The sequence below is a fragment of the Myodes glareolus genome, chromosome 6, assembly GCF_982192425.1.
Source record: "Myodes glareolus chromosome 6, mMyoGla1.1, whole genome shotgun sequence".
Lineage (NCBI taxonomy): Eukaryota > Metazoa > Chordata > Mammalia > Rodentia > Cricetidae > Myodes > Myodes glareolus.
In genome coordinates this window covers 89,678,105-89,966,462 of record NC_142031.1, presented here as the reverse complement: position 1 = coordinate 89,966,462, position 288,358 = coordinate 89,678,105, and the positions used below count along the sequence as shown (strand labels likewise).

The 288,358-nt window shown below is 42.4% G+C and overlaps 2 protein-coding genes across 14 annotated transcripts; both read right to left on the bottom strand.

The window, feature by feature from the left end:
* Positions 1–29,500: 29,500 nt before the first annotated feature.
* Positions 29,501–74,480, bottom strand: Cdkl4 (cyclin dependent kinase like 4). Of its 5 annotated transcripts, none has more exons than XM_048416178.3 (10): positions 74,375–74,480; positions 64,824–65,047; positions 60,648–60,769; positions 52,023–52,095; positions 48,158–48,248; positions 44,289–44,486; positions 41,142–41,224; positions 37,992–38,048; positions 35,055–35,189; positions 29,501–31,286 (listed from the first exon to the last, which is right to left on the bottom strand). In XM_048416178.3, exons 2-10 carry the CDS (start codon positions 64,989–64,991, stop codon positions 31,185–31,187), a joined length of 1,029 nt encoding a protein of 342 aa, XP_048272135.1. In that variant the 5' UTR covers positions 64,992–65,047; positions 74,375–74,480; the 3' UTR covers positions 29,501–31,184. The 5 variants fall into 5 exon arrangements, with proteins under 5 accessions (XP_048272135.1, XP_085547115.1, XP_048272134.1 ...); XM_085690989.2 differs by having other exon boundaries at positions 60,648–60,766; XM_048416177.3 differs by lacking the exon at positions 74,375–74,480 and adding an exon at positions 65,270–65,379.
* A 3,058-nt stretch (positions 74,481–77,538) lies between these two features.
* Positions 77,539–231,625, bottom strand: Map4k3 (mitogen-activated protein kinase kinase kinase kinase 3). 9 transcript variants are annotated; one of them, XM_085690984.2, is made up of 36 exons: positions 231,292–231,622; positions 180,195–180,252; positions 162,531–162,621; positions 152,766–152,830; positions 149,512–149,567; positions 148,808–148,855; positions 144,701–144,743; positions 142,844–142,916; positions 137,531–137,662; positions 137,319–137,381; positions 137,151–137,232; positions 136,958–137,068; positions 128,282–128,360; positions 123,492–123,550; positions 122,380–122,442; positions 115,355–115,413; positions 113,371–113,403; positions 109,706–109,744; positions 109,465–109,518; positions 108,147–108,189; positions 106,636–106,795; positions 105,522–105,634; positions 104,632–104,673; positions 103,464–103,548; positions 101,496–101,575; positions 98,298–98,358; positions 98,102–98,219; positions 95,107–95,165; positions 93,373–93,476; positions 90,092–90,263; positions 85,404–85,493; positions 83,653–83,721; positions 83,486–83,578; positions 81,817–81,887; positions 79,553–79,608; positions 77,539–78,938 (listed from the first exon to the last, which is right to left on the bottom strand). In XM_085690984.2, the coding sequence occupies exons 1-36, from the start codon at positions 231,385–231,387 to the stop codon at positions 78,851–78,853; spliced, it is 2,808 nt and encodes a 935-aa protein (XP_085547110.1). In that variant the 5' UTR covers positions 231,388–231,622; the 3' UTR covers positions 77,539–78,850. The 9 variants fall into 9 exon arrangements, with proteins under 9 accessions (XP_085547110.1, XP_085547114.1, XP_085547112.1 ...); XM_085690988.2 differs by lacking the exon at positions 79,553–79,608 and having other exon boundaries at positions 231,292–231,625; XM_085690986.2 differs by lacking the exon at positions 122,380–122,442 and having other exon boundaries at positions 231,292–231,621.
* Between the last annotated feature and the right edge of the window lie 56,733 nt (positions 231,626–288,358).

The following is a 288,358-nucleotide window of genomic DNA, read 5'->3' as shown; positions in this document are numbered from 1 at the left end:
CCCACACAAATCAAGACAGTGAACAAACACTGCAACTGTGAGTTCCAACAGCTCTGCTCCTTGACCATAGGATGGTCTTTATCCTCATTATGAAGCCTGGACTGATCTGAACTTGCCATCTTCCTTCATTAGACTCCCAAGTTCTGGGACTATGGGCGTGTGACACTGTGTCCAATTTCTGTAGTCATATGAAAACTTTAAATTGTGAAATATTAGTGCATTGCCTTGAATCCAGATAAGACAATGCGCCTGCCTCTGTGTACTTTGGACCTGCTTTAATTATAGGCTTCTCTATGTGTCATTGCCATGAAATCCAGGGAGCCAAAGGTGATGCACACTTTCCTCTGTGGGTTCCAAACCTGACACATCTGACCTGGGATTTTGGGCTAAAGCCAGCATTCCAGCTAGAGTTGGGAACCACTGGGGAATTCCATCACCCTGGGAGAGAAAAGCTGCGACCTCTAGAACAAGAATGTTGGCTTGCTCCCTTTAGACTGGACCCTCTCTTTCTGACTCTTTAACTCATTGCTGTAACAGTAACCAAAGGGCATTTTGTTGGGATGGGGGCAAGAAGAAGACAGCATGACTTGAGACACGGGATAAGAATGCATAAGAACACTTAGCCCATCCCTGCGTAATGCCAGTCCTATCGGCTTTACTACAAGTAAAGACAGACACAGAGTCTGTTGGTCACGTAAGGAAAATGAAAGCTGACTGTGTTTCTCTGGGTCATCTGCTCGGTCCCACCTACCAGAAGGAGAAGATTTCAGACTGCCAAGGCTTTTCTACTCCCCACAATGTCCATCCAGCTGCCTCTGGGACAGACTCCCCCATTCCTCATAAATGTCCTGTTTCCCAAGGCCTGCCGTGTGCTTTCACTGTATGCTTATGTCTCTGGAGATTCTCATTTCGCTGAACAAATATGAGCATTCCTTGGTATTTCTGTCCGTTTTGTTGCTTTCCCTTAATTCCATGAGAGCTTCTCTTGGGCGGATTACCTTTGGTTCTGTGTGTCCATCAGGATATCTTCCTTTCTCTGACTGAGGGAGGCTGGTTTTCGTTTTATTCTTTCTTTCCTCGTTTCCTTTCTTTCTGAGACAGAGTCTTATTTTGTAGCCCAAATTGGCCTGAAACTCACAAAGTAGCCCAGGCTATCTCAAATTCCTGTTGTTTTTCTTGTCCCTGTCTCCAGAGTACTGGGATTATAGCATGTGACACCATCACAGTTTTCAGAAAATGTGGGTGCTGTCAGAGGTTTCTGTCCTACCTGCTCCCGCAGTCGTTTAGTCCCAAATAAACACACAGAGGTCTACATAATTATAAACGGTCTGACCTAGTAACTCAGGCTTCTTATTAACCCTTATAACTTATATTAGCCCATAATTCTTGTCTGTGTTAGCCACGTGGTTTGGTGCCTTTTTCAGCGAGGCAGTCACATCTTGCTTCCTCTGTGGCTGGGTCATGTCTGCAGACTGCGCTTTCCTCTCCCAGAATTCTCCTTGCCCCACCTATAATTACTGCCCGGCTACTGGCCAATCAGAGTTTTATTAAAATATGACCGTCAGGGTACAAACCATTGTCCCACAGCATGTGGGGGCCCTATCTAGGTTGTCATGTGTTTCTAGTGAAATTGGGGGTCCCCTCTCAGGGTTCTTTAGTCCCGTTAATAAAAGAATTTAAGGGTTGACTCTGAAGGAAGCTCAAAGACATTCTGTTAGAAATCTTGGCAGCTGCCAGGGAGAGGTGGGTGAGAAACGGGACAAAAGAAAGCCATGCTGCTTGGGTTCAGCCTGAATGCTAAGTGATGGAGGTCTGACACACAGTGGGCAAGCAGCTGCAGGACACAAAGGTAGGGTGGAGAGCTTTGGAGAAACAATGAGGAAGCCCAAAGTACCAACAAAAGCACCCCAAAGGGAAAGGAAGAAGAAAAGGAAAGGCCAGAACCCTCAGGGTGGCTCTCAAGTGACTACCAGAGGTGGCTTTCTGGGAAGGAAAAGCGTATTATCTCATTAGAGAAGTACTTACTTCCCCAGTCTCTTTAGGATGGCTTAAGATGAATGTATTTCCTGAAGGATGGATGGTCCTTTAGTCAGGTGACTGACTGGTCCAATCGGATTAACTCTGCTGTTTGGTGTAACTTGGAATATTATGACTCCACCCCAGACCAGAAGCAAATAGCTTTCCATTAATGGGCCTCACAGAGCCCTGACCTTCGATGCTACTGCAGAAACACCTAGCTCTGAGGGGATCTCCACTGAAAGTTCTGTAAAACAACACTGTGCTGTGTTGTGCTAGTTGGCTTTGTGTACTTTTCCAATAATGTGCCTTGTACCTCCATCTCTATTTGTTACTCTGAATGGTCTCAGAGCGAGAGTGAGTATTCTTCAAAGGGGAGAAGCCCAGGGACTGCTCCAACTGCATGGAAGCTGAGCACGGTGGTCCAGGCCTATATATTGTCCCAGTAGTCGAGAGGTAGAGGCAGGAGGATTGCTGAAAGTCTGAAACCAGCCTGGGCTACATAGAGAATTCTAGGCCAGCCTCAAGAATGAGTCCCCGCCTCAAGTAAGTAAATAAATAAGTTAATTAATTAGAGTGTACTGTGTTGAGTGAGGCTAAGTGCTTGTGTTGCGTGTTTGTCTTCGATAGTTTGTGCTGGGTTTAAACTCACTATGCGGCCAAGGGTGGGACTTTGAACACCTGACTCCTTTCTTCTACGTGACAGGCACAGACCAGCACACCCACCGAAGTTTGTTGCTGTTGGTGTTGTAGTTGCTCTGCTTTACTTTTACATTTTATCATTTTATTTAGTGTGTGACAGGGGAGGAGCTCAGAGGACGTCTTGTGGGAGTCATTTCTCTTCCTTCTACCGTATGGTATCCAAGGATCAAACCTAGGCTGTCAGGCTTGGCGGCAAGCACCTTTACCTGCCGGGCCATCTCACCAGCCCTAGATACCGTTTAAAGAGTATGCATGGGAAAAGGACATGTGTTTCCTAACAGGGTCCTCTTAATCTACCTTACAGCCACACAAAGAATTTTACCACAGTGGTTTGTGATTTTTTCCATCTAGCAAACGTTCAAAAGAACTGAGTGAGCCTATTTCTGCAGAGCACAGTGACCCTGGGTCTTCCATAGAGAGGAGAGTGGCTACAACAATATTGATTGTTTTAAAACTTGACTTAGAATGCCAAGCTTTCACATTATTTTCAAATCTGTATTACTAAGACAGGCAACTGTTTAGAAAAAAGCCTGAAGCCCGGCTGTAAACACTTTCCACCAGAGATGACGCCTCTCTGTGGCTAGTTACTGATTTCAAAGCTGCAGCATGACCAGCACCCCTAACACTCAGAGCTGATGCAGGAGGATCACCATTAGTTTAAGGCTAGCCTAGGCTTGAAGTCAAGACCCTGACTTAAAAAAAAATAAAAAATCCTGAGCATGGTGATTCATGCCTGCAGTCCCGATACTCAGGAGGCTGAGGCAGGAAGGTTGCCATGTTTCAAAGTCATCTGGGATACACAGTGAGTTTGAGGACAGTTTGGGCTACATAGCAAGACCCTACCTCCTTCCTCTTTCCTCCTAAAGTCCATAAAAAGTCAGCCCTAGGAGCTGGGGATATGGCTTAATGGTAGAAGAGTGTTTACCTAACATGTATGGTGTCCTAAGTTTGTTCTAAGCCCTGAAAATGACAGATAGGAAGGAAGGAAAGAAGGAAGGAGGGAGGGAAGGAGGGAAGTAGAGAGGGAGGGAGAGAAGGCAAACTATTTGTACTGAAAGGTTTTGTGTGTCAAAACTTGATACAAGCTAGGGTCATTAGAGGGGAAGGAGCCTCAGCTGAGGAAATTCCTCCATGAGATCCAGTTGTAAGGCATTTTCTCAATTAATGATCAATGGAGGAGGGCCCAGCCCACGGTGGATGACGCCATGTCTGGGCTGCTGGTCCTGGGTTCTATTAGAAAGCAGGCTGAGCAAGTCAGGGGAAACAAGCCAGTAAGCAGCTGTCCTCCATGGCCTCAGTACCAGCTCCTGCCTCTAGGATCCCTCCCTGTGTGAGTTCCTGTCCTGACTTCCTTCAGTGATGGACAGTGCTGTGGAAGTGTAAGCCAGATAAACCCTTCCCTCTCCAACTTGTTTTTTGATCAGGGTGTTTCCTTGCAGCAGTAGCAACCCTAACTAAGACTCTACTATAGGATACAATGTCCCTAACTAAAACTCTACTGGTCTATATTCTGGCAATTATATTTTAAATAAATGCGGATTGGCCAATAGCCAGGCAGGAAGTATAGGTGGGAAAACCAAACAGGAAGTAGAGGTGGGGCAATGAGAACAAGAGTATTCTGGGAAGGAGAAAGCTCATTCCTCTGCAGTCCTGTCTCAATCACCTAAGAAGCAAGATGTGACCTGCCCCCCTGAAAAAGGTACCAAGCCATGTGGCTAACATAGATAAGAATAATGGGCTATATAATTCATAAGAGCTAATACGAACCCTGAGCTAATGGGCCAATCAGTTTATAACTTATGTTATAAGTTATAAACTTATAAGTTATATGTTATAAGTTATAAACTTATAAGTTATATGTTATAAGTTATATGTTATAAGTTATAAGTTATATGTTATAAGTTATAACTTATAAGTTACCTCTGTGTGATTTTCTTTGGGGCTTACTGGCTGTGGGAACTGGGCAGGACAGAAACCCCAAGTATCAGGCCCTCTTGTTACACTCTATTATAGGATACAATGTTTCCCTCTCTAATACCTCACAGCTTTGTAACCCTTTGCAGTCAGGCCTGTAGAACAGCTTAATTTAAGACCCTTGTCTTAGCCTGGTGACTCCTGTCACCCTAGCACTTGAGAAATGGAGTCAGGAGGATCAGAAATCAAAGTGGTCCTTGATTACATAATATGTCTGAAAACAGCCTGGTCTGCATGATACATTGTCTAAAAAGTAAGTTAGTGGAGCCGTTGCCTGGTCCTCAGTTCGCCCTAACATAGCAGGCCATGTGTGTAATCCTAGCACTTAGAAGGTGGAGGAGGCGGAAGCATTAGAAGGCTAGCCTCCAACACATACAGTGAGCTCAAGCCTAGGCTACGTGAAACCATAAGTTAAGTTCTCAAAGAACTTAAGTCGAGAAAGACTTGGTTTTTGTATGTAAAGGGGATCATGTCTAAAGAAAAGTCAGGCAAATCTGCCAGCAGCAGAATCCGAATGAACCATGTCAGTCCTAAAGAGCTCCATTGTAATCTCAGCTGGCGTTTCAGGGTGAGCTTGGCCACTGTTGGTCACTTGGTTCAAGAGCAGATGGCAATGTGAACATTGTATTGACTTAGGAAAATCTAATGGTTAATTCTGCCATCGTTATTCACTTGGGGTTTTTTTTTTAAGTTTAAAAACTGTGATATGAATAACACTGTTCCTGAGAATTTATCACCTAATTCTTAGGTTACAGGGTCCCCAAAACTAGCATGGTGGTATATATGTTTAATCACAGCACTTGAGAGGCAAATGCAGGAATATCTTTGTAAGTTTCAAGCTAACCTGGTCTACATATCCAGTTTCAGAGCAGCAAAAGTTACACAAAGGGACCCTATTAAGAAAAAAAATAAGCTCCCAAATTATCTGGAATTAAGTGAGATTTAAAAAAAAGAAAGAAAATTCTCAGACTCTACCCTCAGATCTTCTGAGTCCAACCATCTTTAAAAAAATAAAAGAAAATACAAATTTTGAGACAGAGTCTCATGTAGTCCAGGCTAATCTCAAAATTGTAGCCAAAAATGACCTGACCTTCTAATCCTCCTGCAATTACCTTTTAATAGTTGGGATTAGAAGCGTGCCTCACCATGGGCACGGAATCCAGAGCTTTGTGCATACCAGGGCAAACTCTCTACCATCCCCAATCAGGTGAATCTGATGCCCTATGACATTTGAGTGTCACTGGTTTGGATAGTCCTTGTGTGTCAGTTTTCTAGTCACCTTGACTAGACAGATACCAGACAGAAGCAATTTGAGGAAAGCGGTATTTCAGATCATGGTTTCAGCCTATCATGAATCCATGGCATGATTCATAGTGGCCTGACGTGTGGTGGAGCTTCCTCATATCTCTGTGAACCATGAAGCACAAAGCTCAGGCTGCAAGCAAAGGCAGTTAGCTCTTCAAGCCTGCTCCCAGTGACTCACTCCTGCTAGCTAGCCCATACACCCAGTGGTTCCACAACTTCCCAAGTCAACAGTACCAAGTGTAAGAACACAGAGCTTTCTGGGGACACTTCAGATCTGTCTTAGTCCCTGTGCTATTGATATAAAAAGGCACAATAACCAAGGCCATGCTTATAAAAAGGAGCATTTCATTGGGGTCTGGCTTACAGTTTCAGAGGCCTAACCATTATCATCACAATGGGGAGCATGGTGGGGCAGTCAAACATGGTGCTGGAGTAGCCTAGAGCTACATCCTGATCCTCATGGGGGTGGGGAGAGAGAGAGAGAGAGAGAGAGAGAGAGAGAGAGAGAGAGAGAGAACACACTCGCAGGAGCTGGCATGGGCTTTTGAAACCTTAAAGCCCACCCTAAGTGACATTCTTTCTCTAACAATGCCACACCTCCTAATCCTTCTAATCCTTTCAAATAGTGCCACTCCCTGATAACTAAGCATTCAAATTTATAAGCCTTTGGGGCCATTCTTATTCAAACCACAATACAATGCTTTGTTTCAATTATTTATAATATTGAGGTTACAAAATGGTGAATTTCCACCATCCATAGAATATTCATCTGGAGGCGTATATAGGAAGCTTTTCTTTATTTGACTTTTCTCCTTCTCCATTCCTCACCTCGAATCACAGACTTCAGAAGTTCAATGTGCTGATTCTTGTTGGGTAACACAGATATTTGTAAGACAAAGTATGGTGTATCCTAGCTGGCCTCAAACTCACTATATAGCAGAAGATGACCTTGAACTTCTGGTCCTCCTGCCTCAACCTCCTAAGTGCTCACATTATGGGAATGTGTCACCATATCTTTTTTGTGTGTGTGCTAGATTTGAACCCTGACCTTCGTGTCTAGTATGCCATGGCAGACACTCTAGGAGCTACATCCTTAGTGCCCTTCCCACTTCTTGTCTTTCTAGTACTGGGATTGAACCCCGGGGCCTTGGGCATGCTGGACAAGGGCTCCACTGATAAGGTACATACCCAGCCTCCCTACTATATTTCTTGATGCCCACCTGGTTCATTGCTTCCCTGATTGCCTTCTCTGCATACTCTTCCTAGGTTCTTTTCTCCCCTGAGGAGACTAGGCGTCTAAATTATTTTCTACAGATTAAACGTGCGAGAACAAGGAAATGCCTGACTATTGTTTTGAGAGGGGCAGAAGCCCATGACAATTGTGCTGAAGTCCTTGTGATTTGTAGACTAGGGCAATTCAACATAGGTTGCAGTAGTAAGTTGTGACCTGAGGTTAATTATTTAGACCCTGAGGTCTGATCCTTGGTCAGATAACATAGAGATAATTTTTCATAACTGGCAAGAGCAAACTAGAGATGGGAAAATGAGTTTCGGCCACTAATTTGTACACTTTAAGTCTGTGTAGCACCACTCATGGCAGGCAACTGAGGCAGGAGTTCTAGGCCAGCCTGGGCTACACAGTGAGTTCCAGCCTGAGCTGCAGTAGGAAATCCTGTCTCAAAACAAAAACCTATACATATACAGAATATGTTTTCTAAATCCTAAGACTGTTCTTATTATACCTTATTTGTATTTTGTCAAACTGGCTGCTTTCTTCACTCCCAGTAACTGTTTTACTATCTCAGATTTATTAAAATATTTTTCAATGGTGCTAGAGAGATGGCTCAGTGGTTAAGAGCACTGGTTGCTCTTCTAGAAGATCCAAGTTCCATTTCCAACATTCACATGACAGTTTATAACCATTATAACTACAGTTCCAGGAGACTTGGTGTCCACTTCTGGCTTCCTTGGGCAGTAGGCACCAACTTGGTGCATATACATACATGTAGGCAAAACACTATACATGTAAAATGAAAACAAAACCCCTTTGTAACCTCACCATGTATACAAACTGTCATTATATGGTTTCTCCTGAAGGCGAATTTTAACATATGTCATAGGTGTATTTAACAATCACACCTAAAATACTAAAGTAGTCTAATCTACTGTTTTGGTGGCTGCATCTTACATCGTACAAAGTTCATACCAGAAAGGAAAGAAAAGAAGTCAGCCAGATGGGATTCTCTTTCCAGACAGAGAACTAGAAAAAATTTGCATGGCCACGAGCTCTTCTTCAAAGATTCTCATTTTCAGTACCAGCCCTGTCTCCCAGAGCAGCAGCTCAGACCGCTGTTTGAGTTTCTGCGATTGCTCTCTATAGCAGCTTTTGCCAAACTTCTTCCAATCCCAGAAAATAGGGAATTAAGAAAACAAAACGAAAAACTAATTGTGTAAAACAGTAGGACCCTCCCCGAGTTTAAACACATGCCTTCTTCTGTCTAGTTAGCCAAGTCTTGCAAAAGTCTGGTCACCTGCTGAGGAGGAGGAGGTGCTGTGTCGGCTTCCTCCACGCTCGCCACCCTTCCTGGAACCTGTTTCTGCTGAGATACAAGTTTGTATTTAGTGGGTAAAGAGGCAAGGGTTCTGTCCTCCCTCCGTCTCTTCTGAACTCTCACCGTCCCGCCCTTTAGCAGACCCCGTACGGAGAAGAGCGCAGCTCATGTGGGCGCCCACTCTCCCATCCATCTTCCTCTATCTCCTGCCAGTCCTGGCCCTGTTTCCCAAGCTCACCCCGCTACCCGGGAAGTCGGGTGTGGTTCCCAGAAAGTTTGCTTGGGATTTACATTTTAGTTTGCATCGATGATGTAATCCATTGTTTGGGTCCTTTTCAGGGGAAAACTAAGCAGGGTATTTACCTTACCCAATTTGTTTTTCTTGAAATTAAACCTTCGCAAAAACGAAACAGAATGCCACCCAGCAAAACTAGGGTGAGTGAGATTTCTTCTCTCTTTTGCTGTTTGAGAGTCTCATGTGTCCGGGCCTGGCTGCAGATACACTGGACTAGTAGCTGAGCATGACTCAACTTCTCATCCCCCTGCCTCCACCTCCCCAGTGCTGGGATTGTAAGTGTGTACCACCCCGGCGTTCTGCTTCAGTTTCTGTCCTCATACTTAGCATAATCGCACAGTAAAAGCAAGAAACAACAAAAATTATTATTTTGTCGTAGTATTATTTTCAGTTCATCCGAGGATTGAGCCCAGGATCTCCCACGTGCGAAACTAACAGCTGTATCACTGCAACGCACACCAGCCCTGAGAAACTATTTTAAGCTTTTGAAAGAACTTGCGGGTTTTCATGTTGGCTTGCACTGAGAGGAGAAGGGCTGAATTTGGCTACTCAGGGAAACCTGAATCCTGTTTTAAATATGTAATATAAATTTTAAAAGTTAAGTGCACGTGCCTGTGTGTGGGTACTTGCACCTGAGTACCGAGAGCCATGGATGTTAGCGGCACTGGATCCCTGCTGGGGCTGGAGTTGCAGGTGCCTGTGAGCCACAGGAGTGGGTGCAGGGAATCAATCTGGGGTGCTCATCACAGCAGTACATGCCCTTAAGAGTTGAGACGTTCCTGCAGCCCCCTGAAGTCTGTTTTGTTTGTAAAATTCACCCCATAGCCCAGAGGGGCCTTGAATTCACCGTCAACTTGCCTCAGTCTCCAGCCTGAGCCCTGCAGGTGTGAGCCACCACATCAGGCTGTTGCCCTATCATTTTGTTTGGTGATGGCTCACACCTTTGCTTTGAGACTAGTATTCATTGCTATTTTAGTGTTTCTGAGACTGGGGCCTGGCACTCCCTCTGACTCACCTCTAAACTTGGACAACCCCCTGTCTCCACCTCCGTTATAGATACAGGCCACCATACCCGGCCAATTTTTTGATTAAATAAAAATTTTCAAAAATGTTTCTAAAGAGAGAAATATTTTTCTAAAAAGAATATCTATGTTAACTTTATTTTATGGTGTTGGTGTCTTGCCAGAATGTGTATCTGTGTGAGGGTGTTGGGTCCCCTGGAACTGGAGTTACAGATAGTTCTAAGCCACTATGTGGGTGCTGGGAATTGAACCTGGGTCCTCTGGGAGAGAAGTCAGTGCTCCCAACTGCTGAATCATCTCTCCAGCCCCAGGTAAATTTTTATTTAATTTTAATACCAATGTTTTTTAAGTGTGCTGGAGATGTGAGCTCCGTGCTCTCTACAAAACCATGAAGCTTGAGTTATCTGGACCCACCATCCATGTAACAAGCCAGGCTTGGACTCACACTTACAGCCTCAGTGCTGGGGCGGGGAGCGGTCAGGAGAAAGTTACAGAAGAGGGTACCAGGTGCTCTGTGTGCACAGACTCTCACATACACATCTGCACAGATACAGACATCTGCACCCTTGCCACACACACATATACCGCACTCAGACACCCGATTTTAAGTTATCTTATTTTTTCCCTTTAGATTGTGTTATGTCTTTTATTTTCGGTTGGCACATGAAATGAAACAATGCTTAGACACTTAATTGTGTAATCGTAGGGATTTGGACAATTGTATTTGCTAAGTATGTTCACCTCTCCAGGCAAGATAGAGAGCATTTTTGTCACTTCGGAGAGTTCCTTTGTACTCACCCAGCCCCGACCCACGCCAGGAAACCACTGTTCTGATTTCTATCAGCGGAGGGTTGCGAGTGTCAAAAGACCAAGTGGCATGCCAAGGATGTTGTTTGGTTAGCAAAGTCCCTGCCTACCATACAGGAAGCATTGGGTTTGGTCCCACGCACCAAATAAACTGGGTGCAGTGTGCAGGTCTCTAATCCCAGCACCAGAGAGGTGGAGGGAGGAGGGTCAGACGTTCAAGGCCTTCCTCAGTTTCCCAGCCGACTCTAACCAGTGTAACTTACTTTAGCCTCTGTCCCAAGAATACAAAGGAAAAGAAACCCAAACCAGCAAAAAAAGGTTTCTTAGTGGCTGTCTTTTCCCATCCCACTGGCCCTTCTTTATACCCCCACCTCTGACAGCAAGAAAAGAGAAAAAGTTACAAGGAAAAAAATTGCCCCAGAGGTAGTAGTGTTCCCCTCTAACCCAAGCATGCAGGAGGATTATGAGTTCAAAGTCAGCTTGGACTACATGGCAAGTAGTCCTTAAAAAAAAGCAAAAAACAGAAAACCAAAAAACCACAAGGTCTTCATAAGAGGGTTGGAGAGATGGCTCAGCAGTTATGAGCACCGACTGCTCTTACAGAGGCCCCAAGACCCACACCAAGAGGCTCACAACCTCACATGCAGCTGCATGCACTCAGTGCACGTAAATTCCTGCAGGTACACACATATATGCAATAAATGAATAACTTAAAAAATAAAACTTTTAATGTGCTAAGCAAAGGAAGTGGTCTATATAGGCAGAAAAAGGGCCGAAGAAAGCAGAAACGGAAACAGAGGGGACCGTCATTTCAAAGTTACCTTCCTTATAGGGTTAACCCAGAGGGCACTTCCTTATCGTGACACAACTGGCCCGTTTGGGGGTTTGGCGATTACTTCTTTCTCTCCATTTCTGGGAAAACCCAACAAATTAGTTAGGGTTTGGTAAGGAAGCTTCAGCGTGACTCCAACTTTAGTGTGTTCCAGCTGAGACCTTCTAAACCAATGACTTTCTATAATCTTATTTAACAGTAGCTTATCTATTTGAATTGATAGACGTGAAAAACAGACCTTTGTGTTTGGATGTTTCATTCAACCTGATTTCTCCAAGAGGCAACTCTCTCACCTGCGTTGCTGTGTGTGTCAATGGTTCCTTTTTATCTTGTCTTTAAAATTTTACTGTTAACATTTTGTTTTGTGGGTTTTTGCTTGTTTTGTGTGTGTGTGTGTGTGTGTGTGTGTGTGTGTGTCTATCTGTTTGTGTGTGCTTTGACACAGGGTCTCACTCTGAAGTCCAGCTGGCCCTGGACTTTCTTAACTCCCCAAGTGAATGCTGGGAATGTAAATTTGCCAACATGCCTTTTTTCTCTTTTTTTTTTTTTTAAAAAAAAATTGTTGTAAAACACATAAAAACTGCCACTGAACCATTTTGTTGGGCTTGGATTTTTCAGACAGGACAAGATCTCACTATGTGGCCCAGGCTCACTGCAGAACTCAGTCCTCCTGCCTCAGCCTCCAGGCGCTATATAGGCTTCACCCATGCACTACCGCTCTGGATTCTATTTAAGCAAGTTTTAGTTCTGTTTTTCTTGGGGAATCTTATTTTATTTTATTTTGTTTGAGAAGTGTGGGGGGGTCTCAAAATATAGCCCAGGATAGCCTTTATTTCACTGTGTAGCTCACCTTGGCTCCTGTTTCAGTCTCCCAAATGCTAGGATTATCGGCATGCACCATCCAAATGGAGGCCAGCGGAATTAGGTGCTTTTGCGGTATTGTGCAACTATCACCATTATCCATTCCCAGAAATTCTCATCCTTGAACCAAAACTGTCCTTATCACATAGTAGCTTCTTCCCTCCACACACCTCCCAGCCTCTGGTAACCACTATTCTTTTCTCTCTGGGAATTCAGATAGTCTACACAGCGTACAAATCAAGTCTCTCTCTGGGAATTCAGATAGTCTACACAGCGTACAAATCAAGTCTCTCTCTGGGAATTCAGATAGTCTACACAGCGTACAAATCAAACCGTTTGTTATTTTCTGTTGTATCTGGCCTCTCTCACTTAGCAGAATGTTGTCAAAGTTCATTCAGGTTGTAGCCTCTCCTTTGTTTTTAATACATCATGATAAGCCACCATACCCATAATTCCCGTTCCTCGGGAGGTGACGGGAGGCTGGAGGGCTGTGTGGTGGGAGGGTCTCTCAAAACAACCACAAAGATGAATTAAATGAAGAAGTCATTATTTCTTTCTAATAGTATTCCCCTTCAATTATGGAAAAGGAAGAGGAGGAAGGGGAAGTAAAAAGGAGGAAGGAAGGGAGGGAGGGAGGGAGGGAGGAAGGAAGGAAGGAAGGAAGGAAGGAAGGAAGGAAGGAAGGGAAAGAAAAGTAAAGAAGTATTGTAGCTGGGAGATATAGCTCTGTGGTTGAGGACTCGCCTAGCATGAATAAGGCCCTGGATTCACCTGACTAATCCCCAGCGCTACAGAGAAAATTTTAAATTCATTTGGAATATAATTTTAATCCATTTGGAGTGTTAGCTGACAGGTAGGGCTGAGCCACGAGCAGCGCAGTAGTGCAAGGGAAGGATGCTGCTGGGGAGAGGGTGCAATTAGAAAAATTCTTGCCTTGCAAGCATGAGGCCTTGAGTTCATGCCTCTAGAACCTACACAAAGAAACCAAGTGAGCTCCAGGGTCAGCGAGACACCCCATCTCCAAAAATAATAGAAAGAGATTGAGAGAGACACCCCCCATTGATCCCTGCCATCTATACACATACATATGAGAGAGCACATCCATGCACATGTAAACATTTACATAAAACACTTGCATCCACATCCATCACATACATGTACACAAAGCATGAGGGTTATGCACAGTGACCGGCTAGTTTTTAGCTGTCAACTTGACACAGCCTAGAGTCAGCTGAGGAATTGCCTAGGTAAGACTGGCCCTGCGGATGTGTCAGTGGGAGACTGTCTTAACTGTTAATTCACTTGGGAGGGCCCAGCACGCTGTAGGTGAGCCCATCTCTACAGGTGGTCCTGTACAGGAAAGCTAGCCGAGTACAAGCTGGGCAGCAAGCAGCATCTTCCACGATTCCTGATCTGTATTTCTTTAGCTGTGATGTCAGTTCTCTGTCAGAGGGAATGCAGCCATGCCTGCCTTCCGAGTTCTTGCTTAGTGTTCCTGCTGACTTCCCTCAGTGACGGCCTATGACCTCCCCCGTTTCTTTTGATCAGTGTTTTATCACAAAACCGGAAATGACGCTTGAATAGTTGACCATTAATGCATTTTATAGCCCAAGGGAGAATAATCCTTTTCAGAATCCAGGAAAAGGAAACAGTCATGATGTAGGAATGACGTGAGACTAGCCCTTAGGACCAGCGGCCTCCTCCACCCTGAGACAGGGTTTCTCTGTGTAGCTTTGGAGCCTGTCCTGGAACTCACTCTGTAGACCAGGCTGGCCTTGAACTCAAAGAGATCGCCTGTCCCTAATTCCACCAGTGCCTGGCCCCTTAGGATGTTTTAAAGGTTCAGTGGAGAGAGCCAGAGAACTGGGCTTGTTCTGAGCCATCAGTCACAACTCAGTCATTCAGATGTGGGACATATTTTCCATCATTTGTTTCTATCACTCTGTGTAGAAATAAGATTCCAAGCTGGGTGGTGGTAGCGCATGCTTTTAATCCCAGCACTCGGGAGGCAGAGGTGGGCAGACCTCTGTGAGTTTGAGGCCAGCCTGGCTTGCAAGAGCTAGTTTTAGGACAGGCCCCAAAACTTCAGAGAAACCTTGTTTTGAAAAACTAAAACTAACTAACTAACTAACTAAATATAAAATAGAAAGATTAAAATTCCCTGGGCTAGCAAGGTCAGTTGTAGATAAAGGTCCTCACCATCAAACCTGATGAATGACTTGAGTTCAATCCATGGGACCCATGTGATGGAAAGAGAAAGCCAGCTTCTGCAGATTGTCCTCTGACACCTCCATGTGTGCTATAGTACCCTCATAAACACACACACACACACACACACGCAAGCACACACCTCTCCCAACACACACTAAATTAAAAAAGAAAATTATTTGGTTTGATTAGAGAGAACTCTTGCTTAGCGATCTGCAAAGCTGTGCAGTCAAACTTCAGCACTGCACAGGCACACAAAATTTCTGTCAAGGAAGTTAACACTCCCACTATTGGCCGTTGTCCTAGTTAGCGTCAGCTGTCAACTTGACGCAGCCTAGGGTTATCTGACAGAATCTCAAGGGAGGGGTTGCTCAGCTCAGAGGGACCTGTGGCATATCTGTGGGGTGTTTTCTTGGTTGCTAATTGATACAAGGAGGCTCAGCCCCCTGTAGGTAGCTCCATCCCTAGGCAGGTGGTTCTATAGAGGAACCACCTATATAGAACCTATATATTTTCTCTGTAGGAAAGGTAGCTGGGCAAAACCAGAGAGTGGGCAGCGTTCTTTCGTGATTTCTATTTCAGTTCCTGCTACGGTTTCCCTTAACATGGACTGTGACCTGCAAGTGTAAACTGAAATAAACCCTTTCCTCTTAAGTTGCTTTTGGTTTTGGTGTTTGTCACAGCAATAGAAAGCAAAGCTGAATGGCCACCCTTCCATCAGATTAACAATAGCCCCGAGGGTTTCCTTACAGGTTGGAGCCCGAGCAGAGGAGGCAGGTGAGCAAGGGACAGATAACACTGGCTAGGGCGAGGACACTTCCCTGCTAATTTACTGCCTCAAGTGATTTCCTTCCTTCAACCCAGCAGACTTTTCTAGAATGACTCATTGAAGTCTGGCTTGGTAGTAGGCCCTCTCAAATAGCTTGTAGGTTACACCTAAGGTAACAGTGGTCAAGGGTGAGTAGCTAAAGGAACTGGAGTAAAACCATCTAGCCCACCCAGACTCCCAAATCCAGCCAGTCAAGCTACGCAGATGTTCTCTTCTCTGTCATGAAACAGAGCAAGGTAGGAGTTCTAGGTTAGTAGGCATCTGTGCCCACAAACACCCAGGCTATGTCTGATGTTTGTTTGTGGCACTGGTGATGGAATTGAAGGACTTACATATGCCAAGCAAGCACACCACCACTGAGCTGAGCTACTTTCTCAGCAGAGGGATCCTTAACACATACCTCCCAAGGTTAGTCTAGTTATTCCCGGTCAAGCCTTCCAAAAGGAAGGAAGGAAACAGTAATACCAGCAATCTGCTCTTGAGTAAGAGACAGGACTCCCGGGGAGGAACCTCACTTAGATTCTCTGGGGTTAGCAACTTATTCTCAGCATGTATGACAGCACAGGGGACAGTGGGGAGTCATGGCAGGGTAAGGTGACATGGCCTTCTGGGTGGCCGGCACTTGAATTCAGAGCTCTTGATAGTTCCAAATGCTCTGGTGGAGTGGTTGGCTCTGCTTCTGAGAGGTGGTGGCCAAAGCTGGTTGGAAGAGCACAATTCTGGTTCAGAACAACTTCCCAAGGTCTTAGCTACTGGACGGTAGGGCTTATTTCACCCACTGCAAAATTCCTTCAGACTATGTCCAGCGAGGAAACAGAGACAGGATTTTAGATGTGAAAGCCCCAAAGTCTCTAAACCATTTTCAACAGAAGCACACAGAACTCTGCTCTCAAGCAGATAGTAGCTTCCTGATCTGTTGTTTTGAAAGACAGTTGGAAAAAAAGAGTCTATGACCCTTTGTTTTCAATGCACTGGTCCAGAATGAGACAACCCAAGCTAAGAAGGACACCAGAAACAAGGGAGATAAATACCAATTAAAGTTTAACTCCCCAGAGCAGTTGCCTGTATAGAGGCCGTTTGCTACATGTGAGCTCCGGAGACATAGCCACTATGGGTAAAATGTACCTATGTGTAAAACAAAATCCCAGGGCTGTGGCACACCTGTACACACACCTGTACACACACACACACACACACACACCTTAAAAAGACAAACATATGCTTGTAAAGCAGAGGTTCTCAACCTGTGGGTTGCGACCCCTTTGGGGGATGGGATGACCCTTTCATAGGGATAGCGTATCAGACAGCCGGCAAATAAGATATTTACATAATGATTCATAACAGTAGCAAAATTACAGTTGTGAAGTAGCAACAAAACTAATTTTATGGTTGGAGTCATCAGACCATGCGGAACTGTATGCAAGGGTTGCAGCATTAGGAAGGTTGAGAACCACTGCTGTAAAAAGTAAGAGAGGAGGATGGGAGGGAGGAAGGGTTCAGGCTGGTGTGATGTCACTCTGGAGGCTCAGCAGGAGAATGACGATGAGTCCCAGGCCTACCAAGGCCACAGAATGAAGCCCCATTTCTGAAGGGTCCGAGAATAAGAATATAAAAGTGTAGATTCCAGAATTGAGAATGTAGAAATAAAGAAATATAAGTCGTAAGTCTAGGAGAATGAGAACAGACTGTCAGCAGGTTTCTCAGCAGATCAAGGATTAGCTATTAGCAGTGGTGCTTTATAACCCATAGCTCTGTTTACAAGGCCAAAGCTTCTCCCTGTAAACTGAGGCTAGCCTACGGATATGAGCTGAGTCAACTTTTAGGAACTAGATAGATGACCTCTGGGTTATGCATTGTCCCTGCTATGTGAAACTGGCAGCATCAAATGGGGGAGACCACAGGGCTTCAGTAAACATCACCTAAAAGTGCCAGGGAAGACAGTAGATTAAGTGCAAACAATAATTTAACTAAAAAGAGATTGTAAAACAAGGCAATCTGTATCTAAGTTTTACCTTGAGAGTGTAAAAATTTCTTTGTTCAGACCTAATGCTTGGTGCCCCATTATAAAAAGATGGGTTCAGAAACCGGCCTCTGCCCCAAGCCTAACAAAACCCATCTCTGGCTGTGGTCTCAGCTAGCTGATGAGCTTTTAGTGTCCTATGGAGAGTTTTTTATTTTATTTTTATTCCTGGATTCTGGTTTCTGGAATAAAGTTTGCTCCTGGTTTATTAGACTTTGGTGGTCTGTCCCCATCTTTGCGTGACCCCCCCTGGACCCAATAATTTCAAGGGAAAAAAAATCAAGAATAATTTGAATAAATGTATTATCAAATAAGATTATTAAATCACAATACTCATTTTAATCCTATCTAACAGTTGCATTTTGATGAAATTTACTTAGTAAAAAAATTATTTTTCTCTGAGACCAGCTAATCAATTCTTACCAGTAGCTAGAAGCTGATTGATTCTTAAATCTTTAACAAGACATATTTAAAACGTGTTGAAAAATTCTGTTTCCAAGAGTTTTTTTGTTTGTTTTCCAGACAGGGTTTCTCTGTTGTAGCTCTGGCTGTCCTGGAACTCACTTTGTAGACCAGGTTGGCTTCCAACTTGCAGAGTTCCACCTGCCTCCGCCTCCTGAGGCCTGGTTTAAAGGTGCATGTCACCACCACCCTGTGGGATTTTTTTTTTTAATGTGCAGAACTGTGATGTTTTTGTTTTGAGACATGATTATACGATTGAGGTTTTAAAGTATCTATCGAATAACCCTTTCCGAGCAAGGGCTTCCAAGACAAATCCCCCAATCATAAGTTTCTTTTAAGGGGCAGTTACTGTGTCACCTGATGGTAACTCATCAGTTTTCCAAAAGATTTAGACTGGGTGACTTATAAATTATTAAAAGCCCCTTAATATCAGTTTGTTTGGAATGCTTATCTCTTCGTTAAAAAGATAACTCTTCAGCAAACTGGAGGATTCCAGTAAGGACTTTGCTTCAAGATAAACAGGAAACCTTTGGCCTTCTGATGCCAAGGTCTGGATGTTTGTCTCTGGGATTCCTATGTTGAACCCTAATCCCAAATGCAGTGGTAACTGGTAGCTGGAGAGAAACTGGAGCTTGAGGGAGATGGCTCAGTGGTTAGGAGAACTGTTCTTCCAAAGGACCCCTATTATCCCAACACCCACATTATCCCAGCTCACATCCGACCATAACCCCAGTTCCAGGGAATCTGATGTTCTCTTCTGACATCTTCTGATGGTAGGCACCAATGTGGCATGCAAGCGGCCAAGGAGAAAGAATCGCTTGCCCTACCCAGCTGTAGAGCCTGCAATCCCTGACAATTGCTGGCCAGGCGAGATGTCCCCAGTGAGACTTGTATCTGGGTTGTAACAAACAGTGTCTAGTCAGACTTAAGGCCCGTTCGAATTCACGCCTGCTACTGTAAACCCAGTTAACTCTCTGTGGCTGGAGAAGTCATAGACCATGGAGGGGAACCTGTCTCTGTCATTTCCCCAAATGAGTATCAATACTTATAATACTTGTCCCTTATGCCCACAGAGAAGTGTAGTTCTCACCCCTTGTCAAAGAATTTTTCTCTTTTTTGCAGAGGTCCATAAAACCGGTCAGAATGGAGAGAACAAATGGTCAGCAGGAGCCCTGTCCTAACTGGTAAGTCTACTAATCAACCCCTACATCTAAGACTCATGAGCATCTTACAAACAAACAAAAGAAGAAGAAGAAGAAGAAGAAGAAGAAGAAGGAGAAGGAGAAGGAGAAGGAGAAGGAGAAGGAGAAGGAGAAGGAGAAGGAGAAGGAGAAGGAGAAGGAGAAGAAGAAGAAGGAGAAGAAGAAGACGAAGAAGAAGAAGGGCCAGAAAGACTGTTAAGAGCCAGAGGACCAACATGCTGGATTTAAGAGACTATCTTTTAGGTACAGCAGGGATGCTGCTCCCACAAAAATCTCAGCAATGCGATCGCACAAACAAGCCTGCCTCATGACCACTCCGGTCAATAAGCCCATGTGGCTGGGGGAGATTTTCCTAGGCCCCACTCCTTCCCAATGTGGCAACCCCTTAACACAGTTCCCCACATTGTGGTGTCCGCCCCAACCATAAAATTATTTTCATTGCTACTTCATAACTAATTACAAATCGTAATGTAAACTTTTTGGAGGTAAGGATTTGTCAAACTGTTTGCGATCCACAGATTGAGAACCAGTCAGTGGCTTAGGTGAAGGCCTACAGACATTCAGTGGGCACTAGGAGAGAGAGAGTCAGTTAGTTTTCCCCATGGATGAGCCCCCGGTAGGTTATCCAGTCTCAAGTGGTCATTCTTAAATGAGCAACACCAAACGAACTCAGCAGATTTATGTTTTCATGCTCTCTAGGCCCCCTGCTCTACTCAACTTGGACAGGCCGTGCGACTCACTTTAATTACAGGAAGTGGCCCCTTGCCTATTCTGGGCCTCAGTTTGAAGGCCTGGTGGTTTCTGCTTTGACACATTTTGGAAGCTTGAGCAGAGAAATGAGGTCCTACTATCCTGCTGGAGGGATTATACGAGACTAGATGAGAGACAGACAGGCAGACAGAAAGACACAAATGCACACATATGCACAGAGAGACAGAAAGACGCATATGCACACACACACACACACACACACACACAGAGAGAGAGAGGACTAACTGTCCAAGTGAATCAACCATACACCCATCTTCAAAGAGAGATGGGGGTGATGCCATCTTGGCTGTTCAGCCCCCGCCTATTTGAGGGCAGCTGTATGAATTCCAGGCTCTGAGGAGACCCACCTGCCAACCCCCAAGAACTGTGGGAGATAACGTCATGGCTGCTGCTTTTGACCCTCACATTTGGGCTGGCTGTTATGGAAGCAAAGATAACGGAACCAGGCATGTTTAATCTTCTATTAGGTCACCCACCTAATAAACTGCCCAAGTTTCAGAACCATCAATCCCAAAATTCCAAGAACTGGAGGGAGTTAGGGACTGAGGAGGTGAGATAGGGAAGTGGGGAAGAGAGAGCAGAAAGCAACCCTGGGTGGCCGGGTGCATGTGTGTGCGTGTGCGTGTGTGCGTGTGCGTGTGTGTGCGCGTGTGTGTGCGTGTGTGTGCATGTGTGTGTGCGCGCGCGCGTGTGTGTGTGTGTGTGCGTGTGTGTGTGCGCATGTGTGGAAAGATCCCTGTACCCTGTGCTTAGGGCACTAAAGGAGCTTTAGATCTCAGAGTCAAAACTCCCATTTGAAAGTTTCATTGTATGCCATCCGCCATCCTTACTGTCTGCCTCTGTCTTCCTTCTGATTGCTCTAGCTTGCTTTCTAGTTTTGTGATAAACCCCAGACCAAAGCAGTCTGGGGAGGAAAGGGTTTATTTCATCTTACAATTATAGTCCACCGTAAAGGGAAGCCAGGCAGGAACTTGAGGCAGGAACTGAAGCAGAGATGGCGATTAGCTTGTACCTTCTGACCTGCTTGGTTTTCTTTCTTATCCACCCCAGGACCGTCTGGCTAGGGATGACACTGCCCACAGTGGACTGGACCCCTCCACATCAATTGTCAATTAAGAAAATTCTCCACAGGCTTATGTATAGACTAATCGGACGTGGGCATTACCTCGATTGAGGTTGCTTCTTCTCAGACGGTGCTAGCTTGTCTCAGTTAATAAAAACTGAGCAGTTTATCAGTCCTTTGTCAAGACTACTACTCATATTGTTGTGAAACCAAATTTACGACATTGACTTTATGAATGGTTGTGTCCTAGCAAAGGTGCAAGAAAGACACCTATTTTCTCCTTCCTGGAGACTCTACGTTGTAGAGGAACTTACTTGGTTTGGACTTGGCTCTTCAATTTGCTTCAGAAAACAGATTAACTGTGCAGACGTGACAGCGTGCTACAGCTGAGCACAGCATTCTAGAGGCACTGTGAGTCTCCACTGGGCCCTTTGTTCCTGTGACCTCTGACCCAAGAAGGGATTGTCCTGTCAGGGCCTTCACTTTAGCCTGAGTCCCTGATAAGTCACTCAGACCTGTTCCCAACCTGCAACCTGAATCACACACAGCAGTGGATGAGAGCAGAGGCAACTAGGTCATAGAGCCTGGCTCCTAAAGGAGCAGGACACGTCCATCTGCTGCTGTAAACTGCAAACACCTTGGAGGTCATTGTGCCGCATAATCTTGTAAAAACCCAATCGATGAAGTCCAAACTTTAGAATTTTCTAGAAGGGAAAGAAGGTTCAGCCAATATGGGTGCTCACCACCACTTCCGACTTTAGTTTGAGTCTCTGTACCCACACTGTGGACGGAGAGAAATGATTCCTCCCAAGCTGCCCTCTGACCCCTACATTTAAGTCCCTTCCCCGCCTCTCTCTCTCAGTAAATGCGAAACAAAGAAAGAAAGAGGGGATTCTGTTTTCACTGCAGCTGATGAACTCCCACATCCTTCCTTCACATCATGAAATCAAGAAAGAAAATGAGAGTCTGTGGAAATGGATCCATCATGAAAGTGTCCGCCAGGCAAGTCCAAAAAAATGTGGGTGTAGTTGGGGGTTCTGTAAGCCTAGAGTAAGCAGACAATGACAGACCGATCCCTGGAGGTCAAAGACCAGACAATGAGTGCAGGGTTCAGGGGAAAACAGTATTTACAAACACACACACACACACACACACACACACACAGGCTTCAAAAGTGAAGAACTGTTGAGGAAGATACCCAGTGTTGTCCTCTGGCCTCCATCCACATACATACATGCACATACACACATACGCTAAACACACATAAGAAAAACACATATTATGTTGCATTTTTATTCTACCAAAGTGAAAACAACCCACACCTGTATCATTACCTACTTTAATATCTGTATCTCCCAATGTTTTCTTTCATGCGTATGGTGGCATTTTATCCACATTGCTCTGCCTGTGTCTTTTTATACTTACGTCTTTGAGACTGTTCCGTAAAAATACATGGAGGTCTACTTAAACGACCTATGATCACTCCTTTGGTATGTCCCTTATTTAGCAATTTTGAGGAGATCATATCTGTGTAAGATTTGTCGAATATTTAACAGCTTGCATAGGTGTTCATGGAGCTATTCACTGAAAGTAAACAACCCGGCAGATGACAAAGTGCAGGCCTGTAAATCTCAAGTAGTCTCTTTCAAAGTGTTGGAAAACACAGTCAGAGGCAAGCTTGCCATTTGCTTTTACAAATTCCTGCAATGACACAACCGCTGTGCCCTTTGTCCTAGTGACTTGACCTTTGTAACGAGAGAAGCTGTCTGGCTTAAGATCCAAGGAGATACTAGAGAAATGGCCGGCAGAAGAGAGAGGCAGGGTTGTGGTGCACTAATGACTTGACGCCCTTTTCTTTTCCACGCTGAGGTCAACCCCAGCCGGGCTCACAACATAGGGCTTTTGCTTGCCAACAATTAGGAAGAAACACATTACAGGCATTGACTCACCAATACCCGCCTTCTTTCGGTCCTGCAGAAACTAGATAAAGCCAAGCCCACTTGGAGTCCCTGGGACAGACTTTTGAGATCATTTGGTACTGTCTCCTCTGAGTTTCCCTTCTGTCGTCACCAGATGGCTGCCGGGAAGCAACGTGAAGGACAGCAGGGACAGGTTTAGGCTCAGGCAGTCTTAACAACCTACTGCAGCTCCACCCTGGTCTCTTTCATCATGGTAATGGTCACACTGAAACAAGCGACCTTCAAAACAAAGGGTTCACTCTGGGGAACCAATGAGTTTATTGGGCTTCCTTGCAGAGTGCAAGTGAGAGGTTACAGGGCTGTGGGCAGTCCTTCCCCAAACAGCTGCACCCCAAAGCCTTCTGCAGGATTAAGGGCTTCCCCATAGCTGCCTAGGTGGAGCCCCACTATTCTCGTCTTCCTCTATGTCCTCTAGCCCCTCCCCCAGACCCCCTGCAGCACTACCAGCTGGTGCAGGCCGGCTGAATACTCAGGCAGACTCTCCTGCCCTCCCCTGCCACTCTAGGCAGGGCAGTAAATGGGCAAGCCCAGCTGGGATGATCTATTCAGGTAGATCTCTGTGAGTTTGAGGCCAGCCTAGTGTACAAGGGCTAGTTCCAGGACAGGCTCCAAAGCTACAGAGAACCCTGTCTCTAAAAACGAAAGCCAAAAAAAAAAAAAAGAAGAAGAAATAAAAAGAAAAAGAGAAAATGTATTGCAGATTTGCATGTAGACAATCTGATGGAGGCATTTTCTCAATTGAGGTTCCTCTTCCCAGATAACTCTAGCTTGTCATCAAGTCGACAAAATAACCAAGCAGGTCATGAAGCCCTATTTATTAATTGTAATTTATAATTCCTGCACTACCATCAGCGTATACTATCATATAACCTGCAAATATAAAAATTAACCAAGCAGGACAATACACGTGTGAGCACATGCCTGCGTATACATGTGCAGTACATAGAGATGCCCAAGGCATCTGTGACCCACCAGTGCAGGTGCTGGGAATCGAACTCAAGTCCCCTCACTAGGGTGCTCTTCACCTTTGACCCACTTCTCTAGCTCCTACCCTTGTCGGTTTTGAGGAGCACTGGCGCTCCTCGCAGCTCTCGCTCGGTCTGTGTTCATCAGATGCTCTTTTCCCCCGGTTAGACAGAGGTTACGGGGCTGAGACCAGAGTCGATGGGTCTTGTCACAGCAGATCAAAGACAGGATATCAGGATTTCTCAATGGTGACACATGGATGAGGTGGCAACAGTGGAGCCTCCAGGTCTCTTCTAAGGTCACTGTTTCCTCATTCGCATGCTCTGCCCTTAGAGTCAGTCACTAGCCCAACCCAACTCAAAGGGAACGGGAGCTGATACCCCACTCTTGGAGAGGAAAGCGTCTGCATATTTTAAAAATACTTATTTAACTTAATTTTATGTGCATTTGGTTTGAAGGTGTCAAATTGCCTGGAACTGGAGTTACAGACAGTTGTGAGCTGTCATGTGAGTGCTGGGAACTGAACCCAGGTCCTCTGGGAGAGCAGCCAGGGCTCTTAACCACTGAGCCATCTCTCCAGCCCTACAGCATATGCATATTTTATTTGAAATTTCTTAATAGGACAGCTTCTCCCTCTCCTCTCTCCACCCAGCTCATTTATTTACTAATTACTTGTATATACAAGCACATTTTTCATTAAATGCAATGCACCCTATGGGTAATACACGTTCTGTGTTTAGTGAAGCTGGTCTGCCTCAACAACAAAGGGTGAACAGAGATCCATCTGGAAGCTTCCAAGGGAGGTCAGAAGAGGGACTCTGAGGACAGACACCCAAACATTAACTCGGTGGCACACCAGCTCTGCTGCCTAGGGCCAGGGGTTTAACTTCTCAACTCAATTTTGCTTTTTAAAAATGTAGGTATCAGGGCCTGTGAGGTGGCTTAGCCAGTAGAGGCGTTGCTGCCAAGCCTGACAGCCTGAATTCAACCTGGTGACTGTGAGCTGTCTTCTGACCTCTACATGTATGCTATTATTATTACATGCGTACACACACACACACACACACACACACACACATCAGCAGCAACAAAAAAACCTTAGAGACTGGAGACTACGTTATCCATGTTTATTACTACATTATTTATAATAGTTAAGAATAGAATCAGCATAGAAGTCTATCAATGGAGAAATGGATAGAGAAAATTGGGACAGTTGGGCTGGAGAGACGGCTCAGAGGTTAAGAGCACTGCCTGTTCTTCCAAAGGTCCTGAGTTCAATTCCCAGCAACCACATGGTGGCTCACAACCATCTGTAATGAGCTCTGAGGCTAACACTATATACATAATAAAGAAATAAGTAAATCTTTAAAAAAAAATGAAAGAAAATTAGGACAGGACAGTCTACACAATAGAATTCCTTTTAGCCATTAAGGATTAAACAGTGACAGTTTCAGGAACAGGGATGGGACCGGAGACCATTGTGTTAAGCAAAATGAGCCAGATTTAGAAAGACAAAGGGGGAAAGTTTTCTTTCGTATGTGGAATTTAAATGGAGAGTAAGAGCAAGCAACAGCCATGTCAGTGTTGGCCATGAAAGTAGAGAGGGGCTGGGAGAGCAAGGGTGAAATCCTAAAAAATGGAGGGGTGTGGAGAAAAAAGAGGCCAATGATACTCATGCAGCATTAAAGCAGAAGGTAAGGGGTATTTGAGAGTGGAAGACCGGCAAGACATGGTCAAGGGACACGGAGGATGGCGGAGGGGGAGGAGTCAAATGAGGAGAAAAGCAGTCGGTAGTGCTTGACTTCATGGATGAAGCCAGTGTTTGCTCCCCAGCACCACAGAAACCGGGCTGCTGGCACACACCGGTAGTTCTATCGCTCAGAAGGTGCTGGTGGGGTTCAGGGTCCTCCTCCATGACATAATATGTTTGGGGCCATCCTGGGCTATATGAGATCCTATCTCAAAAAACCCAACAAAATCAAAATGGGTACTAAATATTAAGAACACTATTCTTATAAAGGGCTATGAAGAATTCATGAAATGGTTTGCTGTAAATGCTTCTGGAACACAGTCGTATTGCTCTATTAGCTATCACTTTAAAATTTTTACATAATTTTAGCAAATTAAGAAACTGTGCACATTTGTATAGACCTAATGAAGTGGAGAGAGGAAGCGGGTGGCTTGTGATAGCGTCAGTTCTTTCTTTCACTCGGCCACCAGTGTGGTCTAAGTGTCTGTTTCAGAGCCTTGCCGTTTCTTTACTAACACAAAGACAGAGTTCCCAGATTAAGAACACGTGACCTTGCTGCAAGTGTGGAAAGTGGCCGCTGCCTCATACCACTGCTGAGAAAGAGAACTTGCAAAAGCCTTTCTGAGGAGTGTCTTGGCAGCATGTACCATAAGCGGTAGCGGGGCACAGACTTGCTGACCCAGCGGTTCCATTTGGAGCTGTTTATCCAGATGGAAATCTCGTCCAGGAGGTGCGTGCAAGGCTCTAACCAAACAGATGCTCAAGGCATTGATTTTAGAAGCAAAACTAGTAACAACTGAATGTTTATACAGTTATATTTATTTTACTTTATGTATATGCATTATGCATGTGTCTATAGGATCCCCTGAAACTGGGGTTCTGGATGCTTGTGAGACTTCATGTGGGTGCCTGGTAACTGACCCCAAGTCCTCTGCGAGAGCAGTAAGTATGCTTCACCACTACGCCATCTCCCGAGCTCCATAATGAATATGTAATCAAAAGATTTAAATATTCAAAGTATATCTAATTGACAAGGGGTAGTTATAAAAGCTATGGCAGTGTAATTTACTTCTTCGAAATACATGTGTGTACACACAGAAGAAGATTAAAAAGTACATGTGTAGACTCTGAACAGCCAGATTATCCCCTCTAGTTTCTGAGGTCGTGTGTGAGTTTCTCCCCACCCCCACCTTTTTTAAAATTTGGGTTTATCTGTATTTTCCAAATTGTCTATGAATAGCTTATATTATTTTGGGGGAAAGAAAAGCCAGTGCTATTTTTAACACTTTCATCATAGAAAATCTGTAAAGTACTTAATCAAGCTGTCAAACACTATCAAAGGATGATTATACAAAATATTCACTAAGCATTTAATTTGATTATTTCTTGAGATAGGAGATTGAGGGAAAATATTTGAGAAGAACATTTATCAGAGGAGCTAACAGCCCTGTGATTCCTGGGCCTTCCTTTACTGCTTGGGAACCCTGCAAGGGGAAACCTCAGCTTCATTCCTGCTTGACGTCAGTGCCTTTCTCTCCACCATGCCCACTCTTCTTCATCAGAGAGCCTGGCGCCCATTCCCTGGGCAAGCATGGCCTTCTTCCACTTCAGAGTGGCATCTAGTGGGTGCCTTTGTGCTGTGCCATTGTCCATGGCATAAGGACTTCAGAGTGCAACACCAAACAACACTGACAACAAAGCAAGTGACCCAGCCCAGAGCCAAACTGCAAAAACCACCTCACACCTCCTAGATAGCTTTTGTCTGCGCAAAAATGAAAGTTGGGCTTAGGCGTGTGTATGTGTGTGTGTGTGTGTGTGTGTGTGTGTGTGTGTGTGTGAAGCAACCCCACCCAGGGTTCTACACCACAGAACTTAGCTTATTTGCCACAGACAGGAAGGAGCATGGGCCTCTAGCAGTAGTCTAAGAGGCCTGAGACCACAGGGCTAGCTTTCTGCAACGCTGGCTGAGCGTTCACCAAACTTGGGCACCCTTCTCTGTCCTTTGCAATGCTGGCTGAGCGTTCATCAAGCTAGGGCACCCTTCTCTGTCCTCTCCTTGCCATTCCATCTCCAGCAGACCCGAGAAAAGGCTGTTTGTGTCATTTCACAGTGCACCCTACTGGGACAGATCCTTAACAGCCATCTTGCCTGACTGTTTGCTGCCATCTTGCCTTCCACGAAGCCAGTGAGGGTTACTAAAGTTAGCAGCATGATAGGTTCCAGAGGCCAAAGGTCCTCATTTCCTCCAGTGGATTTATTTGGAAGACAAGCAGGCCTAGGGTCCAGGCTGGCATTAGTAAATATTTCAAGCATACAAAATTTGTTTTAGGCGTATTTCAGCGTATTTAAGGCAGAATATGGGAGGGTTTTGTTTTGAACTTTTAGGCTAATCATTTAGTAAGGCAGAATTAGTTTGAGTTTTGCTCAATTTCAAGCCATAACGAGTCCAAAGAGCTGGTGTGGTGATCCCAGCACTGACTGGGGGTTTGGGCGTGGAGGGAGGCATGAGGATCGGGAGTTCCAGGCCAGCCTTGTCTACACAGCAAGCTCAAGACCAGGCTGGGCAACAAGAGAGCCCATCTCAACACAAAACAGCAGTAGTAACACGGGCAGACAACAAAAGTGAGCAAGGGCCAGAGATTCTATGCTGCCTGGATGTCACGCAGTGGAGCTCACCAGACACTGGAGCCCTGGGAGACAGAAGCTGAAGAGGAGGGAGGGATGGTGGAGCTCCAGATAGTGGCTTCTTCATCACGGGTTAACCACCATGAATTTGTTTCTAGTGGTGAGCTAGCTGCTGCTGCTTCTCTCCTATCCCCCAACTCTTCCTTCATTCTTCCCATCCCTTTCGTGTGACCTACACACACACACATCTCAGCATGCATTCTCCTTTCCACACATGAAAGAAACTGGTATAATTAAAGAAACTTTTAATTTTAAGTCTTAGAGGGTGAAGAGAATAATCAATATTTATATAGCTTCTTAGATTACAAAGCATATTAAAATAATCGTTTTATTGTTTTATATAATTTTTTTCCCCTTTCAATGCTGGGGTTTGAACTCGGGGTCTCAAGCATGTTAGGTTGCCTTCTGAGAAGAAACAGAGCTGCCAGGTCTTCAAGGGCTCAGTCCAACCTGTGCCTCAGGAGGTCCCAAAGCCACCCTGGATGTAAGGTTAGGTGGGATGGGGGGGGGGATGTTCCTTCTTAGTGGCATGGAACAAACACACAAATGTTTAGGAATAAGGTAGAGAAAGGATTGAGGTGTATACCCCACCTCTGACCCCCAGGTGTGCCGGTGTGCCTACTGGGTGAGTGCAGCACATGCAGGTGCGCGCGCACACACACACGCACACACACACACACACACACATGCACACGCACGCACGCACACACACACACACTGAAAGCAGAACGATCAGCTGGAGAGAAAAGGAGCACAGCATATTTGAACCGTGACCTCACTCACTGAGAATTGCTTCTCTCTCCTTTGATCCTTGCTCTCATTTGGTCTGGAATCCTCTCCCTCTTTGTCAGCCCACACAAAGCTCTCTGCAAGCTGAAACTCAAGAGACAGGTGCACGCTGCATTCTGCAGAACTCTACAGGGGCAGAGAAATATGCTGATAGGTTGAAATAGAAAGACTCTCTCAGCCTTCTGGTAAAGTTGCCTAGATTTTCTCCGGGCTAAGCGTCTGGCTGGTCAGCCTGGAAGAGATTTTGTGAGTTTCCCATTTGTCAAAATTCCCACAGGAGCAGTCTGCTGTGTCAGCTGTTCAGATACTGCGACCTGTCAGAAAACACGTGCGGAACTGAGACACAGACGACTTTCCTGACTTAAGTATGAAGCATCAGATAATAGACCAATAGTTGATTTGAATAGAAATTAGGAGAGAGAAGTGCTTCTGGCTTTTATTAAAATAAATTAAAGAACAGTCAAGTCAAGTTAAATACACAAATACACAGTCACTGAACTGTTTAATCTTCACGCAGCTTTTCTAAATACCTGAAGTAAAACATTTAAATGCCATAATATTATGCATTTATCACAATTCAGCCAACGCTACTTTGTAGTTAACTCTAATCTATTATGCTAATTATTAAATGCTAATTAACAATGGTTACAATGTCGAGTGTTCTGAAATAGCCTGGCTTCTATCCACACACATTCTGAAACAGTCTGGAAACACGACGCATTCTTCAGAGTGACGGTTTAGAGACATGGCCAGAGACTGCCCTTAACAGCTAATTCGTTTGCTTCTGTTTGGTTGGAGACAGTCTCACAGTGCAACCTCAGGCTGGCCTTGAACTTGAAATCTTCCTTGCTACCTCTTACACACATGCACCATCACGCCTGGAAAATGTTAGCCGGGCACGGCCTTGAACTCTATGGGGAGCCGGTGTGGTTACAGCTGTCTCAGTCTATGCTGAGAAGGAAACCCAGGACTTCTGCATATCAGGCAAGAACTGCATCTCTTCAGTCACATCCCCAGCCTCTCATAAGGTTTTAACTAATGCAGCTAAAACAGGTCTACTTTAAAAATGTAGAATACACAATCATTCTTTGATGTTTTAATCTAACTGTAATTAGGTCAGAAATGAAATACTAAGATATCCACCGAGGCAAAGGACACTTCCACTACTAGCAAGATCTTTAGTTATTTTGACAAATGACAACAACGGCATTCTACATATGTATGAACTATACATATTTTCTATATCCAACAGCAGGGATTTGGGTTCAGTCAACTTTTAGAGAGTGGGCGTTAAGATAAGGTCTTGCTATATTGACCAGGTTGGCCTCCAACTTGTCCTTTGACCGTCACATATGAGGTCTCCCCCCTCCACCAACTCCACACACACAAAGGTTAAGAAAGAAGAAACAAGAAAGCATGGCGCACCAGGGACAGCCTTAGAGTAGGCAGTCAGTGATTCAGGGGCATTATTGTCCTGTGGTGGGTGATTCCTCGTAGTCTGTCCGCTATTGATCAACTACAGAATTTTCTCAAGCTCGCTGTAAAAGCAGAATCAGCAGTGCCTCATAAGATGGAGATGAGTCTGCCTTGGAGTGAAGAGGTTACCTTAGACCGTCTTTTCCGGTCACCATGCTGCCGCCGTGTCAATGCCGAGGAAGGAAAGTCCAGGCTACACTGAGAAGACATTGCAGTCAGGAAGCTGAGTGGTGTCCCCTCTGTCAACAGCAGCCACCGGATCTGCTTCTGCTTCAGGATGTTACGTGGTCAGCTGAAGGGAGACGACACATGAGATCCTTCCCGAAGTCAAGCGTGAGCCCGCAGATTCGCGGTGTCTGAGGAAATACAGCTCTGATGAATTGAAAGCCTCCTCCGTGAATATGCCATTTTGGCATTAGGACATTTAAAGAGAGTGTTCTAGGAGACAGAGCTGGCATGGGAAAGGCACAGGGAAAGGAATCAGAAGGATCAGAGCGAAGCGAGTCTCAGAGGCACCTTCATTTTCACGTCGCTCGTTTGCATGGGGAACACTGAGCGTTCCTATCGGGTACAAAAATATCTACATATTAAATGGGTGCACCGGGAAGAACGGGTTCCCTAAATGTTAGGGAGATGATCGAATTTTAACTGGAGGACTTGTTTTCTTCCATCAGGTGTTGGGGAGATGTGGCTTCCAGGTATGAGAGGCAACAGTTGATTCTAATAGCAGAACAAGACAAAAATGAGAAAGTAAATTGAAAACCGTTCCTATAGGTACCATTTGGGTTAAAATAACAACAAAAAGACACACTACACAAAGAGGGCGAAACTCACCAATTTTAAAATTATGCTTGCTCGCCTATCCAAAAACTGTGCTCCTGACACTTGGATGGGAATTTGGTTCTGTGAGCTATCTCAGGGTTCTCGTGGACATACTATTGCTTACTTCAATAAGCTACCTCTGAGTGTGCCGTCAGGGCTTAAAGGATTTTCACCAGCTATTCCACAAGAATCCTGCCATCATTTTTTAAAATGAGTCTTTTTCCTCTGTCTTTTGACAGTGGTCTTAAGGAAGTCGTTTCTTACCATGCAGAGACCCAGGGTCTGGTCTAAGTACACAGTTGAACTCCTGAAGCCAAGTCACGGGAACACAAAGCCCCTTGTGGAACCTATCCCCCTCCCCCTTTCCCTTTCTTTTAAATATAATGGTAATAGAATGGCAGCGTCCATCAGGGAAAGGAAGCCGAGATGGAACTCCCCTTTAGGAGTGATGTTTATTAGGAGAAAGGGCCTCGGGACCACGATTGGACCTTGAGGTTGTGGGGGAGATGTTAGACAGTAATAGAACAAGATATGTGAGAGACAAATATGACACGACCTTCAAGGGAAAGAAAGGCTTCCGTATAAAAACCTGAAAAGGACTTCATTAAGAAAATAGCGGTGCCAGGCTAGCCAAGTGGTCCAAGGTGCCAGACTCAAGAGTGAGGATTTGAGAGACAGGGAGAAAAGGGGACAGCTGCCAAGAAAGGGGGTGCAGAGCTACCTTCAGACAAAATCCCCAGGGCAACCCCTAGAACAAGGGAGCATCAGGGCTTTCAATGCTTTCAGAGGGCGGTGGGAGTTTTTACATGAATCAGTTCAACATAGCATACACGACAGAGCATGGGTGAGCCAGGTACAGGTAAGGACCATAGAGTACAGGCTATGTAACACCATGGAGCAGCTTCTGTGCTCTGTCCCAGGGAGTGCTGCAGGTGGAGGCGTGGCCTGATCTCTTCAGGGGATCTGACCTCCTGCAAGAGTGACCACTGTCTTTACCAGCAGGCCTGCGTTCTACATTGATCTTTGTCGAAATTCTCTTTTTTTGAGGGGGGGGGTGACTGGGGTGACTGGTCTTTTACGGGGATCCTCTCCACTAGGATTGTAGAGAATGTGCAATAAACTCAAGACTCTACCACTCAGAAGCATCTCCAAATTTCCCCCCATTGTTTTGGAGACAGGAAAACAGGATCTCCACATGTAGGCCAGGCTAACCTTAAACATTCACCGGTCTTCCAGCCTCGGCCTACAGAATGCAGGATGCTGATATTACAGGTGTGCATGACCACGACCAGCCAGTCCATCTGTCCATCCTCTGCCCATCCTTCCATTCTCCATCCCTGTCTCCCCACCTCTCTCTGTCTTTCTCTTGGCTAGGTCTCAGTAGTGCCAGCTTCCTAGGTAGCCAAGACAAAGAGCATGGGCCTTGAATCTCTGACCCTCTTGCCTCAGTCTCCCCAATTCTGGAATTCCAGGAGCCAAGGACCCCTTGACACAGTGCTGTGGATTCAACTCAGGGCTTCTTTCATGTTAGGCAAATGCTCTGTCAATGTAACTTGTGCCCAGCTCATATTCCCTGGGCTCAGGTCCTTGCCTTCTGCTGCTCTCGGCTTTGCTCTCTGGGGCTCTGCTTGGGCTGCATGAAGGGGTCGCAGTGGGTAGGATATGGGACCCACTCTGTGTGAGTGGAGAGAACACAGTTTACCAAGGGAGCCCACCAACACCAAACATGATGCTGGTAAAGCTTGATAAATGAGGTTACCTAACACCTGCTGTACCTCTGGCTCTTACTCTGGTTGACAACGGGCCTTGGGAGTCCTCTGTTACAGTGGGTCTCAATCTGTGGGTTGCTACCATTTTGGAGTCAAATGACCCTTTCCTAGGGGTGGACTAAAACCATCAGAAAATACAGATATTTACATTATGATTCATAACAGTGGCAATATGACAGTTACAAAGTATTAACAGAAATACGTTCATGGTTGGAGGTCACCACACGAGGGAACTGTATTAAAGGGTTGAAGGGAGCAGCCTCTCCCACGATAGTGGTGGGGGTGGGTGAGGGGTTCTCAAAGCAGCAGGCATTTCCTATACATTCATATAGTATTCCAGATCATTGTCTCAGACTTATCCACAAGTCCTAATCTTTATTAAAATTCTAAAGACTTTTTTATTTTAATGTGTATGAGTATTTTGCCTGCATGTATGTATGTGTGCCACATGTTTGCCTGGCACATGTGGACGCCAGAGGAGGGCACCAAAGCCCCTGAAGCTGGAATTAGAGAAGGTTGTGAATCACCATGTAGAGTTCAGAAGGCTGGGAACCGAACTAGTGTCCTCTGTAAGAGCATCAAGTGTTCCTAACCACTGGGCAATATCTGCAGCCCCAAACCCTGATCTATTTGTTTTTTATGTGTAGGACTGACTTGAAAGCCATTAATAGTGAAAAGTAAAATGGCCTGTGCAAAAAAAAAATGTGGACACCTGGCAGCTTTGTACCCATGGAAATGAACAGCTAAACAACTAAAGATTAGATCAAAGATGGGAGATTAATCAAATACAAAACATATCAATTGTCAGTCATGGATAAATGGAAAATTACCTTTTGGGTTTTTTGATAAATAACAATTATCTACTTTGTTTATTTTAATGAAATGTAACAAACACCTTTTTTGTTACCCATTATTTATTTTTGGTGCTGATGAGGGGAAAAGAATTCAAAGCAAACCTATCATAAAGTTCATTTTAACTTTGAAGGTTTCTTCAGAGTCGATATTTCTCGTGAGAGTCTGCCATCTTGTTCTGTCCAGCCCATTTTATGACAGATAGGTCTTGGTTGCTAGGCAAGTACTCCATCACTGAGCGATCCCCCTGTCCTGGATTCTTCCTTTTGATCTAGAAAAGTTTGTCCTTGGCTTCTAGGAAAGGCCTAGAAAAGGCCATCTTGGCTCCCTGCATGGGCAAGAGATGATTCTCTAGACCAGCGGTTCTCAGCCTTCCTAAGGCTATGACCCTTGCATACAGTTCCTCGTTTATGGCTGACCCCAGCCATAAAATTATTTTTGTTGCTGCTTCATAACTGTGATTTTACTACTGTTAGGAATTATAACGTAAAAATCCTAAGTAGTCTCTGGGGGTCTTAGGTGGCCCCTGTGAAAGGGTTGTTCAACCTCCAAAGGGGTCACGACCCACAGGTTGAGAATCATGGATCTAGAGGCTACTGCAGTGGGTGGAATTCTGTCCCAGTGATGGCAAAATTCAACCCAGTTGTGATCAGGGGGCCCTTGTTAGGTTTTAGGTAAGCATCTGGCAGGACGTCTGTGTGGTCAATATAACAGAAAGGATGCAAGATCTGACCTAAGTGAAAGCTGAGCAGGATGCTGTCCACCTTCAATCCCAGTTGCTTGGGAAGCTGAGGCGGGAGGCTAACCTGGGAAACATAACCACAGCCCCACCTGTAGAGGCACATGGTCAGAAGAAGATTGGTCAACAAGAGGGATCTTTTATGGTTGTAGGTTTTATTACAGCAATCACCGATATTTCCTGAGATAAATACAACTAAATCAGAACAGCAGCAACAAAAATGTCAGTGTTCCTCTTGCCTCACTTTGACAAGTGGGGGGGGGGGAGAAGTATTTCTAGATCGCTTCAAGTTGGAAACCGAGGTACCTGCTGTCGCCTTCTGCTTCTTCCCTCGCTGCGGGATTTTCTCTTCATTTGATCTTCTCGCAGAGAATCGAAGTAGGCGCTGTCCAGTAGCTGGGCACAGGTCAGTCTGTCATCCGGGTTCATCTTCAGACATCCCTTCATAGGGGGAGGGAAAGCAAAATAGATGTAAGATATAGGCTTACTCGGTTCCTGCGCGCCCAAAACTTGGACAAACAAGTGAGCCAATGGTTTTAGAAGGCAGGCATTAGGCTGGATGCAGGTGGCAGGTGCTCGCCGAGCACACATGCAGTTCTGGGTTTGGATGCCTGTAATCTTAGCACTCAGGAGACAAGAGGATCAGGAGTTCAAGATCATCCTTGATTTCAAGAGTTTGAGGTTAGCCTGTGCCTCTGCCACATGAATCTCTGTCTCAAAAAAAAAAAAAGAGGGAAAAATCCTAAGAAATGATTAATTAAAATTAAACAAGCAAACAAACCCTCACATTATTGAGTCCTTGTTTGGTTTAGGTTTTTTTTTTTCTTTTTTGAGAAAGCGTATCATGTAGCTCAAACTGTCCTTTAACCTACAATATAACCAAAGAGGACCTTAAAACTCCCAATCATCCTGTCTCCATTTTCCAAGTGTTGGGCTTAGACGCATGTGCCACCATACCTGGCTAAGTTCTTGGAACAACTACATAGCTAGACATGCTCTTGGCACTCATTCATGCATGCATGCGTGTTTATGTGTTCGTGCATGGTTCTGTATGTGTATATGTGTGCATGCGTGCATGAGTGTGTATGTGTGCTTGTGTGTGTGTGCGTGTGCATGAACTCATTCATGCGTAGGGGTATATGTGTATGTGCAGATAAGCCTGCTCACGTGTGCCCGTGGAGGCCTGAGATTGATGGGGGGAGTTGTTCTCCATCATCCTCCACCTTATTCGTTAAGCAGACCAGTACTCCGGCTAACTGGATTGCTCCGGAATGCCCCAGCTCTACCTTTAGAGAGCTGGGATTACAGGTGGGCCACCATGCCGCCTGGCATTTATGTCCTGGGATCCAAGCTCAGGTCCTCACATTCGCACAGAAAGCGCTTCATCCGGAGCCCTCTCCCTAACCTACCGCTCAGACTGTTAGGAGATGCACAGACGGACCAGGGGTCGTCTCTGATCAGTGACATTTTTTCACTGTGAGCAGAAAGCAGTTTGTCCGGTCCAGAGCCATCAGTGTCACTAGGAGCCCATTAGAAATTCTAGTTCCAGGTCCTACCCTCACCTGCCAAAGGGGAAGTGGTGGTTGGAGTCCAGGCTGAGTCACATGATACCTTAGCTTGTCTTCTGTGGGGTGGGGGTGAGATGGTTCAGGGCGTAAGGGTGCTTGCTGCCAAGACTGGCAGGGCTCTATCTCAGGAATCTACACAGTGGAAGAAAGAACTTCCACAGGTTGTCCTGGAACCTCCACATACACGCTGTGGCATGTGTGTACACACATACACGATAAATGACCAAAAATTAGATCAAAGATGGATGATTAAGCAAACACAAAATGTTTCAACGACCAGCCTTCTGATAAATTGAAAACTACCATGTGGATTTATGAATAAATAACATTCATCTATTTAGTTTATTTCAGTGATATGTAATAAGTATCTTTTAAATATGTTAGATATTGGTTTTGGTGCTGTTGAAGAAATAAAAAAAAATCAAGGAACGTGGAGCAATTGGTCATATCATATCCACCAGAGCAGAAAACAGTGAATTAATGTTTCATGCAGTGTCCTGCTCAGGGAATGGTTCCACCCACTATGGGCAGGTTTTCCCATCTCAATTAATTTAATCAAGGCAACCCCTACCCCAGACATGCCCATAGGCCAACCTAACCTAGAAAATCCCTCATTGAGTCTCTTTCCCGAGGTGATCCTAGGCTATATCATGTTGGCTATTAAAGCTAACCATTGGCCAGGTGGTGGCTGTGCACTTTAGTCCCAGTACTTGGTAGACAGAGACAGGCAAATCTCTGTGAGTTTGCGGCCAGCCTGGTCTACAGAATGAGTTCCAGGCAGGGCAGCCAAGACCGCACTGAGAAACCTGTCTCAGAAAACATAAACAAATAAATAAGAGCTAACCATCATACTTTCAAATTCATCACACTCTCATCTTGAATTTGCATTATTCTGTGGGGTTTTCAATCTATCACAATGCAGTCCACTAAATGGATTGTTCATTCAAAGAACATTCTCAGAGTCTAGGAAGAGGCTGCCGTCCTGAGATGCTCCAGAGCTTCAGGTCGAGAACAATGTCTCCCTGCCCCCAAGACAGGGTTTTTCCTGTGTAGCCCTGGCTGTCCTGGAACTCACTGTATACACCAGGCTGGCCTCGAACTCAGAGATCCTCCTGCCTCTTCCTCCCGAGTGCTGGGGTTAAAGGCGTGCACCACCACCACTGGGCACTTGGTTAATCTTATGAGCACTGATATTGATTTGATGGAGACAGGGCTCCTGAGTCCTCATCTCCCCTATTAACAATTTCTGTAAAACAGGACGAGTCCTTAGAAGTCCCCCTCTTAGCCAGCTTCAACCTGGGAAAAGGTCTGAAGTCAGGGTTTGAGAAACAAGTTGCAAAGTCCAAGGTGGGGTCCTTTTGTTCTAAAAAACAATTTAAAAGTTGTTTGTATGTGAGAGGGGTGTGTGCATATATGTGGGCACACGTGTCACGGACCATGTCGGGGTGGGGATGGGGTCAGAGGGTAACTCTGTGAAGTTAGGGCTCTCCGTCCTTGTGTAGGTTCCAGGAATCGAACTCAGGTCCTCAGGCATAGGCACCTGCTTTTATCACCTCCCTCCTGATCTTATTATTTTAAATGGCTGTTTCCTACTGTGACACTATATTCTGCACAGCCTCCTTCACCTCTGTGCTGAATGACCGGTTCAATAATTATAGCTATAATTTCCACATACCTTCATGAAACTTAAAGCCGCAGGCTGAACATTTGAGAATTTTTCTTCAAGAGTTTCCTGGAAAACAAAGAATTTCAGTGTCGCATAAACCCAAAGTAATGAATATGTGTGTATATGTAGTATATATGTATGTATTATGTGTGTATGTATGTGCTTCATAGTCTTGGGGGGCTTGATTTACAGCCTTATACATGCTGGGCAAACATTCTGCCACTGAGTCATCTCCCCGCCCACAGTGTGTGTATTTGACAATTTGTGGGAGAAACACCCTTAATGTGTTTGATGGCCCTTTTTAAGTTTCTAAACACGTTTTTACATAATTTTGTAGTCTAGTATAAAGGTTCAAGAGATATAAAACTAGAATTGCTGTCTTAATTTTTGCAATGACTTACTTACTCTTGGTGTTAGTAGTCCTGGAAGGAAAGGGGACATGGATACTTCAAACATGAAATATGTCCCACCCAAGATCCTCCCACAGTGTTTGGCTGCTGGAGCCTGGCATATTAATGAGGGGTCTCTGAACCCCTTTGAAAACACACTACAGCAGTCAATAGGAGGTGAAGCATCCCAGAGCAGCAGGGAGGGGAGGAGATGGAGAAACTGCAAAGTTAATAGTAACACTACTTTTCAAACTGGGTAGCAGACGGATGAATTTGTCGTATCGCATTCTTTGCATTAAACACGTTACATAAATAATTCTTGTGTGACTTTTTCCATTTTTCATGTGTGTGTGCATGCATGTTTCTCCACTTGTGTGGGTCAAGCGTGCTTGTGTGTGTGTGTGTTCACAGAGGCAAAGGCTGATGTCAAGAATCATCCTCTATGTCCTTCCAGCCTATTCCCTGAGGCAGGGTCTCTCAAATCCAGAACTCATAAAAATGGCTAGTCTCTAGCCAGTTGGCTTAGGAACCACTTTCTGAGGTCTGTACTTTCTGAGGTTAGAACACAGGCAAGCTACTACAGCTAGCCAGCCTTTATGTGGATCTGGGGACCTCCAAACTCTCTTCCTCACACTAAAGTGAGACAAAAGGCTTAACTGCTGAGCCAGACCTCTGTTTTTTTAAACTTTTATCTTTGTAAGTCAACCTTTAGCCTCATATATTTGTGAAAAATTTAAAACTATATCCATCCATACATATGCATACACACACACACATATGTAATCTTAGGTAATCAAGGCGCACATGAAATCACACACCGCACGTCATACTCGGCTTCTCAGGTCTCCCATCCTTGAGCATCCCTGGCTGCAGCACAGTGGGTGTGGTCATGCCTACCCTGAAGGTTTTGTTTTTCCCTCCACTGGGCAAACTGGCAGATGGTTTGGAAATTGCTGTGGGAAAATCTTTTTGTACACTGTGAAGATGTGTCTCTGACCAAGGCACCTTCTAATTGGTTTCATAAAGAGCTAAATGGCCAATAGCTAAGTAGGAAGAGTTAGGCGGGACTTCTGAGCAGAGAGAGGAAGAGGAAATGAATCCAGGCGTAAGAGACACGCCAGAGGACATGGAGAGAAAGCAGGAGGCGTAACATGGAAGAGAGGTAAAAAGTCACGAGGCAAAACATAGACAAATAGAAATGGGTTAATTTAAGTTATAAGAGCTAGTGGGGCAAGCCTAAGCTATAGGCCAAGCTTTCATAATTAATAATAAGTCTTCATGTCATTTTTTTATGAGCTGGTGGCCCAAAGAAAAACCTAGCTACAGGAGATGGTTTTTGTTGGTATTGATCTGAGACAGAATTTCTCTATATATTTTCCTGATTGGCCTGGAACTCACTATGTAGAATGGGCTGACCTTCAACTGTGGCATCCTCCTCTTGCTTCCCTAGTGCTGGGATTACAGGCTTGGATCACATCACCAAGATCAACATGGAATTTGGGAGGTCAGACCCCGAGCTTAGGGGACCTGACAGAGGGAGCTGGACAAGGCAAGACTAGGAGCAGATATGCCCTTGGGTCAGAGCTGCAAGGGTGCAGCAGATTTTGTAGAATGAACTTCCATGAGAAAGTACAGATTATGAAACAAAGATTTTTTTGTTTGTTCGTTTGTTTGTTTTTATGGAAGGTGGTGGGTAGCACAGAGCCTTCTCTATGTTTCAGGATGGACAGGAACCATGATCCTGCAGCTACTGCCTCCAGATGCTAGGATTATAGGTACACTGAGCACGACTTAAAAAATTTTTTAATTTTTTAAAATTTATTTCTATTGCTCTCTGCTTTGCTCTATAAGAAGAAAAACAACTGAGAGAGAACATTTCTTCAAAATAGAAAACTGTTTAAGGACTTTATGAGAAAATAAATATTTCAGGGAGAGTTAACTTTAGTGTTTGACCAAAACCATCAATGTGGTGTATCGGACACTGAGCGTGACTTAAATTTAAATGTACGTGAATCATGGAAGAGACAGGTCAGGCCTTATTTTCCTTCACTATCTTTATTAATTATTATTTTGGTGTATATGTGGGGAGGTAGGTACACGTATGCCAATGTGCAAAACCACGTAAGTGCGTGAGGAGACCAGAGGCGGACACTGTGTGTTCCTCTCTTTTGTACTCCTTTTTCCTTGAGTTAGGCCCTGTGTCCCCTGTTCCCACTGCTGGGGCTATGAGTATGCACAGGCACACCCACCTTTCTGATGGGCGCTGGGTCCTCACACTTATACAGCAAGTGCTCTTAGCCTCTGAGCATCACTCTGTTCCTGGTGTGTGTGTGTGTGTGTGTGTGTGTGTGTGTGTGAGAGAGAGAGAGAGAGAGAGAGAGAGAGAAAGAGAAAGAGAGAGAGAGAGAGAGAGTCACCATATAGTCCTGGCTGCCTTATTCCAGGATTTACTGTATAGTCCAGGCTGTCATTAAACGTGTGTTAACAGACCTGAGTGTTGGGTTATACCCATGCTACCATGCCTGGATTTTTATAAACAGTTTTTGAGTCAGGGCCACAAAACGCACAGGTTGGCTGGCCTCAAGCTCCTCCCGAGCTCAGGTGACCGTGCTGTGCCCACTGTGTGTGGCGTCTACATTCTGAACGGACTTACGACAGTGTTGCTTCAGTGTTTCATGTGGAAAGCAGCAGCCAAAAGCACACATGTGAAATAAGCAGCTCTTTACAGAAACAGCACACACAACAGACCAAGCGGCACAGAGCCGGTTACCATGTCCTCGGGTTCAGGGATGCTGATGCCGCGGAAGAACTGGTTGCTCCTAAAGATGGACTGATGTCTGGGGATGAGTTTTCCTGTAAAACACAAACGAAGCAGCTCCTGATGACTCGGGCTAGAAAATCATGAAACACATCATAAAAATCTCCTAAGATGAAGGTATTAGGGGAATGCTGTGCCTGAGTGTTCCCTCCAGACATGGGCAGTGTGAGCCTGTGCAAAGGCCCTGTGCTTGGGCGAGGACCACTCTCCACACGACCCTCTTTGTCGGTCTCCCTGTAAGACTAAGCGAGCGAGTGCTGCCAGATTCTTCATGTTCATTGTCTCATCTTCGTTCCTGACAATCTCAACAGAATCGATAGCTTACCTCCCTCCAATTCTCCATCCCCCTCCATCCCTCCCATCCTTCCTTCCTTCCTTCCTTCCTTCCTTCCTTCTTTCCTTCCTTCCTTCCTCTCTTCCTCCCTCCACTCTGCCCTTCCTTCCTCCCTTCCTCTCTCTCCCTCCATTTCCCTCCCTCCCTCTCTTTTTTTCTTCCTTTGAAACAGAAGCTTGTCTATTCCAGGCTGGCCTCAAACTGCGTAGTCAAACATGACCTTGAACTCTTGATCTTCCTGCCTCTGCTTCCCAAATCTTGGGCTCATAAGCATGCATCACCATGCTTGATCCAGGCAGTGCTAGAGTTCAAACCTAGGGATGTACACATGATTGACAAGCACTCTACCACTGAGCTACATGTCCAGTCTGAGAATTGCCAGTTTTTATTTCTATTGTATCAGTGAGGAAAATGAGGCCAAGACAGGTTCATCAGCTGGTCATGTGAACAGAGGTCAATGAAGGTCTGAATAAAGAGGTAGGGAACTGAGCAGATAGACACATACATAGAAGATGTGACCCAGTGTTGCCTGGGGGAACGAGCTAGAGAGAAGTAGAGAGCTGCTCAGCAGGCAGAAAGCCAGAGCAGTTCTGGGAAAGAATCTGTGTGTTCATCCTGTGGAGACAGCGTTAATGGCTTTGCATCCAGCTCCTGGAGTGGATCTGTAGTCTCACTGGGGTAGATCCCCTCCAACCATGGGAAGAAGACTACAACTTCTGGCTGTCAAGGATGACACAGTGACCACAGCTCATGAGACAAGCTTCCAACTGGGCTGGTGGAGAACTCAGTGGCAGAGGGCTTGCTTAGCATATGAGAGGCCCTGGTTCCATCTCCAGCATCGCACGCACGCACGCACGCCTCTCCAGTCTTGTTTCTATTCTGCACCTTACAGGGTGTATGACTTCAGGCTAACCATGGAGGCTGCTGGAATCTTAGTTTCACTTATGAAATAGGCACAATTAAAAGTGATGTATCTTGGGGCTAGCGAGATTGCTCAGTGGTTAAGAGCACTCGCTACTTTCAAGTCCAGTTGCCAGAAGCCACATTGGTCAGTTTCACAGCTGTCTGTAACTCTAGCTCTAGGAGCGTCCCACACCCTCTTCTGCCTCTATGGGCATCTATACATGTGTTAGCACACACACACAAACACACACACATACATACACACATACACACACACACACACACACACCTTTTGTTGTTGATTTTTGGTTTTGGGGAGAGATATAGGCTCTTTACATAGTCCTGGTTGTCTTGGAACTCACTATTTGGACCAGGCTGACCTTGAATTCACAGAGATCTGCCTGCCTCTGCCTCTTGAGTGCTAAGATTAAAGGCATGTGTCACCACACTTGGCCAAAATAAAACAAATCTTAAAATAAAGATATAAATTCCCGCCAGGCAGTGGTGCATCAAGGTGCAGTAAAGAAACCTATACATCAGGGCAGTCAACAGCTGTCTGATTGGATTTAAGGTGCATTCAGTGGGAGGGAGGTAATGTCCAGTACTGGCAACCTAATCAACTCCCTGGCCTAGTGAGGTCATGGGCCTTAGAAAAGAATGTGCTACAGCCCCAATTCCTTACTATGTCTAAATCTTACTCTTATACCCGCAGAGAAGTGCAGCTACAAACCCTCATCCGAGAAACCTTTCTTTACAGCAAAGAGAGACCACGGTAGCCGGACATGATGCAGAGATCCACAGACCACAGGGAACCCGCCACAGTGGAAACATCAACACTGGTTCAGGTAACATCAAGGACAGGCGGTAGAAAGATTGTTAAGAGTCAGAACACTAGAACAGTATGCAAAGAATCAGTCTCTCCTGGACATGGCTGCATACTCGAGACTGGAACACACAGCAGCAATATCAGCAGACGCACTGATGTGGAAGGGGCAGTTTTCACGGGGTCCCATTCCTAGGGAAGAACTACGGGCAACTAATGACTCCTGGGAGAAGAAGAACTAGCTTCTTCCAGGGATGAGCCCCCCTGCTGGCCAGCCAAAAACATATACACACAAATAATACAAATGGACTCAGTAGGATATATATATATATATATATATACATACATACAATATATACATATATAAAACAATAATAAAGAAAAAGAGGCTTTCATCTTGAGAGTGGGGGAGTATGGGAGGGCTTGGAAGGAAGACAGCTGGGAGTGGCTGAAGGGAGGGGAAAAATGTGATATAATTCTATTTCAACTAAAAACACATTAAGAAAATAATAAAAGATTAATTTGGAAAAAAGGAGTTACTTATATGTATGTCTGGGTAGGGCTGGGGGTAGAGACTGCACACATGAACGCAGGGCCAGAGGTGTTGAATCCCCTGGAGCTGGAGTTCCAGGCAGTTATGAGCCACCTGAGACAGGTGCTAGGAACCAAACTTGGGTCCTCTGTAAGAGCAGTACCTGCTCTTAACCTCTGAGCCATCTGTCCAGACTACAAGTTTTTTCTTAAAACTGAGAACCTATAAATTTTAAGGTAGTACACAAATGCATTACGTTAATATTACTTTAAATGTTGGCTGCCCTGATCAGGAAATAATATCAGACTTACTGGATTTTCTTGGCAAGGCCTCTGCAGACTCATTGCTGGCACTGTGTGTTCAGACAGGATTGGGCTTTGGCTACAACCGCGAGACCCGAGACCTTCCCCGCAGAGCCTTAGAGAAGCAACGGCTTCTTGCTTTCATTACGTTATTTATCACCTGGGTGCTATAATGAACATGTGGACCGCAAAATGCAGTTCATACCCAGTGTCCTGATGATCAAGTAAAGCTGGTCCACATCTGACTTTCCCGGCCAGAGTGGCTGACCCGTCAGGAGCTCCGCAAAAACGCAGCCGATAGCCCATATGTCCACAGAGGAACCGTACTTCGTGTCTCCCACGAGAAGCTCAGGGGCCCGGTACCACCTGGTGGCAACGTAGTCTGTGTAGGCATCTCCTGGAACTGCGAGGAAGAGCGTCAGGCAGATTAAATGACATCATTATCTCCTGGCCCGAGTGCCTCTGGCCCACGCTCCCTGGAGCTGCTGGGACGGCAGCTTAGCCAGACCTATGTAGCTCTCAGCGGGGGTGGGGTGGGGTGGGGTGTGTCTCGCTGACACTGGGTAGTAAGACCCTCACTGAGCTGGGGCCCCAGTGGACACTGAGTGCACCCTAGCTGGAGACCATGGGAGAGTCATTCCGGAGAGGGGTGAGAATTCCTGTTGGGATTTCACCTGTTTCTTTTTCTCATCAGCACAGTGCTTGGTTTTGGCTAAACCGTGTCCATAACCATAGATGTGAAGTCCCAGTTTCTGGTACCTGTGGATTTGATCTTATTTGGAAATAGCATCTTTTCTGAAGTTTTTGAGTTTCAGTGAGATGGGTCATGAAGGAACTGGTGTGTGTGTGTGTGTGTGTGTGTGTGTGTGTGTGTGTGTGTGTGTGAGAGAGAGAGAGAGAGAGAGAGAGAGAAAGAGAGGGAGAGGGAGAGGGAGGGAGGATGTATCTGTGCATGCCTGTCATTCCTCAGGCCAGTCCCCCCACCCCACATTTTTTTTAAGACAGTGTTTTCCCATGTTGTCCTTGAACCCCTAATGTCCCTACCTCTACCTTCCTAGTATAGAGATGAGCAGTGAGCCACATATCTGGTTTATGTAGCACTTCGTGCATGCTAGGTAGGCACTTTAGCCACATCTCTAACCCTCCCCTTGATTTGAGTGAGACAAATTCTCACTTTTACCCGGAATTTCCCAATCTGTGTGTAGGCTGCCGGCCAGCAGAGTCTCAGGGACCTGCTTGTCTCTGCCTCCCCAGCACGGAGATTACAAACAAGCGTACAACATAATACCTAGATATTTTTTTTTTTAAATGTGGGTTCCGGGGATTGAACTCAGGTCCTCACAGTTGTACAGCAACCACTTAACCACTTGAGCCGTAACCCCGGTCCAAGTACTGGCATTATTATGAGGTGGCCCCACAGAGGCATGGAGACAGGCATGTGATTTAGAGCAGCTGCTGAAGAAGTGGCTTCCAGGTAAGGGATAGCACAGCCTGGGGTGCAGGAAGGAGTATTCCCTGGAGCCTCCAGGACCAGGAAAGATCACATTCTACTGCCTAAAGTCTCATGGGTTATGGCTGCTCACTCCGGCAGTCACAGAGAAGGCCTGATGAACCATGGAAGTCCTGGGTGGCTGCACACACTCACGTTCCCTGTCCACGCTAGCTTTTCAGGACGATAGAGACAACATGGTTTGACTCCTTGTCCCATGAATCACACCTGTATGTCAGGCAGACGTGGTGATCTGGGTGAAAGCGTTCCCATCAGACATGTCCTTCTTCTGCCCTGGGGTTTGTACTGCCTATGACTGGTGGGTGGAATTCAATCTCATGATGCTATGTGAGCCCGAAGGTCTGGGAATCTCAGCTCTTCTCCCTCTGAGCTGGGAGAGAAGTTGATGAAATAATCCCATCGGGCCTTTAGGTGACAGGAGTCACATGTGAGTTCTTGGACCAAGTCCACAAATGTTCCACAGGCAGAGAAAAATTGGTAAAACAGTGACTTGCAGAGACTTCTCTGTCTTTAAAACATTGGTGCGGGGCCAGTAAGACGACTGGGCAAAGGTGTCTGTCGCCAACCTTGGGAAGTACGTGGCAGTGGGGGAGAACCCACTCTGGTGAGTTGTTCCCTAAGCTCCATGGCTGCTCTGAGTGGTGCACACATGCTAAATAAATGTTTTTGTCAGTGTTCTGTTCTCATTTTGAGACAGGGTCTCTTCTTGTAGTTCCGTCTGCCCCAGAACTCTCTAACTGGACCAGGGTGACCTCTTACTCATAGAGATCTGTCTGTCTCTGTCTCTTGAGTGCTGGGATTAAAGATCACTACTCAGTTTGAGACAAGACTTAACTAAGTAGCTAATGTTGATCTTGAGGTCTGGACCATCCTGCTTCATCTGCCAAGTGCTGGACATACAGGTGTGTGCTGTTACGCTGGGTGGCAATTCTGCTTAGTAAGCGACCCACAAACAGCAGTTTGACCACTACAAAAGAATCCACACCACCAAAAAATCCAGGGGTTTCAGCTCACCAAACAACAGTCCTTACAGCAAGAATAGAAAGCAACCTTAACTATCTATCCACGGCTCTTCCAAAAAATATATAAACTCTCTCTCTGTCTCTCTCTCTCTCTCTCTGTCTCTGTCTCTGTCTCTCTCTCTTTTAGACAAGGTCTTGTGTAGCCCAGGCTGGCTCAAACTGCCTATGTAGTCAAGGATGACCTTGAACTTCTGACCCCATTTCTATTTTCTAAATGCTGGGACTACAACTTTGTCGGGTTGTGTCTCTTTCCCACCCCACCCCAACCTGCCGTGCCCAGGGCATGCAGGGCTTCCTGCTTGCTAAGCAAGCACTCTTCCATTTGAGCCCAAGTCCCAGCCTCTTCCCCCATGCATTTCCTATCTAATTGTACTCACATTGCCTGTATGCATTTAGCTTGCTTTTCTGCTTACGGTGTTTGGAACATTCTTTTTCTTTTTAAATTTAGTATGTGTATATGAGCATTTGAATACTGTGTGCGTGCGCGCACAAGTGTTCAGGTCAAAGGACAACCTCGGGTGCTGGTCCTCACCTTCCTTGTTTGAGGCAGTTCCTGGTTTTCTGATGCATCCTCGGGGCTATGTGCCTGGGTTTCTGGGGTTTTCCCTATCTCAGACTCTCATCTCATCCTAGGGACGCTAGGACTGCAAACGTGCTGTGTGTCCAGTTTTGGTGTGGCTTCTGGGCCTTGGAATCCCAGTCCTCAGACCTACAGGACAAGGGCTTTACACTAAGCTGTCTCTCCAGTCTTTGGACATTTCCTAGTGTCCTGACAACTCTGTGACTGTCACTTCTAACCGTAACCTTCTGTCCCATAGCTTAGGAGTGTCTCCGTTGGCCGTTTCTCTTTTCAGCCATGGCAGGGACGGGTTATCATCTTGTTTGTTTCGGCTCCTTCAACCTTCTTCAGTCACTTCTGGGTACCACTGGGCGGCAGAGGATGCTCATACCTCTGCCGTTGCAGAGTATGCAGAGAGTATGCAGAGTAGTGCTTGTTGCTAACACAGGTTCCTACTGCTTCCACGTTCTATACTTAGGGAGAAATAGTTATCTATCCCCCATCCCTCTGACCCCTCACTGCCTGGGGATGGTGTCCTTTCTCTCAGCACTGTCTCTGGATCCTGGCGGCCCTTTAATTTCCAGCTGACTCTTACAGCTTTTCCAATCACGCAAGCCCATGCTGCAATCTCTCCCCGGGGAACCATCTGCTCCTTCACTTCAGTGCTTTATGGCCGACCATCTTGTCTTATTCTTTCATCTCGTTTACTTTGGGTTATGAGTGCCTGCAGAGCAGAAATGCATCTTGTGATTCCTTTTCCACTCCTGGGGGGCCAGGCGCACAGAGACGTCATCCAATAAATCCTAGCTGAATGGAGGAAAGCTGAATTATCAGCTGACTGAAGGCTAACGTGAGTCTTACTCTTCCCTCTTTGAATAACAAGACGTTTAGCATCTATCCATTAGCAGAGTTAAGTAGGACTACAAATGACATCAGTTTCTAGTCATCTGAATTGGATGAAGCAGGTGAAAAAATGTACTTACTTAGAATCCTTGCGAATCCAAAGTCACAAATCTTGATCATTCCTTGCTTGGTTATTAGGATGTTTTCAGGTTTTACATCCCGATGAATACACTGTAAGATAGTATTTGCTTAATTATCTGAGCCATCAAAATGACAAAGAGTCAACAGCACCCATTAGTTTAAATGGTGGGTAGTTTACAATTGCTTACAGGGTTTACCAAAGCTTCAGAGCTTACAATTGAAAAATAAAAAGAGATTGCCTTCATTTTCCTAGAAAAATGTAAGCTGTCATTTTTCATGTATAAATCTTGTCAAATAAAAGAAAAACTTTATCTAAATGTCAGGATATTATCAAAAGATATTAAAACTGTAATTGTTATACATGGAAACTGCATCTGTCTGGATCTTTTGAAGAAAGGAACACACTCAGTACCGAGAGTTTGTTCACTTTCTATGGCGCCTATTCGAACTGTAACAGGAAGTGTAGAGAAATGTAAAGAGTAGGCGCCTTTAACAAGAATCACCACTATTCATGAACCGCAATTCAGGTTGGATAATGCAGACTTGAGAGACTGAAAACCAAAACAACAACAATTCAACAACACTAAGATGCTCATATCGGAGAATGAGAAAATGAACATATTCAAAAGAGAATTTCATCTTGGGGGAGTTAAATTGCCTAGCAATTATCCCCCTCTTGCCCCACCAGTGAGAATGCTCAGCAGCTAAGGGAACCTACCTTACAAGCCTGGCAACCTGAGCTTCATCCTTGGAACCCATGTGAAGGGGGAGGGGGAGGATGAGCGTCACAGGCCTGTTCTCTGGTCTTCACATGAACACTGTGGCATGCACCAATCCCATCACAAACATATCCACAATGATACTCATACTAAGAAATTGCCCATGTTTTAATAGTGCCCATTGATTGTTAATGAGAAGCCTGCAGTGTTTTAAAGCTCAGGGTATAGGATATGTTCTTCTAAGTGGAGAGGCAATGCCGATTACATTAAGCTGCAATAATTGTTTGGTTACACTCAGGTAAGAAGGTTGGTTGGATAATCCATCCACCTGTCTATCTGGTTATTCACTAGATATTGACTGAGCACATTTTATATAAGAGGTCCATGGTAAGCAAGGAAGAGATAAAAAGAGGAATCAGCCTCAGGCATTTCACCATTCATCTGTCCTCAAGAGTGTCTTAGTAGACAGGCCAAAAGCCCATATACTTGTGGTAAACTGTATCTTTAAAAAACATCTTAACAGGGCTGGAGAGATGGCTCAGTGGTTAGGACTACTGGTTGCTCTTCCAGAAGACCCAACTTGAATTCCCAGGACTCACACGGTGGCTTACAACCACTGTAACTCCAGTTCCAGGGCATCCAATGCCTTCTTCTGACCTTCTCTTGCACAGGCATGCCTGTGGTGCACAGATAAACTCAGGCAAAATATCCATACACATAAAGAAAATTAGAAGCTGTGCCTATTTCTACATCAACTTTAGGAGAACATTTTGTCCCCTGAAGGATGGTAGAAAGTAACAGATTGACTCTATCCAGCATCACCTTTTCTAGAAACCGGGAAGCACAAATTGCATCGTGAAAGCTAGGGGTTACTGTGTCATGTGAGCAACACCCCTTTCCTGCCATGGAAATGACTGAAAAGGAAGGTTTTTGCCTTGTTCTAATGGAAACTTCGGTGGCATTTGTGGAACTAAAGAGAACTTCCCTAAGCACAGACATTTAGTTCCCTGATCTTGAATTTTCTTTCTCAGCGATCCCAGACTACAGTGGTAGACATCTTGCTGGCATTGGAACTGCCCATATGGCGTTCTGAATCAGTGTCTTGGCACTCTGAGTACCCACTCGGAAGGTCTAGAGATATTTTATAAAATCTTTCATTCTAGTAAAAGCTCCAGGAGCCAACTGGAGTGAGCTCCCCCTGGCCCAAAATGGGAGCGGAAAATGACTGCAGGCATCGCAAACACCCGAGCAATAAGAGCCATTGATGACCCTAGCACACATTGCTCGCTGAGGGCAGACGCCGAGACACGTACGTCATTCTGAGCAAGTGACACGTGAGGGATAGCATCATGTATTTGCCTTTTTATTTGCTTAATTTTTTTTTTTTTTAGTTCAGCAGGTCTTTGCACATACTAACCCTGCACTCTACCAGTGAGCCATCTCCCGGGTCTTAGAAGACTATTTCTTTGCAGCACTGGTGATTGAATCCAGAGCCTTGGCCATGCTCTACAATGAGTTAGTTATACCCCAGTCCATACTTGTCTTCCTATATTTTACAGTAGCCAGAGTCCACAAGGGTAATCTTTCTAGGCGATTCCAACAATTATTGATACTAGGTTATTTTTGAGACAGGACCTCATGCTACAACTCAGGCTGTCCTCCAATTCATGATCCTCCTGCCTTGGCATTCTGAGAACTGCAATTACAGGTGTGGCCCACCATATCTGGCTGCAATCCCAGTGAAAATGCAGAAGCAATAATACCTTTGGAAAAGGACCATTTCTTAATCTCCATGAGTTCTAGATTCAGGCAATAATGTGAAAACCATCAGGCATAAAGATCTACAGAGAAACTGAAAATAGGGGGTCGGAAGGAGGGGCAATAAAATGAGTAACTTCTGAGCCTGCCAATCAGGATCACCATTGCCAAGGTCAGGATCACCAGGCATTATACAGCTCCTGATGCTGATACAATAAGAAGCATGAGACACTACACATCGAACACTGTTATCTAAAAACAACAGCAACGGAACGAAACCTGGAGCTGGAGTCAGCTCAGTGGGTTAGAGGGCTTGTTTGCCCTGTGAGCATTGAGATCTACTTGGGTTTGGATTCCCAGCGCCCACATAAAAAGTAGGGCATGGCTGTCTACACCTCTAATGCCAACCCTGGGGGTGGGGACAGGCAGATCCCAAGAGGTTGCTGGTGGGCCAGCCGAATGAAAATCGCAACCTTTTGATCTCAAGACAATAAGGCAAAATACAACAGGGAAAAACAGTAATCCCTTGAACTCTTGTACATGTATGCATACACACACACACACACACACACACACACACACACACACCCCTTTTAGGGGCCCGCCACCCAGCTTCCGAATAAATACATGGAGAATAAATACTTATTCTTTCTTATGAATGCCCACGCTTAGCTTGGCTTGTTTCTAGCCAGTTTTTCTAACTTAAATGAACCTGTTCCTCTTCTACATTTTGCCTCTTGGCTTTTTACCTTTCTTTATTCTATGTATCTTTCTTCATTTCTTACTCCATGGCTGGCTGTATAGATGGGTGGCCCTTGGCATCCTCCTCTCCTCCTCTTTTCTTGCTCCTCCTCTTTTCCCAACCTCAGGCTTCTCCTCCTACGTCTCTCTCCTGCCTAGCTATTGGTCGTTCAGCTCTTTATTAGACAAATCAAGTGTTTTAGGCAGGCAAAATAACATAGCTTCACAGAGTTAAATGAATGCAACATAAAATACAACACGTCTTTGCATCATTAAACAAATGTTCCAGAGCATAAACAGATGTAACAGATCTTAAACTAATATTCCACAGCACTACAGTAAGAACAAGACCCAACCTGACCCAGCCATGATGGGTCAGGCTGTGGAAAAGATGGAAAGTTATTTTAGCCCAACTTAAAAAATTCCCAGAGTCATTAATTCTGGAAGGAAACAATGAATAGGCCACACAAACTTTGGATTCACAAGCTAGCAGTAGCTTGATTCTCCTCAAAACAGGAGAAGAGTCATGAGTGAACCGCCTTTCCTCACGTGTGTAGCATGCTCTGATTTTAGCCCTCTGGAGAGTTCTCTCTCTATCGGAAGATTTGTTACTGAGAACATCCCAGCATTAGGAAGTGCTACTTACGTTATGTTTGTGGCAGAAGTTGAGGGCTTGAAGGGTTTGCCATAGCACACTTTTGATGACCCCATCAGGAACACTGGAGGAAAAGAACCAGAGCAGCAATGAAAACCTCTGGGATGGATCCCAGAAGCAAGGGCTGGGAACAAGGGGGCAGACAGGCTCAACACAGTCAAAGCGCACAGCGCACTGGGGAGGGAGAGAATTGCTTTAAACATTATCTACATGGTTCTGTTTGCTTGTATGTTAGTGTGTCCCATACATGCCTGTTGCCCTTGGAGGTCAGAAGAGGGTATCAGATCCCTTGGAACTGGAGTTACAGATGGTTATGTGCAATTGTGTGGACAATGGGAATCAAGGCCTGGAAGAGCAGCCTGGGCTCTCAACCCTGAGCCATCTCTCCAACGAGGTTTTTTATAAAAGTCTTTTGTGTGTATATAAAAATTATGTGCGTTTGTCTATGTTCCTGTGTGTGAGAGTGGGCACATGTGCTATGGTGCCCGTGTGAAGGTCAATGTGATGGCCATCACTTTCTACTTTGTTTGCGACAGGGTCTGTCCATTGCTCGTCACTGTCGATGCCAGGCAAGCTGGCCCTGGAGCTTCCAGAGAGTCTCTGCCTCTCACGTTGCCTTGTGAGCACTGGGATTAGGGTACACACTACTGGGTCCTGTTTTATGTGGGTTCTGAGAACTCAAGTCCTCACAATTGTAGAGCATGTGCTTTATCCATAAGAGACATTTTCTAGCCTGCCCCCCATTAAAAACAAAGCCCCAACCAACATGTTTAAAGATCTGCACTCACAGCACAGCCCTTTAGCCTCAGCGCTCAAAAGGAGCAGGCAGGAGGAATGCTACTTTGAAGCCAGTTCGGGCTACATAAAACAAATAAACAAAAGCTGGTATGGTAGCTCACTATCTAATCCCAACACTCTGGAAGTTGAGACTGGAGGATCGCCACAAGTTCAAGGCCAGCTTGGACTGCAGAATGAGACTCTGTCTGGAAAAAAAAAATAAAACCACACACAAAAAAGCTTATCCCTTTTTAAGGCTTGGTGTGGTGGCCCACGCCTTAATTCCCAGCACTTGGGAGGCAGAGGCAGGTGGATCTCTGTGAGTTTGAGGCCAGCCTGGTCTACATAACAAGTCCCGGGATAGCCAGAGCTACGTAATAGAGAGACTCTGTCTCAAACAAACAAACATAAAACAAAACTTTGTAGGTACGTAATTTCATAGCTTGGAAATGTCTATGAAATGATGTGTATTGCATGAAAAACTAATTGTTATTTTCCAACCTCAAAATAATTGCTATATTTTAGAATGACTGTTCCTTCAGGCACCTATTGGCTTCTGTTTCCCCTCTGTCTCTTTTTCTTTCCATTTACTCTTTGACTTTTAGTTTGAATAAATATGCTCATACCTTTCAGATTTTAAAAGGTTTAGAGGATGTCTTCTCTCTGACCCCTGCTGGGTCACCCATGCACTCTTCCCATTCCACCCCTGCCTCTTTCGGGGACATTTTATGCACAGAGGTACCGAGGCCAACATGTGTACAGTGTTTCAGCGGCAGCGGCTGTGGGTCCGCTCATCTCTGTGGTCATGCTGACGCCCGCTGATGACAGGTGAGCCAACTGTTCTTTCTAGAAATGTCCCAGGAGGATTTGCAGCTCTCCATCTGAGAAGTAAACAACTACCTTCTTGTTACCTTGTTTGTTTTTGAGACAGGGTCTTACTGTATAGCCTTGGCTGATGTGCTCTGTAGACCAGGCTGACCTCAAACCCAGCGGCCTACCTCTGCCTCCCAAGTGCTGGGATTAAAGGTGTGGGCTACCACACCTACTCCATTTTTTTTTTAACTATTACTAGGGGAAGAGAGAGCACATGCCCTGTTGCTCATGTGGAGGCTAGAAGATAGCTTTCTGGGCTAAGTTTTCACATCTTGTGGGTACCAATCCCATTGTCAGACTTGGAGTCAAGGGACTCCCCTTGCTGGGCCATCTCACCAGTCCCACACCTTATTCTTAAGATTCATCCATCTTAGAAGTTAGATGTCTGGGGTCAATGGTACATCTTGATCCTACAGGCAAAGCAGTCCTGGGGGTTGGGGGCAATGCTCCCTTTTTCAGGTAAAATGGTGAATTTGGAAGGGTCCCTCTAAACTTTTTGATGGGAAACCTGAAAGCAGGCTCTGGGTTGCTGTGCAAAGGGCACACAGCTTGCACGAGGGAGGGGTCAACACCCAATGAGGAGTCCAGAGAGAATAAAGGTCACGTAAGATTTTGTCCTTGGCAGAATCAGCCTTTTGCGTGGGGAGTGTTGGCAAGCGTCCTTGGCTGGTGATCATGTTCACCGGAGAACTGGGAAGCTGGCATCTTTGGTCTGGGGACATTCTGCTTTATGCTGCCATCTCTTAAGTCACAGCAACCACATTCCACTCTTGGTGCCTTTCCATTATTCACGTCACTGTCCCATCTCGCCTTCACATTTCCACACTGCCAAGCTACCCTATCTAAGGAAGGCTGTACCCATCACACTCCCACCGAACATCTGTGCACATACATCTCCATGTCCTCAGCATTGTGCCAACGCGTGGTTTTTGCCAACGTTATCCTTGCCTATTAGTGGATAAAATGATAGCTCATTCTGATTTTTTTGGTCGTTCCTTATTTTTTAGTGATTAATGATTTTACATGATGGCACTGGGAATATGGCCTGTCTAGTATGCCTGAAGTCTGGGCTTTGAGCCCCAAAACCACAAACAATCTGGCATGGAGGGGCACACCTGTAATCACAACATTTAGAAGGTAGAGGCAAGAGGGTCAAAGCTCAAGACTATTCTCAGTTCCATAGCAAGATGGAGGTTAGCTTGGCTGCGCGAGACTGCCTTGAATTAAATAAACAAATATTCCTGTGATTACTGAGCACTACACTTTGTGTATCTTTATCCCATGGCTTTTTATTCCTCTTTTCCTTTATTCATATTTGTGGCGTGTGCATGCATGGTCATGTGTATGGGCATGAACAGTGTGCACATGCACATGGCAGTTCGAGGCTGACGCCAGGAATCATCTTTCCTCTACCTTGAGGCAGTCTCTCAATTGAACCAAGAGTTCCCTGAGCCAACTTGCTCTAGGGATCCCATCTTTGCCTCTGATGCTGGAACCACAGGCAGGTTGTGCTATTTACACGGTTTCTAGGGATCTAAGCTCAGCTCAACAGGCTTGTTTGTCAAGTGTTTAACTGCTGAGCCATTTCCTCAGCCACCCTATCTACCCTTTATCCTTCTTGGATTCGTCTGTTGTCATCTTCTTCTTGTTATTTCTTCTTCTCTTCTTCTTCTTCTTCTTCTTCTTCTTCTTCTTCTTCTTCTTCTTCTTCTTCTTCTTCTTCTTCTTCTTCTTCCTCCTCCTCCTCCTCCTCCTCCTCCTCCTCCTCCTCCTCCTCCTTCTTCGGTGTGGGAGAATTATCTGTATTCTGTCAATCATGTATTTTAATAAAATGCTGATTGGCCAGGCAGGAAGTATAGGCAGGAAAACCAGACAGGAAGTAGAGGTGATGCAATGAGAACAGGAGAATTCTGGGAAGCAGGAAGCTTCCTCTGCCATTCCTGCCCAGATCACCGAAGAGGCAACATGTGAGCTGTCACACTGAGAAAGGTACTGAGCCGTGTGGCTAACATAGATAATGATAATGGATTAATATAAGTTACAAGGACTAATAAGAAGCCTGACCTAATGGGCCAATCAGTTGATAATCTTATGGAGTCCTGTGTGTAATTTCCTTTGGGGCTTGTGGGCTGTGGGGTACCAGGTGGGACAGAAACCCCAACAAGCAGGCCCCTTCATGTTACTCTTTCTCTTTCTTTCTTTCTTCCTTTCTTTCTTTCTTTCTTTCTTTCTTTCTTTCTTTCTTTCTTTCTCTTTCTTCTTCTTCCTCTTCCTCCTTCCCCTCCTCCTCCTCCCCCTCCTCCTCCTCTTCCTCCTCTTCTTCTTTCTCCTCTTCCTTCTCCTCCTCCTTTTTCTTCTCCCTCCTCCTCCATTCTCTCTTCCTCATCTTTTTCTTCTCATTTGTAGCTGCTTCTATCTTTTATAATTAAGTTTTCTTAAACAATTTCATATATATAAGCATATATTATATATATATGTATAGTACACACAGACACACACACAATCACTTAGATAATATGTCTCTGATCATCCTCACTTCCTTCCCACTTCTTTCCAGCATATCCTCCTCCTGCTTGGCCACTGTATTTCGTCAGGTCCCGAGCCCTGGTCTCTACAGTCTTAGTATCTCCCTGCTCAGTGTATACTGTTCGTTGCAGAACTGCAGATCTTTCTCTCGGTGTGATGCTCATCTTCCCAGCTCTGCTGGGGCATATGGGACTGTTATTTTCAGAAACCAGAGACCCAAAGGTTTAATTTTTATATTTAAATTTTTAAATTCTATTTTAAGCTACGTATTTTGAGTGCCTGTACGTTCTCATTTAAGTAGGCATGGCGACATCTTGGAGGGGTGAGCTCTTGCCTTCCACCATGTGGATCCCTGGACCTAAACTCAGGTCATCAGTTATGGCTGGCCCTAGTGACAAGGTGCTTCCATGTGAGCCCGGTATATTCAGAAAAATGAACGTAGAGGATGATTTTTCTCAGAACAGTTCTTTATCTTAGATCATGATTATAGTAGCATGCCCTTGACATTCAGGTATCTGGTGGCAAACTTTGACTTCGGTCCTAATTATTAAATTATGAGAGACTTCATTCTTATATAAATCTTTTCCCATATGAAGCATCTATTTTTGTTTCCTGCACTGAGTTGCATTATAATTTTATCCTTGTCCACCTTTCCCTAGCCAAAGCCAAGATGACAACATTTCTGTTTTATGAAGTGTAAAGGTGACCATAGCCATCCTGGGCACTAAGAGGCAGACTGCTGAAGTTCAAAATCCCACTCTGCTACTTCCTACTTTTATAAAAGTTATAAGCTTAGAGACTGATGGGAGCGTCTGTTTTGCCTGTATAAAAATGGAATTACACTCTTAAATTCACTGAGAAAGCGACTACTAAAATGCCTAGACTGAACATCCAATATGGTCTGAGGTCAGGCGAAGACAGCAGATGTGACCATGACCCTGGCATGGTGACCAGAGGTCCCAAGGGTAGAAGATGTTCTAGGGAGAGAGAGAACTAGGAGTGTGCGTGTGTGTGCGCGTGTGCATGCACGCTGGGGGGTGGGAGGAATCTAAGGTTGAAGCAATAAGCTGTAGAGTCCCACAGAACCTTCCAGAACCTGGACCTTGCTCTAAATCCAGAGCAAGGAATCAGGAAGTGATTGGTGCAGAGAGTGGATTTCTGAAGTAAAGTGGATGTGGGAAACGGATTAGAAAGCTGATCTAGCAGCCGCAGATAAGTGTGAAAGCTGTGGAAGACAGGGACTGTTCCAGCCCTCAGGGAGTGAGGGCACAGGCACTGGGCACTATATATCAGCAGACACAGGATGCTGGGTAGGCACCCAGAGACTCCAGGAGAGAGAAACTGGGAAGCAAGGCAGGTGCGAGGGTTAAGAAAAGGTCAGAATGCTGACTCCTGACCTTGTTAATGAGAAACCAGGCAGAGCTAATCCGATAGGGGACATTGGCTGTCAAAGAGGAGAGGCACAGACTTCTTACTGGAATGTTGTGGCCTGTCCAGTTAGTTCAGAATCCAAGGAGGCAGAGTCCACTGTGGGCAGAGTCAGCAGCCACTGGGGATGATTGCATTGACCTCCGAGAGAAGATAGAACCTTGGAAAATGCGGATGGGCAGTGCTAGGTCCAGACGGGGAGAGCACCCAACGCCATTCTGCCAGAGGCAGCGGTTTTCAAAGCATTGCGGGGTGAAATCAATCAATACTCGGTGTTTAAATAGTACACTCTGGTCGCGTGTAAACACAAATACTAAAAGCAATTCTGCAAAACTTAAAGCAACGATCAGTTAGCTAGCTCAGTTCGAGCCTGAGTGGACATCATGTCCAGGAGACATCTGCAGCCTTGGTCACCTGAAGATGACGCTGACCTCACAATCCACTTGTGTATGAGTGTGAGATGCATGTGTTGTATATGTGCATACATATGTGTACATATTGTACATGTGTTGAAGGCCAAGGGTTGGTTTCCTAGGATCCTCTTCTGTCCACCTAATTACTATCTTTTAAGGATTTATTTTCAATATTTTATATTTAAATTTTAGTAAAATAACTTTTTTTTTTTGAGACAGGGTTTCTCTGTGTAACAGCCCTGGTTGTCCTGGAACTCACTTTGTAGACCAGGTTGGCCTTGAAGTCACAGAGACCCACCTGCCTCTGCCTCCTCAGTGCTGGGATTAAAGGTGTGCGCCCCCACTGCCCAGGTTATTATTCAATTTTTATGTGTGCATGTCTGTACTGGTTGGTTTTATGTCATCAGAGAAGATGGAACCTCAACTGAGGAAATGTCTCTGGGAGATCCAGCTGTAAGGTATTTTCTTAATTAGTGATCAATGGGGGAGGGCCCAGCACATTGTGGGTGGTGCCACCCCTGGGCAGGTGGTCCTGGTTCTCTAAGAAAGCAGGTGGAACAAGGCAGTAAGCAGCACCCTCCATGGCCTCTGCATCAGCTCCTGCCTCCAGGTTCCTGCCCTGCTTGAGTTCCTGTCCTGACTTCATTTGGTGAGGACCAGCAATATGGAAGTCTAAGCGGAATAAATCCATTCCTCCCCAAGCTGCTGTTTTGGTCATGATGTTTCATCACACAGTAGAAACCCTGACGAAGACAGTGTCCACGCATACGGGCACTCACACGTGGATGCCCGTGCAGGCTAGGGTTGCCAGATGTCCTGTTACAGGCTGTTCTGAGCCACCTGACATGCACGCTGGGAACTGAACTCAGATCCTCTGGAAGAGCCATTCATGTTCTTAATAGCTGAGTCACTTCTCAGCCTATTATTAATTTTGAGGCAGGGCCTCTCACTGAACCTGGAGCTCACTGATTTGGCTGGGGTAGCTGGTCAGTTCCAGGGGCATCTTCCTGTCTCAACTTTTCCTGCACTAAGATCACCGGTTTATGTATCCACCGCTCCTATCCTTCTACACGGGATTAAGGGAAAGAGAAGAGACACATACCCAAGTGCAAATATGGACTTCCCAGGGGAGAGTCGTGTCTTGGCTCACCAATCCTTCACTATTGGAAGATTAGGTCAGTCACAGTTCTGTGTAATGATGATGAAATATTTGGATGTGTGGTTTTGCCCTTATTTTCCTGATACATATTTCTCTAGGTGGAATTCTATGGCCAAAGTATGAAAACAGCTTTTAAAATAGGCATTGCCATTGCCAAGTGATCCACCTGGCTGCATTCTCCCTCGCTGGAGGAGGCCTGCACACCTGTTTTGTTTGGGGGTGGGCTGCAGATTCAACCCTTGCGCCTTTCAGGTGCCAGGCGAGCTCTGTCCCACGGGGCTGTATCCCTAACCCTTCTTCAGACATTTGAGACAGGGTTTTGACTAAGTTGCTCAGGTTCACCTTGAACTTGTAACCCTCTTGTCTCAGCCTCTCTAGTATACCACGGCACCCAACTTACTCAGTTTAAAAATTATTAATTGTGGTAATAGTTTTGAAAATTCTTTTTTAGCCTTATTTGAATTTTTATTTATTTATTTTTTTTTATAAAATTGTTTACCGTGTTCCCTTTTCCTTCTTTAAAAAATTCTTGGTTTGTTCTACCTTTTCAGAGTTTAAAACATATCCTATTGGCACATTCTGATTAGAATTTTGTGCTATGGAAAAAAATTGATGAGGCGCTGGGCATTTGGGAGGCAGAGGCAGGTGGATCACTCTGAGTTCCAGGCCAGCCTGGCCTACAGAGTGAGTTTTAGAACATCCAGGGCTGTTACACAGACAGCCCTGTCTCAAAACAAAAACAAAAACAAAAACAAAAAAGAAAGGATGAGGCAATGTCTGTATGTCTACAGTAAACATTTTCATCTAAAAATACAAGCACATTTAAATAAAATCCTTTATCACTTCAGTCAGGTTTGTAGCTGTCTCCTTTTTTGTTTAAAGATTTATTTTTTACAAATTTTATGTATGTGAGTGTTACCTACATGTATATATGTGCAGCACATGCAGGGAGGACAGAATTGGCCTCGGGTTCTCTGGAACCGAGTTACAATGGCTATGGGCTGCCATGCGGGTGCTGGGAACCAAACGTGGGTCTTCTGCACGAGCAGCCGGCGCTCTTAACCGCTGAGCCGTCTCCCCGGCCCCAGTAGGTGCCTTTATACTTTAACTTACTGGGGAGCTATATGATTAGATTTCCTTGTACTGAACTGTGGTTCCTCCTTGAGGTCAGGTGATCTTTCCTCTCAAGCTACACTGGGATTTAGACTCACTGCCTCTTTGTTCTCCTGGTTACACATCATCTAGGTTAGTGGCCATCGTCTTCTGACCGCATCCTACCTGAGGCTGGAGGATGGTGCCAGATGCATCAGGATAGACTGGGGTGGGAGGGACGGGGATGGGAAGGGAAGGAAAACGGGTTGGGATTTGAAATTTGTCCTAGCCGACTGCACACAGAACAAGAACGAACTGGCCTGGAACTCCAGTTTCTCCATCACTTACCCGTTCGGGTTTCTCTCCAGCTCATTTAACAGCGTGTGATCACAGTACTCAAACACTAAATGCATCTTTCTCTTTCTTCTGAACACCTCGATGAGGTTCACAAGGTTTGGGTGCTTCAACTGCTGCAAAAGAATTGAAGTGCCCGGCTGAGCGGTGTGTCTCCACTCACAGCGGCTCCCAGACCTGCTGCCACACTTGAGAACAAGCTCCCTTTTGCTGTTCTACCTCCTGGACAGAAGTTTCTTTTTCATTGTGTGTGTTGGTATGTATGTATATCTGTGGGGGAGTAATCTGTGGGGGAGTAAACGTGTGTCTGTGCACGTGTGGAAGCTAGGGGTTGATTGCAGGTGTCCTCTTTAATCCTCTCCCTTTTAACCTTTTTTATTAATAACTAATTAATACATGTGTCTGAGTGCATGGGTATGTAACACTCGTGGATGTGCCAGGTCACATGTGTGGAGGTCAGGTGACAGCTTGTGGGGACTGATTCTTTCTTCCTATCACATGAGTCCCGGGGATTGAACTCAGGCTGTCAGACTTGGCCACAGGTGTCTTTACCTGCTGAGCCATCTTGCCTCCCCTGTCCCTGAAATGTGTCACTTAGCAGACTCAGCTAGACTGACTCTCCAGCAAGCCCGAGGTGTCCTCCTGTCTCTGCTGTCCCAGAACTGGGGTTATGGACACATGCCACTGAGCACAGCATTTGACACGGGTGCCGGGATCTGAACTGGGGTCCTCACTGGGGTTATAGACACGTGACACTGAGCACAGCATTTGACATGGGAGCTGGGATCTGAATTGGGGTCCTCACGCTTGTGCAGTGGGCACTTTATCGACTGAGCAATTTCTCCAGCCCCTAACACACTGTTCATAAGATCAGCTGCGCTTGGAGCCACAGAAACTTCAACACGGGGTAAATATAAGTTTTTGTAACAAACCGCTAATGATGGTAGCTAAACTGTTTAAAACCCTCTGGCGAGAGCATGGTGCGAACAAAGGCACTGATGTGAAACCACTGGGCAGTGTGAAAACTAGAAACACGCAGGCCGTAACAGAAGGGATGAACTGAAGAAAAGGAATTGTTATGCAAAGGACTATAAAATAATCAGTGCCTACGCAGCTTACACATTATCATGGGCTAACAAAAATTTTATTTTCTTTTTACGTGTGTGTGTGTGTGTGTGTGTGTGTGTGTGTGTGTGTGTGTGTGTGTGAATGTGTATATGTACATGAGTCCAGAAGAGGGCACCAGATCCCCTGGAGCCAGAGTTACTGGCAGGGGTGAGCCACCTGATGTGGGTGCTGGGAAGCAAACTTGGGCTATCTACAAGAGCAGTGTGTATTCTTAACCTGAGCCCACCTCTCCAGTCCCCTTTTACTAAGGATTTAATGCAAATGTTGGCTGAGTTTAAATGCAGCCTGGTTTCTAGTACTGGCTCCCAGCAATACTGGCGCCTTGTTCTTGAGTTTTCGCTACCCTTCTTATTGCAGTAGTCCCTCCAAGCTAACCCATTTAGGTATTGTTTTCATTGCCTTCTGCTCTGCCGTTTGATTCTGCTGGTTGTGCTAATGTACATACAGATGTTACATGTGTTGAATTCTGTTGCCACATGGAAATAGTTCAGAAAGTAGTCTTTGATATTTTATTTCTTTTTTGTTTTTCTGTGCAATATAACATCATACACATGATTTTTTTTTAAAAAACTGTTTTAATGTATACAAGCATTTTGCCTGTGTGTATGCACATGCCCTTCTTGTGTGCCTGGTAACCGAAGAGGCCAGAAAGCATCAGGCCACTGGGAACTAAAGTTACAGATGGCTGTGGAACTAAACCCACGTCCGCTGCAAGAGTAGTACGTGCTCTTGGCTTCTGAGCCATCTCTCTAGCCCTTTGTTCAATATTTTAAACCAAAATTAAAATGATAATGAAGTTAGATAATCTATCTCAAGAGTGATATAAAAATCTTAGTATAGAAGTCAATATAGGAGGTAGAAACGAGAACAACTGTAGGCAAACTGCTATACGTGGCTCCTCGGCCTATGCTGAGGGGCCCTAATAGTTTACTGTATACAGCAGGACGCTTCTGAGAGTACTGGACGGTTAGCGCCACAGGAATCTGGGACAAAAACTATAAACCAGGATGTTCCTGGGCAAAACAGGACAGATGGCTTCACCTATCTGTAATTCCTTTTCATTGTTGTATATCTAGTAGACAAATCAGTTTTCAAATCAGTTTTCCAACACACACACACACACACACACACACGAATATTTTGTATATTTGTAGCAATTCAATGAGTATTTTGCAGGCTCAAAGAATCTTAGGCACACTCAGAACTTTGCCTTGCATATCTGTAGATGATTATCTGCAAGTGTGTCTCCACTTAAAAAAAAAAATCTGGGTTGGAGAGATGGCTCAGAGGTTAGGAGTACCTCCTGCTCTTCCAGAGGACGTGCGCTTAGTTTCCAGCACCCACATTAGATGGCTCACAACCAGCTTCAGGGGATCCCAAGACACCTGCACACACACACACACACACAATGTAAAACAACAACAACAACAAAAATCACCTGGCAACTGCTGCTCAGTAGTTGGGGAAACGAGACACAAGAGGATTGTGTCCAGAGCCCCAAATCAATCTGCATTCTGCCGACTCCACTGGCGGAAAGGGCCGAAGGTCAAAGGGTGGCAGAGATGGATTTTAAGAGTCAGGCTACTTTGTGCTCCAGTAAAACCACAGTTTGGAAACAGGACAGTTTTCCTGCCAGGTGGACAAGGGATTCAGACCCTGCAGCTCCACGCCACCACCGAGCCCAAGTTTAACCCGGGTGAACTGTCAGTGGGCAGGCCTGTGACCCACAGCTACTTGGCTAGTGACGTGGACTTAGCCTGCTCTGTGATTGCCTAAAGGAAAACAGGTAGTGTGAGGAGGATGGGAGGTAAATAAGAAGAGTGTGAAGAAAATAAAGAGGGCTGTGTTCAGGGCTAGCAACAGAGCAACAGCAAAAGGCAGGGAAGCAGCTATGAGCCATCACCAGATGCCTCACAGAGGGGAAGAGGCATGGCTACTTTGCACATTAAAGCACATCCTCAGTTTTAATTCCAAGTAAATAAGCAAAAAACCTAAGCCTTAACTTTATCGCCAGAACAGATTGGTCCGCTGGCTCCCTCTGCTGGTCAAGTGGTAAGAGTGACTCCCATTTTAAATCAAATTGTATTTTAAATGAACCCCTGCAATATATGGGGAAAACTGCATGAAAAGAACAAATAATGTTCAAATGCTCTTCACTCTTACAAGCTGAAGTTCCACTGAAAATAACAGAAGGTATTTAGAAAGTGGCGGTTGGTGTGGGCTCTTCAAATGTGTGTGCACACACTAGTGGCTTCTCCACCTCTGGGAGCCTGGTAGAAACGGGGCACTTCAGGACCCAACCCCAGTCTCCCCACCTCCAGACTCCGTATTTCAGTGAGAACCTCAGGGGTTTCAACCACAGGCGTTCATGTTGGCGAGACTTATTGAAATGGATTAAATAAAAAATGCTGCAGGATCCCCAGCAGCTGCAGCTGCAGAAATGCTGCAGGTCCCCGAGTGGCTTATAGCTTTAAAAACAGAGGGATTTTTAGACTAGGAAAACATTTCCACGGAGAACATAGGAAAGTTCTACATCGAGTTCCGTCAGAGTAAAAGTAATGGCAACAAAGAGAAACAATGTAAGAAACTCCTTACATGTACATGGCTGGGTGATACTGAGCAGACGCAGATCCATGCTAACATCTACAGGGCCCCTGGGGGCTCCTCTGTGCTGGGAAGCGCTCATGCAGTTTTGTGGGTTGGTTGGGAAAGTGTGTGGGGGCAATGTCCAGAAGACAGCCAGGCGGAGGGCAGCTGGTAAACAGCAGGGTCAGGACGCTTAGGACAGCGTGGATGTTTCCCGGTCTGGAGGTGCTGGACAGAAGGCCAAGTACTTCCATGTTTTAACCACCTACTGCTATGCACACACATCAGATCAGATCAAAGAGGCCAGAGTCCAATCCTGCTTCCCAAAGTTGCTGATCCCTAGGAATTTAAGTCCAATGGAAAGAAACCTGACTTTAAAATTCTCGGTCGCTTAGAGTGCCCATCTCAACCAACGCCTCGGGGTGCAGACGTCCCCCTGTTGGGTGTGTGACCTACCTTCAGCATGCGTATTTCTCTCAGGGCTATTTTCTTAACAACTGGATCCTCTTCGGACTCCACAAACTTTTTGATAGCCACCACTTGTCCAGAAGACTTGTTTCTGCACTTGAATACAACTCCATAAGACCCTTCTCCGATCTTCGCCAGTTTCTCATACTTTTCCATTTCAGTTAAAGCGACCTAAGTTAGTGCACCGATTGACTCGAAGCACAGCGTTGCACCTGGAAAACAAGAACGAGTCTTATGAATCAAGCGACACGGAACACAGTATTCTCCCAGTTGGTATATGTCCACCCTTTAAGCCTTGCTCTCTGCACAGGAGAAGTGAGCACTGGACGGCATGTTGTTAGCACAGCTCTATTTTCCAGCTGTTGCAAGGCCTGCAGGGGTCGTCTCTGTGCGACCACAGTTCGCTGAAAACGACCTGGGGGATGGGCCTTTACCCAATCCATTGTTTTATTATCCTGGGGGAAGTGGTTAAAACACCAGGCTGTGAAGCGCAGTGAAAGGGGACGGGCTTCATACTCTGGAACGTGGTGTTTGTCTTCCGAACTCACCCGAGCTCCGGAATTTTGCTATAAGACAGAGTACAGACCTCTATACCTCCACCTGGTGGACAGAGAAAGGAAACCATGGTCCCTGAACAATGTAGCTTTTCTCAGACCACCATTTTCTTAAAATGTTTGGGTTACACCTTATTATTATTATTATCAATTATTATTATTGTGTGGATGTGATGATGATGATGATGATGATGATGTGTGTGTGTGTCTGTGTGTGTCTGTGTGTGTGTGTGTGTGTGTGTGACGGCAGGAGCATGGGTGTCAGAGCCAGTCTGCTCCTACCAGGTAGTCCCAAGGTTTCCTTTAATCCCAGCACTCAGGCAGCAGAGGCAGGTGGATCTCTGTGAGTTCAAGGTCAACCTGGTCTACAAAGCAAGTTCCAGGACAGCCAGAGCTGCACAGTGAAACCCTGTCTCCAAAAAACAAAAAACAAACAATGACAACAACAACAACAACAACAACAAAATAAAACAAAGCTTGCCTGGCAAATGCCTTTTAAACCGGATCCATCTGGCTGGCCAAGGCACCATTTCTTGTTCTTAGCTTTTATTTGCACTGGGGTGACTGGCCAATTTTTAAATCCCCCCCCAAAGAAAATAATAATAAATATATATCAAAAAGGCGGTAAATTTTCCTAATTCTTCCCCAATACTTCCGTATCCAGTGACTTCTAGGAAAATACTGGCTCTTGTTTTCATTATCTTTTACATTGTTTATGCTTATAACTGTGACTCGATTAAACTCTCAATGACAAATAAGGCCAAAATGATTAAATAAATCAGGTAGAAATTAATGCTATAAAATTTGAAGTTAGCCTCAAGAATCCTACCCCTCTATCCAGCACAGTCTTGTGTGCATAATCTAATAACAATTGTGAGAACGCGCACTGAGCTAACATCGCTTATTTACATCTAGTAGGCAGAAACACTCTATTTTATCCAGTTGTAGCGATGAGCAAACTGAAGCACGGTGAACCCGGCAGTGGAGTTAGAGTCCGTCTTTCAGGTTCCACAAGGTACAGTCGAAATCACACTACCCCGTCTCTAGGCTAATTCAAAATAACACACAATTTGAAGAACTGTTCTACTCAGGTCTTAGTAGTAAAAACAATATTAGCTGGAGGAGTTAACCGCTTATAAAATTTCTCACATTTCAAATAAATCTACAACAGACAGTGATTAATATTCAGTCTTTTTCATCCATAGGTTATCTCAATGGAGAGAGACGTAATCTTTCTTTACTTGTTACAATAAAAAGACACACTAAGGGGCGTGTGTGTGTGTGTGTGTGTGTGTGTGTTTCAACTGGTAGAATGCTTGCCGAGCATGGTTGAAGCTCTGGGTTTGATTGTGTGGTAGGTACATACTTGTAATCCTAGCACTGGGGAGAGGCAGGATGATCAGAAAACTCAAGGTTGCCCTTAGCTACACAGTGAGCTCCAGACAAGTCTGGGACCCATGAGACCTTCTCTCAGGAAACACACACACACACACACACACACACACACACACACACAGACCACTCTGGGATGAGGAAAAATGAGAAGATTATAAATCGAAGACCGGTATAGGCCACACAGTGAGACATTGTCTCAAACAAACAAATAAACAGAACAAAATTATATTATGGGAAATAATGTTTAGCTGGGTAAATGATTATTCATATAGATTTTTAAAAATTGTGTGTTTTTTTTTTTAAATAGTGGATTCAAATTCTCATTGAAGGGGGAAAATATCAACCCCACAAGATACGTCAGGGAAAATCCATGACAGATGAAGTCCTGGAAATTATATTGATTGTACTATATTGTTTTACAGAGGTATCTTTAACTTAAAGGCAGCATGCATACATTTGCCTGGAGAGAGCACAAACAGCCTTAGAAGGTTATTGGACCAGAACTTCAACTACAGCTACCGGGGAAACCTGTGAACACAGTTTAACAACGGAGCTGATTTTGGGTTGTTGTTTGGTTTGGAGAGCCTTGAACGTTGAGTTTCTTAGGCTGGCCTCCAACACCGTGTAGCTGAGGATGACGCTGAACTTCTAATTCTGTCTTGCTCTCTTGAATGCTGGGATTATTGGTGTGCACCATGGCACCTGGCCTTTTAATTGTGCGGCTTTCGTTTATGTATTATCTTCCCATTTCCTTCCAGGTAAGTCATGCTGTTCAGGGATGGAATTATTTACATCTCCTACTTTTGTCCAGCAGGTTTGGGACTCGTTCCTCCCACTGATCAGACTGCAACAGAATGAAGCTGGGCGGTGGGGGTGCGCGGTGGGGGCCCGCACAGCTTTAACCCCAGCATTTGGGAGGCAGGGGCAGGCGGATCTCTGAGTTTGAGGTCAGCCTGGTCTACAGAGCAAGTCCAGGCCAGTCAGGGCTACAAAATAAGATCTGTCTTTAAAAAAAAAAAAAAGTTCTGAAATAATTTCTCAGTATAATCTTTTCTTATACAAAGAATCTGAAATGTATTTCAGCAGGAAGTAGAGGAGGCAGGAAGGAATTGCACAAAGAACCTAATTCCTGCTGACTTAAGTCAGTTTCTAGAAGCAGTAAAGATGGATCTCTTACCCAGGGTCAGCCAACTCTCCAAAGCACCATGAGCATCTCTACATGATACTATCAACCCGACACTGGGGAGATCTGAAGGGACGCCTGCTCTCTGATCCCCTGCTCCTATCCAAGGCTCACAAGCATATTCCATGTTACGCCAAAATGACTTTCCAAGACAAACACGGAGGGAAGCTCAGAGGCAACCAGGAATAATGACACTGCATAATGTGATCCTGTGATCTCTTTGCAAATAACACACAAAGCCATGTGAATCAACCAGAATACACAAACCACATGCATCCAATGCCTTCAACACCAGGCATGCACTCTACAAACAAATCATAAAGCAAAGCTCTGGGAGAATCATCTCTTGAAGAGCTCTTCTTTTTCTCCTCCTCCTCCTCCTCCTCCTCCTCCTCTTCTTCTTCTTTTTCTGGTTTTTTGAGACAGGGTTTCTCTGTAGCTTTGGAATCTGTCCTGGAACTCACTCTTTAGACCAGGCTGGCCTCGAACTCACAGAGATCCACCTACCTCTGCCTCCCGAGTGCTGGGACTAAAGGTGTGCGCCACCACTGCCAGTTTGAAGCCCCTTTCTAAGAGTTTGCACGGAGAAAGGGTGAGGTCTATGAGGATGGGTGAAGAGGACAAAAGGGCCGAAGATAGACTCAAAATCAAATACATGCACTTTGATACCAGTCAGTGCAGATATCACTCTTTGGGGCTGGAAGATAAGAGAGATGGGACAGGCAGCCATTGGAGGCTGAAAAGTAAAGGAAAGAGGAGTAAGTGGGGCACAGTTGGGATTTTACAAGACACAGGAGAACCCTGAAATACAAGGACACACATGACTAACATTATCTAAGACATCTAACCTCCTCCCATAGTGTTTAGTCTTTGGTCTTTCTTGTACATTTAATCAGTTAATTGTTAATGCATGTGTGTGTTCATGCTAAGGCATGCCTGTGAAAGTCAGAGGACAGCTATGTGGAGCCAGTTCTCTCTTTCCATCATGGCTTCTGGGGACTGAACTCAGGTCTCCAGGCTTGGGCAGCAGCACCTTTATTTACTCACTGACCCAGACTTTCAGACGAGGGGATTTTCAGAAACCCACGGAGCAAAATTAGAAGTGTCAGAATAAGATCACCAAAATAAGAGTGAGACAGAGGCAAAAAAGGATTTTTTAAAAATTCTTTACAAAATAATGGTCAAGTCTTTCTAAATCTAATGAAGAACATCTGTCTACACCTTCACAAAGTTCAATACATCACAAAAAGAAAAGGATACAGGGAGGAGAAACATGAGATTCACTCTTTCATCACAGGCTTACTGCTGCAAACCTCAGACAGAGATCATCGGGAACCAGTAGAAGAGAATCAGTTGCCGAGAGCTGATGCCCCATCAGAAAACAACGTGGAAAACGTCCAGACAAAGGCTGGTCCTATGAGAAGGTCAGTGAGACTGATGAACCCTGAGGGGTCCAGAAACGAGCAAGGGAGTTTATCCTCCAGGCATTTTAGAAATTAAAGAGAATTTAACAAATATGTTTATAGAACCAAAGTAGGCAAGTTGTTTGGACAAATGCCTAGAAAGACAAAAATACTCAAGCAGAAATAGAAAATTTGACTATGTAAAAAGTGAATTAATATTTACAAATCTACCTAAAAACAAAAGCCCAGGATGAGATTCCACCAAACATTCAAAGAATACAATGCAAATATTTCATAACTCTTCCTAAATATTCCTAAAGGGAAAGAAATCATTCTCAATTTATTCTCCAGTGCCAACATCATCATGGTAAGAAACAAGACAAAGAAACCACGGTATATGTGAGAACACGCAACAAAGTAACTTCCAAAATGACTACAGAGACATATGAAAAGGAATATATGATACAGCCATATGGGGTTTACCTGAGAAACGCAAAGTCCATTATATATATATATATATATATATATATATATATATATAAAAAGGTCATACAAATACAATAAAAGACAAAATTCACATGCTTATTTCAGCAGATATAAAAAAGACATTTGACAAACTCAGTAGGCATTCAAGAAAAATATCTCAACAAATTAAGAATAGAAGGGAAGGAACTTCCAGGGTATGTGCATAAAACCTACACAGTCAGTGCCATGCTTGGTGATGTGACACTGAAGCTTACTCCCAGGACTCGAGAGTAGTCTCTCTCTCCCTCTCTCTCCTTTTCTTCCTTCCTTCTTTCCTTCTTCCTTCCTTCCCACCCCTTCTCTCTTTTTCAGTCAAAGTCTTATTATGTATCCCTGGAACTCACAGAAATCCACCTGCCTCTACCACCACTCTCGTGCTGGGATTAAAAGTGTGTCTGTGTGTGTTTCTGTGTGTGGTGTGCCCCTGCCCAGCTTTATCATTTCTTTTTAATGATTTATTAGAAGTTCTTATTACTACAACGACACAACTAAAGAAATTAAAGATGCGTAAATTGGAAATAAAAAGCAAAATTGCCATTATTGTATGTAGAAAATGCTAACAAATGGACAAAAAATTATTGTAGAACTAATGATTACGTTGGCAATGGATGCAAGATCGGTATACAATGGTCAACTGAATTTCTATATTGCCAACAACTTGAAAATATAATGAAGAAAAAAAATTTACTCCCAATGAAGTAAAAAAATATTTCAAAATAAATGTAACAAGCCATGTTCAAGACTGCTCAAAACTTACACACTAAAAATTATGAAACATTACAGAAGATATTAAAAGACAGTCCAAATTAAATGGAGAAAAAATGTTAAGTTCATAGATGGAAAACTCAACAGAATTTCAACTCTTATGAAAGACTTTGGTTTTGTTTTTGGTTTGTGAGACAAAATTTTATTCTGTAGCCCAGTGTGACCTCAAACTGTGGCAATGCTCCTGCCTCAGCTGCTCAACTAATGATTACAAGCATGAGTGAACTACCATTCCTGGCTGTCAATAGACTTTTTTTGTTTTTAAAGTAGAAGCTAATCAGGTGAATTTTAAATTTATATGACAATGCTCAGGATCCTAAATAGCCAAAATAAACACAAACTTGGGAAATTGATATCACCTGGACTCAAAGTTTATTAACACTATGATTTATTTTAATAAAGTTATAACAAATCAAGGAAGTGAGGTGATGGCATAAAGACATACATTATCAGCAGGGCGGTGGTGGTGCACACCTTTAATCCCAGCACTTTGGAGAAAGAGGCAGGTGGATCTCTGTGAGTTCAAGGCCAGCCTGGTCTACAGAGTGAGGTCCAGGACAGCCGGGATTGTTATACAGAGAAACCCTGTCTGGAAAAACAAAACAAAATGAAATATCTATCAGTGGAACATAGCAGCGAGCCAAGAAGTAGCCTTTTAACTTATGTCTGTTTCAGTTTCTCTTGTGATGCTCTAACACCGTGCCTGAGACTGGACAATTTATAACCAACAGACATGTACTGACTTAAAGTTCTGAGTCTCAAAGTCTAGTATGAAGACACTGGCATTTTCTTGATCTATCAAATGATGGGAGGGTGGGAAACTAAGGGCAAAGGAGGGCTGAACTCTTGCATTTATTAATAATCGCACACATCCCACCCATGAAGCCTCAGGGCCTAATTACCTCCTGAAGGTTCCATCTCCCAACGTGGCCAATGGTAATTACATTTCAACATAAATCTGGAAGCGTCACGGCAATTTCAAGTCACAGCACTTGCTAATTGTCTTTTGATAATGGTGCCAAAGTGCTTCAGCGGGGACAAAAGACTCTTCAACAGATGATGTCAGGACAGCTGAATACTGACATGAAAGCAATACTAAATGGGCCTCAAGAGACAGTGACCTCATAGGGCACAGCGAGGTTCAACTTAGGAAGCAGGAGAAGGAGGAGGAGGACTGAGTATTGGAGGCTAGCCTGGGTTACATTTCAAAACACTGACCCCATACAACAAACAAAACACACCAAAAAATAGGAGAAACAAGATAAAATAAACAAAAACTCAAAATCTAAGCATGGAAAGTTAGGTTAAAGTAGTCATACCTACCCACTCATATTGTATAATTCTATACACATAAAAGTTCTAGAAAATACAAAATACCGAGGAGGCAGACATAGCATGCCCTTTGTGTTATCGCTTAGGAGGCACAGTCATAATGGAATGGCTCCTACAGATGACCGAGAAAGCCAAGGTCAGGAAAGACAAAGGTCAAGACACTGCTCCAGAGTCACAGGGACTGAAAGGGGTGTGCAGTGAGAGATCCTGAATTCCCTGTGCAGCGGGGAGAAGATCTGCAAAAAGCAATACCGGGGCAACCGAGAATCTAAATTTTGGTCATTGGTACTGCGGTTATGTTACAATAAAAAGAGGAGGAGGAGGAAAAGGAAGATGGCTCACCAGCTTGGTACAGCGCTATGCAAGTCCTTGACCTGAGTCCAATCCCTAGAGTTCCTATAAAGGTGGAAGAATGAACTCCACCAAGAGTTAACTCCTGTGCACACATGCTGCGGTATGCTCACACATTAATAATAAAGCTCTAAAGATTCATTTTTATTTGTGTGTGCATGTGCTCTGTGTGTGTGTAATTTGTGTATTTGTGTCTATGCATGTGTCATGTGTGTGGGTGTCCACAGAGGCCAGAACAGTGGTTTTCAACCTGTGTGTCATGATCCATCTGGGGCGGGGGCCATTGGGTCAAGTGACTTTTCAGAGGGGTCTCCTAAGACCATTGGAAAATACAGATATTTACATTACTATTCATAAGAATAGCAAAACTACAGTTATGAAGTAGCAACAAAAATAATTTTATGGCTCCACAATGTGAGGAACTGTATTAAAGGGTTGAAGCATTAGAAAGGCTGAGAGCACTGCCCTAGAACACAGTTAAGGTGGTGTGAGTTGCTAGCGTGGGTACTGGAGCCAAACTCGGTGCCTCTGGAGGGACAGCAAGCACTCCTAAACACCGAGTCATCTCAATCCCCAGAACATTTCTTTTTATTGAAGGTACATTATGGCCTCTAAAGGCCACAGAATAAACCTCACACTGTGGCATGATGCTTGAATCCTTTCTGCCCCGCCCTGATTTTCCTTTCCTAGTTTGTCTCTCAGATTCTTCTCCAACGCCTTCAGCTGTGCCTGCTTGTTTCTCAGTGTGGACTGTCTCAGTCCTCTTCCTTTTCCACATTTCAACCCAAATGTCCCAGCCCCCAAAGGCAGGACAATGCCTACTCTGCCCCGCCCCTTCCTTCTCTCACCGGACTTGCATGGATACCCATTCCATGGCATACAGTAGGTTTTTTAAATCTTATTGTAGTTTCATTTTCTAATCTTCTTTTTCCCTTTGTAAAAGCAGAAGCCACAGTACCTGTTGATTATCAGCACACTACCTGGGCAAGGTTAAATGGGTATAGCTATTGGATGAAAATATTTTCCATAGTTACCAGCCACCTTCTGCTTGAAGTGGGATACCTTCCATGCTAACTTCAGAATTTGCCTCTTGAGTTAATGGAGTTCGCCTACAAAGGCAGGGGCAGGCTGGGGGCCACCAGTGATTGCAAAAAAGACTCACATAGGTGGAGGGGTGAGTGAGATTTCACTGGATTTTTCAATTCCTTAGAAAGTTTCTATGCCATTTCCTTACTGTGAAGGATTTACAGAATGTACCTGGAGGGAAAAAAAAACAAACAAAACACACTAGGAGGTTTGTTTTCCCAACTGTTTCACAAACTAAGTGCTGGAGGGCTTGAGGAAGCACAAGGGATACACAGGCAAACAAAATTAAGATGGGGAGGGAGCGGTGAGTCGGGAAAAAAGGTGGAAAAATTACTTTCCTATTCTAAGATGTTAACAGGAAAGAAACTTAAAAACAAACTGTTAAATGCCTGGCTCTAGGAATGTTCAGGGGAAAGGACAGTTTCGAGGCCAGGGAAGATCACTCGGGGATGCCGCCCACCGCTTATTGTCTCCTGTTTCTAATGAAACCAAACATGCATTCATGTTTAATTAACTTGATGGGGAAAATGGACTACCGACCAAGCATTCCGATCTGCCTTACTGAGTTACTACAATTTAAACGCATACACCTGCGTATAAAGGTGTTCGCCTCAACACGGTCGATCTCGTTAAAACTCTCGGAAACTAGCTCACACGTCATTTACACAATCTGCACAACACATTTGTTTATGTTCCGCGCTTCAGGTGTGCACGCAAAAGGCCTGGACGTTTGGCGAAAACTCCATTTCCAAGCCTCTGAGCTTACTGACTTTTCCCTGCGTTCAGGCCACAGCGGTCCCTAGCTGCACAGGTGCGTCTGTGTCTCTCCCTGACACCCCTACGGCCCACGACACTAGGAGTGGCGGGCTCTCCCGCTCCGGCCCTCCGGAGACCCGCGGACCCCCACTTCTCTCGGCCATCCCCGGCCTGGGAACCCGCACTTACGGCACTGACTCAGGCGAGGCAGGCAGGGTGGCGAGGGTGACGACTCAGTGGATGGCCGCGGGGCGTCCCTGTAGTCGTCCGCTGCAGCCGCGCGGGAACTCCCGAGAGACCAAGCAACAGTTGCGTTGCCAGGGCAACGGGGACGCGCAGGCTGCGCAGCTTCCGGACAAGGGTTTCCACCCACAACTCACTGGGTTCGTTCCCTGCCAGAGCAGCCTTAAGTTAGTGATCCATCATTCTTAGATCTTTTACCTTGTACTGTTTGGAGTTAGGTTCTGAGTCATCCGCCTTGGCTCATTGACATCTTTTTCGTTAACTCAGCAATGATGCTCCAGAGTGCCTAGCAGATTCAGAGTAAGGGACAAGGTTGGTCACCCAAGTGGAGAAGAAATCAAGGTAAACATCATTGAATGTGACATGGAGACAAGTGTGTTAAACCTCAGGAAAGAGAATTCGAGTCGTTATCTGCAAATAAACAGGTCAAGGCACACACACAACACCTACCATGTTTCTCTTTTCTTTGTCTCTCTCTCTATATGATGCCCAAACGTCCCTTATTCCATACAGGTGTCTTCTCTACCTCAGCCCCCATTCCTCACGAATATGCTCAAGTATCACATTTTAAACGAAATTAAACTAGTGACCACATGCATCTTGCTCCTCTTTCAGGACCAGAACCATGAATCCACTAAATTCATCAAAAAACATCTACACTTTTGTATGGTTTCTGACCTTACGCTAGAAGACATTTCTCATCAGGAGTATCAAGTCACTTTAATGTATAAATCTGTGGGGCTGTTTCCATTTTCACTGGACTGTGTGTGTGGCCACGGGTGTCTTGCTTTTCACCTTGAAACAGGGTCTTTGTTTGCTTTTGTGTATGAGAGTGGCCGGCCTGTGAACTTAGGGAGTTCATCCTGTCTCTCCAGCTCTTGCCTCAAGAGCATTAGGACTGTAAATGGCTACTACTGAGCACAGCTTTATGTGATGAGTTCTAGGCGTTCAAACCTGGGTCTTTACACTCACTTGGAAAGTGCTTTATGCGCTGAGTCACATCTCCAGCCTGCCACTTTTTTTTCCCCCCAGAGACAGGGTCTCTCTATTCAGTCCTGACTGTTCTCAAACTTGCAATGTACAAAAGGCTGGCCTCAAACTCAGGGATTTGCCTGCCTTAGGCACCACGACTGGGCTCCTCTTCACTCTCTTGAGAGAGGATCTCATGTTTCCTAGGCTGGTCAGAACACTTGATATGTAGCCAAGGAAGACAATGAACTGAGTTTCCCATCTCTGCCTCCTAAGTACTGGAATGACTGTGCACACTCCTGGTTTCTCCAAGCTACTCGCCTACAGACTCTGGCTGGCCCACCTTTGCTCTCCAGCACTGTGCCTGGTCCACATGTTTTAGGCTCCACTGCATCCAATGTCACTGTTCCTTGAACATGCAGTATTTTTGCATGTCTAAACTATAGCCTCTCCCCTACCATACCACCCCTGCATACTTTTAAGTTTCTTTTCCTCTACCTATTCTGTCTCTTTCCCTAAAGCACAATCAAGGTATCTTTTGTTTATATGTGTACTTATATTACATAATGTTTATATAAAGAATATGTGTATATACATACATATGTGTGTTTGTGTGTATACATACATCTATATGGTGGGAAAGGGAGAGAGAGGAAATGCAGGAGAGCACCTGCTCTACACAGCCTGGCCTTGAACTTGTGGTCTTCTCCACAGCTGGGATTACAGGCATGTAATCCTTGAGCACACTGTTTACTTCTGCTATTTACCTTCATTTCACCAAGTACACTCACTGGCTGGATTTCTGACTTCCCTCAATAGGAAATCCCCAACAGATGTTAGAAGTCCTTTCAGGGTTTACAGGCTATCCACTCCTCCCCCTCAGCCCGGTACTTTCCCTTCTGCGCTAGCAATGGTGGAAATGACTAGACTTTTATTTTTGTGGTCTCTCCTTAAACACAACCCAGACACACCCAAACACCTACAAGCAGCTGCCTTTTCTGAAACCAGTTAAGGACACAGTTAGCAAGAAAGGCATCCTGAATGTTAGTTGAAGACAAGACTGTTTCCAACATTTATGTGTGTGGACTCTTCTGCAGAGCCCAGGGGTGTGCACTTGAACCTGTCATCCAAACGATTCTCTGAAACCAGCGATCCTTAGGCCACATTCAGAAATGTTGACTTAATCTTTACCTGTGGTTCTTACTCGTGGGGTCAGAACAACTGATACCTCAGAGAAACAAAAACAAAGAGATTGGGCCTTACTCCTAAAGAGTTTGATCCCAAGGATATTTTGGGAAATACAACCAGTTAGATCCATGTTCAGGGAGGGGCAGTATTTCTGAATGCTTGGTGGTTTAATGTGGTGAACATTTCTGAGATGTAACCTCCAACAGCATCATCCGCCTTGGTAGCCAATGCTAACAGCAGAATCTGGTTTCTTAAAAACTTGCCCACATGTCTGTTTTTCAGCTAGTGATGTTATTCTTATAAAGGTGATTACAAAATTAATGTCGGTTATTTATAATGTATTAGAAAAATAATAACCATAACTGCTCCGATTTTAGACACAGTAATGGCTCTGAAGTAAACGCTCCCAGACTGCTGTAACAGGTTGTGTAAGAGTCAATAGGAACGCAGTCAAGTTCTTCCCACTCCATCTTTGGATTCCTGACCTTCAGAACTGCACCCCCACACTCCTTTGCTGTTTTATCTCAGGCTGTGACAAACCACGTTCTGTAAGGGGCCTGGCGGTAGACAGCTTTGCAGGCCAGGCTGTTCCTCTGAAACCATTCATGTCTTAAGTATGAACATGGTCTTAGACAACAGATCAATACATAACTGTTGCTGCGTTCTCATAAAACTTTATTGACAAAAACGGGGTGGGCTAGATTTGGCTAAGATATTAATTGCCAACTCTTGCTCTAACCAAAATATCATAAGTGTTTAATTTTCCTGACAAGAATCCAAGATTCTACAAAAGATGGCCTTTTCTCAAGTGTGAGAATATTATCTTAAAAATACAGATCAAATCATAATGATTCTTCAGGGGAGACTCAGATATTTAAGATTTAAGTGCATTTCTTAAATCAAAGCATTTCTCCTTAATGCTGCTAAGCCAGATTAGAAGCAACTACTCAACAGCATGTTAAAAAACATGTTTATTTTACAGTATGTACAATCAGGAACATATTTAAAACCATTATCATTTAAAATAAATGAAGAACATAAATCACAATTTAGCTTGTTCTTAGTGTATACATACTCACATCAAAATATAAAGAACATATACCAAAGAGAGTCAGAAGTGTGCATTTTGCTATAACTTGATATCTATCTTGATAAGATAGATACATTCCATTGGAAAAAAAAATCAAAAATGATTTTAACCAAACTAAGTTCCTGTGATGTGTAGTAACCATTATAATGTTTATATGAGGTAGTAACTAAATTATTTGGCCATGTATTAATAATACTCTAAATCAAAAGAAATATGAAAGTGATAAAAAAAGGCCAACAAAAGTAAAAATTCCATGAGAAATCTGATCACTCTGGAATGTTACAGCTTTTCAGTGTGATTATGTGAAATGTCTAGTGTGGACTCTGGACAGTGTGCACACTGTGACCCGACGACTGTGGGGGTTCTGTCATGCACTGCCATTCTGTGATTGCAGGTGTTTTCAAAGCAGTGTCCTAAGCACGGACAGCAATCTTACACGATTCTGCTTCAATAGAAAGTGATCAGTTACTACAACAGGTGGCTATCTGCTTCTTTCACACAGACAATAATCCAAAAACATGTAAAAAGGTGTTGTGGAGCCAAATGCAGATTCCGGTGTCACAGCTGTCTCCGTGACTCAGCTCATCACAGCTCAACGCTCTGTGCAGGAGAAACACCAGTGCTCGCATTAAAATTAAAAACAAGATTATAAAATGATTACAGCTCGTTACCATTTCAAAAGTTACAAGATTTATATCCATATTACTAAATTACATATAATAAAAATACAATAGTGTTAAATGTCTTGTTTCATTGCCGGCATCCCACTTTGTAATATAACCACACCCAAGAATTTACTAAAGAATTCTTAAAATATTAACCCCAGTTGCATTTTAATCAACATTTACATCTGTACAGATAAGACACTTTTACATCTCATAAAAGTACATTATCTACATCAATTCTTAGTGTATGTCTTCAGCAAATGAAGTTTCACAGAAAAATACTGCTGCTATGTACAAAGATTACATACCAGTGAATTAAGCACTTGTGTGGTTCAGTACGCTAAATATATCATACCACTCAAAACAAAAGTTCTCCCACTGTCTCATCCACAATAAATTAGAAGGAACTGAAGCCAGGTGCCTGCAGCTTCTGCACAGCTCCCTGCATCCACAATGCAGCAGCGGCGGTGGGCACTGTCTCTAGAGGTCACTGTCAAGAACACCATGTCTTCAGTAGCTGTTTTCATGACCCGCCAAGATGTACAAATTGCTATTTGCTGTTGGGTTATCAGTTGGCCTACTTTCCAAAACCACAACCCTAAAAGTAGTAAGAAACACACAACAAAACAAAGTCATTTATTTATGAAAACTAACATCAGTTGAAAAAAAAAGCCACTGCCTCTCTGTCAGAAAGCTCTCTAAATGCCACCCAGCTGCCTTCCGACAGACCCATTTTCAGGAACTATGACTAAAGAGCCAGTTCCAGCTCTGGGAGGTGCCCACCACTGCCTACCTCCAGATCTCAGTCCTTCAGGACTTGGGGGCGAAAGGCAAGGGATGAGGAGAAAGCAATAGCACAGGAGTAACTGGAGAGGGAGAGAGGCTTGCTTCTTCCTATTAATCCTGAACAACTCGCACTTTAGAATCTGTGCAGATTATTCAGAATAAAAGTTCAAAATCTTATCTGGCATGAAAATGGAGTTCTGTTTGTTAACATATGCCATGAGTCACTTTCAACAGAGCGACTGCAGCAAATAAGTCCTGCCAGGCCCATGAGTTCTTGCTATTCGGAAGATTCATCTCTCAATATTAAAAAAAGAGCAAACAGTGTTGAACATGCAGAAATTTCAACTCTCCTGAAAGAGTAACAGCCTTACACTGGATCCGGAAAACATACTTAGTACTGACATTTCGTAACACCCATCTTCATACCTGTCAGATCCAAGGAGCCTGAAAATTCTTGTGTTATCTGAAATTTCTTGTGTTACCTGTTTAGTTAAAAAATAATTTTTAAAAATTCCTCAAATTAAAGATAGAAAAATCTTTTAAAAATTCTTCCTTTCTTTTGAGACAGTCTTGCTATGTAACCCAGGATAGAACTGCACTCCTGATCCTCCTGCCTCAGTCTCTTAAGTACTGGGATTTTACGTATGTGGCATTGCACCTGGCTGCAGTATAAAATCTTGTTAGGATAGTTTCTGGGCCACATTACTGCAAACACTACTACCCACAGCTCCCAGACGGTCTCTGCCTCATTATGTGTTGTAAGCTTACACTCACAGAAAGTTTTTAGTTAAGGAGAAACTTAACTGTGGTGAATTTGGAATTAATCCTAAAATACTGGTGAAAGAAAATTAGTTGCTATATCATAGGCTTCCAGAGACTCTTTAAAATCTGGTTTTGCGCCTCGAGTGCCTGCTATGAGCTATGACAGGAAGCCCTGAAAAGCCAGTGCAGAGTTTGAATTTTAGTGGGGATTTTGGGAGCAGGTCTGGTTCCCGTAGACTGGAATAGTCCCGCCGGCATTCCTCTAAGGACTGCTCTAGACGAATAAGCATCTCCCCTGCTTTGCTGCTTCTCAGTGTGACCAGCTGCTAACCACTTGAGGAACAAAGATTGAGACCATGAGGAAGAAGAGAAGCTCGGTGTTGATGGCTTAGAGAACACAAAATGTCCAAACTATGCCTCTAGCAAAAAACTCTTCAGTGTTGTAGGCCGAAACTTAAACATTCAATTTGATCTTGAAGTGAAATTTCTTCCACCAAAATCCTACAATGAGCTGTTCTAGAGACACCAGTGTCTCTTCACATTTAGCGTGACCCAGCTCTGGTGAAGGAAAGACCTTCCCTTCAGCAACAGTGGCTCAGGCCTGGGAGTGCCTGAAGGAAGGATGTGACGTTGTTGGGGGTGTACTGAGGATCTCACTGTGTAGTTTAAAAGAGGCCTCCATGTAACTTGTTGGACAAACTTTCCTTCCTTCTTCCTCCTGCCTGAGCCCCCTTTTCTACTCCAACCTGCTCAAGTGACGCTGCTGAGATCAGCTTGGGGATCCCAGGGAAGTTTTTGATGGTTTTACCTGTCTATAATATTTCAGGGGCAACCATTCTTCTTGCTCATGCTAGCCAGCATTGCCAGCAGAAAGACGGAGCTGAATTAAGTATGTCATATGTTTTAAGAGTTATTTCGGTACAGCAAGAAGCGTTCATGCAAAGGGGACAACAACCATGTCACATGAACAAAGGCAGCAGGGTCAGGAGGCAGGGTCACTGGTGTTGATGTGCAGGACAGAGTTCCTGGTCTGGGGGGGGTGAGGGAGTCGGCTGACTCGCATCTGAGGCTGGTGAGTGGAGGCAGGGGAAGGACGGATGAAGCTGTCTGGCTGATGGACTGACTGCTCTCACCACCGCACTAAACACAGCAAGCACACAGCACTGCTGGGATCACTCAGGAACTCGATACGGTTGAAAGAATTGCTTGACACAGATTTTGCGTCATCTACTTAAATTACTTTTTAAGGATTCACAGCCAGACATTATGTGGATAGAGTTGGAGGTCTCCATCGGGTCTCTCCTCTCAGGAGACTGGGGAAGCCCTTGGAAGAGAGGGAGGAAAGACTGTAGAAGTCAGAGGGATGGAGGACATCAGAGCATGGCACTCAGAACCAACTCAGCAGGACTCACATGGGCTCACGAAGACTGAAATGGCAAGCATGGGGTCTGCACGGATCTCAGCCAGGTCCTCTGTGTCTGTGTTAAGGCTGTTAGCTTGTTTTTGTGGGACGCCTAACAGTGGGAGTGGGTCTATCTCTGCCTTTTTAACTCCACTGGGTGGCCTTGCCCAGCCTCGATATGAGGGCATGTGCCTAATCTTATTGTATCTTGTTTTGTCCTGTTTAGCTGTCAACTTTTGGAGGCTTTTCTGAAAAGGAAACAGAGGGGAAGTGAATCTGGGGGAGAGGGGAGGTGGGGAGCTGGGAGGAATAGAGAGAGGGGAAACTGTGGTCGGCATGGACTGTATGAGAAAGGAATCTATTTTCAATTAAAACAGCAACAACAAAAGGAGACAGGTTTCACTATGTAGCTTAGACTGGATTTGAACTCTTAACTCAAATGATCCTCCGGCCCAACCCTCCTAACACTAAGACGTCTGGCTCCTTATGACAACTTAATGAATATACTCCAAAAAAGATGGCTTACCTCATTAGATCTAAAACTTCTACCTTGCATCCCGTGTTTCCAGAAAGCGAGCACACTGTCTTGTAGACAAACTAGAAGGCAAGAACAACTCAGTCACTGCTAATAGTGCAAAAGTTCAGGGACAAGCATCCCTTCATGCCTGCCTATCCCGCACAGCAACGGTCCCACCGCTAGTCTCAGTACTGCACAGAAATGGCATCTTTACCTCTGGGATTTAAAACATTTAATATACAGGATGCATTCATCTTTTTGGTATGAAAAAAACTTACTGAAAATATGCACTAGACATTTGTTTTGGTAAAGTAATTAAAAATAAAGCATATGAACACACAGAAAAGTACAGCCAACAGTAGAGAAGCCATATGCACACTCTTCCCTCAGATCTAAATATTCGACCACATTTCCCTTTGCTTCAAACAAAGACAACACCTGGATCCTCTCAACCCAATCTCATTTGGCCTGCCTTCCTTTCTCGGACAGTACTGTAGCCAATTTTGTATTCATCATTCTCAGATGTGTTTACATTAACTAGTTCTACATTGTCAAGATAATTTTATGTTGAAGTTTCCAACTGTCATCCATTTATCATAAATGATGGCACAATCTTCATTCTTGTGCCTGTTTTTGAAAACCTGCACAATTATTTTCTGAACATGGCATTAGGAGCAGCTCACAGGGCACAGACATAAATAAGGCAAATTTCACTTTTATGTGTTTATATCTCTCAGTTTTATGTATTTCTATCTTTCACTTCCATATTTACATCTTTGAAATAGTGTAACCGTGAGAAAGAAATCTGATTTGTTTCCTGAAGAAAATCAATGGTGCTGGCATCATTTTCCCACCGACACACAGCACTCTGGTCCTTCTCCTTGTATCGTTCTTCTTTCTGCTTGTATCTGTGTTGACAAACAAACTGCTCTTGGCCTCACCCTCTGCCAATGTATGTACATAAAAAAAACTATTTTATTGGTAAAACACTTAAAAACCCCAAACCTCAAACCCTAAAGCTGTGCACATTAAATACCAATTATTCTTCTCTTCAGGACCACACTTCATGATCATTTTTGTTTTACTTTCTCAGCACTTTAAAATACTGATATTGCCAGAAATTCCTTCCAGAGAATACAACCAATCATGAGAAAATGACAAGTAAGTTTTGTTTGTCTTTTTGAGACAGGGTCTTGCTAGGTTTTTGAGGCTGAACTGGAACTTGTTATGTAGCCCAGGCTGGCCATGAACTCACATTCTTCCTATCTCAGCCTCTTGCATCCTGGGGATACATGGATGCATCACTACTCTCAAGAGTATACCAAAGTCCTCTGAACATCAGGCAATACTGCAAAACCACAGAGGATGTACCAAGTGCCAAATTTTAGAGCACTTATAGGGAATCTACAGGATTCTGGAGGAAATGTAAACTCATAAACATGTTGTAAGAAATGCTATTTAACTTTCTTTTGTGAATGCCACATCTGTGAGGAAGGACACAATACAGTGCATGTGACTACCTCACAGACTTAGAGGATGTAGAAGGAGCTGACAGTGACCTCATATTATTATATCCAAATGAAAAAGGCCTTAGCAATATATATTTACAACATCAGTAACTATTAGACAGATCATTTTAAATAGTTCTCAATGCAAAGAAATAAAAGCAACGACTCACCTATGGATTCTATCTGGAAATCGAAGGTGAGTTCTGATGATAATTTCCTGCTAGATTTCAATCTTCCTTGGAGATTCACTATTTTTATACAACCTAGAGAAAAACCAAAGTCACTCAAGAGTGTAAAGAGAGGAATGTTACCAAAGAAGATGCAAACAGAAACTTACAATCCAAGCACACGAGGATGGTGTCTCTCTCCAGCTGGGTTACATGAGTGACGTTTGTCTGTGGGGTATCTACAACACAAATACAGCCAGATAAAGTCATAGAAAACTACAAAATTTACAATGTATTCTTTCCTAAACAAAGAAAATTGCGGACTGCTGCATTTTAAATGGATGGACATGTCTTGCAGGGCACACACAGTGGTTGCATTGGACCACTGTGTTCTGAAGGCAATGTGGACAGTGGGCACAGCAGAGCTGGCTCCTGTCACTTCTACCACTGATGAAGGTGTTATTTATATTTACATTTGAGGCAAGGAGTCTCATCTTGTATATCACAGTTCTGGCCAATTTCTGACTTTAAACTCAGATGATCTGGGCTGTGCTTTGAACATCACCAGATGCAAGCACCTAGCTCATGTAATCAATGTATATTAAATAAAAGAATTGGAGAGTTAAACTATTTTTTTAAACTATAAATAAGTTATAATACTGAGGTTTTTTTCAGAAGCTCCTAATGTGTTTGGGGGGTGTGTAGACGGTTGTGTGTGTTTTGTGTTTGGTTGTGCTCTGTGTGTAGGCTAGAGGTCAACACTGGTCTACAATTCTTTTCTTTTGAGACAGGGCCTCTCATTGAACCTGAAACTTTCTGTTTCAGTTAAATTGGCTGGCCAACAAGCTCTGGAGTCCTCCTGACTCTGTCCCCAGCACTAGGTTACAGATGCACAACACGCAGTATTGGGGATCAAACTCAGCTCCTCACGCTTGCCCCGGCAGCACTGCATCTGCAGAGCCACCTCCCAGGCCCCGGATTTTAAGAAACACTGATGCCTGAACAATACTCAAGATTTCCCGAGAAATTGGAGTGTGATGGATGGGCAATAGAAGTTAAAAACCTAAATTATTTCCTCTATCTTTATCTCGTGAATGCTGAGAGATACTTTCTGTATTCATAAAAATCCTTCAGATAAAACCAAGTTAAGTTTCTTGGAAGGGAGTTATTTTAAAGTCATTTGTCAGGAAATGAGGCCTTTTGTTTAAAAATTAGATTGCATTTAAAATTAAAACACTTCAAAGAACTAAGACATTATTGAAACTGAGTGGCAGCAAAATACTTCTCACCCAGCAATCTTTTCCTGCTAAAGATGAAACTAGAAAGCAGGTGTGTCCCAGCTGTCTCACAGGGAAGACAGTGGGTAATGGAGATCATAACAGACTTTGAGAGAACCAAAGACAAATCTTAAAATACTATAAAGGGCTATGTTATATACAGCTTCCTTCCACAAGTCTCTGTGAAGAAAGATTTGAGGTCAGTGTGTCGTTTAACACCTTCGCTTCATGTGCTGTGAGTATAAAAGTTCCCTCAATTCGTGTGTGTGAGTGTGTGTGTGTCTGTCTGTCTGCTGTGTCTTTTGTTCCTTCTCCCCTTTTCTCCTTCTTAACCCCCATCCCTATCCAATTCTGACAGACCGTCTCTCTCCTAGCCCAGGCTGACTTGTAATCTTCCTGTCTCAGCCTTCTGAGTGAGTCACCAGCACCTCTACTCTTCTTCTTATTAACAGTCTTCTAGACTAACAACAAACTTCTGCCCAACAATACCTTACTAGAAAGCTTTCTTTCACATTTCCTCTTTGAGGTGTCCATTCTCTATTGTACAGCAAAACATTCCATAGAAGTGTGTGTGTGTGTGTGTGTGTGTGTTGCTGTTGTTTTGGGAGAGGGTCTCATGTAGTCAAGACTGGCCTTGAACTCACTATGTAGCTGAGATTGGTCTCGAACTCCTGATCTTCCTGCCTCCACCTCCGAAGTGCTGGGATTACAGGTGTGTACCATCACACTTGGCTCTACGGTATTTTTAGAGAGAAAAAAGTAAAAGGGGCTTTCACCATCAATAGGTTGTTTAAAAACTAACGATAAGACATTTAAAGGTCATTTTTTTTTAAGTGTGAGAATTCAATTTGGTTTATTTACCACAAAACTAATGTTGTATGTCTTTTATTTTGCTACAGCACAATATGAGTTTCAAACTATAATCAAACTTCTGCAAAAAGACTAATCGGACTTAATATTTGCTAAGGTAATTAGGGTAAGTTGCCATAGAGGAAATGCCTGTTCAGTAACTTTGCAATACACATTTAATATTTGAAGAAATAATTATATAGGAATAATTTTCAAATATCTTCATAAATACTTCAGAGATAGTCATTAACTATTATGCATATCTGAACTTTAAATCATTTAAAATTTCATTAAAGATGCTGAGCACAAGAATATCAATTATAGGAGACATCTGTACTCAAGGTAGTGCAGCTTCCCGTCCAAGGCATCGGCTGTCTTTTCTAGAAGTCTGAGGTTTGTATACACATGAATTTAAAGAAATTTATTATTTATGAGTTATGGGTGTTTTGCCTGCCTGCCTGTCTGTCTGTCTGTCTGTCTGTCTGTCTGTGTATCACTTCCCTGCCTGGTTTCTTAGGAGGCCATAAGAGCCCCTGGAACCGGAGTTATAGATAGCTGTGAGCTACCATGTGGTGCTGCGAATAGAACCCAGAACCTCTGGAAGGGCAGCCAGTGCTCTTAACAACAGAACCATTTCTCCAGCCCCCACAAGATGCTCTTAAAGCATGGTGGTCTCACAGGTTCAACGCAATGCCCATCAAAATCCCAGCAAAATTCTTCAAAGACCTCGAAAAAACGGTACTCAACTTCATATGAAAAAGCAAAAAACCCAGGATAGCCAAAAACAATCCTGTACAATAAAAGAACTTCTGGAGGCATCACAATCCCTGACTTCAAACTCTATTACAGAGCTACAGTACTGAAAAGAGCCTGGTATTGGCATAAGAACAGACAGGAGAACCAATGGAACCGAATAGAAGACCTGGATATCAATCCACACATCTTCGAACACCTGATCTTTGATTATGCAGCAAAAGATATCAAATGGAAAAAAGAAAGCATGTTTAACAAGTGGTGCTGGCATAACTGGATATCAGTATGTAGAAAAATGAAAATAGACCCATATCTATCACCATGCACAAAACTCAAGTCCAAATGGATCAAAGACCTCAACATAAAGCCAGCCACACTGAACCTTATAGAAGAGAAAGTGGGAAGTACACTTGAACACATTGGCACAGGGAACCACTTCCTAAATAGAACCCCAGCAGCACAGACACTGAGAGACACTGAAAAGCTTCTGTAAAGCAAAGGACACAGTCAACAAGACAAAACAACAGCCTACAGAATGGGAAAAGATCTTCACTGACCCCATATCAAACAGAGGTCTGATCTCCAAAATATACAAAGAACTCAAGAAATTGGACACCAAAAGATCACATAATCCAATAAAAAAATGAAGTACAGACCTAAACAGAGAACTCTCAACAGAGGAATCTAAAATGGCTGAAAGATACTTAAGGAAATGTTCAATATCCTTAGTCATCAGAGAAATGCAAATCAAAACAATTCTGAGATTCCATCTTACACCTGTAAGAATGGCCAAGATCAAAAACATGGATGACAACTTATGTTGGAGAGGTTGTGGGGAAAAGGGAACACTCCTGCATTGCTGGTGGGAGTGCAAACTGGTACAGCCCCTCTGATTGTCAGTGTGGCGATTTCTCAGAAAATTAGGACACAAACTCCCTAAAAACCCAGTAATACCACTTTTGGGTATATATCCAAAGGATGCTCAATCGTGCCACAAGGACATGTGCTCAACTATGTTCACAGCAGCTTTGCCATAGCCAGAACCTGGAAACAACCTAAATGCCCCTCGACTGAAGAATGGATAAGGAAAATGTGGTACATTTACACAACGGAGGACTACACAGCAGAAAAAAATAACGACAGCTTGAATTTTTCAGGAAAATGGATAGAGCTAGAAAACATTATTTTGAGTGAGGTAACCCAGACACAGAAAGACAATTATCACATGTACTCACTCATAGGTGGTTTTAAACATAAAGTAAAGAAAGCCATCCTACAAACCACAATCCCAGAGAACTTAGACAACAATGCGGACACTAAGAGAGACTTACATACATCTAATCTACACAGGAAGTAGAAAGTAGAAAAAGACAAGATCTCCTGAGTAAATTGGGAGCATGGGGACCTTGGGGGAGGATTGAAGAGGGGAGGGGAACAGAGAAAAATGTAGAGCTCAATAAATATAAAAAAAAAATCCCCAAAAGTATATACACACACACACACACACACACACACACACACACACACACACACACACAAAAAGGATGGTGGTCTCCTTTAATATCACCAGCACTGACTGTGGTTTACCAAAGGACACACTCTGGAGCTGGGGCCTAGGCGCACACTGATAGAGCTCACATTGGGACGCACTGGCCTTCGCTAACTACTTTACTGACATCCTTACTAAAGTGATGCAGTGTGACTAAAAAGGTAAAATTTATATTTAAATACTTGAAAATATAAGTGTTACTAAATGTCTATATTTTTAAAAATATTTCTTTTTGAGACTAAGTTCTGGTTATGTAGGCCAGGCTAGCTGTCTCTCTGACTCAGCCTCCTAAGTGCTGGGACTCTTGGTATGCACCTCCAGGCTTGGCCTCTGGCAGCTGTGAATGGCTGCTTCACTACTACGGTCGTCAAAAAGACTCAATCTTTTTGTGAACAGCATCAAACAACTGAGTTATGTAAAACTCTAGAAATTAGTGTGAAAAGAGATGGAAAGCACTACAAAATATGAAGACTATTTGCTTATACATGAAACTGTTACTTGGTGTTTGAGAAACATGATTCAGTTGGAAATACTAGGAAATACTAGTACAGCCTTTTTTAAAGTAAAATTACTAGAAATGTGTGTCATTTCTAGATTCTGAGGGGGAGAAAGAGTGGTTGGGATTGGACTCCAGGCTTTGTGTATGTGTTTTTTAAGATTTTATTTTTAATTATGCATTTATGTGTAGAGATGTGTACACATAAATGCAGGTTCCCTTAGAGGTTGGAAGCAGGTGTCGGATCCCTAGAGCTGGAGTTGCAGGTGGCTGTGAGCTGTCTGACACAGGTGCTGGGACCCAAACTTGGGTCCTCTGTAAGAACAGTACATGCTCTTCATTGCTGTGCCGTCTCAGCGGCCACCACAAAACACCAGGCTTTGTGTGTGCTGTGCATTAACTGTGCACTCTATCACCCTGTCACACCAGCAGCCTACAGAAGTGACCTTCAAAATAAACAGCTGTGTAGATAGAGACCATTTGGTGTTTCCTGGTTGCCTAGACCCAAAATAATCACACAGAAACTGTATTAATAAAAACACTGCTCAGCCTATTAGCTCAGGTTTCTTATTAACTAACTCTTATATCTTAAATTAATCCATTTTTATGATTTTGTATTTTACCATGAGGCTTGTTGTTGGTAAGGGAGTCTTTCTCCTTTGGTAGCTACATGGCGTCTCCCTGATTCCACTTGTTTTTGGGTGCCAGATGTTGCTGATTATAATAAAATGTCCCACACTACCTCAGAATGGACTCACAGATCAGCAATCCTCTGCACAAGTGGGGAACAGGACCCGAATCCAGCAGCCAAGGAGCTGCACATGTTTTTATATGTGCAGCTCTTAAAGGCTACTGGTGAAGGAGTTCACACAGCACAGCTGTCTGAAGTGCATGACTTTAAGTATGAATCTGGAATGTCTTCAATTGGTATGGGTCTTAAACCTTGCATTTTACATTTTACTTGTGTGTGTGGAAAGCAGAGGACAGCCTGGAGGCGTCAGTGCTCTGCAATGTGGGTCCCCAGGACAGAACTCTGGTCATCACATCTGGCAGTAAGCACCTTTACCCACCAAGCCTCCTTGCTGGCCCCTCATGTTTTATTCTTGCCCCTGATTGGTTGGTGGTGCTATTTCGAGAAGCTGTGGGATCCTTAGGAAGGAGGTCCTGCTGAAGGAAGTTCACCAACAGAGACAGGGCTCTCAAGATAATAGCCTGTCTCCTACCTCATGTCTTGTTCTCTGACTTCTGGTCTGTCATGATCTGAACGGGGGCTCATCACATGCTCCCATTGTCAAGAACTGCTCTGCTCCAGTAGGCTTCCCTGCCATGGTGGCTGAAGCATTTTGAAGTCATGAGCCAAAATGAATTTTACGTTGTTCTTGGTATGTATTTGGCCACAATAATGTACAAATAATCAAGATACATAACAGATTCAGACACGAAGCTCATTTCTACATTTAAACACTACATGCACTTTCTATATATCTATGTTTTTCAATCAAATTGTTTAAAATGTGTTGAACCCACTAACTGAACTGTAGAGCATGTTATCTCTTCTTGTTTACTAATATAGTTATTTAAGACTGGCTTTTTATGCAATTTCTGCTGGCTGGGAAATACAGAACACTTATTGCCTTTCAAATAACCAATGCAGTGGCTTTAATAATTGCACAATCATAACAAACCTGATTCTGTAAACCATGACGAGGTAGAATTTGGATTGACAGTCTCAAATCGAACCACCTGGTTGAAGTCTCGTCCTCTGCTGACCCCAACACAAACCAGAGGGTACTCCTGCTCAGGGACCACCAACATCTCAAACATCTGGAGAGGACACGGCATCGGGAAGTCTATGTGCTGGAGAGAGACACACACAAGCTGAGCAGAGGGACCAAGGCCACATCGTCCAGGAACAGCAGTGAGAGACCTGAAGGGCTTTCTGCTCTCAAGACTGCTCTTGCTCCAGAAACCCAAAGTGTGCAGATGAACCTGAAGTACAAAGTATCTATTAACATTAACTTGAAATCACACAATCCTTGGATACTAGTGGTAGATAGGAGTCTATCCCATCTCTCTTGTGAGTGAGAAAAAGAAGTTCAGGAGCTGAGTGACTGACCTCAGTTATACTTGACTGCTTTTCTTACCATGAGCAAACATGGAGGAAGACAAGAAATACTAACCCACACATGAACGAGAAGAGAAATCTAGCCTCCCATTTCAATACATTAACTTTAATACAATGCCACTCTAACTTTATATAACTTTAATTTTTTTTATGTTGCTATAAAGAAAACAAATATATTCCCAGATTGGAAATCTGAAAATAATAAAAAAATCCACTAATTTCATTAATAATAACAAACAAAACAAGAAAATATGTCCATATCCACCAGAATGACTAAAATAAAGAGTGACAAAAAGAATGAGAGCCAAGTGAAAGGCAGTGGGGACAGATATTGGGACAGTCACTCTGGCTAGATAAGCTGTCTACCAATGTTGAACACTTGCGTTATGACTTAATAATACTATAATACTATGAGGGAATCTACAGAACAAGGCCAGCATTCTCAGGAGACTACAGCAGCTGTTTAGAAGAGCTAGGAAATATCCAATTGGCTGTGAGCAACAGCAGGGATAGAACACTGAGGCCAGCAGAGTGTGAGGTCTCCTAAACCGGAGTTACGGATGGTTGTAAACACTACGTTGATGTTGGGAACTGAATCTGCGTTCTCTGGAAGAATAACCACTGATTCATCATTCCAAACCTAAAACTGTCTTATTTTAAAAAAATTAACTTTTAATGATGTGTTTGTATGTGTGTATAGGTACCTCAGGAGGCAGAGAGATGTTGGAGCCCATGGAGCTGGAGTTACAGGAGGTGCTAACCACCTGATGTGGGTTTTGGGAACTGAACTCAAGTCCTCTCTAAGGGTAGAACGTGCTCCTAATGACCATCTTCAGCCTAACCTTCCATATTTATCATCAGGTAATTTAAAGAAATTAAAGAGCATTCAGATGTAGTTAAGACTACAAATACAGGAAGAAAATGATATTTCTGGGTCTCTCTCTCTGAGCATGTAAGAAGCCAGCAGTTCTGACTCTCTGTAATGACCAGGCTGAGTGCATATGCTACTAGCAGCATGGACGCCTGACTCAGACCCAGGCCCTGCGCCTGACGTACTCGAGCAAACAAGGTCTTTAGAGTGAGAGCAGTGTTGCTGGGAAGATCTCTAATTTAACCTTATTTACAATAAAACAAAAAACCCTTAAAAACATAGTCTAATGATGCAAATATTGCCAGAAACACCACCAAGAGGAAGAATACAGAAAGCAAGTTTAATGCATCTATCTAATAGACAGTCACAGTATTAAAAACATTGAGAAAAATAAATATCAAATTCATAAACAAAATGTACAGTGTATAGAAGTCACACAGCAGACATAGAAATGTCAGGAAAAAGGTGGAAGGCAGTCCTGCAGGAAAGATCGGTGTGCACTGACCCTGTCTAGGAGAGCTAGCCACAGGCTTCACCAGTCAGTCAGAAAAGCCACATGTTCTCTACTTCATGCTTTATGTGTTGGATGTATATAGATGCTGTGTGTCTATGCGTTGTGTGTTGTGTGTGTGTGTGTGTGTGTGTGTGTGTGTGTGTGTAGGCCAGAGGAGGATGTCAGATGTCTTCTCCACCATTTGATTCCTTATTCTTGAGATAGGGTCTCTCGCTGACCCTGGAATTTGCTATTTCTCTGACAGGCAGACTGGCCAGCAGCCTCAGAGATCCCTCTCCCCACCATTCAAGTGCTGGAGACACAGGTGCACATGGCTATCCCCCTTTACATGGGGTCCACACTGAGGGCCTCCTGCATGCACAGCAGGAGCTCTTCTCCACTGCACCATGTCCCCAGCCCCTCCTGCACGCTCTTCATCTTCCTAGCTCTTTTAATGGGGACATGGTCTAACATAACAGAAAGCAACCCACAGATGTCCTCCATGCTGAAGTGTGTGGGGGTAACTGATACGATGAAAGTGCTTTCATTTTACAGAGGCGAAGAGTGGAGGAAGGAAGCGTGCAGTTGCAGCAGAGTAAGGGAGGAAGTCAGGAAAAACTAAACTGTACCGGTATTCCCACTCCATCTAGGATATACTTTTTCAAACTGGGCAAGATAAAAGAGAGGCTGAAGAAAAAAAATGTACAATTTTGCCTCATAGGCTGTATGCTCTAGGAAATTAATAAGGCTACTTTCCCTTAGGCTTCAATTTAAAGAATTCTGTTGCAGTGAGATTATTTTTGGAATTACTACTGCAAAAGATTTTCAAATTTTCTTTAACATCAATGAAGCCAGAGAGTAATATTCATGTGAGAACTAAAGCTGGCCACTGCTGTCTGTAGACTTCAGGTGACAGAAGCCAGTGCCCAGGACATTCTGCTCCACACCACAGTTCTGAGGGCACCAGAACTCTGACTCTGTGACTCCAGTTCTCTGACTCTGATTATCCACATGGACCAAATGCTCATGAAATATGACCCCACAAGAGCAAATAAAACAACTGGAAAACTTCACTTGGTGTAACTTTTTGTGTTTGTCTCATTACCCCGGACTGGCCCTGCACTCCTGACGCCCTCGCCTCCATCTCCCACGTGCTAGGACACAGGCAGCACTGCTGCAACCAACTAGACCTCCTTGACAGTATTTCAAAGATGAGTCATTAGTGAAAGATCCTACAGAAACTTAAACAAAAGCCCCAAGTTCTCCTGAGGTCAAGGTAGGCTGGGCTTCTTCCAGTCCCTCACTGCTATCCCCTAAACTATCTCTCTGGTTTCTTGTACAACTTTCACGTGGCCAACAATGCAGCTTTTACAATCTACCACACAACCCACAAATTACCAGAATTGAGAATTACCTGAAAAAAAGTTTTATCTTAAAGAACAGAAAAGCTCATATGAAGGATGCCATGAATGCTTACCTTAATTAACATAAATTTCTGCATTGGTTCTACCCATTCTAATAGAACAATGCTAGTCTGAAGTGCCCCGCACAGGTATTTATGGCCCGTGTAAGGATTTCTTACTGAAAAGGCAAAAAAAGTAACATCAGTTTTCTTAGTATATAAAATCCTAACAATAATAGTTATATGCTTCCCTCCTTCCCCCTTAAAAAAAAATGATTAACAAGCGCTCAAAAGCAGGCTGCCTGTTTGTTCTTAATCACAAAGAAGCGAATGAGAAATACTGTCAGGAGATGGTGAGAGGTGCACCCAACACTTAAAGGATTGTCATCTATATGCACAGATAGGACTGATGCTGACCATGATTGGTGTCATGTGAGCAGTGGCAGGGAAGTCAGCTGAGGTTGCACCATACTGAAGAAGGGTCCAATGTGAACTTGGGGAGAAGCTGTCAAATGAGAGGCTATTCAAACTCAGATGGCTCACAGTATGCTTTTGACACTGATTAGAGAGGTTAAAATGCTCAGTTTCTAAAAAGCAAAATATTTACTTATCCCCTTTTTTGTTAGACCCCTTCTATGGTCACTAAAAAGCATTACAACTAATCACATTTTATAATACAAAAGCTTACAAATAATAAAACAGAATTGCCTCAGGGTTTTGAGCTTTTCTTACATTTAAGATATAAATAGATGGAAATAAGAGATTTTACGAAAACTATATAAAGGACCAAATCCATTAACTTCACATAGGTTTGAAACAGTTAAAAGGCAGAGGAACTGAGGGGCAATACTACCCAGCTAAAGCCAGCAGAAAGCCCAGATAAAAACCAAGGACAACAAAAACCTGGTCTCTTTCCTCACACAGAGCCAAGTCAGTTGAGTGATGGGTTAGCTGCCACTCAAGGGACCAAGTCCACACCAGCCCTGTCACTGGCTCTGGTCCAGCAACTGCTCTTATTGCTTCTGAGCTTTCTGCCCAGCCTCTGAAACTGAGGCCTCAGCCTCCAGTGTCTTCCCCATCTTGTCCGCACTGCTCTTGTCTAGCTCAGTTCCTATGTGTTAGTGTATAGTAAGAGTTCACGTCCACACTGGTCCTCACACACCCAGTTCATCTGTTCACAAGAATCCAGCTAAGGTGGGCATTCAGCACTTAGCATGGAGGTGCTGTATTCATTTGCATCTCATATTTATGTCATTCTGTTCAAAGTGTCCTCTCCAGCTACTCAGTTAATTCTTCTGAGCCCAGGCCAGACGCCTTTTGCAGCCTTCCCACACCTGGCAGTGTAATGACAGAATGCCACTTCCCTCTTACAGCAGTAGTGACTTAAGGGGTGGAAACCATTTGGCCTTTCTTGTTGTTACGTGCAGTCAGAAAACGAGTTGTTAAAAGGGTGCGGGAGCAATTTAGTTCATTATCATGAACACATGGTCACAAGTATGGGCATGAGTACACGCTGAGCTGCATGAGCCCTCTGTAAGCCGGGGAGTGAACGGCAATTAACCATTCACAGGGAACATGACACGCTTATTTTCTGGGTAAGTCACCCCACCAACTCCATCCATCACAACAACCAACGAAGTTTGCTAAGCACCTGCTATGTGGAGGTATTATACTTGTCTTAGCTTACACAGACACAGAAAGGCCAAGAATGCTGCTTTACTTAAGGGCTGAGGGGAGCTAAAGCTATGCCCTATAGGACATGAGCCCCACAGGGCTCCCTTATGCTCCTCCAAACAGGAGTCTACTCACCCACACAGCACTTCTGACACCACTTGGTTTCGGGGATTTTTGCTGATACAGCAAATTTCCTAAATTTGAATGGAGAAGAATATGTGAGCAGGTGGCAAACTGTACATTGCAAAAATGCTGTTACAGATCAGCGGGGAAAGCACGAGCTAAACATTAGTTCTGGTGATTCTACGTTAAAGTAAGACTACAGGAGCTGGCAAAACAGGCCAGTGGGTAAAGAAAGGTCTTTGCTACCAAACCTGACAACTGGAGTTTAATTCCTGGAACCCTAATAGTGGACAGCTGTCATCTAATTTCCTCAGCATGTTGTGGTATGCGTGCATGTGTGTGTGCGCGCATGCGTGCACACTCCCCCCCCATCTCCCCCCCACAATAAATAAGTAAATAAATAAAGGTAGAAGATTAAAATACATTAGATCCCTTTCTCAGGGCCTCCCATTAATTCCAAAAGAATTAAACTTTTAACTTTAAACAAAACAAAACCATGGAGTAGTTTCAATGCAGCTGGCATTCAGTGGCTGCATTAGCAGCCTGGCTCACCAGAAAGCACCAGTGACAAAAGTGGAGAGAAGTCAAACACCAGGACAGGTATTTGCAGCACATCAATGAATTATGTTACGTAAAAGTTGTCTTATTGGGCTGATGGCTCAAAAATTAAGAGCATGCATTGCTATTCCAGAGGACCTGAGTTCCAGGCCCAACACCCATACAAGATGGTTCACAACTGCCTGAAACACCAGCTCCAGGGGATTTGACACCCTCTTCTGGTACCTGTAGGTACCTGCATTCTGATGCATGTACACACACAGTATGTACACACACACACACACACACACACAAATAAAAATAAGTCTTTGTTTTTCAAGACAGGGTTTCTCTGTGTTTTGGAGCCTGTCCTGAATCTCACTTTGTAGACCAGGCTGGCCTCAAACTCACTAAGATCCGCCTGCCTCTGCCTCCCAAGTGCTGGGACTAAAGGTGTGCACCACCACTGCTCACCAACTACATCTTAAAACCGCAATTAAAAAAAAATACATAGATACTTAAATCTATTCTTTTGTTTTTGTTTTGTTTTGTCTTAGTTTTTTAGAGACAGGGTTTCTCTGTAGCTTTGGAGTCTGTCCTGGAACTAGCTCTTGTAGACCAGGCTGGTCTTGAACTCACAGAGATCCACCTGCCTCTACCTCCCAAGTGCTGGGACTAGTTTTATTTCATTTTAAAAATTGCATGTGAGTTCAGGGGTCTGCAAAAGTCACGAAAGGTGTCAGATCCCCAGGAGCTAGAGTTACAAGTGGTTGTGAATTGCCCAGTGGGAACTAAACTTGGATTCTCTGCAAGAGCACTACATGCTCTTAACACCCACCCTGGGGTGGGGGCAAGCCATCTCTCCAACCACCTACCCCTTAAGACAGGGTCTTGTAGCCTTAGCTTACTTCCAACTCAGCATGTAACTAAGACTAGCCGTTACCTCCTGATCATTCTGCCTTTATCTCCTAAGTGTTGGGATTTCAGGCATGTGTTATGGTAACTGGTTCCTAGAGAACGAAGGTGAAAAAGGAAGGCAATATCTGTGGGTATTTTTAATGCTGCAAATTAATTATAACAAAATTCCTAAAGCAGTAAGTTAGAGGTAAACTACAAAGAGAGGGGTTAAATCTTCCATGGAAAGTTCTTAAAGGAAGAGGCAGTATCTTCATGCATAGCGTCTCATCTGTGCATGGAGACACTTCATTTACAGTCAGTGAAAACTGGAAAGAGTAAACACAGCTGGATGAAAAGGCACTATAATAGTCAAGAAGACAAACAGCATCACGAAGTGATAGCTAAAAGAAAAAATTACAAGCCAGGCGGTGGTAGCACACGCCTTTAATCCCAGAACTCAGAACTCGGGAGGCGGGGCACGTGGATCTTTGTGAGTCTGAGGCCAGCCTGGTCTACAAGAGCTAGTTCCAAGACAGGTTCCAAAGCTACAGAGAAACCCTGTCTTGAAAAACCAAAAAAAAAAGAAAAATTACAAATATAGCTGTTACTATATCAACTGAAGCCCAAGTCACAATTCTGAACAATCATGAAAATACCCAATTAAATTTAACATATCTATTTCAAGACAGAAAAGCATAAGTTTTAAATAGCTTTCATCAGAAGGCTATTAAGAAATAAGCTTGTCAGGACTGGAGAAACAGCTCAGCTGTTAATGGCACTTCCTACTCTTCTGGAGGACCCAAGTTCAGTTCCTAGCACCCATGCTGGCAGCTCACAAATTGCTTGTAACTCCAGCTCTAGGGAATCCAATGCCTTCGCAGGTACATGTACACACACACACACACACACACACACACACACACACGCACGCACACTAAATAAATAAAAGTCTTTAAAAGACATTTGTCCACACTGTAAACTCAGAAGTTAACAACAGAACTTCAACCTGAAAACTAAGGGTTCTTAGCATTGGTTTTACAATGAGTCTTGCAAAAGAAGACTGGCTATATTACAGTTTGACTTAAAAGACCATTCAAGAAACAAATGAGGACCACGATTACAATAAAAATAAGAGCTCAGCATGATTAAAAATGCAGAAAGTACAAAAGCAAAACTCCTCACCCCCAATTATCTCCAAATGCAAAAAACATTAATTCAATAAATCATTTTGATTTTCCAGGCTTAGAAACTGTACTCTGGAAAAAAAGTCACTTTATGTAAGTTAACGCAAACATGTTAAGAGCAAAGGCAATGTATGTAATGTATGATTACATGAAAAATTAGTTTTATTTTTGCAGAAAAGACAAAAATTCAGGAAGAAAATGTTTGTGTAAATAGAAAGCACAAATTACAACAATTTTAGAATAAAAATATGATAAATAAGCCCTTGTGAATGTACACCACAACATGATTTTTTTAATGAAAAATTTCTATTAGCTCAAGCCTTCTCCTTCTACAGAATAAGGGTGTGAGCATGAGATCTCCAAGAACAGAAACACAACTCAATAGTTACCTTGGCAGTATTCTGTCAGGGAGCTTATGTGCTGGAATCGCTACAGGTAACTTTTGCATCTGTCTTGCGTAATCAAAAAGCCCTGGTAAATTATGGGAATAAAGCTGAGAAGCTTTACCTGTGAAGAAATAAACACAACATAAGAGCGAATAACAGACAATAAGGATTGTTTAAGATGCATAAAGGCCAGACTTACCAGATATTGATAGTAAGCAATTGTTCATCACGTATAACCATGTACACCTGCGGGGAAACAGCTGCCAACATACAAAGTTTACAGAGTTAACACATAATTGTCATGTGCATATGAACATGGTGCTATGCGAGCTAAATGTCAAGAGCCAGTTCTTAGGCCTGTAAAGTGCACTCACAGCTACAGCAAAGGAAGTTAGCCAAACATAATCTAAGTTTGAACATAGCATGATTAACTCATCACCCTGTAATGAGGGACTATGTAACCCCAAAGAGAATAAAAATATTTTAAATACCATCAATTCCCTTCTTTTGGACCTGGGTTAAATGCTTAAGTCTCTCCTGTGAACTATTCTTAAAATGTACTTATCAAGTACATGCAATGTACGAATGATATAGAAAAAAAGTTACATAACGTAGACAAGAGACACTGAAAACTAGGTTTGTACAGGAGAAAGGCTACAAGGGACCATGATAAAAATTTGCAAACTACAAAGGCTGGGATAAGTAGAATTTGAGAGGAAATATGAGCATCCATCTGTCCACATAGTGTGTGAGAACTGGGGAACAGTTCAGGTTCCTTGGCAACAGGTGAGTATTGGAGCAAAGAAAAGTGAACCAATAGAAAACGACTGGTCTCACAGAGACTTTTCATCAACAGGTGTGAGCAGTCTGCACAGTGGCTGCTGGACCAGAGCATCACCATGACCTGGGCCGTGTTAGACATGCCAGTTCCCGGACCTCATTCACACCTACTAAAGCACTAGGCTGAACCTAGAAAGACTGTGACAGCCACTCATGTATGCAATTAGGTACCCTGACTTAACAAGCTTCTTGGCTGGGCTTGCTCTGGGCAATTCCTACAGGGCTTTCCAAAATGGACTGGGATGAAGGTAGGGAATAGGAAGAATGGAGAGATGATGAAATACATCAAGGCTCTAAGGACATTACTACATTAGAGCACCAAGTCATAAGAAAATGTAATAATAGAAGGGAGAAGCAAATTATTAATACAATTTAAATAAACAAAATAAAGCAGAAGGCTTGCATTTCACTTATTTGGGAAGTGCATTCTTGAAATACTCTCCAGTCAAACATTAAAAAATATGGACCATGTACCTATAGCTAACTATGTCTTAAATCCCAATTTTAACACATATTTTCTACTTTATGCTTTTCACTGAAACGTTGTACCCCAAGGGGGAGTTTAATCATCACACTGAGAACAAGAGGCAGAGAAAGGGCAATAACTTATTCTAGACCACAGGACACTGACTTTTATTTAATCAGTGTTGACCTATGGCAATTTTTAAACAAATATATACTTAGAAGTCCTTCCTAAGTGCCAAACATAGGACGATGTTTTCTAACTACTAATATAATCATATACAAAGTGCCAGGACAAGACATAAATCCTTTTACATTTTCAGCATGGGGCATGGGGCATTTATACCTAGCTTTATTTGAGTGTTGGATTTTTTTTAACTACCTTAAAAAAATCTAAAGGTTTTCCAGATGATCAATGCTTCCTTCAGTAAGTTAGGTTCTGGGTAGAATAATCAGTTTAATGAAAGAACATAACACTTAAGAAGAGCAGGTTCAATGTTTTGCTTAGATTCACACTTTCTTGATGACTATGTGACTTCAGTAAACTTAATTTAGTCTTTGCATTCTTTTTTCCCCTTTGAGACAGGGTTTCTCTGTATAGCTCGAGCAGTCCTGGAACTCACTCTGTAGACCAGACTGGCCTAGAACTCAGAGATCCGCTTGCCTCTGCCACCTGAGTGCTGGGATTAAAGGCGTGACCCACCACTGCCCAGCTAGTCTTTGTGGAAGATAGAGCATGTGGGGCTGGAGAGATAGCTCATTGGTTAAGAGCATGGCCTGTTCTTGTGGAGGACCTGGGCTCAATTCTCAGTTCTCACGTGGCAGCTCACAACCATCTATAACTCCAGTTCTAGGGCATCAACATCCTCTTTTGGCCTCTGTGGGACCTAGGCACACACATGGTGCATTGATACATATCCATGCCAAGACGCCCATACTCATAAAATTTTTTAAAAAATTTAAAAGGTAGGTCTGAGCTGGAGAGATGGCTCAGCAGTTAAGAGCACTGACTGCCCTTCCAGAGGTCCTGAATTCAATTCCCAGCAGCCACATGGTGATTCACAACCATCTGTAATGAGATCTGGCACCCTCTTCTGGCCAAGCACATATGCAGACAAAACACAGTACACATAATAAATAAACAAATAATCTTTTTTAAAAAATTAAATGGTTAAGGGGGAATAGGAATATAGCTCAGTGGTTGAGCCCTTGCCTAGGATGTGCAAACCCTTGGGGGCTCGGTCCTAGCACCACAAAAAAGAAAAAGAAATGTGAGAAAGATGGCAATGTTTAGTTTTGAATAGTTTATTACTATTTGCAGATTTTTCTCCATTTTATTTATAGTGAATTCATGATACTAAAACATGTGAGACTGATGTCCTCGTCCCTCTCCCTCTTACGTCTCTGAAAACTGCACTATCACGTGCAGTTCTGACAGGGACCTCTCATGAGCTTCATACAGAGCCTGCCTTTCTCTACGCTAACGACTTCTCCAGGGACATAGAAGAGACAATGTGGTGGAGAGCTGAGGGTGTGAAGTCTAGTCTAGCTTGCTGCCCAGGCTAGCCATAGGAGGTCGGTGTAGCAAGTGCTCTTAACCACTGAGTCATCTCCCCAACCCCTTGCCCAGACTTAACAGGTCTTTCACCTTTGACCACAACCTCACATTTCCAAGGCTCAGGTCTGGCCATTAGCTGGGCACTCAAAGCTCTGGGGTTGGACAATTGATTGTCACTGTTCTAGGCTCACAACTGTTGAATCACTCCTCCCCACCCACACCCATACTACTTTACAGCTCATTCAAGGTCCACCCAAGCACATCCTTTCCAGCTCTCACTGGAGGAACCGGTGACATTCACTGCCTATCTCCTGTGCTCGTTCCTAGAGTGATGTTAAAGTGTGAGTGCTGGGATCTGTCTTGCACTAACAGTGTAAACTTCCCAGGGGCAGAAGCCAAACCTAGGGCTATGTCTTCAGTATGTAGTAAACAAAAGCTCCTAGAATGTTTTATGAATAAAAGGAATGACAAACTATAACTGAAACTTATTTCTAATGTCTACTTAACTAACAAGAAAAATTACAGAAGATAGCCTACCTGTTCCATTGATGTTTCATGAAGTTCATTGAGATTAAGGGTATAAATGCCCTCTTCAGCACCAAATATCAAGTACTGATCTGAAATAACAGAGATATTTCATAGCTGATTTCAATAAACAAGATACTTTAAAAAGGTTTATACTATCTAAAATTTAGTCAATATGTGTTACCTCTGAAAAAGACTGTAATTTTCAAGTTTTAATACAGAGAGGAAATTAGATACTCATAAACTAAGTTATATATAAATGTTAGTCTCAGCACAGCGAGGAAAGCACTGCATGACAGAGACATAAAGAGTGTAGCCTGTTGGACCCTCACTCACCAGAGGGAGGGACTGACTGGCAGAGTCTGCAGCTACTTTTTCTAGAGTTCCCTAAAGAGAGGACCATGTGCAAATAACAGGGTGAAAACTAAGAACTAGCTTAGATTAAAAATGATCTTTACATATGTGGTGGTTTGAGTAGGAATGGCCCCAGAGGCTCATCTACTTGAATGCTTAGTCACCAGGGAGTGGAACTGTCTGAAAGGATCACAGGGATTAGGAGACATGGCCTTGGAGGAAGTAAGTGACTGGGGAGGTGGACTCTGAGGTTTCAAAAGCTCTCTCTCGGCCAGTGGATCAGGATGTAGCTCTCAGCTACTGTTCCAGTGCCATGCACACTGCCATGCTCCCCGCCATGATGATAAAGGACTAAACCTCTGAAATCATAATCAAGTCCCTAATTAAGAGTTGTTTCTTTACAGCAATAGAATGGTGACTAAGACAACAGACTTATTTTGGGGGCTATTACTGTAAGCCCTAACATAAAAAACACAGGATCTGGGACTGGGAAGGCAGAGGAAACAACAAAATAGAGTAGATACCGAGGATGTAGCTCAGTAGGTAGAGTGCTTGTTTAGCACGGGCAAGGCCCTGGGTTTGATCCAGCAGCACACAAACCAGACATGGTGGCATAGGCATGCAACCACAGTCTTAGGAGGTGGAGACAGTGGGCCAGAAGTCCACGATCATCACTGACTAGATAGGAGGTTTGAGGTCAGCCTGGGCTAACAGCTTGGTCTAAAACCAAACCAAACCCACCTAACCCAACCTATGTCCTAATCATTGCCTGCTAAAAATTTAACTAAAACCTGGGTAGAGCAGTAGTTCTCTACCTTCCTAATGCTGAGGCCCTTTAATGCAATTCCTCATGTTGTGGTGATCCCCGGCCACAAATTTAGTTTGTTACTACTTCATAACTGTAATTTTGCTACTGTTATAAATTGTAATGTAAATATCTGACACCACGGGGGTTGTGCCCCACAAGTTGAGAACTACTGTTTTAGACGATAAGAGAAACCTAGCCAATGTCCTATTTAATTGTTCTGAAGATATTAAAAGCAATACATTATGATCTTCTCCAGGCTGAGCAGAAGTAGCCTAAGAACAACCCTCAACTGTGCAGCCTTTAGGACTGGTGACGGCATGAGACCTGCGGTCAGAAAGCAGAGGCTTAAACAAAGCACTCTAGCCCCAGCTGCCTGGGAGCAGCACAGCCACGTGTGAGTGAAGACTGGTATTGGGGTTTAGAAGGATGCGTACATATTTGGCTTCTTACACATTCATCTCAGAATGCTCCCAGGAGACATAGCTAACGAGAGAGCTGCTGGGAGGCAGAAATAACACCGTCCTTAGCTTACACCCTAACTGCTCTGAATATGATCCCTTTACAATTTAGAGCCCCTCTAAAACAGTCACGTGACTCTGGGTGTTTCGGATCTAAGTCACTTCAGTTGTGGCTCTGTGAAAAATAACACCCTGGGCAGGAGAGGAAGAAACATTCCTGCAGGAAATGAGGGAGATCTGATGCTGTGCCCGCCAATCAACTCCAGTGAGTCACCCGTGACCTCCAACCACAGCAACAGCACAGACAAATATATCCACCTTAAGTCTACACAAACAGCAAAACTCAGACTGCGGTACTACCTCTCGTGTCTGGGTTTATCCAGGATGTGGCACAGTGGATTTTCAAGGGACAGCCATTAAACACCTTTGAAAAACATGCTCCCATCTGGAAAAGAAGGACTCATCAACATGGCGGTGACAAACCACAGTCCTAACAGAACATACGAGGCATAACTACTGTTTTAATATGGGAGACCACAGGGGACAAACTAAATTACCATCACCCCCATTTTACAGAAGTAAAAGTGTCAAGTCAGCCGTCCACCTAGCTTCTCAAAGACTGAATCATTTCTTTTGGATATCCACAACAGATTTTTGATAGTATTATACAAAGTTTTCTGGGAACAATTTTGCTGGAGAAAAAAAAATCTCATATTTCTTTTATCATTTCACAATAAAATCAGCACCAATAACCAATTCTGTGTAATAAATAATTTGCCACTGAGAATCAGAATCTCCTATCAAAACAGTATCATATTCTTAGGTAAGAAGAAAATAATAATCTCAACAAAGAAAATGTTCTTGTTTGGTTTCTTGACAAAAATGTCATCATTGAGTCTGGGTGTCGTGGTGCACACTTTTAATCCCAGCACTCAGGAGGCAGAGGCAGAAGGATCTCTGTGAGTTTTGAGACTAGTCTGGTCTACATAGTGAGTTCCAGGACAGTCAGAGCTACACAGAGAAACCCTGTCTCAAAATAAGAAAAAAAGGTCACCGTTGAATTTCATATTATAAACTAAGATGCAAGGTTGAGTTAAATTCATACACATGCTCCAAACTCAAAATATATAGACTCATTAGAAGGATCAATCTGAGGACAGGCAAGACGCTCAGGAAGCAAAAGCACTCGCCTCCAAGTCTGACCTGAGATCTATTCCCAGATCTACATGGTGGAAAGAGAAAACTCACTCTAGGAAATTGGTTTCTGACTTCCACATCTGTGCTATGACAGAACCACACATGTATATATGTGAAACAAACACACACATATACACATTCACATACACACAAATGTAAAATTTTCTTTTTAAATTGAAAAAAAATTGAGCATGATTTTGATAGCTCCTGCTTGTAATGTCAGTACTGGGGGTGGGAGTGGGAAGCAGGCAGACACAATCAAAGATATACACTGAAATAATTCCTGCGATATTTAGTTTGAAAAATCAATTATTTGATACTCGGTACTTACATGCACTTTAGGTGTTGGGGGAAGACCATTACTAATTGGCTTCTAGAAAAGGAATATGTGTTATTATTTTACTTTTTGCTGTTATTGTGGCAAGAAAATGCTGTATTTCAAGCTTATTTCTTTGACTAAAATATACAATGGTACTATCATCATAAAATAAAATAGTTATCCTTAACTTTCCTATATTCTTTCCAAAGTTACTTACAGCTCCAGCAAACCAGTTTGGTGTACATCCTTTCCCTAGGTACATACTTATACATATCCTAGCTTTCTGGGCAGTTTTTTTCTCTCACATGCCAGGCGCTCCGCCAACAAAGGCTAGAGTTCAAAGAGTCAGTTCTCTCTGCCAACAAAGGCTAGAGTTCAAAGAGTCAGTTCTCTCCAGGGAGGACAGTCAGCTCTTAGTCGACAGTCAGTGTGAAGGGTTAAACCAGCAGTTCTCAACCTGTGGGTCGTGACCCTTTGGAGGTCAAAAGCCCCTTTCACAGGATCATCTAAGACCACCAGAAAACACAGATAGTTATGTTATAATTCATAACAGTAGCAAATTACAATTATGAGGTAGTAATGAAAATAATGTTATGGCTGGCATCACCACAACATGAGGAATTGTATTAAAGGGTCACAGCATTAGGAAGGTTGAGAAGCACTGGGTTAGACTGACATAAAAACCATGATTTATAATATGCTACATAAAAATGGACTTAAGTTTAAAAACAGTTATGCCATTTTATCTTTACAAAGAAACCTTTATGATTTAAATAAAATACTATCACGATAATCCATAGACTAAAATATTACTATAGTAATTATGGAATACACAATTCCTATGGTTTTAGTCCTTGTTAGTGTAACACTGCTACACAGTGAGAAAGGACACAAGCACTTACTGGTACATCCTTCTTCTCTTTTCTGGAGAGGTTGGTGCCTCTATGCTCACTCTGTTGCTGATACAATGATCCGTCTCGTTCACCATTTAGCTGGAAGGAGCTCACTCCATTTCCTGCAATAAGATATGTTTAGATATATTGTAAAAGGACAATTTTTTAATGAAATAGTTCATTGAGACAATTACTAAATAGGAGACTAATCCTGTGTTTGAGATCTCCCATTCACAACTCTCATTGCTGGGCTGTTATGTATGTTCTTCCAGTTCAACCTACTTCTGACATTTTAGGCAAATTTAAATTCAGGTAGTATCTGAGTAAACATTTATTTTCATTAAAAGAGAAAAACTGTAAATTCAGAATTACTTTCAAGGAGTGGACAATTCATGTTACATACAGTTACCAAGAAATGGTAACAGCCCATTTAAAAGGCTCCTCCGAACAGAGGACACTTCACAGTGATGAAACAGTACCTTCTAGTGCTAATTTATACAATATCTATAAACACCAATTGCTTTTCTAAAAGTGATTAAGAAAAATTAAGGAGTCAAAGACAAACACCTTTATCTTTCCTAAGACAGAAGCAGCCTACAGCTGAACACATTTCCTTGTTTCTTCAAAGTCTGATTGTGACTTGGATGCTTAGCTAATGATGAAACAGACAGAGCAATCTCCGAAGGTGGGAATGCTAATGGGCTGGAGCTGTAGAGATGGTTCAGTGCTAAGAGCACCTTCTGGTGCTGCAGAGGACCTACGTTCACGTCTCAGCACCTGTATGGTGGCTCACAACCGTCTTAACTCCAGTTCCCTGGGATCTGACACCCTCTTCTGGCCTCTGTTGGCACCAGGCATGCATGTGAAACACACACATACCTTCAGGCAAACACACACATGAACATAACAAACAAACAAACAAAAAAATAGGGGTAAATGTCCCGGGCTGGCTCACAAGGGACCGTGTCCCTGAGCCACTCTGCACAGGAAGCAGAAGGCAGGAAACACTCTAACAGCCACTGCTCTTGCATCGCCCCACAGGAACTTCAATCATTTCTTGGACGGTCCCTTCACTTCCAGAACGAACACCTGTAACAGACTGCAGTCTGTCCTCTACCCTCACCTAAAGCAGCAGGCTTCTGTGGGGGTAACCTGGGGGGAGGTGGCCTGGGTGGAACGTGGGATGGCTTTGCTGGGCTCCCTGATGAGGGACATCTCTTGATTGTTCCTTGATTACCATCCTCAGCAGAATGCGTATCCTGCGGTATGAAGATGGATTTAGGCTGAAATCACATAGAAAAGGAAAATAGTGATTAAATATAAGATTACTTTCCTGAGGTAAATATTATTACATATCAGAGACTTTCAAACTGTGTTTATTAGAGGAGTGTCAATGGTATTTAAGATTCAGGTTACTTTATTACTTAAAAATTATCTTGAAAATGTACACTAAAATGTGCTGAATTTCGCAGCTGAGGGAGGAGCAATATGAACTGGTTTCTATTCCCTTCTATTAGTGTCTTATAAACCTTCCTAAGTAAAAATATTCTGTCTTTCTGATTATACTCCAACTTAACTGCATATCTTTTAAGTGCTGAAGTTAATCAATACTTGTCAGGTTAATCTAATCTGTCCTTTGGACAACTCAGAATGTTTATGTCAAAATATAATCTTTCAGATTAGAGACAACAGAAGATGGCAATTAAAATGATTATATACCGGAGAACACCAGCACAATAAGGATGCCTAAGAAACTTCCTGAAGATAGTAGTTTGCAGAATGTATCAGTTCCTCCACGTGTGCCCTCATGATACCCACCCACCAAAGGAGTCTCCACACACAAGTGCAGCACCTTTTGTCTGTGAGACTTGAACTTCTCTCAGCAATTCAATGGAAACAAAACACTGCTAGGGTCAAGATTGGTAAGACTCCAACTCAAAATACAACCCAACTTACTTTTGCAACTGAAACTTGTGACACATATAACCTATAAGATAAATGTACCATATTGCTATTTGTATCCACTCATTTTATCCTGAAAAAAGCTTGTGTGTGTGTGTGTGTATATATATATATATAGTGTATATACTATACATGTATGAAATTAAACAAAACCCTGTAAGTTGTGATTTCTTTCTTATCCAAGATGACTTTGCAGGTAAAGGATTAGTTCAGTGCAGAGTGCTTGCCTAATGTGCACAACGGTCCCAGGTTCAATCACAGCAAAGCCAGGGAAAGGGAGAGGGTTGACGTCACACTGTTTTCCAAAACTGCTGTGCTACTTTTGTACTTTTAATTTACAATTATTTTTTGAAAATTACATGTCTGTGATGACAGTTTTTCCTTTGTTCATTCTCAGCAATCAATTATGGTAGTTTACAGATTTTAAGGAAAAATATCTTGTGAAAATTTAAGATTTCTAGTTAGGTGGAAATCTAGAAATTATTTCAAAGTAAAAATATTAAATAACTACTGAATCATCATTTTTAAAAAGATCAAAGTAAAATCATGTTCTCAGATAATAATCATCAGCTAGTTTTTCTTTATGGTGGGAACAAAAACAGGCACAGTAACGAGGAGAGTGAGCACCGCAGTGGAGAGCAGCGTGCAGGGGTGAGCAGCGAGTCTGTTTACCTTTGGTGGCAGGGGTGGCGGGACTTTTGCTTTCATGGTTGAACTAAAAACACAGAAAATATAGTCAGAACTTTGCAAATGAATTATTAAACACAATTTGACAAATGAATTATTAAACACAATTATTTTTCAAAGATACAGAAGAAAAGCCTTCAGAGACAAATACTATTTTCTGGCTTCATGAGATTTTTTTCTAAGATATTTTGTAAAATGTCCAAATTCTACTGAAATAAACATTCAGAAGTAGGTAAATGTGCATCTTCTCGGTTTCCAATGCTGAGAATGATACAAAGTGGGAAGACACCCAAAATTCTACCTTATTTCAATCAAAAGGTAAGTAAGGATGCGAGCAGCAGTCGGGCTGGGGAAACGGGAAGAGCACAGAGTGCAGCCTACAGTGTGTCCCGCTCTCCCTGCTGTGGTGTTACAGTTCTGACAAAGGGCTTACTCCAGCTACAGTTCAAGCATGTGGTCCATCACGGCAGAGTCAAGGCGGCAGGAAATGCTGGTCACATCAGAATTCAGTCAGTGCTCAGCTGGCTTTCTCCATTTTACACAGTCTAGGGTCCTCTTACTTGGAAATGGTCCCACCCACAGTTAAGAGGGGTCTTCTCACATCAACTAATCTATTCAAGATAACCCACCACATGCATACCCAGAGGCCTGTCTGACAGGCAAGTTGGGATTTTTCCCAATTCTATTCTTTGTTTACTGTTATAGACTGACTTTACTCTCCTTAAATTCACAGACTGATGAGAGAATTCTCAATGTGATACACACAATGACAGAGTTTTAAGGTGGTCATTAAGGTTAAATGAAGCTATAGGTTTGATAGAAATGAGATTAAGAAAAATAACTGCCCTTTGCCCCACTACATACACACATCAAGGAAAGGTCATGTGAACACACAGATGGAGGTAGGAACTTGACGAGTTCAAGGTCATTCACATGTATATAGTACATTCTCGGCCAACGTGGACTACAAGAGACTCTGTCTCAAAAGCCAAGGTTGGGGTAGGTGTACAGCTAAATAGAGGAAACCATCGGACACCAAATAGGCCATCAAATAGCACAGCACCTAGAACCTGAATTTTCAGCCTTGAGACCTGGGAGATTACGTCTCTGTCCAACCCATCCAGTATAAGGCATTTTTGTTATCCCAATCTGAAGGAGAGCAATTCACGCGGAGTAGATCAACAATGGCACAGAGACTGTGGTACAACTTACGTTAGAATTATCATTAATATTAAGCTGCTAGAACTGACACAGGCCAAATGTGACATCCTTTCTTTTTACCAAAGAGAGTAAGAGAACTTACTGTTTAGAGTCATCATCATCTCCGTCATCATCATCTAAGTGAGCCACATGTCCTCTAAAGAGAATAGATAGCATCATTAGATGGTGAGCCTCCCCAGAGCAGCTACAGAGATGCAGGAGGGCTGATTGCAGACAGACTGACAACTAAAACTAACAAGCCACACATGACAGAGAAGGGGAAAACGATTTAGCTTATCTATGACAAAAACAGTACTTCAAGCTTAAATAAAAGTTGTGATTACCGCTGATGTAATTCTTCTTCAACAGATTTTAGAAGACTCCTTAAAAGATACAAACAAGAAGGAACATGAGTAACATGGTACCATGTATGTCACTTCTATTGCTTTGTTTACCCGTAAGTGTCCTGAATACATTTGCCACACTGAGCATTTCTGTGCCACAAAGCTTGTTTTAATGAGATATCTCTGTATTTTTGTTGATAATGTCTTAAAAATGTATCTTAAGTGAACATAAGTGAGTAAGTTCTAATATGGACTGAGAATTACTGATTCAAACAGGAGACAACGCAGCATGAAATGCCATAACAAACTGACGAAACAATTGCAGGCTCAGAGTCAGGGATTTCCAGGACTCAAATTCTACTTAGAATATTATACTTGACACCAGAAATGATATTTTCTCTTTCTTAAAATAAGGAGGGTGACACACTTTGGCAGACTCATGCTCTCAGGCAATCCTGCACAATGGAGCTCAGCATATTGGCTTTCTGCAGAAGCATGCACGCGTGTGCTGTGAACACAAGAAAATAGCAGCAGTCTGATTTCACGGAGGACACTCACCCATCTGAGGACTGCTCTCGAGGGTGCACAGGCAAACACATTTGCACTTATGCAAACTAAGGCTGTGTCAGACCAGGTCTGAGGGTTTTACCATTAGGAGTGATGTTTTTAAAAAAAAGGCTTGAATTTTCAAGAATGTGAGAGAATTGGGGTGATCCTGAACACGAGCAATTCAGGAAGCACAACCTTCTTCAGGCTGCTGCAATCACTAGGAGAGATGTATTCTCCCTAAACCTTGTAAGAAGTACCTCAGTTTTTCTGGAATTACCACACCACTAAACCCAGAAGGCTTGGTTAGCTGTCTACTGTAGCAATGAGCAGAACTGTCTTACCCACCAAGTACTCTAAGCAGGCTAGCCTGATAAGTCTTCAAAATGACCAGTTATGAATCTGGAATGGCAAACAACACAGAAAAACAATAAACCAATTTCTACCATCCCTAGAAAGAAAAACTGAGGTGTGGTGTGGTAGTTCAACATCCTGTTAATTGTGAAGCTCTTCCAGGACCAGCTCTCAGCAACAGGAGCTTATGGCAAAGGAGGGCAAAGCTGGCATCTCTGCAGGCCCTGTGGCCTTGGAGAAGTGACTTCAATTTGAATGGATACACTTCAGTTCCTCCTAAGTGAAATGGGAATTACACAGTACAGAAAGCACACGAAGAAACAGCTGGGTATGGAGAAGCAAGTACTTCACTCCCTGTTCTGAGGGGGACCTTAGAGAAACACTTGCCCAGATTAGATCCTGGAGAAGCCTGGCTCCTACAGGAGGGTCTGCAAGGTCCCACTGTCTGTGGAGTACATAACCTTTTCAACTCTTATTTCTGAGGCTGTTTTCTAGAAACTACTGGATATATAACATTGCATGAAGTAGAAGTCATGAAAACTCAGCTATCTTCTAGTAGTGTGAAGAAAATATGAAAAAAAAAGGAGAAAACAATGCCATTTCCTTACAATTATTACTTTGTCAGGGGAAAATAGCTCTTTTCATAAGAATACTGCCTGTTACTGCCCAGCAGTTTTCCTGGGCTGCAAAGGTGGTTACTTGCTCTGGTCAAGTCACATGAGAACCACCATCGTACTGTCAGGAAGAAGTTGAAGTGAAGGCATTTGAGCTGACACTTTAGGGGGAGGACTTAAAATGGTATGAAAGATGTATTTTACTAAGTATGAATATATGTTATTATTTGAAAACAAATATTTTTGGGAAATCCTTTAATTTTCCATACTAAAACAGGACAAGCAACAGGAAGTCCTCAGCATGGTGATGCTGCAAAGGGCCCTAGACCAAAAAGATCTGAGTAGTGCAGCCTTCCCAAGTTAAGACTGGTGTCTCTGGGTGATGATGGGCTTTGTTATCATCCCAGAAAATAGGAACTAGTGTGGTGGCAAATGTCTACAATCCTATCAGTAGCCTGGGCCACAAAGTGAACAGGCAGTCACAGACAAGCAAGTAAATACGTTTTCTGAGCATGTGGCAGTGTGTTCTTTAGGCATTAGGATTCGAAATAGTTAGGAAGACAGTTTACATAAAGTTTCACTTTCTGTTAGCACAGGCAACAGAACTCACATGGCTGTGTGTGTGTGTGTGTGTGTGTGTGTATGTGTGTGTGTGTGTGTGTGAGTGGGTGGGCGGGGGGATGCGTTCTGTAGCCCAGGCTGTAGTTTCTGGCCTCAAACTTGTTATGTAGCTAAAGACAGCCTTGAGTTTCTGATCCTACCTGCACTTCCTGAGTGCTGGGTAACAGGTGTGAACCAGCACATCAGTTTTTGTTTTTTGTGTGTGGTGCTGGGGATACCCTGAGGGCTCTGCAGGACAACATGCACCCTGCTGACTGAGGTGTATCCAGCTCTGACACTCTGATCTCAAGTGAGGCTCTTACCAGAAGTTCTCTAACAACATCCATTGCTTCTACTCCTGTATCTCCAAGTCTCTTACTATGGATTAAAGTAGTTTGCTGACAAGTTATACATTCCATCAAGTCACATAAAGGGCATGTGGATGACTTTGTGCCTTTATGACAGAGAAAATGAGATACAGCTCAGTTTGTTGAGTGATTCAGAACAGCACCTGCAGCTGAGAGCACCGGAGAACACATGACCCTGAGTTATTCACCAGGCTCTGTGCTGCACAAGAACAAAACTATCTGAAACTTGGCTATGAAGTTTTTTAGGATTTTTGCTAGTAGAACTACTTGATTTACTATTGAAATGATGGAAAATTTGATGAAAAAATATAAATTGGAGCAATGTATGAATGCAGAGATAAGTGACAAGGCAGGGAAACTGAGGCGGGAAAAGTCTGAAACTGCCTTCAAGCATTCAGCACATCCGAATGAGCAAAGGGGTCATGCGGCTTGTTACCGATCTTACACAGTTGCTAGGCTAACTCAAAACAACCTGTGTACGCACTTCCCTGACTGCATTTAAAAGCAAGAAACTCGTTATTCCTCTAAAACAGAACAGCAGCTTTATCTACGCCCTAACATAACTGACAATTACTCAGTAACTACTTACACATAAAGACAATTAGTAAGTGCCCACTAGGCCCCATGGTTATTTATTTCTTCCTTAGCAAAGTGGCAGGTACCATTATAACCCTCACTTTACCAGAGACAACGGTAGTCAGGGCTCACAGGAAGAGCTGATGCAGGCTGGGCATGGATGGTATTGGCTACTACGGTATTCTGCTGGGGGAACTGCAAGTGGACCCATGCTTTACTCCTATCCAAAAACAGTAATCTTTACAGCTCTGCTCTACACTACAAGCAAAACCAGACAGTCCGGTTTTCTTTTAAAAAGAACTGCTTTGATAAAAACAAAAACAAAAACCTCAGAAGAAGTGACCCCAGTTACACCAGAATTCAAAAGAAAAGGTGTTATCTGGGTTGAAGGTATAGTTTATATAGTATGTGCCTTCTGTTACAGAAAGCAAAGTCCATTTAACAAACCTAACTGATCCCCTTTGGAAAAAGCAGGACATCTTGATTTTCGCAGGAATATAGCAGCCTTGTCAATACAGTAAGAGAAGTGCTACAACATGCTCATGTCACATGTATGTATACACCTACACACGAAACACAGCCAGGCTAAGACTCTCGGCCAACCTACCTTGCCAATGACTTGTTATATAGAATACAGTTCCTTAAGCAGGGATCCAATTCATCAGAAAATGAAGGGTGGGCAAATTATTAACGTTTTACCTAGCCAAAGTAGCTACACACACAAAGAAAATGTCTAGCAATTAAAAACAAATCAGACAATGGGAACTAGGAAATCTGGGAGAGGACTGATGGCTGTATTACTTTGCATTTTGTGAGCATTTTCATTTAAAATGAAAGGGTAAGAGATATATAGTCACCAAATTATTCAGCCTCTTTAGGTACATGAATTTGGTTGTACCGGGTCCTTAAAAATCAATGACACAATTAGAAAAAAATTCAATTAATTTTTTAAATTCACTACCCCACAATGACACACAATCTATTTTTTGCTATCCACTAAGACCAGGACAGCTTAAGAGCAATTACAGTTTAGGTAAAACTATATATATATAGATTTTTTTTTTTTAACCAAGAGAATTTTATGCTTGTCTTCCACTTTAAGGAAGACAAAGGCTACTGGATGACGTACGTCCCAGTACTCAGCTGCAGAGGTAAGGATGATCTCTGCAAGTTTGAGGCCAGCTGGAACTACATAGTGAGACCTTACCTAAAAATAGATACATGAATAAACAAACAACAAAAGAAGAAAAAAACAGAGGCTAATGTTGAACTCCTAATAACTTTAAATTTAATTGAAATTTACATTAAACAAACAGCGTATTTCTTTAGCTTTTCATTCAAAGCCTTTTCTCTGTACTAGAAAGTGTACTGAGGTGGGAAAAGGAAGTGGGATCTATTGCTCTGTTCCACTGAACTTTCCCTTGGAGGAGGGGGGAAAGTAAGCGTGGAGTCAAAGGTGCAGACCCTGGGAGACAAGCTCCATTTGTTTTAGGAAGGGGAAAGCCTTATACCCCCCCACACACCCAGGGGAGGGAAGCAGCAGCACTGGCATCAGGTCTCTTGAAGCTGCTGGAGACTGGTTCAGGTCATCTTGTCTCATGTCACAGCAGCTGTTGCTGGGGCCCCTTGGCAGACCTAGGCTGGCTCAACTTGAAGAAGTTACATACTGCATGTTCAGATAGTAGGTTTAGCCCGGTTTTGCAAGGCCCCAGGCCCTTTTGTGCCTGGGCAAATATCTCCCACACTACAGATTATGGAAAAAGGAGAAAGACATGATTTTCAGTACTACCCGTCAAACTAAGGTATCTGTCAGTAACCATTATTTCTCAACTGCTTAAAGTATGGGAACAGATGCTTCAGCTCTCTAGTGTAATCAAGACTGAAATTTTAATGTATATTCATCCTCAGAATTCTTTGGTAATTTAAATACTCCCTTACAAATAGGCTTACAGAGTGAACATTTATATATGAAATCAGGAAATACGAAGGTAGGAAGGGCAGTCTTGTCTTTGGGTTCTAAACTCCAGCTTATGATGAACTTGCAGAAGTCTGTAAACAGTGTAATTAAACAATGCTCTCAGCACCTAGACAGTGTCCGGTACAGAGTAGGCATTACTAACTGGTAAATTTATTTCTCATGTGAAATAACTTTTAGGAGTTTTATCTATTTTTATTGCTAGTGTTCTTTAGAAGACTATCACAGCTAAACTTAGGATGAGGATTTCTAAGCAGTATGAATAATTCAGCTGTTTGCAGTGGTCAGCACATCTGGGAGATGCACTAAGTTACTTTTGTAGAGGCAAACAGGTCAACTTTAAAAAGAAATAAACTGCTGAAATGCAGATTCATTACAGCTGAAGTATACAGTAACAAGAAAGATCTGCAGATTAGGTTAAGAGAAAACATTTGAGCTGATCCTCCCAGATGACAATTATAAGTACAGATGAATAGCAGAGAGACTGGGAAAGTCAAGGGCACAATGCACAGCATCTACCAACTCAATACAATGTACTACCTTAAGAATTAAATATAAAATAATATAATATTAGAGACAATTACTTTGAATTTAAATTTTAAAAGAACTTACTTACTTGTTTCCACCTAAAAAGTAACTACTTTGGTGTCCTTGTCCATACTCTAATTGTAGATCCTGAGGGCATAAAGCAGAACATTGAGCACAGCAGTATAGCAGTTGCTACAAACTATAATACATACTATTTAAAAAAGAAAAGTTCCAAGCCCCAAATAAATCTGTATTGCTATATACTCTTAAAAAGAAGGCATGGTGGCACTTTCAACAATACAAGATAAAAGTCTGTATCCTGATTTTCATTATTCAAGTATTTTTCTGGGATTTTTTTTTCCAAATGACTGCTACAAGTTTCATTTGTGGCTACTGTTATTGCAATTAATATTTGTAAAAATCAGCTTGTAAGGAAAAAAAAAAGCTCAAATAAAGTACTATCTAGATACAATGAAGCAAAAAAAAAAAAAGCAACATGAAACGTCTTGGTTTGATTTTGTCCATGGCATCTGAATGACCGTGTATATATACACATTCACATATGTCTACTGCTGCTTCATGCACGTGATTAATGCTGCACGCTCATAAAGGTGGGCACTACTGCAGAAGTGAGGTATGCATGCGATCTTCTATGAGTCTGGAAACTACACTGAAGGAGGTTTAGAAGGGTTTAAAGTTAAAACAGCAAAGTTTAAGATGAATAAATACAGACAGCTTCTTTCCTACTTAAGCATTTGACTGAATGCTGCAGGTTGCAGAGAGCTAAGAATGAAAATCCAGAAGAATGAGCACCCAACAACCATAGCAAGAACCAAGCTGCCTTCCTCTCTTTTAAAGAAGCCATTGTCTCCAATCACTGATACAAGGAATCTTCTTTCATAGTAACAACAGATGTGTGACTGGAGCTCTTAGAGCGGTCACCTTGGGATAATTTCCCAAGGCCAGAGATGGTGCTAAGGTCTCCAGAGTTTCCCACAGAGAGCTCAGCACTTCTCTTGGATGTTAATGTCTCCAAGTCTTGTACAGCAATCCAGGCCACGAACTCCTCAAACACAGGGAAAAAGGCCAAATCTCTCTGCCTTCCTTTCAGCACCTCACACACAGATGGTACTCTGAGTAGTAAACACTTGTTCAAATGCCACCTCTTTCGTTTCCTGGACACAGGCAAACACTTCCCCAGGGTACAGATACTCAGAATCATAAACATCTCAAGTCTAGAAGTCTAAGATTAGAGCACAATTCCCCACAGCATACTCTACTTTAAGATTAACTTCAAGGTCTGTCCAAAAAACCAAAATACTGATTTAGATAAGGTTCAAATTTTGTTCTCTTTTAATATTTGTTATGTGTTATAGTATGTGTTCAGTCGAGCATATAGTAACTGTTCTTACCAATGACAGCAAAGATAACACATCATAAATGAAAAAGAATACATGTTTTCCTAACTTACTATAAATCTTAAAATGAGCAAATCACCAAGTCACAGCCTGCACCTATTATTTCACTTTCCGGTTTTAGTGGCCGTGACTTTTTACTTTATGCACTGGAATTCAGCTAATAAAGTACGTATCTCTATGAACGCTTCTAAGTTCAAGCCTATTGTCATCAGGTACAGATGAACAAACCCTCTAACCAGAGCAGCAACAGCTTTAGCCAATAGAGTCTCATAGACTTTTACCTAAACAGAAGTTTCACAAGCACACTTATGTGCTGAGTGGACGATGTCTTCACAAGCACACATATGTACAGAAAGGATGAAGTCTTCACAAGCATACATATGTGTATGATGGATGCTGTCTTCACAAGCACACATATGTGTATGGTGGATGATCCCTTAACAAGCACACATATGTGTATGGTGGATGATCTCTTAACAAGCACACATATGTGTATGGTGGATGATCTCTTAACAAGCACACATACATGTATGGTGGATGATGATCTGTTGATATGTAGGAATGTCCACTTAACTGAGAGATGACAATCAATAGCAGGTTGACAATAATGACCAGGAAATGAAAGTCAATCAAGGTCAAGAGTATATTTAAGGTATAGAGAATTATTTAAAATAACAAGATATATTTTAATAAAAAAATCAAGCATAGACTCATATACATCCAGGCCAAAGGAGTATGCAAGTTGTAGGTACACCTAAGTCTCCAGTCCATAAGGAAAGCTAAAACTGAAAGGGGCTCTTCCTCATTTACTATTTCTCTCCTGAAATCAAGTAACACTATAATCAAGATGGCTCAGTGGGTAAAGATTCCTGGCACCAAGCCTGTCTACCTGAGTTTAAACCCCAGAACCAATATGGTTGTAGGGGAGAAATAATGCCTAAAGGTTGTTCTCTGACCTCTACCCTCAACATGGTGTGTCCCCACACATGCATACATCATGCACTACACAGTAATAATACATCTTAAAGAAAAGGATTTGGAAGCCATTAGAAAAATGTTACCAAAATTATGCTTGGAAAGAGCTCCAAAGAACCAAGATGATGGCATAATTTGGCTATCATTGATAGTCTGAATTAGAATGCACTTGAGGATGCAAGCATCAGGGGAAAAAGCAGCATTAAACAATTAATGAGTGATCATGCTTAATTACACAGTAATGTCAAAGCAGTAACAACATGTTAATGTAAAAAACACTGAAAACATGCAATAACTTAGAAGAGATTCAGCCTGGGGACTCAACAGTTGAGACAGTTACCCTAGCACATACTAAAGAGCTTTAAGAGAGAAAAAGTCCTAACTTCAGGGGTTCCTTTCATTGAGGGGCAGGAAAGTCTATTTTAAGTCTAGGGAGGAAATTCTAAGAAAACAGAAAAGAGCTAAGAAAGGCCAAAGCCCTCACAGTGCGATGCTGGAGAGGGAGGACACACATACCCCAGAAAGTCTTTCTGTAGCTTTCTATGTTATGTCACCTTGGGAGACTGCAGTCTATACCAGATGAGAAAACAGCAGGGAGTCAACAGAACTGAGACAGTTGGACATGGGGGGCTAGTGTGTTGAACACACACACTAACCAAGAAAAAGAGCAGGAGAGAATATTTTTCTTCATAAAAAGGAAGAGACAGAGAAAATTATGGCAGGAGTAAGAATGGTTAGTAAAATCCTTTTTAATATGGAAGATGATGTGAAGAAATCATCTGGGAATGAATCCAAGATAATACAAAACAAGTTCATTTTAAAGTCAGAGAAGCAGGCTGAGTTGGAACACGATCTGAAGACTGATCTCCACCAGCTGATAAAGACTGAGGGGCCATATCTGAATCTTAGAAAGGTGGTGGGTTAGATTATTCTTCCTTATGCCTCCCTAACAGTTAGCATGAGGTTTTAGCTGGGAACGGTGGTGCATGCCTACAATCTGAGCACTTGGGAGGTAGAGGTAGTTGCATCTTGAGTTCGATACTAGATTAACTCTATATAGACAGATCCTATCTCAAAACAAAATAAAAAAGAACAAAATAATAAGCAAACAGATAGTCTCAAAAACCAAAAATATGAGCCGGGTGGTGGTGGCATACGCTTTTAATCCCAGCACTGGGGGGGGGGCAGAAGCAGGCGGATCTCTGTGTTCAAGAAGCCAGCAACAGGTTCCAAAGCTACAGAGAAATCCTGTCTTGAAAAATAAAAAAGATTTTATTAGTTTCCAATGAATCATCAAAAATTAGTGAGTAAAATTAAGCATATTAAAATAAATAGCATCAGCTGTGACAAATTTGAAATAATAATCTTTTAATCTCAAGATATTATTTTGTAGATCAAACAGACCCATTTTTATGACTGTGGACAAAATTCTTACTATTCAATTATTGCTTCTATGACTTTCAGTAATGCCAGCAGTTTTCAAAACCCAGACTTAAAATGTGAGGACCCAAACCTAAAATTCCATTCTTCTGTTACAGAAAGCTTTGGTGCTTTAAAAATTACTCTTGGGTAGCAACAAAAATTGAGGGTATGATACTCAAAATTCATTTACAAAAATCCTAAAGTGAATATTCTCAGAATTTAGAAATAGCTGGTAACCTTGCCTGTTTACACAGAAAGGTAAAAGCATCTCTTTTGGGGTTCCCCAAATCCCATGTTGTCATCTTGGTGTCAGCTGCCCATTAAGAGGAGAGCCAGACATTCTGGGTTCATTGGGTATTTAGTGGCTAGCAACAAGTTTTCAAAAAAACTTCAAAAAGCAACAAGTTTTTGAGACAAAGTCTCATATAACCCAGGCTGGCTCTGAAAGCTTTGTGTCGCTAAGGAGGACATGGAACTCCTGATGGTCCTCCTGCCTCCACCTCTCACTGCTGTGAGTATAGGCATGTGCTAACATTGCTGCAATGAACACTTATGAGAGCTGAGGTGGATGGATTCCTCACATTGGCTTGGAGAACTATTACTAGGGAGAAAAAGAGAAGAAAAAAAAACAAAATAAAGAAGTGATGGCAGTGTGGGGAAACCAGAAGAACCCTTGTCCACAGGTGCGGGTGCACACACATAGCAGCTTCTAAAACGTTTAAAGACAGATTTGCCATTCATTCCAGCAATTCCACTTCTGTGTATATAACAGCAGGGATCAAACCTATATTTGTAGATCTGTGGTCTGTGGTCTTAATTGCATTATTCACAGTAGCCAAAAAATAATGCCAAAATGCCCACCAATAGATGAAAAAATAACTAAATGTGCCATTTACATAAATAGAGTACTTTTTTCAGTATGACGGACAATGAAATGTGAGGGAACCTTGAAGATGCTTAAACACTGTTGAGTGACGTGAGCCAGTTCGGATTACACTTATGCAGTCTCTAAAATGGTCACCTCCAGAAAGACAAAATAGACTAGGGGTCACTGGGACTAGTGAGAAGGAAGGGCATGGAAGTTCAGTTTGGGAAGATGAAATGTGCTGGAGATGAACCGGTGTGCAATGAGTCTGGGATCTACTTTAAAAAAGATCAAAAAAGGAATTTTATACTATGTGTGTTTTATCAGTTTTTTTTTAAGAGAAACTATGGGATATGTATGTTGAGGAAAGGGAGAGCCCATTTCTTCAAAGGAAAGCAAAACAACACATGCAAGCAACCCGAGAGGGTGGGTAGAAGCTATCAGAGCACAGGGCTGAGGCCACAGCCCCAACTGTTAATGCTTGGCAATGAACAAGGACAACTTTCAGTTCCTTTGCATCTTGAAGGCTACAGTTGTAAAACAAGAAAAATAAGTTAATAAACAATCTTGTGTGCCAAGATGATTATGACATCAGTAGGTGATATAATCATGGGGTCACTGTTAGATATATATTCTCTGTTGTTGATGAAAACACTATACTCAGTGTTTAGAATACCACACAACATGTAAATCTGACAACACAAACATCAGTTTTTGTTACCACTAGGAATGAGCTTTTACAGCTGATTTTTATGAACTGTAGCATCTCATTTGTCCCTTCAGAGCTATCTACAGGTTAAAGGCCCCTAGCGTTCTCCTCTGTCAGATTCCTTCAAACTGCTTCCCAGTATCACAAGATGCTCCTGACTACAGGACAGGGATGGAGAGCGAATGCCTCAGTAGATCTAAGGAGAGGAGCAGGGGATATGGAATTCTTGTCAGGTTTGGGGGCTGGCTACATATGGTCACGAATGTTTCTGTCCTAACATCTGATATTTCTGCTCTTGCTGCCACCCATTTTGCTCGGAGGATATTAGTAAAGAGTGGGGTTGACTTCAACTTCTGAGTCTGTGACCTATTTACTCTGCAACACTCACCAATTGTCATTCTAACCTGAATATCTAATCCTGAAGAAAATGACAATCCAGAAATGACTCTTTTCTTTAGATTTTCTATTTCACCCAGCCCTTCAATGGTTAACACTGAAATCCCACTCTTTTTACTTTAAGAAACCATTTGAAACAGGCCTCCTGCTTTGGAGTCATACATCTGCTCACGTGGCTTTCCACAGCCTCCTCCCTCCCCCAATGCTGCTTCTGTGCAATAACCAGCTTCCATATTTTTTTCTTCATCACAGGGTCTCACTATGAGTTTGCGGCTGCCCTAGGACTCAGGCTATATTGTAGCTCAGGCTGGCCTTGAACTCAGTTCTCTTCCTGCCTCAGCCTACAGCACTCAGGAGGCAGAGACAGGTGGATCTCTGTGAGTTCGAGGTCAGCCTCGTCTACAGAGCAAATTCCAGGATAGTCAAGGCTATACAGAGAAATTCTGTCTCAAAAAAGCATCTAAGTACTGATTTATCAGTAAGACAGCAACTTCTCTCTCTAAAAGAATGATGTCTAAAATCTTTTGTTTTATAAATATAAAATTTATAAAATTGTAAGACATGGATTTCAGCACTTATATAAACATTTAGACTAACCAGGACTCAAAGAGGTATACAATCAAGTTAGAGAAGATGAGAAAGAAAATCCCATTTGAGGGGCAGAAAAGCAAAATCTGAGGCTAGATGTTGGGGTAACTTGGGGTTCTAGCCAACCATATGAATAGAAGGAACTACTAAGCAGAGAGCTATCTAGTGTTTACTAGGTGAAGTTTTCCTATGCAGCTGGAAGATAGTCTTAATAAATACAACTTCAGGGATGCCGTACAATCCACATCTTTTTCATGCAAAAAGTAGACAAAGCACAATCCTAACAAGTTCAGAATTTCATCTGACTCTACAGTTGAGATAGGAATAAATTACTTGTTCAAGTTACATAAAATGCACGCAATATATATAATATATACAGTATATTAATATATATTATATAACGTATAATGCCATTTATACATGGTATCAAGTTATGTATATATGAATGTATATATATAAATGGTTTATCATTCATAGAAACAAGATATAAAATTGGACATGTGTAAGAAATTTAGATACTAATGTTTTTTCACAAAAGAAAAAAATGTTTACTACTGCTATTCTACACTTGAGTAGATCTGACTTGTCATGGGAAAAAGTGACTACATTCTTTTTATATATGGAGGTTTGCTAAATGACAAGCCTTAGTTTATAAAACAATAAAACTGGACCAATGTCTGAGCTTAGGAGAGTTAAGACTAAAACAATGCTGACAAAGAAAATCAGAAGATGAGAAATACCAGATTAGATCTTGCAGTGTAGTATATTTCTTCTGAACTGTCGAAAAAACCATCACTGTCGGGCTGTTTAGCAGAGACCAAGAAACCCAGGTTATTGACACTTAGATGGACAAGCGCAAACTCACAGGGACACTTTCACAAGGGAGATGGGTCCTGCTAACATAATTTTATTACGGCAAATCCAAAATCAAATGATGGTAAGTGGCTTCCACACAAGCAACATACAAAACCGCTTAATAACACAGTCATTCAGTTAGTGCAGACCTGCTCAGGCTGCCTTAACAAAACACAATTAGCATTCATAAACATTATGACTGCCTTAATTTTTAACCGTCCCTACCCTTCTACATGAATGGCAGGCTTTAATGTTAAAATATGATCATTTTAGGATTTTAGCAGGCTCCTACAATAAAGATATAAGACAAAGGCTAGGGTCTTCCTTTGTTCAGTGATGAGGATACACATTCAATTTCAGAAGAAAGCTCTTACTGTAGCAGTCTTTGGTATTTAGTAGCTACTATTTTCTTCTAACATATTAAATGGGAAAGGAAAATCCCATCATACTAAAGATTTGCAGTCTTGGCAAAGCAATTTTATTAGGATTATTTTTTAAGGTCAACTTTCATTCTTCTATAAAGTATTAACTACTGAAATATTTGCTGAGCACTCTGCCTCCAAGATTGCACCCTCATGAGCATTTACATGCTGACAAACTGCGTTTGCTACAGACAAACGATCTATTCTCCATGCATGCTCTGAGCGCTAGCACTCTAAATATACCAGGCCAGCTCTGCTGGATGTTTAGAGACCATGGTACTTTTCCTAACAACAAAACAAAAAAGCCCCTCAAAACCAAACACAATTTAAAAAAATAAGTAAAAGGCCAGCATTTAAAACACTTAATCAGAGAATGGTAAAACTTATCTCTTCAAATAATTTTGAAAATATTCAATTTCAGCAACACAGATTTATTTATTCAGTATTTCAAATTACCATTTTTTCTCCAAAAGCTTTTGAAAATATTAGTTACTAGCTAATCAGTACCAATGTATCACAAAGGAAAATTTAAGATTTATGTTCAGAGGTTAACATTCCAAGACCAGGGTACTTACAAGTTCATGATGTGGCTCTGTTTCCTTCCGTAAAGGAGGATCAAATTTTACCTGGCCAACTGCAAAGAAAAAGAAGTTATGTCAGGATATGGGATGTTTTCTTCCCTGTTTTTGTATGTTTTGTTTTGAGACAGGGTCTTATTATTTTAGCCCAGGCTAGACTTGAACACAGGAACTTCCTGTAAATATTAAGTGATGTGACATTTAATTAATTAATTAATACATGCAGTACTGGGGGCTGAACCAGGGCCTTGTTCACAATAGGCAATTGCTCTGTGCTGAGTTTTATCCTTGGCCTACTAGGCATTTTCTACAGTAAAAAAAAGTAACAAGCAAAATGACATGCTGAAATCAGGATCTAACCTACTCATGTGTGATGGTCTAGCATAAGAGATCTTTTACTTGGTATTTGGGTATTGGAAGGGTAGACATCAGTTGGTGTAGGAGTGACTTCTGGTCCTAGCCTTGAAGACGCTGTGCAGTCCTCTCCCATACTAGATCAGAGTTTGTGGGGAAGACAAAGCAAACAAGTGGAACCTGAAGGGTGACCTTCAAGGTAAGGTTCTGTCTTTCCGATGCATCAGCTAGTTTGGAAGAAACCCCTTTGTGAGGGCCTTTAGCTAACAGTCATGTGAGAATAGAAGCAACCAACTAGCCTAGCCAAGCCTTCTATGATCAGTTAGGGGTAACATCCTGACAGGTGTGTCAGCAGAGGCTCTGAGCCACAAATACTCTACCAGGCTCTGGTGGTTTAAAGAAAACTGGCCCCAGTGCTGAGCCACCAGGAAGTGAATTGAAAGAATCACAAGGATTACAAGGTGGCCTTTTTGGAGGAAGTGTGTCATTGGGGGTGGGCTTTGAGGTTTCAAAAGCCCATGCCAGACCCAGGCGCTCTCTCTTTCTCTTTCTCTCCTCCCTCTCCCTCTCCCTCTCCCTCTCCCTCTCTCTCTCTCTCTCTCTCTCTATCTGCAGATCAAGAAGTGGATCTTGGCTACTGCTCCAGTGCCGTGCGAGCTGCCATGATGACAGACTGACCCTCTGAAACTGTAAGCTAGCCTCCAATTAAATGCTTCTTTTTCTATGAGTTAACATGGTCATGGTGTCTCTTCAGAGCAATGAACAGTGACTAAAACATAAGTTGGTAACAGGGACTGGGATATTTTGTGAATGACTGGCCCCTATAGGCTCATATATTTGAATACTTAAGTCATCAGGGAGTGGAACTATTTGAAAAGATTAGAAGGGTTAGGAAGTGTGGCCTTGTTGGGCTAGGGAGAGCCTCATTGGTAGAAGTGTGTCACTGGGGGTGGGGGTGGGGAGCTTTTAGGTTTCAAAAGTGCATGCCAGACTTAGGCTCTTTCGGTTGGCCTGTCGATCAGGATGTAGATCTCAGTTATTGTTTCAGTGCCATGTGTGCCACTATGCTTCCCACCATAGTGGGACTGACTCTTTGAAACTGTAATGTGGTAGTCTGAATAAGAATGGCCCCCATAATCTCATACAATTGAACGTTTATCAGGGAGTGGGTCTATTTGAGAAGGACTAGGAAGTGTGGTCTTGCTGGGGGAAGTGTGTCACTAGGGGTGGCTCTGAGGTTTCAAAACCCCATGCCAGGCCCATTTCTCACTCTTCCTGCAGTCTGAGGATCAGAATGTAGCTCTTGGCCACTGCTCCAGTGCCATGCATGCCCCCAATTAAATGCTTTCTTTTCTAAGATTTGTCATGGTCATGGTGTTTCTTCACACTGGTCCAGACTTCTGACCCTCAAGATCTTTGTGAGACAATGTATGTTTTCAGCCAGCTGAACTGTACTCAGTCCCCTACTCTCTGGTGCTCTAATGCACTCCATGTTTCACGACCTTCCTGAGATGAAATCAGTCACAAGTATAAAGATTTGTGAGGTGGCTAAGGCAGGAAAATCAATTCCACCATGGGCTACATAGAGAGTTCAAGGCCAGCCTGGGCTAACAGCAAAACCAAAAGGAGAAAGGATACAACAGTTAATTATTAAGAATGTTAGCCAAGGGGCGGGAGAGATGGCTCAGAGGTTAAGAGCACCAGAGTTCAAGTCTAGCACTGAAATGGCCATTTACGGTTGTCTGTAACTCCAGTTCTAGGGAATCTGACACCTTCACACTAATGCACATAAAATAAAATACATTATTTTTAAAAAGATGCGAGTCAAAACATATTGTCAATCAAACTTAAGAGAAAGAACTGGTCTCAAAGCAAAATTACTTTCATCATTTTTTAAAAAATTTTAACTTTACAGGTAAAGTGTAAATAACAGGATTAGAGAGATGGTTTAGTCATTAAGAGCATGGGTTCCTCTTCCAGAGGAGCTGGGTTTGGTTTCTAGGATCCAAATGATGGTTCATGATCATCTGTTAACTCCAATTCCAGGGATATCTGATTGCCCTCTTCTGGCCTGCATGGACACTGCATATATATGACTAAAATATATTCAGATAAAGACTCATACATAGAAAACAAAAATAAATCCATTTAAAAATTGCTAATATTTAGCATTAATTAAGAAAAACCAACAGATGTGAACATCTGATAATAAAAGGCACAAGTTTTCAAGTGCTGAGAAACAGTCCTATACAGCCTCGCTATGTGTGAGGGTGTGTGTGAGTATGTGTGCACTGGCCGTGGTTAATGGCTCAGAAGTCAAAGGAAGGTCTGGAGTAGACTGCTTAAGAAGGGGCTCTTCGTCGCAGTTTGCACACAATCTCACATCACAGATTACAGAATAACTTTCGGCAAGTTATTAAGATAGCATTCAGCATCTCTCTCTGTTCCTGTACTCTGTGGATGGGGACAAAAGTCTCCAAAGGGACCCATTCTTCACAGCTAACACTGACATCACTATTCTGACGCTGTGTTCCCCGAGTTCCCAACACTATGACATGCCTCTTCCAGTCTCTTCCAGCTACTGTTTAAATGACTGCTGACCATCCCAGTGTGCAATACTGCCTGTGCTCTTAATAATGCCATATCTCTGCCTATAAGGCTGCATCTGTTTTTTCTACCACTTCCTTGCATGTACACAAGGCAACAGTTGAAGACAAAGGGGCTTCCTAAAAATGAAAGGGACACAAACAGCCTTTCTGCAAAGAAGAAAATTTTATACCTGTTGGTTGAACACCATTCAGTTGAGAACTAACTGGTCATGCTGAGAAATTCAGGCAGTTGGAAACAAAATATTATGAAGAAGAAATATACTTAATCACTGCTACAAAGCATTTTTTTATAGGTAATATCACAGAGCACTCTTCTATATGGCAAATTTTACATGTAATCATGAAACACCTTGTACTAGCTGTTTTTATTTATTTATTTACTTTTCCTCAACTTGACATAAGCTACAGTCATCTGAGAGGAGGGAATCCTAATTTAAAAAATGCCCCCACCAAACTGGCCTGTGAAGATTTTCTTGACTGATGATAGATGGGGGATGGAGAGTGCCGTGCTTACTGAGGTGGTGCCACTGTGGGCTGGATGTCCTGAGTACTTTAAAAAAGACAGCTGAGCAAGCCACAGGAGCAAGTAAGTAAGCAGTGTTCCTCCACGGCCTCTACATCAGCTCCTGCCCTACCTGGAGCTCCTGTCAAGTGCCTTCCTTAGATTATGGCTCACAAGCTGTACCATGAAATAAACCCTTTCCTCCCCAAGCTGCTTTTTGTCATGATGTTTATCACAGCAAGAGGAACCCCAAATTACTCCCCAAATATTCATTAAAACAAAGAGTAAGACTCAAAAGTCTCAGATACCAAATCCATAAATAACCAAAAGTAGAGCTTTAAACCTGCTGTTCCCTCAACATATGAAGAATATGACACTTATTAAAGGCAACAAAGTAGGCAAGAGTCTGTTTGGCTGTTGATGCAAATTGGCAAATTAGCAACGAGGGATCAAGAGATCAGTGGGTGGACTCTCGGGCCAATCTGAGACCAGCCTCCAAGTAGGCTCTGGATAGGAGAAGCCTGAGAAGGAAGCCAGCTTTAAGTCCCAGGTAACACACAGCTGGAGTGCAGATATCTCTCTAGTTCACACATAGTGTGGCCTTTGGCACAGGCACATGCTAGGAGCTTGTCAGAAGATCCACTCTATCTCCATCTACTGAAGCATGGGCTGTATCCAACAAGCTCTCTAGTACCTCACATTTACTTTCCCTAGTTCCCATGTTTTACTTTTCCTTCCAAAATGTAACATATATATCCCCCTTCTTGTCACCAAAAGTTCCAAAGGTAATAAAGAAAATAAAATTCATATAGCTCTCATTAAACTTTACACATAACAACAGTGTTACGCCTTTAATCCCAGCACTTGGGAGGCAGAGGCAGGTGGATCTCTGTGAGTTCAAGGTCAGCCTAGTCTACAAGAGCTAGTTTCAGGACAGGCTCCAAAGCTACAGAGAAACCCTGTCAAGAAAAAAAACAAAACAAACAAACAAACAAAAACCCAACCAACCAAACCAAACAAAAAACAAAACAACAACAAAGCAAAAACAAATTAAAAAGGTAACTTAAAGAAAAAACATTCTAACTAAGCTACAGCTTAAAAATCTCATTTTGGGGGCTGGAGAGATGACTCATAGGTTAAGAGCATTGACTGCTCTTCCAGAGGTCCTGAGTTCAATTCCTAGCAACCGCATGGTGGCTCACAACCGCCTGTAATGCAGTCTGGTGCCCTCTTCTGGCGTGCGGGCATACATGCGGGCAGAACACTGTATAAAAGATTCATTTCTGGTTACTGACTTAGGATGGTAGAGGGTCTGTACTCACAGTTTATCTCGGAGCGTGTTTTTTCTTCTCTCACATTTCTACTTGTTGAAGGAATTCTATGTGGTACAGCAACAAGAGGCTTAAAAAAACCAAAAACACCTGATAATGAAGTCAGTTTATGTTTCATTTCACAAAAATAAAAATTAAAGCAAATTTTCATATTTTAAAAGGGTAATCACAGTATCAATTCAAACTATGAAGGTAAAAATAAAAATATTTTAAGTTGTCCACTCAAAACAAACTTTTTATTGTGGTAGAATGTGCTTCTATAACTAGGTAAAATACACAAAAAATTAAATCATGTTATCTGTTTATTTGTACACATAACACTAGGGGTTTACACAGATCCTTTGCAAAAGAAAGAAATGGTTATACTCAGGCAGAGAAACCAAGAACAGTAGCTCTCAACCTGTAGGTCAACCCCCTGGGGGAGGTGTCAAAAGACCCTTTCACAGGATTTGCATATCAATTATTCTACATATCAGATCTTTACAATATGATTCATAGCAGTAGCAAAATTACAGTTATGAAGTAGCAGCAAATAGAATTTAATGGTTGGTGTCAGCTCAACATGAGGAAGTGTATTAAAGGGTCACAGCATTAGGAAGGCTCAGAGTTACTGAGCCAGAAGCAGTGGGGCACACCTACAGACCCAGCTATTCCAGGGTGGGGGTTGAGGCAGAAGAATTCACCCCAGGTGAAGAATGTCCGCCTGGGTAATATGAGACTGTTTCCATATGAAAGAATGAAAACTAAAAACATTATGAAGAAAAGGAAAGATAGCATTATGAAGATTGTAGATAACATTTCATAATGATGGAGTCTATGCATCTTTTACTCATTTTTAATTTTATTATATTTTAACTTTTTATTTGTGAACATTCATGCATGTGTGGAGGTCAGGGGACAACCTGGGAGAGTTGGTTCTCTCCTTCCACCACGTAGGTCCTAGGGATGGAACTTTGCTATCAGGTTGGGTAGCAAACACCTTTACCCACTGAACCATCTGGCCCTTAGGTGTCTTTTAAAGCTTATTCTTTGGCTTACAGATTTTTGAAATAACATTAAATATATATTCACTTGCAGAGGGTAGGAGGTAACAACATGTTTCATTTTTTGCCACAATATGAACTGAACTGACTGAAGCAAGACTGCTCAAAACTGTTTAATTATGTTTCTGTCAGCTTCAGCATTTGTTTTTCAGAAGCCCCCACCGCCTTCATTAAAAGTATGCTCTACATTCCACAGTCTCTTTGGCTTTTACATGCACCATTATAATTTCTGCTAGCAAAAGGTAAGTCCATAAGAAATCATTTAATTTGTAAAGGAGTTGTTCATGTAAGTTGGCTTTTGCCTATTGTCAATGTGAGAGCTATCAAGGACTAAAAGTATCAAAAGAATGAATGGAAACTTATGATTTAGGGAAACTCTTTGTGAGTGCAATCTCCAGCATGTCAAAAATCAGGTTCCCAGAAGTTACTTGGTTAGACAAAAAGAGACGATCTAGAGGCCATATTGTTTCCAGCATGAACAGCAGAGGCAAACCAAAGCCTCATGGAATTTTCCATTCACAGGTACTAACTGAGATGGTTGGACAAGAAAGCCTCCCTTGAAAAAAATGCACACAGAGAAAAATCACCCGGGGAAAGGGCGGTCATGATACCTTCCCTGAAGCTAAAGAGGGGGATGACACTGGGTACAACTTACTCTAATTAACATGGCCAAAAAGGAAGAGATCAAATGAGTTTGGAATCTGGGAGAGGGGGGCCTCTGAAGGTACAAATGCCAGAGACACATTCTCAAAAAATAAACAGAATTTAAGCTTGACCTTTCAAACATGAATTGTTCCCAATAAATGTAATGTACACTAGTCATAAAATCTGCTGTGATAAGTTCTAAGTGTAGGAAAAAACAGTAATTCACAGCGATGATGAGGTAAGAATCACCCTAATGGCATGTAAAGAACGAAGTCACTCACAATGATGAATAACTTTCAACTTTCTTTTTAAACAATGCTTTCCATGCCTTGAGACTGAAGTAATTTCTAAGACATATTAAGTATTGTGAATAAAATAAACCATTTTTGGTTTGTTGAAAAAACAATCACATTCATTCATTCATATGTGCACGCATCTCTGTGGACACATGCCATGGCATGCATGTGGAGGTCAGAGGACAACTTGAGTGAGTCAGTTTTCTCTTTGTAACATGCATGTTCCAGGAACTGAACTCAGGTCCTCAGGGTTAGCAGCATAAGCTCTTTCCTTAACCACTGTGCCATCTCACCAACCACCTGCCTTTTCATTCACAGGACCCATATAGGCCAGGTCGGCCTGCTTTTACTCATTTTGCCTCCACCTCAGTTCTGGCATTACAGATGTACACCACTATGCCAAACTATTTCTTTTTAATTTAAGATTTTATGTTGCTCAGAATAGCTTCAAATTTTCTATGTAGCTGAGGAAACCTTTGAACTCTTAATCTTCCCTCTACCTCCCAAGGGCTGAGATTATAGGTCTGCACAATCATGCTTGGCTCTGACTTTTTAAAAAATTTGCTTCTTGAAAAATATATAAAATTTTATCCTTTATAAGTCATTTCATGTTGGTTCAAGTTATTACTAATAGGTTCTATGACTATTATTAGATAACACAAATGAAATATAGCCCTTTAAAGAATGAACTAAATAACAATATCAGGTTTATACTAAATGAAGGAAAGATGTAGACAATATGATAGCACTTGCTAGTTGACATAAGCCAGTTTATTTATTTATATATACATATAGAATTTTATTATGTAGGAAACACTGGCTTTGAACTTGTGATCCTGCTAGTGATGATGATCAAAGTGTCTGTCACCGTGCTTAGCAAGCTAGTGTTTTATGACCAGAGGGGAATTTTGTACACAAAGAGACATATGACATTACTGGGGACATTTCTGGTTTTACAACTAAGGATTAAAGGATGCTACTGGCAACTAAAGGGATACTTTTAAATTTCCTGCCCTCACGCTGCAGCTGCTCACAGCTAATGCTTTTCCAACCCTAATACACACAGCGTTCTGTCTGACACGGCCTGTGATAACGGGAGTGGTGGCGGCCTCCACTTCTCTTCTAGGTGAAGGATTAGCCGACTAAGGCTCATGGTCAATTCCCACTGCAGTCTGTTTCTATAGAAAGGTCTCATTGGAGTATCACCAAACCCCTTTCGGGATTATTTGCTCACTAGCAAAGTCTGGAACTGACAAGCCACAGGGCTCAAATTAAAATCCACTTCTATTTGGAGTTTTAGGGAAAATGGATGCCAATCATCTTAGATCAAATCTAAGACAAGTGAATTCTGATGTTTTGACGTCATAAGTTCACTTTCAGATCCCCATATTTAAAAACATAATCAGGCACATACACCTTACCACAAAAGAAACTTGTAGTCAACCCAACAATAATGTCCCTTAAATTTTCTAAGAATTTTACAAAATATGAAGAATACAATCTTTCTTTGAGAGGTAACTGGTGTGTGGGCTAGTTTTTATCAACTTGAAACAAGCTGGGGTCAACGCCTCCATCAGACTGGCCAGCAGTCAAGACTACAGGGCATTCATTTTTAATTTGTGATTAATATGGAAGGGCTCAGCCCATTGTGGGCAGTGCCACCCCTTGCAGGTGCCCCTGGTTGGCACAAGAAAGCAGTCTAAGGAAGCCATGAAGAGCAAGACAGTGCTCCTCCTGGCATCTGCTTCAGCTCCTGCCTTGGAGTAGGAGGGCCTTCTGTTTATGTGTTACTTTCATTGGTCAAATAAAGAAACTGCCTTGGCCTTCTGATGGGACAGCAGCTTAGATAGGTGGAGAAGACAGAACAGAATTCTGGGAGGAGAAGGCAGTGAGGCAGACACCATGGCTCTCCTCTCTGAGATGGATGTAGGTTAGACTCATCCTGGTAAGTCACAGTCACGTGGTGATATACAGATTATTAGAAATGGGTTAATTAAGATGTGAGAGTTAGCCAAGAAGAGGCTAGATATAATGGGCCAGGCAGTGTTTAAATGAATACAAATTTCCGTGTAATTATTTTGGGTGTAATTACACTAGCGGGGAGCTGAGCGGCAGGATGCAGTCGGCTGCTCTTCATTACAACACTGCCTTGGTTTCCCTAATGATCAACCATGACTGTGACTCTAAGCCAAATAACCCTTTCCTCCCCAATTGGTTTTCATCAGTGATTTACCACAGCAATGGAAGGCAAACTAGGACATGGGCAATAATATTAAATATCCAAATAAAATACATTTATCTCTTAAACTTCCTTTAAGTCTATTCTAAATATACTTATGTACTATATGGTGTTATTCAATGTAAAGAAATCCATTATTCAAATACTTGGTCACAGGAATCCAGCAAAATAGAATAAACATTTACAGTTATGTGTTCCTTTACTTTCAAAATTATAATAATAATTATTATTATGTGTACATGATGTGTGCTTGGGTGCACATGCATGTGTGTGTGATATGCTTCAGTGCGTGCGTGTCTATCTGTGAGATGTGTGTTTGGGTACACGTGTACCATGGGTGCATAAAGAGGACAGATGACAACTTTGGGAGTCAGATCTCTGTATCTGGGATGGAACTCAGGCTGTCAGGCTTGAGTAGAAAGTGATTTTAAGCCACAGAACCATCATGCTAGCTCACACTTACATTTTATCATATAGAAGCTGGCCTTGACTGTAGTCATTGCACACAGATACTATTCAAGGATGTACAGTATTTACACATTGAATTCAAGCATTTAGATTAAGAAGCTGATTCTCATTTTTTAAATGTCTGGATGGAGCTGGAGATGGCTCAGTGGTCCCACTCCCAGCACCTGTGTCAGGTAGCTAATGACCACTTGTAACTCCAGCTACACGGAGAGCTGCACTTCTGATCCCTGTATGCATCTGCACTCACATGCACACACCTACACACACACAATTAAAATGATATTAATAAAACGTAAAACAGTCTTGACATTCTTAATCATCAGTCCTTTCCTGCAGTTCCTTCAGGCCACACTGCACCCAACAGCGAAGTCTCTGAGTTCTCTCATAGGAAGTGTCTCTGAGTTCTCTCACAGGAAGTGTCTCTGAGTTCTCTCACAGGAAGTGTCTGAGTTCTCTCACAGAAAGTGTCTCTGACTCCTCTCACAGGAAGTGTCTGAGTTCTCTCACAGAAAGTGTCTCTGACTCCTCTCACAGGAAGTGTCTCTGAGTTCTCTCACAGGAAGTGTCTCTGACTCCTCTCACAGGAAGTAACTCTGAGTTCTCTTACAGGAAGTGTCTCTGAGTTCTCTCATAGGAAGTGTCTCTGAGTTCTCTCACAGGAAGTGTCTGAGTTCTCTCACAGGAAGTACTTCTGAGTTCTCTTACAGGAAGTATCTCTGAGTTCTCTCACAGGAAGTACTTCTGAGTTCTCTCACAGGAAGTGCCTCTGACTCCTCTCACAGGAAGTGTCTGAGTTCTCTCACAGGAAGTGTCTCTGAGTTCTCTTACAGGAAGTATCTCTGAGTTCTCTCATAGGAAGTGTCTCTGAGTTCTCTCACAGGAAGTGTCTGAGTTCTCTCATAGGAAGTGTCTCTGAGTTCTCTTACAGGAAGTATCTCTGAGTTCTCTCACAGGAAGTACTTCTGAGTTCTCTCACAGGAAGTGCCTCTGACTCCTCTCACAGGAAGTGCCTCTGACTCCTCTCATAGGAAGTGTCTGAGTTCTCTCATAGGAAGTGTCTCTGAGTTCTCTCACAGGAAGTGGCTATTCTTTTTTCTTACTACTGAAACAGAGCTTTTGAAGATTATGGGATGTATTTCACTCACAGTAGCTTCCTTATAATGTTCACTGGGCTGAACATAATTTAATATTTAAAACTGAATCCATAATCCAATAGCTGTTCAAAGGCTGCAACCAGAAGAAACCACGGAGAAATGTGGCAGAGAGGAAAACTATAACTAAAGAAAATATGCTGCAGCCTTTTCACTAAGTTAACAAGAGAGAAACTCAAGGAAGTAATGCTAAAAGCATTAAAAACAAGTTTTCTTCAGTGAACAAATTTTCTTCCTTATATTTTCCTTGAAGTCATCCCTCTTCTCTTTCCTTTTATTAGAATTATGCTAAGTGACTGCCCCTAAGAAAGGGCATAATGGGAATAGCTCATCTACTTAATGTTAATTCATGGGGGTTCTTGCAACCTTAGGGAGCCATGAGGCCATGTCTGAAGCCCTCAGCAACTCCACTGTTCACCTGAAGTTGATGTAGCATCTATCTCAGGTGATAACAATGCCTAGCAAGTTTCTCCTACAGGAAAGACTCACACACCCCCATTGCTGCTGCATGGAGTCTTTAGAATTCTCCTGTAATGGTCTGTCCTGTCCCTTTAAGAGACAAGCCCTGTCCACCCCCTCCCCCACCTGCTGAGACAAACACATCTTGAATCAGCCTGAGTCAATTCCAGCCTGAGTCCCTTCCCTTCCATCTCTCTCTCAAAGAGGTAGTTGCTGCCATGGCTCCCCCTCTCTGTTTCTCTCTCTCTCTCTCTCTCTCTCTCTGCTCTTCTCCCTTCTCCCCTTCCCTTCTTTCCTGTTTCCCTCCATAACCCACTAAATAAATACCCAACTTCACTCTACAGGGTGTGCCTATCCATCTGGGTCTCTCACCCACCATGTGGCTCCCTGCCTAGGACTTGCTGGTCCTCATGGCCTGCAGGCCACTCGGGGGCTCCCTACCTAGGACCCAGCTGCCTTTGTGGACCCGTGGCCTGCTGCCTGCTGCAGCCACTTGGGGAACAGTGCCATTTTACTTAAACCATAACACCTCCTTCCCCAAAGTGTCTACATTTAATGTCTATTTGTCTTCTGTGGACACAGTTCAAAAGGACATGTTGAGTCACAAGCAGACTGAGTTTAGACAACAATGCAGTGCTTACTGCACTGTAATAAGTAATGGTTCTTATTCTGCAGTGACACCAGCTTCTTACAAGGCAGCTCATGTCCCAGTGACTACAGCACATTAGTTGTCATTGCATCAAATACCAACGTCAACCCTGGCTCACCAACTGCTATGCAAACAACAGGCTCACATCTCAACAGTGACTAGAAAGGAGGCTCAGAAGGGAGAATGGTAGAAAGCATCTTTGCTCTGTGTCATGAGGTCACAGGACAAGGTGTGCTGTACTTGGTAGCTACTGGTCAGCAGGCTATGGGGTGATGAGTGATCTAGATTACTTTTCAATATAAAAATGAAATACACAAATCTTAGCCTTACTTCCTATTATATATTAATACTATATAATATCATTCACTTCCACATATATATATATACACATACACATATACATACATATATATATGTAATTGATAATGTAAGTTTTTAATGATTGAACAAAAAATTAAAATCTGATGGAAAAATCTAATTATTCCCATTAATTATTAAGACTGCTTTGCAGAGTTTCTGCTTTACATGGTCTAGGGACTCAAACACCTCAGACAGACCTTGAACTTATAATCTTCTTGTTTTAGTCTCCAGAGTGCTAAGATTATAAGAGTGCACCACCACATCTGGCCTTGTACTATGCAGGTATAGGACCTCTTTTGTACTAATCAAATTTATAAAGCCAAGTTTCCTAAAATTGCACAAAACAGCAAAAACTAATTACTTCCCTAGTATTGGATCAAATACACTTTACACTTTCATACTTCCAGACTTCTTTTCAGAACTTATCAAAAAGAGATGGTATTTATCAGAGCATAAATACGGAGAGCTAGGATGACACTGAACTCACACAGGGGTCTCCCCAAGACAAGCTGACCATCTACCTGAACTATGGAGATGAGTCTTGCTCTTTCAGCGTCACCTTGGAACTCCGCATCATCCCGAGCGCCTTGCAGTCCAACTGAAGGCAGTAACAGAATCTGGCTGTGCACTTGACTATTGTAGGACAGGTGGATTCGCTAACAGAAATGGGGCTTCCACCATGTTAGGGCTATTGTATATCTAAAACTGGCTTGTTTTTATATCCATGGTGGAGAATCATGGTTTCAGTTCTTAACTACCAATTCCCAATACCGTACAAAGCCTGGTATCAGGGTTCTTTCAAGAAACCTGGAGTTTATGCTTTAACATCATCTAGATGCACCTCCCCTGCTGACTGAGCAACCTAACGTGACTATGGTGAGGTAACTACGGTGATTTCAACAGTGGACGCAATGGTTCTGCCGTCTCCCACAACTGTCACCAAAGAGCCAGTGAGAACATCTAGTACTGGGCAGTGCCTTTTATCCCAGCACTCAGGACACAGTGGCAGGTGGATCTCTGAGTTTGAGGCCAGCCTGGTCTATATACAGAGTGAGTTCCAGGACAGCCAGAACTGTTACCTGTCTCAAAACACCAAAAAAAAAAAAAAAAAAAAAAAAAAAGGAAAAATGCATCAAGTGACTTCCAGAACAAAGAATTAATTACCCTCCCCAAGCAAGAGTTTGCTTAAACTAGAAGATAAAAAAGTTTAAAGAGTCTCTCTCTCTCTCTCTCTCTCTCTCTCACACACACACACACACACACACACACACACACACACACACACACGTGTGCATGCACGCAAGCACATGCACACATAAAACTACTACGTGCACTAGTCAGTGAAAAAAAGGCCTACCTCAGGGTCATCGTCATCGAAGTCGTGGAATGTGGAATGGTCTGGATTATTCACTTTATCCAGCAACTCTATTGCCAAAGACCTTGTCAGAGGCTGGGTGACAAAGGGGTGCTATAAAACACACAAAACACTTTAGAAATTGGATTGCACACCTATTTTCTGAGTATGTGAATGTTTCAGGGTAAACTAATACCTGTAGTAGCTTTTCGGCAGTGGGCCTTTTCTTTGGATTTTTGGTAAGTGCCATCTTCACGAAATGATGGAAACTATTTGACCTGAGAAAGGTTGGAAATTAAGCTTCTGTAGTTTAATTCCCTTCTTGCTTACCTTATTATAAAAGTCAATAAACAAAGATACTTACCATTTCAACTTATCTTTTAGTTTAGGAGGCTGGAAATTGCTTTTTGTCATTAGAAATAATGCCCTGGAAAACAAATAAAACATTGGACATTTCCACATTTCACATTCTAACAACAAGAATACATTCCTATCTGGTCCCATCAAGGCTAAAGTATATTCATGACGTAGTCAATAAGGATCAATCTGCACTGGGCCTAGTGTGGGCACACTGACCTCATGGGGTGAAGGTCAAACATGGGTGGCTGGAGCTCAGCCAGCTCGATGGCAGTGATGCCCACTGCCCACAGGTCACACAGCTGATTGTACCCTCCTTTCCTCTCAACAGCTGCAACTTCTGGGGCCATCCTGCAGGAAATAATCCAGAAACAGAATCTTTGTGGTTAGTGTGCTTCCCTTTATTCTCATGAGAGGCACATGGACTTGTCAGTATCTCAGTTAAGTTCTGTTTAGTCCTTGGTGTCTGGAAATAGATAGACTTTCCTAGCTACTTTCCCCAAGTACTTGGTGTCTCATCTCAATCTTCCCAGTTCTTCCTTCATCCATTACCTACACTACAAAGTTTATGGAAATTCACCAGTGTGACACTAACCTGCCCCAAATTTGCTCACATTTGTAACAAAATGGTCATAACCATTTTGTTTTTGTTTCACAGGACAGTCATGTTGTTTGCCTGCAACTTGGTCATTGCTTCTATGTTACCATTTCTCCAGGCACCAAGAATTTTCACATTTGCATTTGATTTATATTTACTATAAACTTTTGAATGTTTTTAAAAAGTTTTATTACAATAATGAAAAAGTTACCAAAATGAGTGCTTTCTTTTCAAATTTTTTTTATTCGGAGGGAAGTTACCCAGTTTTGGTAACTTTTAAATTCATTTTAACTTTGCTATTGTTTTAGTCTAATTATACCTTGACTTGCTTAAATGGTTAATTTTCAAATACACAAAATTTGAAATCCCAAACCATAGTTTGAGAAATAACTGAGAAAAACACACAACATTTCCAGTTCAAAAGCTCAAGTTGAGTGGGTGCCTCACAAATGCACATACTGTTTTCCAGTATGGCTGCAGGGAGTCAGGTCAGGTACAATAGAACAAAACAAACAGGCAATCAAAACACTTGGTCTTAAAAATGATTTCATCCTGAAATACTCTCCTGGAAATGTAAACCACGGTCAGGAAAGGGACGTTCAAGTGTTCTGGGTCTTAGTTGTTGACTAAGGTGCAGTCATAGAAGAGAAAAGCCCCACAGGGGCGGGCACTCGCTGCTGAGCTCAGAAAGCGGCAGTCACTCTTCCCAAAGCCCAGCACACAAGCGAGCTTCACAAGGACACCCAGATGGGGCAGCTACTCCTGCCATTTACAACCATATGTGCCACTCGTCTGTGAACCAGAGCTTGCTGCTACAAATACACAATTTAATAAAATATTATGAACACCCCCTGCCCCAGGCCCTGCCCCAAAACAGGGTTTCACTGTGTAACAGACCTGGCTGTCTTGGAGCTCACTCTGTAGACCAGGCTAATCTCAAACTCACAGAGATCCCCCTGCCTCAGCCTCCCCAGTGCTGGGATTAAAGGCGTGTTACACCAGGCCTAGCTGAACACTCTTATTGTAAGAGTAAAAAGACTAACTTCTGACCAAAATTAGCAAATGCTTTAGAAAAATTTGTTACAGACAAGTTTGTAAAGACAACCACCAAAAAGCCTAGCGAATAAGGCAAGAGCATGGCAATCACAAAGTACTGTGATGGCCCCACGCCTGTGACTCCGTGTGCAGGATAGCTGAAGAAAGGACAGGAGAACCAGAGCAACACTGGCCACAGGAGTTGCCAGAGGTGAAGGGTGGGTACAGAAATGTGTCTGGATTTATCTTGATGGTTATCCTCCACCAATAGCTGCTGGGTAAGTATGAGCTTTGTCATCAAAAATGCAATGTCTAGAGGGAATTCACTACTAATCCTATCTTCCCGCTTCAGCAGGCTTTCCTGACTAGTCACTAGCCTGACCGCTTTGCAAGAGCGATTCTGTATTCTGAGATAAAGGTGGGAAAGGCACGGCACAAGACAGAGACAGAGAGCAGGAGTGTTAACCAACCTCACCTAACTCAGTGTCACATGCTCCCCAGGTATCTCCCACTCTACTGGGATTAATTTCTGAAGGGATTAACTTCTGGCGATGGCGGTAAAGATGAGTCCTCAATGAACATTAACGGGTTATGTATAGAGAATCGGGTGAGTCAGGAGATGTGTGTGTTCCTCCAGATGCTTAAAGAATAGGGAGAGAGGACTTGGGAAGAGCAGTGGATTCTCCTCAAATTCTTACTCCTCTCTGAAAGCAAGCCAGAACCAGGAAAGGCAGAATAAGGAGAAACAAGTACACACCTTCTGAAGCCCTAGGAAATATACCTTACCTAGCACCACAGAGACCAAAACAGACTGCAGAATAACGCTTCGAGAAGACAAGGCAACCCAAGGGTGCAGAGGGTGAGAATGCATGACTGAGTAGCCTCATAGACTTCCCCACATGCTGTACTAGCTAACCAAAGTCAGGTTGAGGCTGGCTGAGGACAATAATAGTGCTTAAATGTCAACAGTTAATTCCCTAGGTTTCTACTCTGATCCACTGAGCCCAGCAATTCCTCCTTCCTCGTTCTCACAGGACAAGGACCAGTAAAATATGACAGGCTTTGCTCGGGAATTAAGTAGATATGAGTACGGAATACTGAGTTCCCCGGTGCTCTTTGCCCGCCCATGCTGAGAACACTAACCACCAGGCCCACACCTTGCCTTTGCTGCATACCGAGATGTAAGTCAGCTTTGCTTTCGTATTCTGAGCCAGGCTCTATTTGCCCATCTATTAGGATGTCCTCAACCTCTTGCGCTCCAATGAGTCTCCTGTCTCAGCCCCTCAAAGCTGGGACTATAGGTATATACACCACATTCAGTTCTACAGCCAGTTGCTACCATCTTGCTCTTTGGTGTGAACTAATATACAATGATTTTTAAACTTTTGAGGGACGCCCCCTTCATAAAAGCCTGAATGTAAAAAGCTGAGGAATTCTTAAAGAAATTCAAAGATTTTTTGACCTTCTCAACTCTGTAACTCTGGCAGGCCAGCAACTTGCTATATAGGCAGATCAAGCTGGCCTTGAAAACACTGAGATTCATCTGGATCTCGAACATAAGTATTTTTTAAGTGAGTGAAATGGAGTGGAGTGGTGCACACCTTTAATCCCAGTACGTGGGAAGCAGAGACAGGCAGATCTTTGTGAGTTCAAGGCCAATCTGGTCTACAGAGTGAGTTCTAGGATAGCCAGGGTTAAGTGAAACCCTGTCTAGAAAACAAACAAATAAATAGGGAGAAAGTGAAAAAACTAGTGGGTTGGTTCAAGTGCTCCAAGATATAACTAATGAAACCTAGAGAAGAAATAGAGCAGAGAAATGACCAAGTCAACACTGAAGGAGTACTTCCCAAAGGACCATCTGGAATGCAGAAGATGGTTTCTCTGGGGTAGTGACCAAATGAATAAAGGAAAAAAACAAGCAAAATAGCTGGGATACCAGGAATCATCAAGGAATGTAAAAATGTTAAGTCATTACTGTGGGGGAAGGTGTGGGTTACACCAAAGAAACACGCAGCACGGCTTTCCATGGCATCACAGAGAAGCCACACATATAACACCTCAAAAATTCTGACCTAGTGTTCTACACTCAATCAAATGTGAGGCTAGAAATGCAAAGTCCTAAATATTTTATGCCCACACACCTTTTACCAGAAAGATACTAAAATGTATTTCAAAAAAAAGATAAAAATAGGAAGATCTAGGACCCAAGAAAGGAGTTCCCAGGGCAAAGTTCTACTAAAGGCTACAATTGAGGATAAACAGACCAGAGAAGGAAAGGATAGAAGACTGCAGAAAGAATTATTCCAGGAAGAAAAATACAGGGATGTAGCTCAAGTGTAGAGTGTCAGTCCAGGATGTAGCAAGTTCCTGTACACATACACACACGCGCACACATGCACGCGTACACACACGCACATACACACGCACACGTGCACACACACCCCCCTGATAGCTTGACGAGCTTTATGGGTATAGGGAATCTTACAGACTGGGCAATGTGAGGAGGTATGGAATGCTTATAGATTCACAATCTAAGCCAATTCAAAATGAAGTCAAGAAGAGTGGTGGTAGACTAGGAACACTGCAAAGACAAGACAAATTGACAGATTAATGAATGAGCTGAAAGCTTCAACTATTACAATGAAGTCTACAAATAATGACTAGTGCTAGACACAGCAAAAGACAGGGCTGTAAGATTTCTATAAAAGTCATCTTTGCACTAACTGACTTTCAAAAATTTGTATTTGAAAATGAAAAATAAATATAAGAAATTATATTTAAGAATATAAGAAATCTCCAACTTCAACCAAACCAGACCAGTAGTGCAGCTGTGCACTGAGGGCCAGACTAGAGATGTCGGAGAGTGGGAGCACTGATGTTGAAGGTATGGCAAGACTATGCAGCAGTGAAAACCATATCAGTGCTGTGCCTGCCCATGACTGCGGTCAGTCAGTGCTCAGCTAAGCCACCCAGCATACAGCCAAGTAGCCAAAATGATGGAGTAAGTAAAGTAATCAATGATAGGGTAGAGTAAGTAATCACTGATACGGGGTTTTCCTAAGATAGTAAAGAAAAGACTACAAGACAGGTATGGCTGGAAAGGAAGGTCTGTGGATGAGACTACTAGAAAAGGGTTCAAGGACTGAACTGGGGCCTGGCATGCAAGATTCCAAATGCCCAGAAGCCTGCCCTTGATTACAGTCAACCAAGATTGCAAAAACGGTTTGGGGAGACAGCTCAGTGGTAGACTGTTTACTCAGCATGTTTGAGGCCATATGTTCAGTTCCCAGTAACACCAAAACCAGCAAGGATTTTGAAAACTGTGAATACTATAATTATTGGACATGCAAGAAGAAAAAGATATATATATATAAACATAAAATGTTTTAACTATGTGTTAAAACATTGTTATTAAACATGTGTTATTAAAATGTGTTAACTATCAGAAATCTAACAGCTGTATCAAACTTTAAAGACTTTCCTGCATTATGAAAATCAGTACGTAGGATAGTTTTTGGCCAAGTAATCCATCTAAAAGAATACATGCTTACATTACTAACCTCACTGACTTCCTTCATGTATGTATTCTGTCTTAGGTCTAGGAATTCTGACCAGTCTTTTCCTTTCCTTCTTTCCTTTCCTTTCCTTTCCTTTCCTTTCCTTTCCTTTCCTTTCCTTTCCTTTTTCCTTTCCTTTCCTTTTTCCTTTCCTTTTTCCTTTCCTTTCCTTTCCTTTCCTTTTTCCTTTCCTTTCCTTTTTTTCCTTTCCTTTCCTTTTTCCTTTCCTTTCCTTTCCTTTCCTTTCCTTTCCTTTCCTTTCTTGTTTTTAAAGAAATGCTGTATTCAATAACAATAGGTCAATAAATTAATATTTTTTAAAGTAAATTAAAATAAAATTACCAATATGGGGTACCAATGAAGGACTTCCGTTTGGCAATTGTAGCTGTTATCTGTGCAGAAACTCCAAAGTCAGCTATTAAAAAACAGGAGAGGAAATAAAATCATTTAAGTTAATACCAAAAGTAACTTTCAATAACTATTTCCATCAGTTTCACAGAAATGGAACAGTCTCACACATGTTATGTTTTCTAACTTTGATGGACTATTAAAATACCACAAAGTAGTCTGTAATACAGCCAGATAGATTCCCATGTAATTCACATTAATGAAATAACAACAAAGGTTAAGACCAAAAAATTTTGATAGGAAACAAAGGGCTCAGAAAAATTGAAACTGACACTGATATAATTTCTAGTTTCTAGGAATCTCTATTTCAAGGAGTATTACTAGAAAGAACCTTTAAGTAGTTATATATTCTGTTGACTCTCTGCCAGACCCAGAATGACACCGCAGACGAAGATGCCCACTGCTAAACCTATCTAATTAAAAAGACCCCAAATATGACAGTCCCCAAATCCTTACCTCTGCAGAACAGTGCAGGTCACTAGTGGGGACTTGCTACTGTTCCTTAAGCATGCTCAGTTCTACTATTTCTAGTGTGTTTACAACTCTAAGTCCGCTCTAAGGGAAAGCAGGCATGGAGCATTGCACAAACTCAGCGGCTTGCAGAGACGGCTCAATGAGCATGGCACCGAGGGCACAGGACCGCACAGATCAGGGTGAAACCTGCTCTCCTCACTCACACTGACAGCTGCTTAGGAAAACTACCTTGTGTGTTAATAACTAGATAAATATTGTCAATCTGATTATTCCTAGAGTAGGCCATAGTTCAAAGCAGTTTTATTTGTCTGTTTATATTGTGGAGCTAGGGACAAACCCAGTGCCTTGTACTTTCTGGACAAGGGCTCCCACTGAGCTAACATCCTGAGTCCTATCAACATTTTTAGAAAACAAATGTATATTTTGAAATTTCATTTGTCCTAAATAGTTTCAAAATAATGTTTCCACACTTGTTATTATATTCTTGTTATCAGTTAATAAAGTTACTATATTGAACACTTTTCCTGATTTAAACTCATACTGAGTTATTACTGGTTCTGAACTTTATTTTAATTATATCTTATACGTTACTGTTTAAAGTAAAGCAACACTTAGCATCTAAATTATATTCTTAAATTATATATAAATATTTATTATAGAGCAGCCGGCGAGATGGCTCAGAGGTTAAGGGCGCCTAACGCTCCTCCGCCAGAGGACCCAGGTTCTCTCAGTCCCGTCTGGCTCTCAGCAATCAATACATCAACAGATCAATCGGTCGCTATCAAAAATCGGAAAATAATATTTATTATAGAAATTATATTCTTATAGAAATTATATTCTTATATAAAAATCATAGTGTTTACTTTTTAACTACAAAGTACTTTGGCGCCACTAAATATTATTTATTTGTTTGTTTAATTTTTCTTCTCGTTTCTGGTTACAATTTATAGAGCTTTCCCACTGGAAGCCCAGCCCCTGGGCTTAGAGGTAAAAGAGTTCCAAAGCATGTAACTTCACGGCATCTTTGCAACAATCTGTTTCCTGTGAAGGACAAATGAATGCCTGTTTAGGGGTAGGGAAATGAGACAGAGAGGTGACTGGCCTGCAATGAGATTTTCTCTGAAAAATAAATATGCTTATTTCTAGGATGACCAAGGATGGACAAGACTTGTAGTACTAGAAAATAAATACAGTATCCCTAGGGGTGATCTAGGACAGAGGACTTGTAGTTCTGAAAAACAAAACAAACAAAAACTCAAACCAAACTCAACTACATTCCAGAAAAACATGTGCATGAGATGGAACTGATTTACTTACCTAATTTCACATGACCGTTATCCGTTAATAGAATGTTAGCGCCCTTCAAAGGGAGAACATTTTAGTTGAGTGGGAAACAGACATTTTATTAGATGAAACATATATTAGGTTAACTAAACATATCAAATAATCACAGCCATAGACATAGAAATTCTTAAATTTCAAAGGTGTTCAGCAAAAATGCTACATAATTATAGGAAACACTGTTGTTCACTTTTCAGTTAATCTCATGATGTTTACATATGTGCTCCCCTAAAAGGGCTCCTTGCTAACACGGTATGAATGCTAACACAGACATGATACATTTTCATCCAAATGCTATTTCTTGGCCATCACATATTATTGCCACACTAAAATGTTATTTTAGTCTCATATTTCAATTGCTCTGATTATTATTTAAACTTGACTATTATATTTCCCATCCTTAAGAAGCCTGCTCCCCATCCCCCAAACTCACCAGTGCTGGCACATGACTGCCCTACTTATTGGCAGATGAGTTTTCTATTCTAATGGCTTTCTCAAGAGCTTTGGTCAGCTAGCATACTGATCACAAGCTATGGGTCCACAGCCACTCCCATGTATCTCTTAAATGAGCACACCAAATGAGGAAGCTCTTTAATTCAATGTGCTGGTATGATTATAGGTCAAGGAAAATGTTCTTAGATCCTTTACCTCTAACCAACAAGAGAAGGAAACAGAAGAAGAAACAAAAGAAGGAAGGAGCAAGAGAAAGAGAGTAGATGCAGGAGGTGGTGGCATACACCATTAATCCCAGCACTCCTGAGAAAGAGGCAGGTGGATCTCTGTGAGTTTGAGGCCAGCCTGGTCTACACAGTGAGTTCCAGGACAGTCAAGGCTACACAGAAAAAACCCTGTCTCAAAAAAATCAGGGGGAAAAAATAGAAAGAAAATGGAGAGTTCTAGACCCCTAGAACATCGTCTATGAAGTGGAGCTGCATTCACTCATAACCACTGATCTATGGGACAATGGGGAAAGGAAAGAGATGCTAAGGGCCCACATCAGGGCTTCCCATCTATCTCCCTCTGCAGTTAAGATTCCTGCCAAAGTCTTTACTATGCTCTCTCCTCACTGTCACGTTGATTTTCCTAAGTTACAACCGTATCACTCTGACCCATTTGTTCTTCTCTCTATCCATCCCCCCTCTGAGAGACAGCTGACTGCCACTCAGGCACTTAAAACTCTGGTGTACAGCAATAAGCAAATTCCAGTGTTTGTGTATGTAGGTGAGAAAGTTGATAAAAAAGGATTATTTATGGCCCAACAAAACAGTCAAAGTCAAGCAGAAACAAACTCTCAGAAAACAAAGAATGGGGCCGGGTAGTGGTGGTGGTGCACACCTTTAATCCAGCCCTCTGGAGGCAGAGACAGGCAGACCTCTTTGAGTTCGAGGCCAGCCTGGTGGTCTACAGAGCGAGTTTCAGAACAGGCTCCAAAGCTGCAGAGAAACTCTGTCTCAGAAAAAAAGAAACGAAGGAAGGAAGGAAGGAAGGAAGGAAGAAGCAAGGAAGGAAGGAAGGAAGGAAGGAAGGAAGGAAGGAAGGAAGGAAGGAAGGAAACAAAGAATGGAAAGAAGTCCTCTGAAAGCCAATGATATTTGAGCAGAGGTCTTAATGAAGTGAATACAGACAACCATACCCAAATCTGAGACAAGAATGTTCTAGGAAGAAAGGACAGTAAATACAAAGACCTAGAACCAGAATGAGCTTGAAATAATCCAAGAACAGCAAATCTAGTGTGGTTATGTTGTGGGATATTTGTACCTTGTGTAAAGGTGTATTGCTGTGATTGGTGTAATAAAAAGCTTGGCAGGAGGTATAGGAGAGATTTCTGGGCAGAGAAAAAAGAAGTAAGAGGAGTTAATAGAGGCTTGAGAGAGATGCAAAACTAGTCAGACCCACGGAATGGGACAGAGGTAGAAAGTAGACTAATAAAAATATGGGTTAATTTATGTTATAAGAGCTAGTTAAAAACAAGCCTAAGCTAAAGGTCAAGCTTTCATAATTAATAAGAAGTCTCAGCATCATTATTTGGGAGCTGGTGGGTCACAGACAACTTGGTATATGGCTGAGACATAATGTGTAAAAGAGAGAGGAGTGGAGTGTGAGGGCAGCTCAGAGAAATGCATGCAGGGCTTGGATCACACATAACCTTGCTGGCCACAGGCCAAGCACCTGCATTTCTCAGTGAGTACTAAGGGAAACCCACGGTGCTGGTAAGCAGGGGAGTGACATGATCTGACTTTAAAAGGCCATTCTATTTGTCAAATAGTGTGGTAACTAAAGAAGCACTCACGAATGGAAGCAATGAGAGCAGGAAGAAGGCTACTACAGAAATATGGGTGAGACATAGTACGATGAAAGCTTAGACAAGGGTGGAGGCAGTGTTGATGCTCAGAACTTACCCAGACCCCAAAGTCTAAAACAAGTCCTTGAACAAAGGGACAAAACTACCCAGCCAAGCTCATCACCTGCAAAACCTACACACTCACTGCTTAGTACATATATATATATATATATATATATATATATATATATATACACACACACACTGCTTAGTGTATATAATACAGATATCATAGTCTCCAAAACAGCCTCATACTTCATTCTGCATTTCTGTTCAGATTGTTCTTTCAACTTGGAGAACATGCCAATCTCCACTTCTGACAAAAACCTACCAGTCCTTCCCAATCATCCAATGCCGAGGACTGGACCCTCCCTTAGCACTCATTTACCTTCGAAGGACAAGATCCCAGCTTGTGTCTTTGAAGGGGCTTATGGTAAATACCTAAAGCAGGAATCCACACATCTACTTACATTCCAGGGAACATTGGAATGTGTAGGCATGTGGATGTTTTCTGAGGACAGAGTCCAGGGCTCCATCACAAATTAGGAAAGCAACAAGAGTCATTTCTCTCACAAAGGTTAAGTTAAAAACTTGAGAAAACAAAAGAGGGAAAGAATGGTACAAGAAAGGAAAAAAGAAGAAATAAACAAAAGGAAAAAGGGTTTCTATTAAGAAATGCAGTAGAGACACCCTCCTGTCAGTCTGAGCTAAAGTCAGCTTGGCCAGCACTGCTGTCCTCTGGGAGCCAGAGTAGAACACAGGAGTTGCTAGGCTTCTTTCGCCCACAAAGACACTTTACTAATGACATCTTATATTACCTTGAGAGTGCCAAACTTAGACGATACAGTAAGCGTGCAATTTACTGTGATTTTATGGAAGCTATGGAGCTAATTTGTATCTTTCAAATGAAATAAAAAACAAACAAAACAATTATAAAAACACTAATCCAGCCAGGTGTGGTAGTACTTGTCTATGATTCCAGTACTTGGGAGACAGAGGCAAAAGTAACAGGAATCCAAATACATTCTCAACTACAAAGTACATCTGAGGACAGCCAGCCAGAGACCTACACGGATGATGTCTCAAAATACCTCTAAACTAGACTCAACTAAGTAAAACCCCAAACTAATCCACTCAGCTCCACACTTAGAGGGCAAACTTTACTGTATGTTGGTGTGGGAGGTCCATCTGTCTGTGTGCTGCTTTTCTTGGTTAATCAATAAAGAAACTGCCTTGGTCTGTTGATAGGGCAAAACTTAGGGATGTGGGGAAAACTAAACTGAATGCTGGGAAGAAGAAGGGCAGAGTCAGAGAGACTCCATGGATCTGCCGGAGACAGATGCTGGGAATTTTACCTGTTAAGCCACTGCCATGCGGCGATACACAGATTAATAGAAATGGGTTAAATTAATATAAGAGTTAGCCAATAGGAAGCTAGAGCTAATGGACCAAGCAGTGATTTAATTAATATAGTTTCTGTGTGGTTATTTCGCGGCTAAGCTAGTCGGGTGGATGGGACAAACAAGCGGACTCCAACAGTATGTGACCATGCCTCAACAATGCTACTCTAAGAATGTAATGGGCCTTACCATATATCACTCATGTTTCCTATTGTAATTTATTTCAGGTAGCAAACTTACAAAATAATCAAGAGAAGTCTGCTCAGAGATTGAATTAGAGTATTTAAAAGTGAAAAATAGATTATTTAAAAGTGAAAAACAGGCCCAAAATAGAATGCATACCTTTATATCTCTGTGCATTTTTCCTTTACTGTGGAGATAATACAATCCCTAGGGTTTTAAAAGACAGAAAAACAAGCAAGATTTATCACACAGCATCACTGAGCAGTAGTCACTGTGTTATTTACTCTACAGAAAATCAAGTGCCAAGAATCAACTCATTACAATGAAATATAGACGACAACAGAGTCAGAGTGAGAAAGATAAAGAAAGCTCAGACAGAGCACTCATTTTTCAAAAATAACATTTAGTAAATTGTACAAATGACTTGAATTTGTACAATTGTATGAACATACATTAAAGTGTATGTTCCACTAGAATCAGAATAAATTTCAATTCCTCTGATACTAAATTTCAAACCTTTCTTTATTATATGAGGAATATACAGACCCACAGGGCTTGAAGTCTAGGTTATATTGTAATCTTTAGGCTTTATAGCATTTAATTGTAAATACAGCTTGCATTTCTAAGAATTTGTATATGCATTAAAGACAGAGATATAATTTGGTCCATAGTACTTGTCTAGCATGTATGAAGCCCTGACTTCAACCCCCAGCACCACAAAAACAGAACAATGCAAATAAGTAAAGTAATACAACTATATTAAAAGTTTTCAAGAGTTTACCAAACTAGATTATCTTGTCTTCTAGCAGTAATGCATAGCACATAAACATTTAGTAAAAAATAGTACTTTAAACATGACTTGCCTGAAGTGTTTCTCTGCTAACATATGCAATCTGTAGTTCTGAGAGGGGTCCAGTTACTATAAGAGAAGAAAATTACTATTAGTAAGCAACACGTTTTCCACCAAGTGACCAAGTTTATAAATCCCATTAAGAACAGACTCAACATACCTAAACAATTTTACTAAACCCAATGCCTAAAAGGCAGTTTTGACTTTGATTCTTTTTAAGTCTGACATGATCACTGTTGTATTTCCAGTGTTTAAAACAACACCTGGCACAGAAAAGCTGCACTCTGTTTATAAACGAATGACTGACTAAACTGATTATATTTTTACTTTATACCTTGCTGATCCAATATTCACAGATGTTAAAAGAATGCCCAAGTGGCTTAAGTGTTCATTAAGGTTTCTTTATTGATGAGTAACATGCATTACAGTTGGCTTTAAATCAAGATTTTCCCTAAAAGTATTACCATTGTAGTTATAAAACTAATGTATGTTCACTATGAAAATTCTACTCAATACAGAAGTTAAGAAAGCAAAGATCTCTTCCTTATCCAGGGTATTACTAAATAATACAAAAAGTTTGGTCAGAACCTGTAAGTTTATTTTATACAGGCATTTTATATGATTTTCAACTTATAAAGGGTGATGTTCTGGATAAATCCATTTTAGGTTTACAATATTCTAGGTCAAAAAAGAATTTTATATAGCAACATATCACATACACCAACATACGATCACAGCTAAGCAGTCCTGGACATACAAAGTATCATTGTTACCTCAGGGTCTTGTTGCTCAGTGGGATCTGTACTTGCTACCACTGTTTAGTAACATAACCAAGAGTAATGAGTGTTGACAGAATGGCTTTTCTCCAGCCCGCGTTCCCACTGGACCAGTTTCTCTCTTCCAGCCTGTTCCCAAATAACCACTCAGAAGCTTAGTATCAGTTGCAATTGTTTGGCCAATGTCTTAGGCTTCTTACTGGCTAGCTCTAACTATAAATTAACCCATTTCTACTAGTATTCATTTTACCGTAAGGCTCATAGCTTCTTACTCACATCTTGCTTTCTCTCTCTGTATCTTTGTTTGGACTTCCCGTCTAGCTTTACTCTGCTAAGCCATTGCCTGAAATAGCTTTACTCATCAACCGGTAAAAGCAACACACATACAGAAGGACATCCCACATCACATAAGTTCTCACTATACCTGAAATTAGAATAGCAGTCTGGGAAAAGGTCAAAATTTGGCATATGGTTTGCACTGAATGCATATGTCTTTCACACTATTGCTAAGTCAGAAAGCCTGTAAGTTGAACCATTGTAGATTTAAATGTGCTGTACATACAAAGACCAAAAATTAACTCAGCACACATGATTGTAAAACCTGCTCTTTCACTATTATAGACATTTTCCACAGTAATGTACATGTCTTAAATTTTTTTATCATAATTGTAATGTAAATTATACTGATAGACTGCCATGTGCTGTTTCAAGATTGTGGAAAGAAGAGGAGGCCCTCCTTGTCTCCTCCAAAAGCTCCTGTCTTGGGTCAGGCTGGGGAGAGAGAAAACCAGCAGAGCAGGAAAGGTGTTAAAAATATCACATCCCTGACAAGAGCTAGGAGGTGAAGCAGCTTTAACAGAGGCTGCTGCTGTTTATCTCCCACACATACAATGTCAGTGGAAGGAAAGCTACAAACCCATTCAGGGACAGAAAGTCAACTGGGAGTTCCAAGTGGCAGCAACTTCCCCATTCAGTTTCTGCTGGGTGCTTGTAAGGCCCCATTTGACGGTGGTGTCTTTTGTTTGCTCTGTCATGAGGCTGCCCCAGGCATTTCTGCTGGACTGCTGTGAGGTCCTGATTTGATGTTGTGCGATCTGCAGCTCCTATTTATCTGCCACTTGCTATCTTCTTTTACTTTTGCTTGCTGTGTACTTAATTCCTTCACTCACTGAAAGCTGAAAGAATGGCAGTGACAGCTCATTCTCTGGATGAACGTAACGTTTCCTGTGTGTGCATTTGCTATGGTTTTAGTATATGTTCCTCTAAGATTTGAAGATGATTTCAGAAAACCTACCTTCTTTCTCCTCCTTTGACTGTGGTGGTTAGAATACACTAGAACACCAGGACATAGAACAAAAGTACAGCAACAATCCCACTGTTGTGTCATTCTTATGCTAATAAAAACCTACACCAGAAAGATAAAGTGCTAGGAAAGGAACTCTGAATAGTAAAATTCCCACCAAAATGGCCTTTCACTGTCTTCTTTAATACAATTAACCTTGAAATTACTAAGAGGCCCCACACTTGAGAACAGGAATTCAAGAGAAAATGTACAAATATTTTCTCAAAGAAATCAACTTCTTGAATTATTAAGATACTGTGTTTTACATTAATCAAAAAGTAAACCTGCACAGAAAGAATAAGCCTACTCCAGTCAGAAGCAGGATAGAAACAGGAGACAGAAAAAAAACCCCACAGAAAACAGCAAACACAGTTTATCTTACGAGTCTTCTGTATTTCACTGACTTTCAATAAAAATGGTTTTAATCATTTTCTAATTCCCCAGATTTCTTCACTAAGAGAACAAACATTTAAGTGCTGCTCCATGAACACCTGAGAGAAAGTCAATGACTTCAGCATCACCATCACCCAGTGTCTCAGTTACTGTTCTCTTGCTGAGAGGAAACACCATATAAGATGTAACTTATAAGAGGAAGCAATGATCAGGAGCTTGCCTACCGTTTTAGAGGGTGAGTCCACTATCACCATAGTGGGAAAGCATATCATCATAGTGGCAGGCAGGGAGGCATGGTGCCAGAGCAATAGCCGAGAGTTCACATCTGATACACAAATTGCAGGCAGAAAGAAACCTTAACACCAATGCCCAGTGACATACCTCCTCCAAAAGGCCACACTGCTTCCAACACAGGGCAGACCTTTAATCCTTCCCAAACAGGTCCATTAACTGGGGATCAAGCATTCAAACATATGAGCTTATGGGGAACATTCTGTTTTAAACCATCACGCTCAGGTATCATGATATTCTGTCACCAAGGGCAGAGTCTGAAGCTCTGAAGTGTGATGTTCCTTAGAGTGAGCAGGTGATTCCAGGGCGTGCAGCGTTCTCTTGTGGAGAGTAAAGGCCCTCTCTGTACACACCACACAATCCAAAAATAAAGCATAGCTGTCTTAAACAATATTAATGTTTGGATATAGTAGGTAACAGACTAAGAAACTCTGCTTAGCATCTATAAAGCAACTCTGGTCTCACCATGATATATATCCTGTAAGGATCCACCTCCACAGAACTCCATGCAGATCCAAAGTTTATCTCGCCTGTGAAAAGAAATAGTTGTCCATTATGTCTTCATGATTAAAATATTTGTAATAGTATCTTGTGTGCTATAACACTGAAAAACTAACAAATGCAACATGCTGTCTTTTTAAAATGCCAATTAATCCCTTAGAAAATGACTTACTGTATTGCTGTAATTCAGCCCTAGGTTGTACTACTTAAGATACACAGTTTGTAGACTAGAAAGCTGTCATTAGGCATATTCAATGTTATTTCCCTTTAGTTAAAAACTTCCTGTCTTATGTTTATCCATTTACCCAGATTAGCACAGAAAATGTAAATACATCCCAAACACATCACTTTGAGAGCACTTTTAACCAACAAACAAATGTAAATGTTACCTTCAAATAAAAAAAAAAAATAATATTTCCAAAGCCTATAAAATTTATCACTGTTGTTTAGATGGTATTTCTCATTCATATCCTAAGATGGTGTAATCATGCAATGACACAAGAAATAGCCAAGATTTACATATCTTTCTCCTTTGTTTATTCCTTTATTCAATCATTCATTACTTTTTCCTCTTAAAACACACTAGGAACTGTATCATTCTCTGGGGCAGAGATAGGATGCAATTTTCTAGACTTGGCAAATTCTGAACTGTTCTATAGGTGAACAACCATCTGAATGAATAAAATAATAAACAAATAAATAAACAATTAGATAAGAAGCCAGGAAAATACGATCATTGGGCTGAATCTAGTCCGTTGCCTGGTTTTGTATAGTCCTGGAACAATAAATGATTAAATGGTTGGGGGAGATCAAGAGAGTATATTTGACATGTGACAATGATGGGAATTTTATTGTTCTATAGTTTCATTAGAACAGTCACATCTTCCCACTTATATACTGTCTGGGCTTGTACCAAGACAGCAGATGTGAGTAGCTGCAAAGTGTGTCACTCACAAAGCCTCCAGTTTTACCACATGGGTCTTGATAGACAAGTATCACACGTTTTCTCCCATCATAAACTAAAGCGCCTCAGAGTATAACAGGGACTGCTAGGGAAGGGGAGAGAACCCAGAAAATGAGGAGAGGACAGAGTAGAGAGGGTGGACAGGATTTAAGCAAGTTACATTCATGTATCAAGGAATATCACTGCTGACATTGTGATCGAGTGAGCACATCATTGCTGTGAAGAAACACCATGAACAAAGTGGTGTTGGGAGGACAGGGTTTATCTGGCTTCAATTCACATCACCGTTCATCAGGGAAGGAAGTCAGGACAGGAACTCAAACATGGCAAGGAACCTGGAGGCAGCAGCTGAAGTAGAGGCCATAGGCCTTCCTACAACAAATACTAATTAAAGTGCCCTACAGGCTTGCCTACAGCCTGGTGTTACAGAGGCTGCTCCACAACTGAGGCTCCCTCCTCTCAGAGGATTTTAGCCTGTGACAAGTTGACAAAACTAGCCAGGACAACAGTGAAGCTTAGTAATTTGTACAAATAACACATGTATATTTTTTTAAGTTACAGGCATTTTATAAAGAAGTTGTTTACTGAATTTTGGATCAATGTGCTATGAGAGCCTAGAGATGAAAATATCTCGGCAAATTAAGGGAAGGTTTTGTGAGGAGACAACGCACAAGTTGGGTCTTGAAGTTCCAGCAGGAGAGAAGAGGCCTGTGCAAAGGACAGACACCTGAGAGAAGATACTACACGGGAGAGGCTGGGCGACGAGACCTCAAGAGACAATGGCTAAAGATGAAACTAGAATATGCTGGGGTTGTGCCATAAAGCAATTCCAGTTGTGGGCTCCTCAGTACAGTTACTTTCACCGGGATAATCTTTAGCTTGTCGACATCTCTCCTGAAACGTGGTATCTAAAACTAAGCATTACTCTAAGTGCCACATGAGCAGAGCATTAAAAAGCAGAGCTGATGGTATTAATAGGAGGACTAGCTGGAGTAGCTACACCTAACTGTTGACTTGGCTGGCTACAGCAGACCATGTGGCATACAGCAACCGCATGAGGAACCAGAGTGGAAAGATCGGCTAATTTGATAGTGTGAAGCAGCAAGGTACCATGGGTCCAGAAGGTAAGGCTCAAGAAAGTGAAGGACCCCAACTCATTTTAGCCACAGTTATGTCATTTTGCAAAGAAGCTCAGTTCAGAGAAGGGCCCCCGGAATGCTGAGCAAAGCAGGATACCTGAGGTCAGAACGAGGACAGCCTTATCAGGCTGCAGGACAGGGGATTTATGGTCAGACATCTGGTGAGATACCCAGGACAGCCTTATCAGGCTGCGGGACAGGGGATTTATGGTCAAGACATCCGGCCTAGGTGGAAACAAAGACTTCAAAAGACTGACCATATATGCTTGAGATAGGGACAGGTCAGTTATCTGGTTTCTTTGGTCCAGGCCAAGGACCACGAGGCCTGCCCTCAAATTCACCCCTCGCCTCATTCAAACTGACCAATGGGACCCCTGTAACCGCGCTTCTGCTTCTGTAACATTGCTTCTGCCTATATAAAGATACCCCAAGACGTAGCTCGGGGTGCTCAGTTCTCCATGTGACTGCAGCACCCACAGGCCTGTGAACATTAAAGTTTGCCTCTTGTTCTTGCATCCAGTGGCTCTCGGACCTGGTTCTTGGGCACGGGTCTCCACGCGTGTGAGACACCCTCTGGGTGCTCTTTCAAAAGTAAAGCCCAAAAGAGATCAGAAACCATTTAAAATTGACATCTTACAAGATGTCATATGTATGGAAGGGTATATGAGCACCACAGCTAATGCTTACATTTCTGTTGTTTCTAATATAATATATATCAACAAATGCAACCCATAGAAATATCAGCTGGCTGCCCAGTGGCAGTTTTAAGAACTCTGAGAATGGTTGACTATAGTCTCATTCAAAATAAGAGAGGCGAGGCTGGAAAGTTGGCTCAGTGGTTAAGAGCACTTGTTCTTGCAGAGGACCAGGGTTCAATATCCAGTACCCACATATTAGATTAAAAACATCTGTAACTCTAGTTCCAGGGTATCCATGGCCTCTGAGGGCACCAGACACACATGTGGTGCACATACATATACACAGGCAAAACATTCAAGCACATTAAGTAATAAATTTTTAAAATTAATACAAAAAGAGGAAGGCACCTCTGACTAGAGGTTGCTACAAAGACATGTTTAAATTCTTTATAGAACCCAATCGCTACCTTCTTCACTGAGACACCATACTCCATTTCTTTTATTAATGTAGGTATATATGTACAAGTATGTGGAGGCCAGAGGACGAACTTCGGTGTAAGCCTCAGGGATGCTGTCGACCTCTTTTGAGACAGGGTCTCTTACTGGTCTTGAGCTCACCAAGGAAGCCCATCCTCCTGTCTGCGCCCATCACTGGGATTACAAAATGAGCCATCAGGCCTGGTATTTCCAAGTGGGTCTCAAGGACGTTGTGCTTGCAAGACAAGTGAGTTATTCTGCCAGCCCTGGAGTTCTAGATACTTCCTGGTGTAGGAGGGTCTTCTTTCTATGTATTGTTTTTATTGGTCAAATAAAGAAACTGCCTTGGCTTTTTGACAGGGCAGAATTTAGATAGGCAGAGTAGACCGAACAGAATGTCCCACATTGTGCACCACTCTGTTATAAAAGGAACAGGCTGCTTTTTATCTCGCCCAGCTCCCGGCTGCCCAGCAGTTAACTTTACCCAAAATAATTACACTGAAACTGTATTCATTAAACACTGCCTGGCCCATTAGTTCTAGCCTCTTATTGGCTAACTCTCACATCTTGATTCAACCCATTTCTAATAATCTGTATTCCCACTTGACTGTGGCTTACCTGCATCCGTCTCGGAGAGGAGAGCCATGGTGTCTGCCTGACTCTGCTTTCTTTCTCCCAGCATTCTGTTGTCCATATTCCCAGATATTGTTTATAAATATTCTTTTACATTTAAAAGGGGATATGATATAGACATGAATAATTTGCATTGGTATGGATTCTAAGGTCAATTTTGTTATATGTATATGTATTTCTGATATTGATTAAGGTATTGTGATTGTGTAGTTCATTTAAAAATGTAATATATAATTAGGAAATATAGATTAATGGATAATCATCAATAATTGTCAAGATTATAGTCATGTTAGTTAGATTTTCTCGATATATAGTGATATATTTCAGTTAGGCATTCTTCATAGTTTTCAAAGACTATAGAATATGGCATTTTAAATGTTTCAGTAACTTAGGGCTTTTCATGACAATGAGACACATCTGCTACTGGCAGCACCAGCTACTTCAAGAGGAAGAAGGACATTGAAGAGGCTCCTTATGGAGTTGGTTAGCCATTTGGGCAATAAAATGCTCTTGCCTGGACTGTTGCATAAACTGGACATAAAGAACTCACAGAGAAAGGACTGCTAAACTTGCCTAAAGGTAAGATGATCCTTCGGGGTTCCTGATTCATAAAAGAGTCTGCGAGACATTCGACAGGATACAAAAGAAAGTGACTAAACTGTCTTTAAAATTTCCAGCTTCATGGAAATGTCTGCTGGATACTATGGACCTGTAGGCCGAAGATGGATGCCCCAATGGTACAAAAGAACTTTGGGTGACTGTACAGGCAGTGAGATGTCTCTGTCATTTCTAGAGTTTAAGAAATTGTTTACTTCTTGTTTACTTAAGTAATATTATATCCTTCTGGAGTCTTTGGTGGAGTTAAAGAATAAATAGATACAGTTTTCCTTAGTTATGATAAAAGATAAAATATATCTAAATATTCTTGCTTGATAACTGTTTTGTTATATGTAATTTTACTATGTTAAAGTTAAAGTCTTCCTTTTTGTTTAAACAGAAAAAGGGGAAGTGGTGTAGGAGGGTCTTCTTTATGTGTTGCTTTCATTGGTCAAATAAAGAAACTGCCTTGGCTTTCTGATAGGGCAGAATTTAGATAGGTGGAGTAGACGAACAGAATGCTGGGAGAAAGAAAGCAGAGTCAGGCAGACACTATGGCTCTCCTCTCCAAGATGGATGCTGGTTAGACTCATGCCGATAAGCCACAGTCAAGTGGTGATACAGATTATTAGAAATGGGTTGAATTAAGATGTGAGAGTTAGCCAATAAGAGGCTAGAACTAATAGGCCAGGCAGTGTTTAAATAAATACAGTTTCTGTGTAATTATTTCAGGTAAAGCTAGCTGCCGGGCGGTTGGGAGCTGGGCGGGATGAAAAGCACCCTGCTCCTTTTACAACAATTTCTGATTATCAATTCTTCACTGGATCAATAGCTAACAAAGATTTCTCTATCTGTGGGCTGTCTCTTCACTTCTATTACAATTTACCTTATTTAAACTACCTTCAATTGTTCCAGAAACTCAAAGAAGATGCAAAGTTATTTTTTTTTTCTTTTTGAAGAATAAAAACATTAAAACGAGATGGGACTGATTTGGTATTGCTTTCCACAAAGGCCAGGCTGGTCATAACTTATAAGTGCTCACTGAAGACATGATTAACAATTTATTCACGATGTTTGCTGGGGAATGGCTGACACCTGATTTCATTGTATTTTTTAGAAGTCATCTTTCTTCCTTTTGCAAATTAGTCATTGATTATCTCTAATCTTCAATGTCTCTTCTATTTGTGAAAAAGACATCCACTGATAGTGGATGACAATCACATCTGCTAACTGTTCAGTGTGAGACAGAGCTCATATAAATCTAAAATTTAAATTCATTTTAAGTATCTAGCTGCCTTGTAATTCCCTCCTCACCTGTCATTATGCTTCAGCTCCATCTCAAATGCTTTACCTGCCCTCTCCAGCTTGAAACAGCCGGGGGAGCTACCATGGACACGTTCTCTGCTGTCTTTCAGATTCACTGCCCTGGCTTCCACTTAAAACGGTTCCGTTTCCTGATTCTTCTTACTAACATATAGTGTGTATTTATGCTATGCAGTGACTTTCTACTTTATATATGCAAAGAAAACCTATGGACTATACATGCTGACAGTATTTAAATACACTAAAAATGCTTCACATTCATAACATTTCACTTGGTTAAAATCTCTATTATAAAAAATGAAAAATTTTAGGCAGTTAGAATTAGAAGGACGACTCTTGTCTGACCAATCTGCAGGCACTAGGTCACTCGCCACACTGTCTGTCTCACAGGATGGAGCGGAGTCAATAGGTCCACTTCATGCAGGCCAACAAGTTGTGAGTCTTTATGGCTAGGTATCTGAACTGGAATAAATGTGCTGCTTCAATAAATGTGTAGAAGCCTTTTTTTTATTTTGTAAAATAAACCTTTCAACCTTACACCTACACAAACAAAGACAGAGCAGGTGGGTGCCTCTCACCATGACAGCAACAAAAGTTCTAACAACTATTTACTGATCTGAAAGTCTTAGCCTACCTTTTCATCTTCCCACACACCAGACGGAAAAGTAATTAATAACTATGAGTGATTTATAGTGTGCACAAACACAGCACACTTAAATAGTCAAACAAGAGCTGTGAGCAGGATCACTAGGACTCAGTACCGCTGGGAATGCACACTACACTGCTCCTCCCTGGGAGAGAGACCCAGCCACCAATGGCTGCACCGCTGTAGTCACAAAGACAACTCAACTTCAGCTTAAGTCACCAATGTGAAAATTACAAAGTTCAGTAACTGCTGCAAATTTTCATAAGCGTTCATTAACTGGGAGTCAAATTTGAAATCTTTTGGTTCATTTTAAAATAGATACTCAAAACATAAAGACAGTACGCCATTCAGCGGGCTCTCTCCTTAGGGAATATAAAGTGACCAATATATTATGTAGCAACCCCCATCAGTCTGATGTTTTCCCAAGTCCCAATCCCCTCACCATCTGAAGAGACGTTGGCAGACAATTGGTGAGACCCAAATGAAATGTTCGATCTGCCAAGAGCATTGCTCTGATGTTCCTGTCTTCATCTGACCGAGACAGCATGGTTGTGCTCATGCTAGGGAAAGGTGAGGGAAGGATCTGCACAAACAACTCTATTGCACTTGTAACTCTTCATATCTAATATGCTCCAAAATCAAGGTTCCTTTTAAAGAGTAACTGTATACTTATTGACAACTACACTCTTTTCTGTCTAAAGAAAAGTTAGAAGAAGCCTGAAGTTAAATTATACTTGGCTTTAATGGGGTTAAGGGATAATAAGTCTTTGGTGCTTTAATTCTTTTTTCTTTAAAGAAACACAAACATTCAGACAATGTGCACTAAATATGTAGCATGCTATTTCTTAATTTTAAGGCACCAGAAGAACACTTAGTCTCTGTAGTTCTTGTTACACCTCATGCTGATGGTGATGAACAGCCTGTAGGGATATCAAGTATTCAGCTCTGCCGGAACTCAGACGGGATCTCTCCATGAAGTGAGTGCAGACCGCTGCTAGAAAGGGGACTTCTGGAACTTAACTATGCCCTGGGCATCTACTGACAAAATCACGGGCTGACTCTGATCCCCAAGGGCAGGTCTGTCAGAAGTCAAATCCCTCATGCACTCCTCCATTCTTTTGTCCAAATCTGTTATAATACACTGTAACAGCAGCAACAGAAGAGGGTGGTTATAGAGCGTTTTGGGGGTGGTGTACTAAACTCCAAACTCCTTGTCCTTTTTAAAATCAGTTAGTTCCGCAAAGAGGTATCAGTGACTCAGGCTTAAATCCTGCCAGTAACAAACAACCGAGCTCCAGGAAGAAAGGTTCTATTACGCCCTGTTTTCTCATCTGAGAAAGAATGGGCTGGGCGACAAGATCTCTCAGTTCTCTCCAGCCTGAACACAATACAGACCTAATTCTTAGGATTCCATGCCCCTCTTTGGTCCCAGTCTGTACTTAATCAGGAATCAAGAAGACAGTAGAAAAGAGCTAGAAAAAGGAAGAAAGGCTGTGTTCTTTTGTCCCTCCACTTGCTTTCCTGTCATTTTCACTAGCAATGCCAGTACAGTGGGACACAGTCACCTATCTGAAGTGGCATCCTCACACTACATCCCCGTAACACCAAAAGAACTCAAGTCTTATTTTTCAAAAGACCCTAACTTTGTTTTAATTTTGGTTTAAGGAAAAGAACTTCACTATAATCTTTACATTTGGACAAAATTAAAATAAAAGCAAACTTGATGCTAAATCCCTCCAAGTATCTTGTTTGTAAGCTGGAAATACCACACTAAGAAGCATACGGCTAACTGAGGAAGGGATCAAACGAGGCACTGAGATGACGGAACTTTCAGAACAGCGAGCGCAGCTGGCAGCAGCAGCGCTAACATTGAGTGAGCTTCGCATCATGTCCTTCGCGCCACTCTTCCCATTTCACATGTACTTACACTTAGTCCTCATGGGTGCCTCATCACATAGGTGCTATCACCTCCACGTTACCGAGGAAGAGATGGGGACACCCAGTGAATAAATAAATAACTTATCATAAATTACATTGTGAATTCTGACATTTTCACTCAAGTCCCTAACTTCTATATCACAGACCACCCATAGTCATTTTACCACATGAAGGGTGGCATATAAGTAGTTGGTTTGCATGCCCCACAGTGCTTGGGAAACATGATTAGACCCAGGTGCCCAGGGAAGCACAACAGCTCTCCTCAGAAGACCAGCCTGGTCAAGAGCATCTGGAATGCTTTCTGAGTAGAGTCCAGGTCAGGCACTTTGTCAGGACCAGCAGCAGGTGAGTGAGACCTTTCGCAATGGTAACTCTTTCTGTATTTGGAATCAATTACTAGCACCATAAATTTAAATGATTTTGGGAGATGTTTCTTCAAGCTGATACAGACAGTAACTGCCCCTCTGGGCCCACTTCCTGCCACAAGGACAGGTACTGAAGATGTCCCTTTCGGGCTGCTATTCGAACCACTCTATCCTAACCACTCCCCATTGAAGGAGTATCGAAACATCCAGAACTGTGCATGGCACTGACCTACCCGATGTGAAAGGGCTAGTAATCTCTTTCCTGTCTCCATCCGACCTACCCAGTTTAACAGACTCTAACAGGGTGAGAAAAGCTGATTTGCTTTGCTTTTAACAAAGGAGGAGACAAGGGACAGAACTCCCCAGGGGCTCTACCCGCTGTGTTCAACATGTTCTGTATGTGGGTCATGTGTGAATAGGAGCCTGTAACAGGCATAACATTCTCCAACCTTCCTGTTAAGAGACACCTTAAAAGCAACTAGGTCATGGTGTCAGACTCACTGTGCAGACAGTGAGAAGAGCCAGGTTTGTTTAAGGGACTCCTCCATGGCATGTGACCTGCTGAAACAACACAAGAGCTGAGTGTAGAGTCAAAAGTTCACTTTGGGTCCTGGAAAAGTATGCTGTAGAAATAATTATAGTTCCTAGTCTTTAGAACAAAATGAAGCAAAGAATGAGACCAGAAGTAGGACACAGAAAAAAAAAATCCCTTAAACAAACAAAAAAGTTACTTTGGGGATGAATGCTCCTGACGGAACTCTTAAGCCTAGAGGAAAGGGGTAGCAGACAGCTTCCTCGCCAAAACCACACCTAGCATTCCCAAGTCACAAGACCACCGGTGACATTGCACAGAATCAGCATAACAGGTCTAAACAAAAATTCTATTCATGTGAAAAGAAAAGATCCTATCCTCTAAGCATGAATCACAGCATTGGAGTCAATGCTATTCTGTTAGGTGAATTAGGTGATGGAATCATTACTGTTTCCAAAATGAAAATAAACAATGTACCTGAGATAGCTTCCAAAATAAGCAACAATGTTTGGGTGTTTGCAGTCTTTCATCATAATGATTTCTTGCTGTACAACCGCAAAGTCTTCTCCTAGGACACAAAGCAAGAATGTTGGTAAGAGTCAAATGCTCATTTACTTTAAAACATGTGAAGATAATTATACTTATGATTAACTATAACATAGTTACACAGTTATAAATTTTATATCCAATGCAACCAGTTCATTACTGGCATTACTTTTAATAACAATTCCAGCCTTACTTGAGATGAAGACAGTACTGCAGTGAAAAGTACAAGTGTTCACCCCAGACTTCTGGGTTCCAATTCTGTTCCCTTGGCATACAAACTTAGACAAATCACTTATCTCTTTGTGCTAATTTCCTGCTCAGTAAAAAAACAACTGACTTCACAGGGCTGCACACCTGGAAAAAGCCTGGCAGGGTAATAATTCCCATACAGACATTTACTGCTAGTACTATCACACCTTGGGCATTATCAAGGAAATACATATTATAAATAGTCTCCAATAGGAAATACTCATTTCCTCGTTACTAAACATCTGGCTGGTTGTGGTAGCCACACACTTGTAGACAGGCCAATGAAGAAGAGGCAGGAGAATCACTAACACTCAGCATAAAGATGCAATCGTTTGTCAAATTGGAGGAAGACCTAATACTGGGTATGATCTCTAGCAGCATGCCTAAGGGTGGCCCCTGTGCACAGGCCTCTTCCGCTTAGCCCTTTCCCAACAGTGGAAGGCTGAGAGAGGCTACACTTAGCCAATTGAAAGTCCTGCTCCCTGCTTGTCCAAATTCTTCAAAATAAGACCTGGCAACCTTACAGCACTATCTATCACAAGCTGTGACTACTGAGCGAGCACGGAGAGAAACACAAGTGCAGGGAGCGTTGTGTGAACCAGAAGCAGGAGAGAGAAAAAAAAAGGGCACACTCACACCTAAACCAAAGCAACTCAAGGTTTAGTATTTGACCCATGGACAGTCAAATAAAATGGATATTAAAGGTAAAGTAAAAAAAGATACATAAACATGGGATACATAAACAATGTTAAAAAACACACACATGCAGATACACATACACACAATGAAATATCATTCAGCCATAAAATAAAATGGAAATCCTGTCATGTGCCTTGTTACAAAAATTCATGAAAAGCAGCTATGTCTGGCTGTGAATCAAAAACTCCTGAAGGAGTCTGTACAGAGACTGACGGACCAAATATACTTTCAGTGCCATGTAGAGAATGGTATTCTGCAGGTTCAGAAGCTGAACATCCTTGCTCCATTCTGTATTGAACTAATATCTTGTGATAATGAATAAAAATCTTTTAGAATCTACTGACTTAGCAGATCACTAGCTTCTACCAATACAAAATCTAAGAATGTCATCAGATAGCATCTTAGGCCTATAGAATAGCTTCCCCATCTCACTGTGCCCACCTCTTTGGTATGCCCACCTGTGGTGGATTGAAAAAAATAAAAAGCCCTTGAAGGGAGTGACACTATTAGGAGATGTGGCCTTGTTGGAGAAGTGTGTCGCTGTAGGGGTGGGCTTTGGGGTCTCCTATGCTCAAATTACACTCAGTGTAGATTCCTGTTGTCTCAGGATTAAGATGTAGAACTCTTAGCTCCTTTTCCAGCACAATGTCAGCCTGCATGCCGCCATATCCCACCATGAAGATAATGGAGTAAATCTCTGAAACTGTAAGCACCCGCAATTAAATGTTTTCCTTTATAAAAGTTGTCATGGTCATAGTGTCTCTTCACAGCAATAGAAACCCTAAGACACCACCAATGCATTTTAAGCTTGCCTTGATTTATGACTTCCTTTGTTCTGCAAAACTATAAAAACCTTGTGAAACTGCTTCCATGTTGGAACATAGGAATCAGGGTAACCTAAATCTGTGTTCCTGAGACTAGGTCACTCAAAATGGCTCCAGAAGACTACCTTATTCCGTTTAAGATGAAACTGGTTTTTTTCATTGACAGTTAACATGAATGGAAGTGAAGGCTAATATGTTAAATGAAAAGCCAGTGACCCAAAAGTTCTACAGGATTCTAACTTGCACCAAGAATTTAAAACAGCCAATCTAATAGAAAATAGAATGATCACCACTAAAGACTAGAGGAGGGGTGGGGTGAGGAGCTAATGTTCAAAGGCCACAAATTTCAACCATACACAGGCACAAACTCTCTTGTATAACAGTCTTCTTATAGCAACAAGACTGTATTAGATACCTAAACTCATTAAGAGGATGGATATCAGGTTGTATTATACACTAATAAATGGCTCTAGAAACAGAAACGTTTGAACATGGACTACAGAACATATACAAAGTTTCTCATCCCAATGTTGTAGCATTAAAAATAAAGGGCTAATAAGTAAACATTTTTGCAGCTGATCACCGAGACATACAGGTGGGAAAGAGGAAGAAAGTGTAGATAAAATAAAAGATCCTCAGTCACTTTATTTATAAGCATCAAGAACTTTAGGAGGTAAGTACTCTGTACAGACCTGTCAGCCTGGACAAAAAGCACCAACCCTGCTTTGAAGAGTGTTATCATAGGTGATGCAAGGACAACTCTACCCATAAGGCAGCGCAGAGAAACAATTGGTGACCGGGGATCTGCCTCACTGCACAGGTGCCAGGTAAGTGCCTTCCCCAAACACCCATCCCTCTATGAGGAAACACAAAGCAGAGTGCCTCACCAACCACTACAGGCAGAAAACTACCACCAGAACTGACAGGAAAGAAGGCTCATGAAACACTACTTTAGGAAAAATAGTAGAATGAAGTCTTACTGGAGTCTCGTCACTTTTAGATTCTGTTCTGCAATTTAACGCATGTTGTTCTCACAGGAACAAAAATCTACCCCCCCCCCATGATTTTCCCTGCTCATCACTGTCAGTATTTTTCACTGGGTTGGAAATGGGTGAATGTTCTCATTTAGGAGACTTATTCCTATAGCTGACAGCTAATAAATCACTTATCTGCATTTATATCCTACTCCAGTAACTAGTGCTACAAAAGATACAAGTAATTATATGCATCTTGAAAGAATGACTTTAAGTCACTAAAGAAGGAAGAGTTAAGAGGCCTGTAGCAGACAGAATTCCCCTTATCAGAATTTGAGTAAAGGGACACTAGCCCAAGTATGTGACTTGCTAAAAACCACACACTCCATAAGTTAGCCACCGTCTCTTTCTGTATTTGACCACTTTCTCCTCCTGAGGCTGACTACCAAGGTCCAGCTATTAAAGTCCAGCAAACAGAAGCCCCCTTTGGTTGCCCTAATTAACATGCCAATCAAAATTAAACACCTCACCCTAACACGGGGTTCCCTGTACACCTTTATAAAGTGCCATTTTCCTATGTGCCCACCTGTCTCCTTTCTATCCAGAAGCAGTCCCTTTGGGGACAAATACCCCTGCCCCCTTCCCTTCCCCTTCTCCCTTTAGCTCCTTTCTTTGTCCCTTATGTCCGCTGTCCCTCTGGGACAAATAAATCTGTGTGCTGAGAACTTGGTCTTGGGGGTCCTGAGCTTGTCCTTTCACTGAGCATGAAGCCCAAGTGTACATGTGCTCACTTCAGCTTCAATGGGAGCACTTATCTTGATCTGCCTTTATATTTTGTTCAAATTAGGTCTTAAGAGTTGGCACTCTTCTAGCCCAAGCAAGATTAAAACCAAAGAAAAAGACCTTTAATCTCACAAAATCAGGTTCTGTGACGCACTGAAAACGAAGGAAATCACACACCAGAGGAATCTTGGACCATCTCAGCAAATGCAGAACAAGGCAGTTATTACAGGATTCACTATTTGGAGAGGAGTGGAGCTGAGGTGAAGTCCAAACAAAGCAGCGCTTTGTCAGGCTTAGAATAAATACAAGCACTGGGCTGCAAAGCAAAGGTAAGGTCCTCTCTTCCCACGGAGGATGAAGTTAGGACAGACATTGTTGCTGTGTCATGCAAGTCATAAACCAACACAGTATTTTTATAGATTTATTTTACTTTAACCTGTATGAGTGGTTTCCTGCATACATATTACATGTACCGCATTTGTTCCTGGTGTCTGCAGTGGTCAGAAGAGAGCCCTGGGTCCCTTTGAAACTGGAGTTGTAGATGGCTGTGACCCACTATGTGGATCCTGGGAACACATAGTCCAGGTCTTCTGCAAGAAAAAGCATTCTTAACCACTGCCCCAGAGAGTCCCAGCGGTGGAACTGGACTGTCAGGATTCAAAATCCTAGCCCTCCATTAATCAGGGCAAAGTACTTCAGTTTCTTTAACTATAAAAAATAGGGGTAATAACATAAGGATTAAATGAGTCAATGCATGTAACTCACTTACAACAGTGGCTGGCACAAATTAAGTTTAAATAAATGGTAGCTATTAGTAGCAACAAATGCCCTAGCTTAAACTAACTCATCTCTATCTCCATGCTCATCTCCTTACCTTCCTCATTAATTTGATTTATCTAGTGAGTATTTACTAAGAGGCACTGGGAATCTTGTGGAAAACCAAATTTGTCTTCATAGAAATGGCAGTCCAGTGAAGGCTGTGACACTACATTCTTACAAATGCCCCCCCCTTAATGTGAAAAACTTTTAATGCTAAAATATTGACTCATTTATGGTGAAAAGATGCCACACTCCCCAATGATTTGTCAGGAAGAGACACTGATTTCTTTTAGGACAATATTACATTTTGTTCCTGAAAACTCTAATACTAATCAGAAAGGGGCTTAATCTAATACTCAGTGTTTGTAGCATTTTCCTAATTCTTGACATTTTCCCCTAACATATTCATGCATCTGTCTTTCATACCCTTCTGATCCATACATGTGTACAGCAAAAACAGCTGAAAACTAATAACCTGTCTTACAACTAGGGTGGTGAGAATTTTCTCTGTGATTAGTACTTTCAGCCCTAAAAACAGGAAAATGTTAGGCAAAAGCCAATGAATATGTCATCAATTCATAGCAGATGGCACTGAAGAAACAAGTCACTACACATTGGGAAAAACAAAGGTCAACCCAAACTCTCCAACTTCATAAGCACTGATCACATGAACCCCAAAGGACCATCCTATACCACAGCCACATGTTCCGTGCCTGACTACAACCCCAGCCCAGTGCTCGTCTCGAACCTGCGTTTTATCACTTGTCACTCATGAAGAAAACACCTCTCTTTGAATGTGTGTGTGTGTGATCACAGTGATATGAACACACACATACATACATGTACATGCAGCAAAACACAATGACAATTATAGCTAAGTTCTCCACATAATATTTCCACATTTGAATTTCCACTGGGCACATATCAGTGTCAGACAGCATACACACATATATAATTTATACATGTACCCATACACTCACATACAAATGGGGAGGGGAAGGGAGAAACAAAACCACTACTCCCGTTCTCCATACTGTTTGACATGTTTCTCTCTGTCACATAATCTCCAACACATACTGCAATTCTCATTTTGGGTTGGTAACATCTTACAGGTTCAAAAAGAAAACGGCCCCCCTTTGACCAGAACTCATTTCCTCTTTAGTTCCACCAACCTGGCTGCATAAGTATCACACTCTCTTACCTTCTTGTGATGCACTGTGTACCCTAGAAAAACCCACCATAAATCACAAGTCCCTCTCTAGCGAATGAACCACATGTTGCTTGCACTTTGCACAAGAGGCCTCAAGAGGAGACACTTTCCTGTCATCTCCATTTCCTTTCCTCTCATTCTTCCTTATAGCTCCTTCAGTAAACTGAACCGCTCTTATTAAACCTATCGATGCAAATGTGTGGTCCTCAGTTTTCATTGTTATCCACACCTCTTAGCATTATGCCAAGACTTTCTCCTGCGGTCTGAAAATACTCATGTTTGTGTCCTAGCAGAATTACTCTGGCAGCTTACGGTCAAGCTTTCTTTGCTGAACTCTCTAGTGGACCTCTAACAGAATTAACCTTGGGCTTCAACCTCAGCCCTTTCTTCTCTAGCAATACTTCTTCGTGGTGATATCATCCCCATATCTTGCTTCAAGAGTTAGTTGTATCCTGAGGATCTTGAAACTGCACCAATAGTCTGGCTTCTCCTGGAACTACAGGTGCATGTTAGTCAACATGGGCATGCCTTAGCCCATGCTAAAACACACATAGTAAAACTGGGTAACTGGTCCTACTGACCCTGTTCCTCAAAAAGCTTGGGGTATCTATGATCTACTCCTAGTTTTGGTAGTTCATTTCATTCTGATGGGAACTGGCTCACACTGTTGGAGCCATGGTGGCCTGTTCTCTACCCCGAATCTTGCTGTCTGTTCTTACTTTGGAATACCGTTCTTGCTTGTGACTACATGGACTGGTTTTCCCCAAGAAAATCTCATGTGTTACCATTTCAATCTCAAGCCAATACCATGTACTTTGAGCAGTCTCGTGACATCTTGACACTGACTGAAGTACCATAACATCTTACTTGGTTCATCAGCTTACTTATTCATACATTTCCTTACTTGCTGCGTTACGGTTAACTAAAATCTACGCTTCTCAAGGGTCAGGCTCACCTGCCTTGGGTACCATGTCTGGCACTGGGTAGACAATGACTAGATACTAATCAAATGATTGACATAAACAGATTTTTCACAAAATACAAGGCCAAAAGGATATATATGGTAAAGGAAGACAGCCAACTATTAACCCCAAAGGAATGGCAATTAACAGTAGGAGAACATGGAAAAACAAAACAAAACTCATGACACACTTCCCAAATGAAGGATAGATACATATAATGAACCTATTATATCCATAAAATATACATGTTTGGTATCTGTGATGTGCAAGGCCAGGCCCTCCACAAGGCCCTCCACAGCTAGAAATGAAGCCTGGCTGAGGACACTGGCTGCTGACAGAGTTCTTGCCTAGACATACACAAGGGCCTTGGCTTGATTCCCTAGAACTGTGCAAAAAGGAACATAGATGTATAGGAAAGGTACCAGAAATCATCGTCTTTTCTTACGGAGCTTACACACCTGCTTCTGAGTGTGATGCTGTCTTTCCCCTGCAGCCTGATGTTTGCAGCGGAAAATGATTCACATTGCTGACTACCACGTTAGCCACCTTTGAGGCCATTGTGGAGCTCTCAGGGCTCTGTCTACCACATGCACCACATTGTATGTATTCTTCACAATGCATCCTTTCCAGCAGGGTGGTATGCTAACAAAGTGACCTGACTCACAGAACCATCTTGCCTATCTCTGATCTTTGACCAGCCTTTCAGTCTGCTTAGTTCACTATGAACAGAATCGTATGGGTACTTCTACATAAATATCAAAATTTCTGGAGAAAATAGAAAGTTGACAGTGGTCCTCAAGTCAGGATGATGAATGACTTTAATTTCTACTTCTGCTTTAATTCTATTTTTCTACTTCGATTTACAATGATCAAAATTGGTTTTGCAATTAAAGTCCAAAAAAGTATAGACTTATAGTTAAGCAAACAACACTGGAGAAAGGGAAATTAACGTGAACAATATAAAAAAAATCAATGAAATACCTTCAACAAACCTCAGATTTAAACAATTTTGCCAAAATATCAAGTTTTCATTTTACTTCCATTTCAAAATGATTAACAGCCATTGAAAAAGAAAAAGGAATTAATTAAGTCAAACTACAAACACTTAAAGTCTATCACATTGCATTTGGCTATTTTTAATTTTACAAAGGAGACTGACCACTGGGACTCTGAAAAGGTGTGAGTACTACATCACCCATGAAGACAGTCCTATTCCATACTAAGACAACTGATTCTTCTGTTTTCACAGTTAAGAACTCATGACATATTAAATGATTCTTGGAGGAAACTAGCATAGTCCACCCTGAGGGGAAATTAGAGGGCAAATTATTGAGCTTCTTTAAAAAGAAATAGAAAAAAAAGGCATAACAAAAGAGAAACCTACAAACATAAATGACAATTAAAATGTACCAACTGTTTCCAGTTTGGAAACTTTATTACTAAGAAACTATTATCAATTGTTAGTTGACTCTTGGTTATGCATTTAAGACTTTAAAGAAATGTATGTGTGTAAGCTTGTGCAAATCTGTGCAAATTTGTAGAAGCCAGAGAAGGATATTGGTTTTCTGGCATATTATGTTCTGCCTTATTCCCTTGAGATCAGGGTCTCTCACTGAACCTGGAACAAGATTGAAGACTAGAAAGCCCCAGGGATCCTCCTTTCTCTATACTCCATAGCAATGGGGTTACAGGCCACGGTCATACTAGGCTTTTTTTACATGGTTATTGGGATGTGAATTTGGATCCTCATGGTTACATAGATAGTACAAGACTTAGCCATTATCCTAGCCCCTTTTATACTTTTAAAAGGCATATTAAAAATGAACAAACAAACAGGTCCCTTGATGTGGGCTGTCCTTTTGTATATGTGTTGTTTTTATTGGCTATGAATAAACCCTTTTGGCCAATGGCTTAGCAGAGTAAAGCCAGGTGGGAAATCTGAACAGAGATCGAGAGAGAGAGAGAGAGAGAGAGAGAGAGAGAGAGAGAGAGAGAGTTTTTATTGGCTATGAATAAACTCTTTTGGCCAATGGCTTAGCAGAATAAAGCCAGGTGGGAAATCTGAACAGAGATGGGGGGGGGGGGGCAGAGTCAGGGAAACTTCATGTAGCTGCTGAAGGAGACAGATGCCAAAACCTTACCTGGTAAGCCACAGTGATGGAGCAGGGTCATCTGTCTATGTGTTACTTTCATTGGTTAATAAAGAGACTGCCTTGGCTTTTGATAGGGCAGGATTTAGATAGATGGAGTAGACTGAACAGAATGCTGGGAGAAAGAAGCAGAGTCAGGCAGAGGCAGAGAGCTGCCCACCATGAAGCCGCCAGGTCAGACATGCTGAATCTTTCCCGGTAAGCCACGAGCTCGTGGTGAGACACAGATTATTAGAAATGGGTTGAATCAATATGAGAGAGTTAGCCAATAAGATGCTACAGATAATGGGCCAGAAGTGTTTAAATGAATACAGTTTCCGTGTAATTATTTCGGGGTAAGCTAGCCGTGATCTGGGTGGGAACACAGCCCTCCGTTCCTTATTACTACACCACAGTCTCGAGGCTATACACAGAATAACAGAAATGGGTTAATTTAAGATGTAAGAGTTAGTTAATAAAAAACCTGAGCTAAGAGACCAAACAGTGTAATTAATATAGTTTCTGTGATTATTTGGGTCTGTGTGGCCAGGAAACAAATGAGCAGTCACCACCTACAAAACAGCACCTATATGGTTGGGGCTAACTCGCATGGTCAGTCACACTCTTCTGGTCAGGTGCTTGTACTCCCACTCAGGTTTAGGATTAACGTAGCTGAGAGCATGCCTGCTGCTCAGCAACCCTGCAGGGCAAGCAGCTAGATGGAGTCTGCTAGGCGTGTGCAGGCCGGAAAGCATCGTGGATTCCTTCTACCATACATGGAGACATTTCCAGGCCACACAGCACACTGCATGGCAGATTTCACTTTTACTCAGATAAAAAGGGTTTATGTGCTGTATGGTGCTTCCCAGAGCTGAGGTGGTGAGCACAGATCGGACTCAGCAGTTCCAGAGCTGGCAGTAAATGTACCTCTGGCATGTTGAAAGGCCAAGAGATGTGGAGCCAGCATCAAGGGCTGCTGCAACCACAATGCTTAGGATTTTAAAATATTCCTTGTCAGAAAATGATTTCAGATACACAACAGGACAGATTCAACATAAAAGACCTCTAAATGAGACACAGTGTGTTTAAAAAATGCACGTAGGCTTGGGAGAGAGAGAAAAAGAGTACAAACAGTTATAAAAATGGAAGTTTAAAAAAGTAAAACAAAGTCTTTAAAGAAACAGTAAAAGTAATAGAAGAGTACAGACAGACATAAAGGAATCAAGATAATGAATATTAAAAAGTAATAGAGTAAAAAAATTCATGTAGAAGGACTACAGAGATGGCTCAGAGGTTAAGAGCACCAACTGCTTTTCCTGAGGTCCTGAGTTCAGTTCCCAGCAACCACATGGTGGCTCACAGCCATCTGTAATGAGATCTGGTGCCCTCTTCTGGCCAGCAAGCATACATACAGACAGAACACTGTATACATAATAAATAAGTAAATCTTTAAAAAACACTAAATAAAGAAAAATATAAAAAATTCACACAGAGATGGATAATACACAAAGGATCTAGATTATGCATATTACTATGCTTTCTTTGAAATTTTTGACTGCAAAGAGACATTTGATTCTGGGGGCTAAAGGTATCTTGATTTCAAAATTTGAGTTTAAGGATATGTTGTTGTTTTCAAAAAAAAGGTTTCTGCTTTTGTTTAAACAGAAGATGAGAACCTGTGGATTCCTTTCAGGCTAATGTGGTTTAATGAAACAAGCCCCTCCCCAAAGGTCTCTGTGAACCCTAAAAATACTTCACCCAACAAATAGTAAGAAGTAGTTTGGGAAGAACTATGCCTAAATTCCAAGATGACTACTTATAAATGTTTATTTTCATTTTAAAAGGGTTGGTTATAATTGATTAATAGACACAGTCTCTCTCTCTCTCTCTCTCTCTCTCTCTCTCTCTCTCTCTCTCTCAAAGACTATGATATAGAAGTGAATACTTTGCACTGGTATGGATCTTGGTCTTATATAAATCCAAGGTCAACTTTGTCACATTGTGTATATGTATTTCTCCTCTTGTTTAAGGCATTATGTTTATGCAGCTAATTTAAAAATGTGATGTATAATTAAAAATACAGATTAATAGTCGTCTATAATAGTCAAATTGTAGTCATGTTAGATTTTCTAAATATACAGAGATATATTTCAGATAGACAATCTTCAAACATTTCAAAGACCTACAGAATATGGTATTTAAAATGTTTTAAGAACTTAGACTTTTCTTGACAGTGAGACATGTCTGCTTCTGGCAGCACCAATTACTTCAAGAGACGATGGGCACTGAAGAGCCTCCTTATGGATTTGCTACCCATTTGGGAAAAAAACTGCTCTTGCCTGGACTGTTTGATGGTGTGCTGTATAAACTGGACATGCAAGATCTATAGAAAATGACTGCTGAACTTGCATAAAAAAAGGTGAGACAGTCCTTAAGGGTTCCTGCTCCATGAAAGAGTCTGCCAGGCCTTCTACAGGACTCAGAAGAAAGTGACTGACAAACTGCTAATATAGGTGAAACAGTCTTTCAAATTTTCTGCTTCATGGAAAAGTCTGTTGGATACTATGGGCTTGTAGACTGAATATAGATGCTCCAACAATACAGAAGAACTTTGGTTGACTGTTCAGGCACCAAGATGTCTCTTTCAATTCTAAAGTTTTGGATGCTGCTTACAATGCACTTTCTGTTTACTTAGGTAATATGGTATCCTTCTGTGGTCTTTGAAGAGTTGAAGACAGATAGTTATAGTTTTCTAAGTTATGATAAAAGATATATTAGATAAGAAAGTTTCCAGATACAAAAGACTAAATATTGTAAGTGTAATGCTTGTTTGATACCTGTTTTTAATATGTAATTTTACAATGTTAAAGTTAAAACCTTCCTTTTTAATTAGACAGAAAAGGGGAGATGATATGGGATGTCCTTCTGTATATGTGTTGCTTTTATTGGCTAATGAATAAAGCTGTTTTGGCCAATGGTTTAGCAGAGAAAAGCCAGGCAGGAAATCTGAAAAGAGATATAAATAGAGAGAGTAGGTGGGGCCAGGGAGATGCTGAAGGAGTAGCTGCTGAAGGAGACAGATGCCAAAACTTTAACCAGTAAGTCACACTCTCGTGGTGATACACAGAATAATAGAAATGGGTTAATTTAACATGTAAGAGCTAGTAAATAAAAAGCATGAGCTAAGGGGCTGGAGAGATGGCTCAGAGGTTAAGAGCACTAGCTGTTCTTCCAGAGGTCCTGAGTTCAATTCCCTCTTCTGACCTGCAGGTATACATGCAGAGTACATAAATAATATACAAATAAAAAATTTTTAAAAATGAACTAATAGACCAAACAGTGTTGTAATTAATATAGTTTCTATGTAATTATTCAGGTCTGGGCAGCCAGGAAACAAACAAGCAGCCTCTGGCTACAGTTCCTCATTTCAAATATAAAATTCAATGATGTATTAAATAAATTGACCAAGGTTTGCAACCATAACTATAAGTCAGTTTTAGGACAGTTCCCTCTCTCCATGAGAATCCTCATGTTCACTCACTGACAGTCCACCCTCTGGTAGTTCCAGTTCACTAGTCCACTTGATACCTTCTCTGAGCACTTCACCTAAGAAAATCAAGTGTTCATTCTCCTGTAACTGGCTCCTTTCATTTAGCATTGTTTGAATCAGCGGAAGCATGAATTATTAACTACCTTTCTACTCTCTGTACATAACACATTTTGTCCATTTGTTTACCAGTTATAATTACTGCAATGGAGGGGTATTATGAATAATACTGTGTAGAACCCTCATGTGCAAGTTCTGGGACTAGACACGAAAGTATGACTGCTAAATCATTATGGCAAATTTAGTTACCCTTTAAGAAAGAACTAGAGCCAGGCATAATGGCACAAGTCTTTAATCCTAGCACTTTGAAGGTAGAAGAAGGCAGATCTCTGTGATTGCAAGGCCAGTCTGGTTTACACAGTAAGTTCCAGGACAGCCAGAGCTACATAGGGAGGGAGACCTGCTGACAAAAACAAACTAACAAAGAAAAAAAACCACAAAACCAAAAAAACCATCACCACAACAAAAAAGAACCAAAGAACTCAACATTTTCCAGAGAAGCAGCACTGTCTCATCACAGCAAGGTTCTTGTTTGTGGCTTATGTTTTCATTTTTTATTCCCTCTATTGTTATGGAATTTGCCTTCAGTGTGACAAGGCTAGCCATTTGGGCAAAAGCTCCTCTTGCCTGGACTGCTTTATGGTAGGTATGCTGTATAAACTGGACATGCAGGATCTACAGAAAATGACTGCTGAACTTGCAAAAAGAAGGTGAGACAGACCTTCTGCAGGACATAAGAAGAAAGTGACTGACAAACTACCAATATAAGTGAAACAGTCTTTCAAATTTCCTGCTTCACGGAAAAGTCTGCCAGATACTATGGGCTTGTGGGCTGAAGATAGATGCCCCAACGTTATAGGAGAACTTTGGGTGTCTGTCCAGGCCTCTAATTCACAGGGATCCACCTGCCTCTGCCTCCTGAAATGCTGGGATTAAAGGTGTGCAGTATCCAGCAACTATATCACCTTCTAATACACAGCAGTGTTAAAGATCAACAATATCACAAATCAGTTATCACATGCACCAGAAAAAAACTGAGTTAATGGTTTTCTAATTTTTTAAGGAAATTTTAAAATATACTGAGCAGATTTTGTGCCAGAACTTTAACTTAGACCTGACAAAACAGGTTCTATTAAAATCTGAAAATAAAAAAGACCAGTGCTAGGATGGTGACATCACCACTGCGAGAACTTCAGCAACCTTGGTCCCTCAGCTGTAGAAGTTTCTGCAGTAGATGTGGGAGAATGAACTTAAGCCCGGTCACTTTGGATTCATGACAATTTTCATCAAGTAACCTCTACTCCCTGATTAAAAACGCAAAGCCTGATAAAAAGTGCCAAATCCTCAATTGTACTCCAGATTTCACCAATTTCAAACATCTTTATTACAAAGCAAATAGTAGAGAAAACAAAGAAATTATACCAGTGACATAAGAAGGCAATTACATGACAGAGAATCTATAACTGCATCTAACGGAAAATGTGTTCTGCGTTCATGGTATTCTCCTGTGTTCAATCACAATCAATCAACACATCCTTCAAACTTCATTTCAATGATCATTTTAAAAATTTACCAACGAGCTAAGTCAAGGGTAGGCCAAGTCTAACAAAGGTGTCATCTGGCTTTGCAGTTCAGAATGTTGTGTTATATTTCAGTTGGCAAAGTCTAGAAGATTATCTGATAATTCACAGGAAAAGTTGGCCGATTCCTGAAAATAAAGTCTCTGAATAGATTTATGTTCATACTAAAACTAAAACCTAGAGTGGCGTGGACAAAGTTCACACATCAACATAATTGCTGGCCTACCACAGGAAAGAAAGAAGGGGATAGTACTGTGAAGATGTGTACAATGAGTTAGCGCAGAAAGATGTGGGCTTTAGGATGGGGGGAACCCAATGGAGAACACAAAGCAGATAAAACATACAGAGAGTCCTAAGAGGCTTCATAATGGGCCGCTCACACCAGAAGGAACTACTTAGATACTAATAACACACCGGTGCTAAGATTTGCTGAGGTCTGCTGAAAACTCAAGACCCAGAATAAGAGGACAGGAGACAAAGAGCAGATCACAGCTTCCCAAGTCAGCCCGGTTCTTCCCACTGGACTACACTTGCTCTTCACAACATGGCAATGCCACCTGGAAAAGAGTAAGCCAGTATAAACTTGTCACAGTTAGTCCAGGGAGTTCTGAAGAAGTAAATACCCTCAGGACCTTCTCTCCTTCCCACAGTTACCAATCATTTTTCTGGGAAGAACTGAGCAGTAAGCAGAGACTGCTCTTTCTTTCCTGCCTGCCCAGACCTGAATAATCACACAGAAACTATATTAATTACAATACTATTTGGACAATAGCTTAGCTTTATTCCTAGATAGCTCTTACATCTTAAATTAAACCATTTCTATTAATCTGTATATCACCATGAGGGTGTGGCCTACCAATAAGGTTCTGGAAGGGTGTCCTTCTCCTTCAGCAGCTACATGGTGTCTCTCAGACTCCATTTACTCCCTCTATATCTCTTTTCAGATTTCCCGCCTGGCTTTACTCTGCTAAGCCATTGGCCAAAACAGCTTTATTCATCAACCAATAAAAGCAATACATATACAAAAGAACATCCCACATCATCTCCCCTTTTCTGTCTAATTAAAAAGGAGGTTTTAACTTTAACATAATAAAATTACACATAACAAAACAGTTATCAAGCAAGAATTACAGCTACTTTATTTCTTTGTAAGTCTAAAGTTTTTCATCTAATTTATCTTTTATCATAACTAAGGAAAACTATAACTATCTGTCTTCATCTCCACCAATGATCCCAGAATGATACAATATTACCTAAGTAAACAGGAATTACACTGTAAGCAACTTTCAAAACTCTAGAATTGACAAAGACATCTTGATGCCTGGACAGTCACCCAAAGTTATCCTATAACGTTGGGGCATTCATCTTCAGCCTACAAGCCCATAGTATCTGACAGACTTTTCCATGAAGCACGAAATTTGAAAGACTGTTTCACTTATATTGGTAGTTTGTCAGTCACTTTCTTCTTATGTCCTGCAGAAAGTCTGTCTCACCTTCTTTATGTATGTTCAGCCGTCATTTTCTGTAGATCCTGCATGTCTAGTTTATACAGCATACCTACCATAAAGCAGTCTAGGCAAGAGGAGCTTTTGCCCAAATGGCTAGCCTTGTCACATTGAAGGCAAATTCCTAAACAAATTTCTTCAATTCTGATCAACCTCTCTAAAGTAATTGGTGCTTCCAGGAACAGACATGTCTCAGTGTCAAGAAAAGTCTAAGTTCTTAATTTATTTTAAATAGCATATTCTGTAGATCTTTGAAGTGTTGAAGATTATCTATGTAACTGAAATATATCTTTGTATATCTAGAAAAACCTAACTAATGGGATTAAAAGTTTATTACAGAATGACTATTCATCTGTATTTTTAAATTATACATTACATTTTTAAAATGAGTTATATAAACATAATACCTTAAATAAGAATAGAAATACACATATACTCAGTGTAACAAAATTGACCTTAAATTTGTATCAATAGACAAAGATTTATACCAATGCAAAGTATTTATCTCTATATCATATCCCCCTTTAAGTGAAAACAAAGATTTATAAGCAATCATTTTGGGATTTGGACATAGTTTTCTCCAAACTGCTTTCTGTTGTTTGTTGGGCAAAGTATTTTTAGGGTTCACAGAGACCTTCAGGAGGTCATTGTTCCATCAAACCACATTAGCCTGGAAGGAATCCACAGGTTCTCATCTTCTGTGGTAACAAAAGTAGAACCTCTTTTCCAAAGCAACATATCCTTAGACTCAAATTTTGAAGTCAAGACACCTTTATGTTTGCTTAAATTAGCATCCCCCAGAATCAAATGCCTATCTGTCGTTAAAAATATCAAAGAAAACACAATAATATGCATAATCCAGATTCTTTGTGTATTTTCCATCTTTACGTGGCTTATTTTTCTTTACTCCTTTAATATATAACTGTCTGTATTCTTTTATATTACTTTTACTGTCTTTTTAAAGACTTCATTTTTTAAAACTTTTATTTCTTTTCATAACTGTCTATATTCTTTTCCTTCTCTCTCCCAAGCCTATGTACATTTTTAAAACACACTATGGCTCGTTCAGAGGTTTATTTCTATCTGAATCTGTCTTTATTGTGTATCTGCAATCATTTTCTGACAAGGAACATTTTAAAATGGTAAGCATTGTAATTGGGGAAGCCCTGCATGCTGGCTCTGACTCTCCTGCCCTTTCAATATGGTAGAGGTACAAGCACTGCCAGCTCTGTGAGCCATGTTCACCACTCCAGCCCCAGGATGCAGCAGGTCTAAGCCACCATTAAGCAACTAGTAGAACTCTGCTCACAAATTCCACTTAAGTGCAGGACCTCCCAAAAGAGCCTCACTTTGTTCTGCCAGCACAAATCAGGAGGCCTTTCCTTAAAGAAGCTGAGCAGTTTTTGCAGCTCATGCTGAGTCAGGAAGCCTTCTCTTAAAGGAGTTGTGCCTCTGCTCGCTGTCAGCAAACAGAGTCTAACTGAAAAAAATGTAGTTACCAAGAAACTGTGCTTGGCTCCTGTTTTTGTGGGTCTAGAAGCCCTCTTTTTTAATGTGGATCCACGTCACAGATGGTGGGCGCCATTTTGTAAATAAACTGCTTAAATAGACTGCTCTTTCTTTCCTACCTGCCCAGACTCAAATAATCACACAGAAACTATATTACATTATAACACTATTTGGTCAATAGCTTAATTGTATTCCTAGCTAGCTCTAACATCTTAAATCAGCCCATTTCTATTCATCTGTGCATCGCCATGAGGCTTTGGTCTACTGGTAATTTTCCAGGTGGGCATTCTTCTCCTTCGATACCTACATGGCATCTCCCAGACTCTGCCTACTCTCTCTATATCTCTGTTCAGATTTCCCACCTGGCTTTACTCTGCTAAGCCATTGGCCGAAACAGCTTTATTCATCAACCAATAAAAGCAACACTTGTACAGAAGGACATTCAACATCATATGCTGGGCTCAGAGAAGCAGGAAAAAGAAAAGACAGCCATCTCTCCTTCCCACAAAATGGTGAGAAAGTAAAAGAATGACAATCAAACATTATTAAAATAAGCTTTAACTGTATGATGGATCAGGCCTGTAACTTCAGAACTTAGAATGCTGAAGAAGGAAGATCAATGGTTCAAGGTCAACCTGAGCTACAAAGACCATTTCAAAAAAAAACAAATTATAAAAGGTGAAATTACTATATGATAGCCAATGACATTCTAGCAATAAGAAACATCAAATTTCAAATAATTTACCTGGTTCCAATTTTATCACTTTAATTGCTGCTAATTCTCCAGTGTTAACATTCCGTGCCTAAAAGAAGAAAAAAAGTCATCATGGAAAAACGTTGTATAAAAAGACATTTTAGTTTATTGTTTATTTCAATCATACAGAAATATTTTAAAAGCAAAACTGCAGAACCAATCTACTAACAAACAGTACTGTCTTTTATAGTGAATTCCAGCACTAATTTATGTGTAAACATAACACCATGGTAACTGTCCACTGTTCTAAATGGTTTAATACTAACTCACTCAATTGTCACAACACTCATAAGATAAAAACTAATGCTATTCCCATGTTGCAAATAAGACAAAAGAAGCAGACAGAAGTGAAAACAGGTCAAGTGGGAGCACTGGGATTTAAAACCAGGAAGTCTACTCCAGTGTAATTCCTTCAAGCATTATACCACAGAGCTCTTTATGCAAACGCTGGGAAAACAATGGAGTGGATTAACATTAAAATATTTAAATGAGAATCTAAATGTGAAAGCAACCCCCTTGTGACCCTTCAAATTCACTTGTTGACAGTAAAAACCATGCATTCAAAAATCAAATTCAAGGGGTGAGGGGTGTAGCTCAACTGGTAGAGTACTTGCTTAGCATGCCCAGAGTCCTAGGTTCCACCCCCAGCTTGGTATAAATCAGGCATGACGGTACACATCTATCTATAACCACAGCACTATAATGGTGGAGGCAGGAGAATCAGAAGTCCAAGGTAATCCTCAGTTACTACAGAGCAAGCTAAAGGACAGCCTGGGCTATATGACATCTGTGTCTAAAAAAGAAAGGAAGGAAGGGAGAAAGAGGGGGGCAGAGGGAGAGAGAGAAGAAAGAAGGAAGGAGGGAGAAAAGTCAATTCAGAAGTTGGCTATGATGGGCATGCTCACCAACCCTAGGACTCAGGAGGATTGCTATAAATTGCAGAACATCCTGAGCTATAGTCACAGCACAACTCTGCCACCTTCCAACCTCAAAAATCAACCAGATAATAGATTCTGGGTATTTACAACTGTTTAACTAAGTAGAAACTATTTTTAAATTTGGGTTTAAAAAAATGGCAGTAAATTTGAGATGCTATTGGATCTATAATTGGATCAGAATTTAAGATAATATTTTAGTTGTTTATTTTTAATTAACTTTTACATCAGTCTAAAGAAAAAACACGTTAATTCATGATTAAGGAAAGATTTTATCATATGGCCAGGATAGCATTTAGCTGCACTACTCCCTTACTGGTAGACAGGGAAAAATCTGCCAATCATCTGAAATGAGCCAATGATTCTTAAGGAACTCTTCTAAGAGTGCCAAGGCAATAAAAATACCAGCAAAGGAGAGATGGCTCACCGAGTAAAACATTTGCTATGCAATGTGAGGACCAGAATGGAGTTGACTTCCCAGCACACTGGAAATCCTAGAGCAGGCTGGCTAGACAGACTAGCAGGCATGGCAAGTTTGGGATTCAGTTAGGGACCCTGCCTCAGTGTACAAGATGGAGAGCAACTGAAGATGACTCTAGACATCTGCACACCCTGTGTCCCCATGCATAAGCAGCATACACATCTCTCACATAGACCGACACGTATACTCATCCCCTCCACCAACACACAAAAACAAACCGGAAAAGAATCTGAGAAGGTAGATAAGAAGCACAGTCATCACTAAAAACATAAAATTCAGATCCTCCCCAATAGGGTTAAGGCGATGACTTGATGCACAAGCACAGGACCTGAATCTGAGTCCTCGGCACCCACAGAAAAGCCAAGTGGAGCTGTGTGAGCCTGCAATCCCAGCATTAGGATGATTTCTGTTTCAAAAAGTAAGTGCGAAAGTGATAGACAGTGATGTCAACTTTTGGACTCAACACACAAACACGCACATATTTGCATGTGCACATGCACACACTCACACATACACAAGCACATACATACATACATACAATACATGCTATTTTTTTTAGAGTTACTGTGGTGGTACACACCCTTAATCTTAGTACCTCACTTGGTGGGAGGGAAAGGCAGGTGGGTTTCCATGAGTTCAAGACTAGCCTGATCTACAAAGAGAGTTCAAGATCAGCCAAGACTACAAAGTGAGACTCTGCCTAAAATTTAAAAAATAAAAATAAAAAATATTCTTTCTGTGGTAGTTTGAATGAGATGCCTACATCCCACCATACCTCTGACGGCCTAAGTCTCAGTCACTAAATAGCAGGTCCCCAGTTGGTGGCCTGAAAAGGATTAGGAGCGACCTTGTTGGAGGTGGTGCGTCACAGGGGAAGGCTTTGGTGCCTCCTTCCTGTGGCTGGAGATGTGAGCTCTCCGCTGCTCCTGCCACCATGCTCTCACTCTGCCATCATAGACCCTAACCCTCTGGAACTCTAAGTCCAATTAAAGACTTTCTTCTTTAAGTTGCCTTGCTCGTGGTGTTGTATCAAAGCAACAGAAAAGTAATTAATAAACCTCCTACATGAATTGAAAAATTAAAGCACTTTGTAGGGAAAATTCATTTAAAAATCATTTCTTCAGGGGCTTAGGAGATGGCTCAGTGGTCATGAGCACTGATGCTTTTCCAGAGGACCCGAGCTCAGTTGTTAGACTTACATGGTGGCTCACCACCAGCTGTAACCCCTGTCCCAGAGGGTTCAATGCCCTCCAGTATATAATCTCTATAACTAATAAATACGATGCTCATTAGAGTCAACAGAAACCAGATCTGAACATGTCAAGCCCAAGTTAGTTTCCCTTAAGTGAGACAGACTTCCGAACAGCACTGAATAACTGTTCCTTTCCCCAGGATGAGATATCACATCATCAGCGAACTCAGAACCCCCTGAGGGCGTGCCCGCAGACAAGGGCAAAGTGTACCTGGGGACACACAGGCCTCTCTCCAGCTCCTGTCACGGAAGTTCTGAGACTACCACAACATGGTGCTCTTCCTCCCCCTCTGACATCTTGCCTCCTTTCCTTCCATCCATGTCGTCTAAACATCTGCAAGCAAAACAAGACGCTACTTTCCCACTCTTAAAACTGGGCTCTTTAAAAGTCTCACTTGTCTACTGAAAAGGAACTCAGAATATGGGTGGCTCTATCGTGGAACCGCAGACCGTGTGGAACAATCAAGTGTCGCTTACTGACCAGGGCTGAAAATCTGCTCCCAGTGACCACAGGAGGGCACACTCATTACCGACAAAGTCACACAAGATGGCTGCTGCGCTCGAAGAAGTATTTAGCTAAAACTGATTTACTCAGGGTTCTCACTAGCAGAGTCAGCTGAAAAATTCTGACAGTAAACTCCTGGTGAGCAGGTGACCTAAGACACTATTTACTACTCTTTGACCTATTAATACATTCAGAAAATCTGCCAAAAACTTGCTAGAAAGTAACAGTTCCAAACTCAGGTTTTTTTGGAGTTAATTCTTTAAGTGGATAAAACCCAGGCAATTGAAGTGTTCCTATTCTTCTTGCTTTCTGAAATGCTTCTCAGTGTGTAGCTTATTTGGCAAAACTGAGCTGTTTCACTATGTGGGGGAGTAAGGGTCCAAAGGAAAAGCCAGGAAACTTCTATTTCTGAGTCTTTCCTCACCGGAAACCATGTTACCCACGAAGGAATTTTAAGCATTATGATCATGCTGTGCATCGTAGCGGTTGCAGGCGTGTGAGTTCAGGACTTGGGAAGCCGAGGCAGTGGAACCGTGCACTGTCGATCTGGGCTATGTGACCCTACCTTTAAAAAAAATCACTTATTTGAGTGAGTCAATATTATCTCTAATATTTATTGTTCAAATAAGCATGGTTAACACTGTAAGATATTAACACACATTAAAGCTTTAAGTCAGTATTAACAACAAATTTCTCACACCTCTTGAAGGGTGAAACTGAAGAGAACTGTTGTGAACTAGGCCTAGTCCCTGGCTGCACCACTGCTCAGACCACGCTCCCAAGGTGAGGCTCTTGAGGAAGGAGTGCACAGCTCTGCTCTCCACTCTCTGACCGCTCTCAGCAGAGTGCACACACAGCACTTAACCCTCCACTGTGGATGTGTCCTCACATATTTAGAGTTAGGGTGCACCAATTTTCATCACACTACTACCACAAAACAAAAGAAACTCTAGACCACGAGCTTGTTGCTCCCACTCTCTGAGTATTCTGGATAGCTCACTAAATGGAACTGAACAATACATGGTCCCTGGTACCTGGTTTCTTTCACTCAGTATGTTTTCATATCCACATAGGTTTTACTCCAAATAGTACTCCACTGCACAGAAATACATTTAGGCTTTCCACTCATCAGCTGAAGGATATATGGAGTCACTGGTAGTTAGCCTTTACAGAGTATGAAATAAGGAAGAAGACCCACTCTGAGTGTGGGTGGCATCATTCCACAAGCTGAGGCCCCAGACTGAACACCAGAGCATTCCCTGCTGTTGTGAGGTGTGACGCAAGGAGTCTCAGGTCCAAGTTTCCAACGCCATGGAGTTACCTGCAGCCATGCCTTCAAGTCTCATCCAACCAGGGACCAAAATAAACCTTTCCTCTCCCTCAAGTTGCTTTTTGTCAGATGTTTTGTCAGAGTGTCAAGAAAAGTTCCTTAAACACATGGGTTGTTTCTCTACCTGTCTGTTATAAATGCTGCTACTATATATACTATCATATATATACCTAAAACACATTGGTTGTTTCTCTATCTGTTATAAATACTGCTACTATATACACTACCATATACATTTTTGGATAAATCTGTTTTCAATTCTCTCAAATATATACCTGAAATGTACTAAGAAATTTTTCAGGTATAATAAATATTTCAGGTCTAACACTTTGGAGAGCTACTAAATTGTTTTCCAAAGCAGCTATAGTGTCTTATATTATTACCACCAACACATGTTCCCCCACACCTCCGAAAATCTGTTACTTTGAATGTTTTACTGCAGCTCTTGAGTGGGGATGCCCACCTCTGCCTCTTGAATACTGGCATTCCAGGAGTACACCACCACACCTACTTTATCCACTTAAAATGCTTGGCTGTCTACACCTTAGGTTGCACACTACACATTTTCTCACAATATGAGCTGCTTTTCTTTTCCTCCCTGTTTCAATAGAACACCGGGCAAGCACATTACCGTGGAGCTACCTAAGCCTTAGCCCTGTCTTCCTTCATTTCCTTGATGCACAAAGGTTTTTATTATGATGAAGTCCAACTTGGCTTATATTTTGTCACGTCTGTCTGTCTGTCTGTTTCTCTCTTACTTTCTCTTTCCCTCCATTCCTTCCTCATTCCTCCCTTCCCTTCTTTTTGATTTTTTGAGACAGGGTTTCTCTGAGTAGACCTGGCTGTCCTGGAACTCACTTTGTAGACTTGGCTGTCCTGGAACTCAGAGATTTGTCTGCCTCTGCTGAAATTAAAGGGGTTCTTCATGACCGCCCAGCTTCTCTGTTTTTCTTGATAGTTAAGATCTCTCTGCCAACAGTCTTTAGTTTCCACCCTTATATTAAGGTCAATGATCCACTTTTAGTAACTCTCCATAGTGTTGTCCCATAGGGAGTTTCCAATTTCATTCTTGTGCATGTGGATACCGAGTTGTAAAATACAGTATTTTTAACTTCAAAAAAACCCTTTATTATCTGACTCCCAATCTTTCTAGTCATTTCCAAGATTTTACTTTATGCTTTGGCCAAACGAAACATGCTGTGGTTCCCCAGTAGTAGCCACACTTTTACCCCAGCTCCCTCCCCTGGGCCTAGATCCCAGATCTCAAATAGCTAGATCCCAACCTTTATAGCTAGTCTTAGGCTGTCCTGACCCTGACACTTTAACTTATTTTTATTAAGGCATACCCTAGCCCCACACATCTCCACAGATCCTAGGTAACCTTTCTCAAACTAGAGAGGCCTGATGTGAATGAACCCTGCAGGTCTACAGTTTACAGGAGTTCTTTTAAACTCTTGATCTCAGATCTGCTTAAGAACCTGGTTTGTTGAGAGAGCCATAGGAGGCTTTTTCAGATTAGACTAGTTTGGGAAAGAGCTTTTCCGGAGTTGATTTCACACTGCTGAGCTATACTTGAGTACAAGAAAAGTCCTCTGCATGTAGGAATATAGGTAAACAACACAACAGAGAAGTCTCGCCATGGGCCTAGGAGCGCGCCAGACACCACAGGAAGTGAGCCAGGGACTGACCATCGCTGGGTGCTGAGCACCTGAAGCTTTCAATGCTTCAAATGTAGAAAAGGATGTTCAAGGTGAACATGAAAATGTGGTATGAAATGATAGCTAAGAAATGCAGTAAGCCATGGGACAGATCTGAGCAAGCAATGGCTACTGTGCCTTCCTCCTGACCCTGCTGACCTATGTAGAAACAAGCAGGTTGAAGAGACTATTTCTAGGAGTCCTTCTAAAACAACATTTACAACAAATGCTTTTATTCTAAACAGATTCTAGCTGGCAGGCTATATAAAAACCGTATGTTTAAAACACAAAACAAAACTAAAAATCCAAAAACCATTAGCATTAACTCAGACTCCACAGATTTCAAGCGGGACCCAGGAATCTACCTAAAGCCACCAAGCTACTTCTGACATAGTCGGGTCTGAGAGCCTGGCCACAAACACCTGCTCCATTTGAGCTTTACAAGATGTAGCTCAACTCCTAGGTCTGCTGGCTTACAAAAGATGATGCCATTCAGGCCGAGATTTGAAAGACAGGAAGTATCTTTCAAAGAAAAGCAATGAGGGAAAAAGTCAAAGAAAGAAAAGTGATATCAAGACCTCATCTGCCATCCTCTAGTAATGTATCTGTCTCCTGGTCCTTTTCCCACGTTGTAACTGGGTTATGTTCTTATTGAAGTCTGAGTGGTCTCACACATTCTAGATACAGTTTGTCATTTGTTTGAGCAGGATGTTATGGACTAACATGTGCACCCCCACCCCACTCCCATGTACACATTGAAGTCCTCACCCACAGTATCTTAGAAAATGACCATATTTGGAGGCAAGTGGTTTAAAGACATAACTAAGGTTAAATGAGATAATACGGATGGATCACTGCTTATTCAATATAACTGATCTGATATCTTTTCAGAAAGAGGAAGGGACAATAAGATCACAGGCACACAGAGAAAAGGCCTGTGAGGGCACAGCAAGGAGGCAGTCGGCCATCTGCAAGCTCGGGGGACCCCAACTCGTCAGCATTTTGAGTAGACTCCAGCTGCTTGGGGCCTGTGCTGCTTTGTTACGGCAGCCCTAGCAAGCTAGACATAGAAAACTTTTTGGATTTGTCCAATTTGTCTTATTTTCTTTTATGGATTACACTTTTGGTGTTATTCCAAGACCTTATTGTTTAAGTCTATAGCCAAAGATTTTCTCCTGTATTTTATCTGAAAAGTTTTGCAGCTATATTTAGATTTATTTCATTTTTTTGTCTAAGGTTCTTGATTGAGGTATTTTATTTGGTTTTGCATGTCAAAGTCTAACTGTCCTGATTCTGCTTACTAAAAAAACCACTCCAACTCCATGGAGCTGCATTAGCCTATATGTGTGTGGTTTCATTTCTATAATCTATATGGATCCTTTGTGTTGTGATGACTCCTCACTTATGACAGAGTCTTGCTTTGATTCCTCCCACTTTTTCAGAATTGTTTGGCTATATTAAGTTTGTTTGTTTGTTTTTTTAATTTGGCTGGAACTATCTTTGCCCCATTGTGCTCCATCTGTGAACATTATAGGCAGGTCTCTGTTTAGGTTTCCTCTGGTATCTCATTAATTTTTACAGTTATCAGCAGAGAGATCCTATGTTATTTTCATTTGGGGTTTAATAGTCACATATGGCTAATAAAGGTTGTTTTAAACGAAAGTATGACACTGGAAACAGTTAAGTGACTCCATGTGAATTGACTCCATGTGAATGAATGTTGCCATCAGAATGGGTGACACCGCTGACAGGACTGTGGGGAGGGTGGAGCTCTAAAGAAACAGTCAATGTAATGAAGGGAAGCAGAACAGAGAGTAGGGCAGATATGCACAGGAAACAGATTAAGAACATCTCCAAGCTGCTTTCATCCCCGAGAACTTTCCAACTCCATGCCATGACTCACAGCCTCTCTTTTCTAGAGTTAATCTCAATGGCTCTTTGCTTCTTGAAAGTAGATAATTAAAGATCAAAGTTTCTAGGACCTTCAAAAAGAGAGAGAAAATAAATAGGTGAATGCAGTAAGTTTAAGAACTGCAGCTAGCAAACAACGACTGGATATAGTCCTGGAAAACCATCTGTAGATGATGAAATAGAGCAGCTAGCTCAAGAGAGTTCAAACACTTATTCTGAATTTTGGAATTCAAAATGGACTTCAGCCATACCAACAACACATTTTTTTCTATCCAAACAACCCTTTATAACTCTGCATGGTTATGATCTTACTTTTTAAATTTATTTTCATGTATGTGGCAAGGGATGGGTATGAGCCTGCAAAGGCCAAAGGTGTGGGATCCCCCTGGAGCTGGAGTTACAGGCGGTAGTAAGGCACCTGATGTGGATGCTTGGAATCGAACTCAGGTCCTCTAGAAGAGCAATTAAGTGCTCTTCACCATTGAGCCATCCCTCCAGTCCCTCAATGATAATTTTAAATGCTAACTACTAGATCACAAGTGTCAACCAATAAAGTGGATAAAAACCTCTAGGCTATGAAAGGCTAAGCGACCAGGTTACCAAATCCCAGCTTCCTGTTACAGAAACAACATCTCCAGCTAAGTAGTGTTCAAACTCCAGGACCTGTAATAACCGCTTGTGGCAGGCTGGAACCGCAGCTCAGCTAGGTGGCAGAGACTCTGCCTAGTGTGCATCAGAACCTAGATTCAAATTCCAAGACTGCTTAAAACGAACAAAATCACCAAAGATTTGACTTTTGGGAGTATGTTAGATGAGATATAAAAAGTTCTCCCATTACAAACACCTAGTTCTGGGCCAGTGGGATAGCTAAGCAGGTGAAGTTGTCTGCTGCCCAAGATGCACACTGATCTGAGTGATCCTGGAACCCTCCTCAGGATGGAGAGACAGAACCACCTCCAGATTTGTCCTCTGACCTCCTCCACATAAGTGTCATCACACACACACACCCCTCCCTGCCCCCCCACATATACTAAATAAAGCTTTAGAAATAAATAAATGAATGAAAGTCAAAGAGAATGGTTTATCCTCCAAGCAAGAACAATTAGAAAAACAAAAGCCAGAAGAACTGCCAGATGACAGTGTGCTCTAAGGAAAACTGTATCTAGTTAGAATCACATTCTCAGAGAAAACAGCATCATGAAATAGGACAAAACTATTATTTCCAGTAAAAATTGAGTTTACCACCAAATGATGCACAAAAATGAATTCTAGAAAATATGCAACATAAGACAAGACTCAGAAAGAAAATTTGAAATGAAAGAAATACCAATAAAATTTAGTAATCTTGGGTAAATATAATCAAATACTGATGGCTGCAGGAAACAACGATAATGATATGTCTAATTTTTGCAACTTTAAAAGACTGACTAAAAATATTAAGCAAAAAGGAATGGGAATGAGCAGGAAGTGAGGACTGAAGTGAAATCTCCTCAAGGACCCCGCACCATTTGGAAGTTGCAGAGTAGCTAAGTCAGAGTCCTGTAACTAAGGTAAGGTAAGGTTTACTAAATAATTAAAGAACAACGTAGGGCTGGAGAAATGGCTCAGTGGGTAAGGGTGCTTATTTGGTTGGCATAAGGGCCTGGGTATGAATCCCCAGACTCAAGTAAAACTGGGCATGGTCACTTGTGGAGGTGGCTAGAATCGGGAGGCTCTCTGGGACTGCTGCTGGCTGTCAGCCTAGCTCCAGGTCCAATGAGAGCCATCTTAGAAGCACAGGGTGGAAGAGAGTGGTGGAACAGGACATCCTACATCCTTCTGTGACCTCCACATAGGTACCTGCACACATATACATGTGCATACACACACACACACACACAAACACACACACACACACACTTAAAACAAAACTACTGGAAAGACAAAAGTATGCATGAGTAATTCTTCATTGAGAGGGACATCACCACATGTGATAGACAGGAGCACTTCTCAATAACTGGAGATGATGGTATTCAGAAGGTGGACGCCCACATCCCGCTAAGTCTACCAAATGCCACACAATGACAGTCCTAGCCAAAATACCAATTGCACGTTATGGTTTGGATATTTGGTTGTATAACCCAAATTCGATTTGTTGTAGGCTTAATGCCAGGCTTAACGTAGCTAATGGGAGTAATGGGAGGTAATTTGAAACCATAAACAGGCGGGGCCCAGGGAAGGTTCTCAGTTCAGTGGAATGTCCACAGAATTATGGAACCCCGGTTCTCTGCCTTTGGGAACATTTACCATGCTGCTGTTAGGCCCTTGCCAGAAACCAACACAGCCACCTAGACTTCTAGTCTTGAATTTTAGCTTCCAAACGTGAGATTAAATTTATTTCTTTATAAAATTGACCTGCCTCAGGTATTTCATTACAGTAGTGGAAAACAGGCTGATACTAGTACCTGCAATGGCAAATATTGTATACAACACCTACCAAAGGACAGAAGGAAATAACTTGATACAGAAATTAAATAACTCAATAAAAATTATTTGTTGATCTCATTTGAATAAGATTTTTACTCTCCACATTAACGTACACAGATACTTAGTTGGTAGTTTGAGGTGAGTTCCAGGACCTATGATTTTGATGTCACCCAGGTGACTGACCCCAAAAATAGTCCGTCAGTCAGACACTGAGTGGTCGGGGCCTAAAAGACTCCACTGATGGGCAGGCTCTGGAGGAGCAGGCTCTCAGGACTCAGAAAACAGTTTCCATGCACACATCATCAGCCACCCCCAAGTCAGAGCCCGGGGCGCTAGCACAGAAAGGGCTCCTCAGGGTTCACAGCTACAAAGGCAGAAAAGCACAGAAAGTGTTCTTGGAACACGGGAAATGGGAAACAACTGCTCTCACTCTGCATTAACAAAGCAATCCAACCCAAAGGCTACAAATCCACCACATATGAACATGGCGGGGAGGTCTGTTTGCAGAAACATAGTCCACATTTGACCTTCCTCCCTGGAACCTTTCCCCACCAGTTCCTCTCATTTGGGTGGGGTATGGCCATCATAGAACCATATGTATGGGAAGGACTCTCCATGGCCCAGAAACACCGCAAATAGTGCACACTGGTTCCTCTTGTACAGACTATGCAAAACAGTACAAAATAGGTTCTGAAGGAGGAACAAGGATTAGCAGCATTCCCTGCTCGTCCAGAGAACCCGGCTTAGTTCCCAACAACCACACGGCAGCTCACAACCTCCTGTAACTTCAGTTCCAGGGGATTTGGCACCCTCTTCTGGCTCCTTGGGAACACATGTGATTTATATACATACATAAACACGAGCAAACACTTAAACATAAAATGAAATGACACTTCTCTGAGGGCTGAAGAGATGGCTCAATACACACGACTAGCAACTTGAAATCACCTGTACTCTAGCTCCAGGAGACCCAGTACTTCTGGCCTCTTGTTCCCACACAGAGACACATAATTTAAAAATTAATAAGTATGTCTTTAAGAACCACTTCTCTAAATAAGTCCAAGTCCTTCTGTTCATTGATCTGGAGTTCAGGATGTCAGGTCACCTTCTTAGGCTGCCTCTACCTGCTCACTTGCTTTCGCTAGAGAAAACTGGTGAGTGTGTTAGAAAAGGTCTTTTCATTACAGATGAGCAAATAAAATGAAACTAAAAACTGGGGCAAATAGGTAAATTAAACTTAATACTTAAGTATGCAGATAGCCACATCACTACTAAAACACACAGTACTCTACCCAATAAAATGGTCTCCTTACCAGCCTTCTGTAGGCAACTGCAGCCACACAGGAAGGATAGCAGCACACACACGAACACACAAACACACACACACACACACACACACACACACACACACACACAGTGACTTTATGCAGCTTCAGTTACTTTTGGCCAACTTTGGTCAGAAAATATTAAATGCAACACTCCAGAAATAATGAACAATGTACTAGGTAATCTTCATTATAGTACACTGTTACAAGTATTATGTTATATTGTTATTAGTGTGTCAAATTAAACTTTATTATGGGTAAAGATATATATCAATATATATAGGATACATATAAAGATATATATATATTGATATATATCTTTATATGTATCCTATACATCTAATATATCTAATATATCTATACATCTAATATATTGATATATATATATATACCTAAAAAATAATATATGGCTATATGGATGTACACACATACACAGCAACTGGCACTATCTGAGGTTTTTGATACTCACTAAGGATCTTGAAACACAACCCAGCAAATAAGGGGGCAAAAAATGTACTGTAAAATTTAGCACCTATACATTTCAGAACCTCATTTTTGTCAACTGTAACTAAAAGTTCTATTTTTTATATAAGTTTATATAACAGCAAACTTCATTTTTAAAATTTAAAATCCCTTATCTTCAGATGTGAGATAAGTAAAAATAAAAACAAGCCAACAAAAACACCCCCACCTATGACTATATGGCTACCTGTGAATCTGGATGGACATCTTTTATTACAAGACAATATGAACACATATGTGTTTTCATGATGCAAAATTTTAAAGTCAAATCAAAAGAACGTTCCTCTGATAAGCTCCAGGAAACAACAGAGACCTTAGTTATGCTTTACAAGGGTTCTGACGACTCCTCCCACTTCACTTTTACAAGAGGATGACTGGCAGGGGTACACGTCACATGCAAAAAAATAAAAAAATAAAAAATAAAAAGTCCTCCTTTTCCCAACATCCTGCAATGGCATCTCATTTACTCTTCTTCTGGTTTTTACTTCAAATAAAATTCTCAGGACAAGAAGAAGCCAGGCAAGTGCAGTACACTCCATAGGACACAGGTCTAGAGCAGGCTCTAAGATCACCTGATGAAGACGAAGCAAAATTATTAAATTCTGTCTCTTCAAGGCTGCGGGTCTCCATGGCAGAAGCTAGCAATAGTTGTACTGGTATTTCCCAAAAACTCCCTGTGGGTTTGGGTTTTGCTGCACTTTTAATCCAGGAATCCAGAGCAGTCCTTGGAAGAGAGAGAACAGCACAGCGCCACTCGTCAGCCACGGTGAACCTGAGCTCACCCAGGGTGTGAATACCCAGACAGCACGTTTTCAGACCACTATCAGAGAGCTTGTCCAGATGGACAGGAACAGGTGAGAAGGACAGACTGTAATGAAGAGTCAGTTCTGCGGATACGATGAGGGACAGTAAGATCTTGAGGCCAAAGACACAGTGGACACCCATAGTGTTAAATACTATCTTTAGGTACCAGTTTGATGCAACACCTACGGCTCCTCATGGCGCAGACCTTGACAAGCTGACACAAGGAAGCTGGAGCATGCACCACTTGGAAGCTTCTCACATCAGGCTTTTCTTGTGTGGGTCACATGGAGACTGGATCCATGAAATTCTCTCATTAGTCTCCCAGAAACAGGAAGTTCAGCATACAAATACAGATGAAATCACAATTTGTCTCTTAAAAAAATCATTCCCATTTTAATTATAAAAGTGGACCTCTCAAAAAATAAATAAAAGTAAATTAGTCCTATATACCAGTAGGCTCCACATCCATGAATCCAATAGATCCTGTAATGGAAATTATTTGGGGAATTACTGCATCTGTACTGGAAGTGTACGGGTTCTCATTTCTGCCATAATGACTATCTACACAGCATTTTCTTTTATGCAACTTTAAGTGCAGATGCTCACTAAAGAATGCAGGAGGACATGCCAATGCAAACGCTATAGTATTTTATGTAAGGCACTCAACCACATGTAGACTTTGATACCTGGTCCCACCTAGGAGGCATGGAAGAAGTTCTCTCAGATACTGAGAAGCAACTGTTAGCTTTGCTTTTAGCTGTCCCCAATTCCAGGAACAATTAGAATTCCTTTAGAACATTTTCTAATATCAAGAAAATCGATAAGCAGATAGTATGTGCTGTGCAGCTACAAAGGTACGTAGCATGGTGACGGCTCATATGCTCTATAGTTTGAACCCCAGCCCCATCATTTATTACATACATACTTATTAGTTGTATGATAAAGGGCAAGATCCCTAACTTAACATGCCCGTCTTCTTATCTATAGCTAGACATAATCCAAATAGTCAGGATCTACAAAAGAACTATGAACAGCGCAGAGAGACTGCAAGCAATCATTAGTTTTAGCTATTATCCTACTCATCATTCCCACACATAAACATAAAACACTTTCATCTTAAACTCACAGAGAAGGACGTGATGTTTAGTGTCTTTGTAGCAATGGTCTGCATTTCACGAGTAAAAGATAAATATTTCCATAATGAGAATCTGTTTAAGTTTTGCAAGGTCAAAATCCCAGCACTTGGAAGATAGAATCAGGAAGACAGACTTGGCTACAGAGATGCTCTGACTGGTGTATTAGTTACTTTCCTGATGTTGTCACAAAACAGCCCAGCCAAGACAACCTAAGAAAGCAGTGTTTTCACCTACAGCTCCAGAGGGGAGGAGTCTGTCATGGTGGGAAGGCATGGCAGCAGGAGCAGGAGCTGAAAGGCAGCAGCTTCAATATACAAGCCCAAGCAGAATGCAGGAACTTCAAGTGTGGCGCTCTTAAAAGCTTTTGAAGTTGGACCCAGGACGTACTTCCTCCAGCAAGGCTGTACTTCTTTTAAACAAACAAACAAACAAAATCCATCAGCACCAACAAGTGGGGACCACATGTTCAAATACCGAAGACTACAGGGGATATTCTCATTAAAAATCACACACCGTGTATTTTTTTAAAATTCGAAAGTATATATCCCAAACCAAGGGCAGGATAGTTTGTTTTTTGGGGGGTTTGTTTGTTTGTTTACTTTTGTTCCTACTAGTTTAACTCACGGAAGCTGCTTACAAATGTACAGTATGAATGTCTGCTGTGATAATATGTATAACACAATTAATGATCTTTATTTTTTAAATCAAATCAAACCGTGATAAACTGAGGCAATGACTGAATTGTATGTGCTGACAGCGAGAGGAATGTCTTTAACATGGCATTGACCTCGAAGAGCAAGCTGCATACTGATGTAACTAAAAGCAGCACATACACCAACACATTCAAACAAGAGCTCAGCAAAGCTCTAAAAATACACATACTGGACGGGAAAGATGGTACAGTGGGTGAGGCGCTTGACACACAAGCATAAAGGCCAGAGTTCGGATCCCTAGCACCTATTCCTTGAATCTGAGGACTCAGGAGGCAGGCCAAAGGACCCCTGGGCAAGCCAGCTAGCTGGACTAGCAAGCATCAAGTTCTTAGCTCAGTAGACCTACATCAACAGAGGACAACAATTTAAGACAATGTCAATGATGGACCTCCACACACAGCTGAACAGGGGCTTACAGACACACTTGAGCATGCTTATCCAAATATGCACACCACACACATGCAAAAAAATTAAAATTAAGAACCATACCAATAACTAGTGGTTAAATATGGGTAATGAGTTAAGGTAGTATAGAAAAAGGGGCCTCACTTTTCTTTCAAACTTTTTAAAGGTTTATTATTGTTGTTATTTATGTGCATGTATGTACAAATGCATGTCACATGTGTGTGGATACCTGCAAGGCTGAGGATGACACCTGATCCTTGGAGCTGGAGTTATAGGTGGTTGTATGCTGATACACATGGGTATGGGGATCCAAACTCAGGTCCTCTGAAAGAGCACTTAACTGTTAAGTCACCTCTCCAGCCCCTCACTTTTAATTATTATTTAATTTTGAAAGCATGACTGGAGGAAGGGGGAGCAACTGTGCAAAAAATAATTCTAACAACCTGTAAAAGGTATATTTTAACATTAGTCAGTGTGTGTGTATGTGAACAAGAGAAACTAATGATATAGTTTACCAACTTCAGTAATACCAACATTAATCAAAGTGCAGGCAGATCCCAACTCTCTGGAAACTTTAAGCACACTATAACTAGCACAGCCAAATAGAAGCACACTGGTTTCAGTGTTGTGGTTTTCCATGAAAATGTGAATGTCCTTAAGACTTCTAGTTAGAAGACAGTAATATTTATGAGAAAATGCAACTATGACAAACCCCAGTCAGTGATCTTGACTCTGAAGCAAGCGTGTTTAAAGACTTTAAGGCACACACTCATGAGACTGACAAAAGGACTGCCTGACTCTGTAGAGCACTGTTTTCAGGCCACAATCCACCCGTGTCAATCTTACAATACTGACACCAGGCTCCTCTCAGTGACCTTTGCCTACTTCATTCCAGCAAGAATCTATATGGGAGGCAGATGAAACACAGCAATCTGTTCATGGTGTTAGTACAGGTGCTCAAAAAAAAAAATGTAATTACAACATAACATATAAACTTCAAAAAAAAGTGTGTTTGCTAACCACCTTGACTTAACAAATTAGAAAAGGAGCTTTCACATCTTTAGTGAGACAGTAACCTTAACACTGTGGGGTGCCAGTTGTGTGTGACTTTATAATTCTCTTATGTGAGAATATTTTGTCCCTGCTTAAAAATATGAAACACAAAGAACATGACAATGTCAGTGACGATGACAGCACAGGGCACTGGACACAGAACAAAGCAAGTGCCTCTTCCAGAGCACGCCCGGCATCACCAGGCACTGTGCTCCTGAGCACATCTGGCATCACTGGACACTGTGCTGAAGCCTCACACACCATCCTGTGAACCGAGTGCTACTCCATTTTACTGATGAAGTAACTGACACTAAAAGATGTTAACGAATTTGAATCCTGTTGTCCTGAGTCCAAAAAGCTGTGCTCTGAATCATGACTTTCGCACAGCAAAGAATGCTTTGCTAGAATGAAAACCTGAACACAAGCACTCATTCATGCAGAGACCATGTGCACTTTCAGTTGCAATGCATAAGATTTAATTCTGAATTTTACCTGTGCCTACATTTTATTTAAGAGAACATTAAAAAAAAAAGCTTAAACTTCATCAATAACCTCAATCAACAACTTCGTAGTGTCAGGTGCTGTGAAGAGGCTGTTAATGTGAGTACCCAGGGGAGACTTCACTGTCAGGGGACAGCAGGTACAGGATGTGGGTGGGGGCAAATGGCTGGGGAAGGGCTTCTTCATAGACCAGGGAGAGGATCTTTCCCTGGGGATACAATTATCATCTATATTGTACATAAAATATGTAACTTTTATTTTTTTGTCTTTGATGTATAAACTACAAAAGTAACTATTGCATTTCCTAACTCAATTTCTAAAGCACAACTAGGGATGTGCTTAAAGTTATCCAAAAACGCTAACTGTGGTTAGGCCTTTACTTAGGAGGCTAAGGTAGGGCAATCTCCAAGTTCAGACCTGGCTGGGCTATAGGGTAAGCTCAACACTAGTTTGGTTAACCTTTAGTAAGGCCTGTTGCAAAACAAAAAATGAGAAATGGTTGGTGATATGGCTCAGTGGTAGATCTGCCTTACTCACACATGGTCCTAGGTTCGATTCCCATACAAACAAACCACAGAATGAAAATGAGTCTAATTCTTATCATGGTGGAATCAATAGTTTAAGAGTATATATAATGTTGGTAGTTCAGCTATTCACTAGTAAAATTAAGTAACTTTCTGATGCCCAATTTGATATAAGCAATCATAAAGATCAATACCATTTTTCTAGTGGTGGAGCATGCCAATTTCCTCATCAACAAATAAAGGAAGGATAAAGAAGCTGTGAGGTAGACACAACCTCACAATGCTGCCTGATAGTTAAAAATGATCATATTATAGACATCTCAAAATAAATGCTAAACCAACCACACCAAATTGGAGAGCAGACTTCAGTTTGGAGTACCAGGAATTGAAAGTTTGGTTTCTGTCTTACATCAACCCTCTCTGACAGGTGTGAAAGCTTTAAGAGTTGAGGCCTGGTGATGAACACATTAGAGTGTGGGGTTCACGGCCCTTCTTCCCTCTCTCTCTCTCTCTCTCTCTCTCTCTCTCTCTCTCTCTCTCTCTCTGCTTCTCAGCTACCATGATGCACCATGACAAGAATTTTCCCTACTACATGAAATACTGTGCCACCACAGTTGAAAGCAGTTGGTCCTCTGTATCCACTAACTCTTTATCTGCAGACTGGAAATATTAGGAGGAAAATGCTGCACTGGGCATGTACTTTCTCTTGTTACTTTTTAAGCAATGTGGGGACTATCTTAACCATAAACAATGTCATCTAGGTTGATTTAAAATGCTCAGAAGGACAAGTTATACATAAAGACTATGCCATTTTACACAAAAGACTATGAGCACCTGTAAATGGAGACTGCTCATTCATTTCCAGCTGCCCAGACCTAAGTAATCACACAGAAACTATATTATTTACAACATTGTTTGGCCAATGACTCAGGCGCATATTCCTGGCTAGCTCTTATATCTTAAGTTAACCCATTTCTATTAACCTGTGTATCACCACAAGGCTGTGACTTACTGGTAAGGTTTCAGCATCTGTCTTCTTTGGCAGCTACATGGTGTCTCCTTGATTCTGCCTATTCTCTCTATATATCTGTTTGAATTTCCTACCCAGCTTTACTCTGCTAAGCCATTGGCCAAAATAGCTTTCTTTATTCACCAACCAATAAAAGCAACACATATACAAAACGACATCCCACATCAAGCACCCTTGAACACTTGGTATCCACAGGGATTCTGGAACCAGACACTAAAGGAATAAATAAAAAAAATGTTTACATTAATGTTTGCTACTGAGAGACAGTTTAACTGCTTACTAAAATCCACTGTGATGGTTTATTAACAACTCCAATTTTTAATTTTCCCACAGAATCAGCCAACCCAAACATGCTGCATTACAACAGCCTCTGGATAACACTATCAGATGAATCGTCCTGTCTGCTTTGTGAGGGAATTACAGGACAGACCCTGGAAGACACAGATAAGAGGAAAATGACAGGAAAGGGCAGACTGAGACCTCAGTTACTCTTTATTAAAATAACCAAAATTACAAGAGTAACTGGGAACCATCTATACAAATAGATGCACAACCATATTTACCTACCTACCAATACTGCATTTCCAAGCAATCTAGAGCTAGAAGAGGTATTGTGTTTTGGAGTTTAAGATAGCACTAGTAATAAAAGGCCACAGTGTGTGCTTTGTTCAGCACAGCTGTGTCTGGGCTAGGACTGAGGGCAGAGAGTACTTGCCTAGCCTATGCAAGGCCCTGGGTTCCATCCCACTCTCACACACAATAAACAAACGATATAACCATTTTATATGCCAAGAAGAACCAGAAAAGAAAAAAAAAAAGAATTCCTGACAAGTGGCAAATAGTGTGTTCTGCTGGATCAGGCAGGATTGCAGAACACGGGTGGGCTTGGACGGTAGGCAGCCGCTATCAATCTACTCCAAGAAGATCTTAAGGGAAAGCTGTTTCATTTGGGCCAAAGGACTGGCTTCCAAAGGTATACCTGTGTTTATATGCGTGTGTGGTGCCATGAAGGACTGAAGAGGACATTGGATCCCATGAAGCTGGAGTTACAGGCTGTTGTGAGCTGCCTACTGTGGGTTCTGGGAACAGTGTCAGGTCCTCTGAAAGAGCAGCCAGGCTCTTCACATCTGATCAGCTCTCCAGCTCCTCACTGACCTCTGAGCAGAATAAAAACCCTGGAACTATCTAACCTCCCTCCTTCAGTTGCGGGGGTCTGTTTGAGCCAAGGTGGGGAGGAGAGATGTCTACACTTAGCAACTCACTAGCTCATTTTCAAGTAGTTTAGGGACCTAATAAACTAGGAATGAAGGGTATCTGGGGTCAGATTCTAGAAAGAGCAGCATTGGCTACCTAGGAGCAGTCAGACAAGCCTGGCAAGAACTTCTAGAGATCTGAAGCTAAGACACAACTGCATCACTCAAAGAAATCTGAGTACTTATATAGGCACCGTGCCAAGAAGTTCAGCACTCTTGTTACAAGCACACACTGTAGTGTGTTACAAGAGACTTTGCAAAGTAGGGCCTTTGTTCACATCTCAGACCTATCTTGTAACTTGTAAGTATTTGAGGAAGAATTTAAACTGATTTTTAAAGGTATTTTATGTTTCAAGAAACATTTAAAGACATGTTTTTTAAAAAGAAAACCAGGCTGTAGACACGAGTTAACCAGACTTCTCCCAGGAGCTCAAGACTCCCATAACCAACCAAATGTCATAAGCCCAGCAGATCTCAAATGCAGCCACCAGCCCCCAAAGGCAACTCTGGTTATAATGCTACTACCCAGCATCTTTCAGCTGCCCAAGCCAGACCCTTTCAGGCATGTCAAACATGCAGCCCAGGACAGCTAAGACTACCCAACACAAGACCATAAACTAACTGAAAACATCTGTGAGTGAACTGCATGCTTCTCCAGCATGAACTTCACAGATGACAAGAGGCAGTCGTGTCAGAAGGCTGGACAGGCCTGCCCACCCCCACTCCTTCGCTCAAAAAATTACAGGTGTCTGCTCAGTCCTCCCATCTGCTTTGACTCTAATACAATCAGACCCAGTTGTCAACGTCCCTTCTCTAGGATAATGCACTGGCCTCAGTTTTGACTCTGCCATCTACCTCTCTTAGCTTTCACTTTTGTTAACATAAACTGTTCATAATAATCTCTTAGGAGTTTTTAAGTATCTGACATATTGGCAAGTATGTCCTCTTTTCATTATGAACATTTACCAATAAATACTACTCATGTCTTTTATTTTTTGACTGATCTTGGTAGAGGCTTGTCTTTCTGTCATGTATCTTTTCAAGTAGCTAGCTTTAGGTTTTATTAATGTAGCTCTCCTTCTCAGATATAAATGCACATAGTGACAAACACCTGACCCTCTACAAAGAAGTAAAATAATATATATTGTAAATAGACTATTCAAATGATGGTGGGAAAGCTGGATATTAACATGTAGAAGATATCACCCATTCTTCACAAAAATCAAAAGCCTCCAAAGCCCCGAAACTCTGAAGCAGGGGCAAGAGCGCGAGTAGCAGAGAAACACCTGAGGACAGCAGGCACAGGAAAGGGTTTTCTGCACATGTGCCAGCTCAGAAAATCAGGGCAGTAATCAACAATGAGACCCATGAACTGAAAAGGCTTCTGCATAGCAAACTAATAGAAAAAAGAGATGACCTATAGGATGGGAGAAAACCTTTGATAGCTGTACCTGACAGAAGATAAGTCTAGAACACACGAAGAAATAAACAAAACAAAAACTAAGAAATCAACAACCCAATTAATAAAGGCTAATGAAATGAACAGACAGTACTCAAAAGAGGAACTGCAAATGGCCAAAAAAAATAAAAATAAAAATAAAAAGGTTCATCCTCACCAGCCATCAGAGAAATGCAAGTCAAAACTACGCCAGGTTTTCATCCCCGGTCAGAATGTCAGATATGAAGAAAACAAGTAGCAAACGCTAGTGAGGATGTGGACAACAGGGACCCTCACATACTGTTGGTGGGAATGCAAACTAGTCCAGCCTCTGTGGGAATCAGTATGGCGGCTCCTCAAAGAACTAAAAATATGGGACTGGAGAGATGGCTCAGGGGTTAAGAGCACTTGTTGCTCTTCCAGAGGACCCAGGTTTGGTTACCAGCATCTACATGGCAACTCACAATCACCTGTAACTATATATAGTTCCAGGGGATCTGATGTCCCTTGTCCTCCAGGGAGCCGGCAAACACATGGTGTACTTCAGGCAAAACACTTATACACACACATCGAATCAACTGAAGACAAAATATCTACCACATGACCCAACCATGACACTCCTGGTACTTACTGAAAGGACCCCAAGTCAACAACATATCAGAGACATTTGTACATTACCGTTCAGGATGGCTAAGATATGGAACCAACTAGGAGTCTAACAACAGAGGACTGAGTAAAGAATTTCGTGTGTGTGTGTGTAAATATTCATCCAGAAAGACTGAAGTTATATCATTTGCAGGAAAACAAATGACACTAGAGACAATCACATTAAAAGAATTATACTCATCTTAAAAAGACATTTTTTTCTTATTTTTGACTCCTACATGCTATATGGTTACACACAATTACACTTGCATATACAAAATGAAAGTAGAGTCAAACTATCTAGGGGAACAAAAGGGATAACTGAGAGGGGCGAGATATGGGAGGCTGGCGGGGGGAGAGGAAGGGATATGCCTAAGGTACTATAACTGTATGAAAACTTTTAATGTAAATTGAAAATTAAAAAATCAAATAAGAAGGAAGTAGAATCATGGGTGTATTTATTATTGTGCTGATGGTTTCATAGATGCGTATATATGTCACACTTAGCAAGTCATAGAACATATTTATACCTTTTGTTTTTTTGAGGCAGGGTATCATTTGTATTCCAAGTTGGCTTCAATCTTGTGACATGTCTCCTTCCTCGGTCCCCAGGATGCTGAAGGTATGACCCCATATCTGGTTAAATCATACCATTTATTGGAGGTCAAAAAAGCAATTAAAAAAAAACTTTCTAAGAAAAAACAAATTTAGAAAGAATTTACACATTGTAACTTTTCTTGGGTTTCTCAGTATTTATATTCACACTACATCAAAGTAACTTTGTATTATGTTTAATAAATGCTTGTTAAAGCTGTGAGGTTTTGGACTGTCTTATTTATTTTCTTACCCCCCAAAAAAGAGTAGTGCTTACATAATATCTATTCAATTCAATTAAACTTATGTTTAATTTTGAAAATATTTATTTGTGTGTTCATTTATATCATATGTATGTGGGTGCCGTGGAGGCCAGAAGATGGTATCTGATGCCCTAGAGCCAGACTTACAGCAGGTGCTTGCAAGCCACCTGATGTGGGTCCTGGGATCTAAACTGAAGGAGCAGCAAGATTTCCTAACTGAGACCATCTCGACAGCCCCTTTATGCTATTTTTCTTTCTCAAAAACGATCTTAAACAACAGACTTAAAGGTTTGGACTAAGTACCGAGTAGGAACATGAAGAAGGAGGGAAATCAGTGAGCCTCAGTGAAGGCCCTCATGAGGCAGGGCAGGTCTGTGAACTTCTCCAGGGTAATTTAGTATGCAGAGAGAAGAAACTCATAGGAAACTTGAGTACATTAGATTCTGAGATAAACTCAGAAACTTAAAAAAGCAAGCAAATAAACAAGCAGGTAAACTTAACACACAAAAACCAACAGGCTGAAAACAGTCACCCAGACTGAGCACCAGCATGCCCACAGGAGTCTTTAGAGATGGATGCTGCCTGTCACCGGTACAAGGTGCGTACGGAGACAGCTGGGTCCACAGGCTAAGGTGAGACAGCATGGTTAGGGGAGGTCGACTCAGCGTCCTTAGCCAGATGGTTTCTAAGCACTGATTCCAATGACAGGTGACACTTCTGTTTCTCCACAGACATAAAACACAGAATCTTACATGTGCATAGGCCCAACGCTTGTTTCTTCAATATTCCTTAAGGTTTTCTGATTCTATAGAGGAAAAACTTTGGTCAATGGTGTAGACCACATGGCAACCATTGCTGCTTGACAAAGTTCCAGCATTCAACTTTGTGGATCACAATTCCCTAGCACCCTTTTATTTAATTTTTAATGATTTTTCACTATTATGCCTTTCCATTTGGGAAATTTTGTGTGGGCTTTGGTGAAGGTTGAAAAAGTATAAAATGGCAGCCTATTAAGACAAAATTTGTTGGAAAAAATTCCTGCCACCTTGGAACCATATAATGACTCTGCCTATTTCCACACAAGCTAACATCAAGATGTTAGAAACTTTAGTTAAGTAACATGCTTGACAAATAAGGTATATTTTACAATCAAGATTTATAAATTCCTAAGGTCTACTCAGGTTCATAGTAATATTTGTCTAGCTCCATCTTTGCTCACTTTAAGCTTTAGCTATTTGGATAAACTAAGTCATACAAGAAACTACAATAGTCTATAATTCTATAATCTGACCCCAAGGTCAGACAATTACACAAAAGCCCCTATTCCCTGGGGGAGGGGCTTGAAAAAACTTCTGCTTGCTAAAAACAGAGTCATTCTCATCTCTGATAAGAGCAATTTGTAGCCTTTCCATAAACATATGACTGGTGCCTATTAACTTGTCAAGGTCAATGTTAGCTTCCTCAATTCCTGCTCACAAGCCCCCTTTTTCCCACTTAATCCTGTGTGCCTATATAAAGTATAAAAGGTGTAGCCTTTTTTCAGTAAAGCAGCAATCATTTGGATTCACCCTCAGATTGTGTTAGTCTCCTCCTTCCCCTCACTGACTTCATACCTTCTCCTCTTTGGAACCTGAACCCTGCTGGAGCTGGACTCCGGCAGGTCAGTATCTTTTTGGTTTCTATTACACAAATCTGGAAGGAGTATGCGGGTCTAGAAGGTGGGAGGAGGGCTGCACACCTGTGCAGACTGACGCTGGAGTAGGAAGAGGTCACTGCATTCATTATCTAACTGGCAGGTGAATCCCTGACAGATTGGCAGGATACACCACAAACAGCCTGAACCAAGAATTCAAGTTCCTCATATTCATGCAGCAACCTACACCATGCAAACACTGCAGACAATTCAGAGTTCTAGAAACTTGGAGTAATTGATCACTCTAATAACAAAGCAACTAATAATACTGCAAAAATCTTCAACTTTTGCAAAGCTAGCTATCTATGCAAATTTTGGTTCTGTGCTCATATATCATAATAACAAACCCTGCTGAAAACTATTATAATTACTTTGTTGTAACAGTCAAAGATCTTATTACATGCTTTTGGAACAAATATGCAAGTGTATGAAGAAAAACCAAAATGTGTCAAGAGAGAAATGTTAAATTATTAATAATGAAAACAGCACTTAAAGGATTATTTTTAAGACATCTGAATGGTTGATTAAAACTACTTTTAGAAATACGAAGCATCAAAAAAAAAAAAAAACAAAAAAACAAAAAAACTGGGCAGTGGTGGTGCATGCCTTTAATACCGGCACTTGGGAGGCAGAGACAGGTTTGGGGCCAGCCTGATCTACAGAGCAAGTTCCAGGACAGCCAAGGATACACAGAGAAACCCTGACTCAAACCTCCCTCTCTCAGAATAAAAATAAATATGAAGCATAAAACAATTTTTAAGTATTGAAAAGCTCACAAGTTTCTCAAAAATGAAACTTTCTCATCAAAACATATAAAACATTATATTTGATATAATTCTACTCTCTATATCTGAGTGGGTTTCCTGAGCAAACTAGGAAACAAACATCTGTGTCAGGATTGCTTTCTTTTCTCTATCTTCAGTCAAGAGATTTGAAGGGAGACTAGAGAGGACCAGTAAGTTCACTTTCTCCCTTGAACACAAACTCAGATGTTTCCTGGCTTAAATTATACTACAAACTTGTGGTCCACATTCCAGGTTGAGTACATCAACTTCCATTCTCTTTGTAACAGAGACTATACTTCACAATGTGTGTGTGGGGGGGTATGGTTTCAGTGTCTTATCTAGCTAGTCACTCCACATTCACTGGGAGCTAATGATACGCCGGGTATGGTGCAAACAGAGCTATTGTTTGTTTAGTACAACTACACCGTCGTTATGTGGTGAAACTGCACTGCTGTACTTTGAAGATCTGACCCTCCTCCGAATGGCCACCTGAGGTTGATGGAACTAGTGAGCTTTTATTTGGTAAACATTTCATCACTCACTCAATTCTGCTATATCAAATATGTCTTTGAGCACAGGACTCCATCAGAATTCAAAAATAAATTGTAAGATGTAAATAAAAAAACAAACAAATAAAAAAGGGATGCTAAGCTTTTAGTCGATGTACAAACTAATAGGCTCCCTGTGCCAGCATGGCTCAGCAGGTTAAGGGACTTGCCACCTGAACTTGATGCCTGAAACCCACACGGTAGGAAGACAAAACTGACTCCCACAAGTGTGTCCTCTGACCTCTACATACGTGTTGTGCTAGGATGTAATTTAAAAATGGGTTTCTTATGACATTTGCACACACACATATCGTGGTGTTTGCTCATGGTTGCCATTTCACCCTCCTTTATTCACCCTTCCTTCTGAGAGTCCCCTTCCTTCCTCTGCTCCTGTGCCATATATATGACAAACACCTTCGCATAACAATGAATTTCTTTTTCCTTCCCATCAGCGTCTCTTGTTCCCCATCCTCCCTCCAGTATCCATTCTACTTAGTGCGCACATGTGTATGTGGGCATAATCTAGATTCCACATAAAGAAAATTTCAAAGGACTAAATTCCTTGGACCAGAAGAAAATGGAAGGATTAACCAAGCTTCAACACTGACACTAAGGAGGACTGGGAAGGACAGGGAATCCACAGTTCTAGAAGTTGGCATAGCTGAACCACAGCCACAGAATAGAAAAATAGTGCCAGTATGATCGCTTGCCTACAAGCCTAGATACCTGGGTTTTATCTTCATAATCCATGTAAAAGTGGAAGGAGAGATATGACTCCACGAGAGTTGTCCTCTGAACTCCACATGGGTACATAAAAGATAAAAGTATAAAAAAAATACTAACACTCAGAGTCAAAACATGGGTTATGGTCAGGGATCAAAAAAATGAGCTCCACTTACCCCTGGCTATTCACAGAGCAGTTGCATGGCTGATGGTCGAGGTGTAGGATCAGGTGGAAAGTGAGCTCAGTCATAGAAGTCACAGGAAAAGCGAGCTGGGGAAGAAGCAGCCCACTGTGCTACCAGGAGGAGGTGTGCGAACTGTCTTCTCAGAGCTGTCTAGAGAGAGCACCGTGGGCTCCACCTGCTGTGAAAGCAGCTGCTGGAGGTATCCAGGGTGGGCCACAGGCACTTCATCACTTGCTTCCCACAGGCTGTGCACAAGACTGATGCAGTACCAAGCTGTGTAATCCCTTCCCGTTTATCACTGTCCCCTCTTCTGGAAAAAGAAAACACAGGGACTGACTCTCCCCCAGGGGACCCCACAAGTGCACACGAAGTGTCAAAGCACCGGCAAGAGTTAAACACAGCTTTGTACCCTGTCATTCTTTACACCAGTGACATGTTTCTAATATTTACAGGACAAGTCAAGTCTAGAAGATGGAAACAGACCTTCGTCTTCCCCACCAAAAGACAACATGTGGGGCTCCAGGAGAGACAGCAAAATTCTTGAACAAGTGTACACCAAATGATGGGGAAATCATTAAGCATTCCATTCCCACTTCAAATGACACCTTCCCACCGCCTATCCTAATCGCTGTTGTGGGTTTTAGAATTTACACTGAAATCTATCATCCTGTTTGCAGAAAACATTCTGGGGAAAAATAAGTAACAAGTACAATTCAGAAACATGTTAGCTTATAAAACAATAGGCAACAATTTCAAGATTATGCTTTCTTAGGAAATGATTCAATTATCTTTAATGGTGTTATTTTATTAATGGTTTATTTAATGGTGTTATCTTTAATGGTGCATGCATGCAGGCATGTGAAGACATGTATGTGTGGGTGCACTCCAGAGGCTAGAAAATGGTGTCATTGTCACAGAAGCTGGAGTTACAGGTGTCTGTGGGATACCTAGCTTGTTCTGTATGTAGATGCTGGGAGTCCAGTCCTCAGGATCAATCACCAAGACATCCCTCCAGCCCCTCAACAATGTTTGAGAAACTACTCCCACATCCCACTCCCATTTTTTGCCCTGCCTAATGCACCTCAGTTCTCTCAAGGTTACCTAACAACCTGATCCCTGACCAACTCTTAGAACCTTCTAACAAAAATTAAGTGCTATGCAAATTCTAATTCACTATATAAATGATAATTCACCTACCCAAAATTAAACTACCAGCTTAAAAGATAATCTTACATATCATCCCTAGGCCCCTTTTTCTGATTTGGGGTGGGGCAATGTTCAAATCAAGACAAGGTTTCTCTGTGTAGCCCTGGCTGTCTTGGAACTCATTTTGTAGACCAGACTGTCCTTCAACTCACATAGACCCGCCCCGTCTCGACCTCCTGATGCTGGGATCAAAGGTGTGTGCTACCATGCCTGGCCTTTTTCTTCTTTTTTTGGAGAAGTTCAAGAAGCTATAAGTAATTATGTGAGTTACATATAACAGTCCATAACTTAGATATAGTTCATAACCAGATTTTCGGTTTTTTGTGAATGACACACCTCAGAGTAAAAGGCTGTTTGAAAGTTATGGTCCTCAAAAGCTCCAAAGGGGCAGTTTGCTCAAAGTATGTAGAACAAATGAACAAAAATCAGGATGCCTGGTCCAAGTTTCCTTCAAAGTTTAAGCAACAGGGGGAGTTTAACCCCTTCCACACTAAGAAAATGGAAACACTCAGCACAGATGAAAGAAAGAAAGAAAGAAAGAAAGAAAGAAAGAAAGAAAGAAAGAACTTTTATTTATTGCTAGACAAGGTAATATATATCGTCTTGTTTCTACTTTATTATGACTTGGTGGAAGCAGACTATGGGAATAAAGGTCTTAAAAACTGTATGTGGGAGAAGCAGTCAGCAAAAGGAGGAAGGAAAATGGGAAGATGGTAAAACCAAGACAGCTGTGTGTATCCTTTCACTGAAGAACAAATGGAGATCATATGAAGCCACAGTCCGGCCATTCATTCCCTCCTCCTTTCTTCTCCCCATCTCTTTCCCTCCCTCCCTCCCTTCCTCCCTCCCTCCCTCCCTTCCTTCTCTCCCTCCTTTCTTTCTTCTCTCCCCCTCCCTCCTCGCCTTCCTTTTTGGTTTTTGTTTGTTTGCAGAGTCAGGACCTAGGAATTTGCACAATCAAGCATTCCACTACCTTAGGCATAACTGTCAGATATGATGGTGTTCATTAAGAGTAGTTAACACAAAAATGGAATTATAGATGAACAACACTTGGAAAAACAGATTCCACCCAGCACACTAGTCTTTAAGATTCAAGTCTGAGTTATACTCATTGAATTACATGCTTTATGAGTTACATCCTCAATAAACCTGTTAAATTTCAGTCAGATGCTGGAGGAGGAGGAGGTAGGGGCTGCACAGTTTGAAAGCAAAACTACAGAGTAACTAAGCTCTTCTACATAAAAGTCAATAAAACCAAACACTAAACAGGCACCAGTACACAGAACAGATAAGATGGCTCTGGTATATTAATAAAGAAATCCCTCCAACTAATCTGTTCTTGATCAGCAGCCAATAAAACGCCTTTGCTAATTGCAATTCTGACCCACTCTTTCCCCTCTGTGCAAGAGACATATGTGGAGAGGGTGCGAGCCACATGCTTCTCTAGCAGAGAGAAAGAGTGATCTGGCAGTCGTTGTGGAATGGCTCAGGGTAAAAAGGAAACAACTCCATGCTTTCATTCCAGAATATTTCAAAAGCATAAACTCCTGTCCTCACAAATAGAATCTCACTTTGCTCTTCTCGGCAAACTCTTTTTCTGCACGTGTACCTTTCGTAAGCACTGTTCTGCCTCTCTTCCAGGGGCGATCTTGGATTGTCTGATAGTACCAAATCATTTCCAACACAAATCCCCACCCAGCGCACCCCTTTCTACACACACACACACATACACACACACACACACACACACACACACACACACACACACACACACACACACTCCTGTCGGCATGGCTGCCTGTTAGAGACTCTGAAGGAGTCTGTCTGGGCTCAACCCTAAAAGGCATGGGCCCTTGCTAACTGTGAGTACTTGGGGAAGTCATTTAAGCTCCCTGTATCCCTCTAAATAAATTAGAATGAAGTTCCCACATCACAGCAATGCATTAAGACTCAAACTTGTTTTTATATGTAGAATATATATGTAAAATATATATACTGGAACAAATAGGTAAATGGACAGATGATGAAAGGCAAGTTTCTTCCTATTGAAGACAGGGGTGAGAGAGAGCGAAGGGGAAGGCTAGAAAGAACCATCACACATTAGAGTAAAGAGACTATAATGAACTCATGTTCAGGCTGTCATGAACAGAAATGGATACACAACTATTTCTAAATAGCTGGACATAGCATGCCTTTGATCTCAGCATTCAGGAAGCAGAGGCAGGGAGAATTTCTGCAAATTCAAGGCGAATCTGGTCTAGCAAGATCTTATCTCAAAAAAAATTACTGACACATGGGTCAGCAACACACACACTCACACACACACACACACACACATCTAAGATTATCAGCTAAGGGAGTACCTCGAAGCAATGACACTCCGACAGCAAGGAACACAACCAGAGCACAACTTTTAGGGGTGTTGTTGATTTTTTTTGGGGGGGGGTCACACTGGGAAGTAAAAGGGTCATGAATGGGAGGCACTTGCTCTAACATTAAGCCCTAGCTCTTAGGTGTCTGAAACCATACCAGTACAAAGAACAAAGGCTTATTAGGAAGTGTCTGATATTGGGCTATGGCAAAGAATTTACAAGATGAACCTAAGTATGTTGTAGTTGTAGTGCCAGAAAATATTAAAAATAAAATGCCAGAATCTGTTAAAAAAAAAAAAACAAAACAATTTGGACCTATCAAAAGACACAGGAGCTCCAGCTAAATTCCAGCAATACCAACAACAAAGTATGCAGCTCTGTGTTGTAGCCATCAATTCATACTAATAACATAACTGAATAAGCAAACTAGGAGCTGGGTAGCACCATATGCAGTACATACTTAGCATATGTGACAGTCTAGGTTCAAGCCCCAACACCACCAAAAACTTAATTAACATGGGCAAGGACACACATTTACATAGTTACCCTGTACTAAAAGAGGTGAATGAAGTCTAAGTGTGCATCCCCTGTGTGGGACTTGTTTCCAGAGTGTAACAAGGAAACACTCTCAAGTGCTATAAAGTACACAGCCTGGCAAACACTGACCGCCAGGTGATGGAGGTAAACACTTGACAAGCGCCTGCTAACAGCACGGGCACCCTGATGGACATGACTTCAGTCTAACCTTGAGAAAATCATTAGATAAACCTAATCTGAAAGACCCAGAAAACAGCCAATCTACTAGTACTCCTCCAAACTGTCATTAAAAACAAAAAACAAAACCCTAGAAAAGTATAAAAAACTAACAGGTCAGAATATTCAATATAACCAAAAATGATAATGAACTTTCGCCTGCCTCTGCCTCCCGAGGCTGGAATTAAAGGTGTGCGCCACCACCGCCCGGCTGACAGTGAACTTTAATACAGCACCCCCATAGGACCCTGGGCTAGAACAGAGATGATAGGGAAACAGTGAAATTGAAGTGGCGTTTAGTTGGCAGTGCTCGTACTTTGTTCTAAGGAAATGCATTATAGTTATATAGTATATAGTTAGTTACAACAAAGAGAAAACAGGGAGTGGGACCCAGGGAATTAAGAATGTGATCATTTGCTTTGTGTGAGGCCCTAGATTCAATCCCTACAACTCAAAAAACTCTTTTTAAATAAAAGTTTTTGTTTAGATCCTAATTAAACAATTTACATTTTTAATGTTTTAAATCTTACCCAGATAAACACTAAAGTGTTCCTCTTCCCAAACAGTTATCATTAAGAAGACTGAGTTCTGAGGCTCAGGGTGCAGTTCAGTAGAAGATCAAGGGCCTAGCTTGAATAAAGCTAGAGTCTGGGGTCAAGTCCAGAGCTTGAAATGCATAGTTTCTGCAGATAATGCTGCTAAAAATATACATCTTTTCTTCCTAGAATATAAAATGTTACTTTCCTGATGTTTTCTCAAAGCCTGCCAAAAGTGGGAAAACTTTATCCATAAAAAAACATTGCCTAAAGTGTCTTATAACTTTTCATAAAAACAATATAAATTGCTATAGAAATATTTCCTAAGTTTTGATTCAAATATTGCCTCATAATATGAGAGAAACAAAAAGTTTAAGAAACGTAACATAAACAATACAAACAGACAGCAAAAATAGCAGCTCTGCCCAGCAATTTACAGAAACATCCAATTTTGGTGTTTTGGAGAAAAGAGATTGTCAAACCTCATGTAACCACAGTTTTACTGGAAGAAAAAAAAATCTCTGCATCCAAAATCAAAATATCTTACATGACTAGCATATTCCTGGATGTTGGTGAAGTGCCAGCAATAACCAGAGACACAAAACCTCAGAAGTCAGCACAGTGATGGGGAAGCAAAGCCGCAGTGCTGAGGGTCAGGCTGGAACGCACTAGGAAAGCAAGCTCAACTGTGGCAAAAGGTCCTCTGGTCTTGCTCAGTGTTTACGGTGGGAGGACTAGAGCACCAGGTGGAACAGCAAAACAAACAAACACCCCTAGGAGTAGAGAAAGGAGAGGGTATCTTAAGACTGGTATCTGGGCCTCCCTGCCTCCCAAGAATACAAGGAGAGGGGTGGGGCCTTCCCATACAAGGATGCGGGAGACCTAAACAAGCACCAGACCCCAGACACAACACCAACAGTCCAACTCTGCAAATCAGTGAGTTCATTGGGTTTACTTATTTACAGTAATGTAGGTGACCACCAAAGCCTCACGGCAGCAAGGACTCGAGCAGCCAACCAGATGGAGCCTCCTCTTCAGTTCCCATCTCTACCCACTGGTACTTTCTGATACTAGGTTCTGAGCAATTCACGCAGAAACAGATACAGCCAGCATGGGGTGTGCAGGGAGGACAGCTGAGTTCTTAGGTAGTCCCCACTCCTTTCATGAGTGACAATCAACAAGCCCAACCTCCAGGGCTGCTCACAAGCAGCCACAGCTGCTTCCTGCAAAGCCAGCAATTAATGGCTGTGATGCTCAAGGGACAACCTTTTACGACAAGGACAAGCGTAAGACACCCACTCCTCCGGCCCGGAAATGGACACTGGAATCTGAAAATGAGTATGGATACAGTGGTGGTTAGATTCATAACCACTGAGAAACCTTCCCATTCCCCTGTATGTGCAGCACTGCTCTCCCCTATTTGGTCAGGAAACACTCAGCGACCTGTACCGGCAAACCTAACGCCATAACATCCACTCACAGGTGTGCCCACAGCACAGGGTACACTCAAACATAACACTACAGTGGGCACTTAATCCATGGCTCATAAATTCCTTTAGACACTCAAATGAAAAGGTTAGAAGATACCTCTGACCTTTGACAGCTCAGGTTGAAGATGTGTCTTTCCTTGGTCTGTCCCTCTGTTCTGTAACCCTCCTCCTCTGCTGCCATCCCACCCGCTCCCCAACTCTGCCCAGAGGACAGCTTTCTACCGCAGACACCTCACTCTGTGGAAATCTACCTCCACATCTTGCTTCACTCAGTTTCTCTCTCCATACAAGTTGTCAATGCTCCCAACTTCCCCGTCATTGGTTGTGCCACCTTTCAGGAAACTTGGAATTTTCATCAGAAAGCTTGGGAGTTGCCACCCTATACCACACCTGCTCTCCCAAGGAGCTAAGAAAGAGCCCCGCCCACCAGTAGTTCACTGTCTTCACTCCTGCTCAAACATTTTCATTGGTTCCCTTGTTTCTATCATACCTAATTTATACTCTGGAAACTATATGGCAAGCTACATTCTGGTCTAATCTAGCTCAATACAGGAAGACACAGGATCTGCAGCAAAGAGGACCCAAAGTTCACTCTGAGTTCAATTTCTGCTTTCAGAGTGACCTTAGCCTACGCTGACCTCTACATACTTCAGCTTCCAGTATCTTTAAAGGGCCTAGTGCATAAGACCATGAGGGCACATTAAAGTGAGAACACCTACAAACCACACCCAACACACTGTAAGTACTCAGTATATAGTACTTGCTATGATTTTTCTTATGAATACTCAATTTAATCCATTATTCTAAAACAAATAATATCCTTTAGTTTGACACATATTCAAACAAGCCCTTCTCACTAACTCCCCATAAGACCTTTTTGGCAAGTACCTACACAAGTCCTTCTTGCTCGCCCCCCATAACGCCCTCATCTGCAACACTCACCTCTAATACAATGTTCTTCTATTTCACGTACTAAATATAAACCACACTTTAAGGAACAACTTCCACCCTCTCTTCTGTACAGAGTCTTTCTTATAGGGTCATGTACTGTAATCATTTTTATGTTTACTGTGAATCACATAATTTAATACTTACTCAGAAAATGTTCCCTATTACTTAATGCTGTCACTAAATGAGTATTACACCCACTATTATCTAACCTCCTTGAGATCTGGAGTCACTCATGGTTCAGCTTAAGTGTTCAACAAAAGTCTTAGAGATCAACAGGACTGAACAGTTTGGAGCTGGAAGGAAACAGCAGGAACAAACTCCAGGCCAATCAAATATAGAAGATGTCACTACCTCCTCTCACCATCAACGTGATTAGCATTCTTTGTTAACTAGTCTGAGGGCAGCAGTGACTCACTCTTGAACTCAATAGCTCCCAGTTACTACCTTCTTAGTCTCTGGCTGTATCTGACCCCACATCACTGCCCCCTTACCACATGTAGACACCATGAGAAGGACCTCCATATGCCTGCTAAAGATGCCACAGAAGAAACCACTCTATGGAGTTCGCCATCTTTGGAATTCTAGCTTCCAGAAATATTTTTTTTGTTGTTGTTTAAGCCATTCAGTCAATTCAATCAAAGTATGGCTACTTTGTCACTAGTACTGGTTGCACTGTTACAAACAAACGTAAGTGCCCAGAAAAAGACCCACACAAATACAGCCAGCTGGGTTTCACCAAGGAGTAAAGACATACAAAGCAATGAGTCTTTTCATCAAATGGTTCTGGATCAAGACCATACCACGCCTGCCCACCAATCCACACATAGACCTTATACCTCTCACAAAAGACTATTCAAAGTGGATTACAGATATAAAATGCAAAGTTACAAAACTTCTAGAAGATAACATATAAGAAACTCCAGGTCTGACACAGCTAATAGAATGAAAAGGCAAGACAAAAAGGGAAAAACCAAATACATGTCCAGTAACAGGCACGTACCCAAAATATACAGAGAACTCTTAATTTAACAATAAGAAAAGGAAGCAATCCAATTTTTATTGTTTGTTGAAATAGGGTGTTACCATGTAAGCCCAGCCTGGCCTGGAACTTGTAATCCTCCTGCTTCATCCCACTGAGGACTAAGATTATGATGTTTGCCACTATGCTCGGCTCAAAATTAAAATTCTAAAAAACTTTAGATAGGCATCTTACCAAAAAAGACATAGAGACAGCAAAATACATACTGGAAAGTATGTTCAATACCACATATTGTTAGGATTTACAAAGCAGACAGGTATCAACATGTGCACAGAAGAATAGCCCAAATCCAAAACCCTGGCCACACGAACTGCTGGTGCAGATGTGAAGCAACGGGAGCTCCCATGCACCGCTGGGAGTGTGCACGCAGCCCTGTGGAAACAGGCTCATCATACAATCCAGCATAGTACTCCTTGCTATTACTCAAGGGCGGTCAATGTTTTTGTGTATATAAGAACCCATATATGAATTATTTATTACACTTCTACTTATGATGCCAAAGCCATCAACAACATACTTTTCAAGAGGTGAATATGTAAATCATTGACGTCCAACCAAATGTGGGACTATTAATCAACAAAATAAGAAATAAGAAATGAGCTATGTCACCAAAAGACAAGGATGAATCTAAGTTACACAGCAAAGTGAAAGAAGCCAGTCTTAAGACCATATGTCACATAATTCCAGTTATACAACATTTTAGAAAAGAAAAAAACATATATAATATGTATAATATATAATATCCTCATATGTGTGTTTGTATGCTGGGTTGTGAGGAAAGGGAGGACAAAATACATGGAAAAATAGCAGATTTTCAGGACAGTTCGTGACAGAACTGTGCAGCACAGTCCCTCCTATGAAAACTGTGGACCTCAGTAATAACAATGTAGCTACTTTAGTTCATCCGATTTAACAACCACGACACTAATGCAAGGTGGAAACTGAAGACCAGAGCAGAACTCCCACCAGTGGTGTGCTGGAGAACAGGCTTTGTGGAGGAGCATGCAAAGGATGAGGGAAGGCGAGTGAAGTGCTCCCGGGTCTGCAAACACTCAAAACTATACTAGAACAGAGTCCCTGGAAGAGACCACACCCCCAGGACAATAAAAACCAATTGTTAAAGGCTACTCATAAGCACAGGTAGGTTAACAATAAAATCTACCCCTGCATGGGTTTTTAAGAGCATGGAGGGAGGGATACTTTTTAGAATTAAAAATCAAGTCAGGCATATGGCAGTGCATGTTTACAATCCCAGCGCTTGGGAGGCTGGATCAGAATGATGACAGCAAGTTTGAGGCCAGTCTGTGATACATGCACAGTCCAGGCTAGCCTACACAGAGTGAGATCCTGTCCCTCAACCCAAAACCAAGCAAAAAATCTAAATTGAGCTCGCTGTTCATTGTGACCTGGGGTTCCAATGTATGACATCCACTGGCTCTGGGAGATTCCAAACTGTGAAGCTGACATAAAAGTCCACCTCAGAATAAAAAGGAGAGAGACTTCTGGAGCGGGCGAAAGCAAAGTGTTTTGGAAAGGCACACGCCCCCACGACCTGAGTCACAGAGTCTTAGAGGGAAAGATGAGTAAAGTAAAAACTTACCACAATTAAAGCCAGTACATGGAACAAAACCAACAAAGATTAAACCTGCCAAAACCTAAAATCATAAAATGACACTTCAATAGATTTTTTTAGAGTAATTTTTTAAAAATCAAACATAAATGGAGTCAAAACTCAAGTTACACAAAAGGTATTCACAAATTTGGAAAATTTAAAAAACAGGCGGGACTTCTAGAAAGATAATCACTACAAAGTAAAAGGCAATGGTCTATGCACCGTGTCCCCCAGGACCTTATGCCGAAGCAGTAATTTACACCTTCTGTGACTCCACTTCAGGGCTCTGACAGCCTCTTCTGGCCACCTTGAGGACCAGGCATACACAGCTGATGATCCACAGGCAATGTACAGAAAACACACGTACACACAAATAAAAAGTTTAAAAGACAGGAAAAAACCATGTAGATTAATAAAGAGAAGTGAGATGGCTGAACAGAAAGAGTGAAAACTATATACCAGTTCACAGCTTTCTACGGCTACTGAAAACATCTTACTTTCAGATTAGAAAAAAGCAAGTATTTCTACTTAAAGTCCCACAAAATATTGTGAAACTTCATGACACCAGAGGTTAAGAAGGAAATTTCCAATTCAATCAGGGAGAAGAGACAGACTGGCAGCAAGCTACAGATGATCTGACAACAGACTTCTTGGTAATACACAGAATCTTTTCTTTAAAAAAAAAAAAGTTCTCAAGCAAATTACAATGTGGAAGTAAAAACAAAATAAGAATATTTGGGGCTGGGGCTAAGTTTGGCTCACATGGTCCCTCACTTTAGAAACTGGAAAAATAGAAGGAAAACCCCTACCAAACATCCCTTCAGCACTGAACAGTGCGGGAAGGAGTAAGATGGCAGGAGAAATAGCAAGCCAAGAAACCAAGTCAGCATGAGGGCAACCATAGACACTGCCATCTGTAGACAGGGATCCACTTAGCAACCTGGAGCATTTATGAACAGTACAGACAAAAGCAAAGCACAGCATACACACACACAGAACAGAGGTAGTAACCAGAGTTAACATGCATGTAGGGATTTCATGGGCAATCACCAAAATGATAAACACAAAAGCTAGACACAGGTGGTGGTGGCGCACGCCTTTAATATGAGCACTCGGGAGGCAGAAGCAGGCTGATCTCTGTGAGTTTGAGGCCAGCCTGGTCTACAAAATAAGTTCCAGGACAGGCTCCAAAGCTACACAGAAAAACCCTGTCTCAAAAAAACAAACAAAAGCTCTCTTTCCCCCCTCCCCTCTGGAGACACAAGATCTCCCCAGAGCTGCTCCCTTGCACGCTGGGCCTGGACTGTGGGCTCAGTCCGGCAGGGGCAGCTCCGGTGCTTTGAGAGCCTGCCTGAGGACAGGCAAGCCCTGTCTCAGCTCAATCACATTCCTGGCCAGCAAGAGAGAGTGAACTTCTAGCAGACTTCCATTGGAGGAGGGGTGAGTTTTCTCCTGGCCAGAGGGCTTCCGCTAGGAGGAATTCAGCCTTTCCCCGCCCCCCTCGACAATCTGGTCACCAGGCAGAGGCGACACCTCCCTGCGGAGCTCTCCCGAATCCCGTCCCAGCCTTTATCCAGGTACACCTTCCTCTCTTCCTCCCCTCCCCTCTGGAGACACAAGATCTCCCCAGAGCTGCTCCCTTGCTCGCTGGGCCTGGACTGTGGGCTCAGTCCGGCAGGGGCAGTTCCGGTGCTTTGAGAACCTGCCTGAGGACAGGCAAGCCCTGTCTCAGCTCAATCACATTCCTGGCCAGCAAGAGAGAGTGAACTTCTAGCAGACTTCCATTGGAAGAGGGAACCCTCATCTGGCGATGGATGAAGATGGAGGCGGAGAACCACGTTGGAACACTGGACCTAGCTCCCTAGGTCCAAATGAGAGGCAGAAGGAAAGAGAACGTGAGCAAAGAAGGCAAGGGCAGAGGAAACCTTCATCCGACGTTGGATGGCGATACAGATGGAGACCCATATTGGAACACCGAACTGAGCACTCCATGGTCCAAATGAGGAGCAGAAGGATGAAGAAAATAAAAAAAGTAATCAGGACTGCGAGGGATGCGAGCACCCACTGATAGAAGGGGACTGATATAATGAGAGTTCACCAAGGCCTGTTGGACTGGGACTGAACGAGGACATGATCCAACCAGATTCTCTGAATGTGGCTGGCCCGGAGCCTTTTTGAAAAGCCATTGACAATGACACTGGGACTTGCTTCCTCTGCATATACTGGATTTTGGCGCTCCAGTCTGTTTGGACTCTCACCTTCCCTGGACCTGGAGGGAGGGGGGAGGAACTTGAACTTCCCACAGGGCAGGAAACCCTGACTGCTCTAGGGGATGGAGAGGGAGGAGGAGAGGGAGTGGGGGGAGTGGGAGGGTGTTGGGAGGAGGGGCTGAAATGGAAACTTTTATAATTTAATAAAAAAATAAAAAAGAAATACTAAAAAAAAAAAAACCACAAAAGCTAGAACTTTGAAGGGTGGGAAGTAGAGAATTCAGTAAGAAATCTCACCAAATACCAACCAACAGCTTCACGGGAAGGTCAGAAAGCCAAGACTGGCACTAATAAATCTAGAACATGTTACAGAATAAATTCAATGTGTTCCCACTTCTTTTCAAGAATTTACTACATTTACTCATCCGTTAATGGAGGACGGTACATGCCATGGTATGCTTATGGAGGTTGAAAGGCAGCTGGTTAGAGGTCAGGTCTCTTTCCACCAGGGGGACCTTCAGGGATCAAGCAAGCTCAAGTCATCAGGCTTGGTGACAAGAGCCTCTGCCTCCTGAACCATCTGACCATCCTTGCAAATTTTAACTAGCACCCACCTCTATCTTAGATTTCTGAAACATTATCTACCTCTCTTCCCAATATGCTCCCTACTTAGAAAGTTGCCAATTATCTTTGCCCACTTCAAACCCACAGAAGCGCCAGGGATCCTCTGTCTCAACCTGTTCAATACTGGGCTCACAGGAGTGTGCCCCTGCACTTGGCTTTTATGTGGGTACTGGAGGAATCTGAATTCAGATCCTCATGCCTGCTTGGCAAGCACTTCACCAGCTGGGCTTGCCATCCAGCCCACACATTTATTCTTCTGAATGACATTACAGTTCTTCACACATGCAGACCCAATTTTTCTTTAAGTACTAATCAAGACCAGTGTTTCCAGAAAGCCAGCTTACCTTTGTCTTAAATGTTTTAGTCTAAAGCTTTACTGTTGTCCTCTAAGTGTTCTACCTTAGAAATGCTACTTAAATGTCCTTTTTATTCCTATTGTTTCCTTACATGAGATCATGAGCTATGCAGGAGTGGAAGAGACTATAGAGGGCTCCTCTAAACAGTCCACTTAGCTGGGCTACTTATTTTTCCTCTAAGGATGAAGCAACCTTCAAGGGCATTTTTCCTTCCAAAGCTCAAAGAAGATAAAATTTGCAAACTGTGCACAAATAAATATAACTACATCTCACATATAAAAATAAGCCAAGTGTATAAGGCCATTGTTTTCATCTTTGACATTACAAAAGTAGATTTTTTTTAAAATAGTCATTTTTCTCATCTTTTCATTTCTGCCAATTTTAAAAGGAGTCCATATGTTCAGGGCTAAAAATGAACAAGGTTAAGCCAAAGGAAGTCAGAACATCATTAGCAAGCAAGGACTTTAATGAGAAAATGTGGCTCATACAATGATTAATGTACTACCTTAAGCATCCCACAATTATCTTCTTGCTATAAGAACAGCTGCAGATAAAATTTATTAATTAAAAAGGGGCAAAAATATCGATAATGTTTTTAAAAGATCTAAATAGATATCTTGCACTAACATATGAGAAGATTTAATTATGGTAAAATCTTAATTCTCTATAAATTGATCTACAGGGCCCAAACAGAAATCCCAGCAGGCTAAGCATGTGATACGATATTGCAAAATGATACTCTAAGATGTTTTGTTTAATGAGTGCATGCACAAGCTGGTAAAACCTGACTGAGCTTCAGTCGGCTGTGCCAGTCAGGATATGGCCACTGGGTCATAAAACTCCAGCAAGCTTTTATGTTTACCTTGAAAACTGATTCTGAAATGTGTATGAAAAATCCTAGGATGTAAATAGAAAAGGCAATTTGGAAAAGCAGAACAACACTAGAAGACACACACTATCAGACTTTCAAAACTACATGAGCAAGACAATGAGGTAGCCATGAGAGTACAGAACACAGCTCAGCAGAGAAAAGCAATCCAGACAGAGTCCAGATGTGCGGAGCTAACTCACTTCCCTACGCTGTCATGCAACTCATCTGTGAATCATTTACACCCAGTTCCAGAAGACATTTCATGGTGACAGAAATCAGAAGAGTGGCTGTGGGTAGAGTGGCGTGGGGTGGGGTGGCACTAACACGTGGTTTAACTGGGGAAGACAAAGGTATGGACATGTTCTATCTTAGTGAGAGAAGGGTCGCACAGCTGTGTACATTTGTCAGAAACTACGTAACTGAAACACATATATAGTTGGTATTCCGCTGTAATTTTTAGAAGATTTATTTATTTATATTAATTTATGTATATGAGTGCCTGCCTGGGTGCAGCATGTACATACAGAAGTGGGGCTGAGATGATTAGCAGCTACCTGATGTGGGTGTTGGGAACTGAACACATGTCCTCTCCGAGAGCCCTAAGTGCTCTTAGCTGATGAACCACCTCTCAAGGCCTATGTCATTTTTTAAAAATATACACCAGTAAACAAATGTGTAAAATATTTGTGTTTCAATACTGGAAGAAAATATATAGCATTATGAGTATTTATTACAAAATATTATTCTATTTCTTTCTTCTTATTTTCTATAAGACATATATGCTATAGTCAGAACATGAAACATTTTTATAACAGAATACAAACACCTCACCTGTGCCCTGCTGGTCCACTATGTCCTTAAAGAAATTCCCCTTTGCATCCATAGCACTTTGCAAGAACTTTTCACATCTTCCTAATAATCCTTCAGTCCAAGAAAGGAACTGATTTCTTCTATCCTTGTACAAAGCCTGAAAGAGGATTGGAGCCCCAGCCTTTCTTGGTACTCTCTGCCTCTCAGCTGCTGTAATCAGAACAAACCTGTCTTGCCACACACTACCACAGTCAAGATAAGTTGCACCTCCACAGGCCAAGAGTAGCCAGGCTAAGCAGCCAGACATGCAAAGCTTTCAAGCTATGAGTCAAGCTAAGCCTTTTCCTTCATTAAGTAGGTTCTTCAGGTGTTTTGTTACAGCAAGAAAGCTGAAACCCTTATCCCAATATCCCTGAAACTTCCTAAGGTTCTTTTCGGTCCAGGAAGTCAAAACTATTTTCAGGACAATACAAAAATGCTATTAGTCACCATAACTGTGCCGACGTACCTTAGCACAAATCAAGGAAGTAGACACAAAATAACTAGAAGTCACTGTATTCTTCACTGGCACATACTCAGAGAGAGGAAAAACGTGTTTTTACAAAAGAATGTCCTTGTCGGAGTACAAACGTTAGGAGTTTTATTACATCTTGACCCTGAATACATGCCATTCTCATATTCCATGTGATGGAACTGGAAGTCTACACAAGACACATCCACACACCACAGCTGAACTAGCCACTTCTCCATGGTATACCAGTTTTACTCAAAATGACTACTTTTTGAAAACAGAACTTTTTGAAAACAGAAAAACTGTGGTTGTTCATCACTGGGTATATGTCAGATATTGTCTTGAAAATGAACTGAATGCATCTCTCATATGAAGGAAACAACTGACAGAAAGCATTTGTGGCAGCCAACGCATCCAGCACTTCTAAACAAAATCAGACTCCTGAGAAATACAATTCAAGACCTTTCTAATGAGAGAACATAAAAAGTCTGCTTGGGGAATTTGAAGAAGACCCAGATAACATAAGAAACCAGCATTTTTCCAAATGGTCAAAGAATGATGATTTAAAAAATCATGCAGAAATAAAGGAGAAAGGAACTTGAACATAACAGCATGCTGACTACTCTAGCTTTGCAATGAACCTTTCAGAGGCCACCACTTCTCAAGTGGCAGAGTATCTATTGGAAGAGAATATCCACAAGCATCTCAAAAGTCTATCCTCTTTTCCAACTACATATGTGAGACCAGGTCTTCTTCATACTTCACCCAAACACTGCCACAGTTCAAAGAAGCAGAACTGAGATTCTGTGTTCTATTTAACCAGACAGTAAACTCACTTTTCAAAATTGACAGCAATGCCACACCCTATTTAATTTTTTGTTTAAAAAGTTATTTTCATTAAAATGTTATTTATTCTCATGTGGCAGGTTTATTATTAGCAGTATTTTAAAGTATCTCGTATGTACTTGCTAATATGGTAAACAACAATGGCTATCACTAACAACTTCAGGATTCTCTAGCAACTATTTCTGTCCTTCACCTCAGCTCCATCTCAGTTGTTCATTCATCTCAAACACACTATAGGACATGTCTAGCATCATCACACCCATAGGAAAGCGTTCTATGCTCCCAGTGCCCATGTTGTACCTAACCCATGACCCCTTGCTCTTGACAGGTTTGGCCCTGCTTTCTCCAGCAAACCTTTCTCCATGCTCCATCCTACTTACCTTGCACACTGGTCAATCCTCTCCTTTAATTCCCAGACCTTTACACAACATTACATGTATGTGGAAGGCTGTCCACTTTTTCCCCCTACCTTCTCCAAGCTATCTAAATCTTGATAGTTTGAGATCACCAAGCAAAATGGACAGAGCCTTGGATACCAGTTTTAGGTGTGTATCCTTTAATCTATAAACAGGGAAGACAGTCTTCAGGCGAAGAAGGGTGGAAGATTCATACAGGAAAAAAAAAATCTTACAACTTCAAATTCCTAAGAAGAGTTTAAACAAAAACAACAACAAAAATGTCGTACTGAAAACCAGCTGTGCAGTCTCAGGACAAGGCAGCCATGCAGCACAGTAACCCTAACCTAGAATCGCAGATTGAGGGAGTTGCAACGAAAACACAGCTTCCTCCAGATGAAAAAAAAAAAAGAAATGTAAAAGTCAAACAACAGCAGAAAGAAAACAGGATTCCATCTCTTGGAGTTAAGGGGTTTTTATTCCTATTGGTGAGCAAAGTCCTTTTCCTAAAAGCTCAATCATATTTTCAAATGTAAGAAGAGCCTCGTGGTGTACGTATTAGAGCTGAGAATCCTTTATCAAATACTTCGAACCAAAATATGGTGCCTGGCTCCAAACACTGGAATACTGCATATACAAAGTGAGATCTTGGGGACAGGACCAAGTCTAAACATGAAATTCCCTTGTCTCATATGCACCCTATACAGACAGCCTAAAGGAAATGTTATTCAATGTTACTCAAGCTGCATTCAAGCTGAAACCATCCAGTGGGAGCAGGACTGAATTTACTATTTGTGACATCAGTCAGTGCTACACTACTTTAGATTTTGGAGTATTTTGTATTCAGACTTCCGGATTAGGGGTATCAAACCCATTATTAGCCACTAAATCTTTAGTGTAAAATGACAATGACTTCTAGTTTATATAGTAACCCTTGACCCTTGTTTAATACACGGAAAAGACATTAAACCTACTGACTTAACTTAGGCCTTCAGATCTATAATGCCTAAGTCGCTCTGTACCCACTATTGTCAGAGCCTTGGGACTAACCCAGCACCACTCCTCTGCAGAGACTTCTGCCAGTCTGAAACAAGCTCTCTTCCCTTCCACTCATGCAGCGGTCATTCCTCTGGTGCCGTTGTACTTATTCATTCCCAATACTACCTGAGACTCGTGTATCAGTCACTCTTCTAGGCCCTCATGATACAGCACCGAGTCAAGCAGAGTCGTCCTGAGTTTACATTCTATAAGACATGACAGGTGGTAGCACATGCTAATATGAGAAAATCAGAAAAATGAGCAGAGCAGAACTTTCTATGAAGATAACCAAAAGAGGACTCAGTGTTTGAATGACAAGAGTTGCCGGGATAGGCGATCCACACGAGAGCGTCAGGTTGGTATCGGGAATCATTTCACAGGAACATTCCAGTCAGATGCTTAAACCCTAGGGAAAGGGGCCTTCCTCTAGGACGACAATCCTTTGTTGGCATCTTTTCTCATTCAAATAATTATTCACTTTTGGTGCCAAATTTTTAAATATTAATTTATTTATATTTCGAATGAAAGATTCCAAATATTCCAATTCTACCAAATTTAGATCTTTCCCAGAAAGTGGTGGCGGGTAAGAGACAGACTTATTAAAAGTGATATCTGAACTTGCAAACTTGTATAACAGAGTAATTTTTTGGTTATATTACTCATGTACCCTGAGACCTGATAGCAATGAAAAGACAAACAATAGAGATGCAGGCAAAGAAACAAAGAGTACAAGTAGAGACAGGAAGTGCAAAAGCAAAGGTTAGTGTGAGGGTAATAGGAAAAATATGCAGTGACACTAACAGCAATTGGCCACAACAAATCTAATGCTTTCCCAAGTGTCACCATCACAACTGAAGGACCTAAGGCACAGAGAGGGGATGAAGTAACTGGCCTGGTATCCTGGAGCTAGTACATGGTAACAGCAGGCTGACGGGCTCTAGAACCCTGCTCATTAAATTGCCATAGTGCCACAGTATGGTCAGCTGTGGAGCGTGTGGGGCATCCTGGGAATCCCGAGGTTAGAACAAGGTTCACTGTGAGAAAAATGAGGAAAACTGTCAAGTCTTGGTATCAAACTTTGACAACTAAAAGTAGGCGCACATCCCTAAACAAATACAGTTTATCAAAACCCTAATACACTGCTTTTCTATTACAGTTGTTCAAACCCTTCTCACAAGAGAATTTACTAATTATTCATTTCAATACAGAATCATGCATTTAGTGTACATTTACAGAGATCACACGACCAAGCAAAGATTGGAGGCAAACACCACCTTCAAGGAATAATGAGATCTTCATCTAAATCTGATAATCTCATTTTGTTTACTTGCTTGCTAGAGAAATTATTCCCAAACCTGCTTCATGACCATTTCTTCTGGTCTCTGGTTTCTATAGATTTCACCTTAAACATACTTTATTTCTGAGGCAATGACTTTCAAACACATGTAGATTTTTTGATATGGTTTGGTTTTGGTTTTGGTTTTGGTTTTGGTTTTTCGAGACAGGGTTTCTCTGTAGCTTTGGAGCCTGTCTTGGAGCTAGCTTTTGTAGACCAGGCTGGCCTCGAACTCATAAAGATCCGTCTGCCTCTGCCTCCCTAGTGCTGGGATTAAAGGTGTCTGCCACCACTGCCCGGTGCACGTGTAGATTTTTTAAAGAAGATTAATGTCAACATTTCCAAAGCGTGTCGCACAAGACACTAGTCCTAAGGAGAAGCAATAGGTATCATTGAGAAAAAGAATTCCATAATCAAGCTAAGCTTAAAGTTTGCTGGGTTGAACAAAGTTTATCAGGTTTAACACAGGACTCCTAAGTCTTTACCACTGCTACCGCTGCTGCTGTCGGGCATGTCTGTCAGAATAAAGGACAACTAACTCTATGGGGTCAGCTTCCCCCTTCCACCTTTATGTGGAATCCACCTCAGGTTGCCAAGCTTTAAAGCAGGCTCCTTTTTACCTGCTGAGCCATCTCACTGCTCCTTGAATCTTTACTGTACCCATGCTATGGCTTTCCCTGAAGCACACAGAAGGCTCCAAGGACTCAAGCCATAGCATACTGCCAGAACTGAGGCCTAATGGATGATAAGGTCAATGCAAGGCAAAAGGCTAGAACTCAAGGGAACAGAAGGTTTGGCACAGAGCTAGGGACAGTCATGAGACTATATAACAGGTTTTCAACAATAAACCTAGAAAAGCAAAGACTCAGAGGTAAGAATAATTTGAACTCAACTGGAAAAGTGCCATGCCTATGAAAAGATGGTACAACTTGTGTGCAGATATTAGATGCAAACAGGATGACTGTATGGGACTTCCTAGTTTCTCCAAGACATTGCTATTCCTCCAAACAACAGACCTGTGGTCATGGACCTCACTGAAAATGTAAATGTTTACATCCATGCCAACCTTTTGACATGTGACACAACACAGTCATCTACAAAATTCACAAGAACCACTGGTGGCACACACCTTTAATACCAGCACTCAGGAGGCAGAGGCAGGTGGAACTCTGAGTTCAAGGCCACTGGGTCTACAGAGTGAGTTCTAAAACAGGACTACTGAAGAAACTGTGTTCCAAACAACAACAACAAAACAAAAAATTATGGAATCAATTTAATAAAAAAAAAAAAAAGATCACACACACACACTCCAAAACATACTAACTAAGTTTATGATTTTGGGTTAGGTCACATGGGGCCCATGGCTGGACATACCTGATGGGACATTTCACAGAAAGAAAAGAAAGGAAGGAAGGAAGGAAGGAAGGAAGGAAGGAAGGAAGGAAGGAAGGAAGGAAGGAAGGACAACACATACAACATAAAGTTTCTTAACTTCAGAGCACTTCATGCGCCAGTCCCGCAGTCCCTAGGTAACCCTGGTGCAAATGCTTCATGGTTGGGTGATGAAGTCTGCAGAGTTATATATCACTCAAAAAGGTATTCATTTCTGTTTTTTAAACTGTTCTCAGACAGTGCAGACTAAATGGCCAAAGGAAAAAGAAAATAACTTATGTGGTGGGTAAAACTCAAGTAGTCTACTCAGCACCAAAAAGCAGAGAACCTGTGATGTAAGAACAGCCTCACGCAAAACAATCCTGAGATCTAAGTGCGTTTTATAAGCAGTGCACTGCTGCTGGATCCCAAATCTCAACATCCCAGTTCAGCATTCTGTAACTATGTTATTGCAGTGGGTGGAAGAGTTTTCAAAATAAAAATCCCTTAAAACACCAACCTTCCAAGAATTACTATAATTAGGTCTAACTTATTTACTTAATAGAACTATTCCATTTTTAGCACCTGCTCACCGACAGCCTAAGAAGCAAAGCGCAACCCCCTGGCTTTTGGAAACATGATGCACTTTTCTCCAGCTCAGCACCAGCACGTGTCAGAAACATCTAACGGCAAAGTAAATGTGGAAAATGTGTATTTTTGCCACATGACTTGGTTGTAGCAAAGAAGGAAGCCCCAGATCTGTGCAGCCAGCAGGAGGTATGGTGCCAAACACCACAGAGAAGCTCTGCTTTAGGTCCCTGGTAATGAAAGAGTCTGGCAGGCAGGAATCAAGCACCTATTATCTGATGTCCACTGGTAGGCAACAGAAGCACACAAGCACACGAGGTCTGGCTGCCTATCGGGAGGGAGGAGTCACCAAAGAGCCACAGGAAGCTCAAGTGTGAAGGCAACGTACACTTCAATTTCTTCCCTGGAAATCCAGGACATGATCTGTCCGTGCCCATGTTTACAGAGACAGTGCTTCCTCCCACTGATGGCGATACCCGGTCTCCAGCCGGTTCAGCTTTTACCTTTGTCATCTACCAACTTCAGAAAGTTATATAACCCCCTCCCTATCTACACTTGCTTCTTCAGCTGCATCTACCTCACACAGTAGCTGCAGGACTGCGGAGGAAACTTTCAGAAAGTGCCAGCCAGATAATACGCACTCCATAAATGTTAGCTGGCATCATCAGTAATGGCTGACAAGAGTAGCCAATTTGCCATACCGCTATTACATTCAGGTGTCCTTAGAAAAATTACACACTCAATTTTTTTTCCTTTCAGTTAGGTAGATTTATACACTATTCATGGGTTTGTTTTGAGACAGTCTTATTTTGTAACCAACACTCACTTTTAGTTCACCCTGTAGCCCAGGCTGGCCCTGAACTGGTGGCCAGAATTCTGCCTCAATTTCCCAAGTGCTGAGATTACAGGCATGTGTTATCAAAGTGACTTCTCAGGTTTTTAGTTTGGTTGGTTTTGTTTTTAAATATAGTAAATACCTGACTAATTATTTCTATCAAGAACCTACCATTAAGTGTCTGTAATTTCAGCACAAGATCATCCTTGACTACATAATTTCAAAGTCATTCCGGGCAACATGAGACCCATCTCAAGAACTTGAAATAAACACACACACACACACCCCTGATGTATATGCCACCATCTAAGATGCACAAAATTGAACTTTTCATCTACTATAATTGGACTCCCCCAGTTATTTGCTCTTCAGATCTGGACACATTTCTGCCTTCTTAGTCAAGACGAAATTCCAAAATGCCATTATTCTTACCAGCATATCCCAACAGTCTCCTAACTGCCCTTTCCCTACACGCATCATGACATGGAGAACTTTCTAAAGTATAACTATTTACTTTAGAGTGTGTATGTGTGTGTGTGTGGCATGAACATGTCATAGAACACCTGTGGAGGTCAGAGGACAACTCTGTGGAGCTGGCACTCTCGTTATACTTTCTGTGGGTTCTGCAGACCTAACTCGAGCAAGCCTGAGCCTCAGTCCAGAAGTTCAGATCTAAACTGGACAGAGTCAAGAATGTCTACACCTCTACCATTCAGTGGGAAAAGCTATAGGATTTTAAGTTCCAGGCCAGCCTGGGATACATAGCATGATTCTCTTCATTAAAAAATAAAATAAAAAAGAAAAGAAAGAAATGAAAGGGGACTCAGCAGTTAGGAGCACCCACTGTTCTTCCAGGACTCAAATTTGGTTACCAATAGCTTACAATTGCCCAAACCTTCAGCTCTAAAAGATCTGATGCCCTCTCCTGGCCTCCATGGGCATCTGAGGATGCCCTTTTAAGAAAGAAAGGAGGCCCGGTGGTGGTGGCTGTGCATACCAGTAATCACAGCAGTCAGGAGGCAGAGGCAGGAGGATCTCTGTGAGTTCGAGGCCATACTGGAACAAAGCAAGTTCCAGTACAGCCAGAGCTATATTTTACACACACACACACACACACACACACACACAAAACCGTCTCGAAAAACTAAAAAAAGAAGAAAGAAAAAGAAAGAAAGGAAAATCCATATCTAATTTCACTCCCGTAAGTCCCATAGCTAAAAGGTCTATAGGAACCAGTATCCACAGCCATCCTCTCTTGCTGAGCGGATCCATACTAGTTTCTCTGCCCCTGAATGGCACTCCCTCTATGTGACATTATTCCTTTCTCACCACTGCCCTGAGCAATGCCTTGTCATTCCAGATCTCGGTGAGAGACTGGAGCACGACAGATCCTGTCCTCCTGTTCCACGGAGAGGACATTCACCATCCTCTCCACATCGAAAACACAACTCTCAAAAAATGACTGAGACTGCTGTTGACTGTTGCTCCAAACAAACCTGGGTTCATTCCTATCTTTAGCTGCCACAACTCAAGTTCACCAACATATGCCTGTTAAGTTCTATGTACTGTAGCTATGCTCAGTACACCTTTGTCTATAAAGGAAAGTGGTGTGATACGTGGGAGACAAGCACATCCCTCGCAAAAGACCTGCGGCACTGGACTGGCTAACAGCTCACGCAGCCCACCGAAAGAACAAAACCTACTGCTTTAACGTGGGCAAGATAAACTGAAGGCTTAACTTTCCAGCGTAATACTGTTTCTCTGTGCATCCTCAGGTGTTCCGTGGAACAGGAGTCCAAGTTCAGGTACCAGTAAGTGGATACGCAACTAAATCAAGACTGCTGCCACAGTTGGCACCATACACCTCCCTTCTTGGCAGACTCCAAGAGGCCAGGAGTTGAGCTGGCCTGGGAAGAGTGATTTATCCTCCCACATTTAGAAGTGGTCCCTTTGCAAGAGAAACGCTGTACTGCTAATGAATCTTGAATTCTAACCTTGTCAAACCAGTACCCTCCCTAGGTACTTGATTAACGAAAAAGAAAAGGCCGATTCCTGTGTGCCACTGACAAAAACAAACACCACTGTCCAATTCTTTTTGGAGAGAGGGGGAAGAAGTTGCTTTCTTGTCTTCAAAACCAGATCTCTTTCTAGAAAACAAAGTGACTCCTTCCAAGGAATTACAAGGAACGGACAGGCAGATGTTAAGAGGTTAAAGGCTAAGGCGCAGGCAGATGTTAAGAGGCTAAAGGCTAAAGGCTGTTGATGGAGGCTGCCGAGGTACGTAGTAGCGTTAGACCAGAACCAGCAAGCAGGCCCGGACGGGCAGCAGCTCCCAGGCACCGGCCGGGGATCGCAGGTCGCGGAGAGGCACGCAGCTTTGACAAACGCCAAAGCCCCAAGCAGCCCTGTTCGTCACACAGCCCCTGCCAGGCAACAAGCGCAAGGCCGGCCTCTGCACTCCCAGGAGCGCCGCGGTTCCAGCTCGCTGGAGAGCCTGGGGTCAGCGAACGCGTCCCGGGCAGGGCTCCGGTGAGGACGCTCGCCGTGGGCTGCGGTCCCACGCCTGGCCCTTTGTTCCGTCCCGGCGGCGCAGGCCCGGGCTCGGCGGCCCCTGCCCTCACCTTGTAGACGTCGCCGTAGGTGCCGCTGCCGATGCGCTGGATCAGCTCGAAGTCCTCCTGAGGGTTCCGGCGGGACAGGTCGAAACCGGGGTTCATGGCGGGCCCCGGGTGCCCCCCGCCTCCCTCCCGGCCCGGGGAGGGGGGGCGCTCAGGGGGGCCGCACGGAGGGAGCGCCCGCGGCCGGCCCGGCTCCGCTGCCGGTCACAATCGCCCGGCTGCACGTCGCGGCCGCCGCCGACCACGACGAGCCGCCCGGCGTCCCCGCCCCCCGCCGCCGCGCGGAGCCGGGTCACACCCACCAGGAGAGGAGCGCGCCCGCAGCCCCTCGCTCGGGGTGCAGCTCCAACATGGCTTCCGCCCGCCGCTCCGCCCGCCCTCTCCCGTTCCCGGCCCGCGCGCCACTGCGCAGCCGCCATCCCGGACGCTGCGCGCTCCCGGCGGGTCCTGCGCGCTCCCGGCGTGCGCGCCCGTCTGGAGGCTCAGGACGCGCCCGACTCCATGGAACAAAGTTGGACGCCCTGCTTGTAGCCCCAGCCCAGAGCAGGTAGTAGTTGCTATGTGCGAGACGGTATCCCCAATCTTTTAGGAGCAGGTACTCGAGGACTACTACCGAGAACCCAGATCCTTTCTCCTAGGTGTGGAGGGATGGGGTCCCAATCAGAAAAGTGAGGGAAGTGACACTTTGGTTCTTGGGGTTGGCTTGACCGGGATGCAGAGAGGACCAAGACAGAGCCGGGGGAGTGCGGCGTGGGAGGGCGTAGGGGGAGTGGGAAACCATGCAGAACCTAAGCTGTGATTGACCTCTGTCCAGGGAGAGGGTTGGGTTATCAAAGCCCGGGGCGGAGACTGTGCACGCTGTCCTGCAACCCTACGAGGGGGAGGTTGCAGAGGGTGGGGCCTGAACTGGATCTAGTCCCACACCTGAAATGTAAACACGTGACCATCCCGAAGTTCAGTAGCCTCTACCTTACATGCCCAGCGCTCCACCCAGTTTAAGATTCAGATAAGCCAGGGAACTTCTAAACGTTGTGGATTCTGTCTCTGACTACTAAACGCTGTCTAAGAAAGGACGCAGGCAATGGAAGGGTCATGCTGGGTTCTCAATAAAATAACTGTTGTAACCAAGTCACTCATGGCCACTCAGGCATTACAACGTTCTATTTTTTCTTCAAAAAGGCTTTCCTGATCTCCGTAGGCACCACACCAGAGAACTAATGTTCCCTAATACCTAGGGGCTTCTCAGAAACTAGATCTTCTCAAACCTGTTAAGGAATAGTTGAACAGTCTGCTTAACAGTTATCTGCTTCACATTGAAATTTTTTTATCATGTTACAGTAAAATTACATATTTACTAAATTCTCTAATTGTTTACTCCAAACCGGATGTAGTGACACATACCTGCCATCCCAGCACTTGGGAAGCTGAGTCAGGAGCATCACTGCAACACCAGCCTTGACTGCAGAGTGTGTGTGTGGGGGGTATTCACTTGAGTATCTATCGACTAAAAGATGTTGGGAAGTGATCCTCTCTGTGCCACATAAACAGGCTTCCAGTTGTATGATCTTTAGTTATCTTAAAGCATTAAGATGTAGTAACAATATTGCTTACATTTCTGCCCCTGGGGTGCACATCATGGGATTAATTCAGGATAGACCCTAAGGCTATGCTATCTTGAGCTACTCTCAACCATGCCTACTGGTTTTCCCCAGCTTCTTTTTGCCCATTGAAGGCAGTAGCAGGGGCCGAGGAGCAGGCTTGCCTTCTGTGTGTGTGCTGTGGCTGGAGAACTGATTGTCTTCTTTAGGCCAAACGTGCAGATAATTGGCTGGGGACTCAGATAAGCAAATTTAAGTTTTCCCAAACTGGGACCAGCTCTGCTCGCTTTCTCTGCCCTTTTCATGTTTAAAAAGCCAAGTTTCCAGGGCTGAATTGCTTGCACCAGAAAGTTCTAATGGTTTCACTGTTTTGTTTGCTGGGATTATCATCTGTGCAGATAACCGAGTGTTTGCATCCCTCATAGACCTCTTTCAAAGGGAAAAGACATTTCAGTAGGGTTGGAGCCGGCTTTAGACCTGTGTTTGCAGCACTGCGGCAGGACTTAACTTTTCCTTTTTGCAGAAAGACAGATTTTTCATGTAAGGTCCCGATTTGCCATATGGGTTAGGCCATAAATGAAAAGGTCTTTTGTAATTAACTGCTCGCAAGGATTAAAAAGACTTTGCCCTCCCCCATCTAACAAGCCTCTCCTTTGCTAGAAGTGACACCAATGATCACACATTTGCTTTGAACGAGAGAAAGGGCTTCCCTCGGCTATGATTAGAAACTTCTTTAGGAGTCATTTGGGTTTCACTCTCAGATTTACTGTGGCTTGAACACTTCCTGTGAAAGGAGCCTTGCTGCCGTGGAAAGGCGTGCACCTTATCATTAGATAAACACTGCCAGTGAGTTCATAATGGCGCGGAGACGATGGTAGTGTCTTCCAGTACCAAGTGCTTACAAGGAGACAAGAACTTTTCCTATATGTTATCTTATTTCATTCATGCAGCAACCTGGGTTCTTGCTCATCAAGAGAGAAATGGCTAAGAAAAATGTGGTATGTATACACAATGGAATTTTTTTTAGGCCATAAAGAAGACTGAAGTTATGTCATTTGTGAGGAACGGGATACAGCTGTAGACACAAAGCCAGTCTCAGAAAGACAATATGTTTTCTCTCGTTTGTAGTTCCTGCATGCATATATATATATGCATATCATATATATGCATATGTATATGCATATATATAGTCACAGTCACATAAAATCATCTGTGTATATATTAAGTGAAAGTGGAAGTGAGATTGTTTAGGGGAAAAGAGAAGATTAGCAGGAAGGGGGAGAGCCAAGAAAGGGGAAGGTGGAGGTAATAGGGCACTGTATGCTCAATGTAAAGTATATAGCGAAAGAAAAACAAAACAGGAGCATAGAAGCAGAGGGGAACCGCATTAGTACACACTGAAGATTGGGGATGATGCTAAATTGATGTTTAGAGAGTTGAGGGTAGTCAGGCAAAGGAGGGGAGATGGTATTCTCCAGGAGCTCTTAAAGCACCCTTCGTAAGCACTGCACAGCAGAGCTAAGGGAAAAGGCTAGGCTGGGCAGCAGCCCTCATTGCCAGTGTATCCAACCCACCCTCTGTTAGCCAAGCCCTCCTGGAGTCCTGCCTTAGAAAGTCCTTGATCACTGTACTAGCTCCCATTTTTACTAGTCTACTTTTGTGACTTACTGATTTTAGACCTCCCAAATTAACATAACTGCCACTATGTTATGTACACTAGTGACTGCAAAAGAAATACCCAGCAAGGCTTAGATCAAAGAAAGATTGCAGAGGCTGGAGAGCTGTCTCAGGGATTAACAGCACATACTGTCTTCCAGGGGATTCTAGTTCAGCTCCCAGCATCCACATAGGGTGACTCACAAACACGTCTATCTCTGGCTCTAGAGGACTTGATGCATTCATGTGAACATATCATACACAGTTACACATATTTAAATTATTTTCAAAGACTACAACCAAGCCACACACTGAGAAGGAAAATCAACATAGATAGAGATGTGAAATAATATGACAACCACAAGTAACTGTGGTGTGTGTGTGTGTGTGTGTGTGTACACACATGAGTGTAGATGCCTTGGTAGGTCAGAAGAGGGTGCTAGATTGCACTGGAACCATAGTTACCGGCAGTTGTGGACCACATGATATGGAGTGTAGGATCCAAACTTAGGTTCCCTAGAAGACAAGTATGCGCTCTTAACTACTGAGCCATCTCTCCAGCCTAATTGTGTATGTTTAGGAGGTGGAAATAGGAAGAAAAAGGGGCAACAAGTCTAAAAAGTCTGATTGCTTTTGTGAATGTTTCTTTTTGAGGTAGAGTACCATATAACCAGGTTGGCCTCACGCTTACTCTGTGGTTGAGAATAACCTTGAACTTTTAATCATTCTGCCTCCATGTCAAGTGCTGGAATTATACGTTTGTATGATATTAGTCAGTTTCATGTGGTATTTGGGAAGGAAGCCAGGGCTTTGACATGCTATGCAAGCCCTCGACTGAGTAACAGCACCAGCTTATTTTCTGTAAAAATAAAAAACAAAAAATTTCAAGTCTTCATGAAATATAATTATCAATAAATGAATATATTTACAGTGTATGATGTGAATATATGTATGTATATATAAAATACATATATATTGAATTTATTTTGAAATGATTTTTTTAAATCTTTTTTTTTTGAAATGATTATCACAGACCAGCTGGACTTGGTTTTGTTTTTAAGAAAAAGAACCAGTTTATGAAGAGGCTTGTAACATGTGAGGTTCTCAAGGCTTACGTAGCAGCGGAGAAGTCTAGAAGATAAAGCCTAGCTCTACTTTGAGTCAGGCCACTGCCTTTGACTCTTGTCTCTGTCTCCTTTGCTGGAGGACCTCGGGAAATTACTTCCTACTAAGGCGGTTAGGGAGTATCAAAAAGAAAATAAACATAAAACTAGTGTCTAGCATTTCAGTCAGCCCACAAAGTGTTAATTACCTTTGTCTTAGGCCTATGTGAGGATGTCTTCCCACCCGAACTTCATGGTAGGACTCTGTTGCTCAAGACAGTACACACGTTCGTCACAGAATATAGAGAAACCAAGTTGATACTGACTGTGAGGTTGTCCTCCCTGCTGGCTAGTGGTCATAGCTCTGGGAGGTGCTGGGCAGGCTGCTGAGGAGTGGGAAGGGAGGGAGAGTCATCAGTGTTACCCGGCTGTGAACTCTAAGCTAGAATAACAACTGATAACATGGCAGAATATGCTCATGGGTGCTATGGTGACGTGAATGTGATGGGGACACCAAATGTGTTCTGATTTAAAACCTGCTCCACAAACAAGCACATGCCTAGCACTGTACATATGGCCTGGCATCCATTGCTGCGAGCTCATAGGCCCCAGAGGTGAATCTACTACTATTATTTTGCTAAACAGAAAGAATATCAAATTGCCCTCTTCAGTTCCTATCTCTTGTCTCATAGATCAGTGAAGCTCTCACACTGGTCAGGGAGGTTTCTCTGTGGGGTGGACTGTGGTTAACACGGAAATTGACACCTGGTCAAAGTACAGAGAATGAGTGTTTATGGCTTGCTCCTGACCACAAGTGGGGCATTCAATGCATCCCTTTCCTCAAGGTTCAGAGACTTCTCCAAAGAAGGGAAAGAACGTTTATAAAAGCCCGAGGTTGGGGAGTGCCAGAGCAAAACAGTCTCTTCCAGACATGACTGCTTCCCTGAACTGATAGTGTCTGGTTGCCTGTACAGAACCTGCAAAACAATCGAGACAATTTAGCATGAAGTGGGGATAGGGGTAGCTCAAGAGTTCCCATCCCCAGCTGCAGGGCTATTGACAGCTGGATGCTTCCAGGAGAAGAAGAGTCAGTTCTCCTTAAGAATATGGACCCTGATGGTAGATGAACTATGCTCCAGTGGGTGGCTTGGTGCGGAGATTAAATCGGATGGGTCACTAAGAAAAAAAAAAAAGATTTGAAGTTGGGAGGGGGTGGGTCAGTGATGAGTGGGGAATAAATATATAACCAACATACATTCTGCATGGATGGAATTCTCAGAATTAATAAAGTATTTTTCTTAAATTTTATGTGGATTTTGTCTGCATGTATGTCTGTGCACCAAGGAGGACAGAAGCGGGTGTTAGGTCCCCTGGGACTGGAGTTAAAGCAGTTGTGAGCCAACATTTGGGTACTAGGATTGAATTTGGGTCCTTCGGAAGATCAGCCAGTGCTCTTAATTGCTGAACTATTTCTCTATCCCATAAAATACGTTTTAAAGTGACCTACAAAATAAAAATTATTAAAGAGTGACAACAGGGTGTGATGTCCATACTCAGGAGGCAGAAGCAGGAAGGCCTCCAGTGTGTGGTGAGACTGAGCTATATAATTAACAGGATCGGTCTCAAAAGTGAATGACTGCATGAATGAACGAAGAAATAGTGAAGGGTGACAGCAATGAGAATAGTGTTAGAGATGTAATTTAGGAACCGATTACAGCACATACCAGAGACCCTGAATTAAGTCCTAGCCAGAGAGATATCAAAGAACCGGAGGGAGAATTGGAAACTAGAATTCATAGGCTTGGGAAGGGGAGAGCGTGGACAGAGCTTGGGTAGAGTGCAGGCCTCTGGCTTGAGCAATGAGGAAGTGTGGTACCTGCACTTTCTGTGACAAGGGGAACTGTTGATATTTGGGGGAGGGCTCCAGCATCAAAGTGGACGATTGTGTTCGTATTTGTTGAGTTGGAGGTGCTCAGGTGGAAGTGATGTATGAGAACTATGTAGGTCTGATACCTAGAAAAGACCTCAGAGCAAACGGGGGAGTCATTTAGAAAGACTTAGTGAACATTAGAAACCTACAGAGTGTCCAACAGGACATGGGCCCTGCATTTCAGTAGGGAATCTGGACACATTGTCACCTTGTAGTGAGACACCCTCAGGGCAACAGAGCCAGAAGGAGGCTCTAGATGCCTCTTGGGTGTAACATAGTTCTTTTTCAAACTAACACATTTTTAAATTTTTTTCTTAAAGCATCATACTTAGTATTTATTTACAGGGTTTAGAGAGTGGCTCAGTGATAGAACAGTTGCTTAGTATGCATGCAACTTTGTATTAGTAACATTGAAAAAGTTATTAGACTGGGCATGGTGGCTCATGCCTGTAATCCCAACACTCAGGAAGGCTGAGGCAGAAAATCACCCACAAGTTTGAAGCCAACTTGGACTGTATAGTTTGGGGCCTGCCTAGGGAAGTAAGACCCCCTCTCAAAACAAAACAAAATAAAAATATTTAAAAGCATTTATTGGCAGGTGAGGCAGAACCCTGCCTGAGAGTGGGTGGAGCTTGGAGTCTTCAGGTATTGTTTCTCAGCCTTTGCTTGTTTGTTGTTCTAAGCAATTCAGCTTCCAGATTTACATATCTCCTAACCCAGTGGACCTCAAAGAAGGTTTTGTTAGCATTTGGGGTGAAACAGTTTCCCTGTGTGGGACGGTCCCCATGTATTAGAATATCTCTGCATCCAACAGTCAGTACTGCGGCAGGCATATGACATCACACACAGACCTATGTCCAAATGCCTAGGGTTTGACTGGAGTGCCTGTATCTGCGTTGAGAATGCTTATCTCCTATTTCTCTTGGGAGGATATCACCCCCAGCAAATCACTGAGCAGCAGTTTTCTATCTCCTACCATATGTTCCCTGAGAAAATTCTGATAATGTAAGATATTGTCCCTTATTATATTTCCAATATTTACCACCCAGGTTAATGTTTCTGTGCTACTTGTAAATTTATCCCCAAGATTTCACCTGCCCTTTATCACATGGTTCCTGAAGTCACAGAGGAGAGTCCTGAGTCCAGTCTTTGCAAGTTACAGCAGTCTTCAGAGAGGGAGGAACAGCTAAGCTGGTACTTAAAAGATAAAGAATTAGCCCCATGCAGATAGTGGTTGTGGTGATTCGAAATAAAATGGCCCCCAACAGGAGTGAGACTCTTAGAAGGTGTGGCCTTATTGGAGTAGGTGTGATCTCGTTGGAGGAAGTATGTCACTGTGGGGGGTGGCTCTTTGAGGTCTCTTTTCTCTAGCTTCACTCAGTGTTGACTGTATCAGTCGACTTCCTGTTGCCTTCTGGTCAAGATGTAGGCAGTACCACATCTGCCTGCAAGCCGCCATGCTCCCCTTCGTGATGGTAATGGACTGAACCTCTGCTCCCCTTCGTGATGGTAATGGACTGAGCCTCTGCAGCTGTAAGCTACCACCTCAATTAAACATTTTCTTTACAAGAGTTGCCCTGGTCATACTTCACAGTAATAATAAAAGCCCACAAGACAGTGGTCCTCTGGAGTGCTATGTCTTAGGTGTGGTTTTGTTCCCCCAAAGAGCCTTATGTTAGAGATGTGCTCCCGCAGAAGAGTGGTGTGAACAGCGACGGACTCTCAGTATAAGAGCTGGGGCCTAGTACAAGGCTTTTAAGTCACTGGCTCTCAACATGTGCACCATGACCCGTTGGCGTTCAAATGGCCCTTTCACGGGTGTCACATATCAGGTGTCCTGCAGATCAGATCTTTACATTGCAATTCATAACAGCAAAATTACAGTTAGGAAGTAGCAATGAAAACAATTGTATGGTTGGGGGTCACCACAGTATGAGGAACTGTGTTAAAAGGTCACAGCACTAGGAAGGTTGAAAACTGCTTCCAGAGGAGACAGTTACACTTTAATACATTTTTTTTTATTATAGCTGGTATATTTGGTAGACAGCTTGTTATAAGCAATATCTTAAAGGATGTTTTCTTTTATCTGTTTGTAGAAGACAAGGGCTCTTTATGTAAGACAGGCTGGTTCAAATTCTTGATCTTCCTGTTTCTGCTTCCTGGGTATTGGGAATACAGGTAGGTAACACCTGCGTGTCAAAAAATGCATTTCTTTTATTTCAGTTGTTTTGAATTAGCATATACAGTAATAGTTTTCATTATGGCGTTTTATACACTTTGTTTTCAACGATCCTTGTCCCCAAATTCCCCTGCTACGCTGCACACTCCTGCTGGTCCCCCTTCCTTCCCCTTGTGATAGCCCCTGTTTTGCTTTCAAGTCACATATGTTTTATTATATGGCTTCCTATTTTAATCTGTGATTACTTCTTCCTACCCGTATTCTCACCATCTGCCATGTGGCCCTCACCAGAGCCAGTGCTGAGCTAAACCAATCTATTTCCTTTATAAAGTTATCCTGGCTTGGGTATTTTGTTATAGTATTGGAAAACTAATGGAAAGACCACAGCCAAATGGCCCGAAGTTGTTCAGTTTGTAGTAGCAGATGAGCTAAACAGGTTCTTGAAAAGGCAAAGGCAGGGAATGTGTTGTGAAGCTGGTAAAATGCTTGCCTACCCCAGAGCCCTGGCTTCAGTCTTCCTCACCACATAAAGCGGGATGACTCAGGCTCATAATCCAAGAACTTAGGTCAGAAGTAAAGAAAATAGAGTAAAAATGGAGAAATGTGAGTCATGAAATATAATTTGGATTTTCTGAGAATGAGAAGAACTATTAACAGTTCTAACACAGCCATAGCATCCGGGATTGGAGAGTGAACTGGAGGCAGACATCTAGAGCAGACAGACCGTTAAGGATTACATCACTGCAGGAGGCCAGGTTCAGGAGAGCCTCTCAAATTGTGAATTGTGATGGTTTCTCATAGTAAAAAATGTACAGTATGGGCAGAAAATGGGTCCCTAGAGAACCTTAGAGAATTCTCTTAAGAAAGACAGGAAGCAGAGGGTGGGGGATTCCTGTAGATGTGGCTGGAAGTAGCGTGGGGCAGCCATTGCCGTGCACATTTCCGGGCTTCATCAGAGGAATGCCTAGCTCACAGCCTTCAGCCTCTATCTAGGCTTTTGGGATCCATCATAGCAGCTGTGCAGAGAGGTCCCTACTCCCAGTGACTGAGCATGCCCATTCCGGCCTAGTTCTCATTCCTGCCTCAGTATTGGCACAGAGAAGTGCCTTGCACTATTAATTCAATTTTACCATCTTTTGTACTTGGGCAAAGGACATCAGTGTGCTGGTGTGGTGGCACACTCCTGTGATCCTGTGCTCAGGAGGTGGAGGCAGGTGGCTCAGGGCTTCCGAGGCATCTTCAGCCACGTAGTGAGACTGGGGCTGGGCTACGTTAGATTGTCTCTTTAAAAAAAGAAAAGCACGCTGGGTGATGGTGGTGCACACCTTTAATCCCAGCACTCTGGAGGCATAGGCAGGTGGGTCTCTATGAGTTTGAGGTCAGCCTGGTCTAAAAGAGCTAGCTCCAGGACAGGCTCCAAAGCTACAGAGAAACCCTGTCTCGAAAAAACCAAAAAAGAAAAAAAGAAAGAAAAACAAACAAACAAACAAACAAAGGGATCAATGAAGCAAGCATGTTGTGTTGTGTCAAAGAGAGGTCACGAAAGCAGGAGGAGGCTGAAACACAACCTGAGAGTTGTCTTCATGGAGGTCAGTACTGGCTTTACTGATGCCCATCTTCCCCCATTTGCTGTTGCTTCTCTCCAGAACTGCCTCCTCTGAATCCCTTTCAGTCATTCCCCTGCATCATGATCTCCATACAACTCATCTGCACCCCCGCCCCCAGCTGGACACATTTGGTTAGTAATATGTCTCTAAATTCTGGGAACTAAGAATTGGGCTCAGAGTTCCACATTCATTCTGAGCAATGTTAACCATGTGGGATTATAATTACCTATTATCTGACTGATACATTGTTGCTTCAATTTTAACTTATTGTTTTCTACCCTCCACAAACTGAGCCTGATTAGTGCCCAATTGATATACAATATTGTTATTCGTTGTATCAATATGGCTATTACTAATGTCATTCTCAGCTCCAACCTGACTCCTGGTCCTGATCAAGAAAAAAGTTCTAGGGCTGGGGTAATCTCTAAAGTAGAATGCATGCCTAGCACACAGAAAGCTCTGGGACCATTCCGAAGCATGTCGTAAGGAGCTGAGACAGAAAAGACTACCTCACACATCTAGTGCTTCTAGAAATAATTTCTTATCAGCAAGCAGAGAGGACATCTATACCATCAAAACTGAGAACTGAGCACCTTTGCCTCGTACTGATACCAAGAGAGACCTTTGAAAGGCAATTGACCCAGACAAGAACAACCTGCCTTCTTGAAAATCCAAGATTTCAAGGGATCCTTGTTGGCCTACATAATAGGTAGCTGATATGTCTCTTGGAAGCAACTAAACCTTGAGGATGAAGGCTATGTCAAAAACTGACAACAGAATATTGGAAAATATAAACTGACCACAGGCTGGGTAAGAGAGAGACTGGTGATAGCAAGACAGTCTTTTTGTTACCAAGGGAAGGTGGTGCAATTGCATTCCTATAATCCTAACAGTCAGGCCAAGGCATGAGGATTGTAAGTTTGAAGGCAGCCTGGGCTATGAGCAAGGACCAGTCTCAAAAGAACCTAAATAACCCACACTTGACTGTTTATTCATGGTAGATTAGACCATACTATTTCATTAGTCATTTAATCTAGAATTTGCCTTAATTGCCTCCAAGAATGTACCCATGTCCTGGTAGAAATTCACGATGTAAACTGAGGCAGCTGTTGGACTAGAGCAGTGGTTCTCAACTTCCCTGATGCTGTGACCTTTAATAGAGTTCCTCATGGTGGTGACCCCAACCATAAAATCATTTTTGTTGCTACTTCATAGCTGTAATTTTGCTACAGATATAATGTAAATATCTGTTTTTCCGATGTTCTTAAGTGACCCTGTGAAAGGGTCCGTCCATCCCCCAAAGGGGTCACAACTCACAGGTTGAGAACTGATGGGCTGGATAAAACTGAGCCCAAATATAGTTACAAGATGATGTTTCTGGAGTAGATTATCCCACCTTGTGTCTCAGCAAGCTCCTGTTGTGCTTACCACAGAAGCTGTGTTGACTGCTGCTCATCCCTTAGCATGAAAATGTGCATGCACACACATACATGTACACCTGTAGCAAAGGAAGCTAGCCAACAGATCTCGAAGTGGCCCATTCGTTTTTCTCAGATCAGGATTGGAGTTTCTAAAAATGAGTGTCTAGGTAAGTGATTCTAATACCACCCCAGGCATTTTCTCTTGTTTCTTCCTCCGTCCTCATCGGAGCAAGGTGAATGAGAAGGTAATCCGTTTCTCAAACTGACCCAGATCTCTGTCTTAGGAAACTGATCCAATTTGCTAGCTCATAGCAAAGCCCATCTGGGCTAAGGCATGCCTCTTGGTATTAGATCCAGACTTTCAGTTTGGGATCTAATCCTCCAGTTTCTTAAAGACACACTGTGTTCATTTAGGACTCATCTGGTGTTATGAACGTTCCCAGCTGAGTATCGGATACGAGCAGAACAGTTCCAACATGTGGTGGTGGAGCTGGAGTAAGTGCCCTCATGGAAATAATTCTGCTGTTGCTTTGTGTCTGTCTACAAGTAGATACGCTCCTGTATGAAAGAAATGTGCAGATGACTCTACACTTAAAAGTGCTCATTGCTCTCACTGAGGATCCAGATTCTGCTCCCAGAACCTACATGCAGCTTGCAGCCTCCTATAAATCTAGTTCCAGGACCTGTGATGCCCTTTTCTGACCTCCAAAGTCTCCTGCACAAATATGGTGTAGATAAGCTCACAAAGGTGCACATGTGTGTGCATACACGCTCACACACACACGATAATAATAATAATAATGATAATAATAATAATATCAAGGAAAAAAGATTAATTGGGTATGATGACCTATGCCTTTAATCCCAGGAGTGGGAAACAGAGGCAGGTGGATCTTTGTGAGCTCCAAGCCAACCTGATCTACACAGCAAGCTCTAAGCCAGGCAGGGGTCTATAGTGAGACCCTAGCTCAAAAATAAATAAAAGTAAATAAACCTTTGAAGTGTGTCAATAGCCTTTCTTAGATATAAACATGGACCTGTATCCTATATCTGTCTCCATATCTAAAAGGTTTCTGTGAGTTAGTAATTAAGTCAATATCCAGGGTTTATGGGTTCTCTCGCCTACAGAAAACACTTTACTGTTACCCCACATAGACCCCAGATGTCTGCACATCTGAATTCTATTTTCTGTGTCAGGATGCAAGCTTCTTAATTATCTTCTCTGGCCCCATCCCCACCCGCTTTTGCTAATACCACACGTGGCTGATGAATGTGCTTCTGCAATTCCAAATAATTGAAATAATGGAAGTCCTCTAAGGACCTTAGAGAGGAAGTGTGAGTTTCCCTTAAGCAAGTTGCAGATGGGTACATGAGAGGGCATTCCAGGAGGTGCTAGGACAGTAGCAGCTTCAGATGTAAAATATAGGAGGATATATACATATTGCATTGTATATATATTATAATATATAATATATGAGGATAAATCTGAGTAACACAAATAAAGATGTGGCTGTCCTTTGACTGAAGTTTGACAGTGGAGACAATGATGAACAGACTTGCTTTTAAGTAAGGGGCTATTGAGATGAATAGACAGGTGCTTCAGGTTTCAAAGGTTCCGGTTGAAAAGAGTCGAAACCCTGAGTTCAATCAATAGCAATATCAGAAAGGAAAAAGAAACGTTAGCACAAAAGAAAAATAATTGTCACTCCAATCTGTGACAAAAGAAAAAGCGTGCTGTGGGATTATCTTGTTAAAGGATAAATCTTGTTTTTCCCTAGGCAAATGTTTTCTAGATTTCTTCAATATGAAAATTAGGTGAAGGGTAGTGACAATCTAAATAGAGAAGAGAAATAAGAGGAGCGGGGAATGATTTAGCTAGATAGGAATTGAGTTGACCTTTAAAATATCAGGGAAAATGAGGAAGTGGCAGAATAAAATACAGACCTGGGTACTATCGTGCTACAGCTTTACTTCCTAACCCTCAGGGAGCCGGCAGAGATTGGGCCTGGAATGCATGGACCTTTGAAACTTCAAAGCTCAATCCCAGTGACAGGCTTCTTCCAACAAGGCCACACTTTCTAATCCTTATAATACTTTCAAATAGTTCCACTCTCTGGTAACTAAACATTCAAATTTATGATCCTATGGGGCCATTCTTATTCAAACCACCACACCTCATATACCACAAACGAGTTCATCTTTGATATTCTTTGAGGGTAAGGATAAGCATGACTTTCTCTTCTCCTCCTTCTCTCCCCTCTGTTCTTCCTCCTCCTCCTCTTCCTTCTTTTCTCTGTCAGAATTTCTTTGTGTAGCCCTGGCTATCCTGGAACTTTCTCTATAGACCATACTAGCCTCAAACTCAGAGATCCACCTGTGTCTGCCTCTCAAGTGCTGGGATTAAAGGCATGCACCAACTACCATGTTCTGCCAAGAATACCTAGTTTCAACAGCTACCTTTTTGTTGTTTTGTTTTTGAGACAGAGTTTCCTCTGTGAAACAGTTCTGGCTGTCCTGAGTTTTGTTCTTTAAAAGGCGGGTGTGTTCCCTGGCAGGTTCGCAGAGCAGCCGCTAGCTAATCCGACAAGGATGGCTGTGGGTTCCTGCAAGATCTCCAGGGTGGCAGGCTGGTCCTGCCATGCGGCCGGAGAGCAGGCGGGTGGGTGCGATGAACGGCGGAGTAAATGGACATAAGGCTATACATAAAACTAAACATTTATTACTTAAAGAAGAGGCAGAGAGACAGGCAGAGATAAAGGAACATAAAGACATAAAAACATAGAGACAGAGGAGACACATATGCACACGCCAAGAGATGGGGGACAGAAGAGGAAGGGTTAAAATGGCGACCAGGAGGTCTGAAGTGGCTGGAGTGGGCGTGGCTTGCTCTTAAAGGGACCAGACCCAAAGGAATAACATTGGGAACTCACTTTGTAGACTTGGCTGGCCTTAAACTCACAGAGGTTGACCTGCCTCTGCCTTCCGAGTGCTGGAATTAAAGGCGTGTGCCACCACAGCCCAGCTCAACAACTCTATCTTTGTATGTGGCTATCTTAGTTACTTTTCTTTGCTGTTGTGGTAAATATCATTATTGTTCCTTTTAAAAACAATACCATGATGGGATGTCCTGGGCGGCATGCGAGCCAGACAGAGGCTGCCGCCGCCAAAGCAGTGCAGGGTCCCCGGGCGAGCTGCAGAGTCAGGCGGCTAGATGAGGTGGACGGCAGAGTAAATGGACATAAAGCTATACATAAAGCTAGACATTTATTACTTAAAGAAAGGAAAACATAGACAAACATAGAGAAAACAAAGACACACACACACACACACACACACACACACACACACACACACACAAACACGCGCACGCACGCGCGCGCGCACACACACACCAGAGAGGATGGCAGCGAGGGAGGTCCAAAGTGGCTGGGGTGGGCGTGGTTAGTTCTTAAAGTGACCCAAAGTAATAACAATCATGACCCAAAGTAACTTATGGAAGAAAGAGTTTGTTTTGACTTAAGATCCCAGTGGGATAAGAGTCTATCCTGGCAGGGAAGCATCATGGGGGGGGAGCACCCCTACCACATACTGCCTGACTTCAGCAGCTCTCTGAAACTGCAGTGGAAGAACCCATGACCCTTAACTCTTGGACCCTTTGTGCCTCTAAAGCAAGAACCACATGGACGGCACTGCCAAGTTCCTTTGCAAATGTACAGCTCCAGACCTCTTGAGCAGCATTATCAGTGTCTTTTGCCGCAGTTATTTTTCAGGAGATGAAAACTCTTTAGATCTTTTCCTTTCACAAGTTGGGAGTGTAGCTGGGTGGGGTCTTGCCCTGAGCGCAGCCCCTCACTTTGTTCCAGCACGCAGTAGACCTCTCCTTAATGGTTACAACCTCTCTTTCAGCACATACTTTGGCCTTGGCATTAAGCTTACTTAAGTTTTGGCATTAAGTCTTTTTCTCTCCTGGCTGTATAGTTTGTATTTATTTCTGACCATTTGATCTTTTTTTTTTTTATTACAGAAGACCAGCATAAGGAAACTCAGTAATAGTCACATCACAGATTCATTATTATTCTGTATTGAGTTTCCTACACCAAATAAATTAGTCCATTACTTTGAAATTTAACCTCAGGCAAGTTCTTAGGACAAGAGCAAAAGGCAGCCTCATTCTTTGCCAAACTCTCACAGGAATGACCTCTAGCTCAGTTGCTGTTAGAATCCTTGCTTCCCTCTGAAACGTGCTGAACCAGGCCTCTGCCGTACATCTTTCAGGCTCCTACTGGGACCATCACTTAAGCTCTACCAAAGCTCCAAGGTTTCCTACATTCTTCCAAAAAAGCGATACCATCAGGTTCATTACCACAAGTGATCATTCTTTGGTACCAACTTTTATATTAAATACTTTTCTTTCCTGTTGCTATAATAAAACACCATAATCAAAATCAGTTTGTGGGAGAGTTTTTTGACTTATGGCTCCAGAAGCAGAAGAGTCCATCTTGACAGGGAAGTGTAGCAGTGAGAGCCAAAGTTACAATTTAAGGTTTAGTTCCTGTGCCTTAGCATCTACGAAGCAGAAATATCTCTGATCTGCAAGCTCCTTATCCAAGGACAAACAATTCCTGAAGCGCTGGAGGCTTTTGTTTTTATGGGAGCTAGCAAGTCACAAGTTTTCACTACCTAGACAAATTTATCTGACCCATCTGCAGTGGATGTGCTTGATAACATTTGGGCAGGAGGTATGTAGGTAGGAAATTTATCAGGATGTATGCTTGCCCCTGATTGGACCTGATGAGAAATGCTTAAGCTGCTACAAACTGTGACTCGGGGCCATTTTTCTGGGGAACCAGAGATGGACCTGGCCAGAGCCCATCGACCTGGCCAGTATTTAATTAAAATTTGCTTCAAATTTGGATTTTTTTTTCTTCTTGCAGGGGAGGAGTTTCAAGACAAGATTTCTCTGTAACTTTGGAGCCTGTCCTGGAACTCACTCTCTAGACCAGGCTGGTCTCAAACTCACAGAGATCCACCTGTCTCTGCCTCCCCAGTGCTGGAATTAAAGGTGTGCGTCACCACCGCCTGGCCAGATTTGGATTTGAATTGTGGTAGTGGTCTTATTCTCCACTGGTGGGATTAACAACAGCAAGGGGCAGGCATGGTGGCAGGAACAAGCAGAAAGCTGAGAGCTCATGTCTTTAAACACAAGCACAAAGCAGAGAAAGTGGCCAGAGGGCGTACAACTCTCCAAGGCTGTCCACAATGACGGGCTTCCACCAGCAAGGCCCTACCTACTAAAACTTCCCAAACAATGCCACGAACTGGGGACAACCTATTCTAATTCCTGAGCCCTTGATGGACATTTCTTACTTAAACCAACATGGAACACTGTTAAGCTGGATTTCTGAATTCGCTGGAGTCCCAGGAAGAATGGCGAGAAACCTGGAAGTTCTCTTGAGCCACCAAAAAGTTATTCAGTTGTGCCAAAGAAATTGCAGCCTGGAAATGGCTTTCTCCTATAGCTTATTTGTCATAGCTCTTTAAAATGTATTAACGTTTATACATTTTTGTCTCATTTTAGCTTTAGAATGACTTCATAAATTATATTATCATCCACAGTTTATAGGTGGGGAAATTGAAGCTTAAAGAAGTGAAAGCCAAAAGCAGATCATAATTAACATTAGTCCTGGTCAATTAAACATTTACTGAGCCATGATTACTGAGTTTTGTTATTATTAACATACTTGGGATCAAAAATGAGTAAGGTGTTCATCTATTTCTCACGCATTATAATCATCAATCCTTTCTTTGCTCTTCAGTTCTTTCCAGAGGTTTGATGTCTCCCTTTAGCTCAGGTTGAATAGTTTCTGGTGAAGCCAACATGGATGATCATCACCAACCAGTTCTCAGAGACTGCTGGCAGCCCCAGGCCTTTGGTGTAATCAGCAGAATTCCAAAGATGACCTGGGAACTTTGAAACACTACTGGGAGTTCTTCCAAATTGGAAGACAATTTAGCAAGATCTCTTAAGATGCTCTTAATCTTACAATCTAGCGGTTCTGCTTCTCCACGTGATCCTAAAAGGAAACTCTTCCTCGGATGCAAAGAAGGCATGGGCATGTTCACCAAAGCAACACCCACAATGAAAAAGTTACCCCAAATAATGTAAATTTCCATCAACAGAGTGAATGTGGAAATTGTCTTGTGGTTACAATTTAGTTAAACTCAGAGAGCAGGCCTGAGGCCCTGAATTCAGTTCCCAGTGCTGCAGATAAGTAAATGAATAACTGAGTGAGAACCAGAACTTGAGTATGCATGCATCTAAAAAATACAACGCTGAGTGGAAAGCGGGAGGTGGTAGATATGCCGCAGATGCTAACATTTCCATACGTGAGACGCATTTTTAAACAGGTACGATAATCTCTGCCTGTGGGATAGTAGGGCCTTTAGCTGAGGGAGCAAGGATCATGGCAGAGCATGCAGAGGGCAAAGCCGAATCTGTGGTGTTTCTCGGCTTAACAAGTAGACCTGAAGCAAATACGACGGCTGTGAGTTAATATTTCACAGAGCCGTGTGCAGAGAACAAAAGAGTATATTATTCCCTGTGCTTTTAAAGCTTCAAACATTTCATTTAAAAGTGTAGATGAGCCCCAGGCTCTGGAATTTCAGACCTGTGTAGAATTTTCTTTGCTTCTTTTTAAACTAAAGGCCATTAGGGATTGAACGTGCTGGGCAAGCACTTCACCACCAAGCTACATTCCCAACCTTCTTTTTGATTTTTTCTTGAGAGAAGGTTTCCCCAGGTTGCACAGAATAGCCTCAAACTTACTCTGTAGCCCAGGCAAGCTTTGACTTTATGATCCTCCTGCCTCCTGAGTAGTTGGTGCAGAATTTTCTTTGCTTCCTCCCTCTCTTCATCCCTCTCTCTCTCTCTTCTTTCTCTCTTCTTTCCATGTTAAAACTCCACTTATTCTTTGATCATTGGCTCGAGCTTTAGTATTTATTGAGAATTTCTGTGATGACTTTGCCAGTGTGCCTTGTGTTCTGCCCTTTAAAAGTCTCTGTGTGTTTATAAAGTCCTGTGCAGTATGCCCATGTGGCCACGCTTCTTTCATGATGTCTAAATGTCTTCTCTACAATAGTAGCTGGCTTCATTGTGTACAGGGTTTTGTTTTTTCTGTCTACGGGTTGAGATCTTAGGAGCAAGGACAGTGTCTTTAATGCTTCCTCAGTGCCCAGTAGCACCTAATCGCATTCTAAAGAAAATCTGTATGTTAACCAATATAACCTTTCATACAAAATCTTTATGGAAAAGGTTGAAAATAATACTTTGTGCTTCATTACGTTTTTTTTTTTTCCCAGAGAAAGAATGAATTGATGTGAAGCAAACAGCAGCAACAACAAATAGGCTTATATAGTACACGTTCTAAATGACCAGCTCTTAAACAGTTAAATGTGGAAGAAGTTTTATAGAAAGGAGATTTTAAAACTAATTTTATGGAGCCAGTGAGATGGCTTAGTGGGTGTAGCGGTTTGAGTGAGAATGGCCCCATAGAATCATGTGTTTCAATACTTGATCCCCAGTTAGTGTTTGGGAAGGATTAGAAATGTGGCCTTGTCAGAGAAAGTGTCCTGGAGTGGAGGTGGTGGGAGAGGTACAGATTTTGCCATCCCCAGGCAGGAGGCCTTAGGCAGGCTTGCACTATGAGAGGTGACCTCTCAGCTGCTCCAGTGGCCTGCCACCTGCTACCTCCACTCTGCCACCAAGGACTCTAACCATCTAAAACTGTAAATTCCAAATAACTCTTTCTAGAAGTTGCCTTGGTCATGATGTCTTATGACAGCAACAGAAAAATAACTAAGATGGAGGGTAAAGGCCCTTGCTTCCAAGTGTGACAAACTGAATTTGATCTGAGGGGCCCTCTTAGGGTGGGATGAGAACCAGTTCCTACAATTTGTCTTCAAACTTCCATATACATGTACTGCTGACCACCCCATACATGAAAAATAAGTAAATGTTAAAAAAAAAAAAAAGATTGAAGATCCAAGCTAATTTTATGACTATAGAAATGTTTGTAATCGGAAGTGGAGTTTTTCTTTTGTCCTGACCAACTGGTCCCAAATAATCACACAAAGCTTATCTTAATTGCAAAATGTTTGGCCTATAGCTCAGGCTTATTACTAACTAGCTCTTACAACTTAAATTAACCCATTTCTATTAATCTATATTTTACCACATGGCTTCATGGCTTTACCTGTTCTCTAGCATCGTGCTTCCCCAGTAGCTGCTCATCTCTCTTCTGACTCTGCCCTTCTTTCTCCCTATATTCAGTTTGGCTTTCCTGTCTATCCTTATTCTGCCTTGCTATAGGCCAAAGCAACGTTTATTATCAACCAATGAGAGCAGCAGCACATATTCACAGCATACAGAAGGATTATCTCACAACAAATGCTTTATTTATGACTAATTTGTTTTGTTCTCTGTGGTGTGGTTGAACCCAGGACCTTGTACATACTAGCTAGGCAAGTACTCAACTACTAAGCTATAGCACTAATTCAATTTCCAGTATTTTGATGCTCTTAGCTAGATTTTTTTTTGCTACATGTAACAGACTCTAGCTTAAATAAAGGGTATTTATGGAGTCACATGGCAATAGCTTACAGAGTTTAAGAAATATCTGGTGACTAAGTGGAAAGAGGAAGAACCATGATAGTTACAGAGATCTTAGCAATCAGAGTCCCATAACTGCATCTCTACTGCTCTGCTTACTGGTGAATAACTTTAAATACCTCTTATCCCTTTGGGCCTCTGATCCAGACTCAAATTATTAGAATAGAAAATCTTCTGATTTGTGTAGGAACCACCTGAAGTTGAGGACAGCATTTAGGGTTGAGAAGAGGGCTAGTGCTGTGGACAGAAGGATGGGGACAGAGATGCTGAGTGGACCAGGACAATAGTCCATGGCGTCTGAGTGTTTTTCCAGTTCTTTAATTGTATTAAAATGTATGTTGAGCGTATTCTCCCCATATCTCTCCACCCCAGAGCACACCTCCACTGCTCTTGTTAGCTCCCTCCTTTCCTAGGCAGTTTCACTTTGACTTTCTGGTCATATATCTATACACAACGTTATTGTATCAACTTTCTGATAAATAGAACATGACTAGTTTTTTTCTTACATTAAATATACTTATCGCAGAAAGTTTTCTCTTTTTAAAAATGATTTTATGATTATGATTATTATTATTTTATGTTCATTGGTGTGAGAGTCAAATGCCCTGGAACCGGAGATATTGACAGTTGTGAGCTGCCATGTGGGTCCTGTAAATTGAACTCAGGACCTTAGGAAGAGCAGCCAGTGCTCTTAACCTCTGAGCCATCTCTCCAGCCCCTTGCAGAAAGTTTTCAAGATTCAGAAGCATATTTAGGAAAAAAAGAGTTCAGAGTAAGAATATTGTATGTGGGGGCTGGAGAGATGTCTCAGCAGTTAAGAGCATTGGCTGTTCTTCCATAGGACCTGGATTTGATTCCCAGCACCCATACAGCAGCTTACAACCATATGTAACTCCAGTTCTTGGGTATCTGAAGCCTTCCTCTGGTCTTCTTGGACACCAAACACTCAACACAGTTCTCAGAAATACATGTAAGGAAAATACCTTCACACATTAAATAAAATACTTTAAAAAGTCTCTCTCTCTCTCTCTCTCTCTCTCTCTCTGTCTCTGTGTGTGTGTGTGTGTGTGTGTGTGTGTGTGTGTGTGTGTGTGTGTGTGTGTCCCCACAGATGCCAGAAGAGACAGTTGGAGCTCCTGGAACTCCAGGATTGTGATTGTTGATGTCTCATGGGTTCTGGGAACCTAGCTCAGGTCTTCTTGCAAGAACGACAATCTCTCTTATCCACTGAGCCATCATTCCAGCCCCAGCTAAAGCATCTTAAACTTCTAGTCCCATATCGCCAAGATCCCTCTCTGGTACGTGCAGTTTATTGTTTTTCCCTTGCATCAGACCCTTGTGGCCTTCAATCCTAGCAACTCTACCAATTTCTAGATTAAAAAACAGTGTACCTTGTTTCAGTTTGTCTTTAATAATAACATTGGTGAATTTCCCTCTGAGCGCCTGCCGCTTATGCGTAAGCATAGCCAGTGGGGCATTATTCCTTCCTAGGAATATTCATTCACTCATTTGTTATTTACTGAGCGCCTGCTGTAAGGATGTGGACATTTCTTGCTCTCAAAATACTCATAATCAAGTTATTGAGACAAACAAGTTCAATATATTCTGGTCTGAGAAAATACTTAAAAGGTTCAGGGTCAAGAAGCAGTTTAGTCGGTAATGGAGACTGAAATAATCCTGTCTTGCTAAAGCATCGAGTAAAGGGGTGCAGGATGAGCACTAAGAGAATCATACTAGATGGGTGAGTACACATCACATCCCATTGCCAGCCTTAGAGCTAAGAAGGCTGGGCTCTGACCCCTGAGGACGACAGGAAACCAAGGTGAGATGTAAATGCACAATGAGATGTGTAGCCGTGCGGGTTTGCACATGATGGACGGAAAACACTACAGAGGGGCATGCTTTATTTCAGATGTGACATGTCCTCCAAAAGGCTCACGTGTTGAAAGTTCAGTCCTCACCTAAATCCAATCACTGAGAGGTTATTGGATCGTAAGGACTCTGACTTAATCAATACATTAAGCCCTTGGATTCATAATTCGATAGCACTATTGGGGAATAGTGGAAACTGTAGGAAGTGGGGTCTGCCTAACATAGGCCACAGGGTGTGTTTTGAAGGATAGATCTTGTATCTGTCTCTTCTTTCTGGCGACCAAGAAGTGACCAGCTTTACTACAACACACAAGCTTGCCATGATGTTCAGCAACACAAGTGAGCATGAATCAACCTTTGAGACCATGGACCAAAATAAAGTCTCCTCATTTAGACTGTTTCTTTGTAGAATTTGTCACAGATAAAAAAAGTCAGGCTTGCACAGGTAATAGTGGAAGAGTCACCCAAATAGGAAATGGTAACTGTAGGTCCTGAAAGGGACAAGACAGCCCTGATCTTGTAGGAAGGATACGGAGGCTATCAAGTTTGAAAAGCATCCCTTGTCTCAGTTTAGGCTGATATAAAGGATGGGCAGATGGATTCTGAAATACACTGTGTATTACTGAAAAAAAAAAAAAGCTAAATTGGAGGTTTTAGTGTGAAAACCAAATGAAATGCTGTATAGCCCCAGTCCAAGACAGCTGCCTCTGGGTAAAAGCTAGGGTAGCATGTGGAGCGTCCATCGTAACTCGTGGAGTGCCCATAAATAACTCAGTCCCTTGGCTACTAAAGTGCTGTGAACAGACATTCTCTGCCATCAGCCACCAGTGGCTCGAAATGGTGCTCACTTTCCCGGGGATGCCCACATCCAATGACTCATTAGTGTGGGGAATAGAAAATCCTGGCCCCACAGCCCCAGCATGAGTTAGTTTGGAACAGAGTTGCTGAACCTTCCCTTAAATAGAGTGGTTTTACGTAGTGAGAGCCACCAGCATTCATGTCACCTGGGCTGCCTCATCAAATCAGGAAACATCTGGATAACAATGAGTGGTATTAAGGAGTTAGATCACTGGGGATTAATATGTTGCTTATAAACGAGGAAAAATAAAAACAGTCGCATATGAAGTTTAGTCTCTGACATGGGTAACTTAAGTGGACGGCAGTGGCACTTACTGAGATAAAAGAAACAATGCTGGGGGAAATAGGAGTTCAATAGGTACAATAGGCAGTCAAATCCAAGTTTAACTGTGGAGTTCAGGAGTCTGCCCTGACGGACTGGTAGAAACCTGGTGCAGGAGGAGGCTGCTTGTTGGTTCCCGGCTGCTTAGCCCTGGAATAATCACAAAGAGACTGTATTATTTAAATCACTGCTTGGCCCATTAGCTCTAGCTTCTTAATGACTAACTCTTATATATTAATTTAACCCATCTCCATTAATCTGTGTATTGCCACATGGGAGTGGTTTTTACCAGCTGAAGTTCCCAGCGTCTGTCTCCAGTGGTGGCTCCATGGCTTCTCTCTGTTTTCCACCCTTCTTTCTCCCAGCATTCAGCCTAGCTTTCCCGGCCTACCTAAGTTCTGCCTTGCTATAGGTCCAAAGCAGTTTCTTTATTCATTAATGGTAATCACAGCACACAGAGGGGACTCCCACATTAACCTGAGATCGCCAGCATCCCCTGAGGGGAAGGGCCCAGGACCAGCAAGGCTGATGGAGAAGGAATTACAGGAATAGGAGCCAGTTATCAACAACAGCAGCACAGCTTGCTTTCTTCAGAGAGTCCAGAGAATATACAAGAGCAAGGATATATACAAATAAAATAAATAATCAGAAAGGCAAGCAAAGCGTGGGGGTGACAATTATAATTGGCTGGAGAGTTGGGTCAGTGGTTAAGAGCACTGACCACACTGACAGAGGAGCTGGGTTCCCAGTTCCCATATGGCAGCTCACAACCATCTCCAACTCCAGTTCCAGGGGATCTGATGTCCTCCTCGGGACTATGCATGCACCAGACTTGCACATAGTGCACGGAGACAGATGTAGAAGAAACACCATACACATACAATGAATAAATAAATAAAAATTTGAAGTTAATGGCAGTACTTGGGAGGCAGAGGCAGTTGGGTTTCTGTGAGTTCTGTGCCAACCTGATCTATATAGGGAGTTTCAGGCCAGCCAGCCAAGATTACACAGTGACTCTCTAACTCAATAGACAGACAGACAGACAGATAGATAGATAGATAGATAGATAGATAGATAGATAGATAGATAGAAAGAAAGATGATGGGTAGATGGGTAGATGGATAAATGGATGGATGGATAGATGAATAGATAGATAGATAGATAGATAGATAGATAGATAGATAGATAGATAGGATGAGTATACCCATAGAGCCACACGCCTGGTAAGGCTGAAGCAGCAGAATCATAAATTCGAGATGGGGTGATTGGAAATAGAGTGAGATCTTCTCTAAGGGCTTCTATTTTGCCTGTGAAGTGTGGGCACAATTGCCTGTGGGAATGGAGCTATGACTGTAGTGGCTGGGATAGGATGTAATATAAAACTAGATTCATGAGTGTCTAGCTTTAAACAAACAAACAAACAAAAAAGCAGGGCTGAGGACATGGCTGGGCCTAGGACCCACATTTAAAACTGGGTATAGTGGACCATGTCTGCAACCCCAGTGCTGAGGGCTGGGAACAGGCAGGTCCCAGAGGCTCCCTAGCTAGTTAATTTAGCCTTAGACAGTCAGCCAGATTTAATGAGAGACTCTGTTTCAAAAAAGTAATATGAATAATGGTAGAGGAAGATCTCTAACATTGACTTCTGGCCCCCACACACATGCATACATTTACATATGTACCACACATGCATACATGTACATACAACAATAATAAAAACCCAACAATGAAGTGCTTTATACAGAATCAGGAATGCTGGCCAGTGAGAGCCTCAATGAGCAGGTACATCCCATAGGGAGGCTAAGGAAAGAAGTTGGATCACCAGAAGCAGAGCAAGGACTCTGTCACCATAAAAGGGGAGGCAGCAAGCTAGTCTGGGACAGAGAAGGCGCCTAGGTTCTTCTGAGGAGAGAACTGTCTAAGTGGAGAAAAGAAAAACATCCTCTGATGAGTCATGATCTCATTTCCATCAGCTTCCCCAGCCCTGCTGCTTTTCCTTTGATGTTTACAAAGGGTCATGTGATTGCACAGGGGAAAGGTGAACGTGTAATAAGCCAGGGAGGCAGGAGAGGGAAGGAAGGACCTGGGAGCCTGAAAAAGGGGGTGGAAGAAAGCAAATGCTGCTGGGAGCAAACAACCTGGGACTGGGGCTTCCTCCAGTTCTGTTGCAAGTTAAGTTCCTGGTCCAGAAGCTTGCTGGGAATCTCACACAATTGTCTCTGCGTCTCTGTCTTCAGCATCCATCACAGTACCTGGCAGGATACAGGTGTGAAATAAACATTTGGTGAACGAATGCAGCCCACAGTTGCTCACTGTTTAGATGGGTAGTGTGCAAACATTTCTCTCTCTCCTGTCTCCCCCTCCTTTGCAAAGTTCTCAGGGAACGTTTGGGGACCTGCTGGGGCCTCTTCAGAATACAAACAGTCTTATTACTGCCTGTTAGGACTGGCCGCCCACCTCCCCATCAGGACCGTGGCTTTCTGTTCTCATTGGAAAAAGAGGCACAGCTTGCTTAGCAAGAACCTCCTGGAGGGAATGGTACAATCTGGGCTGTTTTTTTCACCCTCTTTCAACCTCATTTCTTAAGTTAGAGAGAGAGTAATTTAAGGAATCTCAGGAATATGAAACTTCTCTGGAGCGATCTTTATTGAGCTGTGTTTGGAACCAGCTGAAGTTCTGAAGGGATGCCAAGTCAGGCAAGAATAAAAGAAAATGAAATATAACTTAAAACAGTCCTTGTCACCATCTGAGAAAGATAGCTAGAACAGCTGTGTTTTTTCTTTTTTTCCTTTTCCCCCTTTTGCCAGAATTTCCCTCCAGCTTACAATTGTTAGAAAATTGTTTTAAGTCATGTTGGAATAAAGGGGAGAAAGCATGGAGGAGTGTGATGTTTTGGAGGTCCTGCGATGTGGTTAACTATCTTCAAGCTTTGTAATTTATACAGCTGTTGAGCACATGTTGACTTACCCTATTAGGATTCCACTGAGCTGTAAATTTGTTCATGGTATCTGGGTCCAATTCCCCAGCTCTTTGTGGTCTGTGGTTCATCTTTGCAGGGTTTTATCTAACGATAAAGGACCGCTTGCCTGCTCTTCATTTATTCAGAATACAAGAAAGAACTGTATGTAATCTACCAGGACAGGGAACACCTTGCTGTACTAAAAGTGGCCCAGCATTGGTATCCCCAGCTTGCTCTTTCGCTGTGAACAATCGCCTTTGAAGTCTCTACCTACCAACTGCCAAGACTGGCTTGGCTGGTTACCAAAGTCACCTAGCACATAGACGGAGGAGGTGAACTAAATACACTTGCCCTCTCCTTCCTGCCCCCACTGGGATGTAACTGCCCCTACAACTGAACTGCATGTGACAAAGGAACTGAAACTGGTCCCCTCCTCGTCAGTCCAAGTGGGTGTTGAACCCAAAGTAGAACACGGAATTGCTGCATCCTGGCCTGGCCTAGGGCATGCTCAGCTGAGTCACTGCTACCCCAGGAATGCAGCTCGTCTGGAATGCAAAGCAGGGGCCCAGATGTTTCACACAGACCAGGAACTCAGCACGGCCTTTGTCTCCTAAAGTAGTGGGACCTAAGATCAAGGTCTAAGAGACCTTGAAAAACAAATTGCTTTTCTCTATATACCTTTGCCTACTCCCAGTCCACATCTCCCTTAAGGGCAACTGCTAACTTCAACTTCCAAGGTGTCTTTTTCTTCTTTTCGTACACTTATATATCTACATTAGTGACCTGTATTTATCTAGCTGCTCGCATGCTCATTTATACGTGTGTATGGGAGTTTTGCTTTGTTTTGTTTTTACGCAAGTGGTATCATAGTGTAGACTGTTCTTCAGCTTGCTTGGGAGGGAGGTCTCCTGTATCCCAGGCTGGCCTCAGACTAGCTATGTAGTTAATGACCTGTAGCTTCTGATCCTCCTTCTTGCAACTCCTAAATGCTGGAGTTACTAATTGGCGTGACAACCACACCCAATTTTATTCAGTGTGGGGAGATGTAGGGGTGTGTGTATGTGTGTGTGTGTGTGTGTGTGTGTGTGCGCGCGCGTGTGTGTGTGGAGGTAGTGTTTCTTGTAGGGTAGATAAGCACTCTACCAACTGAACCACATCTCTAGCTCTCAACTTCCTTTTTAAAAAGGGAAAAAAAATCTACCCACATGTCTTGGAGATTTTTCTGTTACTATGTTCTAATTCTTTTTAACCACTGCATATTTTTACATAACTTAGATGCACCGTTGATTGTGTATCTGTCCCTCTTTTTATGACCATATAGGTTGCTTTTGCTATTTTTTATGACTGCAGTTGGTACTAGAGTAAATAATCTTGTACCTACTTCCCTTTTGCTTTTAGGTGACTCTCTAATGTGGATACCAAGGTGCTAAGTCAAAAATAGACAGATGGAGAGAAGAAACTTCTGTCCAGTTAATTTTCTGAGAAGTTCAGCCAGTTTATATTCCTAGTGGCACCTGTTATCCCACACCTTTGTCAATGCTTGATATTAATCTTTTTTATTTATTGTCAGTCCAGGGTATGAAAAACGGTATCACCTTATTTCACATTTTCCTCAACACTGACTGGCAAGGTTGACCAGTTGTTCAGATGCTTACTGGCCACTCATATTTTCTCTTTTGTGAATTGCCTGTTTGTGTTATTTGCTAAATCCTTTGTTTAGCTTGTCATTTTCTTGGGAATGTGTAAGAGAAGCCCTTTGCTATTTAGATCACAATGTTTGTCCCATTTGCTTTGACCCATTCTATCTCTGGAAATTGAATCTTACAGTTTCTTCTGTTGACCAGATTTGAAATTTTAATACAGTAGAGTTTATTAAACTTTTTTTTTCTGAGACAAGATTTCTCTGTGTAGCTTTGGAGCCTGTCCTAGTACTTGCTCTGTAGGCCAGGCTGGTTTTGAACTCCTGCCTCTGCCTCCCGAGTGCTGGGACTAAAGACGTATGCCATCACTGCCCAGCTTATTAAACTTTTTAAAAGTGAATTTCACATTTTGAGTATTGTTTCAAGTTTTTCCTAAGGTCACTAGCCTGGCTCGCCAGTAATTTTGGGTAATGCAAAAGATTTAAAGGAGATGTTTCTATAGTGGCCCAAGACATCATCCTATTTGGTCTAACCACTGCCATAACCTATGAACTGGCCTCACTGCTTCTTTACAGCCTCTTCTCCATACAGTAACTAGAGGGATCATTTTTTAAACATTTATAAAATCATACTACTTTGAATGAAATCCTGCTGTTGGGGCTAGGAATATAGCTCAGTGGTAGAATGTTATTCTAGCATGCATGAAGCTTTAGGTTCTCTCCCTAGCACCATAAAAAGCAAAACAAAGGAACAAATAAACAACAAACTAATAAACAAAACTAAGTCCTGTGATTTTCCAAGTACTTCCCAGTAAAAGCCAAAGTTGTCACCTACTGTCCCATGCCCTTATCAGTACTTGATAGTAATCTTTCTTTCTTTCTTTCTTTCTTTCTTTCCTCCTTTCTTTCTTTCTTTCTTTCTTTCTTTCTTTCTTTCTTTCTTTTTTCTTTCTTTCCTTCCTTCCTTCCTTCCTTCCTTCCTTCCTTCCTTCCTTTCTCTCTTTTTTTCTTCCTTCCTTTCTTCATCCTTCTCCTCCTCCTTCTTTTTTTGAGACAGAGTTTTTCTGTGTAACAGTACTGGCTGTCCTGGAACTCACTCTGTAAGCCAGGCTGGCCTCAAACTCATTGAGATCCAACTGCCTCTGCCTCCCAAGTTTTGGGATTACAGGCATGAGCCACCACCACCGGCTGATAGCAATCTTTCTTATTTATTCCCAGTCCAGTGTGTGAAAAATATTACCTTCTTGTTTATTTTGCTTTTCATATTTTGCTTTCATATTTTACTGTGGCCCCATCATCCTTCTGCAATTGCTTCTGACTTCTCTTTTCAGTGCTTGACTCTGAAAAATTTCTGTACCCTGATAAACCTCTCCACCAACACAGCAATCCAAATCAGACCAAATTATACCAAAATAGAAAAAGTCCAGGTTTAATGGATAAAACACTCCCGGATGATTTTTCAGCTTCCCAGAGACGAGACAGGAAAGGAAGACCAGAAAACCACAGTCTGTTTTCTGGGAGGGAGTGGTCTTGAGTATCTCTGGGGGAGTGGAGAATCTCTGGGGGAGTGATCATAAGTTGGTAGGCTTTCTGGGATGCAGCCGGATTTGGAGAGAGATGGGGGAGGTGCCTTGGGGTGGAGCTTCCACGAAAACATTCCAGAATCTTTGGGTATATGGAAGCCAGAGGCTGGGATGAAGCGTCCACCTGAACAGACACATCACAGGGTCTCAGTAAATGTGGGAAGTGTTCAGGCCTGTATTTATTTTTGTTTCTTGGTGAGGAAAACGTCTAAAAGATGCTGACAACAATGTGGAGGCATAGACGGTTTTGTAGACTACTGAGAACAGTGCGAGTTGGCGCAGATGTTTGCTATTTGTACTTACTTCTGAATAAGCCAGGCCCAGGTCACTCCTCTTCGAAGTTTGTACTTGAGATCCTTTTGTGAGTGGTAATTAGCTTCTAGGAGAATGTCTATTGGAGCCTTTGGTGAGTGGCCAAGAGAAGGCAAAGGATGAATGAATTACATGCACAATTTACTAACTGAAGGGCAGATCACTTTTGTAGAATGTCTTGTTTTGTTGAGTGCTGATTTTGTTTTCCTATATTCAATATTGTGGACATTTTTACAGATCTTTCTTTCATATCGAAACACTTTAAAATTTGATACAGAATCTCACTAGGTAGCCCAGGCTGACCTTGAACTCACAGAACTCTGCCACCTGAGTGCTGGGATTAAAGGTGTGTACCACCACTCCCCAGCACAAATCAGAGCATTCTTTAATTCTTCAGGTAAACTCTGTTTAGTTATGATGTGGTTTAGTATTTTAAGATGCAATCCTGAATTTATTAGTAATCTCATTTAGAATTTTTTCAGTTTGGTCCCTAAGTGTGGTCTGTAATTTCTCTTTTCTCTGTCGTTTGCTTTAGGTATGGGAGTTGTGTGAGAATCCAGAGAGTTGGACCGCACTTCTTTTCTTCTCAATTTTATAAACCAGTTTCAACATGATAGCTATTGTCTCTTAATTGAAAGTTTAATAAAATCCATTTGGGCCTGATATCTATTGACAGGAACTGTTTTTACTCCCCTCTTTCTTCTTTGTCTTTTAATTTATCTATTTATTAGTGTGTGTATATCTGTGTGAGCGTACATGCAACTTTAGTTCCCCTGATTATTCCTTCTTTGTCTTTTTTCCCCCTAAATTTCAAATGACTGTGGTTTTTTGTTTGTTTGTTTGTTTTGCTTTGTTTTCCAAGACAGGGTTTTTCTGTGTAACAACGCTAGCTGTCCTGGAACTAGCTCTTGTAGACCAGGCTGACCTCAAACTCACAGAGATCTGCCTGCTTCTGCCTCCCAAGTGCTGGGGTTAAAGGCGTGCCCCACCACCACCTGGCATGACTGTGTTTTTAATTTCTCGGTTTTCAGTAGGCTTTGTTTTTGTGTTTTATAATCATTACTAGTGGGCTGGAGAGATAGCTCAGAGGTTAAAATCACTGACTGCTCTTCCAGAGGACCTAGATTCAATTCCCAGCACCCACATGGCAGCTCACAACTATCTATAACTCCAGGTTCAGGGAATCTGACACCCTTATACAGACATACTTGCAGGCAAAACACCAATGCTCACAAAATAAAAATAAAATAAATCTTTAAAAAAAATCATTACTAGTTGTTTTGTTTCTGAATTTTTGTTAAGTTTTTTAAAAAACTTTTTTAAAATATGTTTTAAACGTTCTTCATTTTGGAAGCAGGATCGTGCTAGGATTACAGTTATGCATCATGCTTTGTGACTGTTATTCTTTTGCTTAACTTTTAAACTATTTTTAAAGAAATGTTTATTTATCTATATTTCATGTGTATGTGTGTGGGCCTCAGCTGTGTATATGTGCACCACATGTGTGTGAGAGCAGTGGAAGTCAGAAGAGGGCGTCAAATCCCTTAGAACTGGAGTTGCAGAGACTGGGAACTGCCAGAGGGACTCCGGGAACTGAACCCAGGTCCTCTGCAGAGAGCAGGAAGCGCTCTTACCTGCTGCCATCTTTCCAGCCCTTCTTTGAAACTCTTAATCAGATTCATTTAAAAAGGGTGTCTTTCAAATATTCTAGCGTTATCTCTTAGTCTGATATGGATTCTTCTCCTTGTTGTTGCTTCTATTTTTGGCCCTTTTTTGATTGTTTGTTGTTTTTATTTTGAGGAGGAGTCTCTCTAGATAGTCCTTCCTGCCCTGGAATTCCTAGCTGTCCTGTTTGTAGACCAGGCTTGCCTCACACTCAGCGAGCTCCTGCTACCTCTGCTTTCCCAGTGTTGAGGCCAGGCCCAAATGCCTCTGTTTACTTCTTTCAGAATCCAGCAGTCTGTCCGTCAGCCTCCTTACCGTATTGTTTCTGGGCTGCAGAGGGATTCTGGAGCGTGACTATGCCTGCCCTTGTTTCCCGTTTTGTATTTTCATCTTCTGTCACTGTCGTTAGGGATCAGAGTGGTCCTTGAACTACACCTTGGCTGGAAGGCCGCTCTCATTTGCTTCTGTACTTTATCACCTGGCTTCTCCCTCATCCCTGGTGTCTCTGCGGTCACCACTGAGTTTCTCCCCTTGCTCCCCACTTCCTCCTTCCTGCCACAGTAGCATCCAACAGTGTAGACTGCGCCTGCTGACACCATGTTCCACTACCTTGGTTCATGACCTCTTCTGGCTTCTCCTTCTTCTTCCCTTCATCTTGCAGGCCAAGTCCTTGACTGTCAGACTTGACCCTTTCTTTCACCAAATTAAGTATTTTCATATCTTTAGTAATCCCTAAGACAAATCCCACCCCCGGGATGTTTGCCCTGCTGAGTCAAAAAACTTCCACTGTTTCTGGAACATTCCACTTGTGTCGCCTTACCAGAGTCTGTCCCCTTTGAACCTTCCAATCCTGTCTCAGAGGTTGTCTTTCTCCCTGTCTTTAGGGGGCAAAACCATAGCGTTCCCCAAGGCCTCCTGCTTTCTCAAGGCCAGCTAATCCCTCAGCTCGCAACCCTCTTCGGGTTCTTTCATGCTATTGCACTCTTGACACATCTGCTGCCATCTCTTAGTGTTCTTCTTTTGGACCATTTCAGTGTTCTCCCAGTGAAGCAGGACTTTGATATATGACAATATTTGGTATGTTGGCATTTCAAATTTCTGATTTTGTTCCCCTCACACATATACACACACATATATACACATACACAGATATATACATACATGCAGACATATATACACATATATACACAGACATACACACATACATACACAGACATACACACATATACATATACTCACACATATACATACAGACTACATACACACACACCACACCACACCCACACATACACACACACACACACACACACACACACACACACACAGAGGCACTGGTGGAGTCACCTACTATGGGTCCTAGGAACTGAGACTCAGGCACTGGGAACCGAACTCCAATCCTATGAGAGAGCAGCAGGCACGTGTACCTGCTGAGTCACCATCCCTGGCTTTTGCCTTCAGATAGCATCTTTCGTCAAGCTGTACTAGAGTAAGAGGAAACCTGGATATGGGCTCTGGGTTCTGATGGAAGCCGCTCCCCAGGACTGCTTGTGACACCCTAGGAGAAGCCTACTTGCCATGACAGTGGGGGCAGTTCTAGGAAGGAAGCTCCTGGAATTGCCAGATGTGTCTGTCAGTGAAGACCAGGGAACCTACCATCCCCGCTGTACAGAGTCTTCTAGAGGGATGTCAAAGATGTGTACTGGAGTGTGAGAGAATTAAACAAGCATGCATAAAGAAGCTGAGTTTTTTTTTTTTTTTTTGGTTTTTTCAGACAGGGTCTCTCTGTTTAGCCCTGGTTGTCCTGGAACTCACCCTGTAGACCAGATTGGCCTCAAACTCAGAGATCCTCCTGCCTCTGCCTCCTGAGTGCTAGATTAAAGACGTGCACCACCATTGCCTGACAAAAGAAGTTAAGATTTTAGCCCCTTATTTCACAGTCCTCCTACTTGTTATCCCCGAGTTGGTCTTTCAGGGTTCAGCTGAGATGCCAGTTGCTCTCCAACTCTCTCTTTACTAGGACTGGAGGCTGCTGAGCTTGCAGTGTTTGCCCAGCACACACAACCTAGCTTGGATTCCCAGTGCTGTTGTCCTTTGCTGCGCAGTGAGTTCGAGGCCAGTCTGGGCTGTCTACCGCCAGGTCTCAAGGTCCTTCAGGGCATCTGGAAGATTTCTTTGTTTTTGTCCTTTGGCAACTGTAACTTGTGGTTTGCAAGCCCTTTGTGGTTTCACGGCTTCACAATCCTGCTAATCTCTGATGAGGGCTCTGCTCATTTCTGGGTCTCCTCTACAACCCCGAGACTCTGCTCAGGCATTTACTGGGAGAGTCACGACCGGACTGAATCTATACTTCCACAGGAAAAGTACAGGCTGCAGGAATAAATAGAAATCTTAAATAATGAAGTAGTTCAAGGAATTTGAATATTTCAAAGCACCAGCCACACAAAAGCTGAATAATTCATGCAAATATTTGAGGAAAAGAACAAAAGCCTGTCTAATAATCCAGCACACTGTTCTTTATTTGGGTCCATAAAAGGAGATCCCATTGCTTGGAGTCCTGGCGGTAAATTCGGTTTCACCAGCTTTGAAATGTAGATTTGACCCATTACATCACAATCAAAATTGAATTAAAAAGAAGCATTATCCAAAAAAACAAATTTCAGATTCATGGCTTTTCAGAGGAAGCGTCATTTGGAAAGACGCTGATTCACACCGTGAAGTGTGCGGCTCCCCCCCCCCCCCCCAGTTTCCACGTTCTTCTGTAGTAGGGGTGGGCTTGTGTGATGTGTAGACGTTTGCCTAATCAAATTCAGCTTGACTTCTCAAGTTCAGAAAATGCATATGAAGTATTTCTGAGATAAGCAGAAGACACATTCCTATTTTAGCTCTCAAATCCCCCCGGGGTGCTGTGTTGGTCTTATCTCCTTCTTTGAAAATTTGGCTTTAGTTCATAATCTACAGCTTCTTGTTCACTCAGAATAGACAGGAAGGCCGTGGTGCCCCCTGGAGCTGAATGGTGTTTGTGAGCTCTGGATCCCCGTTCTCCACACACCACACCATTATCTGTGGTCTTACAGCACACACAGTCACCTGGGGACAGAGCAGAGTTCTGCCCACAGCCTTCTGCTCACTGAGCTGGGCCACGCTGGGAAGTCATGTGAGATAAAAATGTAATAGGCTAGTCACCAGTTTGGGGACTTGAGTGCAGTCAACCCAGTTGCCTGGCTGCTTTGAAACAGTTGATGGTCGCTTTGAGAATGAAAAAAGAAACAAAGACAGCAGCCATAGCAAATGTCCACAAGGCTGCCCTGAATCTTGCTTTTGAAGTAATGGAAGACGGGGAGAAGAATGACAGGGTCCCTTCTCAGATTTGACACAGGATCTGATTTCAGACACTACAGCCAGCCGGGGTGGTGGGGAGGGCAGGAGGAGAGGTGGTCTGCAGATGTGACCAGAATTAGGAAATAGTGAAAAGCCTCTTAGAAGAAAACAAAGCAAAAACAAATATCTAATTCATTATAAATCACAGGAAGGGATAAAAATGACTGTACTACTCACACATTTCTAAAAGGATCTGGTACTCCTTTTTCAAGAAGAGCCTCCCTCTAAAAAGTGTGTATTTATTTATTTATGGATTCTCTCTCTCTCTCTCTCTCTCTCTCTCTCTCTCTCTCGTGTGTGTGTGTGTGTGTGTGTGTGTGTGTGTAAGTGTGGGTATGTCCACACGAGCTCAGGTCCTGAGGAGGCTGGAGTCATTACATGTCTCTGGGGCTGGAGTTCCAGGCTTGTGGGCATCCTGATACAGATGCTGGGAACCCACCGTGGATCCTCTGTAGGAGCTGCAAACACTCTTAGCTGCTGAACCATCTCTCCAGCCCTAAAAATGGAGACTTTTAAGATCATGGATTTTTAAGCATCTACTTTATTTTTAGCTGAAAAATAATTGTATGTATTAATGGGTATAATGTGATGTGTTGACACATGTATGTTATGCCCAGATCACGGGAGTCCCCCTAATACCAACTAGGAGACCAAGTTTTGTATGTGAAAGCAAAGAGCTTTTATCCTACACAATTTGTGAACTCAGACTCTCCGTGTGTCCAATATATTGGAGTGATCAGAGAGCCAGAGCTCAGATGGAGTTGGATTTTTATTATAGTATAGGTGGTGGGTTTCTAAGGTTCAGGACCCCTGGTTGGCTGACATTGGTCTAGGGGTGTCCTGGTGAAAAGTGATGGGTGTGTACTGGCAGGTGACCCTGTCTACAATGGTCAGAACATTAGGAATTTCCTCTGGATGGTCTGTTTCTGGGTGGTGTCTGGATTGTCTCAGTTTGTGGTCTTTTTAGAACCAGGTAACATCTTAGGGTAAACTATTGAAACTCAGGCCTCTATTGAGCTTGTCATGGTTCCTACATGGTAAAATATCCTAATAAAGTCAATTAACATATATATCACCTGTTGGCTGAGGCTGCTAATTCATTTTCCCGCCACCCAGACTTGTTGCCCAGCTGTCCTGACTCAAAATAATCACACAGAAACTATATCATTTGCAATACAGTTTGGTCAATAACTTAAGCGTATTGCTAGCTTGCTCTTTATCCTAAACTAACCCATCTCCATTAATCTGTGCATCAACACGAGGTTGTGGCCTACAAAGTTTAGTTTCAGTGACTCCAGTGGAGGCTTCTCTCTAACTCCACCCTCCTCTCTCTCTCTCTCTCTCTCTCTCTCTCTCTCTCTGTCTGTCTGTCTCTTTAGCCTGGCTTTACTCCGTTAAGCCATTGGCCGAGAGCAGTTTCTTAATTAACCAATAAAAGCAACACATAGACAGAAAGCCTTCCCACACCAGTCACCTGATATTCTTACCACTTCTTTGTGGTAATAAGACTTAAAACTAAGATACGGAATTTTAAAATTGTAACTGGAAGATACGCAAGCAATATATCTGTGGTAAAATTCACGTATGTGCAGAGACAAATGCCTGCGTGTACATACATTATGTGTATCATAGATTGCATTTATATAATAAGCATTTATATGTGGCAGTTCTTATCTTTGATACAGAAGGAACATGCTACAATTAAAAAAATGCAGTCCTCAGTTCCCACCCGGGGAAAAAGAAGTCACAGTTTCTCTGCATTTCTGCTGTGACTTCCTGCCAGGGCAGCAGCTGTGATTCATGATCCTGTAATGGAATGCTCAGAGATTCAGTGTCACGAGGCAAATTCCAGCGACTGGATAAGGAATCTGAAGCAGCATTCTCGCTTTGAAAAACATGAAATTTCAACAAAAGCCAGTTCTTCAGAGAATCTGGGGGTCACAGATGCCAAGTTCTTTAATCTCGACACTACTAATATCCTGATAGAGTTGACCCTCCTTAAAGAAACACAGAATGTAACCGAATTTTACATTCCCTCACATGTAAAAAACCTGAAGTCTAGCCAAGTGGTGGCTGCATATGCCCTTAATCCCAGGACTCGGGAGGCAGAGGCAGAGGCAGGGGCAGGTGAATCTCTGTGAGTTCGAGGCCAGCCTGGTCTGCAAAATGAGTTCCAGGACAGTCTGGGCTGTTACACAGAGAAACCCTGCCTCAAAAAACCAATACATAAATGAATGAATGAATGAATGAATGAATGAATGCAAATATGAAGTCTCCCTCCACATTTTCTTATTTTAGGCCAGCTTACTTTCTCTCTGTACAAACAGATTGTTTTTACCACATAAGTTAAGAGACATTTTCTAAAATATTAGACTTGTTTGGTACAGATAAGTTTAAATTTTTAAGTTCTATTTTTTTCTTTCTTTGGATTTTTGTTTGTTTGTTTGTGTTGTTTTTTTCTCGAGGCAGGATTTCTTTGTAACTTTGGAGTCTGTCCTGGAACTCACTCTGTTAAACCAGGCTGACCTCAAACGCATCTGCTTCCCAAGTGCTGGGATTAAAGACATGCGCCACTACCGACCGACTTAAGTTATTTTTAAAAGATGTATGTATGTATTTATTTATTTCTATGTATGTTTGCTTGCATAGTTTCTGTGCATCACCTGTGTGCAGGAGTCCGTGGAGGCCAGAAGAAGGTGTTGGATCTCCTGGAATTGGAATTGGTGAGTGGCCATACGGGTGCTGAGAACCAAACGTGGGTCCTCTGCAAGAGCAGTAAGTACTCTTAAACCCTGAGCCATCTCTCTCCAGCCCCCAGGTAGGATTTTAAAGTTTTAAAAAAGAAATTTTAAAGCCTTCGGTAATTAAGTTTAGGTGAAGAAAGAATAAATGGATCTAAGCACAGATGAAAAAATAGTTTTAAGCAAACAGTTCCCTATTAAATATAAGGGTGCCAATACTAACCAGATAAATTGCATAAGTACCTGGATGAAGTTAGTAAAGGTCCAGTCTACTTATTTAATAATAATAGTCCAGGGAAATTAAGAACTGGGTTATTAGCTCAGTAGTAGAACACTAGCCTAGCGTGTGTTAGCAAGCCCTGACTGTAGTCTCTAATGCCAGAAAAGCAAAACTACCAGAAAGGCTAGGGGAATTTGAGAATAAAGAAATGTACACATTCTGGAGATAGGTGCAGGAGGATCAGAAGTTCAAGATCAGCCTCAGCTACACGGTGAGTCTGAGGCCAGCCCAAGCTGTATGAAACTCTGTCTCTAACAAACAAATGCAGATCAAGGGATAAATTAGGACAACCAGTTACCCATATAATAATATTGATATGTTCAAATTATTTTTGCTAAAGGTAGAAAATTCATTAGATTTGATTTTCATTATCCACCCAAAGAACCCTCAATAAATTGAGTTCGCTCTGGGGTTTCGCAGCCATTATTTAAATTACATCCTGAGGTAGATAATAACCTCCATTTGGTGCTGTAGAAACAAATCTATTAAGAAATTGTATATTCAGTTTACAAGCTTTATCTTGTTCTCATGACATCAGTTTTATCAATGACAAATTGATGCTTCCGTTGATAAATTAACAAGCACAACTCAGTAGTTCTAGATGAACTTTCACCAAGTTTCATCTCAGTGCGTGAAGAGCTAGGAAGAGTCTAGACTCACAGCTCTCCTTCCCTAGAGGATTAAAGGGCTCAGAGATTTCCAAGATTTCCTTCACGGTATTTGAGTCTTTTCCTGTTGCTCACTTCCCTCAGTGAAATTTTCTGAGGGAAAATTTCAGTCCTCCTTTCTCTTCTTCTCTGCTCTTCTTTGACACAGTCCTAAACACACAGGAGCCTTCCTGAGCCACCATCTCCATGAATACGTCCTTATAACACAACCAAGCATTTGGGGCCAAATGTGTTATGTCTGCTCCTGATAATTCTTTGCTGCTCACTCCACTGCTATCTTAATAGTTTCCAGAATTAGCATAGAGATGGTAGTAGTCAACATCAGGTTTTCCTGTTGCCATTCTAATACAGGAACGTCAGGCCATCCCCGTTTCTTTGAACCAAAACTAAGCACAGAGCAATCCTCTACCAGTAAGTAACTTATCTCTCCACATCTTTGGTTCTTGGTCCAGTCATGAAGAAGCTTGGGGCGGGCGTGAGCAACAAGTGTGGAGGGTCTTGTGTGTCGAAAGGATGTTGAATTATGAACATTCCAGTTCCTCCCTGTGGAGTTTGAATGTGTGCTCCACAGGTGTGTATGCTTGAATGCTTGGTACCCAGTTAAGTTAGTGGAGCTGTTTGGGAAAGATTAGGAGACCTTGCTGGAGGAGGTGTGTCAAAAGTCCCCATGCCAAGACTCTCTGTGTGTATTTGTCTCCTCTCTCTCTCTTTCTCTCAGCCTGAGTATCTGAATGTAAGCTCTCTGCTCCAGGCTTGCCGAGATAACTGTGGACCAACCCTCTGACACTGTAAGTAAGCCCTCAGTTAGATGCTTTATAAGAGTTATCTTGGTTGCCTTGTCTCTTCACAGTGAGAACAATAACTAAGCCACTTCCAAAAGCGGCAGGGGTTGATCCTATGATGCTCAAGTGCTATAGACGTACAGCAGTCACTTCTATTGATCTGAGGTCCTTCTTGTCATCCCTTCCCATCCTAAACCAGTCTAGTCTTCTTTCAAGGACCACCATGTTCTGAATCATCCCATCAATATTCCTTGTGGGTGCAGACTCCAGAGTGATGGCTCAGCAGATCAGAGAGTCACTGGCTGCTCTTCCAGAAGACCTGGATATGGTTCTCAGTACCTACATGGTGGCTCACAACTCTCTGCAGTGCCAGTTCCTAGGGACCCAACATCCTCATCTGGCCTCTGAGGGTACCAGCACACATGTGGTACACAGATATCATGCAGACAAAGCACCCATACACATAATCTTCTTAAATGTAGATTATGCCTAGTGTAGAGTTGAATGCCTATAATCCCAGCATTTAGGAGGCAGCAGCAGGAGGATCACCAAAAGTCAAAACAAACAAACAATAAAAAAAAAAAACGACTTAAATATTGGTTAGGAGCCATGGAGAGAGGAGGGTGATTAGTTTCTAAATTTCCATGGATTTAGACTTCTTTTTTCTAAGTACTCAATACTTTATCAGGCCTCACAGATACATCCTTCATATTTTCAAGGTAAATGAGAATTCGTTTTTCCTTGGGATGGTATGGGAAGCCTGCGACACTTCTAGGATCAGGGTGGGAATCTTACCACCCAGGACTTCAGCAGAAAAGAATCTCTGACGTCAACCGCCAAGGATACAGAGAACATCAGAGGAGTCAACTTCTGTTCTCGTGGGGGACCTCCCACTTACTGTGTCCTCTCTTCCCTACTTTGGCCCAGCTGTGTGCACTGAGATTCAGCAGGTCTGAGCAGGGAAAGGAGACTCTGTATCCAGAGGCGAGGCCAATGCTGCTGCTGCTGGGCCTTGAACATGCTAAGTAACAAGGGCCATAAGGAGGAGTGAATGTAAAATAGCAGCCTCTTAACTGTTCTATCATCTGTCTGTCTGTCTAGTTTAAATAAAAACATCTGACATGGTGACATGGTGCTTGCTGGGTACCTGACACTGCTTTATTGGATCAATTCATTGCATCCTCACAGGAGTCTGGAAATGGATAGTGTGCCTGTGTGCATGAGTGTGAGTGCATGTATGAGTGTGCATTGTATATATGCATGTGCTTTCATGTGTGTGTGCGTGTGTGTGTGTGTGTGTGTGTGTGTGTGTGTGTGTGTGTACATGTAGGTCCATGTGCAGAGGTCATCATGATCCCTCTGACAGCTTTGTGGAGTCAGTTCTCTCCTACCACCTTTGCATGGGTTCTAGGAATAGAACTGAGGTCACCGCCAGGTTTGTAAGGAAAGCCTCTTCTCCCACTGAGCTATCTTGCCAACCCAGGCCCTCTTTTAGATAGAGTGGCTGAAAGCTAAAATCAGAGATGTTAGCTGTGGGAAGGGTGGGGGAAAGGACGTTTCAGACGAGTACCAGATGCACAAAAGCCAAAGGACAGAAAAGAGTGAGAGCTTGGCAGGATCCTGGGGATGCACAGGCATCCACTGGAAACGGGTACACATTCCTATTAGGATTAGAGCTGAGAGTAACAGATCGGAAACAAAATAGGCTTTGACAGGTTGGTCAGACCTCATCTGGAGTATTATGTTGAATCATGACATACCGATGCCAAGGCTTGGGGCTGCCCAGCCTCTGAAGCTGGAAAATAATTTTAAGGCAAGCCTCAGTGTTGTTCATCTGGCCTTATTTGGATTAAAAAGCCTATCACTGAGCCTGGGGAGATGGCTCAGTTGTTAGGGTGCTTGGAGCTCAAGCATGAGGTCCTGAGTGAAATCCCTAGTGATTTCATGGTGTAGTGGTGCAAGCTTGCATCCCCATTGTCGAGAGACAGAGACAAGTGGATCCCTGGGCCTTGCGGGCCAATGAGAGACCCTGTCTCAGAACACAAAGTAGATGGCTTCTGAGGACTGACACCCCACGTTGACCTCTGGAATCCCAAGGGTATGCACACACGTGTGCATGTGCACCCCCTCAAGTTCATTCACTTCGCTACACAGAAGCCCATCTCTGGCTTGTGATGACTTCATGTAGAGAAAGCTCTGTAGACATTACTGTAATGAAGAGCAAGGCCCAAGATGAAACAGAGCTGCCATAGGCACAAATTTCTCAGCGCATTCGGACCCGGGAACCCTGAAGTCCTCCAGTGTTGGGGAGGGGCTTCTGTCCAGGATGGCTCAGCACATTCTCTAATGCTCCTTAGTGCTTCCATAGAGTGTGTGTGCTGCTGTAACACAATACCACAGCCTGAGAGCCTTATACAGCCCAGAAACAAATCTCTCATATTTTAGAGGCTGGTGGCCTTTCTGTGTCCTCCCATGACAGATGAGCCCCTTTGGACAAGTCCTGTTGCCATCTTTAACGGCCCTGCTCTCCTATTAATGTTCTGCTTCCTGACTTTGGCCTTTACATCTAGAGTGAGCTTTGGGGCACATGTTCAGCCCTTTCAGACAACATTTGTGATTCCTACAGAAAACTGTCCATCAATCCGTGATGGCTAGGAACATCAATTTCTGCCCTTTTGAGACTCAGGCACCTGCCCTAACGAAGTACCTGATCCGCTCTCACAAGATTGCCCCCCATCTTTAACTGATCTTCCTAACATCTACACTTTCCTGCTACCCCAAGGTTGCCAGGGAAGACCAGCTAGAGCTCACCTTTGCTGTCTCTCCTTGCCGCATTCCTCTCCCGTGCTTAAACTGGATCTGAAGTCATGATGAAGAACTCCAGAACTTCTTCTGTTGTGTGGTACCTTTCACGATCTAAGCTTCATCCACATTACCATGCTCATCCCTGCTCCCCTCCCCTCCCTTGACCTCTAGCTACCTCTCCTGCTCTATTGAAATTGCCACATCCTCCTCTTTTCTCTTTCCTCTGATGTGGGGAATCCAGCTCGATTGGTTTCTCACTTACACTCTGTGCATACTTCAGAATACACTTAATCTTTGCGGGAAGCGTGCCCTGTTGTAATCACTCTTACTTTATCCTATTGCCCATTGAATCCACTGTTCACGTCATGCTTCTGTTCTAACGGTCACACCCCACATCTTCCCTATAACCTTGAGCTTTCTGAGTGCTAGGATCGTGTCCTTCAGTGTTCAACAGTATTTAGCTCACAGCATCTGTGCGCAGGTTGATGGAGTTCCCTGCGTTTGTACTTCCCACTTCTGATCTGAGTTCTCTTGATTTCTCACTGATTACAAAGAGCCCTGTTAAGTTCTTCATCACATATATTCTTCACCTTTCCCCCACTTTTTCAGGGGGTAGAAAATGATTTGCTTAAATGTAAGTTAATAAATAAACTTCTACCTCATGTGTCAGAATTGTGACGGTCTCTAATGAGGTGTGTGTGTGTGTGTGTGTGAGTGAGTGTGTGTGTGTGTGTGTGTGTGTGTGTTGCTTGAGATGTCTAATGAATCCTAGACAAGCCTTCTAAGGAATGTTTATTCACCCACAGTTTAATCTCAGCACTAATGTGTTACTATGAATTGGGGCAGTAAATTATAGCATTTCAGATCTAGAAAGGACGTTAGAAGAATCAGATTTAATATTTTATTTTACAGACAGTGATATGAAGGCTCAGAGATTGGTTAAGTGAATGCTCTAAAAGTTGCATTAATAGTTAATAGTGTGCTGGATATACTATGTTAAGGCGTGTGACTTTTGTTTATACTGCATTTGTTTAACTCTGTGGAGCTGTGATGCTTTGTCTAGAACACCTGATGGTTTAATAAAGTTCTGAATGGCCAATAGCAAGGCAGGAGCAAGGACAGGTGGGGCTGGCAGGCAGAGAAAATAGATGGAAGGAGGAAACTAGGGGAAGGGGTTTAGAGAAGCAGAGAGAAGGAGGAGGACGACGGGGCCAGCCATCCAGCTACATCGCAATCTGTAGACTAAGAGGAAGATTTAAAGACGTAAGAGAAATGGAAAAGCCTAAAGGCAAAGGTAGGTGCGATAATATAAGTTAAGGGGCAAGAAACAAACCAAGCTCAGGCTGGACATTCGTAACTAAGAATAAGCCTCCATGTGTGATTCATTTGGGAGCTGGGTGGCGGGCCCCCCAAAAAGAGTCCACAGAGCTTAACATCATCCTACTACAGTAGTGGGAGTTGTTGCTGGGAAGTGTCCGTCCTCCTAGCCCAGGGCTCTTTCCTGCAGTGGCCACTCTTCACATCCACGTCTTCAGTTGTTTGGATTGTTTTTTTTGTTTGTTTGTTTTTTTTTCTTTTTTTTTTGCTTTTATTTTTTTTAAAGAAATGTTTGACTTTTTGCTGTCCCTCAGGGTACTCGTATCTTCTTGGACTCAGATGCTTCCTCCTGTTTTAGACTCCTGACTACAAAGACACATAGCATAGCCACTCCGTTATTCTATTCTGATGCCATGGATTAAACAGAGATTTGGCTCTGGTTGTTTTATTTGCTAAGCTGCGGCTTAAGTTTTGCTTCCGAAACCATAAATTAGCTCTCAGCAAATGAATTAGCATTTTCTACTTTAATTTATTTCCATATTTAGTTTGCGCATGTGTGTGGGTATGTTCATGCCTCGTGGTTTTGTTTGTTTGTTTGTTTGTTGTTGTTGTTTTGTTTTGTTTTGTTTTTTTGAGACAGGGTTTTCGCTGTAGTTTTAGAGCCTGTCCTGGAACTAGCTCTTATAGACCAGGCTGGCCTCAAACTCACAAAGATCCTCCTGCCTCTGCCTCCCGAGTGCTGGGATTAAAAGCATGCACCACCACAGCCTGACAATACATGCCTCATGGTGTGTGGAGGTCAGAGGACAACTTAAGGGATTCATTTGTTTCCTTTTGCCGTGCGGGGCGTGGGAATTGAACTCGGGTTCTCAGGCTTAATTTGCAAGTACTTCAACCCACTGACCCATCTTACGAGACCACAACCTTTTTCCTCTTTGTATGAAGTCTGAGCCTTAAAATTCCGAGGGAACTTGAGAAGGATCAGAGTCCCCCAAGTATGAGTGCTGAACATGCTGCCTGTCTTTCCTCACTTTGACTCTTGGGAGGGAACTTGTTTAGCCAAGAGCAGTTAATTCACACTGGGACTTGCCTTTCCAACAGTGTCTTAGTCAGTGTTTGTGGTGACGCTGATCTGAACTGCAAGGGGATAAAAGTATAGTATATCCAATTTTGTGCAGGATATAATACTAGTAATATTAAATGACTTTATTACTAAGTATTTATTATACTATATAGTTTATTGTTGTAGTAAGACTGCTTGTTTGTTCCCGACTGTTCATCCCTGAAACAACCACACAGAAGCTATATTATTTGAACTACTACTTGGTCCATTAGCTCTAGCTTCTTTTCATTATTTTTTTAAAAGATTTATTTATTATGTATACAGTGTTCTGCCCACATGCATGCTCACATACCAGAAGAAGGCACCAGATCTCATTATAGATGGTTGTGAGCCACCATGTGGTTGCTAGGAATTGAACTCAGGACCTCAGGAAGAACAGCTGGTGCTCTTAACCTCTGAGCCATCTCTCCAGCCCCAGCTCTAGCTTCTTATTGACTTTTACATCTTAATTTAACCCATTGCCATTAATTTGTATATTGTCACGAGGCTGTGGCTTACCAGGTAAAGTTCTGGCATCTGTCTCTGGTGGGGCTATATGGCTTCTCTCTTACTCCGCCTCCTTTCTCCCAGCATTCAGTTTAGTTTTCCCACCTATTTAAGTTCTGCCCTGCTATAGGTCCAAAGCAGTTTCTATAGTCATTAATGGTAATCACAGAATACAAAGGGGAATCCCACATCAGTTTATGATCCTTTTCACACACTCTTTCTACTTATTAAAAAATAAAAGCTTACTAGAAAACAGTATGCTTTGTTATCATGCCTGACAGCATCCTTAAATGTCTTTGGTTTACTGTGTCTCACACACATCAAGAGTAAAGAGGTTAGCCTGCACCATCCCAGTTAGTGTGTGTGCTTAACGATGTTCACACAATGACACGGGAACCTAAGTCGCACTTCTTAGAACATGTCCCCACTGTCCAGCCACACAGCACTGTGTTTTCAGGTTTCTCTCTCCCAGTTTCTTCTGTGGTGCTGAAGAAAGAACCAAGGGCCTCACAAATACTATGTCAGTGCTCTGCCATTGAGTGACACCCCCACCTCTAGTGTTCCACTTTAGGGCTAGGTAGAGCAAACTTAAAAATACACCGAGCACCACATTTACCCCTGCATTCATAATGCTGCCTTTTGTGTTCCTACTTCTATGAAGACTTCCAGAATTTTCCTTTTTACTCTGTGAAAAATGTCCCCTCCTGTGGAACTCCATTCTGTCTGCCTCCATTGTCTGATCCAGTGTGGATTATATCTGTCAAGGTTTGTTTACATATCTCCTCAGAGGCTGAGTGCTTGGTGGGGTGCAGAAGGGCTTCATGTCTGTGTCCTTAGGGCGTGGTGGATAGTAGGCAGTTAGGATCGGGAGATGGATGAGTAGTCTGAGTAGGAGATCTTTTGAAGTTGGCCATGGGCCTTCATGGTAAATTATGGAAAGGCAGATTAAAGTATGGAAAAGGAAGTTTTAACTTATTTTAAAAACAAACAAAAAAAAGATTTCATATATAAGCTGGCATGGCATAAACAGGAGAACGGAAGTTCCATTCTAAGAACCTATATAAAAACCAGGCAAGGTGGAACACGCTTGTAATCCCAACACTGGGGAGGTGGAGAGAGGCAAATTCCTGGAGCTTGCTAGCCAGCCTAGCCTAACCGGTGAGTCCTTGGTCCATGACAGAACCTTTCTCAAGAAGCATGGTGACCCACTCCTGAGGAAGGACACCCAAGATTTGCCTCTGCCCTTTGCACATGTGAATAATGTGCATGTGCACTCGCAGAATGAGTCCCCATACATGAACACACATGCATGCCCATATTCACATACAAAATCGAAAACAATAAATCAAAACTGCGTGAGTGGACAAAAAAGCAGATAAATTGATTGCAGTATATAGACTCTAAATGTGTACCTTGTGTGTTCCATTGTGTAGTTAGTTTTGGGGGAAAATATTTTTTAATAACTTTTTATTTTTTATGTGCATTGCTGTTTTGCCTGCATGGGGGTGCTGGATTCCCTAGAACTGGAGTTACAGACAGTTTTGAGCTGTCATGTGGGTGCTGGGAGAGCAACCAGTGTTCTTAACCTCTGAGCCATCTCTTAAGCCCCGGAAAAAAAAATTTAATTTTGTAAATTTTCAGGAAAACACCAGTGAAAAGCCTTCCCTTCCCCTATAGGTATTGAATTCTTCATCAACTGTTAGATCTTCCAAATCTCTCAATTCTTGTAGTCTGGAACAGTGGGATTCTGTTCTGTTGAAACTGTCAATTAAATTAAACAATTCTGATAAAGCTCTTGGAATAATGTTTGGCAAAAAGAACAAGCACAAGCTTCACTATTATTAGTTAATTGCATCTGTGGCTCTCTCATTTATAACATATACTTGAGTGTGTACGTGAGAGTCCCTCCCGTATAGTTATGGAACCACGTAGATAGTGCATTAATAACTGAGCTCAGAAAAAAAGACACCCCAAAATTTATACCTTAAAGTTAAAGAAATAATGGAAAATTTTTTAATATTTTTCAAGTAATGTATGAAAGCATGGGATGTTGTAAGTATATTTTTAAAGTGTGCGAAGGCCACTGTAAGAATGCCTTTTCCCACTGTAAGGGCTTCATATATTATGAATCACCAGTCGTATTCATGAAGGCTTGTTGTGGACTATTACTTAACTATGTAGAGATATGCTACATTTGTTTGTGCTGGATTTAATTATGTAAATAGTGTTGCTGTTTCACTTTGCCTGCCTAAGGTACCTGGTTAGTCTAATAAAAGGCTGAACGGCCAATAGCTAGGCAGAAGAGGGATAGGCAGGGCTGGCGGTCAGAGAGAACAAACAGGAGGAGGAATCCAGGCTTGATAAGGAAACAAGAGAGAAGAGAGGAAAACACTCGGGACCAGAGTCCAGGCAGCTTCCAGCCAGCCAGACACGGAGGAAGCAAGAAAGTAATATATCCAGAATGAAAGAAAGGTAAAAATCCCTGAAGCGAAGTGTAGATAAAGACAAACAGATTAAAACAGGAGTAAGATAAGGCTGAGCATTCAAAACTAAGAAGTCTCTATGTCATGATTTGGGATCTGGTTGGTGGCCCAAAAGAAAGCCCGCTACAAAGGGTGACTAGTTTCGTTTCTCTAAAACATCTTTCGGTAGTAAATCTGAGGCAGTTGTGGTTAACCGGAAGTATAAACTTAGCGAGGGCCACCAAAACTAGCATATAGTTACCTTCTGACTCAGTGTCTGCCAGCCATGAATCACAGGGGAACAAGCAGTATCGCTCAGATTTCACTGTTTAATCTTCCATCCGCTGGATTTTTAAGTTAGTTACAGTCTGTGGCAGGGTTCGCTTTGGCTGCAGCTTGCCGCCGGCCCCGCGGCAATTTGTCTTCATTTGCCACCTATTAGTGGTGGTTGTGAAAACGCCCTGAGAAACTCCCGGATCTGTGCACAGAAGCCTTGCGGAGCTGGGTTCATCCAGAGTACGCGACACACTCACACTGGCACCTTCAGTTCAGAAAGTTCCTTCGAATACGTGACTGTCGGAGTGCTGGGCACTCTTTTAAAAATCGTGGGAGAGCAGTTTCCAAATATGGGGAAGAGTAAACTGAAGTAATTAAATGAAAGCGCTGGGTTTTTATTATGCTGTCGTTGGATATCTGAATAGCTAGCTGTAAATGAGTTCTGTTTGTACAAAAGTGATTTTCTAAATCCAGCTGACCCTGTTTCAAAGTCTACCCTAGTTCCTGGGCAAAATGAAATGGAATGCTCGCGTCTGCCCAACAGAACAAATTAAAGCTTGCAGAGATAAGTTGCACTGACAGAGGAATTAAAATTTTGGAGCCGTGAGCAGTTGTGTCCTGTGTGCCGTGTCCCGCTGCTGCCCTAGAAATGATTGGGTAATTTACTTAGCTAATTTTGTCCGGTCATCGCGCTGTCTTTTAAATATCCCTTCCTCCAAAGCAGGTTGAAATGTCGCTGCCATTTGGGTGGTTTGAGGAGGTGGGAGTTCATGGGAGTGCTGACCTAACAAGGCCTTTCTTTATCAAGAAAGCTAATGCCTAATGCCTTATAGAAGGGAAGAGCCAGCATCTTCCTCCATGGAAGGATGTGGTGGGAAGGCCTTTGCTGGATGTTAGTGTCATGTTCAAGGACGTCACTGCCTTCAGAATTATGATCTAGAGAAATTTTTATTGTTTTTAAATTACCTAGGCTGTTGTTTTTTCCCATGCCATCAGAAAATGGACTGAGACATGTTAGAAAATTTACTCGATAATTTCTTCTCCTCAAGTAGACAATCTTGAGATCTATCTATCCATGTACTATCTATCTATCTATCTATCTATCTATCTATCTATCTATCTATCTATCTATCACCTACAATTTGTCTTAAAACTATTGTTCTAAGAAGCACCTGAATATTTGCCTTGGGTTTCTACATCTAGATTACAAACACTTACTGAAGAAACTACCATTGAACTATGGAAAATGTTTTTCTGTGTTGAGATAAAATTGACAACCACTGAAAATTGGATATATGGGGCCTAGGAGGTAAATCAGCCAATAAAACTCTTGCCTTGAAAGCATGAGGTTCTGACTTTGATTCCCAGAGCTACATAAAATTGCCAAACTTTAGTGATGCACACCTAGGGAAGATGAGACTAAAAGATGTCCCTGGGACCTGCTGGTCAGCCAGCCTAACCTTCTTGGTGAGTTCTAGGCCTTTGAGATTCTCTCTCTCTCTCTCTCTCTCTCTCTCTCTCTCTCTCTCTCTCTCTCTTAAAACAAGGGTGGATGGTGCCTGAAGAATGGCACCTGTGGCTGTCCTCTGGTCTCTACATGTGCATCCACATACATGATCATCCACATATATGATACACACCCATTGTATGTATGCAACTTGCTCTTTTGGTAGATAGATATATTTTGGGAAATGATTACCATGACGGAAAATTAATTTATCATTTCATACTTTTCCCTCCCTCCTTTCTTCCTCCTTTATCTTTCCCTTTTCTCTCCGCCTTGCTTTTATTTTTTTCTTCTTATGGTAAGAACATTTAAGCCGTGCAGGTGGTGGTGCATGCCTCTAATCCTACCACTCGGGAGGCTGAGGCAGGAGGATCTCTGTGAGTCTGAAGCCAGCCTGGTCTACAGAGCGAGTTCCAGGACAGTCAGGGCTGTTACACAGAGAAACTCTGTCTCGGGGCGGGGAGAACATTTGAGGTCTACTCTCAATCCAAGTTTGAAGAATACAGAATAATGTAAACCGTACCCGAGAGTTTCTTCATCTGTGTAACTGAAACTGTGTACCCAGTTACCAATCTCTCCTCATTTTTCCAAGGTCTAGATCCTGACAACCAATTTTGTGTGTTGGCTTCTGTGAGAATGACTGCCATTGATTCTGATTTAGTTTAACAAATGGCATTTGTTTTTCTGTGACTGGCTTGTTTCCCTAAGCACAGTGTCCTCCAGTTTCATTCACGCTACTGCAAATGGCAGACTACATAAAACCCTATAGTGTGTATGAACTACACTATCTTTCTCCAGTTGCTGATGGACATTTGGTTGTTTCCTTTGCTTGACTACTGTGAATAAGGGTAGAACACACCCACCAGTGGGGCTATCTCTTCACATCCTGATTTCATTTCCCGTGAGGATAAACACGGAAGCGGGGATACTGGATCACACGGTGAGGACCTGCTGTAGCTCTCTGCTGGTAGCCACGTCCATCTTCACCCCTCATCAGTGCACAGTGTTCTCTCACATCCTTACCGCCACTGAGTTTTTGCTCTGTAGAAAAACGAGCACACTCTGATCATCACAGCAGATTTCCTGGATGAAGCTCTTTCTTCCAAGTTTGGATATGATGAAATTTCTGTTCAGATTGGATAGGCAGTGTGCCCAGTCTTGCACAGCTGGTAATATCAAGGCTGATATTACAATCTCAGCCAATCTGGTGGTGGAGCCACCACATGAAGGCTTGTTCTTTCTGAATCACAGAGTGGAATAATTTTAGGATCCTACTTGCAGTCTCGATTTTTCAGAAAAGCTACCCTGCATGAGTTGAATGGTGATAAAAATGTATCCACTTTTAGCATGCGATGGTGCCTTCCTCATAGCTCCTTGTTCTGTCAACCTGATTTTCTCTCTTTTCTCATTTAAGGTGTCTGCAAAGCCAGGCATGGTGGCACATACCTGCCATTCCAGCACTTGGGAGAGTGCTGGATCCTAAGTTTAAAGTCTTGAACTATACAGGGAATTCAAGGGCAGCAGGGTTATAATGAGGCTCTGTCTCACATAAACAACACAAACTCTGTATTTTTAGAATTTTACCTGTCCTCTCCCTTCTTACCTATCTTCCGGCCTCATCCCCTCACATGTTGACAGGATTAGACACCTAAGTTAGAGCTTGCCTAGACAGTTATCCATTACACATCTATTAAATGGTGGTCACTCTCCCCCAAGATCCACTATTCTGAAGTCCTTCACCAATAAACGGATTTTCCAATGATTTGCTTAAGCAATAGTCAAGTTCCTCAAAGGATAAAAATAAGAAACTGCCCCATGTCTTTTTGCTACTTTGCGCGGCTACTCACTGGAAATTCCAATGACTTGAGAGAATTAGAACCTGAATCATGACCACACTTAGTGATGGAACAGGCTGTGGATGTGGGGAGCAGACCAATCCGATATGGAAGTGGGAACACATGCAGGAATTTACAGGGAAATCTCAGGGCACTGTAGGCAGATATTTTACACTAACTACCATGGATGGGCTGGTTTCTATTAACAAGACACTGCCTGGGCTGTATCAGCATGTTTCATTTACTCCTCTTAGAATTGTTAACAGGTGACAATATGGACACCCAGCCAAAATAGCTATGGCTTTTGTTCTATGATCAGGTAATGGAAACTGTGCTCTTTTTCCACAATATTTTTTAATGAATTCTTTGATGTTTTCATAAGTGCATTTAATGTATTTGATTGTGTTCACATACCCGTGACCCTCTCTTGTCACTCTTCCCCTCCCAGTGAGTCTTCTTTTCCCAGTCCCCCTCCTAGTTTCATGTCTTTGTGTATGTGTCAATGAGAGAGGGGGACACTGAGACACAGAGAGATCCACATGGTTATTTAGGGTTGCTTACATGACGAGGGGTGAGGGGTTATTTACCTGAGCATGGGCAATGTGGTGAAATTGCTAGTGTAAAACAACTCTGAGACTCTCAAGTTCGTGTTTGCAAGTGAAGTAACACTCAGTGGTTGTGAAGAAGTTGTCATTGTCACCATGAAAACCTGTAAAGTTGCAGAGGGTTCCTGCACGGCAGCATCTGTACCCGTTTTCACAAACCTCACTGCTTCTGCTGTCATAGACAATCGAATCCTGGAGGCTCTGACAAACCGTAAATCCTGATTTCCTAGTGCTTCTCTCTCATACTTACCTATTGCTGGTCTAAACAACACACGGCCACCTCTGTCTTAAGATGTTCTTTGTCTCATTTTTGCTTTTTCTCCTGGGTGAAGGCTGCTCACAAGTACCCAAAGTTGATAAGGTCACTCTCATCTTTGACAAACTTACCCACCCAGCTTGCTGGGATGGAGTCAGGAGAACCAGGCCCTTGGAGCAGTGGAACCTCATCAGTTGCTCCCCCATTCGTGATGGAATGTTGACAGGCTTCATCTTGTGAGGATTAACAAAACTGCTATAAGTTTGTGTGTGCCGTGGGTACGTCATGCCTGGAGGATCCTGGAAGCACTGTTTTATTTGCTACATTTTTAGTGAGGGGTTAATAATACCTCAGGAGTTGGAGACAGGAACAAATTGTTCTTGAACTAGACCTCAACATGGAGATAGCACTCAATGTGTGGTCATTTTTCTCCTAATAACCCTATGAGATATGTAGGAACAAGATCAACTTTTACAGTTTAGGGAGATGAGATTTGAAGGAGGTACACAGTGTAGGCTGGCCTGGGAAACAGGTCTTTTGACTTCTAAACCTGTGATCCTTAACCCGGGTCTGTTCTGCCTCTTGGCACAAGATAAACAGTAGCAAGAAAGCCTATGGCCTACCTGCCAGGCCTCTCATCCCAGCTGGTGTGTGCTCCCTAGACAGTCTCTTGAGGGGTGAAATTGAGGAAATCTAGCACCAAGCTGACCAAGGGCCAGCTCCGTGACAATTTTGGGTTAGGAATGTGAATGATGCCAGCCGTCTTGGCACGGGCTTCTGTGCTGCCAGGAAATCCTTCAGCGCTGATGAAAGAGAAGGAACCAAGTGTGCGAAGTGACAGTTGGAGAGCCTCAGACACCTCCCACTCTTCCAGATGTGCACACCCTCTTGCAGAAACCAACTTCCAAAGTCGGTGTGCACGCCCCCATCCGGCTTCTCAGAGAGCTGTGCAGTGTACCCATCGGCTGTTGGGAGACAGCTAGGTCTCCTGCTCTGCATCTTTGCCAAGTGAGAGCGAGGTGTGTGTAATTCTCCCAGTCGAGAAATGCTGAGCAGGGCAAGAGTCCTGCTGGTGCACACTTGGGATTCCAGCACGAGGGAGATGGAGGCAGGCAGAGGGTTACCCATTCTAAGCCAGCCTGGGCTACAGAGCAAGACCCTGCATCAAAAAGAAAGCAAGAAAGGAAATGAAATCTGAGCTCAGGGGAACCAGCAGAATTAATTGACACTATTACACAATTTGTAACTGGACAACCTATATTCTCTTTCTATTGAGGGCTCTTCTTCCAGCATAAAGATATTACAAAATCGCCGTTTCTACCGATTTGTAGACACTGCGTTTTGTCTTCTGCCGGTCTCATTTCTTAATACTTTTAGCCAAGCAAGAATCTAGTATGAGGCAGCAGATGAAATCAAGGGTTTAAATGTAAACACCAGTAAGTGGTAGCGACTGCCTGCAGGCTGCAGGTCCCCAGCTGGTCTTTCTTCTTGCTATTGCCTTTCCTATTTGGTTACTGCAGTCTTTCCGAGGGCTCTTCAACAGACTTGCCCGTGGTTGGTGTTGTAATATTATTAAGAACAGTCTATTTGATGCTGTGGCGGTTGTCCATTTTTATTTAACAAAGGACTGGATTGGCTTCCTGTTCCCCGTCAGTGCTGCTGAAGACAGAATCGAAGCATCATCAATGTAGTCCCTTCGATGTCTGGCTTTGATGTTCTCCTTTCCACACCAACTGAGCATGCTGCCTGCTTTTGCTACCTGCCAAACCTTTCAGTCCCATCTCACCACTGTGATTACCAGCATATGTGCTCTAAAAATCTTTTCTGTAGATAGTATACACCCTGAGGGTCGGCATCAGACAGCCTGTGGCTTGAATCCCGAGCCTTTAAATAAGGGACACCTGTCACCTATGCATTGAACCGTGGTTGGTGACCTCATTCTTTAGTGTTGAAGTGATTTTGCTTTTCTCTGCTAGCAGGGATGGCTGGTAATTGCCTTCCTCATATATGTGTGCACATATATATCACATATATAAGAATCACACATATAAAATTATATATAAAATTTATATCACAAGTATTTTATGTGTATATATGGTGTATGCATTTTTTGAAATTTAAAAACACTAACTTTTACAAATGTCCATCTCTGGAATAAATCACTTAATTATTGGTCTCTGCCAGTGGCCATTCCCACCTCCAATTTCATGTAATGAGCAAAGATTCTAGTATTTTATCTTTAGGGGGTGCTGTGACTGAGTTTTAGGGGGACAACCATATGTGCCTTCTTTGTTGTTATATTTTGCTTGTTTTCTTTGAGACTGTTTCATGCATCCCAGGCTGATCTGGAACGTGATATGTATTCTGATCCTCCTGCCTCCACCTCCGGACTGCTGAGATCATAGGCACGTACCACTTGTAGTGTCAGGGATAGAATCCATGACTTCATGAATATTAGGCGAGCAATCACCAACTGAGTTACATCTCCTGCCTCTGTATTTACTTACTGTTCTAAGAAATATTATAACATGTTTCTATTGCTTTCAAAATAGAACAATTTTAAAAAAATCTCGGAAATTTTTATCTGTCATGACATCACCCATAAACAGCGACGCTAAAGGCGGTTCCCGGAGAAGCAAAGGCTGCTGAGCTTGGCGCTTGGCCCTCACTTTCATTCAACAGAACTGCTGTTGGAGAACCAGGCTTTCCCTGGAGACCGCAATTCCACCAGGGGAAGCAATACGTGAAGTTCTTTGCAAGAAAGTTTTTGTGTGAAATCGTGTCTCCTGCCAGAGAAGTCGTATGGTTTCGTTAACTTTCTTCACAGGAACTAGGAAAAATTCCCAAACCCCAGATAAATACAGCTGGAATGCTACTCAGAAGTCAATAGCACAGGGCCGATGAGAGACGGGGCTTTCTACACTCCATTTGTTTCTGCTTGAGCTAAGGCCTCCATTCTATTTTCCTTAAGGTGAAAATCATAAGCTTTTATTCCACTGGAGGAACATGGTTGAGATTTCTGGCACCGTGCTACCATTTACACCACAATAAATTTACTTAAGGGAGAGATGGTCTCGACTGCGTCCCTGCCAGGGTTCCCAAAGGAAGAGCAGCGACAGCGGATGGGACATCCTGCATCTCATCTTCTCCATCCTTCGAGGCTGCAGACTGTCTCCCACCACACCGTTGATTAGCATGTCTGCATAGTCACAGTGAAGTGGTAATTAATGGTCCCCATGTTGACTCTCAGGAACTACAATACCATGAAGTACCCTTCAGAATTATCAAGGAGAAATTAAATTATGTTCAATACAGCTTTAGAGCCACGTGACTCGAGATTTAAAGCTCCCCTGTAGGGATGGGCAGGGACTGGTTTCTACTCATGACTGTTAAATGAAAAGAATTCAGGGAGCTAGGTGCTGACCTTCAGACTCAGGCTCTGGTGAAGTGTCCCTGGGTTTATCAATCACATTCCAGGACAGGCTCCATGCCCTCACAAAACAAAGTCAATGGAATTTTGTGAGATTTTGTTTTGGTTTTTTTGCCTTATTTTGATTTTTTTTTTGGTCTAATTGATCTTTTGCCTGTTTGTTTTGATTTTCATTTTTGTTGGAGATCCCCCCCACCCCAGGAAAGAAACATTTTTTTAAAATTAATTCTATTGAACTACATTTTTCTCTACTCCCCTTCCTGCCTCCCCTCTCCCCTTCAACCCTCTCACAAGGTCCCCATGCTCCCAATTTACTCAGGAGATCTTGTCTTTTTCTACTTCCCATGTGGATTAGATCTATGTAAGTCTCTTAGTGTCCTCACTGTTGTCTTGGTTCTCTGGGATTGTGGTTTGTAGTAGGCTGGTTTTCCTTTGTTTTATGTTTAAAAATCACTTATGAGTGAGTACATGTGATATTTGTCTTTCTGGGCCTGGATCATCTCACTCAATATGAGGTTTTCTAGCTTCATCCATTTGCCTGCAAATTTCAAGATGTGATTATTTTTTTCTGCTGTGTAGTGCTCCATTGTGTAAATGTACCACATTTTCCTTATCCATTCTTCGGTCAAGGGGCATTTAGGTTGTTTCCAGGTTCTGGCTATGATAAACAATGCTGCTATGAACGTAGCTGAGCACATGTCCTTGTGGCACGGTTGAGCATCCTTTGGATATATACCCAAAAGTGGTATTGCTGAGTTTTGAGGAATGTTGTTTTCTAATTTTCTCAGAAATAGCCACACTGACATCCAAAGGGGTTGTACCAGCTTGCATTCCCACCAGCAATGCAGTAGTGTTCCCTTTACCCCACAGTCTCTCCAGCATAAGTTGTCATCAGTGTTTTTGATCTTGGCCATTCTTGCAGGTGTAAGATGGAATCTCAGAGTTGTTTTGATTTGCATTTCTCTGATGACTAAGGATGCTGAACATTTCTTTAAGTGTCTTTCAGTCATTTTAGATTCCTCTGTTGAGAGTTCTCTGTCTAGGTCTGTACTCCATTTTTTTTTAATTGGATTATGTGGTCTTTTGGTGTCCAATTTCTTGAGTTCTTTGTATATTTTGGAGATCAGACCTCTGTCTGATGTGGGGGTTAGTGAAGATCTTTTCCCATTCTGTAGGCTGTCATTTTGTCTTGTTGACCATGTCCTTTGCTTTACAGAAGCTTTTCAGTTTCAGGAGGTCCCATTTATTAATTGTTTCTCTCAGTGTTTGTGCTGCTAGGGTTATATTTAGGAAGTGGTTTCCTGTGCCAATGTGTTCAAGTGTACTTCCCACTTTCTCTTCTATAAGGTTCAGTATGGCTGGCTTTATGTTGAGATCTTTGATTCATTTGGACTTGAGTTTTGTGCATGGTGATAGATATGGGTCTGTTTTCATTCTTCTACATGTTGATATCCAGTTATGCCAGCACAATTTGTTAAATATGCTTTCTTTTTTTCCATTTTATATTTTTTGCTTCTTTGTCAAAAATCAGGTGTTCAAAGGTGTATGGATTGATACCTGGGTCTTCGATTTGTCTCCATTGGTCCTCCTGTCTTTTCTTATGCCAATAACAGGCTGTTTTCAGTACTGTAGCTCTGTAGTAGAGTATGAAGTCAGGGATTGTGATGCCTCCAGAAGTTCTTTTATTGTACAGGATTGTTTTGGCTATCCTGAGGGGTTTTTTTTGTTTGTTTTTTGCTTTTTTTTT

Excerpts from the sequence above, each read along its gene's own strand:
- Cdkl4 (XM_048416178.3), bottom strand. The coding sequence starts at position 64,991 with ATGGAAAAGTATGAGAAACTGGCGAAGATCGGAGAAGGGTCTTATGGA. Across the intron at positions 48,249-52,022 it reads ACTTCTGCCACAAACATAAC|TGTATTCATCGGGATGTAAA; the intron begins GTAAGTAGCACT and ends ACTATCTTACAG. Across the intron at positions 35,190-37,991 it reads CGGCTTTAAGTTTCATGAAG|GGATGTCTGAAGATGAACCC; the intron begins GTATGTGGAAAT and ends CCCCCTATGAAG.
- Map4k3 (XM_085690984.2), bottom strand. The coding sequence starts at position 231,387 with ATGAACCCCGGTTTCGACCTGTCCCGCCGGAACCCTCAGGAGGACTTC. Across the intron at positions 180,253-231,291 it reads CCTACGGCGACGTCTACAAG|GCACGGAATGTTAACACTGG; the intron begins GTGAGGGCAGGG and ends TTCTTCTTTTAG. Across the intron at positions 142,917-144,700 it reads TAACGGTCATGTGAAATTAG|CTGACTTTGGAGTTTCTGCA; the intron begins GTAAGTAAATCA and ends GTTTTTTAATAG.